Raw genomic sequence first — 210,820 nt, 5'->3', positions numbered from 1 at the left:
CTCCATCCTGGCAAGGGCCAGAATTTCCCAGACCCATTCTGCGTACACACAGAGGGAACCAGGAACAACCTACCTACCACTTTTCCCACCAGTGCCTTTTATATCAAGCCCAGAGAGGCTTCTTGGAGCTAACTTAGTCTCAAAATGAGGTATGTTTAAAAGGTACAATGTTTTGGTAGAAATCACTAGCTCTTCAGGTATTGTTTACTTTGGAATTAAGCTGTATCTCTTTCGAGGTCTTAAATATATTGCCTCCATTGTTCAAGCTCAAGTCCACCCAAGGTGAGACCCAAGAGTTGAGGGATCAGTCTTGGCAACCTAGGTTCCAGGAGTTTTCAGTATTTCTCCAACAGGATTTTGGAAAAACTGAAGGTCATCCTGAACTTACACAAACTGTTAAATACTAAAAAACATCTTCCTCAAGTCAAACTTAAGGGCCAGTTAGAATCAACTGTTCCCTTATTTCTAAGTTTATGTTCGGAATTCCTCTGGCATAATAGGCTCATAAGAATCTGAAAGAGCTTAGGAAGTAAAATGAAGAAAAGTTAAACATCTAAACATCTAGAATGGAACTCATGAAAATGGTCAAATCTTAGCCTTGTACTCCTGCATTTAGTTGAAACGCTTCATTTAAAAAACCAGAATGACAGCAGCACTGATCTGAATTCTAGGTGGGATATAAAAGAAGATATATACAGAAGAGATCTAAAAACAAGCTGAGTAAAGAATCCTTGAAGTGAGGTGTAATGCAACTTCATCACTTTATTCAAATCTTCAAAATAGTCTTTATTCTACATTTTTAGTATAAAAAATCCACAAGTTAAGTGCACCACAGTGTAGAGAGAGACATACAACGCTGAACTTCCATAACAGTCAATGGTACAGTCAAACATCACATGTATAGAACACAAAATTTAGATGAACTGAAATTATAAGATAAAATAAAATAAAATCCAATTTTAGAGAACAAAAATCAAAATATTAAGGATCCCTGAAATATTCTTAACCCTAATGAGATTTCACTGGACTCAAGTCATTTAGTAGTGAGGCATTCACGATATGACCCCATTAACCCAGCTCAGGAATTCTTGGGAGCCATGAGTGGCTGCATCAGACACTTGACGAGAAATGGTAACCAATTTTTGATCTGAAAACTCCCCTTAATTTGGCTGTAGAGTCATCAGGCTTTTAAATGCATCCTCCTCCTTGCCCCTCAAATTATAAACAAACTGCTGTTTACAAAACAGTTTGCATCCTTTGTTAAAAGAAAGCTCAGTTTTTCTGGCACCAAAGCAAATTTGGGTTTGCAAATTTGGTTCATGTATGAAGAGACAACCTACGAGGAGGGTCCAAAAGGCACCCTCCACTTTTGCTTGAGGAGACGCAAAAGCAGAAGTAATGGGGTCTGTGCTTGGGGCACAGGGGGTTTCAGAGGATCCTTTGTGAAAGACTAGTTAAAAGATGACAGGTGGGGAGAAGTGCAAGGAGAGAAGGAAATTAGTCTGACTGGCTTTCTGTCCTGCACCATTGATTCAATGGAGATCGGTGGGAAGGAATGGAAGACGAGGGTTGAGGGTAGGACGTGGAGCAAAGGACGGAAAGGAAAAGGCAGATAACTAATGCAGTTCATTTATAACAAGTAATATAAATCAAAGACTTAAAGGAGATTAAAGACCAATCAGAATAATTTGGCAACTTTAATTCTTAGGAAGATCAAAGTTCCCTCCAAACCTAATTTGATGTTTTATTACTAAAAGCAAAGACCAGTATGGTACAGTATTACTCCAGAGGAATTAAAGGAAGATCCTTAGGGCTGCTTTACCCACATTCATTTTATGAATGGATACCTCCCCTACCTCAAAATGCTTTAGGGCGGTACTGCTACCATTACGTGGTTCCTTATTACGTTTGAAAAGTGCCTGAAAGTTTGGGCACCAGAAAGACACCCCAACAACATGTGTCTAAACTGCAACTTCAGGTTAATATGACTAAAGCAGTTACATTGTGAGAAGTGCTGAAGGTATGTGATGTCTTTCCCGGCACAGAGGTGGCCTTGGTTCTTCACCAGATGGTGTAGCCACCATCTGAGCCACCCATGAAGAAGTTTCCCTTCCGCTGAGTTACAAGGACATTGGCTCCCTGCATGACTGCAAGCTGAGCAGCATTGGGAGGGCATCCAGGGGGAGGAGGCTGAAAGGAAAAGACAAAGTTGATTAGACACAGGGCAGCTGTGGAAGGGAAGTGGACAAAGGTGAAAGAGGACCAGTCAGGAAGACGGCAGTGTGCTAACCCATGGCATCTCAAAGAGCTAGCTATGCCACCAATTCAGGTACAGCAGGTCTCTAGTCTCTGTGAGCCCAAAGATATAAACAGGAAACCCACTCACTTAAAGGGTTTCAGGTCTAAGATGAAGCCTATGGATACCTTCTGAGTGTGGGTAGTCCAGACCTATAGGCATTTTCAGGGCAAAAAATCACTCCTACTCACATTCTAAAATACAGGGAGCGGGTACTAGGTCCAGGGCCTTATGTCACAGGGTCCAACAGTTTTCAAATGGCCCTGGATAATCTGAAAGCTCTACCTGATGACAGCATTCTCACCTCATCCCTAGCCTGTGGTTATTGAGTAGATGGTCCTAGCAAGGACCATTTGGGCTCTAATTCCCATACATAAGAGAACTAAGCAGGAGACATAACTAAAAGCCCTAGTATCTTTCTAAATGTAATCTAATGGGGATTGTGCATTCTACTTCTTTAATCATCATGGTTCCTAATACAATGCCATACAGATGGCAAATATTAAGTAAATGCTTATGGAATGAATGAGCAGTTGTTACTAGACCAGTACCAAAAGTGAACTGGAAAAGCAGCAGGCAGGACTCCTAGGACAGGAAAACAAAGGAATCTGATTAACTCAGACACCAGTGAATGTGCCAGATGCTACTGACTTGCCACAGTTCTGCCCCCTCCAGTGCTTTCTGCCTGACTACTGGACGTCAGTGCTTGCACCAATACCAGCAACTATTACCCAGGGATGATGAAAGGATAACTATGTAGTCATTTCAGAAAGTTAAAATACGCAAGGGTTGAGGGTTTTTTTTGTTTGTTTTTTTGTGGTACGCGGACCTCTCACTGCTGTGGCCTCTCCCATTGCGGAGCACAGGCTCCGGACATGCAGGCTCAGCGGTCATGGCTCACGGGCCCAGCCGCTCCGCAGCATGTGGGATCTTCCCGGACCAGGGCACGAACCCGCGTCCCCTGCATCAGCAGGCGGACCCTCAACCACTGTGCCACCAGGGAAGCCCAAGGGTTGAGTTTTTTGTGACAAAGTCATACTCACAGGAATGTTTCCAGCAGTAGCACCAGCTCCAAATCTGGCACCTGCATCATACCCTCCTTCCACCAGCACTGCTGAACCAGGTGGATAGATGGGACCAACTGGATAATAAGCCATGGGGATTGTGGAACCTAAAGGTCCAACAGCCACAGACTGGGCCATGGGAAGATACAGTGAGGCGCCAGGAAATGCAGCTGACATGGTGGGGACTGTGGCAGCCCCCGGGTGCACAAAGCTCGGACGATAGAGCTAAAAGAGGCAGAAGAGAAGGCAACTAGTTACTTTATGACATTTGTATTTCAGATCTCTTTAATGAGTCAATTCTTAATTCTCCTTGTGCAGATTACACTCTGAGTTACACAAGTTGCCTTTCCACTGCCACTAAATATTCTCCTGGATCACTTCCTGCTATAGCTAATGTTAGGCTCAAGGAACGCAAACTCATCTTAACCTCAGCCTGTGCCAAACAACATAAAATAATCAGATAATGCATTCTCAACCCCAACAGAAATTGCTGAACTATACAATGTTTTAGATTATTCATGTGAGCATTCTTTCCTGTTTGTGGAGAGTAAATAAATGTGTGGAGTCAGACTTAGCTAAAGACTGAAAACGTGATCCAAGAGTATTCCATTAATAAAGTCTAATAAACTGGAAGCACCTCTGAGTAGGCAGGTGGAGCATCAGTATAGGGTGGAGCCTGAGGAAGATGCAAGGTCTGAGGGTACACAGGATTCCCAGGAGGCTGCACCGGGTAGGTTGGCTGCGTTGGATATTGACCTGGAAGACAAGAAAACAATGCATGTTGCCTACAATACAGAGTCACCAAAATACGGCAGGGCATGCTGGGTAGCCTAGCCGGAACGAGCAGAAAGAGATTTGCAAACAGACCGACTGCCCTGAAGGGCCTGATCCCTGGAACCAAGAAAATAAGCATCCTCTTTGCACCCTTATAACTGAAGATGCTGGATTCTAACTGGACAGGAAAAGCTCTTTCCAGGAGAAGACTGGTGTCAGGGGAAAGTCTAGCTGGGCCCAAGATCCTTCCAGAATGCAGGGCAGCTCTGGGAACCCCTTCTTGCTGATGTTTCAAGAGTGTGTCCTGTCTCTCTACTCTGGGTGGTCTCCAAAGGTCTGGCTGTAACTGACCAAGACCTCATGAGTAACAGTGGTTGTGCCCATCGACCTCACAGGTTCCTACTCAAGGTCGACTTCCAAATAAAGTGAGTGGTGGAAGTGAACCTTGAGATCGGAGAGGGGGTTGAGGGGAATGTCCTGACACAGGAACCAGGAGACGTTCTGGCCGCCAGCGAGGGTAAGGGGAAAGAGACCCGTCGGGCCCGCCTGGCCCGCTCACCAGCGCCGGCACTTCACTAGTTAAGCCCGGGGGCCTGCCTGTGGTTCCGGAGCGCGGCGCCCCGCCTCTGCCAGCTCTCCATTGGCCCACCCAAATCTCACCTCTAGCTCCCCATTTGCTCCTGCAGATGCCCATCTCGACAAGCCTTCTCCCCCCCCCACTGCCCCCCCAACCCGAGCCCGCGGCTCCAAACTGCGCCACAGAGTTTAAGGGGGAACGGGCCAGGAGGGAGCGAACAACCGTAGTTCGAGAATGACAAAGACGTCCGGCGCAGCCCCGGGCACTGAAGCTGGCCCAGGAGCACGGAGCAGCTCTCCCCAGGCCTGGCGTCCAGTGACCCTGGGCTCCGGGCCCGCTCGCTCCGGGCCAGCATTACTTCCCCCGGCGGCCTCAGCCGCCCCCGGTCCTTGCCTTTGCTGTTCATGGTGGCTGCGGGTCCGGTTCGGCTCGGCGTCGCGGACGGTTATTTTTTTCGTCCTCTTCCTGTTCGTAGTCACTTCCGTGTCACGTGACGATTTGTCCGCCTAGCGTCACCCGACGCCCGAATGCCGCTGCCACCGGAAACCCCGCCCCTTCGCCCGGCTTCCAATAGCTGGAGGGAGGGCCCACGTGATCCCGCCCGCTCGTGTTGGCCCCGCCCACTGGGTCTTGTCCTCCAACCCCTACCCTTGTCTCTCGACTGGAAGAAAACCAAATAACAGGTATTGTCTCGAAACAGGAACTTCTCTCTCTTGGGCGCTCGGAGGCAGTACCATTAAACTGTTCTCCGGAACCTTTTCCCACCTACGCACAGCACCTCAAGGTCATCTCACCTTGACAGTCTTTCCACGAAGGGGCATAGATTTCTACAAACGTCTCTAACTGCCTGAGATACGCTCCCCTCCCCAACCCTTGATTTATCGATCACGCGTTCCCCTCAGTCGAATCTTCGCTGCCTGTCCTGCGGACAGTCGGTATTTATTTCTGTGTCGCTTTCTCACCATAAAGAAGGGTATGCTGTGTTGTGTCCCTCCCGCAGCAGCTAGCATTTAAACTGGCATACTCGTGGTAGCCAAGCAGTGCCTGTGGCCCGGCCCTTCCTTTGGTACCTGTTACAGGCACCAGTACGGCATCTTACGTGTATTTTCTCCGTGTTATCACTTCTCTTCTAACTTAATTGTTCTTAAGGGCAAAGGTGCCATCCTTTAAGGCAGCAATTAAGTTTTTCCTTCTGTTCTCCATTTTAAGATATCTGCTGAGTGCTTGCTATGTGCAAGTGCAGAGATGGAGCTGAACAAGACAGCCCAACACTATTTCCTCATGGAGTTTACATTCTGTACTGTAGGAAGAATATTAGAAAAGCATCTGAAAAGGGAAAGCTTTGGAAAGAAAAGTCCTCAGTAAACATTAGAAGCCTGATAAATACTTGCTGATGAATGACTTAAACCACTGAAAAGAGCTGTACTCACTTCAATTCAGCAATCCCTTGTTTTTCTCTCCAGTATCCTATTACAGTTTGCAGAGCACCCTTAAAATGCACGATTTTATGGGGTCATCACAGGTCTTCACAGCAGCCCTGTGTGTCAGACGGGGCTTGTTTGATCATTCCTGTTTTTCAAATGAGAGAATTGATTAAAGAGATTTGCCCTAAGTCACACAGTGAGCAGGTTACAAAGTCAGGTCTTGTATCCTGGTTCCCAGGTGCCCAAGTCAGTTTTGTTTTGTTCTTATCACTTCACTCTGACTATCATGGCTAAAATACTCTAAAAGCCCAATTTCCAAGACTATTTGTATTTGGAGTTCTTTTAGGTTCCTTCCCTTTCAGTAGATTCATATTGTTTATTTAGTTCAGATTAATATTAGTATGTTAAAGCCTATGATATTTACCTTTTCCTGTATTTCTGACTCTAATCTTGAAGGCAGGCACAGTGTTGGATATTCACTCATTCAACAGTTCTTCAGAGAACACTTACAAATGCCAGGCACTGTTCTAAAACAAAACAAAGCTCTTGCTCTCCTGAATCTCACCTTCTGGTAAAGGGGCTTGCAAACTTTTGGGACCCAAATTGACAGTAATACACTTTAAATCATGACCCAGTACACACGCATTTATAAATATACGTAACTGAAAATTTTATGATCTGATACCTCCTTCTGTGTACAATGCACTGTCATATTTTCTATTTTCTCGTATTTCCTTTTTTCAATTCTGGTTGTGGTTTCACATCCTAGTAACAAGTCAGGACTCACAGTTTGAAAAACATTGGGTTTTTTTTTTAGTGGACTTTTACCCTCAGGGCCTTGCATTTTTCTTAGCGTGAAATTTGCAAGCAGTAGTTGGTTAATTTGAATGAACATCCTTGGAGGTCAGACCAGTCAAATCTTCTTCCTTGTAACCTAACTTTTACAAGTCAGATCCTAAACTGATTCTACCCTAAAGCCTAAAACTGGAGAGGTCATTAACCTATACCCATCCTAACCTGTGCTCTGGGCCTCAGAAAATAAAGGAGTGAACCTGAGAAAGGAAACTTACCTTTTTTCTCTTACTGGGCCCTCAGTTAGGGACCCTGAAATTGTGATGACTATAGCAGCCCACATCAGTGAGAGTGTAGGAGAGGGATGCGAGTTCCAGACCTCACTGTGTCACCAACTAACTTACTTTGGTCCTCGTCTCCTCAGCTCCCACTTATTCCTTGTCATGTAGAAATCAGATACTGCACCACTATCCTTGCAGATATTATCCACCTCGTGTCCATAGCAGACCAAGGAAAAGTGCAGGCAAGCGGACTGTATTTCAGAGAGGTTAAGTAGCTGAACTAAGTTATACAGCTGCAGAGCCAGGTGTTCAAACACAGCTTTGCTTGATTTTACAAGCCTTGTTTCTAATGTTTACATTGTTTAATCTATTTACATTGTTTTTAATCTGCTGCCTCCCAAAGGTCTCAGTTTCATCATCTGCCAGAAAATTCACATGACCCTCCTTTCACCTCAGGCTCTAAATCTAGACTCTGTTTTAGGGAAGGAAAAAAGCAAAGAGGAGCCTGAGAAGGCAGACGGGAAGTAGGCCAAGCTGATTATCAGGTTGTAAATTCTGATCAGGCCCTAGATAAAAGTACAAATACTTCTACTGGATGGTAAACAGCCATTGGCCCAAGCCCTCTCCCCAAATACCCTCCTCTGCTCCAGCCCTCCACTGAAACCCCTCCTCCCCAGACCTTTCCATGGTCCAGTAATTAAAGGGTTAACTCTTTTTTTTAATTGTTTTTTAATTAGTTAATTTAGCTGTGTCGGGATCTTCGTTGCAGCATACGGGATCTTTTGTTGCTGCACCTAGGCTTCTCTCTAGTTGTGGCACGAGGGCTCAAGAGTGCACGGGCTCAGTAGCTGCAGCGCGCAGGCTCTCTAGTTGTGGCACGAGGGCTCTAGAGTGCACGGGCTTAGTTGCCCCACGGCATGTGGAATCTTAGTTCCCCAACAAGAGATCGAACGCGCGTCCCCTGCATTGGAAGGCGGATTCTTAACCACTGGGCCACCAGGGAAGTCCCTAAAGGGTTAACTCTTGACACCCAGGAAGCCTGCAGGACCTAGCTCCAGCTAAGACAAGCTGCCCTCAGATTGGTCAGTGCCTCCTCTACAGGATGTTAGGTATTTTGCTTAACACGCTGGGACCAGGGTCTCCTGAAAGCCAGGGTGGAGCCAAATGAGATTAACAACAGAAAAGAAGGGGCTACAAGCCACTGTTTTCTCTGGCAGGTGGGATTAAGGGGCATCTGGCTACTTTCTTGAACAGGCGTCAAAAGCCTTTCTGTTTTCTTCATTCTCCTTGGTCCCCCAATGAGATGAAGATGTCATTAAGTCATCAAACATCCTTTCTTGAGTTAATTTAACAACTGTTTATCAAGCACCTGTTATGTGCCAGACCCTGTAATAGACACTAGGGAAACAATAGTGAAGAAGCACACTTAGTCCCTATCCTCATGGAACTTAGTCTACCTAATGGATGAGACAGAAAAGTAAACAGATAATCAAAATATAGCGTGATTAATGCTGCCATAAGGACAGTATGGGGTGTTATGAGAACACCTGGGTGAGGTATCTAATCTAAAGGTGTCATGCTGGCAGTGATGTCTGAGATGAAATCTGAAGGGTGGGTGGAATTTAAGCAAGTGAAGAGGGGTCCCCAAATAGGGAACACTGTATGCAAAGGCCTACAAGTGGGAGGGCTTATGGAGAGGGAGGATGTGACAACAGTTCAGTATGGCCGGTACATGGAATGGGAGGTGAGGACTGGTCAGAGACGAAGCTGAAGAGGTAAACAGGTGCCTTTCCATGCAGGGGGCCTTGGCGCCCATGGAGGATTCTATCTTAAGATAATGGAGTCTGTCCTACAGGCACCAGTTAGCCACCAGGAGTTTTCAGCAGAAAAGTGACATGATTATGGGTTTTTTTTATGATTATGTTTTTACTTTAGAAATATCTTTCTGGCTACCAAATGTAAAATAGATTAGAAAGGGGAAGAGTTGAGGTGTGCCTGGGAGACACAGTTAGGATACAATGCAGTAATTTAGGCAACTGATGATGGCAGACTGGCCTAGGAAAGTGGCATTTGGGTAGAAAGAAGTGGGGGGATTCCAGAAATATTTAGGAGGCAAAACCAGCTGGACTAATATTGGGATTAATGTCCAGGGTTAATTAACAGGATTAATGTCAGGGATGAAAACTCCATAAAGTCAAAAGAAAAATGACAAATTGGAAAAAAATTTTGCAGTTTACATCACAAAGGGCTAAGTCCCCAAAATATTAATAGCTCCTAGAGATCAATAAGTATATGGCCAACCATTAGAAAAAGTAGCTGGGAGGAGGGGGAGTTAGATGAAGGTAGTCAAAAGGTACAGACTTCCAGTTATAAATAAGTACTAGGGGGCTTCCCTGGTGGCGCAGTGGCTGAGAGTCCGCCTGCCGATGCAGGGGACACGGGTTCGTGCCCCGGTCCGGGGAGATCCCACATGCTGCGGAGCAGCTGGGCCCGTGAGCCATGGCCGCTAGGCCTGCGCGTCCGGAGTCTGTGCTCCACAACAGGAGAGACCATAGCAGTGAGAGGCCCACGTACCGCAAAAAAATAAATAAATAAATAAATAAGTACTAGGGAATGTAACATGATACAGAGCATTAACACTGCTGTACATTATAAATGAAAGTTCTTAAGACAGTAAATCCTGAGTTCTCATCACAAGGAAAAACATGTTTTCTATTTTTTAAAATTTTGTTTCAGCATGAGATGACGGATATCCGCTAACTAAACCTACTGTGGTCATCATTTCATGATGTACGTAAGTCAAATCATTTTGCTGTACACTTAAACTTATATAGTGATATATGTCAATTATATCTCCATAAAACTGGGGAAAAAATTTAACCAAATTTATAAAAAAAAAAATTAGCAAATGACATTTACAGACAGTTCACAGAAAAGGAAATGCAAATGGCTTCTAAACATATGAAAAGATGTTCAGCCTCACTCTTAATAAGAAGGCAAATTAAACCCACACAGATACCATTATCAGATTGGCAAAAATCCAAACATTTACTAACCTCAATTGTGAGGCTGTGGATAAGCAGATGCTCTAATTTATTGATGGTGGGAGTACAACTCCTATAGGGCCGATTTGGCAAATGTCTATCAAAATTACAAATTACCATCCCCACTTCTAAGAATGATTCCTACAGTTATATTTGCATTCATGAGAAATACTGTGTATATAAGGCTGTTTACTGCAGCATTGTTTGTAATAGCAAAAGATTAGAAATAACCTATATATCCATCAATAGGGAACTGGTAAAATAAATCTTAGTATCCATATAATTAAACACTGCATGGCTGTAACAAAGAACGAGGAAGCGCTCCAAAATATTTCATAAATGAAAACAAGGCAAGGTTCAGAACCATGTGCTTAGCATGATGCCGTTTGTGTAAAAGAGCAGGAAAACTATATTCATTAGTATTTGAGTAAAGAAATTCTGGAAGATTACACAAGATAGCTACAAAAGTGGTTACTGGGTAGGGTGGGGAGACAGAGGTGGGAGTGACTTTTCACTATACACCTTAAAATTTTTTTTTTAATTTTTGAACCATGTGAATGCTTACCAATTCAAAACATTAAAACAATGTGGGCACACCTATTAAAATGGTTAGCATTAAAAAGACTGACTGCTTCAAGTGTTGGAGACTATGTGGAGCTACTAGAATTCTCAGGCACTGCTGATAAGAATGTAAAATGGTACAACCACTTTGTAAACAGTATGACAGGACTTTAAAAGTTATATATACCGGGCTTCCCTGGTGGCGCAGTGGTTGGGAGTCCGCCTGCCGATGCAGGGGACATGGGTTCGTGCCCCGGTCCGGGAAGATCCCACATGCCGCGGAGCGGCTGGGGCCGTGAGCCATGGCCGCTGAGCCTGCGCGTCCGGAGCCTGTGCTCCGCAACGGGAGAGGCCACGACAGTGAGAGGCCCGCGTACTGCAAAAAAAAAAAAAAAAAAAAAGATATATACCATGTGATCTAGTCCTTCCACTCCTATTAACCCAAGAGAAATGAAAGAATATGGGCATACAAAGGCTTACCCATGGATATTTATTACAGCTTTATTTGTAACAGCCAAAAACTGGAAACAACACAAATGTCCATCCACAGGTCAATGGATAAACACATTGTGGTGTTGCTATACAATAAAAAGCAATGAACTGCGGGTCCACACAACAACATGGATAATCTCAGTTATGCTGAGGGAAAGAAACCAGACAAAAGAAGAGTGCACACTAAGGGATTCCATTTATATAAAATTTTGGAAAATACAAACCATAGTGATAAAAAGCAGAGCCGTGGTTGCCTGTGTAAAGAGATGGGGAGGAACAGGAGGGAAGAGATGGACTTTGGGAAGCTTTTGGGGGTCATGGATGTGTTCACTATCTTGACTGTGGTTATGGTTTTACGGGTGTGTACAAGTGTCAACATTTATCAAATAGTACACTTTAAACATGTAGTTTATTGTATGTCAGTTATGCCTTAATACAGGTGTTTTTTAAAATAATGTTGGGATGAAGGAGAGAGAATAGCCAAGGATGATGGCTAATGAACTCTTTTAGTGAGTTTGGGCAAGAGGGATGCTGAAAAGAAAATTACAGCAGAACTCGGTAAGTGCTACAGTAGAGATGGATAAACTGTCCTCTGAGGACTCAGAGAATGACACGCCTCCTCCTGCAGGGTCTCCTAGTCCCAGTTAATTAGGCTGATTAGAACTTTTTAATGTACCTTTATTGAACACCTACTATGTATTGGGCTCTTCAATTGTGTAACTAGAGAACAAAACGACCTCCTATTCCCCAGCCCAAAGAGAGAGTGTGGAGGTTTGTGGAAGAATCCAGTCAGGCTCTGAAGCAGCCTTTTCAAAACTTTGGCTGGTCTTTATGTAACTAAGGGAACAAGGATTACAAGATATATGACTCAGAAATGGATCCTTCTTTCTTTTCTTTTCTTTTTTTTTTTTTTCCGTGATACGCGGGCCTCTCACTGTTGTGGCCTCTCCCGTTGCGGAGCACAGGCTCCGGACGCGCAGGCTCAGTGGCCGTGGCTCACAGGCCCAGCCGCTCTGCGGCATGTGGGATCCTCCCGGACCAGGGCACGAGCCCGTGTCCCCTGCATCGGCCAGTGGACTCTCAACCACTGCGCCACCAGGGAAGCCCGGATCCTCCTTTCTTATTGCTGGAGAGCCTTTGTAGGAGAGGCACTAACACTGCTCTGCCTGATAATGTAAAGGCCTCACTCCACTGTGGCTACAGCAGCCTAGTAAATCCTGGGGCAGCGTCTCTTCTTTTCGGGTTTTGAGCAATTTTTCTCCATGTGAAATCCCAAACCACCTGCATCAGAATCATTTAATGCTTCTGCACCAGGGAAGTTGGGACTTCCCTGGTGGTGCAGTGGTTAAGACTCCATGCTCCTTGGGCTTCCCTGGTGGCGCAGTGGTTAAGAATCCGCCTGCCAATGTAGTGGACACAGGTTCTAGCCCTGGTCCGGGAAGATCCTACGTGCCACGGAGCAACTAAGCCCATGTGCCACAACTACTGAGCCTGCACTCTAGAGCCCGTGAGCCACAACTACTGAGCCTGCATGCCACAACTAATGAAGCTGAACTTCTCAGCTGGTTTTCACTTGGGTTATAGGGAAAGTTAAAATAAAAAATGTAATGCTCTCCTCTATTCTTTGGAATTCTCTTTAGTTTTTCCCTAACTCTTCAGTAAAGAACCACCTTGTGTAGTCATGTTGGGGAGAATTCACAGCTGTGCCCCACTGTGACTACAGCTGCATTTCATGCAGAGGGACCATACCAGGTGACTGGCAGCCAAATGAGTGGCCGAAAACAGAATGAAACAGAGGGTGAAGCGAAAGACTTGGGGGACAGGCATGCGGCAAGCCTTACCTTCCATTCCACTTCCCCAAACGTACAGTCTTTCTTCCATGTCCACGGGGGATTGGTTCCAGGACCCCCTCCCCTTCACAGATACAAAAATCCGAGGATGCTCAGGTCCCTTACATAAGATGGTATTTACATAAATGGTAAAATAGTATTTGCCTAAAACCTATGCACTTTCTCATGTGTAACTTGAAATGATCTCTAGATTACTTATAACACCTAACACAATGTAAATGCTATGTAAATTGTTGTAAATACAATGTAAATACTATGCAGATAGTTGCTGGTTTGAGGCAAATTCAACTTTTGCTTTTGGGGACTTTCTGGAATTTAGTTTCCAAATATTTTCAATCCTTGATTGGATGAATCCTCTGATGCAGAACCCATGGATACTGGAGGGCCAACTGTGCTAGAAGGAGGGGACCTTTAAAATGGAGGAAAATGCTGACACTTGGGTTTCATATACATTATCTCATTTAAAACAAAAAACTCTAGAAGTAAGCATTATCCCCATTTTACAAATGAGAAACTACAACCTAAAGAGGCTATCTTGCCGCAAATTACACAGCTAGTCAGTGACCATGATCAAATCTGAACCCAGATCTGTGGATTTGACTGAATTATAATATCTCCTCCTGGCTCCTGTGGCGAAGGAGGTTGGCAATCGTGGCAAACTGTCCATTTGTTATTCTCTATTCTATAGAACTTTGTTTTATTTGATGCCTTCAAGCCTATATTGCTTCTGTAGTTCACAGAAATAATAAAGGTATTAAAAAGAGAAAACAGGGGCTTCCCTGGGGGTGCAGTGCAAGAGAAGCCACCTGCCAATGCAAGGGATATGGGTTCAAGCCCTGGTCCAGGAAGATCCCACATGCTGCCGAGCAACTAAGCCCATGTGCCACAACTACTGAGCCCACATGCCGCAGCTACTGAAGCCTGTGCGCCTAGAGCCTGTGCTTCGCAACAAGAGAAGCCACCACAGTAAGAAGCCGCACACTGCAATGAAGAGTAGCCCAGGCTCGCCGCAACTAGAGAAAGCCCACGTGCAGCAATAAAAACCCAACACAGCCAAAATAAATAAATATTTTAAAATAAATAAATAAATAATAAAAAGAGAAAACAATAAAATTAATGGTTCTTGGAAAACAATGTGAAATGCCTCTATCTTGGGAGTGGTGAGTTTTATCATCCAGAGGATTTAGGAAGACAGAGTATAAGGAACATGGAATATGGAAGAAAATGTAGGTTCCAGTCCTGGTCTGCTCACCAGCTGTTTGGCTTTAGATACGTCACTCAACCTCTCTGAGCCTCAGTTTTCTCATCTTGAAAATTATTCCTATCTCACAGACTTGGTGTGAAGGTCAAATAAGAAGATAAATGATAATACTTCTTGGGCTGTAGAAGGCAACCTGGATCTTAATATAAGTATTAAGTCTATCAGATTTGATGAAGCTACTCTTTTGCTGCAAGAAAGGGGACCCCCTTTGGCCACTTCCTGGACACAGTTTCTGTGGAAGCAGGAGTCAGAGGCCTTTAGCCAAGTTAAATGAATGATGGTTGATCCTGCCAATTTATTTCCTACTCCAAGTTTTATTTCCTCTTATCTACACATCTACATGTCAGGAATAAATTTTTTTCCCTACAATATCATTTTTTGATGGAAACTTCCAGACTTACTCAGATGGGAAAAAGGAGGGGGGAGAATAAAAGCCCACATTTCTTCAGGATTTCAATCAACAACCTCATTTTCTTCTAACAGTTGAAGTGAACTTCTTATGAATAATGGATGATAACCTGATGAATATGCACACAGCCTATTATGCCTGTGAGGTTTGGTGAATAATTTATGAGCTAAAATGTTCCTCACCTTGTTACTGTACAAAAATTACGGAAAAAAAAAACCTTATTTACCCTTTGAGCTGGTAGGGTGATCTGTCAGAGTGACAGCAGCCCAGCAATAATTTTACATCATTGCTAAAATTAAAGTAAATAGAATATATGCATTTCAGGGTGGGAAGTCTATAAAAAATGGAGCATGCCCAGCCACGCTCCTTGCCACATGCAAATTTTTCAGAACTCTGGCTTCTCACCTTAAATAGCCCTGTATTGTTAACAGCACCTTTTCTTTGATGGCCCATTCTTCTCATAAGGACTTCAATATAACCAGTCAAGGTGGACAATAGCTTCCTTGTTTTAGGAAAGCTGGCTAACCACAAACTATTGACATTGTAAAATTAAAGACATTAGAGATTTTTAAAAAAGAAAGTCCTAAAAGCTTTCAGAGAACAAGCAGATAAACACATGGCGGGCGGGGGCGGGGGTGGGGGTGGGGGGGCGGGTGGAGGCTGGGCGGGACCCGGCCCAGAAGCACTTGAAAATGCATTTGCATTGCTGTCTTTCCTCACAGCTGAGAGGTTTTTTTCCCTGCTGACCAACCTGACTCCCTGCTGTATCATCCTTCAACTCACTCCCACCACCTGCCCAAGCCTCCTTCCCTTAGCAACAGCAGAGATGCCTTTAATCTGGTGATTGGAGGGGGGAGGGGCAAGATTAACTACGCAGTTAAGGAAGGTGTTTGGAAAAATATGCCTGGATCCTGGAGAAATGTGGTTGCTCCAGGGCAAGTTTTGAAGATTTGAAATTGGGTCAGTTCTCAAACCAGGTAAAACAGGATCCTGAGGATTATCTACTTAGATTCCAAGAGCTTTCTAGGAATACAGTACGGGGCCAAGGGAGATTCTTACTGTCAACAGAGCATCCGTGATATGCTAGGTGCTTGGAGGAGACTGGGTAAAAGAGGAAACATAAGGCCCTGTCCTATATCTGTTGGGTAAACCAATATAGTCTCAGGAAACAGAATGAAAGGCCTATTAACTACAAATTATATAATGAAGTTATTGGAGCAATGATGTAATTAAAATAATAATATTAATTAGAACAATTCAGTATTATTCAAGAAGACCTCTTGAATAGAGTTTGCAAAGAAAGAAAGAAAGAAAGAAAGGACCCAGGGCTTCCCTGGTGGCGCAGTGGTTGAGAGTACGCCTGCCGATGACTCAGGGGACACGGGTTCGTGCCCCGGTCCAGGAAGATCCCACATGCCGCGGAGCGGCTGGGCCCGTGAGCCATGGCCGCTGAGCCTGCGCGTCCGGAGCCTGTGCTCCACAACGGGAGAGGCCACAGCAGTGAGAGACCCGCGTACCGCGAAGAAAAAAAAAAAAAAAAAAAAAAGGACCCAACTGAATGGAAAGATTGGAGGTGTACATGGCCAGGCTTTCCTGATCTGGGCCCTGCCTATCTTTCCAACTGCATTTTGTGCAATTCTCCCCTGTCACTTGCTGTGTTCCAGCCACATTGATCCTCTTTCAGTTTCTTGAACAGCAAATTTATTCCTGCCTCATTGCCTCTGCTGTTCCTTCGGTCTCCTGCTTATTACATCTTTTAAACTTTGCCTTATATATGACTTCCTCAGGGAGGCCTTCCCTGCCCCCAGTGTTATTCTCTCTCATGTCACCTTCTGGTTTTCTTAATCATCACGTGTAATGATATATTTCTGTGTTTATTTTTTGTTTAACATCTATTTCCCCGGAAGACCATAAATTCCAAGAAAGCTGTCTGTTTTGTTTACCACTGGACACTTAGCATCCAGCCCAGTGTTTGGCACATAGTAGACAATAAATATTTGTTGAATAACTGTAGGCTCAGAGGCATGGGAAGTGGAGTGAAGGAGAAAAAAAGAAAATGTGCTGGGCTGAGGATACTGTTCATGAGTTTTCTTTGGCATGGCATATCACTAGTGACATCTTCTCCCAACTCAGCCATGGAAATATCTGTACTGTTGACATTTTTTTCTGATTATAAAATATATACTTATTCTAAAAATCTTATATTTCAATATTGCAAAAAACAGAGACTGTATTGCAAGTATTGGTGAGGGTGTGGAACAACTAGAATTCTCATACATTACTAGTAAGGATATAAATTGGTTCAAACATTTTGGAAAAGTATTTAGCAGTATCTACAAAAGTTAAACATATACCACAAACCTAGCAATCCTACTCCTCAGTATCTACCCAGGAGAAATATGTGCGTACATTCACTAAAAGACTTATGCAAGAATGTTCACAGCAGCTTTATTCATAAAAGACAAAAAGAAACAACCCGAATGTCCATCAGTAGTAGAATAGATAAACTGTGGTATAATTATACAATGGAATATATGCAGCGATAAAAAAGAACAAATAATACTGTTAGACACAACAACATGGGTGAATCTCAAAAACATATGCTGAGTAACAGAAGCCAGACACAAAAGAGTACACATGCTGTCTGATTCCATTTATATGAAGTTCAAGAACGAGCAAAATTAAGCTATGGTGATAACTGGAAGTTTACTTAACAAGGAACACAGGGGAGTCTTCTCAGCTGTTGGAAATGCTCTACATCATGTCGTGGGTGGTGATTTTGTATATATATATATTTTTTTTTGTATATATATATATATATATATATATATATATAGTGTGTGTGGTGGGGGGTACGTGGGCCTCTCACCGCTGCGGCCTCTCCTGTTGCGGGGCACAGGCTCCGGACGCGCAGGCTCAGCGGCCATGGCTCACGGGCCCAGTCGCTCTGCGGCATGTGGGATCTTCGCGGACCGGGGCACGAACCCGTGTCCCCTGCATCGGCAGGCGGACTCTCAACCACTGCGCCACCTGGGAAGCCCGATTTTGTATATATTTATAAAATATATATATGTGTGTGATATAATAAAATATAATGATTATAATAAATATATAAATATGTAATCTATTATATATGTAGATGTATGCAAGTAATATATGTAGATAATATTTTATATATATATAAATAATTCATCAAGATGTACATTTAAGATTTGTGTACTTTGCTGTGTGCATGTTATACCCCAATAAAAAATTTCAACAAAAACGTAGTATATGTTCAGCATCAAAAATTTAAGCAGAAGTGTATACAATATAAAATTAAGGCTTCCTTTTCCCAAAGAAAACCACAATTAACATTTAAAAAAATAATCAATTTATTTACTTTTGGCTGTGTTGGGTCTCCGTTGCTATGCGTGGGCTTCTTAGTTGTGGCGAGCGAGCGGGGGCTACTGTTTGTTGCGGCGCGTGGGCTTCTCTTTGCGGTCTTGTTGCGGAGCGTGGGCTCTAGGTGCGTGGGCTTCAGTAGTTGTGGCTCACCAGCTCTAGAGCGCAGCCTCAACAGATGTGGCGCATGGGCTTAGTTGATCCACGGCATGTGGGATCTTCCCGGACCAGGGCTCGAACCTGTGTCTGCTGCATTGGCAGGAGGATTCTTAACCACTGCGCCACCAGGGAAGCCCCACAATTAACATTTTGATGTATGTGTCCATGAACCCCTTTGATCACATCCATTTCTTCCTTCATACTATCCCTGATGTTCGTGTCATCCAAAGCATTTGATTTATCTGTGTGTAGCACCAAACCAAGTCACATAGACTAAGAGTTTTTGTCTTCGTGTGACAACATTCAATAACAATACTGAGCCTCTTCTTCACATTAAAGAGCAGTAGGAAATCCGAAAATTAGTAAGTCACAATCTGTGCTCTTGAGGAATTTACAGTCTGAGAGGAAGGACCATAGGGACTACAGACCAAACAAAAACGCCCAAGAGCTATACCACCGTGTCATGTATTAGTTTCACAAGGCCAGTTATAACAGGTTAAAACTGAGGCTTCCCTGGTGGTGCAGTGGTTGAGAGTCTGCCTGCTGATGCAGGGGACATAGGTTCGTGCCCCGGTCCGGGAAGATCCCACATGCTGCGGAGCGGCTGGACCCGTGAGCCATGGCCACTGAGCCTGCGCGTCTAGAGCCTAAAAAACAGATTAAAACTATCGTACAGATATTTCCAAAGTTTTTTCACATACAGGCTCACAATTAAACTTCTTAACTTTGTGAAGTAATGATTATAGGTATCACCCTCTTTATTTTAAAAGTAATGAAGAAGTTAAACTACCTGCCTGAACTTCTAGTGGAAGAGCTCTCTTCTCCTCTCCCCTCCCAGTGCCCTTCCATGGGAGGAGGCGTTAAGCAGCAATGGGCTGAGGGCTCCACCTCTATTCCCACACTACCTCTAACTCATCTATGCTTAGCTCATCACAAGGGGGGAGGGGTGGCAGTGGATGAAGGGGCAAAGGGGAAGCAGCCCAGGCTGATGGCAGGCTGCCTCAACGTTGGGATCCACAGCTTACTGGATTTACAGTGCTCCCTCCTCCCCAACTCGCCTCCCCTCATTCTTTCTCTTCCCCTTTGTTCTTCCAACTCCTTCTTCTTCTTCTTTTTTTTTTTTATTTTTTTTGCGGTACGCGGGCCTCTCACTGTTGTAGCCTCTCCCGTGGCGGAGCACAGGCTTCTTTGTCAACTACTTCTCCGTCCATTTGCCCTCAGCCCCAAACGGTGCCTCGTCTTATTCCTTCCCCTTTCCATACCTTCAAGAGCCTCTATTAAATAAACCAAACCCTCCTTGCCATCACCACCACCAAAGCAGAAACTTGTTTTTTCTCCGTGCCACAGAACTTTGTCTATATTTTACATTTCCTAGTCTACTTGGTCAAGAAAGCAGGAAAGCTGTCTTTAGTCAAGACAGCCCACAACTGCTCTTGAGGTGGGGGTTTGGGAGCTTTCAGGCCCAGGGTCCCCTCCGTGAGATGGAGCTGGGGCACAGCTGCTCAAAAGGTTGGTTAGGCCCTGGCTGAGCGATGTCTGCGTTCCCTCCCTTTTCTCGCAGTGAGGTTCCGGCCTGGGGCTTGGGAATGGACATGGACTTGACTTTCAACGTTGAGGAGGGCAACTGACTAACCCAGAGAGGAAAGGCGGCCGCTGGGAGTCACGGCCCCAATCCTAGGCTGACGGGAATGTGGCACAGGGTCCCCACTCCGGACTCCTGTGCTCCCGCGCCCACTCCCGCACCTTCCCAAATGGAACGACCTGAAGCGGCACCTCGGAGGGGGCTGCGTGACCCGCCCCACCGGCCTTCCACTCCTGTCCGGGGAGGGCGCCTCTGGGGCCTCCGGGGTGGCAAGGGTCTGAGCCCCCCGGCTCCCCGCCCCAATCGCTCGTTCTCGCCTCCCCAGATCCCCTCCCTTCTTCGCCGGCCCGCCCAGCCCGCCGCCCCCGGCGGCTGGCGCGCGCGGTGCAGCATGCGGCAAAGCTCTTTGCATAAATTATGCTCATGACGCAGCAGCTAAAAAAATCCAAGTAGCAGAAGGAGGGAAAAAAGGGGGGGGGGAGAAAAAGGAGGGGGGGCCGTGGAAGGGGGGAGAGGAGAAAAATATATATATACCTGACCGCCCCCCACACTGCTCCCCCGTCTCGCTTCCCGCCCGTCCCCTCTCCGCCCAGCGCAGCCCGCGGGGTCCCCTTCGGCTCTGCCCAGCCCGGGCTGGGGGCCCGGGGGCGGCGGCGGGTCCAGACCGGCTCCCGGGCCGAGCCGAGCCCAGCCAAGCCGCACTGGCTTCTTTGTCTGAGGGCGGCGGCTGCCCCGGCCCCGGCCCCCGGCCCCCTGGCTCGAGCTGTGAGATGAATCTCTAATCGGTTGACGCCGGGCACCCGGGGCGAAGGCGGCTCGGGCTCCGGTAAGTAGCGGGGTCCGGGGCGGGGAGGGGTTTGCACGGAGGGGGAGGGGGCCGGGCAGGGGAGGTTTCGGGTTTGGTTAATATGCAATGCCCGTAATTAGCATAATTTATATATTTATGATAAAGAGAAAAAATGCCGCGGGGCCGCGGCTCCTGGATGCTGGGCCGGAGCGGCGGGGAGCTCTGGGAGTGGGATGGCTAGCGGCCGCCTGCTGTGGACCGGAGACCCCGGGGGTCGCGCCCTCGCCTGCCTGCCTGGGCTGGTCTGGACTGAGGAGAGGAGGGGGCAGCCGCCAGGTGGACCCCGTGGGGAGCTTGGACCTGGCCCCTCCCCATTTCTGCTCCTGGAGCCCAGGTGGGGTACGGACCAAGGGGACGTTTTTACAAGACCCCGTGGCGACCGCGAATGGATTCTCGCGCCACTGGAGGACCTGGACGCCTGGGTTCCCAGCAGTTAAGGTCAACTGAGGCGGCCAGAGCTACCTGTCACAATTCTCTCCAACCACAGTGCACCGGGAGGACTGTGGGTCTCGGGGTTAGGGAGCTGGGTGCTGCAGGAAGGGTGGCGGAGTGGTGGGAGTGTCACCGTATAGCTGAGCATGAGCACTTCATAAATATTTAGTGACAATATTATTATTAACAAATAGTCATCATAATGGACCTGATATGTGCTTCCCTGGGCATTCTCACCTGGCAAGGCCGGGGGAGCCCCAGGGTGCCTTGTAACCTCCACTTTAGCGTTGGGATCCCCTACTTATTTGTCATTGGAAGCCCCAAATCTTCACAGAACAGCCTCATGTGCGGGCGCGTGGGAGGGAAATAAAACGCGGTCGGGCAGCCTTCGTGGGCAAATGAAAAGAAGCTCTTTGCAGAGAGCTAGAATTTGCTCTTCCATATTCCTTGTTCCAAAAGTAGAAGGCTGGTCTTCAATTGTTCATAGGCAATATCCCACCTCCCTTTTCTTGATAATCTAAGGCAGCCACCATTGACCAGCAGGGCCTTCTGAGGAATAATTTTGTATATTCCTTTTTTTTTTTTTTTTTTTTTGCGGTACGCGGGCCTCTCACTGTTGTGGCCTCTCCCGTTGCGGAGCACAGGCTCCGGACGCGCAGGCTCAGCGGCCATGGCTCACGGGCCCAGCCGCTCCGCGGCACGTGGGATCTTCCCGGACCAGGGGACGAACCCGTATCCCCTGCATTGGCAGGCGGACTCTCAACCACTGCGCCACCAGGGAAGCCCTGTATATTCCTTTTTTTTTTTTTTTTTTTTGTATATTCCATTTTGATTGAAGTCCGGGTTGGTTCTCAGCGTGGTATTTCTGTGACCTGGTACTTCTTTGCATATCTGCGGTATACCTTCATCCATTTGTTCATTAGTGCAACAAAAATATCCACTCTGTGCCAGTTCTGAACAATACAGACAGAACTTCCCCTGTCTTGGGGTTTTAATTCCGGTTTGAGAGTGGAGGTGGGGACAGGCAGATCATAAATGTGAAAACAAACAAGATAATATAGAGTGATACTGTGTGTGTGTGTGTGTGTGTGTGTGTGTGTGTGTGTGTGTGTGTGTGAGAGAGAGAGAGAGAGAGAGTGAGAGAGAATGAGAGTGAGAGAGAGAGAGAGAGAGAGAGAGAGAGAGAGATGGGCTATTCTCTTCTTGGAGTTACTACCTAGCAATTAAGAAATGAGTCAGGGCTTCCCTGGTGGCTCAGTAGTTGAGAGTCTGCCTGCCGATGCAGGGGACACGTGTTCGTGCCCCGGTCCGGGAAGATCCCACATGCCGCGGAGCGGCTGGGCCCGTGAGCCATGGCCGCTGAACCTGCGCGTCTGGAGCCTGTGCTCCGCAGCGGGAGAGGCCACAGCAGTGAGAGGCCCGCGTACCGCAAAAAAAAAAAAAAGAAATAGAAGAAATTTTCTTCTCTAAGGTTTCTCTGCATTGTGAAGGAACTTGGGACAAGATCATATCCCCCCCTCCCAAAGATTTACTCACTATAAAGTCATAGTAGTAATCTTACACATTTTTTATAACACTTTACAATTAAAAACATTTTATATGCATGCTTTACTTCAATTTAAAGCAATTACATAGTGTTTGCTGTGTGCCAGGCCCTGTTCTAAGAGCCTTCCATAAATGTTATCGATTTAACAATAGCCAATGGGGTAGGTACTATAATTTAGCCCCATTTCATAGATAACGAAACTGCGGCTTTGAGGGGTTACCTGAAACAGAAGCAGTACTCAATGTGGGTCTTCTGCCTTTAAACCCCAAGCTCCTTCTGTGTCAAAATGAGGGTCAGTCAGGCCACAGATGGAGTGGGACTCGGGAGAAACTGGACAAATGACGGAAGGCTTGGGAATGAGGAGCTGGACCGGCACGTTAGGAAGGGGCGAGTGTGACTGGGGTTCTCCAGAACTTAATACTACTTTGAAATCGTTTTTAAGCAGCCCTAGCATTGGGAACGAGGGCACAAAATTTGAAATAGGCTGTGTGTTTTGAGGAGGAGGTAGGAAATATGAGCAGGCTAAATGATATGATCCGACATCATAATTTATGTTTTCCTCTCATATTCATTAACCTCTGTTGTGTACCAGGAATTATACTAGACTCTGGGATATGATGATAAGTGGATATGCCTTCTTGGTCCTTACAGTCTAGTGGGGGAACATACCTACTTGTTATTGTTCACGTTTCATTTGCCCCCTCCCTTCCCCCTGCCTGGGTGAATCAAGTTTGGGCACAAGGGGATGGGGGCAGAAACTAAATCTATCCTATTAAACTAGACTTTACTGTTTGACTATATATGTGTAAGATTACAAATGGTAGGTTGGGAAAGGAGAATTAAGGTTGTTCACGACTTTCCTATCTTTTGCCCTTTCCTTCCCTTCTGGCCCATGTGTGTGCCTAGCCGGTCTACCAATAGCTTGGCAAGTCATTTATCTCTGTCCATGAATCGGGGTGTGGGGAGGGAAGTTAATAAATTAAGCCTGGAGCAGAACTGAGAGCTTCCATTTTCCAGTGTGTCCTGATCCTTGGGGGTCAGAGCAGCCCCCGTCAGCCTTCCTCCCATTTCCTGAATGGAGGCTTAGTGTGGTGTCAGGAGGACAGGAATCTGGAGCAGGTGGATGTGGCCTTGAAGTTTGAATCTGCCACAGACTCTCTGTGCCCTTGGGCAAGTCACCTGACCTCTCTCAACCTCCATCTTCCTGTAGATAAAAATGAGAGTCATAGTAAGAATACCATGTTAAGCATTTTACTTACAGATCTCATATCATCATCATAACAACCCCACAAGTCTTGCCCATTTAATCAGCATTTTAAAGATAAGGAAATTAAACTTCAAAGAGATTAAATCATTTGCCCAGGATGGCACAGCTATTTCATGACCAAGCTGGGATTTGTTTTAGGTTTTTATCCTAAGCCTATGCCCTTACCTCTCTTTGATCATCAGCTTTCTCATCAATAAAAATGGGGATCGTAATAGCTAATTTTTATTTGTGCTTTGTACGATATAATTCCAAGATAAGCTCTCTTATTATTTATCCCTGAAAAAACAGAGAGTAATCCGCCCACCTGCAGACAGTGACACAATTGGTCAAGCTTCACTATGTGTTTGCTCTGTGGTCTCATGGGGCTGGTGTCAAAACTGAATGACAATAGTTAACATTTATTGAACCCTTATACAATTTACTACAACGCTAGCTATCCCCGTTTCAAATATGGTAACTGAGGCATGGAGAGGCTAGGTCCTTGTCCAAGGCCTCACAGCTAAGAAATGGTGAAACTGAGAGGTGAACCTAGGTTCCTAACTGCTATACTAAATTTAAATGAGATAATGTATGTAAATTTTTATAATACCTACCATCTTCTGAGCACTTACTGTGTGCCAGGGATGGATCTAAACTTTTTACATGCATTAATTTATTCAGTCCTCATAATAGCCCTATGAAGTAGGTGTTATTACTCTCATTTTTACAGATGAGGAAACTGAGGCAGAGAGGTTAAATCATCTGACCCGAGTCCCACAGCTAGTGAATATCAAAGCTGAGATGGTGAACCCAGAAGTCTGTCTCCAAAGAGTGCTCACTGTCATACTATGTGTAAAGGGACTGGGTTCCAATAAACTATTTTTTAAATTTATTTTTTAATTGAAGTATAGTTGATTTACAATGTTGTGTTAATTTCTGTTGTACGGCAAAGTGACTCAGTTACACACACATATACATTCTGTTTTATATTCTTTCCATTATGGTTTATCCCAAGACCAATAAACTATTGATGATGATTATTTTTCAGCAAGTGGGAAGGGAAATCTATGTCCTGGGGCCAGAAATGGAGAAGGGCGGGAGGATAGGCAGAAAATCCATCAGACAATGAAAACCTGAAAGAGGTAGCAACCTGCCTGGAGACTCACGACTTAAGAACAAGGCAGACGATGCTTGCCAAGCAGGAGGGGAGGCCGTCTCGTGTTTCTTTACACCAGCTACTACATCCGCATGAACCATGGTGGTAGTGATAAGAAGTGGGGGGATTCTGGGCGCACTGGAAGAGACAGCCAACACGATTTGAAGGAGTTACTATTAGATGTATAGGTAGATGTAAGAGAGAAGGCAAGGATGATGGCAAGGCTTGGGGCCTGAGCGTCTGTGGAAGGATGAAGCTGCCGTTTGCTGAGATGGGGAAGGGTACAGGCAGATGGAGCAGGTCTGGGGTAGAAATCAGGAGTTTGGTTTTGAACATGTTGAGTAGGAGATGATGTGAGCAGTCAGTAGGTAGTTGGATATATGAGTCTGAAGTTCCCAGGTGAGGTCTAAGCTGGAGAGTTAGACTTGGTGGTTGTCAGACTGGGTGAGACCGTCTTGGGAGCCCAGCTACCAATCTATACTAATCTCCTGCTTCCTGTCCTTGTGGCCTTTTTAGATGGCAGCTCTGCAGGAGGTAAGTAGGTGCACAATTTAAATATAAATGTGGTGTAGAGCTGGAGATGCTGATGTCAACAAACAACCTTGCTGGAGAGGATTATGTCAAAAATTTGAAAGGTAATTTCCCATAACAAATGTGGCTTTCTTTCCCGTGAATACCAGTAAAACTCATTCCAGCTTAACCAACCATTCTTTCAATACAAGCAGAGTGCTCTCCACCCCCAAAAATGATTATAATGAGAAGGTACTTTACACCTTGAAAACCTCAGACACATTAAGTGTAAAGTGATTAAAAGCACAGAAATGAGTCTGAGTTAAAAGTCTGAATCCCGGGACCGCCTTGGTGGCACAGTGGTTAAGAATCCGCCTGCCAATGCAGGGGACACGGGTTCAAGCCCTGATCCGGGAAGATCCCACATGCCGCGGAGCAACTAGGCCCGTGCCACAACTACTGAGCCTGCGCTTTAGAGCTCACGAGCCACAACTACTGAAGCTCACACGCCTGGAGCCCGTGCTCCACAACAAGAGAAGCCACCGCAATGAGAAGCCTGCGCACCACAAGGAAGAGTATCCCCCGCTCGCCGCAACTAGAGAAAGCCCACGCGCAGCAACGAAGACCCAATGCAGCCAAAAATAAATTAAAAATTAAAAAAAAAAAAAAAAGAAGGCAAAGGAGGAGGCTCTGTCTGGGCACTGCTTCCTGTCCTAGCTTTAACCATGATCTATGTGTGTACTGGAGTTCTACTGCTGGGGTGATCATAAGAGCCCCTTCTCTTAAAACAGACAGTCGATCATCTCTCTTCACTGCTGTCAGGCTGTGGGCACTGCATGGCATCATGAGCTCAAAGGAGGCCATCCAGATGTACTATTTACCACAGTCATTGGGGTGGAAACCCTAAAAAGAGCCAGCAATTGCACTCCTAGGTATATACCCCAAAATTGAAAACAGGTGTTGCAACAAACACTTGTACACAAAGTTTCATAGATGCCCTATTCACAGTAGCCAAAAGGTAGAAGCAACCCAAACGTCCATCAGCAGATGAATGGATAAACAAAATAGGGCATATCTATACGCTGGAATTTTTTTTTGACATATGAGTTTATCTACTAGACCAGCCAGATGGAAATATGTGATAAATGGATGGAAACAAGGGTCATAAAATGAGAGAGGCAGGCATTTTTAGACCCATTTTGGTTTAGACATTCACCTGGTTGGACTGTTTTTTAACATTTACAATAAAACTTTTTTTTTTTTACCACAATAAACAATGTATTAAAACTACTTCCAGGATTGTCCAAATTATTTTTTAATCATTATTAACATTTTTCATATTTATTTAAATGTTGTTTCCTTTAGCAAATTTATCCAAAATACTGAATTTTCATTTTAGAACTTGGTTTATATTTAGATAATAACAGAGTTCCCAAATTGGCTTTCATCAGGATACCTTTCTCTAAGCTCTAGTGGTTGATACCTTCTCTTTAAAATATATAAGCATCTTTTTTATTATGTTGTCATTCTCAAAGATACTCTGGAGAAAAAAATATGAACGAAACTCGTAGGAATTCTTCTTCATTTCTGTTAGAGTGTAGCAATTTATCATCTTACACACAGTGATCTATCAAATGGGTGAGGCAAAAAAAAAAAAAAAAAAAAAAATGGGTGAGGCTCAGTTTCTTGTTCTTTTCAGACATAGTTGATTGCAGCTCACAGAGGAACACCTGCCTACAACTTCTTCACTTCCTTATTAACAGCTGTAACTGGGACAGGTCATTCTTTGAGTGATACATTTTGACTAGTTTTAGCCTGTGAAGAAGGTCTTCTTTCTCCCGAATCTCCATCTATTTTGCTTTTTCTTCATTTAATCCTTGTTTGGGAAGAATTCTCATTCACAAAATCATTTTGGAGACCTCTGCGTGACCCAGTATCCAGTGATTTAGATTCACTTGCATCGATATTCTTAAAAGTATTTTTCAAATGTGTATTTTCTTCTACCTCACTATGTGTTTAAAATTTTCTTGAAATTCCAGTTTTCTTCTGCTAAAGATGCTGGCTTCTCTGAAAAGATCTGATTTTTAAAAATTTTTATTTATTTATTTATTTATTTTTATATAGCAGGTTCTTATTAGTTATCCATTTTATACATATTAATGTATACATGTCAATCCCAATCTCCCAGTTCATCGCACCACCACCACCCCCCCACACTTCCCCCCCTTGGTGTCCATACATTTGTTCTCTACATCTGTGTCTCTATTTCTGCCCCGCAAACCAGTTCATCTGTACCATTTTTCTAGGTTCCACATATATGCGTTAATATACGACATTGTTTTTCTCTTTCTGACTTACTTCACTCTGTATGACAGTCTCTAAGTTCATCCACATCTCTACAAATGACGCGATTTCGTTCCTTTTTATGGCTGAGTAATATTCCATTGTATATATGTACCACATCTTCTATATCCATTCATCAGTCGATGGGCATTTACGTTGCTTCCATGACCTGGCTATTGTAAATAGTGCTGCAATGAACATTGGGGTGTATGTGTCTTTTTGAATTATGGTTTTCTCTGGGTATATGCCCAGTAGTGGGATTGCTGGGTCATATGGTAATTGTATTTTTAGTTGTTTTTTTTTTTATAGTGGAACTCTTTTTTAAATTTATTTTATTTTTGGCTGCGTTGGGTCTTTGTTGCTGCGCACAGGCTTTCTCTAGTTGTGGCGAGCAGGGGCTACTCTTCTTTGCGGTGCGTGGGCTTCTCATAGCGGTGACTTCTCTTGTTGCGGAGCACAGGCTCTGGGCACGCGGGCTTCGGTAGTTGTGGCGCACGGGCTTAGTTGCTCCAAGGCATGTGAGATCTTCCCGGACCAGGGCTCGAACCTGTGTCCCCTGCATTGGCAGGCAGGTTCTTAACCACTGTGCCACAAGGGAAGCCCTATTTTTAGTTTTTTAAGGAACCTCCATACTGTTCTCCATAGTGGCTGTGTAAATTTACATTCCCACCAACAGTGCAAGAGGGTTCCCTTTTCTTCATACCCTCTCTAGCATTTGTTGTTTGTAGATTTTCTGGTGATGCCCATTCTAACCAGTGTGAGGTGATACCTCATTGTAGTTTTGATTTGCGTTTCTCTAATAATTAGTGATGTTGAGCAGCTTTTCATGTGCCTCTTGGCCATCTGTATGTCTTCTTTGGAGAAATGTCTATTTAGGTCTTCTGCCCATTTTTTGATTGGGTTGTTTGTTTTTTTAATATTGAGCTGCATGGGCTGTTTATATATTTTGGAGATTAATCCTTTGTCCCTTGATTCATTTGCAAATATTTTCTCCCATTCTGAGGGTTGTCTTTTCGTCTTGTTTATAGTTTCCTTTGCTGTGCAAAAGCTTTTAAGTTTCATTAGGTCCCATTTGTTTATTTTTGGTTTTATTTCCATTACTCTAGGATGTGGGTCAAAATGATTGTTTTTTTCATTCTTGACTTTAAGACACTTTACCACGCCATTTAATTATGGGAATTAAATGAAGACCTTGTTTTCCTTAATCGTTCTCTAAGTGTTGCACTCACAGATTGTTTTCTTGAACTATTCGTGTGGGGGAGGTGTTGGATTGGCACAGACCTGTGGAGCGCTGGGTAAAGTCACAGCTGAGTCTGATGGACTTTCCATCTTGGAAATGAAATCTTGGTTTACCTGTGCTTCCGCCTTCCCCAGAGAGTGCGAGAGCCCATACAATGGAATTTTTTCACAGTTATTTTCTGTGAAAAGAAATGAAGCACTGATACATGCTGCATCACAGATGAACCTTGAAAACCTTCTGCAAAGTAAAAGAAGCCAGACACAAAACGGCCCCATATTGTATGATTCCGTTTATATGAAATATTGGGAATAGGCAAATCCACAGAGACAAAGCAGATTCGTGGTTGCCAGGGGCTGGGGGTTGGCAGGGGAAGCACTGCTCATGGGTATGGGATTTCCTTTTGGATGATGAAAATGTTCTGGAACTAAATAGTGGTGATCGTTGCACAACATTGTAAATGTACTGAATTCCATTGAGTCATACACTTTAAAATGGTAAATTTGATGTTATGTGAATTTTACCTCAATTAATAAGATAACAAAAAAAAAAAAAAGGAAAAGAAACGAAGCAGACCCAGGGATAGAAGAGGAAGAGGAAGAGAAAGGTGAGGAATCCGGAACACTTCTCCGAGCTTCGTGTCCTCATCCATAACATGGCGATACTAATGCTCCCATCCCCCAGCTGGCACGAGTAATGATGTGAATTAGTGTTCCGTAAAATGCTTAGCACAGTGGGCACCCAGAATAGAGGTTAACTTACTCTTTTCTATATAAGTGCCTAAAGCTAGTTGTCCCCTTGATTACCTCTGTTTCTTGTGACTGTGGTTTGTGGCTCCAGCACGACCGCCTGTTTCTCGCAAGGGCTTGTTTCACTCTGTCTCACTGCGTGTGGCAGCTGCTGCACCATCTGGGATGTTGTCCTGCCTCCCATGTCAAAGACCAGTATGGTTCTCGGACCACTGCCACAGAATCCCCTGAGTGCTGATTTTGGGGCACCCACCTACTAAATCAGACTCTGGGGATGTTTGGTCTGGGGAAATCGGGGTGGGGGGGTCCTGCATTTTTGATGTGTTCCAGGTGATAATCAGACACATTCGTCTGAGACAACTGTTGTAATTTATTCCTATCTTTACCATCTCTTCCAGGAAGTCCACTCAGACCCCTCCCCTGAGACATGCCCTGATACCCAGTGTGCTCCTTACTTGTGTCTGGTTCTGAGAGTCTGGGTCAAAGTCACCTTGGGCTCTACTGGGTCTGCTCTTTCCCACTGGACTGGGGAACTCCCAGGGAAAGATGCCTGGCCCCCTCTTTCCTCTTGTCACACTCGCTCCTCTTGAGTGTAGGTTCTCCTAGGATGCTGTAGGAAGTGAGACACTTTAGTTTTAAAGTCCTTAGAATCCTATTTCCTTTACTTCTACACATACCTGGGAGACCTTAGCTCCTCTCTCTTCCTTCCATTCTACTTCTGACTTTCTGAGATGGCATGGAACTTTTATTACTATGTCGCATCAGCCTTTGCTTTTCCCATCCCATCTCACCCTGCAGGATGTGTAGGTGTGGGCCAGCCCCACCCCACCCTGACAAGTGACCATGGATCCTGGAGCCGGGCCAGACTCATCTCTGACTGTCAATGAGCAGGTATCTTCTGGGGCAGGAAGAGGTGGGGGAGTGAGGGTAATGGACCAAGGAGGAAAACTCCATAGAGCCCCTCGTCTGTTTCTTACCAGAAACACCCGTCCAGATCGTCACTTTACCTATCCAGATGTAGTTGCCAGCTAGGATTTCTCAGGGGCTGGGTTTGGGGACTTAAGCTGTGACTTTAAAAAGTGAAGTTAAAATGTGAAAATATGTATACGTTAACATGGGGAAAGATTTGGATATCAGGGAATTAATTTTTTTTCTTGCTTATATATCGTTTTCTAATTTTTCTTGCAATGACCTTTTATTACTTATGTAATTTTTTTTTTCTTTGGAGAGCGTGGTTTATGGAATCTTAGTTCCCTAACCAGGGATCGAACCCAGGCCCCTGGCAGTGAGATGCCAGGGAATTTCCGACTTATGTAATTTTTCAAAGGAGAAAAAAGATTAACTAACATGTCTTAAAATGTGATGGGAGTAAAGTCCTTCACAGGCCAAGTTTGAGTCAGAAAGGGAACTGCTGGGGGGGGGGCGGTTATTGCACTCTTACTCCCCTGATGGGTCACAGTGTTGCTTTTTTCCAGCAGTCTCTGGCTGGATCCAGTTTTCAGGCCTAAGGAGCGTGTTGTGGGAGTGTCTTCAGGCCTAGGCGGAGCAAGGCCTGACACAGAGCTTTTTAATGTACCGGGTGTCCCTGACTCTTGAATGGCCCAGTTGGAAGCATGTCAGTGCTGGAGGTAAAGCACTGAGTGCTGGCTCTTTCAGCAGGAAAGGGGACCCAGTGTTCCGAGGAGGCCCAGGGGCTGCCTGCATTGCTGGGCGTGGGGGCTCTGCTCCAGGTCGGAGCACGCCCACAGCAGAAGGCACACTGGAGCTGCAGGCCCACAGGGTACAAAGCTCTAGTCCAGGAGGGCCAGCGAGAGGCCACGTCTTCAGGATTCCTGACCCTCGCTTCAGGAAGTTGGCTTGGAGGGAAATCTTGGCCTGCACCCCAGAGTTTTGGAAATAAAGGAACCATGAGCTTAAAAAGTTACTCAGTATCGTGGAGCACTCATTTTCCACTCCTATAATAACTCAAGGGACGTGAAGAGGGATTTGCTTCTTGTCCCAGCGTAAGCTGTGGATATGGTGTTAGGGGCCATCGTAATCACACTCCAATATCCTAGCAGCCAAGAAGACAACCTTGCAAGGCTGTGGGAGAGGACTTTACCACTCCCTGAACTGAACCCAAGAGAGGAAACAAACAGAAATGTCCCCAAGTGGTCTGACTCTGTGGGACTTTTCCTAGCTTGTGTCAGGCCCTTCTCCCTGTCACCAGGGCCTACTTTCTCCTAGTACCTCCTTCCCTGGAATCAGGGAGCTGCAGTCTGCTCCAGGCTCTGGAATTCTCACAGGGCACACAGTCCTTGAGCCAGGAGGTCTGCATCCTGACATGCTCTCTCCTCTCTCCCTCAGCCATACCCAGAGCTCCGGTTCCCCAGGGCTGATCCGTCCCTCCCCCCAGCAGTGTCCCCGTCCTCTGTTTGCAGGTCATCGTGATGTCAGGCCATGAGACCATCCGAGTTCTGGAGGTTGGAGTGGATGCCCAGATCCCTGCTGAGGAGGAGGGCAAAGCACTGGAAGGTGTGGCCGCCGAGGGCTCCCAGAGCGGAGGCCCCACCAAAGCCGGTGAAGCTGCTGGTGAAGCTGGGCCAGACAACCCAGACTCCTCCGCAGAGGCAACTGGTACGAGGCTACCTGCTCCCATGTGGCATTGCTCCGCCTGAGTCCCATCCTGTGTTCCCCCCTGGAGAGCCAGCACGAAGCCGGAGGGGGCTAGGTGGCTTTAGGGTCTCACTGTCATCCTGTCCACTGGACAGCCCCTGGTCACAATCTGTACTGTTGGTCAGCTCCTAGGCCACTCCTTGTCCCTGGAACTTTAGCTCTGGTTTCAGTCACTTACAGACCTAAACTGGGATGGGTCAGGGTGAGGGGATTGAATTAACCTCAGAGAGGGCTGCCGGGTCTAAACCAGACCCTCAAGCTCAAGGCGGAGAGGACTAAGCCTTCAGGATCCTGACGGCCCTTCCAAATCAGTACCTTTTGTGGTAGAGCTGGGCGGTGCCAGGAGTTGGGGATGGGAGGCCATCACACCCACCTTGGACTAAGGATGTGTGTGTTAGGGAGGGCCTTGTAGAATCCCAGCCCCTCACTCCCAGCTGGGCTGGCATGAGTCTAGCCTGGTGGGCTTATTTGTGCTCTTATTCTCCAAAGATGACTTCAGGGCATGAGTTTGATTCTCCTGCATGTGGAATGTATATGGCTGATTGACTCACGCTGTCTCCCCTGATGACCCTGCAGTACAGCTGTGAGACCGCCTGGGCTGTTCTAGAAGCTGGGGCTGGTCCTAGGCACTGCTCTCTGGGCACAGGGCACCCTTTCATTGACTTTCCTCATTAACACCTTATTAACACCTTTTGCAGGAAGCCTGGGGCCTCTCTTGCCAATTCCCCCAGAAAGCCATGATTCATCTCCCCTTGCTTTCTGCTGAACTTCGCCCCTTCCCTAGATTGGAGATGTGGTTGGGGGAGAGGGTGTGGGCCAAGAGGGGGAGACAAGACGAGAGCAAAGAGAACAGGCAACTCTTTAACAAAACCCCTGCCAGATCTCACCTCCCTCGTTCTACTCGCAAATCAGTGTGCAGATCCATTTGGGACGCTGGTAACCCGGGTTATCTTTTCTCCTTTTGAGTAAAGGAATGACAAGAGAGGTGACCATTTTCCCCTAGCCTGGAAATGTTCTGCTTCCTTGTTGAGGCCAGGATGAGCCACCACCTGCTCCCATGGGCCAGTGCCCTGGTGAGCAGACAGGAAAGACAAGGATTCTCCGTCTCGGCCACCCTTTCCATTTCTTTCCGGGTTTATCCACAGTGCCTTAACTTCCTTTTTTACCCTTTCATCCATCTTCCGTATCTCTGGCGCCTTAATTCTGCTCCTTATCCAAAACCTGCTCTCAGGAATTGATCAGAGATCAATTATTTACAACTTAGCATGAGCGTTCATGGTAGTGTGCATCTTCTTCCAGAGGTTTGTATACTTAAGCTTTTCACCAAAGTCTTCTTTATAAAGGAATTTCAGCCATTGTCAAGCAGGGAAGGGTGGTATGTTGATGGTACCTCCTAAGGAGCTGCCAGCTTAAACTGTGGCTTTGATGGGACGTTTCTGTGTATGTAATATTGAGAAGTGTTTCCTCTTAAAACAAAATAAAACTAAGTAATAGGAAACTTTCAGGATGAAAAAAGAATCTAGTGATTTGTGTCACTCTAAATTATTACCCAAACCTTGTCACACATACACATTTTTATAGGTGTGGCCCCTGAGGGCAGGCTAAGTAGCATGACACTTACCACCATATTATTTCATATTCCATGTCCTTTATTGACAGATTCACTCATCTGATTCTGGTTTTGGCTATTATCAAACTGTCTGATTTTTCATTGTCATAAACAGTGCTGCTTTGAGTGGCCCTTTAATTTTATTTTTGTTTGAGGTGTAGTCCACCCAAATTCCTTTTGAAGAGAAGCCAATTGTTTACACAGGAGGAAGTCATCACACGGAAAAATACAAAATCTTGCCGTCAATGAGGGAAAAAGTAATTGGCTATGAGGTACCACCTATGCCTATTAAGCCAGAAAAATAAATAAACAGTGATAAAACCTAAATTGGGTGGTGCTGTGAGAAACAGGTACATTGTTGATGGTGCTATAAACTGGTTCAGTCTTCCTGAAAAGCAGTCTAGCAGGAAGCTACAAAAACCCTAAATGTAGGCAGACCCTAGGGCCCATGGTCCTACTCTGGAAATACAGCATATCCTAACGAAATGACTGTACACATGGTAAGCTTTCATCACTCGTGTCTATCACATTCCCATTTCCTCACTTTCCTTTTTAGGTTTCATTATACTTTGTCAAGCAAAATATTTTTTAAATTTCCAGAGGTTCAGATTATCCTTCTCTGATTTTTTTTTTTTCAATAGTTAGAAATGTATCTCCCCTTCACAGTGGAGATAAATCTGCCATTTTGTTTTCTTTAGTATTTTATAAGGCTTTTGTGGTTGTTGCTTGTCTCTTTCATTCTTTAAGCAATCTGGATTTTTAAATTATATACTGTAAACAGTCTAGTCCTTAGTTAGGTTGGTGCCTTTCCAGATTAAAACACAGGCTGGGAATGCAGCCTTGGAAGGTTATCTAGTTCAGTGGTTCCCACTTTGTCTGTGTGCTGTATCACAAGGGAGCTTAAAAGAAAAAGAGAGAGATGAAAGGTTCCTGGCCTCCACTCCTGGACATTCTGACTCAGTAGGCCTAGACTAGGGCCTGGAAACCTATACCCAGTCAGTATTTAGAAGCCACTGGTGTGATGAATTGGGAGATCGGGATTGACATATATACACTAATATGTATAAAATGGATAACTAATGAGAACCTGCTGTATAAAAAAAAAAATTAAAAAAGAAACCGCTGATCTGGTCGAACACACAACACCTAGATTCTCTTTAATGTCTCACCATATATTAAATAATAACCCCTCTCCGCATTGTTGTGTGGCTTTAAAGAGGTTTCCTGGTACGGGTCCCAGTACCTAACTAAATCCAGGTGGCAAGAGGAAGCTCTCACCTGGGTGAAAAGTTCCAATGCATAGGAAGTTCCTTTAGAACTTCCTAGAAGCTCTCACCCAGACTTCAGACCTCAGGGAATGGCAAGAAGAAAAGCTGCCTGGCCCAGAGAGCCCCGTTAATCCTGAGTGTATCCAAGACATGTCACTTCCAAGACTTCACCCTACAGGAGTCCTGCCCCTTCCCCAAGCCAGCACCTGCGTCCAAAAAGTAGCCTGAAGGTTGAACAATGATCCAGTTGCTGGATGAGCCAGTCGATCCCATTGATTCTAGCTCCTTCTCTCCCTGACACGTGTTCCTTTCTACTACTGATTATGTGATAGGTCCTAGCATCCTACAGAGCCAGGAGATGAGAGACTGATACCCAGCTGTGCCTGGGTCTGCATTTTCTTCATCCACCTGTGAGAAGAGGGTGGCCTACCTTCCAGGTCTGGCACCGGGCTCTCCAGCCTCCTATTCTCACTACCCATAGCTTTTGGGAAGCTGCCTCTGTGGGCCAGGGAAGGCCAGTGATTGGCCTCGGGTTATGCAGAAATACAAGGTAGGGCTGAGGGTCCTCACGCTCACCCAGGCTCACTCCTTGTCCCTCTTTGTCCCAATGCCACGTGAAGTGAAGTCACTCCCGGGGATGCCTCCGAGCCCTGCCCCTGCCGTTGCCACCTTCAGCCAAGCCCCATGCCAGCCTCAGGCATCGCAGACCCTGACGCCACTGGCTGTACAAGCTGCCCCCCAGGTAAGGGCCACCCCAGGGAGCTGGACAGAGGGCAGTGGGCAGGAGCAAGGCATGGGATAGCCAACATGGGCTGGCCGTGGGATCTGGGAACTTCATGAGGCAGGACGGGGAAGGGGCTGTGGCTCAAGGGAGGGAGTCTCCTACTAGGTACCCCTGGCCTCTCCCCTGCCCCAGGTCAGGCCCCCTGGGAAAAGTAGATCTGCATTTGCCAGGTAATCTCCTTGGGTTCAGGAAGGATTATAGAGATTACATTAACTCCTTCAAGTCATCTAATGACTAAGTGAGTGAATACCCTTGTCAGCCCCTCTAGGGGATGCCTAGAAGAGTTCATGGCTTTTTGGTCCTCATTTAGAGCCAGGGGCAGCCCCAGCTCAGTGAGAAGCTGTCTCCAGGGGCCTCCAGGCATGCTGAGCTCCCTGTGACCTTTCACTGCAAGCACAGTTCTCCAAGGCATCCGTCAGGATTGTCCTCCATCAGAACCTCCCGGAGGCCCCTGTGGGTCTTGACCACTTGGTTCCACCAGCCCCTGCCCCCTGCTTCCTGGCCACAAAGCATTGGTCCTGTGGGCAAGGGCCTGGGGAAGGCTTGGGAGGCACCAGACCGTGGTGGGAGAGGCCTGTGACCCTTCCTGGCCCTTGAGCAGGGCTAGGCCCTGTCCCTGATATGAGCTGCTTCTCTGAAGGCGGTATAGTCCAGTCCAGGTGCCCCCTTGGGCGGGGTTGGGCCTCCCGCTAGGGCTTGTCTCTTCCCCGCCCTCATGCGGCCTTTTCCCACTGCCCTCAGAATGCTTTGTGTGTGCTCAGCTGGGTCTGAGAGACCCAGTGTTTGCGCTGTCGATGTTGATTTTGTATTTTTTCTTTTCTTTCTGAAATCTCGTTTGCTTTTGCAGGTCTTGACTCAGGAAAACTTAGCCACAGTTCTGACAGGAGTTATGGTTCCAGCAGGGGCAGTTACTCAACCTCTTCTTATCCCCATCAGTATTGCAGGTCAAGTGGCTGGTCAGCAGGGGCTGGCCGTGTGGACAATTCCTACAGCAACCGTGGCTGCCCTCCCAGGACTGACCGCTGCTTCTCCCACGGGGGGAATTTTCAAGCCACCTTTAGCCGGTCTCCAAGGTAACGGCAACTCTCCCCAGGACTGCACCAGGCTCCCCACCACCTTACACTACCATCCCTGCACGTGTGCTTGCCATGTTGGACTCCAAACCCGCGGCCCTCCCAGGGCGACAGCCCTGGAGTCTGGATCTGGTGTCCCAGGCACCCAGCCACAGAGCTGCTGCACCACCTTGGGACTCTAGGCCATGGTACCCTGCTGGCCCAGCAGGCCTCTCTTCCTTCAGCCAACTGTCTGAGACTACCCCTCCCCCCTACGCCAGAACTCACCCCGTGACCAGCCTCCTGAGAAGGACTGCAAGAAGATTCAACTTCTGGTTTTCAATCTACACCTCTCCAGGCCCAAGGGAGGGGGGATGAGAGAAGTTGGCGTGTGCCGCCCCCGCCAAGATCAAGTGAATCACAGCTGCCTGTCCCCCCTGCCCCAACCCCCCCTCGTTCTCGTGCCAGATCCCTTGGGATTGGAGCCTCCCTGGGCTACGGCTAGGCGTTTGAGCACCTCTGTCTCTGCCTTGCTCCGTAGCAGCTGCCGTGCTGAACGCCGCTCTCCCAGCACCTGTACAAGCTGCCCCACCGGCCCAGGCCTCCTCGCCCACCCGGCCCCGACCGCCAGCCCAGCCCCAGACGCTGATCCAGACCCAGCCGCTGCTGCAGACCACACCTGCCATTCTGCCGCAGCCCACTGCTGCCACCGCGACTGCCCCCACCCCCAAGCCAGTGGACAGCCCCCCACAGATCACCGTTCAGCCTGCAGGCTTCGCGTTTAGCCCAGGAATCGTAAGCTGCTGCCCCCACCAGGGGCTAAACGGGGATGGACCGAATCTCTGGCCAAGGGTGAACCTGACCCTTCCCTCGGGGGAGGAAGGAGGTAGAGGACCAGCCCCCTGAACACGGCTCTCTTGCAACACTTCGGCACAGATGGGCTCCTTCTGAGGCCTTCCCCTGCAGCTGCCAGCCCATCCGTCCCAGACAAGAGCAGACAACCTCTGCCAAGAGGGCTGGGCAAATCCTCCAGAACCTGAACCACTGGACCAGCCTTGGAGGGTGGGATGATGTCTGGGGATTGCAAACTTGTGAGCTGTCGCTAAGGTGGAGTTAGAGGCTGTTAGATGTGACTAGAGTCACATCAGCCCCTCCAGTCTGGCCTTTCTACTCTCCCAGGGCTAGCCCAAAAGATCAGCCAGAGTTACTCCTCCATGACTGCGACCCCGCCCTTCCCTGCTCACCCCCTGCAGCCCCTGGCCCTGGACACTGTTCAGCTGGTGGACTTGGGCCTGCAGCCCACATTTACCTCTGCCCAGCATCCATCCCCCCTGCCCCAGTACCCTCGGCCCTCTTCCCTCTGCCTTGGGCTCTTTCTCGCCCCATCGCCTCTGAGCAAGGCTCTTCCTCCACCCACAGATCAGTGCTGCTTCCCTCGGGGGACAGACCCAGATCCTGGGCTCCCTCACTGCAACTCCGGTCATTGCCAACGCCGTTCCCAGCATGCCGGGGATCAGCAGTCAGATCCTCACCAACGCTCAGGGACAGGCAAGTGGTCAAAGCCACGCCGAGGGGTGGGGACTGGTGGAGATGCTGGCTGTGGACGAGGGGCAGGACGTGGGCTGAGGGTCATGGGAGCTCAACTAGGGTGACGAGCTGCTGTTCATACCTCTTGTGTGACAGCTCTCTGCTGATGCTGAGGCCAGGCAGGGGCGTAGCCCCCATCCAGCCCTGGTGGTACTCACTCTAGCTGGGGGTTTTCGTTTACGGAACACTCACTTTGTGACCAGCCTCTGTGCTAGGTGCTTTCTCGTACATTATCCCACTTCTTGTTGAGTACACACCTACTGGGTGGAGATTTTTATTCCCGTTTTACAGGGGAGAAGGCTGAGGTTCAGAGAAATTAAGCCGCACCGTTAAAATGTGGCAGAGCAGGGATTCACATCCAGATCTGTCTGAATGCACATGCAAACCTACTCCTGCCCCACCACGGCTCTGGAGAGAGAATAAAGGAAGCGGCCCCTAGAGTGGGAATCCTTCACTTTCTGTGAGGACACAGGCCCAGAGGGGTTAAGTGATTTGTCTCAGTCCCTTCCTGCCAATGTGGGGATTTGGGTTGGGGGTGGACCTGGACGCTGCCCTCACACTTGGGGTCCCTATGTTTCCCCCCAGGTTATTGGAACACTTCCGTGGGTAGTGAACTCGGCCAGCATGGCGGCCCCAGCACCAGCCCAAAGCCTGCAGGTCCAGGCTGTGACCCCCCAGCTGTTGTTGAACGCCCAGGGCCAGGTGATCGCAGCCCTGGCCAGCAGCCCCCTGCCTTCTCCCGTGGCTGTCCGGAAGCCAAGCACTCCTGAGTCCCCCGCTAAGAGCGAGGTACAAGGGCTGGGTTGGGGGATGGGGGCAGGCAGTGCCGTCTGGCATGGGTGGCCTCCCTCCAGGCTGTGAGCGGGACGACACTATTTCCTGAAGCCCCTGGGAAAGCAGGGCACCTCCCCAAAGCGGGGGGAGATTCCAGGGTAGAAGGTTCACACGAGTCCACGCATTCTCTGCCTGGGAAAACAGCACCACCGTCCCCTGACCCCTTACCTACACACACCCAGCATGTGTATATGTGCCCTCAGAGGTCAATAGCACTCTGAGAAAGCCAGGCAGGGGTGGTCAAAGTAAACTGGGCCTCGGCCAGCTCCAGGGTGAACAAATCGCTCGAAAGGCCCTGGGAGGTTCGTTCTGTACCCTCTCTCCCTTCACCCCTTCATCCCTCCACCCCTCCGCCCTGCACTGTGGCATTGATTATTCATTTATGTGTTCATTCTAGGAGCAGTTTTTGAGTGCCTACTATATTCCAGGTGCCGAAGATGTAGAGCTGAATAAGATGCCCTTCCTAACCTTAGGTAGCCCAGCATCAGAGACAGTTATAAGTCAGCGTGGCAAAGGCTGTGATAGGGTCAGGAGAAGGTGCTTTGGGAACCCAGAGAAGGGAGCTCTCAGCAGACTGGGGAGTTTGACAAGGCTTCGTAGAGTAGGACACTGAACGAATCTAAAGGGATGAGTTGGATGAGAGAGTGTTCTACCTCCACAGAATTGCAGGAAGTACAGTGTGCCAGAGCAGAGGTTCTCAAACGGGAGTGTGCGGCAGAACCAACTGGAGGGCTTGCTGGGATGCAGATTCCCGGGCCCGACCCCAGAGCCTCTGAGTTAGTAGGTCTGGAGTGGCGTCCAAGAATTCACATCCCTAACGAGTTAGTGGTATGTAGCTTCCCAGCTTCATTGCATAACCTCTTAGCCTCATCTATAAAATGGAGGTGATAAGAGTACCAACTTCAGAAGGTTATGAATGTTAAAGGATAGATTACACATAAGGCAGTTTATACTCTGGTACACAGAGAGCACTTGAAAAATGGTGCTTTTATTGTCATCACTCATATTAGGTAGTGGGGAGTCGCGGGAGGGTTTTTAGCAGGGAAGCGGCTGATTAGATTTGCATTTAAAAAATTCCCTCCGTTATCCAGGTGGAGTCAAGAATTGGACTGTGGTGAGACTTGAATCATCGTCCCTGTTAGGAGACAGCTTAAACAATTCTAGCCAGAGACAAGGAGCTCTGAACAAGGCCCTGGGGATTACGAGGGAATGACTTGAAGCTACCAGGAGGTAGAATTCAGGGAACAGGACCCATCCTAAAGGAATCTGCACTTTCAGGAAGCTTTAAAAAAAAATCATACTAGGGCTTCCCTGGTGGCGCAGAGGTTGAGAGTCCGCCTGCCGATGACTCAGGGGACACGGGTTCGTGCCCCAGTCCGGGAAGATCCCACATGCCGCGGAGCGGCTGGGCCCGTGAGCCATGGCCGCTGAGCCTGCGCGTCCGGAGCCTGTGCTCCATAGTGGGAGAGGCCACAACAGTGAAAGGCCCGCATACCGCAAAAACAAAACAAAACAAAAAAGAATCATACTAAAAATACTAATTTCATATATTTATAGTTTCTCCTGATTATAAATTCAATACATGTTATTTATAAAAATTCTAACATTATGTGTGATGTCAAAAGGTAAAAATCCCTTCTAACTCTACTTCCAGAGATGACTTCTGTTGACAGTTTGCTTTATATGCCTCAAGATTTTTTTTTTTTCCGGGTAATTCATATGTCTTTTTAAAGGAATTATTCCATAAAAACTGTTTTTCATCTTACTTTTTTTTCTTTCACTTAGCACTGTGACTCGGAGCTCTTTCCATGGCAGCAGTTAAGAGAGAAACCTTATTCTTTGTCATGGCTGCACAGTATCTTAATGTAGAGAGGTCTCAGAAGTCATTTGCCAGTTCCCTATTAATGGATATTTGGGGCCTGGAGGCTCTAGAATCAGGTTTAGGTTTCTCCTTTTTTTTTTTTTTTGCAGTACGCGGGCCTCTCACTGTTGTGGCCTCTCCCGCTGCGGAGCACAGGCTCCGGACGCGCAGGCTCAGCGGCCATGGCTCACGGGCCCAGCCACTCTGCGGCAGGTGGGATCCTCCCGGACCGGGGCACACCCTGCATCGGCAGGCGGACTCTCAACCACTGCGCCACCAGGGAAGCCCCGAGGTTTCTCCTTTGAGGGCAGAGATTTGAGAGCAGTTATCTCAAGGGCGGACACTTGTTGGGGCTTTGACCAGGTGTGCTGAACCTTTCTGAGCCTCTGACCTGCCCGGGTCATAGGCAGCAACAAGGCCCCGGCTTGGTGGGGCACGTTCTGTGCTTATTTTGGAGGTCATTATCATTGGGTGGGTGCTAGTGCGTAGCTTCTAGTCTTGCTTTTTGGTGGGGCACAGGTAGGAGTGTGCTGGGTGAGTGAGGATTCCATGCCCACTTTTTTAAAAAAATTAATTAATCAATTAATTTATTTTTGGCTGTGTTGGGTCTTCGTTGCTGCATGTGGGCTTTCTCTAGTTGCGGCGAGCGGGGGCTACTCTTCGTTGCGGTGCTCAGGCTTCTCATTGTGGTGACTTCTCTTGTTGCGGAGCACAGGCTCTAGGTGCGCGGCTTCAGTAGTTGTGGCACCCGGGTTCAGTAGTTGTGTGGCTCGCAGGCTTAGTTGCTCCACGGCATGTGGGATCTTCCCGGACCAGGGCTCGAACCCGTGTCCCCTGCATTGGCAGTCGGGTTCTTAACCACTGCTCCACCAGGGAAGTCCCTCCATGCCCACTTTTGCCCTGCCTCTGGCCCCACCAGAGACTCCACCCCCCCTGAAACAGGCAGGCGGGCAGTGGGGTTTGTTGGCGCTTCTCCTTGCAGGTGCAGCCCATCCAGCCCCCGGCGGCCATGCCCCAGCCAGCTGTGGTTATCGCCAGCCCAGCCCCAGCGGCCAAGCCAGCTGCCTCTGCTCCTATCCCGATCACCTGCTCAGAGACCCCTACTGTCAGCCAGCTGGTGTCCAGTAAGTGGCTTCTAGAGAGGCTGTGGAGAAGGGGAGAGGCATTTATTTGACCTCATTAGATGACCTCATCAGATGACGCTCCCCTTAATAAACTTCCTTGAGTCCACAGGGGAAGGGCACAGGCCCATTGCCAGGAACTGGCTTTCTTATTCTCATTCTGTGGAGCTGCATTCTATGCATGATGATGGTGGAGGCTGCTTAGCCAGCTGTCTGGCTGCTTCTCTGAGAAGCCAAGCCATTGGCTGTCTCCCCTATGGTCTCTCACCCAGCATTTGAGGAATGTGGGTGGCCAACAGGTGTGCTTGGGGCCAGGCTGGGGAGAATGGGGGAGGGTCAACAGTTAGAGCTGGAAGAACTTGAAAATAGGCCTCTACCTCTATGCACATTGGTCCTGGCCCCTTACCCCCAAGTTTTATATGTCTTGGGGACAGGGGTGATGAGGGTCTTAAGGGTACATAGGTCTTTTGTCAAATGTCCTTATCCCTCACTACAGCACCAGGCTAGGCCAATGGGCAAGATAAGCAGTGAAGGTTGTCTGTCTTACACACACCCCTGCCCCCTTCCTCTGGCCTAGAGCCACATACCCCGAGTCTGGATGAGGACGGGATCAACTTAGAAGAGATCCGGGAGTTTGCCAAGAACTTTAAGATCCGGCGGCTATCCCTGGGCCTCACGCAGACCCAGGTGGGTCAGGCTCTGACCGCGACGGAAGGCCCAGCCTACAGCCAGTCAGCCATCTGCCGGTGAGTAAGGCTGCCTTGGACAAGGTCAGGGCACTCACAGGGGCCCAGGTGATCCGGCCCTTTTCCATATTCTCCCTGGCTTCCACCCTCTTCCGGACAAGGAAAGCTGTTCTAAGGGTAGACATGAACACCTCGAGTAGCCAAAGTTTTTCTGGGGGCCCTCTGAAGTTTAGCCCCAAATCCTGAGCATTTCTAGTGTCCTTTATGGGAAAGCCAGGATCATGATCCACTTAGGAATCCTAGAGGGACAAGAGAACAACTTACGAAATTAGTCACAGAAGTGGGAACTTCAATTCTGGCTTGGTTCTCAACTCTAGCCCACTCTCACCCCATCATGCTCCCATCTCCCCCTCTTTTGAGGCATGACTATAAAGTGATGTAGCTGATTTTTCTGTGTGCAGCGTACAGACCAGTTCTGGTGCCGGTATTAAAGGAGGGGTAGGGAATTCCCTGCCGGTCTAGTGGTTAGGACACTGCTAGGGTCCCAGGTTCAATCCCTGTTCGGGGAACTAAGATCCCGCAAGCCACGTTACGTGGCCCAAACCAAACAAACAAACAAAGAAAAGAAATGAAGGATAGCCGAGGGTTTCAAACACGAAAAAACACACGGTTCAGGGATGGCCAAGAGGTTTCATCTGCCCGCCAATTATATAGATTAGACTAGAGTGACTATTAGACTACCGTGGCATGTTGGGAATTCTGTAGTCGCATCGGGGCTCAGCCAGAAAGAGTATTCTGTCTTAGAGATGCTGCAGTTGGAGGAGGACAGTACTTGCGACATCCGTTTGGCATCTCTGGAGGCCTCTCGAGATGACTCCTTAGAGGACCTCACCAATTTGGATACGAAAGTTCTGGAATGGTGCTCACTAAAGCAGTTGCGCTGTTATCATCGCACTACTGAACCGAGGCCATGGGAATGGTCTCCCTGTTATGACCTGGGATACAGGACAGTCCGAGGAGTCTGGGCTTGGCCGAGCCAGGGCGTTTTAGTGGGGGTGGTGAGGGGAACACTGAGCACAGCCCCACCAGCCCCAAGAGGAGCAGTCCCTTTTGGACAGCGCTCACGCCCGGTGTGGGAAGTAAGACACTCTCACTGTTCCTTCCTGGGCTTGGGTCACCTACAGGTTTGAGAAGCTGGACATCACGCCCAAGAGCGCGCAGAAGCTGAAGCCAGTGCTGGAGAAGTGGCTGAATGAAGCCGAACTCCGGAACCAGGAAGGCCAGCAGAACCTGATGGAATTTGTGGGAGGCGAGCCCTCCAAGAAACGCAAGCGCCGCACCTCCTTTACCCCCCAGGCCATAGAGGCTCTTAACGCCTACTTCGAGAAGAACCCGCTGCCCACAGGCCAGGAGATCACCGAGATTGCTAAGGAGCTCAACTATGACCGGGAGGTCGTGCGGGTCTGGTTCTGCAACCGGCGTCAGACGCTCAAGAACACCAGCAAGCTGAATGTCTTTCAGATCCCTTAGGGCTGAGCCCCCAGCCCTGTGTTCCAGCACTTTGTACCTTCCCTTGGCACCCGGCTGCAGCCACCGCCCTGCGGCATCTGTCATTCTGCCACACGTGGCTGTGTTTGCCCTGGGTCGTGAGACTACACTGTGCGCCTGTGTTTCAGCCCCCTCCCCCTCCCCCCATATCGTCCACATCCTGGGGAGGGCAGTGAGGCCCGTCTGAGACCTCCAGGCTTGGGCATGGTCACGCCAAGGGAGGGGATTTGTGGTGTCACTTGAAGAAGCACTTTGCTAATGTGGTTTTTGAAGGGTGAATTCTGGTTGGGAACCGGAAACTCCCCTCTCTGGGGCAGGGCTGCTGCAGCCTCTGAGGACGACTGGCCATTAGCTCTTGTTTCCGACAGCATTCTCTTTCCACTCTCCCTCCTCCTTTGCTCCTCTGGCAGGTACGGTGGCTAGTCCAGCAGAAACACAGCCTCACCCCCCCCCCCCGTCCCCCACCCTCTGCCTGCAGGTACACTGTCCCCTGAAAGAACCCAACACATACAATTCTGAAAAGGGTGATGCGCTGCTCAGAAGGTCAGATGCCATGTCTGCCTCGACCTCAAGGTCAGAAGGTTTCCACAGCCCTGGGGCCAGAACATGTGATCTCCTCTCCCCATCTCTCCCTGGTTCCTTTGGGAGGGTGGAAAATTGCCCTAAAACAGAATCTTTTCTTTTGTAAATCATGTTGGAAGGAAGCAACAGTGAACTCTAGCTGTCCTGGAGTTGACCTGGGTCTATAGCAGGTTGGGAACTTAGTAAATAAGGCCATCTGCCCAGATTTTAATCTGATCTCTGTCCCTGGCCATCTCCACATCAGAATGGTGTGGTTAAGAGAGCTTGCAGCCTGGAAAATCCTCCGGCCCAGCTAAGCAGGCACTGGGTTGGGGGGTGGGGGGGTGGAAATGAGGAAAGGAATGCTGACTCTCTCTTGTCCTCACACTCACCGCCCCCCCCAGTCCTGGGCCCTTCTCAGAAGCAGCAAATTAAACAAGAAGCCAGACAGCAAGGCCCTGGGGAAAAAAAGCCAAGATCCAGAAAGAGCTGATGGCAGCCCTGGAAGGTCTCTTTGTGGAAAGTGACTTAACTCTAATTTTCTTTGGAACTTGAAGTCTTGGATACTGGAGGAGAAATCTAACTTTGTCCAGAGTCTTAGACCACGTGTTTGTGTAAGCAGTCCCCACAGTGCGCTTCTAAGCTAAGAATACCCCTGGAGCAGGCTGGGGTTTGCCTTCAGAGAGGGTAGCTATGGTACATTGGGGGTTGGCATCTCATCCGAGCTGTTAAGTGAGTTTCCCAGCCTCGCTGTGGCTGGGCCTCCCCTGGAATTCAGTAGGGGATCAGGAGAGCACTGCAAGGTTTGCTGAGATGAGCCCAGACTTGCTGTGTAGACTAGACTTAAAGGGTCACACACAAGTCACAGGGGTGAGCCGCCCCCTCCTTTCACAACTCCTGTCCTTACAGAGCCAGGTCTCTAGGTCTCTACAATAAACCCTGAAGAGGTGACTGCCAGGCGAGGGCACATCACCACCTCTGTCAGACACTGGTGCAGAGCCTAGCCTCGCTTCCTCTGGCATGCTGTATTTCCTTTCCTGCCTGCAGCTGCCCCCTCCCAGGCCCTACAAAGCCAGTGTGGCCGCCCTCTTGGTAGCTCTGCCAGTGAGAAGGCAGTTGTGTGTCCAATGGCCCGCTCCCGCCTACCCCACGCCACTGCATCCTGACCAGCGAAACGTGCTCGAGTGTGGTGGAGGATGAGGAAGCAGGTGGGCACCTTGTCTGCCCCAGCCTCCCGGGAGAGACTACGTCTCCAAGGGTAAGGTTCCGCACTCAAGTTCAGGGTTATCAACCTGTCTCAATGAGATGACGAGCTCACTTGAGAGGGGTGTTGTAAACAAGGTTTCAGTAAGAATAAAGTAGCGCCAGAGTTTGTAAAGAATTCGATCACTTATAGTTCAATAAATTAGACAGATATGGGTCTTTACCCTCAAGCCCTTGTGTTCAGATATGCTTTCTTTTTTGGGAGAGACAGGTGGGTCGTGGCTGGTGCCCTGGGAGTAGCATATAGCCCAGGGCGTGTCCGTGGCAGTGGATATGCGGGAGGACACCATCTGTCCTGTGACACGGCAGGAAAAAGCGGATGCACTGCTGCTCTAAATTAGGCCTGGCCATGCTTTCTGAGCTCCTTCCGCATCTAAATGTGTCTTCCCAAGGCTGGGCTAGAACTAAAGCTTTTTTCCTCTGCTGGAATGACGAGTCGGTCTTTCAGAGGAACAAGTCCAGGGGCAGAATGTTTGCAGGCTGAATTCCCCAGGCAGGGGGGTACAGGATGCCCCTGAAGTGTGCCCAAACCAGAGCTCACCGGCCTGATCTCTGCTCTTGTTTCCCCTACCACAGGGCCCCCAGAGAGCAGCAATGGCCCTGAGGTGGGTTTTTTGTTTTGTTTATATTTTTGTTTTGAGTAGCATCAGGTTCTGAAGGGAGTTGCTATCAATTTTGTTTTGAAAGCACCTTTCTGGTTATCAGCCAGATCTCAGTGGCTCCTTTACCATGGAAAGGCAGGAGAAAGGGCAGAAATGGCTTAACTGTTTGCATGTGTTTTGTTTGTTATTGTTTCAAAGGCCAAAACTTTCTATGGCTTAATGAATTGGCTGGGGCCTTTGACCCTGCACTAATCAAGGCATTTTATCCAGGTGGGGTCCAGGGAAAGAATTCAGTCCAATGGGTTAAGGAACCCATTTGACTTTGGAATGAGAGACCCTGACATTTTTGTGTCCTTGGAAATCCAATCACCTTCCGATGCCTAGATTCCCTTCCTGTCTCCTAGGCCAGGCTCTGACGCTGAGGTTCTGACTGATCCCGGACGTGGGACAAAGTCTGCTGAGAGCTGGAGTGAGGGGTCAGGAGGGGAGAATGGGGGAGAAGCACTTGATGTAGTTGTGTGGAATAAACGGTATTTTTTCTTTTGTACTGGTCTGCTTGTTTCTCTTCTACCTCTCAGGGTGATGTGAGGGAATCAGTGTCAGAGACCAGGGGAGGAGCTGGCTTTGCTGTCAGAGTCTGTGGCCGGGAAAATCCCATTGCAAGAGGATCAGTGCCCTGAACTCCTACTTCCCCGCCCAGGCCCTCCAGCCGGGACTCTCCTCATTGGGTGCAGGGTCAAGGGGATATGCCCTTTTTTTTTTTTTTTTTTTTTTTTGCGGTATGTGGTCCTCTCACTGTTGTGGCCTCTCCCGTTGCGGAGCACAGGCTCCGGACGCGCAGGCTCAGCAGCCATGGCTCACGGGCCCAGCCGCTCCGCGGCACGTGGGATCTTCCCGGACCGGGGCACGAACCCGTGTCCCCTGCATTGGCAGGCGGACTCTCAACCACTGCGCCACCAGGGAAGGCTGGGGATGTGCCCTTTTTCCTTCTAGATCACCCCCTGATACCTAGGACCCCACAATTCCCTGCCAAGCCCACTTTCTAGCCCCTCTTCCCTGGGTAATGGTAATAGATAATAGATTGTGCTGTTGGTGTATACACTCCTGGCCCAAGATGTGACCGAGAGGCAGCTGTTTGTCAGAAAGCTGGGTGGATGGAGCTTGGCTGTGCAGACTGAATGCTGATACGTATACACAAAGCCCTTTTAAATGTGAGGGGGTGCTGCGAGGGGGAAGAGAAGGCAGGCCGCAGGCTGGGGGCCAGGACTGGGTCACATTCTAGCACAGAACATCAAGGAGTCTTAGAAGTCCAAATTCAAACCTGGCCTTCCCGGTCATTATGAAGGTATGCTTATCATGATAGGAGGCGAGAACAGTCACAATTAGGTTGATTATGCTTTATAAAAATTTAGATATATGGTAAGTGGGTCTTCCTTTGTGCTTTTCCCCAGGCCTGCAAATGTTATGGGCAGGCCTGCCACCTGAGCTCAGGGCTGGGAGAGCATGGCTGTAAAAAGGGTCTCTCCCTCCTAGGAGTAGGGTTCATGCCATGCTCCCCTGCAACCCTCCCTCCTCCCCCCTCCACCTCCTTGGTACTGATGAGGTCTGGGCTACATAATCTAAACTGGTGACGACAAGGCATCACCTTTGATTCCACCCAACCGGCATTCCTGGGCCAGGCACTGTGCTGGGCTCTAGATCATGCTCCGCCCCCCTCCCCAACCCAAGGGACAAGAGATGCCTAAGACGCTGACATCAGGCTTGGGGATCAGAGGGGCTTTACAGCACTCGACATAATGAGGCCCAAAATGACACAGAAGCCAGCACTCACCTCTGCATAGATCTCACAACCCTAATATTGGCTGTCCACACTAGACTGCAACCCCTCAGGACAGAGGCCAAGGGCACAGAGCAGGTGCTTGATAAATATCAGATAGATGACTGAATGCATTTGTACCCTCCCTTTCAAGGAAACAACAGGAGCTGAGTCCCTGACTTCAAGCTACTGGGAGAAAGCAGGTACAGAGGCTTCAGCATCAGCGCTGCAAGGTTTGGACTGTGATGTGTGGGAGTGAATGGAAACTGGGCCGCAACTGGCCCTGAATGGAGAGAGGCATCTCCCAACAGCTCCCAGCAGAAGAGTCAGTGGAAGCTGTTACCACTGGCTCAGACCAGTTTGAGTGTGGTTCTTGGCAAACTGGCCCAGGAAATCTTTAAAGGAAGAGGGGTGGGTTTGTGGAGGGACTGCAGTTTCTATTCCCAAGTCTGGGATGTTCCTCTGGGCTCCTGAACCCAACTCCGATGGGTGTGTGTGCAGGCTTCCCCACACCAAAAAGCATTTCTCAGGCACTAGCAGTGTGTCTGAGAGCTCAGTTCAATTCTGACATTACCTACCCAGAGATGGCATCAGATTCCACAGGTAAAGGGCTCAGTCCCAAAAGACTGCCTTATACTTCAGATACCTTTTCTCTTAACTGCAGGGTCCATCAAAAAAGCCAGACTGGGCCTCAAAGGCTTGCTGTCTGGAGTGTAGGAAGATGTGAAGAGTTAAAACTAGATAGTCACACATGAAAAGATGCTTAACATCACTAATTATTAGAGAAATGCACATTAAAACTACAGTAAGGTATCACCTGACACCGGTCACAATGGCCATCACCAAAAAACCTACAAACAATAAATACTGGAGAGGGTGTGGAGAAAAGGAAACCCTCCTACACTGTTGGTGGGAATGTAAATTGGTACAACCATTATGGAGAACAGTATGGAGTTTCCTTAAAAAACTAAAAATGGAACTACCATATGATCCAGCAATCCCACTCCTGGGCATATACCTGGAGAAAACCGTAATTTGAAAAGATACATCCACCCCAATGTTCATTGCAGCACTATTTACAATAGCCAGGACATGGAAGCAACCTAAATGTCCATCAACAGAGGAATGGATAAATAAGATGTGATACAGGGATTCCCTGGTGGCACAGCGGTTGAGAGACCGCCTGCCGGTGCAGGGGACACGGATTCGTGCCCCGGTCCGGGAGTCTCCCACATGCCGCGGAGCGGCTGGGCCCGTGAGCCATGGCCGCTGAGCCTGCGCGTCCGGAGCCCGTGCTCCGCAACGGGAGAGGCCACAACAGTGAGACGCCCGCGTACCGCAAAAAAAAAAAAAAAGAAAGACTATCCAGGGAAGTGGGACTGAAGCAGTCTTGACCCCGTTAAGAGGTGAGTTTTATGAGACAGTATTCCACGAGCAAACAAACGCTTGTTAGGAGCGTTTAGGTAAGTCAGCCAGGGTGTGGGTGTGGGTTCAATAAGACTAGAGCCAAAGCTCCACCCACGCCGTAGGGTGCTGACTCTCTTACTTAGCGGACGCCAGAACTCAGGTAGCCCCAAGGCGGGACGTTTGAACGCACGCCGTTTCCTCTGCCAGATCCCCCCGCCCATCTCCCGCGGGCTGAGAGCCGTGGCGTAGCTAGCCTATCATCACTGCCGAGGCCGGCGAAGTCGCTTCTTCATTGGCTAGCGTCAGGGTGATACACGTTCTTCGGACCCGAGAAGGAAGAGGGCGCCATGATTGGCTGGCGCTGGGGCGGTGGGCGGTGGAGGAACCTGGCGAGTCTGGGATTCAAGCCGGTGCTGAGCTTTCTCCACCCATGCTTTGAGGCCGTGGGGGGCTGCAGAGGGCTGGGAGTCGACTCAGCGGAAACCTGGATTTGGTTCTAAGAGCCGTGGGATTGAGAAGGGGTGACCGGAAGTGATTTTGGGACTGACCGGAAGCGAGGCCTGGAGGGGAAAGGGAGACTGGTTCCCGGGAGGGAGGGGGGGTTTCCCGCAGAAAGGGGCGGGGGGAAAAGGTGGGAAAGCGGCGTGGGCGCGCAGGGTAGGTAGCGGGTCGCTGCTGCTGGTCTGTTTAGAAAGCAGCGAGTGACCACCACGAGTTCAAGGAGAGAGCCCAAAGAGTGGGAGTGCGAGGAGTCCAGGGTTGCCTTTGGGCAGTCGGGAAGAGTGAAGCCAAAGGACCCTCGCGCGGCTCCGGAGAGCTGGGCGGGGGTGGAGGTGAGGGTGGGGGTGGGGGTAGGGATTTTTGGAAGTCAGGGCAGCCAAGAGCGAGGAGACAAGGGTGCGGGAGATTAGTTGTGTGGGCAGTGCGGGTGGGGCTTGGGGGCGGCTGGTGAGTACTGCGGGGGAGATCTTGGTTTGGAGTTTTCTACAGTCTTGCAGTCTTGCCCCCGTTGGGTAGAATCACACTGCTCGCCTTTGTACGAGAAACGGTGTCTCCTGAGGCAAGGAAGGAGCCAGGATGGCCTGGGCTCTGAAGCTGCCTCTGGCCGATGAGGTGATTGAATCCGGGCTGGTGCAGGACTTTGATGCTAGTCTTTCCGGGATCGGCCAGGAACTGGGTGCTGGTGCCTATAGCATGAGGTGAGTGAGATTTTCCCAGACCCTGCACCTTCTGAATAACAAAGGCAGGATAGAGAATAAGGGGGGAAAAGAGAGAGAGGTGTATAGAGTTAGAGAAGCTCTCAGTGGTTAGAGAAAACGAACTTGTTTCTTTTGTTGTTTTGAGTAGTGAGTATTGCGGTAGAAAGGGAAAAAGAGATAACAGGCAGTGTCAAGAATAGCCCTTGATTAGCAACCAGATGAATGTTGAGAGGCTTTTGTGCCAGTGTGGGTGACTTGGAGACTGTTGGTGTGTGTGCGCGTGTGGATAGGTTGCACTGGACTTGTGTGAAGAAGAGGCCACGTTGAACATGTGAGAGGTGTTTAGGGAGTTGGGGCTTAATGATGAATGTTGGTTGACTGCTTATTGGGAGGAAATGTGAAACCTTTAATGAAGAAGTCCACACATCTGTATCTTAACCTGCTTTGAGGCTTTACTCAATTCTAGGGTTTCTGACTTTTGAAACATAAGCTGTGAAATGAAAAAGTGTCAAAAAGAGCTCTTAGATGCTTCTAGACCTTCATGTATCAAGCCAAATGTTGATAAGAAATAAAAATCTCCTTTGAAAGCAACATAACCTCCCATGTAATATATTTTCATGTGTTACCTACTTCATTCCCCCAGTATAGTTTGTTTCATTTACAAGATGTGTAAGAGCCATGTCTGGAAATGTTGAAACATCTGCTTCTTAATATTTGATGGAATATAATTGGGTTTCCAGATACATTGTAAGGCTTAATCTAAATGAGTCAAAGAGACTTTAGAATTTAGCACTTTAATTAGGTTTATGAGTTTATAGTGGGAGGATGCCTTTTATGGGGAAAATGGACAAATTTTGCATTCTGTTAGTGAGCTCCTTTGAGTTATAAAAGTGAACTTCCTTTCTTTAACTCTGCTAAGCCAAAGTGGAATTTCCTCACTGAAGTAAAATTATGAATTAGAACTTAATACTTCATCTTCAGGAATCTTTGCTTACAGTTAAAATAATAAAGGCTATCCTTGAATGCATATTTTAGTGATTTTCAGGGAAATTTGAGTTCTATCATGCAGTGCTCTTAGCCTTGAGAAGTTTAACTCTAATTTTGTCTGTCCTTGTTTACATACGTCTTACCATAAAAACAGAGATTAACTTGGTCTGAAAGTAAATGTCTTGACCCTGAACTTGCACGTCAGTATGTGACATAATAGTTGACAATTTATGCTGTTGTTCGTGTAAAGATTACTGCTGCAAAAAGTTTAGTTTTGTCTAGGTTATCAGAGTTAAGAATGGAGATAATTAAATGTAACAGTACTTGCTATAAAAATAGTCTGACATCAACAAACATTTGGGTATCAACTATGTGCGCTCTCTGCCGTGCAACTTTACATTTATGAGTGCCTTCCTATTCATATCCTGAGTGGTCCTCACAAGTATTAGTAGAATGGCTTGCATATTTACACATTTGGAATTTTTTTCCAAGATCAAATCAACAAGAGTTTTCAAGCATCACTTTACGTTTTCTCAACAGCGCAATGTGCAAACATTTTTTTTCTTTGCTCTCTTTCACCTTGCTCTTTTTCATGCACTTTACTGCTGTCATGATTCTCTTGTCTCTTACACACATTTAATTATTTGCATTAATTTGTGTTAATTAGATATTAAGTTCTCAAACTTTAGTGTTTATGAGAGTCATCTGGAAACTTATAAAAAATAGTTTACAGCGTCCCATCTTTGGTGATTGTCTGGGGCACAGACCAGAAATATAATTTCTTTTTAAAATAAATTATTTTATTTTTGGCTGCATTGGCTCTTCGTTGCTGCACGTGGGCTTTTCTCTAGTTGTGGCGAGCGGGGGCTACTCTTCGCTGCGGTGTGCAGGCTTCTCATTGAGGTGGCTTCTCTTGTTGTGGAGCGTGGGCTGTAGGTGCACGGACTTCAGGAGTTGTGGTTCGCGGGCTCAGTAGTTGTGGCTTGAGGGCTCTAGAATGCAGGCTCAGTAGTTGTGGTGCACGGGTTTAGTTGCGCGGCAAGTAGGATCTTCCCGGACCAGGGCTCAAACCCACGTCCCTTGCATTGGCAGGCGGATTCCCAGCCACTGCGCCACAAGGGAACCCCTGATATTTTAAAAACAAGTTCTTAGATGATTTTGATGCACATAGTCCAGGGACCACATTTTGAGAAACACTGATTGGAGGAGTTTTTATACTCAAAGACAATGATTCTTTGCTCTCCCTGTTTCTTTTTTTAACTAAACCTGTGATTACTTTTCCTAAACCTTTTTTAGGGAAAATTTTCTCTTTTGGACAGCAATTTGTTTTGTAAAATATTTTCCCTAACGTATTTGTTTTACCTTGATTTGCTTCTACTGCATCTTATAATGGTTTTGCTTCACATCTATTGGTTTATATTTTATAAAAATTCATCTTAGCTGGATTCCTGTTTTTGATTCTTGATCTGCCATTGCATTCAGTGATCGTATTCTTTTCATAAGTGGTCCTTTAATAGTCTCCTTACTTTTATCCTTACGTTTTAATACATGGCACAAACTTTATATTTAAAATAAAGCAAATTCCATGAAAATATGCTGAGTGAAAGAAGCCAGTCACGAAAGACTACATATGATTCTGTTTCTTAGAAGTGTACAAAACAGGCAAATCTATAGAGACAGAAAGTAGATTAGTGGTTGACTGTAGGAGAGGAGGGAATGGGGAGTGACTGCTAATAGGTACCGGGGTTTTTTTTGTGGGGGGGGGGGCTGATAAAAATTTTTTAAATTTAAACTCTGACTACAGTAAAGACAATTAAATTGTACACTATAAATGGGTGAATTGTATGGTATATGAATTGTATCTCAATAAAGCTATTATTAAAAGAGTAAACATTAAAATTTTCTTAAAACTTTTTTCTTTCATTTTTTTAAGGTTGAGGCGGAATTCATATTACAAAAAGTTAACCATTTTAAAGCGAACAATTCAGTGGCATTTAGTATGTTCACAGTGTTGCACAACCACCACCTCTGTCTAGTTCCAAAACATTTTCATCACCCCAGAAGAAAGCCGTATACCTGTTAAACAATTGCTCCCCATTTCTCCCTCCCTCCTCTCCTTGGTGCCCAGTAACATGCGTTCTGTCTCTATGCGTTTACCTATTCTGGATTTCACATAAATGGAATCATATAATGTGTGACTTTTTGTGTCTGGCTTCTTTCACTGAGCCTAATGTTTCCAGGGTTCATCCGTGTTGTAGCATGTATCAATACTTCAGTAATTTGTTCCTTTTTGTGGCTGAATAATATGCCATCGTATGTATATATCACAATTTGTTTAAACCATTCATCCACTGATGGACGACTATTACAAATAATGCTAACATAGCACTATGTTTATAAAGAAAATGTTTATAAACATTTGTGTTCAAGTTTCTGTGTAGACATTTTTTAATCTAAGTATAATTGACGCATAGCATTGTATTAGTTTCAGGTGTGCAACATAATGATTCCACGTTTGTGTATGTTGCGAAATGATCACCACAATAAGTCTAGTTAACATTCATTACCATATATAGTTATAAAATTTTTTTTTCTTACGATGTGAACTTTTAAGGTTTAGTCTCTTAGCAGCTTTAAAATATGCAATACAATATTGTTTTTGTTTGTTTGTTTGTTTTGTTTGTTTGTTTGTTTTTGCGATATGCGGGCCTCTCACTGCTGTGGCCTCTCCCGCTGTGGAGCACAGGCTCCGGATGCGCAGGCTCAGTGGCCATGGCTCACGGGCCCAGCCGCTCCGTGGCATGTGGGATCCTCCCGGACTGGGGCACGAACCCGTGTCCCCTGCATCGGCAGGCGGACTCTCAACCACTGTGCCACCAGGGAAGCCCAATATTGTTAACTATATTCACCATGCTGTACTAGACGTATGTTTTCATTTCTTTTGGGTATATACCTAGGATTGGAATTTTTGAGCCATATGATAATGCTACACTTAACTTTTTAAATTTTATGTAACTTAAAGAGGTTTTTTTTGTTTGTTTGTTTGTTTTTAAAGAACAGTTTTCGGATCATAGCAATATTGAAAGGAAGGTATAGAAATTTCCTATATACCCCCAGCCTCTACACATGCATAGCCTCCCCTATTATCAACATCTTCCACCAGAGTGGTACACACTCTGTACCTACACTGGCACAGCATAATCACCCAAAATCCGTAGTTTAACTTAGGGTTCACTCTTGGTATTGAATGTTCTGTAGGTTTGGACAAATATATGATGACATGTATCCATCAATGCAGTATCATCCAAAGTATTTTCACTGCCCTAAGAATCCTCTGTGCTCTGCTGATTCATTCACCCACCACTACCCCAACCCCTTGCTACCATTGATCTTTTTATTGTCTCCATAGTTTTGCCTGTCTGGAATGTCATATAACTGAAATCATACAGTATGTAGCCCTTTTCATATCTGCTTCTTTCACTTAGTAATATGCATTTGACGTTCCTTCATGTCTTTTTCATGGCTTGATAGCTCATTTCTTCTTCTTTTTTTTTTAGCACTGAATAATATATCATTGTCTGTATGTATCAGTTTATTTATCCATTCACCACTGAAGGACATCTTTTTTTCTTTTAATAAATTTCTTTCTTTATTTTTGGCTGCATCAGGTCTTTGTTGCTGTGTGTGGGATTCCTCTAGTTGCGGCGAGTGGGGGCTACTCTTCGTTGCAGTGTGCGGGCTTCTCATTGCAGTGGCTTCTCTTGTTGCGGAGCATGGGCTCTAGGAGCATGGGCTTCAGTAGTTGTGGCGCACGGGCTTAGTTGCTCCGTGGCATGTGGCATCTTCCCGGACCAGGGCTTGAAGCCATGTCCCCTGCATTGGCAGGTGGATTCTTAACCACTGTACCACCAGGGAAACCCTGAAGGACATCTTGGTTGCTTCCAAGTTTTGGCATTATAAATAAAGCTGTTACAAACATCTCTGTGCAGATTTTTGTGTGCAGATACTTTTCATCTTCTTTGGGTAAATACCAAGAAATGGCATTGCTGGATCATATGGTATGAGTATGTTTAGTTTTGTAGAAAACTGCCAAACTGTCCTCCAAAGTGGCTGTACCATTTTGCATTCCTACGAGCAATGAGTGAGAGTTCCTGTGTTACTCCACATCTTCTCAGGATGTGGTGGTGTCACTGTTCTGGATTTTGGCCATTGTAAAAGGTGTGTAGCGTATGCTTAACTTTTTCAAGAACTGCCAAGCAGTTTTGCACAGCAGCTGAGCCATGTTACATTCTCACCAGCAATGTACACGGGTTCATACTTCTCTACATCCTTACCAACATTTGTTGTTTTCTGTTTTTTATTAAAGTCATCCTAGTGAGTGTGAAGTAGTATCTGTTATTATTTGTTCTACATTTCCTTGATGACCATGATGTTGACATCTTTTCATCTGCTTGTTGGCCATTTGTATATCTTCTTTGGAGAAGTGTCTCTTCAAGTCCTTTGCCCGGTTTTAAGTTGGGTTGTTGTCCTTTTGTTGTTGAGCTGTAAGGGTTTTTTATATATTCTGGTTACTAGATCATTATCAGATATATGGTTTGTAGATACTTTCTCCCATTCTGCAGGTTGTCTTTTCACATTCTTGATAATGTCCTTTGTTTGATTCACAAAAGTTTAATTTTGATGAAGTCCAATTTATCTATTCTTTTTGTTGCTTGTGCTTTTGATGTCAAATTCAAGAATCTGTTGCCAAATTCAAGTCATGGTGATTGACCCTGTGGTTTCTTCTAAGAGTTTATAGTGTAAGCTCTTATGTTTAGGTCATTGATCCATTTTGAGTTAATTTTTGTATCTAAAATGAGGTAGGGTTCCAACATCATTTGTATGTGGATATCCAGTTGTCCCAGCCGTGTGTTCGTTTCTCATTGAATGTTCTTTGTAGCCTCATTGAAAATCAATTGGCCATACATGTAAAGATTTATTTGTGGACTCTGTTCTGTTCCATTGGTTGATATGTCTATTTTGCCAGTACCACACTGTTTTGATTACCATAGCTTTGTAATAAGCTCTGAAATTGGGAAATGTGATTCCTCTTATTTTGCTTTTCTTTTCCAATATTGTTTTTTGCTATTTAGGGCCTCTTGTAGTTCCATACAAATTTGAGGGTAAGCTTTTCTGTTTCTGCAAAACATATCATTGGAATTTTGATAGGGATTTCATTGAATCTGTAAATAGCTTTGGGAGTATTGCCATCTTAACAATATCGAGTTTATCAATCCATGAACGTGGGATGTCCTTCCATTTATTTAGGTCATCTTTAATTTCTTTAAGCAGTGTTTTGTAGTTTTTAATGTACAAGTCTTTCACATCCTTGGTTAAATTTATTCCTACATATTTTATTCTTTTGGATGTTACTGGGACTGCTTTTTTCACTTAGCATAGTGTCTTCAAGGTTTTGCTCAGTGTTTGTTTCATAAAATGGTGTTAAATTTTGTCCAGTGCCTTTTCTATTGAGATGATTGTGTGGGGTATTGCATTGAGTGATTTCCTTATCTGAACTACCCTTACATTCCTGGGATAAATCCCACTTGGTCATAGTTTAGAATCATTTTAATGTGCTGTTGGATTCAGTTTGCCAGTATTTTGTTGAGGATTTTGTTTCTTTATTCATAAGGGATATTGGTCTGTAGTGTTCTTTTCTTGTATCTTTTTCTGGCTTTGGTATTAGGATAATGTGGCTTCATAGAATCTTAGGAAGTGTTCCTCCTCTTACCTCTTTCTCTTTTTTTGGAAGAGCTTGAGTAAGAATGGTGTTAAGCCTTTATTTACTTATTATTTTTTTTTAAAGTTTATTTATTTGGCTGTGTTGGGTGTTTTGTTGCTGTGTGTGGGCTTTCTGTAGTTGTGGCGAGCGGGGGCTACTCTTTGTTGTGCGCAGCCTTCTCATTGCGGTGGCTTCTCTTGTTGTGGAGCACGGGCTCTAGGCACGCAGGCCTCAGTAGTTGTGGCATGCAGGCTCACTAGTTGTGGCTCGCAGGGTCTAGAGTGCAGGCTCAGTAGTTGTGGTGCATGAGCTTCATTGCTCTGTAGCATGTGGGATCTTCCTGGACCAGGGCTTGAACCTGTGTCCCTTGCAATGACAGACAGATTCTTAACTACTGTGCCACCAGGGAAGTCCGTTGTTAATTCTTTAAATGTTTGGTAGAATTTACCAATGAAGTCATCTGGTCCTAGACTTTTCTTTGTTGAGAGGTTTTTTATTATTGATTCCATTGCTTGTTAACAGGTCTATTGAGATTTTTAAATTTCTTCTTGAGTCAGTTTTGGTACTTTGTGTGTTTCTAGAAATCTGTTTTATCTAGATTATCTAATTTGTGTGTATATAATTATTGTGTTTTCTTATAATCCTTTAATCTCTACAAGGTTGGTAGTAATATCCCACTTTCATTTCTGATTTTATTTATGTGTGTCTTCTCTCTTTTTTTCATTGGACAGTGTAGCTAAAAGTTTTTCAATTTTGTTTATCTTTTTAAGGAACTGACTTTTGGTTTTGATCCTCTGCTATTTAAAAAACAATATTTATTTACTTATTTGGCTGTGTTAGGTCTTAGTTGTGGCACATGGGATCCTCATTGAGGCATGTGGCATCTTTTGTTGTGGTGTGTGGGTTCCAGAGCACACAGGCTCAGTAGTTGCAGCGCGTGGGCTCTCTGGTTGTGGTGTGCAGGCTCTAGAGTGTGCAGGCTCAGTAGTTGTGACACATGGGCTTAGTTGCCCTGCAGCATGTGGGATTTTAGTGCCCCAACCAGGGATCAAACCCGTGTTCCCTGCATTGGAAGGTGGATTCTCAACCACTGGACCACCAGGGAAGTCCCCTCTACTATCTTTTAAATTCTCTATTTTTTCCTGCTTATCTTTGTTATTTCCTTCTTTCTGCTAGTTTTGGATTTAGTTTGCTCTTTTTCTAGTCCCTTAAGATGTAAAGTTAGTTTATTTGATTTGAGGTCTTTCTTCCTCTTTTATGTGGGCATTTACAGCTATAAAATTCCCCTTAAGTACTGCTTTCACTGTGTCCCATAAGTTTTAGTATGTTGTGATTTCATTTTCATTTGTCTCAAAGTATTTTTAAATTTCCCTAGTGATTTCTTCTTTCATCCATTAGTTGTTTAAGAGTGATCTTAAAAAAAAAAAAAAACTGAGCTAATTTCCATGTATTTGCAAAATTTCCAGCTTTCCTTATTTTACTGATTTCTAGCTTTCTTCCATTATGTTCAGAGAAGATAGTTTGTATGATTTTGATCTTTTTAAACTTACTGAAAAGTGGTTTATGGCCTAACGTGGTCTCTCCTGGAGAATGTTTTATGTGTCCTTGAGAAGATAATATATTCTGCTATTGTTGGGTGGAGTGTTCTGTATATGTCTGTTAGGCCTGATTGGTTTATAGTGTTGTTCAAATCTTTTGTTACCTTATTGATATTCTGTCCAGATGTCCCACTCATTATTTAAAGTAGGGTATTGAAGTCCTCAATGATAGAAATGTCTATTTATCTCTTCAATTCTATCAGTGTTTTAGATTCTTATTTTGGGGGGCTGTGTTGTTTGGGTGTGTACATGTTTATAGTTATTCTGTCTTCTTGATAAATTGGCCTTTTAAATCAATATAAAATGTCTTTTGTGTGTGTCTCTCTTTTTTTTTCCTTGTGTGTCTTGTAACAATTTATGACTTAAGTTCTATTTTGTCTGATACTTGTATAGTCACTCCAGCTCTCTTTTGTTTACTATTTGCATGGAATATTTTCATTTTTTTTTCATTTTCACCCTATTGTGTGTTGTATCTAAAGTGAGTCTTTGTAAGCAGCATGTGGTTGGCCTTTTTTTCTTACATCTTTTCTGCCAATCTGTGTCTTTAATTGGTCAGTTAATCCATTTGTACTTAAAGTGATTAGTGATAATGAAGGACTTATTTCTGCCATTGATAGTTTTCTATATGTCATATCTTTTTTTGTTTCTCAATTCCTCCAATATGGCCTTCTTTTGTGTTCGATTTTTTTCTATTGTACCATTTTGTTTCCCTCTTCATTTTCTTTTTTGTATATTTTTAAAGTTACTCTCTTAGTGATTACTCTGGGAATTACAGTTAATATCTTGAGTTTATAGCAATCTAATTTGAAATGATGTCAACTTAGCTTCATGAGCATACATTAAACTACATTTATTGTGGTGATCATTTTGCAGTATATATGAATATCAAATCATTATGTTGTATACCTGAAACTAATATAATGTTGTATATCAGTTATATCTCAATTAATAAAAAAGAGCATACATTAATTCCATTTCCCCTCTTTATGTTGTTATTGTCACAAATTACATCTTTATGCATCATGTACCTGTTACTGTAGATTTATAATTATTATTTTATGCACTTGTCTTTTAAATCATATAAGAAACAAATAGAGGAGTTACATACCGAAAATACGGTATACTATCTTGTGTATTTATCTATATAAACTTTGTAATGATCTTTTTAAAAATATGAAATCATTAAATTTAATTTTATTTTATATTGGGGTACGGTTGACTTACAGTGTTGTGTTTCAGGTGTACAGCAAAGTAGTTCAGTTATACATATACATATATCCATTCTTTTTCAGATTCTTTTCCCATATAAGTTATTACAGAATATCGAATAGAGTTCTCTGTGCTATACAGTAGGTCCTTGCTGATTATCTGTTTTATATATAGTAGTATATATATGTTAATCTGAAACTCCTAATTTATCCCTCCCCCCACCTTTCCCCTTTGGTCACCATAAGTTTGTTTTTGAAGTCTGGGAGTCTGTTTCTGTTTTGTAAATAAGTTCATTTGTGTCATCTTTCTAGATATCATATGATATTTGTCTTTCTCTGTCTGACTTACTTTGCTTAGTATGGTAATCTCTAGGTCCATTCATGTTGCTGCAGATGGCATTATTTCATTCTTTATTATGGCTGAGTAATATTCCATTGTGTATACGTACCACATCTTCTTTAACTATTCCTCTGTTGCTTCCATGTTCTGGCTATTGTAAATAGTGCTGCAGTGAACATTAGGGTGCATGTGTCTTTTTTTTTTTTTTTTTTTTTTTTTCATGTGTCTTTTTGAATTATGGTTTCCTCTGGATATATGCCCAGGAGTGGGATTGCTGGATCACATGATAGTTCTATTTTTAGTTTGTTCAGGAACCTCCATAGTATTCTCCATAGTGATTGTACCAATTTACATTCCCACCAACAGTGTAGGAGGGTTCCCTTTTCTCCACACCCTCTCTAGCATTTATTGTTTGTATACTTTTGATGATATAATGATCTTTATTTTTTTGTATGACTTTGAGTTACCACTTAGTATTCTTTCATTTTAGCCTTTCCCTTTCGTTTCCCTTTAGTATTTCTTATAGGGCAGGTGAACTGGTGATGAATTCCCTTAGCTTTTGTTGAGGAATGTCTTGATTTCTCTTTTATTTTAGAATTCTTTTTTTTTTTAAACATTTCCCACATATGGCTATTTATTTATTGGGTCTTTATTGCTGCATTGGGTCTTTGTTGCTGTGTGCGGGCTTTCTCTAGTTGCAGCGAGCGGGGGCTACTCTTCTTTGTAGTGCACGGGCTTCTCATTGTGGGCTGGCTTCTCTTGTTGCGGAGCACGGGCTCTAGATGCACGGGCTTTAGGCACATGGGCTTCAGGTGCATGGGCTTCAGGCACACGGGCTTCAGTAGTTGTGGCATGTGGGCTCAGTAGTTGTGGCTCGCAGTTTGTAGAGTGCAGGCTCAGCAGCTGTGGTGCATAGGCTTAGTTGGTCTGCAGCATGTGGGATCTTCCCAGACCAGGGCTCAAACCTGTGTCCCCTGCACAGGTGGATTGGCAAGTGGATTCTTAACCACTGCACCACCAGGTAAGTCCTATTTTAGAATTTTCGGTTGATAGTTTTTACCTTCAGCACTTTAAATGTATCATCCCTGGCCTTCTGGCCTCTATGGTTTCTGATGAGATATTGGCTGTTAATCTCATTGAGGGTCCCTCATATATGATGAGTTACTTCCTTTCTGTTGCTTTGAATATTCTCTTTGTTTTTCACCAGTTTGAATATAATGCACTCGGTGTGGAATTCTTTAGATTTATCCTGTTGAAGTTTGTTGAGCTTCTTGGATGTGTAGATTCATGTCTTTCATCTATTTGGACTGTTTTTGATGATTTTTTTCTTTAAATTTTTTTTTTCCTCTTTTCTTCCTGGGACTCCCAGAATATGTGTGTTCATACATACGATGGTGTACCATAGGCCCTTTACACTCTGTTCATTTTTCTTTTTCTTTGTTTCTTTTTTGGTCATGCCACATGGCATACAAGATCCTAGTTCCCCAACCAGGGATTGAACCTGCACCCGCTGCCTTGGGAGCATGGAGTCTTAACCACTGGACTGCCAGGGAAGGCCCTCTTCATTCTTTTTTTAAAAATTTATTTAATTTTATTTAATTTTAATTATTTAAAAAATATTTATATATTTATTTATTTTGGCTGCACTGGGTCTTAGTTGTGGCATGTGGGATCTTTTAGTTGCAACATGCAGACTTCTTAGCTGCAGCATGCAGACTCTTAGTTGCTGCGCGTGGGCTTCTTAGTTGCAGCATGCGGACTTCTTAGTTGTGGCATGCGAACTCTTAGTTGCAGCATGCATGCGGGATCTAGTTCCCCAACCAGGGATCAAACCTGGGTCCCCTGCATTGGGAGCGTGGAGTCTTACCCGCTGGGCCACCAGGGAAGTCCCTTCATTTTTCTTTGTGCTCCTCAGCCTGAGTAATTTCTTTCTTTCTTTTTTTTTTTTAAAACAGAGTCTCAAAGAGATATTTATACACCCATGTTCATGACAGCACTATTCGCAATAGCCAAATATCAGAAGTTACCCAAGGCTCCATGGACAGATGAATGGATAAACAAAATGTGATATATACACACTACTATATATAAAATAGATAACTAATAAGGACCTATGGTATAGCACAGGGAACTCTGCTCAATACTCTATAATTCAGTCTGAGTAATTTCAATTTTCCTGTCTTCAAGTTCACTAACTCTTTCTTTTGCCTGGTTGAATCTGATATTGAACCCCTCTAATGAATTTTTAATTCCAGCTATTGTACTTTTTTGTACAGAATTTCTGTTTGGTTCCTTTTTATACTTCCTGTCTTTCTGTTGCTATTTTGTACTTATTCATACATTGTTCTCCTGGTTTCCTTTAGTTATTTGTCCATGGTTTCCTTCAGCTCTTTGAACATATTAAAGACAGTTAACTTAAATCTTTGTCTAGTAAGTCTAGTATCTGGGCTTGCTAGAGGATGGTTTCAGTCAATTTCTTTTTACCTGTGAATAGGCTGTATTTTCCTTTGTCTTTGTATGCTTCGTAATTTTTCTTAATTGAAGTATAGTTAAGTCCCTGTGTTACGCAGTAAATCCTTGTTGCTTATCTATTTTATTTATAGTAGTTTGTATCTGTTAATTGCATACTCCTAATTTATCCCTCCTTACTCCCTTTACCTTTTGCAAACTGTGAGTTTGTTTTCTATGTCTGAGTCTGTTTCTGTTTTGCCTATAGATTCATTTGTATTATTTTTTTAGATTCCACGTATAAGTGATATCATATAATATTTGTCTTTCTCTGTCTGATTTACTTCACTTAGTATAATTTTCTCCAGGTCCATTCATGTAGCTGCAAATGGCAATATTTAATTCTTTTTTATGACTGAGTAGTATTCCATTGTGTGTGTGTGTGTGTGTGTGTGTGTGTGTGTGTGTGTGTATCTACATATATCACATCTTCTTAAACCAATCATTTGTTGATGAGTACTTGGGTCGTTTCCATGTCTTGACTATTGTAAATAGTGCTGCATGTATCTTTTCGAATAATAGTTTTTGTCTTTTCTGGATATATGCCCAGGAGCAGGATTGCTGGATCTTATGGTAGCTCTATTTTTAGTTTTTTGAGGAAGCTCCATAATTTTTTCCACAGTGGCTGCACCATTTACATTCCCACCAACAGTGTAGGAGGGTTCCTTTTTCTCCATACCCTCTCCAGCATTTATTGTTTGTAGACTTTTTGATGATAGCCATTTTTACTGGTATGAGGTGATACCTCATTGTGGTTTTGATTTTCATATTTCTAATAATTGGCAACATTGAGTATTTTTTCATGTGCTTGTATGCTTTGTAATTTTTTGTTGAGAACTGGACATTTTGAGTATTGTAATGTGGTAACTCTGGAAATCAGATTCTACTCCCTTCTTAGAGATTACTGTCATTACTGGATGAAAGCTGCAGTTGTCTCTAAGTTTAGTGACTCTTCCAAACTAGTTTTGCAAAGACTATATTCCTTGCTGTATATGGTCACTAAAGTCGCTTCTGTTATCTCCACCCCATCAGTGACTTGAAAGAGATTTCCTTAAATGCCTGGATCCAATAAGAAAAGACAAGGAAAAAAGAGAGTGTTCTCTTTTTTTGAATCTCTTCATCTCACTTTGTTAGGGAAGCCACTTCAGCCATGGGGGTTGAAACAATGGTGAGCCTCTTTGCCAGCTCCTCAGCAGTCAAAAGCAGTGATCAAGACGCATAACCTTGGGAGTTCCCTGGTGGCCTAGTGGTTAGGGTTCTGGGCTTTCACTGCTGTAGCCTGGGTTCAGTTCCTGGTTGGGGAACTGAGATCCTTCAAGCTGTGTAGTGTGGCCAAAAAAAAAAAAGAAGGAAAGAAAGAAAGACACATAACCTTTATTTTTGGAGGACAAGATCCCTATTGCCCACCCTAGCACCAGCAAGCTGCAACAGGATCTTGGGCTGTTGTTCCCACTGCTGCCTCCCATGGGACTGGGAGCTGGAGGATGATAGGTGCTATGCCAAATGCTGAAATTAAATAAAATTTACCAGCCTCTTTCTTCATCAGGCACTCCCTTGGATGCTGAAAGTGTTGGACTGGATTCCAGAGTTTCAAAGTAATTAAGCATTTCTTGCCAGCTCAATAGTTCTTTTGGTGAAAGGACCAATTCCTAGAGCTTCCTACTCTGCTATCTTCCATGACCTCTGTCCTTAATCTACAATAGCCTTTTAAATGGTCCAACCCTGCTTTTAACTCTGCACGCACCACCCCCCACCCAGTCTATTGTCTACACTGAAACCTTTGTGTGTGGATATTTTGTTCATTTAAATAAAAAATAATTTCAGACTTGTGGAAGATTTGCAAAAATAATCTGAAGAATTTCTGCATACCCTTCATCCGGATTCCTTAAATGTTAACTTTTACTAAGTTTGCTTTAGCTTTCTGCCTATCTCTTTTCAGACACCTAGAATTATTCTTTTTCTGAACTATTAAAGAGTAAGTTGCAGATATGATGCCCCTTAACACCTAAATACTTCAATGTGCCTTTTTCTGAAACAAGAAATTCTCTTAATGCAACCACAGTATGATGATCAAAATCAGGAACTCGACACTGACACAATACCATTATCGAGCTATGGAACTTATCCACATTTCGCTAGTCATCTCGTGTCAGTCATCTGACATGTCTTTCTTGTCCTTTAATCTAGAATAGTTCCTGAGTCTTTCTTTGTATTTTCATGGCATTGACAGTTCGATGAATACAGGGCAGTTATTTTGTAGAATATCCCTCACTTTGGGTTTGTTGTTTTCTCATGATTAAATTCAGTTAATGCACTTTGGGTAGTAATACCTAAGAAGTGATGCTGAATTCTTCTCTGTGTATCATATTAGGATGCACATGCTGTTGATTGGTTCCATTACTGGCAATGTTAACTTTGGCCATTTAGTGCAAGTGGCATATGCCAGTTTTCTCCCTTGTAAGTTTGTCTTTTGTAATTGATAAGTATCTTGTGGGGAGATACTTCGAGACTATGTAAATATCATATTACTTTTCAAACTTTTACCTATCAGTTTTAGTGTTTATTGATGATTCTTGCCCTAATCAGTTATCATTATGATGGTTGCTAATAGATGATTTTCTAATTATATCCTTCCTTCTAAATTGGTTCGTTGGCTTTCTACTATATGAAAGAGCTTTTCCAAATACGTGCATCCCTATCTTCATAGCAGCACTATTTACAATAGCCAAGACTTGGAAACAACCTAAATGTCCATCAACAAAGGAATGGATAAAGAAGATGTCGTATATATATATATACAATGGAATATTACTCAGCAATAAAAAAAAGAATGAAATAATGCCATTTGCAGCAACATGGATGGACCTAGAGATTATCATACTGAGCAAAGTAAGTCAGAAAGAGAAAGACAAATATCACAAATAAGTGATATCACTTATATGTAGAATCTAAAATACAACATAAATGAACATATCTACAAAACCAAAATAGACTCACAGACATAGAGAACAGACTTGTGGTTGCCAAGGGGGAGAGGGAGGTGGGGGAGGGAAGTATTGGGAGTTTGGGGTTAGCAGATGCAAACTATTATATATAGGATGGGGGAACTGTATTCAATATCCTATGATAAACCATAATGGAAGAGAATATGAAAAAAATATATATGTGTGTGTGTGTGTATATATATATATATATATAACTGAATCACTTTTTTAAAAAAAGAGCTTTTCTTTCTTATTTATTTTTATCAGTGTAGCCTCATAGATTCTTACTTTATTCAATAGATTGCAGTCTTTTACTATCACTGTATATTTTGATCAATTGTTCCAGATTTGGCCAGAGGAACCCCTTCAGGCTGGCTCCACACAGCAGCCTGTAAAAATTAAAGTCTTCTTAATGCCTTTTGTCCTAACATAACTATCAATAGCACCCTCCTTCGCTCACCAGTGTCTCTGTTTGAGTGATAAATTATATGATTATCTTACTTAAAATGTAAACCAGATCATGTTACTTTTCTCTTGGAAACGCTCCAGTGATTTTGCATCTCACTTTGAATAAAAGCTTCAGTTCTGGCATTGCTCCACATGTGGTGCCTCTGTGACCATCTTGTCCATGTCTACCCTTCTCCTTGCTGCTGACCCCAGCCACATCTAGCCTTCTTTCGGTTCCTCAAATGCTATGCACACTCCCACCTCAGGGCCTTTGTATTTGCTGTAACTCTTCCTGAGATAGTCTTCTACATTCCTTACTTCCTTTAGGTTTCTGCCTAAATGTCACTTTATCAGAGAGGCCTTCTCTAACTACCTTCACATAAAATAGCAAGCATGTCCTTCCGCTCACACCAGCACTCTGCCTTCTCTGTTCTTTTATCTTTTCTGCAATATTTGATGTGTTATTCATTTGTTTGCCTCTTTCCCCAACTAGAATAAATGTTCCTTGAAGGCAGAGACTTTGTTCTGTTCTCTGCTATATCCCTAGTACCTGAGAAGAGTGTCTAGTAAATAGTTCGTGCTGATTTGTTGAGTGAATGAACTGAACTCACTCTCACTCTGTTTTGTTTCAAAGGCAAGTACAATAGTATAGCATTTTCTGAGGCAGCTGTTTCTCTCCATTCACACTGATTTTTGTTCTTTTTTGGTGTTTCTTTTTTGCTGTGCTACTTTTTCAGTACTGTTTACTTTCCTTTTTTTCCCCTTCAGCTGTCACCTATCCATCTTCCAAAGCTTCATCTTTTCGTCCTGAGTTAATCAGTTGTTACTAACTGTTCCTTTTCTTTCCCTTTCATTCACAGTCCCTTATGATGGACAGATGAAATTCCTCCCTTTGTCACAAAATTTATCCACTACTTTTAAAAAAAATGGCACTGCTGTAAAAATATAAAGACGTGAGTAAGAATGTTTAACTCCAAATTCAGGATACTGTTGCCTCTGAGAGTTGAAGGGGGCTATAACTGAGGAAGTATACAGAGGGCTTTAACTGTTAATGCTCTGTTTCTGAAGCTGAGTGGAGTATACACAGGTATTTGTTATACTTTTTTTTTTAAACCTTTTTATATGTCTGAAATACTGCATAATAAATTTAAGGAAAAAAGTCTCTACTGCATGATCTATTGCTGGCTAGCTTTCCTCATCTTTAAAATCGTCCTATCCCATTTGTTGTTTTGTTACTAAAGGTCTATAGATGTTTCTTTTTTTATATATATAAATTTATTTTATTTATTTATTTATTTTTGGCCGTGTTGGGTCTTCGTTGCTGCGCATGGGCTTTCTCTAGTTGCGGGAGTGGGAGCTACTCTTCGTTGCAGTGTGCGGGTTTCTCATTGCGGTGGCTTCTCTTGTTGTGGAGCAGAGGCTCTAGGAGTGAGGGCTTCAGTAGTTGTGGCACACAGGCTCAGTAGTTGTGGCTCACGGGCTCTAGAGCGCAGGCTCAGTAGTTGTGGTGCACGGGCTTAGTTGGTCCGCGGCATGTGGGATCTTCCCGGACCAGGGCTTGAACCCGTATCCCCTGCACTGGCAGGCGGATTCTCAACCACTGCGCCGCCAGGGAAGCCCCTATAAATATTTCTTTGCTTTCTTAGTTTTCTTGCCCTCTTATAATTCTTATGGAAGATGACCTACAATCCAATAATGTTGCCATTCCTTACTTATTCTACTTTATTACCTTCTTTTTCTTTTTTCCACCTCCTCCTATCCTGCCCTCATTCTTTATCTGCCTTGTTGGCAGTAGTTTCCAGTTGTAGCTGGTAGTTGACTCTCACTATGCATCATCAGGCTAGAATCTGGGAGAAAAATTCATTTGGGACTTTGGGTACACGAATCAGCGTTCTCATTTTTATTTCACCACTAGTTCATGTTTGGTATGCACAGCAATTCCTGGTTGATTCAGTTAGTCACTAAGCAAATTTTTATTCACCCATTTAACAAATATTTGAGTGCCTTCTATGTGCTAGATTTTGTACAGCTTGATTCTGTAGCTTTGAGTCTTTATCATATGCTCCCTTATGCAGGTGCTGTGTCTAGTGCTATGGTGATTAAAAGACAAATCAAGCAGGTTCTTGTTCTCTATTTGCTTACAATTTGGTAGAGAAGATAAGACTTGAATATAAATATGTATGATGCAGGCTAGAAATTGGTATGCCAGAAACACTTATAAAATGCTATAGGAGTTCAGAACATAGAAATACTACTTCTACCTTCTGAAGGTGGTATCTCAAGAGTAAGATTTGGTCATGCAAAGTTAGAGAATCTATTCCAGGCAGAGGGATTGTAGGAATAATGGAATTGCTGGATTATGAAGTTTGTGCCTCTTCATAAAAAATAGTACTAAATTGTTTTTCCTGGTATACTTTAAGTGTTTTGGTTGTTCCGTATCCTAGCCAATACTTTATTTAGTCAGAATTTTAATTTTTGTCAATCTAGTGGGTGTGGATTTTATTGTGGTTTTAATTTCTATTCTCCTGATTTCCTGTGAGTCTGAGCACCTTTTCATATGTTACGTTATTTATGTTGTCTCCTGAGAAGTAAATATTCAAGTTTTTATTTGTGGGGAGCAGAGGGGTTGGTCTTTTGTATATTAATTTATAGGAATTTAAAATATATTTTGGATCCTCATCTTTTATCATTTATGTGTATAGCTGGTATCTTCTGGTTTATGGCTTATCATTTCATTTTATGTGTCACTGGTTCCAAAGTTATTAATTTAGTGTATTATAATTTATCGGTCTTCTCTTTTATGGTATATGACATTAATGTCTAAGAAATTCTTGCCTACTCTAAGGCCATAGAAGTATTCCTTTTTTTTTTTTTTTTTTTTTTTTTTTTGTGGTACGCGGGCCTCTCACTGTTGTGGCCTGTCCCGTTGTGGAGCACAAGCTCCGGACGCACAGGCTCAGCGGCCATGGCTCATGGGCCCAGCCGCTCCGCGGCATGTGGGATCTTCCCGGACCGGGGCACGAACCTGCGTCCCCTGCATCGGCAGGCGGACTCTCAACCGCTGCGCCACCAGGGAAGCCCCCAGAATTATTCTTTTATATTGTCTTCTAAAAGTTTTACAGTTTTGCTTTTCACACTTAAATCTTTAATCCACTTAGTTTTTTTGTTTTTGTTTTTGTTTTGAGTGCACCATGCAGCTTGTGGGATCTTATTTCCCCAACCAGGGATTGAGTCCGGGTCATGGCAGTGAAAGAGCCAAGTCCTAACCACTGGACCTCTAGGGAACTCCCAGAATTGTTTTTTTTTTTTGGCTGTGTTGGGACTTTGTTGCTGCGCGGGGGCTTTTCTCTAGTTGCGGAAAGCGGTGACTACTCTTCATTGCGGTGCGTGGGCCTCTCATTGAGTGGCTTCTCTTGTTGCAGAGCACGGGCTCTAGGTGCAGGCTTCAGTAGCTGTGGCTTGTGGGCTCTAGAGCCCGGGCTCAGTAGTTGTGGCGCACGGGCTTAGTTGCTCCGTGGCATGTGGAATCTTCCCGGACCAGGGCTCAAACCCGTGTCCCCTGCATTGGCAGGCGGACTCTTAACCACTGCACCACCAGGGAAGCCCCCAGAATTGTTTTTTTTACTTGAATTTTGTATTGGGTATTGTTAAGGATCCAGTTTCATGTTTCCCCATATAGATATCCAGTTTTTCCAACATTGTTAATTAAAAAGTCAGTCCTTTTTTCACTGACCAGTGATAATCAGCTCTGTCATAAATCAAATTTTTGTATATGTGGGGTCAGTTTATGGGTTCTGTATTCGTGAAATAGTTTAATTTGTCTATCTGAGTCAATACCATTCTGTCTTAATTACTAAAAACTTCGAAATAATATTTGATATCTGACAGGGTAAATTTCTTACGTTTTTTCTTCTTAAGGAGTATCTTGGCTATTCTTGGTTTTGTTAATTGATAAAATTTTAGAATCAACTTGTCAAGTTGAATCTGTTGGGATATTGAGTGGGATAGAATCTGCAGATCAGTTTGGGAAAAATTGACACCTTTATAATATTCAGTCTTTCAGTCCTTGAACATGATATAACTCTCTATTTAAGACTTACCTGAATATTTCATAAATTTGTCCCTACTTTCATTACTCATTCAGATTCTCATTATTTCTTACCCAGACTGTTGCCTTAGCTTTAAACTGATCTCCCCCTATCTTTTGTCTCGTTTTTCCAAGAGGCAACCTAGCATAGTGAGATCTGGAGCTAGATTTAGGAGTATGAATTCTGGTTCTATCGGGTTTAGACAAGTTCCTTAACCTCTGCTGCTTTAATTTAAAATAGAAATAATAATAATAGTACCCACCTCATGAGGTTCTTATGAAAATTAAATGAGTTAATATACGTATTATAAAACAATTAGGACAGTGTTAGGCAAAGAGTAAATGCTCAGTAAATGCTAGCTGTTATTATTGCTGTGATTTAAATTCTAGTAGTCTAACTCCAGTGCCTACACTCTTAATTCCTATACTTTACTGAAAGGAAGATGAGTTCAAGATACATTTTTCAGATAAAAATTCATAGGACTTGTTAATGGGCATGAGATAAGGGAAAAGTATCAATCTAGGATTCCTTCAAGGGTTCTAGTTTGAGCATTCTGATTTGCCATCCAGTACAAGGGTGGGAGGACTAGGGGGAGGGGAGGTAGGCTGAGCAGGTTTGGAGGAAGATTGAGAGTTCTCTTTTGGACCTGGCCCATTTGATATCCTTGAGAGACATCAAAGAGGCAATGTTAGATAGGTATTTAAATATGGAATTTAGAGTTCAAAATAGAAGTCTGGACCTAGTAGATATGTTTGGGAGTCATCAGAATAAGGTATTATTTAGGTGTATGGGAATTAATGAGATCATCTGGGAGTGTAGAAAGAGAAGAGCCAAAATCAAGTCCTGAGGTTTTATGGAGGAAGAGGGGTTGTCACAAGGGAGTTGAGGAGGCATTGCTGGTGAGGTAGGAAGAAAATTAGGAGAGGATATTCAGGAGGCCAGAGAGGAGAATAGCCAGTGTAGGAGTTACAGCTATGGCTTTTGTTTTTGTTTTTTAATATTTATTTAGGCTGCACCGGGTCTTAGTTGGGCACGCGGGATCTTCGTCGTGGCATGCAGGATCTTTAGTTGTGGCATGCGGACTTCTTAGTTGCGGCATGCGACCAGGGATCGAATCTGGGCCCCCTGCTTTGGGAGCTCGGAATCTTACCCACTGGACCACCGGGGAAGTCCCAGTTATAGCTATGTTGAATGCTGCTGAGAGTCAAAGTAAGATGAGCCCAGAGAAGTGACTTTTAGTTTGGCTACATGGAAGTCATTGGTGACCAAGACAAGCACTTTCCATGGGGAGTGAAAGCCTGTCATGGTTTGAGGAATGAATCAGAGATGAGGAAATGGACACTCAATACATATAGATAATTTTAGTTATGAAAGATACAAAGTGTAGTAGTAGTTGAAGGGAGATGTGAGAAGATTTTTTTTTGTTAAAGATGGGAGATACTCAAACGTGAATATATGCTAATGGGTATAATCCAATAAAGGGAGATTGATGGTACATGCATGGGGACAAACAAGGGAATAAAGTTCTTGGGAATTGAGAATGCATGGATTGTAAGTCTGTGGGTAAGGATTAGCCTTTCCTAGGAGGTGGAATTTTGCGTTCATTGTATCAGGAGCAAAAGAAAAGATGCTTTCAAGGCTTGTAGGTTTGGTAGTGAAAGATGCTTAGAAATATCGTATGAAAGATTTAATTAGTAAAATTGTATGTGGGGAGGCAGTTGTAAGTAACATGCAAATACTCAGAAGCTCTTCACGGGGGTGGTAGACAGCCAAGTGCTCACTAGAGATTTGATAATAAATGATAGCAGCATTTTCTGGACTGTTCATCCACAAGTATAACCCAGTCATTGCTGAGTAACCTAATTATGACGACCTGGATTTTCTAATGGGATTATTACTATTCCTATTATTACTGTTGTTGTAATCATTTAAACAGTATTTATTGAGTACCTACTACGGCCAGGCTTTGTTAATACTAGGAGGACAAGACAGATGAGGTCCTTGCACTCTTTGGAGTTTGCATTCTTATGGAGGGAGGAGTAGTAAATAGATAGGTAGGTAGATAGATAGATAGACGGATATATAGACAAGGAAATTTCAGAAAAAAGTGCCCTGATGAAAATGCGTACAATCTGCTTTAGGTAGAGTGACCAGGAATGTCTCTGTGTAGACCTGACAGTATAGCAGAGACCTGAAGGATGAAAACGAACCAGGCAGGCAGAATTCTGGAAGTTCAGCTTCTGGACAGAGGAATCAACCATTGCAAAAGCTTTGAGCCCTTTTTGTGAAATCAGTTAATTGACACTATCGTTCTGTTAGTGTGAATTGCACAGATAGCCATGTGCGGAGTATTAGCGTGCCTCACCTTTAGAAGTATCTTCGGAGCGTTGCACAGGAGCTCTTGATCACATTTTTTCCTCAGGAATGTTTTGAACAGGTGCTGCTTTATGCCAGGCATTGAGTGATAATAAAGAAGGATAAAACTTGGATAAAATTTGTTTACTGTTTCCTCTCTGCCTAAAACAGTGCCAGGCCCATAAGTGCACACAAAATATTGAGTGAATGGATAAATAAACTTGGATTTATATTTGCTATTTACTAGCCGTTTAACCATGGGCAAATTATTTAACATCTCAAATTACTAGATCCTCAGTTTCTTCAACTGGCAAATAAGGAGGGGAGACAGTTGCTCCTACCCCACAGTGTTATTGTGTGGATTAAGTGCTAGTTTACATGTAAAAAATCAATGGTAGTAGTTGAGTGGGAGTGGAGGGGAGCAAGGGAAGAGAGCTACAGTTTGTCAGCTGAAACTTTTAAAGAGGGAAAAGAGAGGTGGGGAGTATAATGAGAGATGAGACTGAACAAGTAACCTGGGTCGTTTGGAAGGGCCTTGAGTGCTGTGTTGAGGAGCTAGTGCTTTATCACGATTTCATTGGGAAGCCACTGAAGCATTGTAAACAGAGTAGGGACATTTTAGATTTACATTTTTAAAGGTTACTCTGGCTGTAGATTGGAGGATAATGATAAAAAGCTAGTTATCATTCCTGAGAAGGGTTGAAGCTTAGTGAACTGGGTGTCTTTTGCTCTGCATATCCTTAGAAATGCAAATTAATTCTCTATCATCTGTTTATTCATCTATCTACCTACCTACCTATCTGCCTTCTGTCTACAAGAGGAGGGGAGCAAATAACAGATCTGCTTTGACTGCATCATCTCCAGGGAATATGTTGGCCATTTTAGAAGAAAGGACCTTCCTCAAAGATGTGGTCTGAAGGAGGAGAAATTTTCATAAGCCCTGCCACTGTGAGCATAAAGGGGAGAGGGATAGCTAAAGTCTTTTTACCATTTCATGGGACTGGTATTCTGATACTTCTAGGATTTCCCCAAAAGTCATTAGTGGTTAAAGCGTTAACAAACAGAAAAATGTCTGTGTTTGTCTTTCACTGCAGGGAGGAATGGGGGACTAGGGAGATTGTCCAGCTTTGAAGCTAGCTAGCTGGGCTTGGTAGCGGGGATGGAATGAGCGAGGCAGAAGAACCTCAAAGGTGGTGAGTGATTCTTGCTAGTGAAGAGGGAGGGAAGCTTAACTGCAAAACAAAGACAAAAACACAAACAAAAACAAAAGAACTGGTAGACATTTTGGACCTGAAAAGAAGCTTTGAGGTTCGGCAATATAGGGGCTAAGCGTGGTTTCCCTTAGTCACAGGAAAACAAGAACAAAAAACTATTGTTGTTTTCCCAGATAGGTCATAATATGATGCTGGATATCAGATCTTTGAATACTGAAATGGGAGCTCTATTTTTTTTATCTCAAAACTGCCAGATTCCCTGGAATATAGAACCCATGGTTGTCATCCATCACCTAAATGGGAAGAGTCGGTGATTTCAGAAATTTAATGAAAGAGCCTGGTACTAATGATGCCACAGGTGATGTTTTCAATTAGCAGTGTTTTAATGAGATTTGTAGGCTGTAGGAGCTAATCCTGTAATGTTGGAAAAAAACAGAAAGCAGGCCTATATCTGGCAAATCTCCTGAGGTCGGGCTTTGCTGATTCAGGTTGCTTTGACTAAACTTTTAATATCTCACAAGCTCTCTGGAAGTGAATTTGTATCTGATATTGGTCAGATACTTTTCAGCTTCCAAAGTAAGTAAGGCTTCTACACAGATTTGAAATGAGAAGTTTTTAGTGACTTTCTAAGTTAAAGGAAAATAAAAAACATTGCTTATAGAAGGAAATAAGTGGTAATTGGCAAATAATTCAGCATGGTAGAAATGAGGGAGATTCAAGAACTTGGAGGGGGACTTCCCTGGTGGTCCAGTTGCTAAGACTCCACACTCCCAATGCAGGGGGCCCGGGTTCGATCCCTGGTCAGGGAACTAGATCCCACATTCTGCAACTAAAAAGATCCCGTGTGCCGCAACCAAGACCCAGTGCAGCCAAATAAATAAATATTTAAAACGACAACAACAACAACAAAGACTTGGAGGGAAAAAAGAAATTAGCTTCATTTTTGGGTAAACTTTGAGATGTACATAATAAATGACAACAATTCAAATTTCTGGTCTCCTAACTGCTGAAGAATGGTTTATACCTAGAAGCATTTCTTAAAGTGTTTAAAGAACATTAAGCCCAGTATTGAGATCTGGGAAAAAGTTCCAGAAACAGTATTCATAAAGAAAGACTGTCAGATGACCAATATCTCTTTCAAGGACATCATCAGCATAAAATCCAGATGTGTTGTTTTATCTACTGCTTCCTTGTGTTTGGAGGTCATACCGAACAGTCCCTTTTCCAGGTTTGAAGTTGAAGTTTGAAGTTCCAGGGGAGTAGAGTTAAGCTACTCAGGGTAGAGTTGTATAAAGCACCTACCATAAACGTAGTAGGCCCTGTTGAGTTACGTAATCTTTACTATTTTTAAATAATTCATTTATGCTTCCTCACGTATGAGTAATACTGTAAGGACAATGAACTGGAATGTAGGAAAACACTAGGTGTTTGTAGAATGATTTAGTAAGATTTGTTGCTGTGCAGAGATAGAAATTTAGATGACAGTGATGCTCTGTGCTCTGTAAGGGGATCTTATTTATAACTTTTTTTTTTTGCGGTACGCGGACCTCTCACTGTTGTGGCCTCTCTCGTTGCGGAGCACAGGCTCCGGACGCGCAGGCTCAGCGGCCATGGCTCACAGGCCTAGCTGCTCCGCGGCATGTGGGATCTTCCCGGACTTGGGCACGAATCCATGTCCCCTGCATCGGCAGGCGGACTCTCAACCACTGCGCCACCAGGGAAACCCTATAACTTTTTTATTTAAATTAATTAATTAATTTATGTTTGGCTACATTGGGCTTTGTTGCTGTGCATGGGCTTCTCTCTAGTTGTGGTGAGTGGGGGCTACTCTTCGTTGCGGTGCGTGGGCTTTTCATTGCGGTGGCTTCTCTTGTGGAGCACGGGCTCTAGATGCATGGGCTTCAGTAGTTGTGTCATGCAGGTTCAGTAATTGTGGCTCACGGGCTCTAGAACGCAGACTCATAGTCGTGGTGCACGGGCTTAGTTGCTCCGCGGCATGTGGCATCTTCCCGGAGCAGGGCTCGAACCTCTGTCCCCTGCATTGGCAGGCGGATTCTTAACCACTGCGCCACCAGGAAAGCCCCTCAGACTTCACTTTTGATGAAACCTGGTATCAGCATTTTTGGCAGCCATGTTACATTGCTTGTCTCACAAATAATTTTTTTTTTTTAAGTCCTGGTCTTTCTCACATATATTGGGCCATTTTGTTGTTGCTGTTGTTAGTACTAAGTGCATGACTTTATATTTATCCTTATTACATTTTATCCTGTTAGATTTAGCCTCCTATTCCAGCCAATTAGAATTACTTTAAAAGTTGATCCTATCATATATGAAATTGCTTTCCCGTCCCAGATTCCTGTCATTTGCATATTTGATCATCGTCCTCTTTAGTGTCCTCATCGAAGTCATTTATTTCTAAAACATGTTGCAGGGGACAGGTTTCTCTGGGGTCCTGTGGCGTATCACTAAACCTTCTTCTAGACTTACCTGCACTCTAGGTGCAGTTGTGTAGTTATCTTAAAGCCACTTAACTTATAGAATTCATATTTTTCACCTTCAACAAGGATATCAAGAGAGACTGGTTTATGCATTGCTGAAATCCAGATATATTTATGCTTATAGCATTCCCTGGTCAAACCATATTCAAAAAGGAAAATGAGATAGTTTGGTTATGGCTTCCAGTGATTCTTGGTGCCCTGCCTAAATAACTCATAAACTATTCTTTGAATAACCTTTTCTGCAGTCTTGCCTTGGACTTCATATCAGATCGCTCTGGTATAAGGTAGGAAGAATATACTCTTTTTTCATTTTGAAAATTGCTACTACAGACATAAAAAGCTAATATGATATTTGGCATTATCAGAATCATGAGATTTGTCTGAGTTTACCCACAGAGTGTCACCAATGGATCTCATCTGCACATTCTTTGATTCTCCTGGTATATAATTTCATCCAGGTATATAATTTCATTCCAGGTACTTTTTGATAGTCTTATGTATCATGATCTATTAATCCCATATTTGGTGTTCTTTTTCTATTCTCAAGATGGTTTTTCTTTACAGAAAAGATAGAAGAAAAAACAGGAATTGAGATGTTCTTCTGTCTCTGCTTTATATTAATTAGTAATATGCCATTTACATCAAAGACTGTACCTGTGCCTTCTCTGTTTTGCAAGCCTCAGCACATTCTGGGCTTCAGCTCAAGCTTGCTTCTTATATATATTGTTGCCATTTTCTAAAAAATGGTTTCTTTCCTTTTATATATTTAGTTTTCTTGTGCATGTCCTTCTAAGTCTGAGTTGATTGGTGACCTTTCCATCCAGTCTCTTTAGATACCTCCCTTCTTTTCTCCCTCTATCTCAGATAATGTGGGATTGGCAGATTTCATTTTTGAGAACTTTTTCCCATCTCAGACCTTGAGCTTGAGTCCTGTCTTCTTCACTGTTTGAAGCCTGCTCCCACTGTGTTCCTTCTTCTTCCAGCCTGCCTGGTTTGGTTGCTTTCTTTTGAGGCTCTCACCACTTCCTCTTTTCTGATCAGTTTTTCTTTCTGAACCTAAGTTGATTGGTCAAACTTAGGTTCAGAATTATAATTCTACTTATTCTGCCATCTGGGTGATAGAACAATTAGCAAGGCAAATTTTTTACTATATATGCTGCTTTCTAGTTGAATGAGATTTTTCACCAGATGTTCAGGTAGCAAAAATCTTTTACCACTTTGTGACAGAGGGCTCCTACCAAGAAAGTCAGTTTAATTTCACCATTACTCGGTAGTTAGGGCATCTCACTGGCTTCATGTTAAAACTTGCAGGGCTATCTTTCCTGGCCAGGTGTCCTCCCTGATCTGCCCTTCCATCCTTCCCACAAATCCAAGGAAATCAGTCTGCTGTCCTCTCCTCTTTAAAAGTGTTATTACCAATTATTTACTGGATGTTTTTTTCTTTTGAAGCTGACCCCAGTGTAGGGTGTAGTCTTTTCAGTTCTTGCCTTTTCATTCTGTAACTAACATAGGGATATTGACATGTTTTATTTCATGTTTTATTTTCATAGTGATGGAGTCTAAATAAGTGTTATAAATAGGGAAGTTAGAAGTTCATGGCATTTTTTTAAAAAATAAATTTATTTATTTATTTTTGGCTGAATTGGGTCTTTGTTGCTGCGCGTGGGCTTTCTCTAGTTGCAGTGAGCAGGGGCTACTCTTCATTGTGGGGCTACTTCTCATTGCTGTGGCTTTGCTGTAGAGCACGGGCTCTAGGTGTGCAGGCTTCAGTAGCTGTGGCTTGCAGGCTCTAGAGCACAGGCTCATGGCACACGGGTTTAGTTACTCTGCGGCACGTGGGATCTTCCCAGACCAGGTCTCGAACCCGTGTCCCCGGCATTGGCAGACGGATTCTTAACCGCTGCGCCATCAGGGAAGCCCAGAAGTTCATGGCATCTTATTGTCCCAAGTTAGTTTCTAATTTCCTTAGGTGCTGTGGACATCTGTCTGTTTGCCTCTTACTCAAGGTAAAGTTCATCAAACCTCACCCTCTCTTTACTCCAGGCTCTCTAGAAGAGGGTTTCAAGAAATGGTAAGCCTGGGGGAGAAGGTTAAACCATAGCTGTGCATTAGTAGAGACCATTAAGAGGCTGTCTTATGTCACAGGGTAACTTATACCTCAGAGGACCCTGAAGCAGCTCTTCATGGAATCCCAGTTACATACAGGAAAGATCATACCTGATACTGTTTCTGTTCCTCAGTTACTTCCACTCAAATGCTTTCTGCTAGGCCTCTACTCTCAGGTGTGGATTTCTGCTTAGCAGTGCACATTTTTAACATATACTTATCTTTAACAGGTAAGATTTCTATATCCTTATATTTGATCAGAGATACTGTGAGATGTTGAAAATTCGAAAATGATCAAAATGTATTAGGCCTGGACTTCCCTGGTGGTGCAGTGGTTGGGAATCCGCCTGCCAATGCAGGGGGCACGGTTTTGAGCCCTGGTCCGGGAAGATCCCACATGCCGTGGAGCAGCTAAGCCCGTGCGCCACAACTACTGAACCTGTGCTCTAGAGCCTGCGAGCCACAACTACTGAGCCCGTGTGCCTAGAGCCCATGCTCCGCAACGAGAAGCCACTGCAATGAGAAGTCCACGCATGCAACAAAGAGCAGCCCCCGCTCACTGCAACTAGAGAAAGCCTGTGTGCAGCAATGAAGACCCAATGCAGCCAAAAATAAATAAATAAAGTTATTTTTAAAAAATGTATTAGGGCTGAATATTCTGGAGAAAAAAATAAAAATATAAATCATGTCAACACGTGTTTACTAAACACACAAAAGAGAAGTTACTCCCTTTAAATAGCTCATGTTTCATTGGAATGAATAAGTATATGAGGCAATCAAAGAATATAATAAAATGCTGAATTATACATGGGTAGCAACTACTTAGAGTCCACTAGAGTTGGTTTTCCAAATCTGTACTCAATTTATGTCTGAGAAGGAGCAGGCTTCTGTATTTCTAAAATTGTTTCTCGCTGAATTTTTTGTTATAGTTTTGGTGTAAACAGGGGCCTAGAGCTGGGTTTGCCAGTGACCTTTAGCCCCCACCTCTGGGAATGTGGAACTGAGTGGTATTCTTGCTCCTGCAGCAGAGTGAAAGCAACACAGTGTGGTGGGAACATGAGTAATTCAAATATATTTGAGCATTTTAGATTTTAAAATCTCTCATGAGATAACACAGTTTTGTGTATTTCGGTTGGCTGTGCTGTTTTGAGGTAATTTTAGGGGTAGCTTTTAGAATCAATTTTAGAATTCCAGCCTCAAGTGACAGTCCTTTGCTTAGTCGTGAGGGGTTAGGTGTAATGCCATATTATATTGAGAAGACTAGGAACTGTTGTTATATATTAACCTTACTAGGCACTGATACTTGAGAAGAAAAAAACCCCCTACATTCATAATGTTTCAGCTGTTGCTATGTTGCAAAATCCAGTTTGCCTTGATTCCTGGTAATAGCCACTAATCTTTCAAGGAATTATCAGCTATGATGCATTTGAGGATGATAAGGCAACAAAGTCTCCTAAAGACTAATCTCATGTTTCTTAATTTTGTAGTGTTTTGCTTTATTTTCTATACTGTTTGCTGTGGGAACAGTGGTAGCTTCCTGATTTTGAGAAGAGGAAGAACTGGGACAGTACTTTTTTAGAAACCCCAGTGCTTCTGCAGTTTTGTATAATCTCAAGGGAACAATAGTATGTTTTGCCTGACAAATTAATATGGACAGAAAGGATTCCCCACCTTCTCCACTCTTAACCCCACCCCTGTAAGCAAAACACACACACCTTCAGGCCTAAGGAAGAGGAAAAGCACCCTTTGTTTTTCTTGCCTTTGAAATACTTTTTAGCAACAAGAAACCTGTGTTTCATAAACACTGGTTTATATCTCTGCTGACTGGATTCAACTCATAACATGTCTTTGCTATTTAGACATCAGCAGAAAGAGAAATTTCTTTTTTTCTAGCCCTCCCTTTTTTTTTTTTTTTAACATTCATGCCATTAAATTTTTATTGTACCTATGTGTATTCTTAGGTCAATAATGAGAACATTTGCTGCTTGTTTTATATTCCAGTAAGAATTTATAATCTTATATATATGATTCATATGATTGCAGTCACTTTTCTATTAATTGTTGTTTTTGCCTGAATGTAATAACCTTATAATCTAATGTTTGGGGATAATGTAGACTGCTGAGGGATATAGGTGCATATAAGGAATGCCTTTCCATCTCTAGATAGTAAAATTGATTTTGATCTCTTTGTTTTACAGTATAAGCATAATATTTAAATTACAGGTAAAGGTTTGAGTGTATTTCATTTTGAATGTGGGGAATGTTGACAGGAATCACTGGATCCCTGACCTCTAACCCTTTAGAATCTCAATTGGTTTTTTATGTTATGTATCTGTTGCCTTTCTTTTATACCTGGAAGTACTCTGTGGCCTATACATATTTTTTCTATTTAAAAAAAAAACTTCATTGTAGAAAATTTCAAACATATATAAACAAAACAGTGTAATGAACCCTCTTGTACCTATCCCCCAGCTTTAAAAATTACAACGTTACTACTCTTTTATCATTTATACCATTTCCCATCCTCCAGTCAATAATTTATTTTTTTCTTTTAGGTAAAATTTATATGGATTGAAATGCACAAATTTCAGCTGTACAGTTACGACCGTGTAACCCACACACATCTAAACATAATATAGAACACTTTTCTCTCCCCAGGAAGTTCCCTGTATACCTTCCAAGTCAGTCCCTGCCCTGCTAGCAAGCCACTGTTCTCTTTAATTTTGCCTGTTTTAGAACATCACATAAATGGGATCATGCATGATATATTCTTTTTTTCTGGCTTCTTTTGTTCAGTATCATGTCTGTGAGCTTCATCCATTTTGTTGCATTCCTTGTTTTGCTGAGTAGTATTCCATTGTATGAGTATACCATAGTTTGTAATCCATTTTCTTAATTATGAACATTTGGATTCTTTCCAGTTTTTGCTTTTATGCTATGGACATTCATGTATAAGTCTGTGGTTGGTCTTATATTTTCATTTCTCTTGGATAAATACATATGAGTAGAATTGCTGGATCAACGGGCAGATGCGTGTTTACTCTTGTAAGAGACTGCCTAACCTTTTTCTAAAGTGGTTGTATCATTTTACATTCCTACTGGCAAAGTATGAGAGTCCTAGTTAGTCTACAGCCTTGCCAATATTTGGGTTGTCATTCTTTTTCATTTTAACTGTTCTAGTGAGTATATGTACATATTTTTTAAATTAAAATACATTTTATTTTGAGAATTTCATGGCATGTCTTGAGATAATTTGAAATACTCTTTAATTTGGTACAGCTCTTAAGATCCTTTTAAAGTTTGATCTGGACTGAATGCTGATCACAACAGTTGGTCTCCAAGGCCCAGAATATTCTTTCTCACTAACCATGGCTTGGACTTCTGAGGGGAAAAAAAAATTTTTTTTTAACATCTTTATTGCAGTATAATTGCTTTACAATGGTGTGTTAGTTTCTGCTGTATAACAAAGTGAATCAGTTATACATATACATATATCCCCATATCTCCTCCCTCTTGCGTCTCCCTCCCACCCTCCCTATCCCACCCCTCTAGGGGGTCACAAAGCACCGAGCTGATCTCCCTGTGCTATGCAGCTGCTTCCCACTAGCTATCTATTTTACATTTGGTAGTATATATAAGTCCATGCCACTCTCTCACTTCGTTCCAGCTTACCCTTCCTCCTCCCCGTGTCCTCAAGTCCATTCTCTACATCTGCATCTTTATTCCTGTCCTGCCCCTAGGTTCTTCATAACCTTTTTTTTTTTTAGATTCCATATATATGTGTTAGCATACGGTATTTGTTTTTCTCTTTCTGAATTACCTAACTCTGTATGATAGACTCTAGGTCCATCCACCTCACTACAAATCTCAATTTTGTTTCTTTTTATGGCTGAGTAATATTCCATTGTATATATATGCCACATCTTATTTATCCATTCATCTGTCGATGGACACTTAGGTTGCTTCCATGTCCTGGCCACTGTAAATAGAGCTGCAGTGAACATTGTGGTACATGACTCTTTTTGAATTATGGTTTTCTCAGGGTATATGCCCAGCAGTGGGACTGCTGGGTCATATGGTAGTTCTATTTTTAGTTTTTAAAGGAACCTCCATACTGTTCTCCATAGTGGCTGTATCAGTTTACCTTCCCACCAACAGTGCAAGAGGGTTCCCTTTTCTTCACACCCTCTCCAGCATTTACTGTTTGTAGATTTTTTGATGATGGCCATTCTGACTGGTGTGAGGTGATACCTTATTGTAGTTTTGATTTGCATTTCTCTAATGATTAGTGATGTTGAGCATTCTTTCATGTGTTTAGTGGCTATCTGTATATCTTCTTTGGAGAAATGTCTGTTCAGGTCTTCTGCTCATTTTTGGATTGGGTTGTTTGGTTTTTTGATATTGAGCTGCATGAGCTGCTTGTAAATTTGGGAGATTAATCCTTTGTCAGTTGCTTCATTTGCAAATATCTTCTCCCTTTCTGAGGGTTGTCTTTTCGTCTTGTTTATGGTTTCCTTTGCTGTGCAAAAGCTTTTAAGTTTCATTAGGTCCCATTTGTTGTTTTTGTTTTTATTTCCATTTCTCTAGAAGGTGGGTCAAAAAGGATCTTGCTGTGATTTCTGTCATAGAGTGTTCTGCCTATGTTTTCCTCTAAGAGTTTGATAGTGTCTGGCCTTACGTTTAGGCCTTTAATCCATTTTGAGTTTATTTTTGTGTATGGTGTTAGGGAGTGTTCTAATTTCATTCTTTTACATGTAGGTGTCCAGTTTTCCCAGCACCACTTATTGAAGAGGCTGTTTTTTCTCCATTGTATATTCTTGCCTCCTTTATCAAAAATAAGGTGACCAGGGCTTCTCTGGTGGCGCAGTGGTTGATAGTCCGTCTGCCGATGCAGGTGACACGGGTTCGTGCCCCAGTCCGGGAAGATCCCACATGCTGTGGAGCGGCTGGGTCCGTGAGCCATGGCCGCTGAGCCTGCGCATCCAGAGCCTGTGCTCCACAACGGGAGAGGCCACAGCAGTGAGAGGCCCACGTACTGCAAAAAAAAAAAATAATAATAAGGTGACCATATGTGTGTGGGTTTATCTCTGGGCTTTCTATCCTGTTCCATTGATCTATATTTCTGTTTTTGTGCCAGTACCATACTGTCTTGATTACTGTAGCTTTGTAGTATAGTCTGAAGTCAGGGAGCCTGATTTCTCCAGCTCCATTTTTCTTTCGCAAGATTGCTTTGGCTATTCGGGGTCTTTTGTGTTTCCGTACAAATTGTGAAATTTTTTGTTCTAGTTCTGTGAAAAATGCCATTGGTAGTTTGATAGGGATTGTATTGAATCTGTAGATTGCTTTGGGTAGTATAGTCATTTTCACAATGTTGATTCTTCCAGTCCAAGAACATGGTATATCTCTCCCTGAGGGGAAATTATTTCTAATCTTTTCCATCCATTTTAGCCCCTTATTGTTTCTGAAATATTTTCTCATATATTTACTCTTTGCAGCAAATGTGGTTCCCATTTTATAGATGAAGGAATGAAGACTCAAGAGAGCTTGCCCAAGATTTGCCCAAAGGTTCTAGAGACTGAAAGCTAGGATTTCAAACTTGGTCCAGTACTCTTTAGCACATAAAAATGAGCAACATATTAGAATTCATTGGATGTGTCTCTTTGGTTTGCAAGTTTAGATAAACTGAGAAGTATAAGAAGCTTTTTCTTGGAGGAGATAGCTGGTAGGGATATATCAATATTAGTTGTATTCCACAGAATGTAAACTGACCTTGAAATATATACTGGTCATTGATTTGTGCTTTTCATGTGGTTTCTTGGAATTTTGGTTATTGTTTTAATCCTTAGAGTAGATGAGCTGATGTGGTTATAAAGATTCTGCAGTTGGTACCTTTCTGGGAACAAATACATTACTGAGTGTCCTAAATTGACATTTGGGAACTCTGCATACAATTTTCAGAGCCCTTTTAGGAGTCCCTGTCTATGATTCCTAGAAACACTCTCTTTGGACACTTAAGTGGTTTTAATAGTGAATGTCTGTCATTGCCCACATTGTTGTGGTCAGAGGGATATTACAGCAGGTAATCTGAACTGAATGGTTAGGAAGAAACTTCTCCAAGGTGTGTCATGTTTATGGTTTTCCAAAGCGAATTGCAGTTAAATGGTTTCATTAATAAATCGGCTCTTACACCATTGTCAGATGTTAAAGTAAGTCATTTGTTTGTTTTATTTCAGTGATGTCCTAGCATTGCCCATTTTTAAGCAAGAAGAGTCAAGTTTGCCTCCAGATAATGAGAATAAAATCCTCCCTTTTCAATACGTGCTTTGTGCTGCCACCTCTCCAGCAGTGAAACTCCATGATGAAACCCTGACATATCTCAATCAAGGTTAGATATGGTGTTATTCATTAGTATTATTGCAGACCTGCTGGATTCATGATATTTAATTAGGTACACTTATATGTAAAAAGTACATCTTTCTAGTGTGACCTGTTAAAGTCAAAGCCTCAGTGTCGTATTTGATATATATTACTGGTTTCTTTTGTCTACCTGTCCATTTTTAGTTCCAGTCTCTCTCTTTCTAATCCATGTTCCCTGGACATCCCCAGTGGTCACTGTCTGAGAAGTATTACTGTATCCAGCTCTATTATTTACCAGTTGTGTGGCCTTGGACAAGTTGATTAAATTCTGTGTTTCAATTTCCTCATGTGTGAAACTGGAATTGATAATACCTTAGAGAATTGTATCAATTAAATGACATAATTTATGAAAACACTTAGCACTGTGCCTAGCATACAGTAAAGGATTATGGTTGTTACTAATACTAATAATGTTATATACTCTTGTATATTCAACCAACTGAATTTCATTCTTTCTGAATCTTGGGAAGTTAATTTATGATGAATATAATATGTAGTTACTTTTTGTTCTAGGCCAGTCTTATGAAATCCGAATGCTAGACAATAGGAAACTTGGAGAACTTCCAGAAATTAATGGCAAGTTGGTGAAGGTAAAAGAAAACAAGTAAATCATTCCTCTCCATAATATCCTTTTACTGACCCTTTTTGGATTAATATTTTTTCTTTCATAAAGGGCTTGGTGGTATCTCTTACCTGCTACAGTTTGCTAGCAGAGTGGTAAACTGTTGTGTTACTTCTTTGGGGTCAGAGTGAGCCCACCTATTCACGTGGATTTTTCAGAGCTGCAGAAACGAAAGCTTAGCACTCCATGTCAGGAGAGTCTCATGGCTCATTGAAGTTCTTTTTGGGTGGAATAAAGTAACCTCTTCGAGATCTTTAGAGAAGTGCCAGTGTCTCTTTGGATACGTGGTCTAGTAGCAAAGAAACCAGAAGCTACTGTTGATGAATAGCAGTTTTCTTAATCTGGACTGACAGTAATGAATTCACAGTATAATTGAGACAGAGGAGTTTGGTCAGCTGCTGTAGAAGATGATGAGAGGGATATTAATAGGCACTTCCACAAAAGGAAGGTTGATGGAAACAGCCCCTACCTACCCTCAGTGTTTACAGGTTGTATGGTGGGTTAGCAAGCAGGGGACTTGGTGAGATTTTCACATGTATCTGAAGAGCTGAGCCAGATGTCACACGGTAACAGTAGAGGCGTGTAGAAATGCTTCCAGTGGAGTCCTTTATGCCTAGTTACCAATCAGGGCTGATGTTTAAGCCAAGTTTTAAATATGGTACTAGTTAACTATAATATAGATTATATTTGAGCAATTATAAAGTTTGCCTTGAAATACAGTATGGTATGGGTTTTAGAGTAAAACAGGTCTCAAGAAAAATAATTTTAAGTTGTGTCTGGAAACCAACTGGGGGTGACTCCTGCTAGTTTTCCTTTGTCAGCACTGATTTTTAAGGGATTCTGTTAACATTTGATTTTGTTGCTTCCTTTTAGAGTATATTCCGTGTCGTGTTCCATGACAGACGGCTACAATACACTGAACATCAGCAGCTGGAGGGCTGGAGGTGGAACCGACCTGGAGATAGAATTCTTGACATAGGTAAGTTAAGAGAATCTGTTGCCCAGGAAATGCCTATAACTATGGTCTGAGAATTGGTTTTCTTTCCTTGATGTTTACTTTGATTCAAAATGCTTCAGGGGCTCAATTAACGTGAACCTAGAAGTGGTTATTGATTAAGCATAAGAAATTACTGATATAATGATTCCAAAACTGAAGTTGAAAGTGTAGACACTTCAGTTCTGTAACAGTTGCATCCATAACTTGAGGGTGAGTTTTTGTTTTTTAAATTTAGTTGTGGTAAAATATACATAACATAAAATTTACCATTTTAACCATTTTTTTTTTTTTTTTTTTTGCGGTACGCGGGCCTCTCACTGTTGCGGCCTCTCCCGCTGCGGAGCACAGGCTCTGGACGCGCAGGCTCAGCGGCCATGGCTCACGGGCCCAGCCGCTCCGCGGCATGTGGGATCTTCCTGGACCGGGGCACGAACCCGTGTCCCCTGCATCGGCAGGCGGACTCCCAACCACTGCGCCACCAGGGAAGCCCCCTTAACCATTTTTAAGTGTACATTTCAGTTGCATTAAGTACATTCACATTGTTGTGCAACCGTCACTACCATCCATCTCTAGAACTTTTTTCATCTTGCAAAACTGAAACTCTGTACCCATGAAACAATAACTTCCCATTCCCTCCGCTCCCCAGTCCCTGGTAACCACCATTCTACTTTTTGTCTGTATCAATGTGACTACTGTAGGTGCCTCAGATAAGTGAAATCATTCAGTGTTTGTCTTTTTTGTGATTGGGTTATTTCAGTTACCATAATCCTCAAGATTCATACATATAGTAGCATGTGCCACAACTTCCTTCTTTTTGGGAACCCTTGTGCACTGTTGTGGGAATGTAAGTTGGTACGGCCACTATGGAAAACAGTATGGAGGTTTCTCAAAAAACTAAAAATAGAACTACCATATGACCCAGCAATTCCACTTCTGGGTATATATCCAAAAGAAACAAAAACAATTCAAAAAGATACATGCAGGGGCTTCCCTGGTGGCGCAGTGGTTGAAAGTCCGCCTGCTAATGCAGGGGATACGGGTTCGTGCCCCAGTCCAGGAAGATCCCACATGCCGCGGAGTGGCTGGGCCTGTGAGCCATGGCCGCTGAGCCTGCGCGTCCGGAGCCTGTGCTCCGCAATGGAAGAGGCCACAATAGTGAGAGGCCCGCGTACCGCAACAAAAAAGATCCATGCACCCCAGTGTTCATAGCAGCATTATTTACAGTTGCCAAGATATGGAAGCAACCTAAGTGTCCATCAACAGATAAATGTATAAAAAAGATGTGAGATATATATATACACATACACACACACTTACATACATATATATATTTATACACACATATACACACAATGGAATATTAGCCATAAAAAAAACGAAATTTTACCATTTGCAGCGACATGGATGTCATTATGCTAAGTGAAATAAGTCAGATAGGGAAAGACAAATGCTGTATGATATCACTTATATGTGGAATCTAAAAAATACAACAAACTAGTGAATGAAACAAAAAAGAGTTTTTTTTCCTTAAATCCTAAAGGGAAGGATCTTTACAAACACACATGCAGCCTCTCTTCGTGAATGTACTTTTAATTCTGGCATCTGTGTCTTTGATCTCTTATTGGTTGTCATCTCCTATTGGTAAGCATAGTTGTTAAACAAATCTAAGTACTACTATTTTTATCTGAGAAAACACTGGTTCTCCTACAGATATCTTGATATATATTTGATAAACTGGCTTTAGGATAAATCCAACGTAGCTAATGCTGTGGAGTGGAACCCACTTAATGCTTTCGTGTTTGAATCATTGATACTAAAACAGTAGAAAACTTATAGCATAGTTATGATAATAAATATCAGCCTGGCCTTATCCCCCAGTTTGAATATTAATAGAAGTCAGGGAATGATATTTAAATATATGCCATATGGACTGGAAAGCAAAGTTCTAAAGCCCATTCATTTTTCTTCCCTCCTGAGAATAAGATGTCTCACTCTGTTATAGGATTCTTTGATGACTTCATAAGTCAGCATCAATTGTTACGTTAAATTTTCCCCACTTAATATTTGTGATAACAACACTTTCTGCCTTTATTCAGACACTCTGCTTTATCCTTCTATGACAATCCTCTTAGTTTACTTCTAGCAGTAATACTAACCTTAAAACTGTAAGTGAAGCAGATTGTAAATTAAATTTTTCATGACACTAGAGCCAGTGTGTAGACTAAATCTATCTTTAAATAGAATTTTGGCACATTAAAAGGAAACTACTTTTAAATTGTCTTATTGTAAAAACTTTTTTAAATGGAAAAAAGATACTCAAAAGGAAAGTATTTAGGTCAATTTTAGGTCAAGTCAAACTCTTTTTATTGGCAAAAAAAAGGTTTAAGGTATGATACACAAAAATCTTGGTAATTAGGGACCAATAATATAAGAATCGGTGCTTTCTTATTTAAACCCAGTAGCACTCAGAATTGTTCAATGATAACCATTTGTTTCTCAGATATCCCAATGTCTGTGGGTATAATCGATCCTAGGGCTAATCCAAACCAACTAAATACAGTGGAGTTCCTGTGGGACCCTGCAAAGAGGACATCTGTGTTCATTCAGGTAAGACACTGCAGATAGGGCTCCAGTTTTGAAGAGGATCTCTTACTACCAGTTTGGTTCTTAAAGGATAAAACATGTTGAATTTGAAATCTTTACAGGGTTGAATCTCTCAACAAGTGCAGACTTACTCAACATGTGCCTGAAAGCAATGAGGAGTTTCTGAATTGCTCTTCTAATTTCCCCAATTTATTTATTTGTTTCTCTCAAAAATACTTGCTAGTGGTTGCATAATATTTTATTCTTTGGCTGTACTTACCTAACAATTATTTAGCTTTGAGAATGTTCTAATTTTTCACTATTATCCAAGAAGTTATTTTGAACATCTTTATACTTAGAATTTGATTTGCATATCTGATTATGTCCTTTGGGTAGATTGCTTGAAAAGTCTTATTTGTTAGAGTTTATTTGTATGATAACCAATAGTTTGAGCACTTCTCATCAGGTAGTCACTGTGTTAAGTAAATACTTTTTATACATGATTTTACTTAAGACTTTCAAAAATAATCCTGTGTTGTAAGAATAGTCCTTGAGGCTTAGAGAAAATAACTTACCCAAGCTAGTATTTGGTCAACCAAGATTCCACTATTAAGATTACCAAGATCTTGGACTTTATGCAGTAGCCTAGCAAACCTTTTTCTTCCTGTTGCTTGTGAGCTTTCATATTTACTGTGTTCCCAGCATGGATGGTGCCTGTGCTTTCTAAAATCTACCTTAAAGTTCAGGAAAGTTTTAGTAACAGAAACCATTTCTCTTTTATGTTAGCTCTGTCTTTTCTGAAACGATTAATGAATGCCTCACAGTAGCTTTTTGTTAACATTAGATCTGTACATTTACTTTGTTTGCATTTGTAAATCGTTTAAGTTTTCCTCATTTCCTCATGAGAGTGTGAATTCTTCATGATCAAAAAGAGAGGAAAAGTTTCTTTGTAGGTGTTTAAAGGTTTTGCTGTTAGTAGTTGCCCCAAAAATGTTGCTGACTGGTTTGGCTAGCTAACAGTACTGAAACCTGGCTGGATGTTGCATTCTTTTCAGGTGCATTGTATTAGCACAGAGTTCACCATGAGGAAACATGGTGGAGAGAAGGGAGTGCCATTTCGAGTACAAATCGATACCTTCAAGGAGAATGAGAACGGGGAATATACTGAGCACTTACACTCAGCCAGCTGCCAGATCAAAGTCTTCAAGGTACTCCTGGGCGCTGTGCTGGCCCTTGGAACTTTCCCTCTCGTCCTTCATTTGCAACATTAGTCACCAAGTGAGAACGTCAGCTTGTCCCATCTTCAAAAACTATGAAAGCTCAGCCTAAATTAGAGTTACTGAAATAATTACTGATATGCCCGGTAAAGAAATTTAAATAGGGATGGTCATGGGAGAAGGGGAACTTGGAAAAGGGATCATATGGATATCATATGGATAGATACCTTCTCATTGCGAAAGATTCATTAATACAGCAGTATTCAGAGCACGACACTGAAGTCCCCCTTTACCACTCTTACCCTGACTCCCCAACCTCTCCCCAGAGGTGACCACTGTCAATAATTTCATATGTATCTTTCTAGTTCCCTTCTGTGCTCTTATATACACAGGTACCTAGATATACACATATTTTCTTTTCTTTGAAACATAAATGGGATTTTATGAATTGTTTGGAAGCTTGTTTTTTTCAGTTAACTATGTGCTTTAGAGATGTTTCCACGTCTGTAGCTATAGATCTCTCATTCTTTTTCAACTCCATCACACATTTAAATATCCTATTTTCAGACTTAGATGTAATGATGGATCTTGTCTTTACCTCATTGTACATACCTTTTTGTTTCACATGTGACTATTTTAAGTTCGTAGAAGTAATATTGTTGAGTCGAAGGGTGAGTATGTGAGTTTGAAACAAAATATTTCTCATTTTAGCCCAAAGGTGCAGACAGAAAACAAAAAACAGATAGGGAGAAAATGGAGAAACGAACGCCTCATGAGAAGGAGAAATATCAACCTTCCTATGAGACAACTATACTCACAGAGGTAAAAGGATTTCTTTTGGTGACAATTTCAATCAGTACTTTTTACTCTTAAAAGAAAAATACAATTATTTTGCGATACACAGTTGACCCTTGAACAACACAGGTTTGAACTGCATGGGTTCATTTATACATAGATTTTTTTTCCCACTAAATATGTACTACCGTACTACATGGTTTGCAGTTCATTGAATCCAAGGATGCAGATACAAAGGGCTGACTGTCAAGTTATACCCGGATTTTTGACTGTGGAGGGGGAGACGGTGCTCCTAATACCTGCGTTGTTCAAGGGTCAACTGTATACATATATCATTATGTTGTATACCTAAAACTAATATAATGTTCATGTCAATTATATTTCAATTTAAAAAAAAAGAAACATCACTTCCAGTCTGGTCAAAACTTACTTGTCCTCTTAGTTGTGAGGGCCTCTGAGGAATTAAGATTTACTAATCAAGATGTGCTATTCGACAAATGAACTTATCTACACAACAGAAATAGAGTTACAAATGTAGAAAACAAACTTACGGTTACCAGGGGGTAAGCTGGGGGAAGGATAAATTGGGAGACTGGGATTGACATATACACACTACTGTGTAAAAAACAGATAACTAATAAGGACATACTGTATAGCACAGGGAACTCTACTCAGTATTCTGTAATGGCCTATATGGGAAAAGAATCTTAAAAAGAGTGGATATATGTATATGTATAACTGATTCACTTTGCTGTATACCTGAAACTAATACAACATTGTAAATCAACTATACTCCAATAAAATTAAAAAAAAAAAAAGATGTGCCATTTGAGTAACAGTAGTACATCTTTGTGGAATTTTGACACAGAAAGAGTCAAATGTACTTTCTGTGTCTAAGTTGTCCTTTGTTTTTAGTGTTCTCCATGGCCCGAGATCACATATGTCAATAATTCCCCATCACCTGGCTTCAACAGTTCCCATAACAGTTTTTCTCTTGGGGAAGGGTAAGTCTGGGAAATCGGCTTGTGTTTGTCCTAAATATGTATTCTTTCGTTATGTCTCCATAAACAAAATCTTTCCAAATCAATAAGACCTTCTATTTGGTCAGTCTTTGATGGACTTATATATTAACTGAGGTTTGGGTTATCTTCAAAAGAGACTGAAAGAGTTTTTATGTAGCCTTTTTCCCCCTCTATTATTTATTTATTTTATTTTATTTCATTTGTTTTGGCCACGCCACAAGGCTTATGGGATTTAGTTTTTCATTGCCCTTACGGCCCTCGGCAGTGAGAGCACAGAGTCCTAACCTCTGGACCTGCAGGGAATTCCCTTTTCCCCACTATTAGGAAACAGCATTTATGGTCAGTTTTTAGTGATTCAGGGAATGAATTTTCTGTGTTTTTCCCTTCTCCCTCTTACTGCTTCTCTTAAAGTTATTTCACTTCCTGATCAGAGTGGTCGTTGGGAATTGAAACACAGTTGTGCAAACAGTAAAATCTGTTTGGTTACTTATTAAGAATGATCCCAACACCTAATTATTATGAATCTTTGATAATTGGGGGAAGAAGGTGAAGATGAGCTAAAATAATAGATAATAGAAGTATTGGATCCAAGAGTAGGAATGTTTTATGAGATAGCACAGATTCCCTTAAATCTCTAGCTTAAGACTTACGATGATGAAGAATGAGGCGATGAACCCTAGTGTGTGTCATGAACTCATCCTTTCATTTTAAATGTTTCTTTAGAAATGGTTCACCAAACCACCAGCCAGAGCCACCCCCTCCAGTCACAGATGTAAGTCTAAAGTTATATAAATGTCAGTTATTATAGTCTAATAGTCTGATGTCTAATAATACTTTGGTGACTGTGTAATTCAGTAGAAATGCCCAACTTTTAGGGAGTATTATTCATTCACTAAGCAAACATTTATTGAATTTTGGCCTGAACCAGATACTGTGCTGTATTTAAGGAACTTTCAGTCTAGTGGGGAAGATAAGGATGGAATTCCATGGATATCTTGCATGGTTAGAGAAAGAAGACTGATGTATAAACAACTTCCAAGCAAACTCAGCCTGTCTGAATGTGGGTGTATTTGGCTGTTGTTACCTAATGATGTAACATTTACCTTTTTAAAGTTGAGTCTATTTAGTTACCAAAAAAAATGCTTTCCCTCTTTCAGAACCTCTTGCCAACAACCACACCTCAGGAGGCTCAGCAGTGGTTGCATCGAAACCGTTTTTCCACATTCACAAGGCTTTTTACAAACTTCTCAGGTTAAATTTGCTTGTCCTTTTGTTTTCCCCAGCATGGGATTTCCTTTACATTCCAGGGCCTCCTGGTATCCCTGTGTTGTTTTGTGTGTAGAGGGGGGAGATCTTAATGCATTTTTCTGATTAAATGAATTTCATTGAACGCTTCAGACTTTCTCACCAGCTGCAGCTGTGCTGTGAAATGCTCAAAAAAGAAAGACCTCTTAGTTTAAACTCATTTTAATTTTAAAATATTTATTCTATATAATACTTTAAAATATATTATCCATAAAATATTTTATCAAGGAGCATTGCAGGTAGTCGGAAATTTTCCCCTTGCTATCACTATATTATGTTTTCTTTGCACATTCCACTCTTATTTAGCACCTTCTGTGTACCAGGTATGGTAGGAATACACAAATGGATAAGGCATATTTCCTGATCAGTCACCATCTAGTATCAAAGAAAACCCAAATCAAAATAAAACCCTGAAAAAGGTAAACAAATAGTTGTAATGCAATAGATAAGTGTAAGTCTCTGGAGTTTGGGAACATGTGTGATGTGTGATGCGTGAGGTAAATCTTGAGGGCTGAGGAAGAGTCTGGTGGTCAGACAGTGGAAGGAACATGTGTGATGTGTGATGTGTGAGGTAAATCTTGAGGGCTGAGGAAGAGTCTGGTGGTCAGACAGTGGAAGGATATTTCAGGCAGGAGGAACAACTTGCTCATTAGGCGTGATCAGCATGATGAAAGCATAGGGTTAAATGAATAAGTTAATTGGGTGGGAATTGAGGTGAGAGAGGATGCAGGGGCCAGGTCATGGAGGGCCTTATATGCCATGCAAGAGATTATGACTGTAGCATACTAGTAATGAGGTGTCGTTGTAACACAGTCCATTTTAAGTCATTAACAAGGAGAATCTTTGCCGTTATCACCCATTTTCTTATATTTATTCCAGGGGCAGATTTATTGAAGCTAACTAGAGATGATGTGATTCAAATCTGTGGCCCTGCAGATGGAATCAGACTTTTTAATGCATTGAAAGGCCGGTATGTAATTAGTGGTAAAATATCAGTGGGGCTGGATTTCAAATGGATTTGGATTCAGGGACTCTTCGCAATACTTTTTGTACAGCTAAATACATCTTGTCGAAACATTCTTTTTGAATGCCAGCTATGTGCCAAATAAAGATGAAAAATATCTTTTCCTGTACTTGATCCAAGGAGGTCCTCATGATATTCCATTTTTCATTCAGTTAAATATCCGTTGTCCCTGTTATGAGCCATTAGGCTTTGGTGATACATTGATGAGCTTTCTGATGGGGAGAGAGAGAAAGATTATAAACTATAAGTATTTTGAATAGTGATAAGTATTTTGAAGGAAAACAAAACAAACAAACAAAAATAAGGTGGTTTCCTACAGAGTACAGAATATAGTCAGGAAAGACCTCTCTGAGGAGGGGGCATTTAAACTGAGTTATGAGAAGGATGGAAGCTTTGGAGTCATGAGGGAAGAACATTCTATGCAGAAGAAACGGTGGGTGCAAAGGTCCTGAACTCAGTTTTACTAAAGAAGAGATTATTCTTAAGTTTGGGTAGGAATTGCTTAAGTGTCTGCTTACAAATATTACATGTAATACAGAGGAACTTCTAGTCTCTGTTTGGGATTTACAGTTTACAATAGGAAGTAGTAATATTGATGGAAAAAACATACAGGTCAGTGCCATGGAACCAAATCAGTGACTAAATAATGAAACAGATTGTGAAGTATTTGTGTTTGTGTATATTACAAGAGATAATTGAATCAAGTTGGAAACTTTTTTTAAAAAATAAATTTATTTATTAATTTTGGCTGTGTTGGGTCTTCGTTTCTGTGCGAGGGCTTTCTCTAGTTGCGGCGAGCAGGGGCCACTCTTCATCGCGGTGCGCGGGCCTCTCACTGTCACGGCCTTCTCTTGTTGTGGAGCACAGGCTCCAGACGCGCAGGCTCAGCAGTTGTGGCTCACGGGCCTAGTTGCTCCGTGGCATGTGGGATCTTCCCAGACCAGGGCTCGAACCCGTGTTCCCTGCATTGGCAGGCAGATTCTCAACCACTGCGCCACGGAAAGAGGTGAAATTCAAAGGGTTGATGACTGGGAGGAAAAGAATGGATCTTTCATTTTTAAAAGTATTACCTACAGAGGAGCTTCCCTGGTGGTGCAGTGGTTGAGAATCAGCCTGCCAATGCAGGGGACACGGGTTTGAGCCCTGGTCTGGGAAGATCCCACATGCTGCGGAGCAGCTAAGCTCGTGTGCCACAATTACTGAGCCTGTGCTCTAGAGCCCGTGAGCCACAACTACTGAGCCCGCGTGCCGCAACTACTGAAGCCCGTGTGCCTAGAGCCCATGCTCCGCAATGAGAAGCCACCACAATGAGAAACCCGCACACTGCAACGAAGAGTAGCCCGTGCTCACCACAACTGGAGAAAGCCCGCGCGCAGCAGTGAAAACCCAACACAGCCAAAAATAAATAAATTTATTTAAAAAAAAAAGTATTACCTACAGAGCATTTAGAAATAGGAAAGAATAAGATGCTCAGAGCAAGAGGTAATTCAATATTGTTGTCTAAGAAGAAAGAACAGAAAGAAGGCTAAAGACGCTTAGGAGAAGATAATGAGGGAAATAAGATTTTCTAGTTTATCCTGTTGGTACTTTTAAGTATCAATAGAAGGTATGTCTTGAACTGACCCACAAAACAGTGGCTCACACATTTTGAATCTTTCTAACCTTTACATCAAAGGTTACAAACTCAAATGACTACAGAGACCACATGTAAATGAGTGACAGTCAAGTGTGGGGGGTACTGAAGAATGCATGCACCACGCAAGTAGAACAGCTGATTGGGTGTTTTGTAAGAATGGGGGCCTTGGATCACCAGATCTGATTTTTCAAGGAAAACCAGAGGTTTATATGAGGGCTTCTGTTGGAATGAATTCAGTTAAAACGCGCGCGCACACACACACACACACACACATACACACACACACACATACGCCAGTGGGGAGCTAAAATGTAGACACACAAGTTCTTCCTTAAAATGTGCTCACCATGAAAGAGTAACAGCTTTCTTTTTTCCTCCTTAGGATGGTGCGCCCAAGGCTAACCATTTACGTTTGTCAGGAATCCTTGCAGCTGAGGGAGCAGCAGCAACAGCAGCAGCAACAGCAGCAGAAGCATGAGGATGGAGACTCAAATGGTACTTTCTTCGGTAGGTCGTTCTGCACAGGCCAGGACAGATATGAAGAAAAATGAAGAGATGACTTATGAGCATGTGTGATGGGAATTTATCAAACAGCAGATTCAGCATTTGCTAGAAGGAATGGTAATTGCTAATGTTTATTGAGTTCCTAATATATTATGCCAGGCACTATTCTCAGCACGTTTACATGTTTTAATTTTTACAACCGGTGTTTCCTCTTTGCAATAGATTTTATTGTTCTTGCCAACATTTCGATGAGGAAGATGAGGCTTAGGGATGTTAAGTAACTTGCCCCAGGTCACACACAGCTAGCGAGTGGTTGAGCTGGCATTTCAATTCAGGCAGTCTGCCTCTGAGTCCTTCAGGAAAGTGGGCATTCCTAGTGATCAGATTACATTTAAGACCAGAGACACTCTGTACTGACTGCCTTTGCTTTCTCCTTTTTGCAGTTTACCATGCCATCTACCTAGAAGAACTGACAGCTGTTGAACTGACAGAAAAAATCGCTCAGCTTTTCAGCATTTCCCCTTGCCAGATCAGCCAGATCTACAAGCAGGGGCCCACAGGAATCCATGTGCTCATTAGTGACGAGGTAGATTTTCAGCACAGCTGAATCACCAGACGACAGTGATTTGTCTGGGCAGATGACAGGAGCAGGAACCGTTCTACTGGGGCAGAGTGCTCTGTTTTCTAAGACGAGGTTTTCAAATGTTTTTGTTTGCTTACCTCCTACAATGATGTTTTAAAACTGTGTATCCCCTTGCACGTTTTTAGGTTGACTTAAAATTTTTTGTTTTAAGTTTAAATAGTTGCAAAAGATGTCATTTCTGGGCATATTATATGACATTTAAAAATGAAGTGATTACTTCACTACTCTAGCTATATTCCGTGTAACCTAAATACAAGAGTAATTTAATACTGTCCTCTGTTTAAAAAAATACATGAATATACTTTTTTAACAGAATTTTTATATCATTTCTCTGCTTCGTTAAACTCATATTTTCATTCACTTCCCCCACAGAATTTCATCTTACCATAACCTACCTTTATGCTTGAATATCTTTTATTAATTATCCTACCATATTTCTTTAAAACAAAAATTTGCTTCAATAAAAGTAAAAAAATCTCTTCTGAATAGAATTATCACCATAATTATACAATGGATTAAAATAACATAAATGTATTATATGTTTTGATAAGTAATTATTAAACATTAAGAAAAAATTTATTAATGCATTAGTGCATCTAGGGAGTTCCCTGGTAGCCTAGTGGTTAGGATTCTCAGCTTTCAGTGCCAGGGCCTGGGGGTTCAATCCCCGGTCAGGGAACTGAGATCCTGCAAGCCGTACGGTGTGGCCAAAAATAAATAAATAAAATAAAATACAATAAAAGTGCGTCTATTAATGAGATGGATGAGATTACTCGATTCCTTACCCTCCCTCCCACAGACAATTAATTCATCGATAGATACATACTGCCTATTGATTGCTAGAATGAAATAGAGTTCAGCATCAATTCCATCCGTTTTTTTTCCCCTAGATATAAGTGCTGTGGAATCTGTTCCATATAAATTGATAGACAGGAATGGATGGAGTTTGCTGTAACAGCATTGCTGGATTTTTTTTTTTTTAACTTCTGAGTTATGTGCCAAAAATTGCATAGTGATATTATCAAAAATTATTTTGAATCATCTGTCATTTGACAATTTGTGATTAGATCACTTCAATTCTGGTGAAAGGAAAGAATTGAAAATAAGACTTTATTACCCAGTCATTTGAGTTTCCGTTTGCAATTACACTTCTGCATCCTGGGGGCTTTTATACTGCAGGGCAGTGCATCTTCATAGGATTTCAGGAAGGTGAAACTCTTGCCTTTATTTTATAAAATGGGAAAAGGTAGTTTGAGAAGGGAAGTGGGAAAGGAAAACTGAAGAGGTTCTCAGATGGTTTTAGGAAAGAACAGATATGGAAGTTTAATTCCTCCCATATGGGCCTATCTGTATCTGTGTGCCCCTTGGAAAGTCTTGGGGTTAGCCCAAGAAAATGCACACTCGAATTTTAAGAAAGCAGTTTTAGAATGCTTAGCTTTGAAAGCTTTTGAAAACTAAATAGGAGAGAAAACAAAACAAAGGATTATTCTTCACTTATATCTAGTATAATAAACACACAGGCAAAATAAATATAGCAGGGCTTCCCTGGTGGCGCGGTGGTTGGGAGTCCGCCTGCCGATGCAGGGGACGCGGGTTCGTGCCCCGGTCCGGGAGGGTCCCACATGCCGCGAAGCGGCTGGGCCCGTGAGCCATGGCCGCTGGGCCTGCGCGTCTGGAGCCTGTGCTCCGCAACCGGAGAGGCCACAGCAGTGAGAGGCCCGCATACCGCAAAAAATAAAAATAAATAAAAAATAAATATAGCAAACCAAGGTTTTAATAATCAGCAAAACTTCTTGCTTTTTTCAGATGATACAGAACTTTCAGGAAGAAGCCTGTTTTATTCTGGACACAATGAAAGGTAATGAAGTAGTAAGGCAAATGCCTTTCTCGAAGGAGTTTGAGGGTTTTTTTAATAGTACTTTGAGGAGAGAGGGAAAGTATTAACTGCCGTATTTGAGGTAAAGAAAGTGACATTATTAGAGATTGTTCCTTTTTATGAATTGGCTTCTTGCCATTATTAGACAGTGTAACTGATGACTTCCTGCCATCTTCTTCCACCTTCCATGGACAAAGGATGAAACGGAGGCATGCTGTTCTTATAATGCATGTTTATTACAAGTATTCTGTGATAATTAAGTATACTGCCCTCTGTCCTTCTGTTTTTTCTTTCTCTAAAGAACCTTACCACATATATTTTTCTCCTGCTGTGTTTTAGAGGTAACTAAAGATTATTCTTTTTTCTTTTTTCTTTTTTTTTTTTTACAGCAGAAACCAATGATAGCTATCATATCATACTGAAGTAGGTGTGGGGCATTCCGTCCTCAGTGGCTGCTGCTGCTTTCGCCTATGGGAACTCCCCTCTCGAAGGGGGTCTTGCAAATGGAGCTCTGAAGGGCTGCAAGAACCTGACCCATCTGACTGTGTCCAGGCCTTGGAGGCAGAATCCCAGGCATCTGTTGGCCCAGGCTCTTAGGGCACCCACAGATTACTGCCCAACATGCATTTCTGCAACGATTTCTTATTTAAAATTTCTGGACCCTATTGTTGTTGAATATCAATAGAAAACTCCACATCATTTAGGGTGTGTGTAGGGCATAATGATGATGAGAATTGTGTGATGTTTAATGGAAAGATGTTAAATTTTGTGATATGGAGCCATGTAATTTTTTTTTCTAACATAAAAGCAAACATCTATATTCATAAGACTAGATCCTCAACCTTTTTTGCCCCTGAAAAACCTCATTAAAGAGAAATATGGAGAAAGAAGAAAATTCTTCTTTTGATTCCCCTGTAATTCTATGACTAATAGTAATTTTAGGTAACATTTATTGCACATTTAGTTGTGTGAGGCAGTGTGATAAATTCTTTAAATAGATTACCTTGTTTAAATCCTCTTAATAGCCCTATATGAAGTAGGTAATAATGATCCCTAATTGAAGATGAGGAAATGGAGACAGAGTGGCCGAGGAGCTTGCTGAGTAACAGGCAGCTAGCAGCTAGTGACACTGAAATGCAAACCCAGGCCGTCTGGCTCTTATTAACAGCCATCCGTGACTGCCACCCTTGCAGTCCTCTGTGCTTGCCACCGTTTCCTACTGTGGCTCTTCTGGTGAATTGGATCTAACACTGAGCGAGAACTGAGGAATTAACACCAAAAGGGACAAACCACACCTAAATAATGATGAACAAATCAAGACCTACAAAAAAATGAAAACATAGACACTTTCAAAGCATCATCAGTTACCAGATTCACAGAATTTGAGGTGGTGAAAACTAGGGATTATCTGTAACTCCCCAAATTCACTGTTCTTGAATGACCTTCTCAAACTATTAATGAGTTAGACTAACCTCTGCTTTCTCTTTCCCCTCTCTGCATCTTCTCTTGGTATAGAAAGTTCTTTTACTCATGTAGCGTTCTTTTATATAAGCTTTACAAGAAATTCATTCCCATCCTGTTTGCATTCTTACCATATACTTTAGTTCTTCCTGATTGTGATTGTGTGCTCTTGTGTGTGTGCATGTGTAAGACTATGGGTCTTTTTTCACATGTAAAGTTTTATCCAGAAATCCCTCTACATGTTATGCTGAGGTGAAAAATGATAATGTTCAAAAGATTCTGTATTGGATTCGAATCTGTGTGTGTGTGTATTTTTAAAGCATTTGATAAAGTTTAAATGTTTTTATACAGAGATTTTCGTTCATTAAAATCCACCTTCAACATGGTCTGTTTTCTTTTGGTTTGAAAGAAATTGAAAATTTTGAAACCAGAAAATTAAGTCAAATGACTTGTTTAAAATCGACCTGGACAACTTGACATATTAGGCCAAAATACTTTTTTAGTGACTGATTACCAGATGTCCCCATTCTGGGGGGACATTTCTAATTGTATTATGTTCATAGGACTGGTTCTCAGCTCGGGGAAGTCAGCTCTCTCCCCAGCAGGCTGCTGGTTTTTTTTTTTTTTTTTTTTTTGACTTTTTTTTTTTTTTTTTTTTTTTTTTTTTTGCTGTACACGGGCCTCTCACTATTGTAGCCTCCCCCGTTGCGGAGCACAGGCTCCGGACGCGCAGGCAAAGCGGCCATGGCTCACGGGCCCAGCCGCTCCGCGGCATGTGGGATCTTTCCGGACCGGGGCACGAACCCGCGTCCCCTGCATCGGCAGGCGGACTCTCAACCACTGCGCCACCAGGGAAGCCCAGGCTGCTGTTTTTTATTTTTATTTATTTATTTATTCCAGTTCTTTCTGAATGTTAGGCTGGGAGGGTTGGACTTTTACGGTCCCTTCTAAATCTGCATCTGTGACTCTTGTTTACTGTAAATGATACACAGAATTCTATTAATATATTTACTATAAATTTACACTTACTAATTTTTACTTGGAGATAGAGGGTTTTTTAAGAGTAGTTTTCAAATTTATATAGAAATGAATTTATGGAAGTTTGTAATCATAGATCCTCAGATTAACTAGAAAATCTCTTGGGCTTTCTTTAGCTTCAAACAAATATTTATAGTGCTAATGCCATATAATTGGTAAGAATTGGTGTAGTGATAGAACACTGTAATTACTCAACTTGCTTTAAAAAATTGCATTTGTTCACTATTGATCCTTGCAGTTAAATGAAAATTTTAAACTAGCTTTTTCATGATGAAAGTAATACACAAAGTGATAAATTCAAATAAAGAAAGGTATAACTTATCTCCTTGTCCCACTCTATAGAGGTAGCCATTGCAAAAAAGTTTCTCTCTTACACACACACACACACACACACCCACCCACCCACCCACCCACCCACCCACCCAGATGGGCTCATGTACTAATGATCTGCAGTTTTCTTTTTATGTTTAATATATCCTGAACATCTTTCTATGTTAGGATTTATAGTTTGACATCATTCTTTTGGGGAAAAAAATGGCGATTCCTTACGGATGCCATTTAGGTTAAGCCCATTTAAACATGTATTCTCCTAAGTTTTTTTTTTTGTTTTTTTTTTTTTTTGTGGTACGCGGGCCTCTCACTGTTGTGGCCTCTCCCGTTGCGGAGCACAGGCTCCGGACGCGCGGGCTCAGCAGCCATGGCTCACGGGCCCAGCCGCTCCGCGGTATGTGGGATCTTCCCGGACCGGGGCACGAACCCGTGTCTCCTGCATCGGCAGGCGGACTCTCAACCACTGCGCCACCAGGGAAGCCCTCTCCTATGTTTTTTGCGTGTGTCTCTAAGATATATTCCTAAAAGTAAAATTTGCTGGATTTTACCTCTTTAACCATGTGATGGTTGATACTTAAAATAAAGGAGATGGTTTAATGTTTCCATTAGGGTGAGGGTATATGAGAAGGAGAATGGTTAGATTTTAGGCCCTCCTGAGAAGTGGAGTAGCATCCTGTTTAACTTAGTATTGTCTGTACTGTTTCCTTGAAGTATAATAGGTTCCATCTAGAAGAATCTATTGTGTAAAGACTTGATAGTTAAAAGGGAGTCATTGGGAAGTAAAAGGGTCACTGCAGAACTCTTAAGGACTGAATACCAGTCACTACGTAAAATGTGGCTATTAAGTAATAAGATTGTCCAATATTATGCCCCAATAATAAGAATGTTTGCCCAAATATATGATTTATTTAAGACGCCACTTAAAGGGAGGGGAAATGGGGGTGGTCATCTTGTCTGGAAAGAGATTACAGTACGACAGATATAAGACAAGTAAGTAGAGTCTGAAAGACCTGAGGTGGTGAGGTTCTCTTGAGGGGACAGACGTGATTCCTGGAAGTCAGGCACTGTCAGGCACTGGGTACGCTGTGAGGGGCAGGGCATGATCTCACCACTGTGAGTTGGAGGAGCATGGCAAGTGAAGAAGGCTTGACATAATGAGCCTCGCCATTTCTCATTTAGGCCTAATGAAAGAGTGTTCTGAAAACCCTTTGTATCTCCAAGTCTCCTGAGAATGTCTTTCATATAGGGTTGCTGCAGACATTTGGGCTATCTTCAAACTACCGTGAAGGATTGACTGAAGCTTCAGCATTCAGTTTTGAAAGTAACACAAATTTCAGGTGCAAATATTTGAAAACAAGACCGAGTTTCTCCTCCTTCGCTGAAGCTTTTTTCTCTGGCCAATACCTAACAATTCCAGATAACTTGGAACCAGAGAGCTGCAGTTGAGCCTTTTTATCATTTTTCTGAATCTTTAGTTGTCTTACTTGGCCATGGATGGTTCCCCTATGGGAATTTGATCTGTTATGGCCTCTGCTGCTCTGTTATGAGAACTCCCAAGTCTCAGCAGGAATGGCACAAATGCCCCACCTAGCTGCATCTTTTTATATACTAGTTCGTATAAAGTAATCCTGCTTCATTCTTCTGCTTCTCCTAAAAATGCTCTGTTTTCTTAGTCATGAGCTAAGGCTTTTCCTGCTAGAATATTTATTTTTAGTTTGTGATTAAATTATTGTTTCATTATACAAACTCCAAGACTTAAATAAGGAAGAAAGATGCCCTATGTGATGTGAGGTTAATGCCATCAGCACTTGTTTTCTGTTTTGTTAATACTTTATTTCTCCTCTATGCTTCTTTAATGACTTTGTATTTTGCCTTTGACCTTGAACTTCCATCTATTTCTACTTCCTTCTTTTTTCCGCATCTTTCCTCTTCACTTCCAGATCTCCTCTGTATTGTTCCTTATGAATTCTGGCCTGTTCAACAAATTAATTTGGAAATTGCAACGAAGTCTAGCATTTGCATTCTCAAATTCAGAGATTTAAAAGTTGTATATGAATTAAATTTTTCAGTTGGATTAAAGTCAATTTTATAAAGGAACTTGCTATTTAAAAAACACTATTGTATTATTGTATTGTACTATTTTGTATTATATGGGATCTTTTGGGACATGAGTAATAACCAGTTTATCTTGTAAATCTGTGTTTTCATATATTTGCATAAGATGAGATACACATTCCTCATTTTAATCACTACAGATTCCTGTTTTCTTCCTTTGTTTTTGGCTGTGCTGTGTGGCTTGTGGGATCTTAGTTCCCCGACCAGGAATTGAACCCAGCCCCTTGGCAGTGAGAGCACGGAGTCCTAACCACTGGACCGCCAGGGAATCCCCTCTTTCTGAGTTCTAATGTCTAATTTTTCATTTAAGGGTTTAGTTAATATCTTTCCCTAGACATCTTTATAACTTTACTTCAGACTTTCATTCACCTTTTTTAAGCTTATTAAGCTTGACCTCTCTAAACTCACCCTTGCACTCTACCCCCTCAAACCTGTTTGTTATTTTGCTTTTTTAATAGGGTTTTTGTGTGTGTTATGCACATATATAGATAAATTTGTGTGTCTTTTTTTGAAACCTTCCTTGATAAAACACACAGCTTCTTCGATTTTTTGTGCTCTTAAATTGCTGTGGCCCCGTCTTTTTCCCAGATTTGCTCTATTGATCTCTTTCGGTTAGTGTGGAATTAGTCACAAAGAGGTGCCTGTCTCTCTAGATCTGGATTCTAATTAAATGTAAATTAGTAAAGTAACATACAACTTCAGGGCTAAATCTACGAATTCCCTATCAGAAAAACAAATACAATGGCTTAGATTTTAAAAAAAATTTTTTTAAATATTTATTTATTTTTTGGCTGCATCGGGTCTTAGTTGTGGCAGGTGGGATCTTTCATTGCGGCGTGTGGGCTCTTCCTTGCAGTGCACAGGCTTCTCTCTAGTTGTGGCATGCAGGCTCATTAGTTGTGGCATGCAGGTTTAGCTGCCCCACGGCACGAGGGATCTTAGTTCCCTGACCAGGGATCGAACCCATGTCCCCTGCATTGGCAGGGGGATTCTTAACCACTGGACCACCAGGGAAGTACATGCAATGGCTTAGATTTTACTTAACTCTTTTTCTCTAAGAAGCTCAGCACATAGTATCCTCTGATCTATTCATTTTCAACCTCCCTGGAGAGTGTACTCTTTATCTTTTGTTTGGTAAAGAGTAGTTGATGCAGTACATACTTTGGTGTCAGATAAGCCACTGTTCAAATCCCAGATCTTGCTCTTCCTGGATGTGACCTTGGACAATATAATCTCTTAAACCTTAACCTTCTCATCTTAAAAAGGAGATAATGCTTAATTCATAGGGTTGTTAGGGAGATTACAAAGGATAATGAGTATAAAGCAGTTTTATTTTGTACGTAATATACTTATTCAGTTGCTTAATAAGTTTAGGATACTATTGACTACAAGATCACCTTTACATGTAGACAAGACTGCAAGACAGACGTATAAACACTGCCCAGGACATAAAATCTGACCTTTGGTTTTCATCTTCATCTGTTCTTGATCATCTGTCTTTTCTTCCTACTTGACTTTTTTGTCCCTAAAACACACCCATGCATGAATTATGCATGGTCTGGAACAAAGCAGTCACATTTAGAATTAGATGTCCATTGTTATAATTTACATATTAATAATATTAGCATTTCTTTTCACTTTTCCTTGTATCTTCTGTTCTACTGCACTTAAGCTTAACTTACCTAGTGATTCTATCAAGACAATGAAATATGGTGAATAAGTGACTCTGTGATAAGTAGTTGGGATGTTTGTAAGTCCAGATGATCTTTTTGACTGATCTAGAGATTACTGCCAAATTGGATTCTGCTGTCTCCTCAAAGGATGTGCCTAACTTTGCTTTGGCTGTCTTCTAGTTTGGTGTCATTAACCAACAAAGCTTGGACATTGAGGCTGATGGTACTCTGACAGATTTCTATGACTGCTCAAATTCTAGATGTGTAGGCATATGAAACACTTTTATTAGCCTACCCAGCATGGCCTTTAGGCTGCTTTTTTTGTTACTCAGCCCACTGATTCTACAGAGTCTGGGGTCTTCTCTTCCTTTTTGATTTCTGTGTGGCCAGGAAAAACACATTGCACTGTGTTGCGAACATTTTATACTACTAACTATTTAATCTCCACAAAACCCTATGAGATACATACTTTTATCCCCATTTTGCAGATGAGGAAGCCAAGGCACGGGGAAGTAAGGGGCGAACTGGCACCATTGTAATAACTTACCTAGTGATGCTATCAAGACAATGAAATATGGTGAATAAGAGACTCTAGACGTAACAACTTCTGATTTCTGAGTCTTTTTCCCGTTTTGAAAATGGATTGCACAGTTGTGAAGATAAGAAGTCATGTAAGAAATTTCTGGAAGGAAAACAATCCATCAATACATACTGAGATTACTCTGCATTGCTTGTATTTTCTTTATACCTTGGGCAGGCTGCAGCACGTCATGCTGCTTAAGACTTAGATCCCCTGAGCAAGGATAAGGGGGATTAAGTTCCTTAGGCATGGGAGTGTGGGCCTGGCGAAAGGAAAAGGGGAGTTATAGAAGACAATTTGTTTAGTCACCGAAGATCTGTAGCTGAGGGTCTCCGCTTTTCCTCTTCAAAAGGCCGCTGTGGCGTCAACTCGCTTGCTTTCCCAGGGTCCGCTGCTGCGGACTCACAGCCTCCTGAGCCTGTTTGCGGGCGAGTTTCGGCTTTGCGCTGGTAGCCGCCTCCAACTCCCGGCATGCCGCTGGGCGTGGGGCCGGCACGTAGACTCCATTTCCCAGCCTGCCCCGGGGCTCGGTCCGGACGTGCCGGCGCCTATAAGACCCTGAGCGCTGCGGCCAAAGCCTATTGTTAGCCGGAGCCGGGGCGGTTCTGGGCGGCTGCTGCCGGGGGCGCCCGAGTTGCCGGCGCCGCCCGTCCTCCGCCGCCTGCCGGCCGACCTGCCCACCCACCGTCTCTCCCCGCCCTGCCGCCTTGGGAACTCCCAGACCGTCTCCGCGGCCCCGGGACTCGCTCTCTCCTCCCTCCTTCCCACTCGGGCTAGGGCGGCGACGGCGGCGGCAGCGGGGGCGGCAGAGACTATCACAGGAGGAGGCAGCTGCGGCGGAGCCGGTAATGGGCCTGGGGGTGCGGGGCGGAGGGTGCCGCCTTGTCCTTTCTCGGGATCGGCCTCCCGGCAGCTGTGGAGGAGTGGTCAACCCAGAGCCGCGGGGATGGAGGGGTCAGAAATGAGGGAGCCACGAACGGGAGCGGTCGGCGGGGGGGGCGGGGAGCTAGGGCGCCGCTGGGAAGGGAAGGAGTCGGGAGAGGCGTGGGAGCGAGGGGCACGGAGGACGCGGGCCCGGACTGCGGGGGCAGCTTGAGTGAGACCGACGGGCGGGCTTAGAAGCCGGCAGGAATTCGGATGCGGGTTGAGTTCGGAATGGAGTGGAGATGATGTACGATGGAGGGAAGTGAAGGAAGGGGAGGGGGGAAATAGAGGAAAATGTGGGAGGAGTGGTTGGGAATTTGTGAGTAGCAGGCAGGAAGGGATGGGAAACCGGGTAGGGGCTGCAGACGATTGGAATGAGCGGGAAGGTTAGCAGGAATCAGGAAAGGTGCCCCGGAGCTGAAGGGTTCAGCGGGGGTGTCCGTTAAGGGGAACTGGTGACTTGACATGTCCTTTCAACCCAGGTTCCTGATGTCTCCCATTTTTTCTGGCGTTGTGTGGGAAAACGAAAGCATCACTTTCCCTGGTTGCTAGCTTGATCTTTTTTCACAGGCCCAAACACGCAGCTGACTGCCATCCATTCCTTTTAGTGCCATGGTCTTGATTCATCCTTTTAAAGGGGTTTAGAGTGGCAGTGTGACACACAAACCGTTCTTCAGTATGAAACGTTAGAAGTTATCCCTAAGAGACACAGTGTCCCCTTGTCCTGCAGTTTTCAGTTCAAGGTAAATCCATAGTTGATTCAGATTTTCCTTTTCTTTACTGACTTTCCATTTTGCAAATGTCCAAAGCCAGGAGGATGTTGGTGTGTGCCAGATTTATAAATGACTGGATATCCTTGAGAGTTAATGGCTCCTGCAGCATCATGTTCCATTTCTACCACAAAGATCTCATGTCCTTCATACGATGGGAGGTTAAACATGGAAAGCCAAATTCTAACCTTGTGTCAGTGAAGGGATAAAAACCAGGGAGTGACGGATGGAGGGGGGCTTCCCTGAAATACCTAGTTTAAACAAGATGTTTTCACTTGAGCACTTTGTAAGTTCACGATCCTGGTAATCACACGGACACATGGATCCACGAAATTTATAGTATTTGAGAAGCAACTCACAGTGTTTTGTAAAAGGAGAAACAGGACCTGTCATCTTATTTAGGTTGATCCTGACACTTAGCAGCAAGCCTGCCTTCCTCTAACCCTACAGCTGGTAGCACTGACGATCTTACTAGAGAGTTTTGGCCCTTGACCTTTAGCAGGTTGGGTTTCACTTGAGTAGAGAGGCCTTCCCCTGTGAGATGTACCTTGTCTTATTTTGGACTCATTTATGAGAGAGGCTTTCATTACCTAAACTTTGTCAATACATTCTGCATCCACAAAATTGGGGGGAGGGGCAGTTCCTTTTCTGCTAGTCTCACGTATTTGGGCTTTTGTTTTTGGGGGTGGTTATAGGAATCCACATAGGCCTGAAAAGGCTTAAGTCTAATACTAAAGTACAGATATGATATAGATCTATTTTATTTGGTGCTAGCCTAAAAACTTCTATATACTATGGATCTAAATTATTTCATGTACCTTTGGGAAATGTTCAACTAGTAGAAACACTTGAGAAAAGACAGAAAGACATGTAGCTAGAAAGGGTCAGTTGACCTTTCATTTTACTGGCATAAAAGCTTTTATAGAGGTTTGCATTATTTTCTCCAAAAGCATTTGTTGTTTGAGTTCGTCATTTTGACAGTTAACTGTCAGTTATGACCTGCATTTCCAGTCTCATCGTGTTTATTTCTGTATGGGTTTAAGTGCTTGGAGTATAACTTAGAAGTGTTTTTCTCGAACATAAGCACTGATCCTCTGCCAATGAATAAATAGTTGAGAGAAGTGGGAATGACTGACTTCTAATTGTGGTTTGAAAGGAAGTTGAATTGATGAACTGGAAAGTGGAACCCATTCTTGTTGTTGCTATTTCAGAGAAAGATTTCTTCAGGCGACAGTGGAAGTGGATGGGAGGTTTCTTGGTGCCCAGTGGACATCTTTATCTAACAAGTCAAGTTCACACCAGAGAGTTGGATGAGGAGAGCTGGGTTGAAATTTAAACTTATATTGGTTGTCAGGACAGAATCGTTGGATTTTTTTTTTTTTTTTTTTTAAGAATGGGTTAATGGCAGAAAAAATGATGCTAACATCCTGGATAGGGTAAAGAGAGCTCAGTCAATATGGACATTATTTACATATATAGCCGTTCAGACATTTTAAGGAAAATACTTTTTTTCTAGGTTTCACATCTTTTTTCTACTTTCTTACCTGCCTCTTGTCATTGCCCAGAAACCTTTACTCCAGAAGTGGAAGTGAGGAAGACGTAGAAAAAAGAGAGAAAGAGAATAGAACAAGCAGCCTGCAATCCTGGCTGCAAGAGAGTGCACAAAAAGTGACCTGAAGAGAAGGGATACCCTGAGGGTACCTGGGTTAAGACAGTGGAGAATCCTCATAGTAAAAGATGATCTTGGACCAGACCCAGCCTCCCGCAGGAAATATTCAAAGGCAACCACACTACCAGAAGCAAAGGGACACCTGAACAAAGGACAGGGTGCACATTTGCTTCCAGTTGTCAATCCCCGAGTGCTTCCAGGCTGAGGAAAAAGGCACTTCCTAGTAGCAACACTAACTGGATCTTAGTTAAAACTGAAGCCAGACTTACGTCCTTTCTGAGAAGGATTTTGAGCTCAGTCTGCTTTTTCATGTGGTCGATAAGATTTTTAAGTGGGGAGGAAATATTAAATTCAGTGGTCAACATTCTTTTATTTTTTTTTATTCCACCCACATATGTACTCAATAGCAAAGGTCTCCCCTCCCCCAGTAATAGAATGGAATGAGAAATTTGTTAGTTAATAGGTATCTTTAAGCCCAGCTGAAATCTTAACCCATAAAAGTCCTTGGCTGTCTCCATTCTTACCCATGTCCTAGGAATGTGACCTCTGATGGTAAGATCAGTAACCTGAAGAACAAAATTGATACTTTGGTTTCATTTTTAAATTTAATTACAATTCTTATCTAGTGCTTGATTATTTTCTTTCTGGCCAGTTTATTTCAGGAATGTGCTTTTCTGAGACCTATGATGACAGGTTTCTTAGGTGCATCTTGTGACTTGAATGCAGAATTTTGATGAGATTTGGCTAGATAAATTAGGAAGTTCCTAAAGTACTTATTAGGTCTGGTTGACTGTGTAGAGCTGACCCAAGAGCAGGCAAATCGCTTCCAAGAGACAGTCCAGAAAAACAGCTCTGTAGCAGGCATCTCTTGACACCACAGTATATTCTGGGTAGCTGCTCTGCAGTAATGCAGCCCTGGCTTTCTGGGCAGTGTTGTTATTCCTGCTGCATAATTAGCAACTAGTGAGATCATAGTCTGGGGAGATTCTGGCATTACTGAGGCAAAAGCAGGGAGGTTTCAGATCATCACTTGTGGCTCCAGCTTTGACAGCGTTTTTGCTGAGCAGATTCATATCCTTGGGAATTTAAGTCCAAAGATGGAGGAGAAAGATTTGTACCTGGGAAATGGAATATCCCAGATTCCTTGGTTGAGTGGCAGCATGTTGAAAACACTGCCTGCCATGTCAATGTAACCAGAATAAATTGTCACTCCTTCTGCTGTTTGTTGTGCCCTTGCTGGTTTCTTTATTAGAGGGCAAAGATTGTAAAGCTACGTCTTCCTTGCACAGAGGATGATGGTAGGTCAGCTGAGCCCTATTTTATGGAGCAGTAGGCGATTGGGAAAGAGTCTGGGTTTTGAAGCCAGTGCAGATTCTAATCTTCAGTCCATTCTTTAGAACCCAATTTGACCTTTTTAGGAGACTGGTGAGACACTTTACATTTGTGAAGATCTGGGTAAAGCATTTCCCTGACTGCCAATGTACTTTGAAATTGAAAGCCTAGAGCAGTATTTCCCGAAGTGTGTTCCCAGGATCATTTGCCCCCCACCAAGATGCTCTAGAAACAAAGGGTTCCTTAATCATGGGTGCAAAACGCTGCATTCTATTTCCTCCCACCCTTCACCAGGTTCATTAGCATATTAAAAGCCTCTAAAAGGTCTTCCATAAGCAGTTTTCTAAAGTATTTTGACACAGCGGTTCCATTTCCATGTAAAAGCTATTAATATCTATGGAACTAGTTTATTTAATGGATACGCTTTAGGAAATGCCAGGCTATATTTCCACTAGGAATAATAATTGGATCTAGTCTAGGTTTAGGCACAGCCTAATTCTGCCTTTGATCCCCAGTCCCTCCTGCTGACCCCGTGGAGAGCTCTCCTGGGTGAGCAGAAGAGCAGCAACTGTTACCCCAGGGCTAATGAAGCCTAGAGGCCAGCCGGCTTGGAAGCAAAGGCCTTCACTCCACTGGGAAGGTGCTGCCGCTAGTCATCTCATTATCCTAAGAGTGACTGAGACTGGAGGGCTGGGGAGAGACAGAAGTAGGAGAGTGCTGGCTGGAGAGAGATGACGTTGTTTCTAGAGAGCAGACATCAGTGCTAGCTCGGGTGCTTTCTTCAGTTGGAGAGCCGTGTGTATAGACTTGGGAGGGGTCTGTCTTAGGACAGGAGTGCTGATTCCTCTTTTCCCCTGGGCAGAATCCTAATGCACCTGGCTGACTGGTGGTGAGCAGGGGCTTTGGGGCCAACGTGGTGGGTTCCCCAAGGAAACCCCTTTGAAACCAATGGATGCATTCACGGGCTCGGGTCTCAAGAGGAAGTTTGATGATGTGGATGTGGGTTCATCAGTTTCCAACTCCGATGATGAGATCTCCAGCAGTGACAGCGCTGACAGCTGCGACAGCCTCAATCCTCCCACAACTGCCAGCTTCACACGTGAGTGAGCTGCTCCCTCCCTGCCTACCTCCATGTACCCCAAGCACTGGAGCCCATTGCAGCTCTTTGAGACACCCTTTGTCCAGCTTGGGGATTTGCCCTTATTCGTAATCTCTCCCACACGTAGCTCAGCCTTGCTCTTTGGAGGACCTCATTGCTCTAATATCATAGAATTATATTAAATGTGAATTATTCTAGCTGATTTTACTTGTGCTGTGCTTTGTGAGTCCGCAGAATGGGTTGGATTAAACTGAAGAAGGAGTTGTCTAGGAGTCTACGCTTCCCCACTAGAGTCCTATAGAGTTCCACAAAATTGTAGCTCTAGCAGGACATAAATGCTTACTGCCTGGACAACTGGGGCATCTCCACACTTCTTAATTCTTATGGTTCAATTAGTTTCTTGGAAAGAACTTCGGATTCTGTAGATCGGGGGTTGTCTGTGGGCTAAATCTGGCTCACTGCCTGTTTTTGTAAATAAAGTTTTATTGGAACACAGCCACACCCAGTGTCTACGATGGCTTTTTATGCTACAGTGGCAGAATTGAGTGGTAGTTGGCAACAGAGACCTCATGGCTTGCAAAGCCTAAAATATTTACTACCTGGACCTTTACAGAAGAAGTTTGCCATCTCCTGCTATAGAGCAACACTATCCAGGGAGTGTTGCCTGGTCGTCTAGTGGTTAGGATTCGGCATTTTCACTGCTGTGGCCCGGGTTCAGTCCCTGGTCAGGGAACTGAGATCCCGCAAGCCATGTGGTGCGGCCAAAACAACAACAAAACACCATCCAAAAGAATGTTCTGTTATAGAAATGTTCTATATCTGCACTGTCCAGTATGACAGCCATTAGCCACATGTGGCCATTGAGCACTTGAGTTGTGATTAGTGTAACAGAGGAGCTAAATTTTAAGGTTTATTTCACTTTAATTAATTTAAATTGCCCACATGTGGCTAGTAGCTGCTGTATTGGACAGTGAAGCTATGTATATGTAGATTGTTACATCCTGAAAAGATTACCTAGAGATTCTCTTCCCAGCTGATGTCTAAAAATAGATTTTGTGATCATCTGTTTGGGTGAAGTCAGTCTGGAGGCAGTGGTATGGACCAGCAGATGGTCAAGGTCCCTTCCCACTGTGCTTTTAAGATTTGAAAATTAGGAAGGTCTCTAGACCTTCTAAAAGTGCTCCTACAGGGAGCACTTTTGGAGAAGAGTTGAGAGCCTAGATGAATGAGAAAGAATGAGGTCCCCAAACAGGCCATCTCTGGGTTAAAAGTTTTCTTTCTGTGCTCCCTTCTCAGCCACATCCATCCTGAAGCGGCAGAAGCAGCTGCGGAGGAAGAATGTGCGCTTTGACCAGGTGACTGTGTACTACTTTGCCCGGCGCCAGGGTTTCACCAGCGTGCCCAGCCAGGGCGGCAGCTCTCTGGGCATGGCCCAGCGCCATAACTCTGTACGCAGCTACACGCTCTGTGAGTTTGCTCAGGAGCAGGAGGTGAACCATCGGGAGATTCTCCGTGAACACCTGAAGGAGGAGAAGCTCCACGCCAAGAAGATGAAGGTGCCTAAGGGGTCTAGGGTCTGGTACTTCCCATGTGCCAAGATAAAGCAGGAAACCGTCTAGGTCTATCATGTGGTATTTTTGTTTTGTTTCGGTTTTGGACTGTTGCCTTTGGTACATAGAGATTCCGTATCTTTCTAGTGAGAAATCTCAGATTTGGATTCAAATCTCAGTCTGAGATGCCATTCTTTTTGTCTCTGGTAGGGAGTCTAGCAGAGATAGCAAAATGGCTTCCCTAGAATTCTCTATTCTCACCCGCTCTGCAAGTGTTTTTAAAGTTTAAGGTGTGAATACCTGAAGGTATTCAAGTCTGCCACCCCTGGACCCTGAGGAAGCAGTGTTTCAGTTTCTCGTCAGATGATTGTCCATTGGCCTGATGCACAGAACAGGTTTGGGGTCTTTTACATCCTCTGAAAGGATCCTGCTGATTCTGTAACTCCCATTGCTAGATGATAGTTTTTCGGGTATAAACAATAGCATTACCAAATAGTTATTTCGATCTGTTTAGTACTGGGCCTGCAGTCTGATGCCACACCAGCTCTTCAAGTTTAGGAGGAGAACAGGGCTGGAAGACCCATCTCAGATGGCTCTTTATAGCTACACGTTTGCTCTCGGCACTGCTTGGCACTCCACAGCCATAGTTGCCACCAGTCTGCAAAAATTGCCCCCAGAGTTCCTAGTTCCAAATTTGGAGAACACTGCTTCAGGCCTGGCCAAGTTCTTCTGGGCTCAAAGTATGCGGACCCACATTAAAACAGGTGGCTGCATTATTTCCAGGGTTGTGGGTGAAATCCTAATGAGACACACCAGAATGTGGTAGGGTTGGAGAACTGGTGGCAGAGGATGTATGTGAACCAGATCTCGCTGCTCTCTCCCTTTGAGAGCTCTATGTCTGCTGCCCGAAGTCTACGCCTAAAGACTTAACACCTGTTTTTCTAACTAGAAGGACATTCAGGCTTCCCTTTCTTCTGTCTGAGGAATTCCGTCACTGACCCTATCACCTTCCTGCTGCTATAGCAACAGGTGGGCAGATAAACACTCTTGTTATCATTTGTAATGAAGGTTTTCTTCCTATTCCCTAAGAAGAAACATCTCCCCTAAATCTGGTAGAGGGATGACATGTCAAAGCAGACACCCTGTTCTGTGTCCTCCCTTGTAGGAGGTCTAGGGACAAAGCCAGGCAAACTTGAGACTGAGAAACAGGACTGCTACTTACTAAGCAGATTTAGTGAGCAGCACAATGGTGGCATCTAATACATCTTCTGTGTCGAGAGAACACCCGTACTTTGCTCCACTTTACTCTTTTCTTAGAAATTTTTCCTTCCTTAGCACTCTATAGGGGAGGCAGTTGGTCTCAAAAAATATACATTTTGCCTCTCCCATATGCCATCTAATATTTGTTTTCCCTTTGGACTTCCACCCCCTCCAAAAAAAAGCTGCTGCTGCTTTGCATCAGTATTAGTACCTATCATTTTTCTAATATTTTATTACTTTTTTTGGCCTTTTATCCATATGGAATTCATTATTATGAATAGTATGAATTGGGAATCTAACTTACTTTTTTTTCAAAAGAATATACAGTTGTCCCAATACCGTTTAATGACTAGAAGAGTCTTTTCCTTACTGATTTGAAATGCCACCTCTGTTAGAATATATTAAATTCTCATATCTACATGGGTTTCTTTCTATTGCATGTCTCATCTCTTTCCTTTGAGAGGATAGCAAGGAGGGAGGGTGCTTCGGAGGAGGCCAACCCTGGTGAAACAGGCAGGAGCAATGCTAAAGTCTGTGGAAAGGCCCCTCGTAGTTGGCCTGCCTGGGACAGAAATAATAGTCTAGGGGATCCCCAGAAGCACCACTTCATTTCTCTCATTTCTCTTATCATCTCACCCCAAACAAACAAACAAACAAAACAGGTGTATGCCTTACTAGCCAGGTCTCTTGCATCACGTCTCTCCCAGGAGTTGTTCCTTTACCAGCACTTTTTTGGCTGGCTGATGAAAAAGCCAAACCTGCCAAAAGCTTGGCTTTTATCCTGCTAGTACCTTCCAGAGCCCTGGGGATTGTGAGGCCTCGTTTTCTTTACCTGAATTCTCTAGTGAGTTTTCAAAACTCATTCAGCCACAGATTGTCTTCAGCCTGTCCTTCCACTAAGATCCCCTTTCCTGGCTCTCTGTCCTTCTTATCCAGAGAACCCAGATTTCTGCCTGCAGAGAGTACACTCAGTATCATGTATGCCACCCTGCCTCACACACAGACTTTTTTTGAAACCAAATAAAAAAGGATTAGGAAGGAGAAAGAGGGAATTCCCTGGTGGTTAGGACTTGGTGCTTTGACTGCCGAGGGCCCAGGTTCAGTCCCTGGTTGGGGAACTAAGATCCCACAAGCCACGCGGCACGGCCAAAAAAAAAGAAAGGAGAAAGAATATATTTCTTCTAGGCGTGGCTTGGAAGTGAGGGCTTTCTTGACAGCCATTAATAACTTCCTCATTTTTTTTCTCCTCCACATAAAATGAAGCTCTTCTGTGTATGCACAGATAATTATTCACACTGTGGGGATTCAGGTTCATTGACAAAGACTGGTAGGTAGTCTTGTGCTATACTTTAATGTACTCTTCTTCCCACAGTGTGGTTTGGGGTCCTTTAGGGTGCAAACTGAAGGGTGTTTTGCAAGGTTGTTTACATCCAAGGAACATACAGCCATTGAAATACCTTCTCTTCTTCCGTGTATGAGAAGGCAGGTTAGCCGAAGCTAAGGGACACAAGCCTGGGAATGGAGGGTATATTTGTGGGAAAAGATCATCTTCTGGGAGGGAAGGCGAGACAGAGGTTTTACGAAGCGTTGATCCAGAAAGGTGATGTCCCTTGTGTTGACGGGCTGGTGTTAGAGCTGCACAGGCTTCCTGTCTTCCTGCTCTAGAACTGTTCTCTTCACCGACTCTATCCTGTACGGTAGCCACCAACCATACTAGTGGCTGTTTATACGTAATTAAAATTAAATAAAGGTAAAAGTTCAGTTTCTCAGTTGCACTAGCCCCATTTATAGTGCTCGGTAGCCACACGTGCGTCGGGATGGGCGGCACGGATATCTCCGTCACGGCAGAAAGTTCCCTTGGCCCAAGCTGCTCTAGGTGCACCCGGTGGGAAGGCTCCTGCTGATAGTGCTCTGTCTCTTGGCAGCTGACCAAGAACGGGACAGTGGAGTCGGTGGAGGCCGACTGCCTGACATTGGATGATGTTTCAGATGAAGATATTGACGTGGAAAACGTGGAGGTGGATGATTACTTCTTCCTGCAGCCTCTGCCCACCAAACGGCGACGGGCCCTGCTGAGGGCTTCTGGGGTCCACCGCATCGATGCTGAAGAGAAGCAAGAACTTCGAGCCATCCGACTGTCACGGGAAGAGTGTGGTTGTGACTGTCGACTGTATTGTGACCCGGAAGCGTGTGCCTGTAGCCAGGCTGGGATTAAATGCCAGGTCGGTCCACATTTTGCTGTGATAGTATATCCACCCTAGAGTCAGGGGTGTCTAGTGTGGGTGCCAGTGAATGTGGGAGATGCCCATGCACAGGTGAACACTTCAGTTCTACAGCCCTCCTCCACCAACAAAGAAAACAAGTATGACGGGATTCTTAGGCTGTGGAGATAGCAATGATCTTTTTTTTTCTGTGTATCTCACTTCAGAGGTGATAAGCAGCAGTTGCTGGCACATGGAGGAACGGGGGTTAGTGAGTTTAATATTTAATAGCTGTCCTTGAATGTGGACTGATTCCTTGAGGTAAGTGGAAGCAGAGAACTGAGGTAGGCCTTTAGATTTTATCCTACAAACACTTATTCACAGTACCTCTACTCCAATTTTGTAAAAATCAGAATAGTCCTCAGAATCTAATTCAGGATCAGATTTGGGCTTAAATCCATAGTGTCCTAAGAGATAGAAAGCATCATCCCCCAGAGGGCCTTCTGACAAGGGACAGTTTGGAAGACACATCTCAACTGAAAATGGCAGTACCATCCCAAAGAATGACATTTATCTGGAACCTGTATACTGAGGCTGTGGTGCTGAGTCCTTGTGGTTGGAGTTATCTTAACCTTTTCTTTCTTATTTTCAGGTTGGTATCAGATAGCTATAGCAGGTCCGACCAGATAATGCTTTTCAGACTGAGTCCTGTAATGAATCACTCTGTTACACACAGACCTGAGGACAGTCCTAAGAAATGGATTGTTCCTAAGAACTGGAAGGGAGAGTTCTAGAAGCTGATTTCATAGGAAGACACTGTATTTGTACAGAAGACTTATTTGTCTTCTCACATTTTTAATTTTATTTTTGATATGTATGGGGTGTTTTCATTTGGGGGATTCAAAAGGGAGATAAGGAGGTAGAAAGCATCTCCTTTCCAGATATCCCTGGTGTAGAAGTTAATTATCTTGATAACTACTTCCAAACCAAGCTGGCCAACCATCAAGGGAAAATGAAGCAGGTAGTGAAAAGCTGGTCATTATTTTGTTCAAACCTTCAGTATAGCACCTTGGCAAAGGCACCTTTGCCTAGTTTCCCCATTATGTATTGCTTTGGACTAGCGAGATCTTCTACCTCCTTTCCCATCCCTGTCATCAAAGAACACAGTAGGCTTGGGCCCTGGCCTTTTGTTTTCTTAATAAAGTAGGTAGGTTCTGGAAAAGTCTCTGAGGCATACACATTTCTTTTCTCTGTGAACTGTCAGCTTTCAGAGAGGTATCCCTGGTCTTTTGACTGGAAGGGCCCTTTCACGTCTTTGTCTTCTTTTTATTTAGAAGAGGAAACAAAGCCCTAGAGAGAGAAATGACTTTCTTGAGGTCACACTACTAATTAGTGGCTGTGCTAGAATGGAAAGGCAGGTGGTCTGATAACTCCCATCTAGTGCTCTGGTGGCTCACGCTGCAGCTTGTGTTTTGAATTGGTTGTTTCTCTTGTAAGAGGACCTCAAACCCTGACTCCCTGTGTTCGCCAGCTAACGTCTCGTATCTCATCTGGCCTCAACCTCCTTGTCCCCTCCTCAGGTGGATCGCATGTCCTTTCCATGTGGCTGCTCCCGGGACGGCTGTGGGAACATGGCTGGGCGCATTGAATTCAACCCAATCCGGGTCCGGACTCATTACCTCCACACCATCATGAAGCTGGAGCTGGAGAGCAAGCGGCAGGTGAGCCGCCTGCCAGCCCCAGACGAGGAGCCCTCCCCCGCTGCCAGCTGCAGCCTGGCGGCAGCACAGGGCTCAGAGACACAGGACTTCCAGGAGTTCATCGCTGAGAATGAGACGGCGGTGCTGCACTTGCAGAGTGCGGAGGAGCTGGAGCGGCTCCAGGCGGAGGAGGACCCGAGCGGCTCCAGTGCCAGCCTGGACTCCAGCATGGAGAGCCTGGGCGTGTGCATCCTGGAGGAGCCCCTGGCTGTTCCCGAAGAGCTGTGCCCGGGCCTGACAGCCCCCATCCTCATCCAGGCTCAGCTGCCCCCAGGCTCCTCCGTGCTGTGTTTTGCCGAGAACTCAGACCAGCCAACTGCCTCAGCCGTGAACAACCCATCCTACTTGAACAGTGGGCCCCTGGTCTACTACCAGGTGGAGCAGAGGCCAGTCCTGGGGGTGAAAGGAGAGCCTGGTACGGAAGAAGTCCCGCCCTCGTTCCCCAAGGAGAAGGATCTGAGTGTCTTCTCTCTCCCGGTTACCTCACTGGTGGCTTGTGGCCCCACAGACCCGGCTGCCCTCTGTAAGTTAGAGGTGGGGAAAACATCCACTCTAGAAGCTCTAGTGCCCGAAGATCGTAACCCCGAGGAGCCTGAGGATGAAGACTTCCGCCCCTCTTGGTGCCCCTCAAACCTCCCCTTGCGCACGGACAACGAAGAGGGCTGTGTGGTGGAGACCGCACGGCAGAACGAGGACCGGCCCCCTGAAGAGCCTTCCCTGGAGCTCCCTCTGGCAGTGTGACACAGGGATGGAGATTATGCCTCTTACCCATTCTCTATTTATTCCCTTATTTTATCTAACACCATTTCAAAAACAAAACTGTAGAAGCAGCTGCTGCTCCCATGTTATTTTATTGGGGTCTTTGGGGAACGGGTAGGAAAGGATTGTCTGTACAAGTATTTTTTACAGGGCCAACAGAACCAAGGAGACCAGCCTCAGCTCGATCTGGGGATAGAGTCTTGGGGCAGAGGAGGCTGCATACTGAGCTTTCTGGGCCGTTGGAACCGCACTACGATCTCACAGGAGAAGCTGGGTAATTCAAACAGCTGTTCACGTAGGGACCAGAACACAACAATTGGAACAGCATGACAGAGCCCCTTCCCTCTCCTGAGCTCCAGGCGGGGAACAAGCTCATTTTCCTCAGTGGTTACTCTGATATCCCACTTTGGTGTATCATAATAATACAGTTGGAATCAGCTGGTTGAGTCTAGAGAGGAGGGGGTGAAAGGGTCTCTGCTTCTGTACAAAACATCCAGGATCTATATAAATTTAACCTGCGTTCCCTGGGCCCCTATTTGGTAAATAAGTTAATATTTGACATGTTTGTTGTTCTCTGACCTGTTCCCCACACTGGGGATTCCTGGTCTTAACTTGAATTGTTTCTTTCACATGTTCTTAGGTACTAGAGTTAAACTGGTCTTGTTTTTTTTACCCCTCTGTCCTTTTTCCTTTGCAGGGAAAGAGCTAGGTTGGCTGGGGATGTGGCATCGAGAGCCTGAGTCCTCTGTGTACGTCTAACCCCAGCTCCGTCGGGCAGCTTTAGTCTGGGGCTCACACGTCCCACGGGAGGCCTATGTAGAGCATTAACCTGTGCCCAAAGGAGGCAGCAGGAACAGGCTGCTGTCTAGAAAGATGACTTTTTGCCATGCTTGCTTTTTCACCCAGGTTGTCCCCCCTACCCCAATTTGAGCTTTAAAGGAATGTAGAATGTGGCAAGTTCACCAACTAGTTTTTGTTTCCTTTTTGTATCTGCCCTCATGGTCCCTCTTGGATATACAGGGTTAGAGTTCTTATACTGTATTCTTATACTGTTCACCCCCAATAACTGCAAATGCTTATTGGATCCCTCCCATCTCGATATATAAAGATTGGAGGCCAAACCAGTTCTTAAATGCTACATACAACTTCCAGGTTCTGAAGAAGTCAGGTTCTGACTGTAACCTTTGAGGTCTAGAGTGGGACTCACATTCAGTTTGTACCTGAATTAGGGAGGATACGGTTCCTGTTCTCTTGTGTCCTGCTTACGTTCCTGGATGTCCTCCATTGACCACCACTGAATTCTTCTTACTAGCAAAGTTACCTTTGCCTGTTTTATTTCATTCTCTTTTTTATGGCCTCTGTTTGAAGAGGGAGGCAGTAGGGAGCAAAACACTCTTTAGCATCCTTTACACCATGCTTCATTACTGCTATGGTTTATTAACCAGAAAAAAAAAAAGTAAAAAACTTTTTTTTTTTTTGCTGGAGGAGCTAACTGTTCCTACTTCTCTTGCTCATAAAGCCTTTTCTTGTGGGATCTTAAGGCCCTGGTGTCTGAAAGCAACCTTCACATACATCGCAGCAGCATTTCACCTATCAAACCTAAACTGAGCCTGAAAGACCTCGTATTTAACACAGTTACATCTTTTAACGCATTCTGCCTCTCCTGTTCATTCCTGTTTTTGTTGGGTTTTACATTTGCAGGGGAGTTAATAAGTCATAGGCCCTTATCTCTCCCCATTCTCTAGTCTCGAAATGGAGTTGAGAGTCTGAAGTACCTGAGATCTAGGTGCTATCCCGAACTGAGCTACACTCTGCCACCTTAGACTGGTCCCCTCAGATATAAGACTGAAGTTTAATTGGGAATTTGGAGAAAAATCTTTCTAGAAGTTTGTGTTGGAAGGTGAAGGTGAGCGTTGTACATTCCCTCCTTAGGAAGGCTCCAGCCTAAGCTAGGGAGTGGATTTCACCTGTTCAGTAAGACACACATTTGGGTTCAAACCAAGAATTTGCATCTAACTAGACTCATTGCCAACCTCCAAGATAATTTGATTTTTCTGAAAAACTAGTTTAATATAAGTCCATCCCTTCATTAACTCTGCAATTCTGACTCACCTATCCCAAGCTTTTAAATGCTAAATATTAACGTTTAGCATTAACTGTCTTGTCAAGCAAAGGGCCTCTTCTACAAACCTGATCCATCTCATTTCTGGTGCTACCTGAGTTGGACAGAATTATAGTTCATGGTTGCTAGAAAGGCTAGGCCTCTGATCACAGAGGCAGAGAGCTTCAGTCCTGCTTAGTCTAGGCCTAGATAAAAAAAATGATTATTACAACGCTTAATTATTTTCCAATTTCCTTTCTCACATACTGTACGCAGGTAGTATTTCAATGTGAATCCAAAGCTTGTCTGGTTCTCTGAAAAAAAAATTTTTTTTTTTTTTTTTTTGCCTTTTAGGTCCTTTACATTGTGATAATGCTGTATTTAAAGAGAATATTTAAATGTAATATTAAAGAAATATCCAAAAGAATGGTGTGTTATTCTTTATCTTGGCAGACCACAAGTCAGTTACTTGTTAGAGAAAAGATGCTTCTCTAGCATTGTATATAAAACCAATTAGGTCAGTTAAGGATTAATGTTAACAATAGGAATGTTTTATGGTGGAAAAATAGAACATTCTTTGGAGCATCAAGAGCTTGACTTGCATCATATGCCCTAACATACCTTTTCAGCTGAAGCAGGCCTTGATCTGCCCTGCTGGAGCTTTTCCCTCCTCAGTCCCTACTCTTGGGGCCCACTTTGTAATTCCATTACTTTACACACACACACACACACACACATATATATATATGAAATTCTCTATTCCTGGTTACCATCTTAAAATCCAGCAAGAGGATCAACTTCAAATTAGCTCCTTTGTCATTTCCATCCCATCAGAAGGTTCTATTCCAACCAGTTATCTTGCCATTAGTTAGCTTATGTCAGTCAGTCTTGTAAAAGGAGCCTTAGTAAAATGATTAGGGTATGCATAAGTAATTTCCAGCAACTGGTTGCAGGCAGTCTTTACTTGAGCTTAAAAACAGTGCTTCATGCGTTTACAATAAGTTACTACAGGTCACTGATGCACACAGACAAAAGCTGAACCCAACTTACTATCTCAAAGTAGACCTCTCCTGGTCTCTGGGGCTGGGCAGTAATTAGTACCTTACAGGATTGATCCACGGCCCAAAGGCGGCCCCTGTCAGCTACAGTTGGATCGCTGCAACACAGTGGAAGTAGCAAAGCGTTTAAGATCCACAGGGGCTGTAGCCCAGTCCAGAAGTTAAGAGAGGGAGGGGAAGGCTGTAAACACTTGATTCAAGAAGAGCTTGTATTTTCTTTTATCTTTCCATTAGAATGTTCCCATAAGTTATTTACTTAAAAAAAAAAAAAAAGTTAAGGTGCTCAAAGGATTTGAAAAAAAGGGAAGTGGTTAGCCCTGTGAGGGAAACAAAAAATAAAAATCCCTATTTTTGGTCATATCAAAGTGCTGACGGAGGCATCAAAGTACATGCATGGATATAAAGGCTCCAGTTTAAGTAGTGCTGTTCCCCTCATCAGCCAGAAACTGTCTTGAACAAAAACAGCTGTAACGGGGCTTCCCTGGTGGCGCAGTGGTTGAGAGTCCACCTGCTGACGCAGGGGACACAGGTTCGTGCCCCGGTCCGGGAAGATCCCACATGCCGCGGAGCAGCTGGGCCCGTGAGCCATGGCCGCTGAGCCTGCGCGTCCGGAGCCTGTGCTCCGCAACGGGAGAGGCCACAGCAGTGAGAGTACGGCAAAAACAAAAAAAAAGCTGTAACGAATGTGGCAGTGGGTAAGTCCTAAGCCAAATGAGGATTCCCACCTGGGGCAAAAGCTCACTTCCTGGGACCCGAACTTAAAACACCATAGTAAAAGCCCAGTACAAAGCCTGCAGCCAGCTCCAGCAAATTCTGAGGAAGTTGGGATGACACCTCTCGTGGGCCGCCCCAGCAGGAGGGTTTCTTTCAGTTCCAGCTGCCACACGGGCACCTGCTCCTCTGCCTTGCACACGCCTAACAGGGCACACACTCTTTGCTGACAAGTGCTGTTTGGTCCCACGCTGCTGGACTATGTGACTGCATGCAGGACAATGCCACCCGCTCCTTGTCGGCTCAGCGCCTTGTCCCAATGTAGTTGATGGAAAGCAGGACCACATTGTGTAGCAAGAGGGACAGCTCAGCTTCTGAAAACAACATCAACGTTAATGGTTTGGCCAGGGAAGAGCCTGCCTTCCAGCTACCTTGTTATGTGGGGCTTGACACCAGAGGCAGAAAGCCAAGTACAGGGAGGTGTGACATTAAGAGGCCACTGTTCTCAAAGTTGCCCTGCTTCATTCCAGTCCCTGCATGCACACTTTCTTTCCTTCCACCGAATATCTGTATCTACTTGATTCTCATGTGATGGCAGTAGAAAATTCAGAGATGGTAATGGTACTAAACCCCACTGTCACCCTTTGGAATTTTCCGGTAGAAGCTGGTCCTCCAGGGACATTTCTCAGCCCCAAGGAGATTAGTAGGCCTACCCTGATGTTCAGAGGCTTAGAAGATATCGAGGCCTAGCCAAAGGTTCCAAACAGGAGACCCATAGGTCTAATACCCACCCGCAGATACTTTCTGTTTAGGCAACTGAGTGTTTTCATTCTGAATTTGAACGCCTTGGGGCTGTTGCTTCTCCCAGAGTTACATGGCGAGGTCTGGAGACATTGCTGGTTGTCAGAACTGGGTGAGGGGGTGCTACTGTCATCTAGTGGATAGAGGCCAGGGATGCCTGCTGTATCGTCTTATAATGCACATGACAGCCTCCACAGCAAAGCATCAGTAGTGCCAAGGTTGGGCAACCCTGCTTCACACTCGGGTTCCCATAATCCATAGTCCTCCCTCTTGTCTTGCACAGTCTACTTCATTACCTGCCTAGCCCCTGTAGGCAAGTGAGTCTGCGCCCTTTCAATTAGACATATATATTAGATAAGGGTCTCACACTACTTAATAATTAACTCCCAAATAAAACCTCAGAATAAAATACAAAAATGACTTGGATCTTAGTGGCATAACCACAGGCATTTGTCTCACCTTTCAGGCTGCAGGAAAGCTGCAGCCATTCTCCCAGCCAAGTTCGACACCTCTCTTCAGCAATATGGGTGGAATTCAGGCCACGAAGATAACAAGCCTAGATCGCTCAGAAGAGAAACAATCCTTAATGATCACAGAGCAAGTATGCCAAGGAAGTATAAACCCACAGAGAATCCCAAATCCCCTTTAAATAAGTTAAAACCTCATCCCCACAAGAAACCTTTCACCATGGCAATATGAACTCTGATGGACAGGATGAGAAGCAAAAAGCCCTATACAATCTAAAACAATAGATGTAAAGTGTAGTGTCCTTGCTTTTTGAAGGGCCAGAAGAAAACATACATAAACCAAAATTATTGTGGGCAACTCCTTCCCACTAGTTAAGTTCACTCAGAAAAAAAGACATAGCAATGAGGTGAGAGAATAAAGAGCCTGGGCTCTGCTGTAACAAGCAAGACAAGGAGCTCCCTGGAAGCTCCCAGCCCCGTGAGCTCAAAAGCCCACCAAGGACTGCAGGTTGATATTGCAATCAAGCACTTACCGACTTCACCTCCTGCGCAGTCAGCTGACCAATCCCCAGCTTTGCCAAAGCCTTGTCCAGTTGGTGAATCACAGTGGTATGAGTCTTTAAACGGTATCTCAACAAGACAGGAGGCAGATAAGGTGTGAGAAGCATTGCTCGACTCAAGGCTTTCTGTGACACAATATAGGGGGAGAAAGTCAACTCGGTGTTACTGCAAGTAAGACCTGAAGCGAGGTGACGCCATGGAATAGAGAAAGCCTGAGTGCTCACCATCTGCAAAGCATGGAGCTGGTTCATGCCCAGAGGACGGTTAGAGAAACACTCTCTCAGAGCCAGGATATCATGTATTGCTGGGTGGGTACCACGTTGCATCTTGGGAGAGGTAAGAGATGGGCAGATGTTAGGAAGGTCCAGACTAGCCTTCTTACCCAGTTTTAGTGCACGCTGGATCTAACAAGATTCCTGGTTTGCAGGAAGGGTTAATTGGAGGAATACCTTGGTGCACAATTCTGTCATATGCCACCGGAGTCCTGAATCAGAAATGAGAGGGATAACCTTTTCTAAATAACAAAGAATTTCTGGGTGGGACTGCTTCCGGAGAGCATGATAGATATCTAAGAAATCAATTTGTTGCTTTGGGGTCCAGAAATGTTGGATCAGCAGTTGCCTAGGAAACAGGTACCTGAAAAGAAAAGGAATCACAAAGTCACTTGCTGAAACGGGCATCTTTCAAAGTGAGCTAAGAAAGCATTTAGCAGACATGAATGCTTGGAGGAAGAGATGGAAACACTATTTCCCTACCTTACTGTTCTTTCCTGTAAATGAGTGTCAGACCAAGGTTTAAAGATACACTGAAGCCCAATTTCAAGCAACGTTAGTGAGGTTATGTAAAAGGAAGCAGTAAGGGAACAGCCTTGTATGCAGCAATCAGATAAATGACTCCTTTTGAATCAAAGCATGTGATGAACATATTTTGGACAAAGCTGCAGACAGAGCTGGACTTTGTATGTGATGTTGACAACCTCAAACTGTTCACAGTCCCTATGTGTATACAAAATGGAATTCCTCTAATTCATTTCTCTATACGGGTGGTGGTTTTAAAACATGGTTACAAATTCCCTGGCACTCCTCTTATTGAGAAGTGAGGTCTGTGCCTCTGGTTTTTAAAATCTGGGTGAGTGCATCAACCAACAGAATAGAGCAGAAGTCTTTGTGACTTCCAAGGCTAGGTTATAAAAGGCCATGCAGGGCTTCCCTGGTGGCGCCAGGGAAGCCCCATGCAGATTCTTATTTGCTGGAACACTCATTCTTGGAGCCCTAAGCTGCCATGTAAGGAGTTCCGCTGCCCTGAAGCCACCACATTACAGAGGCCATATGCAGGCACCCTAGTTGACAGTTCCAGTCTTCCAAAGCCATCCTGGCTAAGGCACCAGACCTAAGAGTGACCTTAGACTGTCCAGACTAGTCCATTCACCAGTTTTAACTATCACTGAGAGACACGGGAGAAAAATCTTTCTGCCACCTGAGTCCTGCCCAAATTCCTGCCCCATAAAATCATGAAAATGGTGGTTGTTTTAAGCTATTAAGCTTTGAGGTTGTTTGTTATACAATAGATAACTAGAAAAACATGCAAGGTCATAGTTTAAAACTGTCATCTTCAGATATAAGGTAAAGTAATAAAGATTGGTATTATCAGAATATGAAATGCATTTTTCTCCTGAAGAAAAAAATTTGTCCCAAGTTGCTATGCCTCTAAGAGAGTGGGTTGCTGCCTCTAGGGATGATGGAAAAGATCATTATCTTATTTCACATCACACAGGAGCAGCTAAGAGACAGGGAGAAGCCAGGCCACCTACTCCTACAGCCGTCGCAGTAACCCAGGTGGCTTTTATGAACCTTGGGCTAATGAGAAAATTGGAGCAGAAGTTTGATAACCTCTGCCTAACTTCTGAAATGGAAAGTTCTTAATTTGTAATTTTAAAAAAATCTACATATCTTCAGTATGCCGGAGAGACAGAACTCTGTACTCACATTAGCAAGAAGACCAGGTAGTTGGCAAAGGGTGGAATGGAAAGAATACCTAGGAAAAGACACTTGGCGACGTCTCGACGGAACTAAGCAGAAATAAACACAGATGCAGTTTTAACCCAAGTAAGTTTTTAGGACAATGGACAATCCCTCCACCCCACTGTGCAGTAAACTTCTATTAGAGCCCAGGTAAGGATCAAGGTTATTTCTATCTACCTCTAGTTGGTAAGTTCCTTAAGGACAGGAGCCCTGATCTGTTTACTTTTGTATCCCAAACAATGTCTAGTACAGGGCCTGACAGTATACCAAATCCCTAAGTAAATTCTTCCTGATCTGCAGAATGGTCCTAGACTCTTACTCTCAGCTTCAAAACTACCATCAAGTTATCACCAAATACTACTTTCCTGCTGCCTTTGGATCCTTCCTTGCAGATTTTTATATGTTCAGAAATGAACTGGACTTTACTGTTCACTTTTATTCAGAAAGTGTTCCAGAAACTCTACGGAGCTCTGCTATGGAGGCTCACAACTCTGAATGAACTGATTCTGACAAATGATCTGATCTCATGGCAAGGGGCAACAGCTTAGTCAGTGGTGAAGAAAATAGGAACGAAAAGACTTGAGCTCTGGGTTAACTTTAATTATATCACCGTGAACTTCTGGACATCTGCCCTTGGCGCATACCTGTCTCAAATGCTCCATCTCCCGGTATGAAAGTTGATGAAACTTTATATTGTGCTTCCACATATTTGTCTTTATTCTTCTAGCCTTTTTGGCATCAGCCCATAACATCTGCAATCCTACCTCATTAAAGTAGAGGACAGAGTGTGATGTTATCCCAATCTGATTACCACAGCCTTTTGTTCCATGTTCACCCACAACACACACTTGTCCCTCCCTCCCCAATGCTACTCTAAATCAAAGCTTTAAACTAGGTCACTTGAAACTCTTGTGAAGCTGACCTATATTTCGTTTCTTATCCTTCTCCCCTCTGCCCCCTTCCACCCCCCTGCCCCCTTCCACCCCCCTGCCCCCAGCATATCACCTCTCTTCCTGCCAAGCTGGCGTTCTGTGATCTACCAGGGAATGGTCTCCCTCTTCTGGTTCATTACTCACTCCCTTTTTAAAATAAAAATTCAAAGCTCTTTAACCTCAGGAAGTCTTGCTCAATTAACCCTTTGTATATCTCAACCAGATATTAACTTTTCTCCTTTCTAGAACACTTTTATAATTACTGGAATTCAACATATTTCTAAGATTGCATTTTCACTTCATTCCAAGATAATCCTTACACTGACCTAGAACTTTAGTTCATAAAAATGTTTTCCTATTTATGAATGAAATGGTATAATGTCTAGGTTGGCTTCAAAATAATACAGGAGAAAGCCAATGTATAATTGATATAAGACTGGTGGCCGTGAGTCAATAATTGTTGAAGTGAGGTTGAGAATATGGAAGTTCATTGTATTACTCTACTTCTGTGTTATGTTTGAAGTTTTCTGTAATAAAAGGCTTAAACACAAACAACCAAAATGCTTTCAGACTCTTTTTTTCATTTGATTTTAGTTATAAATTGGGGAGCAGACAAAGCAGTCATTCTTATCTCCACTTTACAGCTTTTGCAAGTACATGAAGCTAGTAATAATTATAATATTCAGAGCTGACAATGTGGGAGTTTACTATAATTGGTGTTATGATAAAAAAAGTAGAGTGGGCTTCCCTGGTGGCGCAGTGGTTGAGAGTCCGCCTGCCGATGCAGGGGACACGGGTTCGTGCCCCAGTCCAGGAAGATCCCACATGCCGCGGAGCGGCTGGACCCGTGAGCCACGGCCGCTGAGCCTGCGCGTCCGGAGCCTGTGCTCCGCAACGGGAGGGGCCACATCAGTGAGAGGCCCGCGTACCGCAAAAAAAAAAAAAAAAAAAATTAGAGTATAATAGTTATAGCTAGCTACACTTACTGAGCAGTCACTATGAATCTGGTCCTAAGGACTTTACATGTATGGATTTATTTCATCTTCATAGCCATGCAGACAATAGGCAGGTTCTATTACTACCCTCATTTTACAGATGAGAAAACCAAAGAACAGAGAGGTTAAGTAACAAGTCCAATCACACAGCTAGTGACTAGTTGGGATTTGAACCCAGGCAGTCTGGCTCCAGAGTGGACACGTGACACTCTACCATCTCCTAGTAACTAGCAGAGCTCTGATCTGAACCGAAACATTCACAAACCAAGTACGTGTAGTGCTAATTCCACAACGTGCTACCCAGGAGAGATCTGTGACAAACATTAGACTACATTTTCTTACAAGCCAAGTCAACTGGTAAATCACAGGGCAGGTCTGTGCAGCTATAGATCTCTGCCCTTGTGCACGACAAATAATTTCTACTATAGTCAGATGTGTGGTTAGGAAAAGTGCAAAAATACCTATAATCCTCCTGGGTGTTGTCAGAAGTTGTTTCTCAACATACCTTTCTAGAAACATCAAGAAGGGCTAACTTACAAGAAATAGTTTAATGCTCAAGCATTTATGAAACAGAAGACATACCAGCTTACACCCCCATCGCAGAGCCTGCAAGCGATCTTACTTATTCTAACTCTCTGACACTGCCCAAGAGCTGATTCAATGGATTTTTATTTTAGTTTTGTCTTTACCTTTCATGAAGATTGTATACAGGACATAGAAGCGGGGGAAATGACGACCCAAGAAACGATGGTATTTCCCATTAATCACTTTTGTCTTGGTCACCACATAAGAGATCAAGCTCTTCACATCTGCCTTTGGAGAAAGGTGAAGCTTTGAAGACCTACAAGGAAGATGAAAGAGACTATCTGGGAACCAGCCTGGAAGCCCCTTCACGCCTGGGGTCCATAATGTAAAACATCTGCTTCAGAGAATGTATGCTAAGACCTGAAACTTCTGAAATCCAAAGATCTTGAGATCATGGAGAGATAAGCAGTCAGACTGAGAAAAACAGATAAGGCAGACGAGAGGCCAGGCAAGAATGGATGTCGGGGAAGTGGTGAGTCTGGAGAGAGCGGAAGGCCTGAGGGGCAATCTGAGCAGCAGGCTAAAGCCAGAGAGGTGAGATCCGGATAAGCAGTAGTAAAATCTGAGCCGAAAAAGGGAGGCTCAGGACACGTGGGGAATTCAGACAACATGGGGCACTGAGAATTGAGAGGGTCACGAAGCCAGCTCTCTAGCAGGGATCCCGGTGCGAATTCTGCGCGGCACAATAAAAATCCAGGGGCCGGGGCGTGGAGCCCTGAGAATTAAGACACAGCATGCAAACAAAACTGAGACACTGGAAGAGCCTGAACGTCAAAAATGCTTTTCTCTCTCCAAATCCCTCACCGAGGGGCCCCCCAGGCCATGCCAGAGCGAACAAACTGCAGCCTCCGGGCGACATAAGGTCCAGGGGGCCCCGCCGAACCCCACAAAGCAGCCCGCGCCCAGCACATTCTGGAGACCGCCATCTTCGCAGTGAGGGAGGGGCAGACGAGAGTAAGTCGTCTTCAGGTCAAAGTTCCCGTACGTTGCGTTCTTTTGACGACGCATGCGCCTTTCCTGAGAGCTGATTGGTAACCATAGACCGTTCGCCTCGCGCTGCCCGGGCGAGGAGCGTACGCTAAGGCTAAGTTCGGAAGGAGGGCCAGGATTGGACGCCGCCGGCACTTCCTGGTTTAGAGGCGCCGGAAACCGGCTGTCCTGGAGGAAGCGAGAGAGTGTCTGCTCTTGGTTGGGTTGTGATCCTGAGAATGTCCTCTCTTTGAGGGCCTCATGACCCCTCGCGATGCTCTAGGGCCTTCGGGCTTCCTAGCGCCGCCGCCCTTGCTCGCTGTCCGTTTGCGGACTTCGGGGCCTTGGCGCGGCAGCTGCCAGAGGTCAGTTAGGCAGGGCCTGTGTCTACGGTGCCTCCTGGGGGTTGGGAGGACCCGCGGCGCCCTCTAGTGCCGGTCAAAGTTTTCAGCTAAGGTTGGATGCCTGGAAGCCGCCCCTCTGTGGACCAAGTCCGCTCTTTCCTTTTGTAGGCGTTTTTCAAAGTAGGTCTGTGGGATTAATGTCTTAAGGTAAGTGCCTCCTGAAGACCAAGTTCGGGTCTCAACCTTAATGCCACTTTTCTGAGAGGTTCTCTCCGACCAGAGGGACATATATTTTCTCCCATCACCCTGTGTATTTTTTTTTTATAGCACTTACCGCATCATTTATACATTTGTTTCCTTTGACCGGCTCCCTGAATCACACTGAGGGCAAGCACCTTCTTGCCTTGTTCACTGCTGTACCTTATCCCCACCGCTAGGTGTCATGCCTGGCACCTAATAGTTGCTCAATAAGCTTTTTTTTTTTTTTTTTTTTTTTTTTTTTGCTTGCGGTATGCGGGCCTCTCACTGTTGTGGCCTCTCCCGTTGCGGAGCACAGGCTCCAGATGCGCAGGCTCAGCGGCCATGGCTCACGGGCCCAGCCGCTCCGCGGCATGTGGGATCTTCCCAGACCGGGGCACGAACCCGTGTCCCCTGCATCGGCAGGCGGAGTCTCAACCACTGCGTCACCAGGGAAGCCCAATAAATATGTTTGACTACATTAATTAATACCTGAAACTGGGAAGGTGTCCCAGAAGTGGTATTGCAGGAAGGGGGAGAGTGGGCTCTTGTCTAACACTCGGAAATTAATTGTCCAAGGAGACACACCGTGCTGACAAAGCAAGAGACTTTATTGGGAAGGAGCACCCCGGTGGAGGGCAGCAGGGTCAGGGAACTCAAGAGAACTGCTCTGCCACGTGGTGGCTCACAGCCTCAGGTTTTATGGTGATGGGGTTAGTTTCCGGGTTGTCTCTGGCCAATTGCTCTGACTCAGGGTCCTTCCCGGTGGTGCAGGCATTTCTCATCCAGCGAGATTCTAGCGAGAAGGATTCTGGGGGGTTGGTAAGACATATGGACTGGCGTCTCCTCTCTTCTTTTGATCTTTCCTGAATTCTAGCTCATTAGTTCCACGTTCGTTACCAGGACCTCCTGTTGTAAGATAACTCATGCACGTGGTTACTATCTTGCCCAGCCAGGGAGGGTGGTTTCAGTCAGTGGTTCCGCTAACAACTCCCCCCTGAGAGACTTCATAGTCAAGATACTGCTTGGGAATTGGGGCGGAGGTCTCTTTCTTCTGTAACTACTTTCTGCGGAGGGTGGGCGTAGTCCTGCCTAGTAGAGTAGAAGTGTCTCGCCACCTGATCTAAATTGATCTAAATTCTGTGCCCGAAATTAGCGTTTACCCTCATAGTAACAAATTTAGCTTGACACTGTTGGACCCTGTTGGAGATGAACCTTGTAAACAGTTGAAACACATGGGCCAAACAGGAGGCCTAACAGGATGGTCATCGCTGGGCCCAGAAAAGGAAGGCAAAATTTGGGGTGAGGGCTACAGGGTTCTTCTCATTGGTTGGAGGTGAGGTAACAGGATGGTGCTCTAGGAATCTTGCACTCAGCCTGAAGTTACCATCCTCCACCTGGGTGGGGTCCCGGTTCTGCAGAAGAACTCAAAGATACAGTTATGCACACTCCTTGAGGAGGAACCAGGTGCCTGCCCAAGGCTGAACCACCATTTGACTGTTTCTCCCCTGTTTTTGCATCCCCTCCCTTTCCTGATTAGCAACTGTTTGAATCTGCGCTTTGGAATTCCAGGAAGGTCAAGGAGGTTGAATGAAGTCTGTATCCTATAAACAAGAAACAGGGGACACAGAAAGGATTTGTATTCTTGAGCCCCTCAAAGTCCTGTTCAGTTTTAATTCAGGAAACTGGGCGATGATGGCTCTTGCCACTTCCTGCTAAAATGGGACATAGTCCTGTCTCAATTTGGAGAATAGACACTGAATTGGAAATATTTCTGAGTTCTGAGCCACTCTCTCACTTAGTCCCAGCTTACTCTTCTGCCTCCCTGTGTCCTCAAGTCCATTCTCTATGTCTGTGTCTTTATTCCTGTCCTTGGCAGGCGGATTTTAAACTACTGCACCACCAGGGAAGCCCTGGACATGTCGCTTTAGTTATGAGCTTATTTCCCCTATAGTAGTACCTATTTTATAAGAGTTCTGTGAAGACCCGAGAAGAAAATGGTTGTGAAAGCTCCCACATCTGTATAATGCTTTATGGGTCACAGAGCTTTATGTTAGCATAGGCTGTTTATGCTTGAACCACTCATGTATTCAGAGGAAAAGTTCTATAAATGGGTGGATTTCTATAAGTATTAGGTATATGGGAGTGGGTGGGATAGAAAGTTGACTAAAACATCATCTCCATCTTCAGACAATTTCTAAGTTCTCTCAACAGCCCTCAATGTATTTCTCAAGAATGTTCAGTTCTAAGACTTCCCTGGTGGTCCAGTGGCTAAGACTCCGCACTTCCAATGCAGGGGGCACGGGTTCAATCCCTCCTCATGGAAGTTCCACATGCCGCTTCTTAAGGCCAAAAAGAAGTTCAGTTCCAAAATTCTAGAACACTCCCAGAAAGAAGGGGCTAAGATCATTCAGACAGTTTTGTGGAGGAAACGAGAAGGAATTTTGCCTGGAAGGATGGAGTAGAAGGAAGACGTTTCATGTGGTAAAACAATATGGCAGGAACACAGAAATTCATTCATTTCTTCCTCAAATATTTATATACTGTTCAGGGCCTCTCCCTCCATGCCCTCTCACCCTACCATACATACACTAAGCCTTGTTGGTTCTGTCTTCTGTTTCTTCAATCATCCAGCTTCCTTCTCTCTTCTGTGCCACTTCCCTAGTCTAAGCGACAAGCCTCTAATCTAGATTACCAGAGTAGGCTCCTTACTGGTTTTCCTTTCATCTATTTTGGCCTCCCTCCAACCAGTTCTCTATGCTGTAGCCAGAGACCGCCTTTGAAGTTGCAAATCTAAGCTTGTTACTCCCTTTTGTAAAACCTTTCAACTTTCCTCTGACTTGGAGGATAAAGTTCAGACTCCTTATCCTGGCCTACAAGGCCTTGCATAATTGATCTCAGCCTACCTTCCCAGCCTCGCCTCACATCTCATGGTATCTCTTTCCCCTTAGCTTTCTTTTTTTTTTTTATTTAATATATTTATTGGAGTGTAATTGCTTTACAATGGTGTGTTAGTTTCTGCTTTATAACAAAGTGAATCCCCCTTAGCTTCCTATGCTAAGAAACATTGGCCTTTCAGTTCTAGAATAGGCCAGGCAACCTTATGCCTCTGGACTTTTGCACATGTCGCTCTGCTTAGAGTTTCTTCCTTCTTCCCTTCGTCTTGGCTTGTCTTTCAGGTTTCAGCTGAAATGGCAACAATAGCTAACATTTATTGAGCAGGTACGAGTGCCATCATTGTTAAAAGTATTAACTCATTTAATCATCACTATAACTTCATAAGGTAGATACTGTTGTTAGTTCCACTTTATAAATGAGGAAAATGAGGTTAAATAACCTACTTAAGGTTTGAGTCAAGATTTAAACCCAGACTGACTGGGCACGTGAATTACTGCTGCACTGTACATAAACAGCATGGTATAGGAGACTTTTAACCCCACAGACCTAGGTTCCCCAGTTACTCATCTTGTAGCTATCTAAACTTATCCCTTATAGTACTTAAATGATCATAATTAATTAACTGTGGCATTATACATTTAATGACTGTCTTCCCTGTGAGATTCTAAGCTCACTGTATTTCCAGTTCCTAGCACAGTGCCTAGCACACAAGCAGTGCTCATTAAATATTTATTAAATTAATAAATACCTTATATACCTGAATATAAGGTACTGTTTTTCCTCTCAAAATAATTCCTCAGAAAGGAAGTTGCCTTATATTTTGTGTTCTTATAAAGACTCCTATTACAGTCCACAATGTCTGATTTTTTTTATATATGATATTTTGTTTTGAATCAAGGTATTGCTTGGGAGGATGCAGCCTGAGATAACTTCAGTCAATGCTAGTTCTGCAAGCGTATAGAGGTCACTGGATGGAATCACTTAAAAAAACAAAAGAGGGAATTTCCTAGTGGTCCATTGGTTAGGACTTGGCACTTTCACTGCTGTGGTCTGGGTTAAATCCCTGGTCAGGTAACTAAGATCTCTGCACGCTACAAGCCGAGCCGTGTGGCAAAAAGAAAAAAAGAAAAGGAAGAAAATTTAACACAGATTTAATTAATTATTCTGGGGTTAGGACCTCACAGTTTTGTTTTTTTTTTTAATTTTATTTTATTTATTTATTTTTTTAGGACCTCACAGTTTTGAGTGTTAGATATTGTTACTAATAAGCGTTTTAAAAGCAACAGAGGGACTTCCCTGGTGGCGGAGTGGATAAGACTCCGTGCTCCCAATGCAGGGGGCCGGGGTTCAACCGCTGGTCAGGGAGCTAGATCCCACATGCATGCCACAACTAAGAGTGAGCATGCCACAACTAAGGAGCCCGCCTGCCGCAACTAAGGAGCCATGGAGCCGCGACTAAGACCCGGTGCAACCAAATAAATAAATAAATATTAAAAGCAACAGAAAAAAAGCAACAGAAAGAGGTTATATTTTGGATATCAGGAATATGCAAGCATAGCATGAATTAAAAAGGAAAAAACAACTGTCCTCAAACAATTCAGATATACGTAGGATGACATGATCTGCAAATTGAGCAAGTTGACAATAAAAGTGACTTGAATGATGAAGGCACTGATAATTTGAATTAAATTGTTATGAAATTTGAGTGAAAAAGCATTATATCTAAATATTTTATAAATGATTTAAAATATATGTTGCTAAATAGTATTAGACTTAAATTTTCACTAAATTAGTAACTATTTAAAGTAGACATATGACTATTTCATGTATATCAGGTTGACCAAAAACTATTTTTTTAGTTCTTCTCTTTGGGGAAACAAGGATTGCCTTATATTTGGGCACATATATTAAAATGTGCAGTACATTTTATTAGGTGTTGTTTATTATGTATTAGCAGACACAAAGATGGGCTGATAGGAGCTTGCAGAGAACAAAAAGAAAACTAGCTTGGCTGAAACAAATGGTTATATTTTAGAAATAGTCTGTTTATTCATTAATTCCACAATTATTGAGCATCTCCCCCAGGCCAGGCATTGTTCTTATTGATTGGAATAAATCAGAGGTCAGACAGATAGATTCCAGCCCCAGTATATTTCACACTATAAAATGATTGGGAGAGGGGGTGGGAGGGAGGCTCGAGAGGGAGGGGATATATATATATACATATATGTATACACACAGCTCTTTCACGTTGTTCTACAGCAAAAACTAACACAACATTGTAAAGCAATTATACTCCAATTAAAAAAAGATACAGTATCAATTGATAAGGAACATATTAAAATAAAATGATTGGGAGATACGTTTGGAATACTAGAGCAAGGGAGGATGCTTGGGCAGACTTATGTGTGAAGATTAGGGATTTGGATTTGATTTGAAAGGTATTAGGGAATCATAATGCATTTTGCCCAAGGGAGTGACAAGATGAAAGGGATGTTTTGTAAAAACTAGCCTGGAGAAGTGTCCTCCAGGTTGTATAAGAGTGGGAAAAGATGGGAGGTTAAGGATACCAGTAAGGTTATTACAAGGGTCTGGAGAAGAGATAGTGAGAAACCATCAGACTGCCCCCAAATGATGACCATCTTTAAGTGGTTCCAGTTTTGTGGTACAATAAGTGGGAACCAATTTGAGCTCCCCAAACCTGTGCGTCATTTAGCTTGTCATCAGCATTTGCTATTAATTCAGCAAACACTGAGGGCCTGCTCTGCAGCCATTCTACTAGGTTCCAGGAAAATAAAGGCAAATACGAGGCAGGCCTTTCCTTCAAAAAACTCAGAGGATTAGTAGAGATGATCGACATTCAAAAATAATTGAGCTCTAATGTGATAGATGCTATAACAGAGAAATGTCAAGGTACAGTGAAAGTTAAAGGAAGGAGTAGTAAATTGCTAAATTCTGGTGGTGGTGGGGTCATCCATGAAGACTTTCTTTTTTGAGGAAGAGGAGGAGAAGCTCATCCCCAGGAGTTGATGAAGGGAAGGGAGAGAAAAGAAGGTCATCTACTTAATTTTGTCTGCATGTATATTTATAGAGCTCATATGTTGAAAACCATATGCAGTGAATAGGGTTAGCCTCTGGCCCATCCCTTTCATTTTAGATGTTAATCTCCATGTCCCAAACTGCTTAACCCCTGCTGCGCAAGGATATCCAATTCAGTGTCGACCTCAGACTTTCCTGTGGGGGGAGGGAAACTGCGAGAGTATCTGGGAGAGGCCTGGGGAGGTGTGTGGCCTTGTACCCACAGCCAGATAGGTCTCAGCCTCTGGCTTCACCATGAAAAGTCAGGTCTGAACTAGATGATGGAGGAGATGACTGGCAGATTGGGAGATTGACTGGCAGACAATAGAGGAAGGGCTTTCTGAGAAGAGGGAACAGCATGTGTGAAGAGCAAAGACTGAAGCTTCAGGGAAAGATAAATCTCTTTTGCTAGTACAGATAATAAACATAGTGATTTGCCACCTCTAGATACTAATTTATTGAGTTTTTGACAGGCTGATGTGGGGCAGATTATTCTTCTTAAGGCACTGAAAAAAAATCGCGGGATGAAAGAGTTCTTTGTTTGTTTTGTTTGTTTTGGCCACACCTCGCGGCATGCAGGCTCTTAGTTCCCAGACCCAGGGATCTAACGCATGCCCCCTGCAGTGGAAGCACAGAGTCCTAACCACTGGACCACCAGGGAATTCCCCAAAGGGTTTTAATAACCAATGGTTAATGCAATTTTTATTTTATTGCATCTCAGAGCAAGATTAAAAACTTTATAATTCCATTTATTTTTTATGTGTTAAAAATTTTTTTTAAAGGAAAAGAACAAAGAATATTATTACATTCATCTATGTGTCCACCACCCAAAATGAATAAATAACATCATACCTATTTTCTCCTCCCAAGTTCCATTTCCCTTCCTTCCTTTAGGCATCCCTTTTATACCAGTCCACTTTTAATACTTTAAAAAAATATGTGTACCATATACTACTTGTGGTATATATATATATATAGGATATAGTATTTTTATATGTTTTAAAAATTCATATAATTGGTTTAGTGTGACATTTTTCTGTTTTGTTTCCCCTCAAACTTCTTTTCAGAATTCATCCATATAGAACAAGTTCATTAATTGTAGCTTCTGTGTGGTGTTCCATCACATGAATACACTCCAATTTGTTTATCTATTTGCTGCTAATAGACATGTACTTTGTTTTCAGTGTTTCATTATTACAAACTCTACATCACAGGGAACATCCTCAAACATGCCTTCTTGTCCTTATTAATGAGAGTTTCTCTTAGACAGTGTTTTTATTTCTTTTTAAGTGTCACTCACAATAAGAAATGCATTTTATATCAAGACCCAGTTCATTTATGAAATAAAAGTTTAACAAAATAATACCTATTTTTGCTAAATGCACTCTATTTCCTATTCTATTTCATTTTTGTAAAATGATGGATGTGACCCAATAAATTTATTTCATGACCTACTAATGGATTGAAAAACACTGCTGTAAGGCAGTAGAGTTTCTGGGTCAAAAGATATGTGCATTTTCAACCTCAGTAAATATGTATTGTCAAGTTGCTCTCCAAAGTGATTGTGTCAGTTACAGGTTATGAGAGTCCTAGTTTCTCCACATCCTCACCAATGCTTAAAATGGTCAGACTTTCAGGTTATTACTAATCCAGTAGATGTGAAGTGAATCTCATTGTCAGTTTATTTTGCATTTCCCTGATTACTAGAGAGGTAGAGTAGGTTTTTCTATGTATTATCGGTTATTTGGATTTCTTCTTCTGGAAATTGACTATTCCTGCCTTTTGTCCATTTTTTTATAGAGTTGCTTCTCTTCTTCTTCTTCTTTATTATTATTATTGTTGTTGGTTTGTAGGAGTCCTTTACAGATACCCATCTTTTTCTGATATACATGTATGTTGCAGATACCTTCTCCCCATCTCCCTGTCTGTCACTTGTATTTTAACCTTGTTTGAGATGTCTTTTATGTAGGAGATTTTAATATTTGTTATAGTAAATTTTATCAAAATTGTCCATTTTTCATACTTCTGCTTTTTCTTAATTTAAGAAATTAGATCATGAGGATATTCTATTTTTTTTTCAGATAATTTTGAAGGTTTTGTTTTGTTTTGTTTTACAACTTCAGGTCTTTCATTCACCTGGAGTTTATTTTTGCCTGTTCCTTTTCTGTCTTCTGAAACTTCTGGGACTCACCATTTGATTCTTCATCACATTTCTCTCTAGTGAGAAATCTTAGGCACTCTAGGCATCTTACCTCCTCCTTCTGAGTTTTTCTCCTAGAAATAACAGAATGGGAATATAAATGAAGCTCCAGGCTTAGAAAACTAGCTCTTTGAAGGCCTGTAAAGAAGCAGCAAGTGGCAGAGATGCGGTAAAAGGAGTCATTGGGAGGAATCTCTGCAAAAGATGACACACAAGCGGTTCTTCCTACTTTACACAAAGAACCTAAGGCTCCTGAAGAAGAATTATGCCTGTGGGGAGAAAGAAGAGTTTCTGAGAGGGCTGGCCCTGAAAGAAAGGAGGTGTGGACTTGAGGCAGGATCCTTATGTCCTACTTTTTTTTTAAAAATATTTTTATTTATTTATTTGCTTGCGCTGGGTCTTAGTTGCGGCACACAGGATCTTCATTGCGGCATGCGGGATCTTTTAAGTTGCGGCATGTGGGCTCTTAGTTGTAGCATGTGGGATCCAGCTCCCCAACCAGGGATCGAACCCAGGTGCCCCACGTTGGGAGCACAGAGTCTCAACCACTGGACCACCAGGGAAGTCCCCTTATGTCCTACTTTTAAAGTCCTTCCACATCTACTTTCTTATTTTACCTCTCTCCCCTACCTTCAAGCCCTGTGAGCCTTTTTTTTTTGTCTTGCACTAGCAGATTGTGAAACGGAGGCACATAGAGTCACATAGAATTTGTTGGTGAATTTAATGCAGAACCCAGGTCTCCTGATCATCACACTGGAAGGTTTCAGGCAAGCGCAGCTTGAAACCAATTTATGAGAGAAGATTTGTAAGAGAGGAGGCTAGCATTTCCAGAGGAGCAGAATCCCCAAGTACGAGAAGTAGTCTTTGATTTCTAGTGTAATCATTGCAGTCTTATTCATCATCAAAAAGCCTTTATCAGTGCCAGCTTGCAATGAGCAATTAAGGTAGACACTGAACTAAATTTAGAATGTATTGCTCATGAACATGGTCTAAGAATTCATACTCTGAGATTAATATAAGCAGATAACAAAGGACATATCTTTATGACAATAAAGAAGAGGTAGACCAATCTAGCTACTGTGGACAGTAAAGAATTAACGTCAAACATGTCAGAAGGCACTGCAATTCAAGGAAAAGAGCATCGCTGGGTGAAGAGCAGTGCCTAGTAGGGATAGGTTATAGGGGTTCCAAGTTCAGGGAAACTGTTACCAACCAGTTAGGGAGGGCAGGTCTCTTGCCTTCTGACTTCTTCCACTCCCTTCCACCTGCCACACACATGCCCCACCCCAAGCTTTTCCTCTTCTAGGCAACATAACCCTTGCTGAGGCTGAAGATCAGAGGAATTTTTACTTCGTGTTAGTCTTTGAATGAGGGGACCTTTACCCAGCATCAGTAGGAACCACCCTCAGGAGCCACTTTGCACTGCCGGGCACGTCCACAGCACTTAGACCAAAAGGACAGAGGTGAGGACACTCCTGGAGAGAGGGTCTCCCCACCCAGCTTTGGCAGGGTCACCCACGATCTCTGCCATCAGCCTTGATGTTTCTTGTGGCACATGGCTCGTTATTCCACCTGCACCATTCACTAAGCTTCTCCTGGGTTCAGATTCTCTGGGAAAAAGGAAGCCCCTGCTTCAAGGTACTCTCAGTCCAGGCACATCTGCATATTCAGCAAGATTCCTAAATGTCTTACCTAGCTGAGTCAATATTAGAAAGACTCCATGGATTTTGCAGTTTAATATCACTCTCATAATATCACTATGAAATGTTCTAATGTAGGAAAATAAAGGATTAATATGTTCACACACACATGCAAATGTGTATGTTGCTAAATGCACACGTATTGCTCAGGGGGAACTCATTGGCCCTGTCTCAGGGTCTTTATACTTGCTTTACCCTCTGCCTGGAAGTTCTCCTCCAGGTAGCTATTCATGTGACTTGCTCTCTCACTTCGGTCAGATTTATCCTTCAAGGTGAGGTCTCCCCTAACCAGCCCCTCTGAAATAGTCCTTACCTCCCACGGCTGGCTCTTGCTGCTCCTTACCTTGCTCTTTAAATTTATTTTTTAAATAGAATTTATCACTGCCTGACATATGCTTACTGACTTGTTCATTATTTGCCCCCCTGTCCCCAGAAAGTAAGTTCCTTGAGCAGGAACTTTGTATGTCTTGATCACTGCTATTTTCCCATGTCCAAACAGTACCTGGCACATAGTAGATCCTCAACGCTGTATGAAATGAATGCAATCAAATGAAATGGAACAAACATATGTGTTTGTGTGTCCTTTTTCTAATGTTGTATGGTGACATTAAATAGAAGAGACCGAGATGTCTTCCTAAGCTAACCCTATTCAGCTTTGGAAACTTGGTCATTCTGAATCTCTGACCCCACCTCTTGAGAAGACTCCTCACCAATCTCTTTTTCAGTCCAGGTGACTCACCCTCTAACTCCAAGGGTCAGCTCGTGTCCCAGGCACCCCTGGCCACTATTTTTGGTTTGAGACTCGGCTCGTAACCCAAACTAGGTGTCAGACAGAGCCCTGAGATTTTTGCTGCAACAATAGGGGAAAAGATACTCTTCCTGCTGGTGGGGAGGATTCCATCAAGCCCAGAGCAGATGGTGGCCATCATCCCACCATGCAGGCGGAACCTGTCTGAGAATAAAACAGCCCTGGAACTGAAGTAGAGCCCAGAGTGAGAGGGAGGTAGAAAGAGACAAGTGGACAGCAGCTTGGTTGATATTATCTGAGTCCCCAGATGAAGCCCTGCCCAAAGCTAGCTATACCATTGGGTTACGTGAGTGATTCAGTTTGCTTTGAACACAATCATTCTGAATTGGGTTTCTATCACTAGTAATCAAAAAACGAAACAAAGGAATTCCCTGCGATCCAGTGGTTAGGACTCGGCACTCTCACTACCAGGCCCGGGTTTGATCCCTAGTCAGGGAACTAATATCCCGCAAGCTGTGAGGAGTGGCCAAAAAAAAAAAAATTATGGGACTTACCTGGTGGCGCAGTGGTTAAGAATCGTCCTGCCAATGCAGGGGACACGGGTTCGATCCCTGGTCTGGGAAGATCCCACATGCTGTGGAGCAATTAAGCTCGAGTGTCACAACTACTGAGCCTGCGCTCTAGAGCCCACGAGCCACAACTACTGAAGCCCGCATGCCTAGAGCCCGTGCTCCACAACAAGAGAAGCTACCACAATGAGAAGCCCGCACACCACACCAAAGAGTAGCCCCCACTTGCTGCAACTAGAGAAGGCCCGTGCGCAGCAATGAAGACCCAATGCAGCCAAAAAAAAAAAGGAAAGAAAATCATGTCTAATGCACATTTAGCTGTACTACATCAATTTTCACTTGTTTACTAAATGACACATGCAGGTTTTTACTTAAAACTTTTGAACATTTATATAGCTTACAAAATAATCTTGTATATATGTATCACATATATTTTAAAATTTTTATTTATTTATTTTAACATGTTTATTGGAGTATAATTGCTTTACAATGGTGTGTTAGTTTCTGCCGTATAACAAAGTGAGTCAGCTATACGTATACATATAGCCCCATATCTCCTCCCTCTTGCGTCTCCCTCCCACCCTCCCTATCCCACCCCTCTAGGTGGTTGTATCACTTAATTTTAATATGAGTATGTGAGGTACGGTATATTCTTTTAGTAGGCTAAACTGAAGCTCAGAGAAATCAAGCAATTTATCCAACAACACACAGCTAATAAATAGCAGAGCAAGAACTCTAAGTAGTTATTTGGCTCTAAGTTCAAAGCCTAGTCTGTGGCTCTTCAGCTGCTTTCTTAAGTATCTGTGGAGTTTCTTCCTGATTTTTTTTTCTTTCTCTTAATAGACGAGAAACTCTCTTAAAGACAGGACATTGCTCCTTGCCTTGAGTCTTAATCCCTAGGGCAGCTCCCTGGAATGAGCGGGGTTCAGTGTGGAGGGTTGGCTCTCACAGATTGCAAGGGTAGAGTTTGCCAGGTCTGTTCTCTCATCAAGGAGCTTGTAATCAGCTGGCTGAAATAATGCATATGTATTACAGTGGTGTTTCTCCACCTTTTTTAGACTACTACAGTAAGAAATTTTACATCAACCCAGTATACACACACACACATTATTAAAATAAAGTTTCACAAAATAATACCTACCTTAGTACTTGTGACAGTCTCTGATACTTCCTATTCCATTTTTTAAAAATTCTGATTGTGATGCACTAAATTGATTTCATAATCCAATCATGTATTGAGACCCAGTTTGAAAAGCACTGTTATAGATCACATATATATATAAAGTCAAATCCAAGCCAAAGTTCAATATTTCAAATGCTTGTTAAGTACTAATGATGTGATAGGTGCAGTAAATGATATAAAATTAATGTACAACTGTCTTTATGAGGCTCACAACTTAGTGGCAGAAATTAGAGAATAAACAAATAATTAGTAAAAGAAAAAATATGAGCCAAAAAAAGCACAAAGATTCAGGAGCAGAAGAGGTCACATCCCATGAGAATCAGGAAAGGCTTTAAGGGGTGGGTCGCATTTGAGTTAGGTCTTGAAAAATGGACAGGATTTCAATACTCGAAGTGTGGGTGGAGGTAACAGTAGGAGCCAAGGCACAGGGTCAGGCAAGCCCAGGTTGTGTTCAGGATGGAGAGAATATGAAATTCAACTGTAATGAAGGGTTTACATGGTGGAGAGATGGTGAGGTGGAAAGAAGGCTGGAACCATGGTGTGGGGAACCTTGAATGTCAGACGAAAAATCTATTCTGTATTTAAATTTGATAATGTGGGCATTAACACTCAGTTAATGTGCGCTCTCTTCCCCTTCCTTCTCCTCTTCTCTGTAGGCAATAGGGAGCCTTTGGAAGTTTCTAAGTGGGGAAGAGAAAAGATCAGATTGATCAGGAGGACCTTGAGGTTGTTGAGGTCAGAGGAGTGGAAGCCTAAGCAGGAAGGTGACAGCTGAAATAGAAAGACAGGGACAACTGACCTTGTGCAGATACGCTATAGTCATGGCATCGTTTGATGAGAGGGAGGATGAGGAATCCATGAGAACTTTCCATTTTCAAGCCCCAGAAACTGCAAATATAGGCAGATTGTAAGAACAAGATGGTCTGAGTAGAGAGGAGGATAGTTTGGGATACAGCAATGTTGACTTTCCAGCTGGATATCCGGGAAGAGAGACAAAGTGGCAGCTGTAGCTCGGGGAAAGAGGCTACAGAGAGTAGCCCTCAAGACTCATCCTCAGGAAGGTGAAATGGTGCTGGGGCTGTGAAGGGATGCTGCCAGCCTTGGAGTCCTCCCTGAGGATACAGGAGTGAACAGGACAAAGTCCTGGCCCTCAAAGAGGATTAGAGACAAACAGGCAAAGCAATTCCATGGGATAGTGCTACGGGAAAGGGAAGAATACACTATAGGGTGTCACAGAAGACATACCTCACTCAGATATTGGGATCACAGAGGCCTTTCTGGAGGAAGGAACATCTAAAGTGAGACATCAATGGTGAGTAGGAGTTAGCTAGATGAAGGATGGACAGAGCAAGAATGTTGCAGCATAGGCACAATATGTGAAAAGACAGGAAGGGAAAAGAGAACATTGGTGCATTTGGGGAATAAAAAATATGGCGAGCATCCTTATGAGGCTGGTATTGTACGCAGTTCAGATAAAGAAATGGAACACAAAGATTTAATAATTTACCCATGGTTTCTCAGTTGGCTTGACCTGGAATCCAGGTCTATTTTACCCTTAAGAGGCTGTTCTTTTTACTCTAACCTGTCCCATGAATGTCTCTAATGCTGAGTGGGTCCCCAGTATTATTACGTTGAAACTGCAGACAGATTGTTTCGAATTAGAAGACGACAAAGGAGTGAACCTAAGGAATGCCTACATGTAAGGAGTAGGAGGAAGAAAAGTCCCAGTTGAAGGTAGTAGGGAAAGAGCAATTCAAACGACCCAAAGAGCAGAGTGTGATGGAAGCCGAAGAAAGAGTTGTAAGTGGAATGGTAGCACCTTTCAAATATGGAGAAAGTTGAAGAGTTCGTGGGTTCTGACTCTACTTGGCAATGATGATCTCAATTAGCTAACGAGAAAGTAATTTCTAGGGTGGATCACAAAATGGTGGAAAAATGAGTGTTAAGGAAGTAGAGGAGTGCAGATCACTTTTTCAGACACATTAATTTCCGGATACAGAAAGTAGTAGGATGGGAAGCCAACTCCAAGATGGAGGCAGTATGTTTATTAGGAAGTGATCTTGGGATAGACACTAAGGGAGGGGAAGGAAGCAGTCTGCACAGGAGAAGTTGAGCTGTGATACAGGATAAAGGCTTAGCCAACCTTCAGAGCTGTCCCGGTTGGGATGAGAGGGATGAATCTTTACATTCCCACATAGATCAGTCATTTGATGTGGGCTGCCTGAGAAAGGGGCCTGACGTGAGGCCTGAGGCCAGCAGCATCCCCACTCCAAACAGGGGTAATAAGTCCTTCTTTCTCAAAGGGGATCCTTCCTGTGCATTCCAGCATTATCACAGGGAAGAATATTTTCAGGATAGAGGAAGACTCAATTTTGGAAATAGAAACATAAATATAAACAGATATAGCCTAGTTATTTGTCTTCATTGCCTGACAGCCATAACATATTAAAAAATGGGATAATATATTTATGGAACACCTCCTATGTATCTGGCCTTTGTTAGCACCTGGTGTACAAAGATAAGATAATCGCCCCTATTGAGAAGTTCACATTTTAGTGGGAGAAGAAAGCACACAAATATTAACCCACTAAGGGGCTGTGCTTATCTTATTTGTGTTGTATGTGTACCACCCATCCTCTGCCTGGTATGTAGTTATTTTCAATAAATATATTCAGAATGAGTTGGGGCTAGAGTAGAGTAAGGAGTGTTTGGGTAGCAGACAGAATGTAGAGCTAATGCTGCCTGGAGGAGTCAGGGAATGCTCCAACACGGGGATATTTTAGTGGAAGCTATAACAATAGCAGTAACTACAACAATAATGAGTTTTCCAGGTAAGGAAGGTATATGGCTGTTAACGTAACTGACGCCATCTTGACCCTTACAGTTCCTCTTGTCCTTCCCCTGACCCAACCCAGGACTGTACTGTGCCGTGAATCACTTCCCTGTTACCAAGTGGTTTGTAGTTAATAGATATTTTTTTATAATCATTAGGACCAGGTGGCCCCGATGCTCTGTTGGTCCCCAAACAATGACGACAACCTTCGCTGATGTATTCCCTCGAGACTTGTTACCCATTCATAAATCTTGGCTTAGGAATGCACATCCTGTTTCGAGCACCTACCCCCACACCCTAGGTTAACTGTAAAATTGTCCCAATGGCCCTTTGGTGGTGTGGAGCGCAGTTGCGAATACCTCTGGATCGTTATTTGCCCAATCCCACCCTGTGAGTAAGTTACCATATAATAAACTGATCCATTGATTATATGGAGCTGCCTGCCTTGCTTTTCTGTCTCGAGGTGCTTTCTCAGTTTGATGGGCACTTTTTGTTGCCTGCGTCCTCCGACAGAAAGGGAGGGTTGGAAGGAGTGAATTTCAGACAGTTGTTTCAGGGAAAACAAAAGCATGAAAAAGAATACTTGGAGAATGGATGGGAGGTGACTATGGGAGGAAAAGTCTCCTATTTAAATAAAGAGCACACATGATGCAGATACATATTCACATCTATTTAGAAATCAGTTGGCTATCGTGGTAATGTGGAATGCTCAGTGAATTTACATTAATAGGATTTTATAAAAGAGATCATTTCCGAGCTAGAGATTTGAATGGAAGGGAATTGTTTTAGGTGTGTAAGATGGAGGCATTATGGTATGGTAGTTGGAGTGCTGGCTCTTGCATCTAACCAATTTGTGTTCAAAGCCTGGCTCTGTCACTAACTTGCTGTGTGTCTTTAGGCAAGTTACTTAACCTCCCTTAGACTCAGGTTCCTAATATGCAAAATAAAGATTACAGTTCTTGCCTCACAAATTTATTGCAAGGATTAATTCCTGTTTATAACGTGTTAAATATGGGGTTTGATACATAATAAGAATTCCATTAATGTTGTCAGTTACTATAAGTGAACAGTGGGGATCTAGCAGGAAAGAGTGGAGTGTGTACGTTGGGAGCAATTCCTGAGGCAATAGAGGGGGCTATGGTAGAGTCTCATTGTAAAATGCATTCCTATTTTGGAAGTCCTAAACCAAAATAGGGCCTTTTCCTGCAACAGGTTAGTTCATGGGTGATTTCATATTTCTTCTTTTTTTCTTCTACTTTCCCATGAAGGGGAACAAATTGAGCCCCAATCTAAGGCGGTTTTTTTTGTTTTTATTTTTTGCGATACGTGGGCCTCTTGTGGCCTCTCCCGTTGCGGAGCACAGGCTCCGGACGCGCAGGCTCAGTGGCCATGGCTCATGGGCCCCGCCGCTCCGCGGCATGTGGGATCCTCCCGGACCAGGGCACGAACCCGTGTCCCCTGCATCGGCAGGCGGACACTCAACCACTGAGCCACCAGGGAAGCCCTCTAAGGCAGTTTTGCCTTAGGGAACTTGTCTGCTGTAGAACAAGGACAAAGAGATAGGTCAAGTTGTAATGAGATGACTTTTAGTACTTGAATGAAGAGATCTTCATCTTGGGTCGAGGACAGAAGATCCATAGTTCCTTCTACTGACTCTATGGCTGTTCTGTGTAGGCACTAGAGCCTCTTGCTAGAAGATGGATATGAATTGATTGCTGCTTTTCTTTCTTTTCCATTCTAACGTAATTTTTTCTATCACATTTATTGCATATGTTTTTTAAGCAGATTTTCCTTAAAACTACCAGAAAACTTCCTGAAGCCAGCAAGGTCCTCCTTCCAGTATCCTACCCATTCTCCTCACCCCACTCCAATGCCTCTCCTTTGCAGCTTTGCCTCCAGCTGGCGTACTAAACTATATTTGTCTGAGGCAAATTCCACGCCCCCCCCCCTTTTTTTTTCCAGCTCCTCTCTTCCTGGATTGAGAAATCCTGGCTTGCTCTGGATTTTTTTTTTTTTTTTTGTCAGTCTCAGGTGTTTTTTCTTTTTCCCTTTGACATCAGGAACAGAGTCCTGTGTTTGTGTGGCTTTGTTGTCCACCTGTGGATCACTGATTGACCAGGCTGATGCCAGCGGGTCCTTCCGATCCCAAGGGATGGACTGGTTGGCATTTTCACCCATACTCTGAGACTGCCTATAATTGCATTGGTGCTGCACATACCTATGTGGAAAATATCTGGACTGTCAGGCTTGGGGTTAATTGGTTTCAGCTTACGTCTCAGGGGAGCAGAGTCCTAATGCACATGCAGCCCTGGTTCAAGTGCCCAAACCAGCTTCCCTCCAAGGGGAGTGGCGTCCTGAAGGAAAGCAATTCCTTTTTCTCCACCCCTTTCAACCACTGGCACACACAGGCCTGCCTCTAGCTCCTGTGAAATGAGACAGAGATGAAATCTTAGAATTAAAGTTTTCAAATGCAATTCATTGTTCATCAATACCCAGGAGTGGCAGGTATATATGCTTCCCTTTTCATGAGAGGTCAAAGATGAAATTTATGCTTTGAAGGGTGTGGTTTGCTTCTTGAAATTCCATGCGGTGTCTTTAACAATGTGCTGCCCAGAGCAGCCTAAAGTGCCCTTATCTAACCAAGGGAGGCACATTTGTCTGCATATATAGAGGCAGGAGACAGGAGCCGGCACTGGGAAAAGTTAAACCCAGCCTGCACAATGAAGAAACAGCTTAAGAAGGAGGCAGCTCCACACATAGAGCTAAGTAAGTAGCCAGCAAGTAAGTATGCAACAGCCCAGGGAAGTTGCCCACCTGAGCAGACCTGGAACGAGAGAAGGATGGCTCCAGCCATGTTATTTTCTAGTTGCAGTAGAAGTTCCCAAAGGAAAGGTTCTGGTCTGGAGGGACTTCATCAAGCCTTTCTGAAACTCCCCATATGTGCTGTAGCGAGATTCTCAGAACTAATTTGTGCATTTTCTTTTCTCTCTAGGAGAAATTCTGTATGGAAACTAGCCTGTACCAGATAACTGATGAAGCTCAGCCCAGTTTTTTTGGGTCCTTGAATTTGTTTTTACTTTGTACTTTATTTGGATTTTCCTTTTTGCAGTTTACTCTCCTTTCCTCTTCTCTTGGACTCTTTTACCAACTAATAAAAATTTCTCCTAGCAGTTTTTACAGGAAGAAAGATGTTGGAGGGGTTTATGCTTTTCCTCTCTAGGCCTATGACTTGGTTAGATAAGCTTGGTTACCTTTAATGAAAGCAGTTATGGGGGCGATGGGGGGCGCGGGGAGAGGGGTGTCTAAGAATGTTTCTGTTAGCTCTAAACGACATTGTAGAAAATTAGGGTGGTTAGACTATTTTCTCCACTCTAAAGCACCACAAGTCTGGTCATCATCTTCAGAGAAAGACTCTGGTATGTGAGATTGAAACTGCGGATGGAGTGGGACTACTTTTGGGTAGATGGAGAATAAAGTTTGGGGGAAGAAGTGAGGCAGCTGCGTAGGAGAGCGGAAAACAATTCATTACCGAAGCTTGGGAATAGGGCAACTGATGCAGCCGAAATGGCTGCACTAGCTGATGTTTCGCGGTTCCTCCCAGGTGTGGGGTGCTGTTGGTGGGGCAGCAGATACTATGATGTGGCTCTGGGGCCGAGAGGAAATGGTCCTGCCAGGTGGCTATACTTTGTAGGATGGAGCTGTATCTCTCACAGAGCCGCGTCTCAGAAGAAATGATCTTGATTTCCAGGACCTAACGTGAGGCCACGGCGAATTACAGCAGGAAACTTACGTGTCTGCAGGTTGACAGCGGGGTGGAAGACTCCAACCCACACTGTGGGTTGGACCAGCGCGAGCACTAGCTCTGCAGGAGACAGCTCCCGCCCGGGCCGCCGTGGCCCCGCCTCCAGCCTGACCTGGGGAGGGCGGAGCCCCGGAATTTGCCGTCGGCCCGCCTTGCTTGCCGGCAGCCGAGGGGAATACGGAGAATCCAGCCAATAGGAAGGTGCAGCTGCGGTCCTGTCGGCCAATCGCGGGGCGTGTAGGGGGTAGGCTGGCGTGGCACTGGTTCCAGGGGTATGGAGCCTCTGGCGCGGGGACAGACTGTCAGGTGGTTGCTGAGCCGGTAAGGTGGGGTGCAGGGCAGGTCAGAGGTCACGCGGACGCCCGGCTTTCCCCGGGTTCCCCGGATGGAGGGCTGCCCTGGGAGCTGGCGCCGGGGCCAGAATGGGGCGTGCGGGGCGCCGAGCGGGGCTGCGAGGGGCGGCACGGGCTTTGAGGGCCTGGGCGCGGGGTCCAGATGGAGCCGCATTATTCGAAGGAAGACCGAGAGGAGGGAGCGGGGGGGCGGGAAGAAAACGCCAGAGGTTGCAGCGGCCTCACCCCTTTCCCTTCGCGGCCTAAGAGAAATGGCCGAACCCCCGGCCGGACCAGCCGCGGGGCCGGGACCCGTGATCGACGGTGCGCTGACCCCGTTTCACGCCGCGGAAGAGGCCGACGGCCACGGGGCAAGGTCCCCGCGGCCGCCTTCTTATCTGCGGAGACCTGGCGCCCGTCTGCTCCCTGGGCTTCCCTTCGCCCCACTTCAACAAAAGAATTCATTTTACTTCAGCCGACATCCAGGGAGCGCCTTCGTGTGAGGGGCCTGGGCAGGCCGCTGAGTACTTGTGTGTAGATTGGTTTTAGGGCTGTTTGTGCAGCCTCCAGGCTCCAGGCACCTTTGTAGGGGGCATTATTGTGCACAGTATGTGAGTGGGGTGGCAGCTCTCCATTTGTTTGGTTTCATATGTCCCTGCTTTTAAAGCTATGCTAATTTTTTTGATGTTACGCCTTTGGGTTCATTTTCACTTGGTTTCCCCAAATTCCCTTCATATATCAGATTATTTCAAAGAGCATCATTGGGGGAGAAGTTGGGGAACCTGGGCTTGGAATTTCCTGTGTGTCAAGTGAAGATACTCTTATCGTGCACTGCTTTCAAAGGAGCGTGTCAAGTGAAGATACTCATATCGTGCACTGCTTTCAAAGGAGCGTTATGAAGTTAAGGGAATGTGACATCTCTTTAAAGTGAAAAGCAAAAGCAAAAATTATATGGAAGGGGAGGCAAGAGGAGACGGGTTTCCAGAGGTCATAATTCTAGTGAATATTGGTGAAACCAGGGGACACTGTGTTTCTACCTTGACTCCAGTGGAATCTGAACCCCGACTAGTTTGCAGCACTTCTTGGCTCTGTAAACCTTTGAGCAAGGTGCTTCTTTGTTCTTTTGTTTCCACGTACTTAAAATGGGGGTTGATAATATCAATCTTAAAGAGTTGGTGGTGAGTATTAAATGTGTTAATATTCTTAAAGTGCTTAGAACAATTCCTGGCATTTAAGAGTTTTATTATTACCTACAAGTACCTTCTTCCCCCTAAAAGATTCCACACTAAAAGAATTCTGACCTTATTACTTATCCTTCTTCAAAATCCTGTGAGCCTATTGCCAATGAACCCTTAGGGCTGTTTTCCATCCACGTCATTCATGATCTGAGGCTATAGTATAGTTAACGTGTGACTAGAGGTTTTCTGCTGGGTGTTTATCATTAAATAAGGTTGGAGACTTCCTCTATACAGTACTGGGTCTGTCCATGATAGCTGTGTTGGGTAAATGAAAACTTCTTTGACTGTTTAGTTTTTCATTGGATGATATTTCATTTACAGTCTTGGCCTAGACACAGTTTTTTTTGGACCCAATACCAAAAAGGCCATGATTACAGCATTCTTGGTTTCTCATGTTTCCGGGGTGGCTGGGACTTGGGCGGGGAATTTCTGGGCAGCCTGGCAGCACTTCTGGTAGTGAATGGGGAAGCTTCTAATCTTCCCCATTCTAATTCTAATTCTAATCTAATCTTCCTCTACTGTTAGGAAATCAGCGGTGATCCCTTGGAATACTCCACAGAGCTCCTAAGCAGCTTTGGTTCAGTTTTGACTCAGTGAAGTGAAGGTTAGAGGTTAGAGAGTCGTATCTATTGATACAAAGCAGCATCTTTTCTACTTGACCTATAGTGCTAAGAGCTTGGGTGGGTGCTGTGGAATCAAAGACATCTTTATTCCCTGTTTCCTTACTGTGTATGTCTGCTGCCATACTTATGCCCTTTCTGTGAGCTTAAAAGTCCCTCTCAGATTCTCTTGGTACTGTCCGGAAGGTTCTAATGGAAGACTTTTTTGTCTTCCAGTTCTTCCCTTCCAAGAAAGCTGCTGTTTATATAGGTAGCATTACTGGGAACTAATCACAAAATGAGAAACTTTGAGTTTACTGAAAAGAACATCGCTTACTGCACAGTCTTGCTGGCCTAGTTTGACTGAAGTACACATAGTGTGAGTTTAGTTATTTAGCTTTGGAGTAAGATAGTTTAGTACTTGTATAAGGTTGAAAGTTGGATGTTGGCTTGGTGAGAGTGGAGGACAGTGTCTTTGTGAAACCTCTGTGCTTTAATAAGGACAGGGAGTGACACCTTTAAAGAGTTGAGTGTTTGAGGCAGAAAGGGAAGACCTTTTGCCTTAATATTGTTGTCATCTTTATCATGTGAGTCCCTCTGGTTTTAATAAAATATTTTGGAAAAGAAGAGGCAGGGAGTATTTGACTGTACCAAATGTAAGGAGTTAGAAGTCCTAGATCCTTGTTGTCTCACCCATCCGATGCCATTTATTCTTTTGATAATTTAACAGACATGTATTGAACAATTAACATTTATTGGCCCCTGGAGACACAAAGACAAGGCCTCCGGGTATCATCAGGAATATCATGGATATAATAAAACAACAATGTATTATGAACTATAATAACATCAGAATGGAATATAAAACAGTTGGCCAGGGATGATAAAAATATATTTATTGTCTAATTCCTCATCCACTTTTTTAAAAATTAATTTATTTATGGCTGCGTTGGGTCTTTGTTGCTATGCGCAGGCTTTCTCTAGTTGTGGTGAGCGGGGGCTAGGCTTCGTGTGGTGCGCAGGCTTGTCATTGCGGTGGCTTCTCGTTGTGGAGCATGGGCTCTAGGTGCGCGGGCTTCAGTAGTAGTGGCACGTGGGCTCAGTAGTTGTGTCTTGCGGGCTCTAGAGCTCAGGCTCAGTAGTGGTGGCGCATGGGCTTAGGTGCTCCGAGGCATGTGGGATCTTCCCAGACCATGGCTTGAACCTGGGTCTCCTGCATTGGCAGGCAGATTTTTTAACCACTGCGCCACCAGGGAAGTCTTCCACTTTTAATTTAAGGTCAGAGTAACTTACATTTTTTAGTGTAAGGACCAGTTCCCAGTAAAGACTTAAATTAGGAAATTAGGGTTCTCAGGCTTGTCTTTGTGCTTATTGCTAGTAGGTCATCTTGTGTGGGTTATTTTTGTTTGTTTTGGTCCCATTTATCACTAACAGTCAAGCGTCTATTAAAATTCCTAGGTAATGAAAGGAGGCTACACGTTAACTATTGAACTTGTAGCAGGTTCCAAAGAGCAGAAGGAGGCATGTATGAGGCTGGAGAATCTTATATGTATTGTCTGTCTTTACAGACAGTTTTTCTTTGCTTTAAGCAAAGAAACATTGAGGAAGATATGTACTTAAAATTGTTAGGGTCAGTCTGCATTGGGGGGCCAGTATCTGTCATTGGAATAAATAAGTTGAATGTAATCTAATAATAATCTTTCTTCACATTTGCCAGAGAACAGCTACTTAAGCAAGTATAAGGGCAAAGCACTTTTTTTCTGAGGCAAGAAGTGTGTATAGACTGATTTAATAGACTTTCTTACTTCATTGTAAAGAGGTCTTTGAAATTTTCACAGAGCTCGGAGTTGTGTTCCGGGGTAGATGTGTCACGCCAGGAGGCCAGGTTGGGCCGCGAAAGGGAAATGCAGTGCTGTAAACTTCAGGTTGGGAGGAAATCGGGGGAAGCCTCACACTGTGAGAGTCGGGAGGAACAAAGACCAAGTTATAGTTTCTGGAAGTAAGATATTAGTGACCCTGGTGTGTGAGCAGTCAAGGAGATTTGAAGCTGGCTAAGCCTCAGAGCTCTGAGCAGAGAAAGTGAAGAGCTCTATTTAACGGGTATTAATTGGGCCCTTGTAATTCTGAAGTCTCTGGTTGATGGGTGATATTTTTGTCTAAAAGTTCAGTACTTCTTGACAGCCTGGCCACGTTTCTCCCCACTGTTATCGTCTTTGACACCCAGGCAGCCGGTTTTATTATCAACTGTACTCTTCCTCCCCTTATCTTACCCCCTCTCTCCTCTTCTTGCTGCTTAAGATTTTCTCTTTCTCTTCTTTCTTTATCATTAGATGTTCTCCATGTCAGGTTTTCCTTTCAACCGTCAAACAGATTTTCAAAAGTCTAACTCAGGTGGAAGTAGCAAACTTGATGCTGAGCTGAAAATTGTAGTTCTCTGGTAGACTAAGGGAGGTGTCTCCAATTTTGAGATTATTACTATGGAATACAAAGTCAGTAACATGAACAGTCTGTCTCAGTGGCCATTGTGCCAGAGAGAGAGAGAGAGAGAGAGGATCTGAGGTGTGTTAAGCACATTGTACAATAGCAACACTGTTTGTACTTTATGAACTGGGTGTGCTTGTGTGACTTTCAGCTTACCGAAATATTACTCACTTAGGTAGAGGGGATTAGAGTTTCCAGGCCTTTTTCTTAAACTAAAGGGTATTAGAGTTTCCAGGCCTTTTTCTTATACTAACACCAGAGGGGCTTTTCGCTTTGTTCTTGTCAGGAAGTAGATGTAATCTGTCTCCAACCTTTTTTTCATTTTGTCATTTTATATCAAATTCATTTTAATGAGAGAAAAATAGGATTATTTTTTATTCAAATTGAAAAAATAATTCCAAACTTCACATCCTCAATTATAATTTAGAAATTCACATGGCTTTTCTAAGCTGTTTCTCTCCCATCATCCCCAGTGGGGGCAAATTGAGTTTTGGAATTAATTAGATGTATATCCTGATGGAAAGACTCGGAAATTGGTGCTTCTTTATTGACCTGGAATGGAAAAACAGAGGAAGTAATAATTTCTCATTTTAAAAAATGGCTAGTAATATTCCTTATTAAAATACGTAGAGTTCAGACCGCAGTTAGATCTGTTTGAACCACTGAATATTTCAGTTTTGTTGACTCCCAGTCATCAGGGGCAGGAGCTCACCTTCATGAAGAACATCTTGCACAGCATAGATGTTAGATGAACAGTCATGATTTAGTAGGAATATCAAGTGCTTTAGCCTTAAAAGTAGACCTTTAGAGAAAAGGGAATTTTAGAAGGATCTGGAAATCTTTACATTTTCTTCAAAACAAATGGAATTGTTTTTTTATCACAGCTCCTTTTTATTCTCTAATAAACAACTTGGGGATCACTTTTTAAAGCCTGTACATCTGGCAGTTTCCACTTTGTCACCAGCATGGCACTGAACGTTGGCTGAGGAAACATCAACAGGGAGAAGAGATGGCTTTGGCAGCAACTTTAAACATTCCTGTTCACATTTTTTTTTTTTTTTTTTGCGGTACACGGGCCTCTCACTGTTGCGGCCTCTCCCGTTGCGGAGCACAGGCTCCGGACGCGCAGGCTCAGCGGCCGTGGCTCACGGGCCCAGCCGCTCCGTGGCATGTGGGATCTTCCCGGACCAGGGCACGAACCCGTGTCCCCTGCATCGGCAGGCGGACTCTCAACCACTGCGCCACCAGGGAAGCCCTTCCTGTTCACATTAATCAATTGATTCCATGCACACTTCTCTAGTTGCCTCTATGAAACTTCTTTTCCTACTTAATGTTGTCTCTGATTTTATTTATACAAGGTGGGGGGAGGAAAAAAGGGGAGAGGAATTAGAGGACTGTTCAAAGACATTCCTCTCCGAAACTTAAAATTAATTTTAGGGAGACCTTTGCAACAATGAACGCAGTTCTAAAATCAGTGAAATGGTTTGTGGTGCCTTTGCTCTCTGTAGAAGAATTTTATAAGAAAAAAATTAATTTAAATTCAAACTTCTTTTTAACCATAGGGGGAAAACGTTTAAGTTGAAGTTATATATGTGCTTTAATACTCAGTATTTCATACTTTCTTGGTGGCAATTTTTTTTTTTTTTTTTTTTTTGCCGGCACGCGGGCCTCTCACTGCTGTGGCCTCTCCCGTTGCGGAGCACAGGCTCCGGACGCGCAGGCTCAGTGGCCATGGCTCACGGGCCCAGGCGCTCCGCGGCATGTGGGATCTTCCCGGACCGGGGCACGAACCCGTGTCCCCTGCATCGGTAGGCGGACTCTTAACCACTGCGCCACCGGGGAAGTCCTCTTGGTGGCAATTTTAAAAACTGATTTGGGCTATCCAAATTGTTCTTCTAGAGTTCTTGTAAATGATAAGAGAACACATGGAATTATTATTAATTAAATGTTCGGCATTTATTATAGCTAGTATGTGTTTGGGGCGGTATAATTGTTTATTCTGATATAATTTCAGACTTACAGACGAGTTGCAAGAATAGTATTAGGGAATAAATGCTTTCAGGATAGGGTGATATGATAGTAGTAAGCAGCAGGTGCTTTGGGGGAACATGAAAGAGGGCCGTTTAACCCAAATTAGGGAGTCAGGAAACACTTTCCTGAGGAGAATTTTTCTAATTCTTTGCATTCAGGTGAAACTTCCAAATCACAGTTTCAGAGCTTGGTTGTTTGCACACTGAGTCAAAGTAGTAGTAAGTTAAGCTTGAGGCCATATATGCCTGCTAACCAGACGGCTTCAGATCTCTGATTGTGCATTGTGAAGCTTTATCAGAGAGAACTGGTAAGTCCCTGAAGTGTTCATTGAGAAACTGAACGTCCCTGAGGTGTTCGTTGAGAAACTGAGTAAACCTATGTGACCTTTATGTTTTAAAAAAATAAACAATACAGGTACATGGTAAAAAAAATTTGTTTAAGTGCAAAACCGTATACAGTGTATATTCAGTGAGAGGTCTTCCTTTTCTCCTGACCTCTTTTGTGCTCCCCCACTGCTTCCTCTTAGGGACGGCAGTACCAGTTTTTGGCATGTCCTTTGGATATCGTCTGTACATGTATGTGTGTATTCTCTCTCTCTCTCTCTCTTTCTCTCTTTTTTGCTACATAAATGATAGCATGCTGTTCTATAAACTGGGTTTTTAACTTCACAGTCTATCTTGGAGATTGTTTCCTATTAATCCATATAGATCTGCCTTATTTATGGCATTCCATCCTATAAATGTACTAGGTTGTTTCAGTCTTTTTACACTACAAACAGTGCTGTGGGAAATATTCTTGCACATACTTCCTGTGGGACTGTTTCTTTAGTATGCATTCTTAGAAATGGAATTGCTGCGTCAAAGGATATGTAGGCTTTTGACATTTAGACAGAAAATGTAATTAGCATTCTTATCTTTTAAATAGTCTTACAACTTTTGAGAAGGAATCAGATAAAACAGTTATTACATTGAACCATGAGTGCCATTTTTTTCCTGCTGTCGATTGCTGTTCGAGAGGAGGAAACTTACTGGCTTTAAGAAAAGGTGACACTTAGTGATTGGGGGTGAGCTAGAATATCAAAGCAGTGTTAATCATAGTTATCAGAGTACTGCTGGATTGATTCTTGTTGCTTGTATCTCCACTTGATCTTTTTCTTTTTTTTAAATTTTCTTTTTATTTATTTATTTTTGGCTGATTTATTGGGTCTTTGTTGCTGCGTGCGGGCTTTCTCTAGTTGCGGCAAGCAGGGGCTACTCTTCGTTGCTGTGTGCGGGCTTCTCATTGTGGTGGCTTCTGTTGCGGAGCATGGGCTCTAGGCGCGCGGGCTTCAGTAGTTGTGGCACTCAAGCTCAGTAGCTGTGGCTTGAGGGCTCAAGAGCGCAGGCTCAGTAGTTGTGGCGCACGGGCTTAGCTGCTCCGTAGCATGTGGGATCTTCCCGGACCAGGGCTCGAACCCGTGTCCCCTGCACTGGCAGGTGGATTCTTAACCACTGCTCCACCGGGTCAGCCCGATCTTTTTCTTAGCGTAATTAAATGACTGAAATGACCTGGTGGTATGGTCCTAGAGAGCAAAACTGTCTTACTCTTAACTTACTGCTTCCTTATGGGTGTTAAATTTTCATGGAGACTTAAATACTGTGCAGCACACCAAGCATACTGACCCTCTATTCCCTGCCCTAGTTATATTCTCTAGACACTATAAACAGTGGAGTTTATAGTTTGTTGACTCAATGTTTTGATGAGAAAGTTGGAATCTAGGGAATTCCCTGGCGGCCTAGTGGTTAGGACTCGGTGCTTTCAGTGCCGGGGCCCTGGTTTGATCACTGGTCAGGGAACTAAGATCCCGCAAACCGAGAGGTGCTGCCAAAAAAAAAAAAAAAATGTTGGAATCTAGAATCATTTCCTCTCTTGGAATAATATATTTCTGAGACTTCACAGAGAAAACCAGACTTCTTGTATTTTATCGGCTCTATAAGTAATTATGGGAGTAATCACTTAAAATACTAATAGTAATTATTAAAAATCTTATCTTGAGATATTTCTGTTTAAAATTATTTAACACCTTTTCACATTTCAGACTTGGGGAAAAACACACTACTATCTCAATTTGTTTTTTTAAAAAAAAGAAATTATTTATTTATTTATTTATGGCTGCGTTGGGTCTTCATTGCTGCACGCGGGCGTTCTCCAGTTGTGGCGAGCGGCGGCTACACTTTGTTGCAGCGCGCAGGCTTCTCATTGCGGTGGCATCTCTTGTTGTGGAGCACGGGCTCTAGGCACGTGGGCTTCAGTAGTTGTGGCATGCGGGCTCAGTAGCTGTGGCTCGCGGGCTCTAGAGTGTGGGCTCATTAGTTGTGGCACATGGGCTTAGTTGCTCTGCGGCACGTGGGATCTTCCCGGACCGGGGCACGAACCGTGTCCCCTGCATTGGCAGGCGGACTCTCAACCACTGTGCCACCAGGGAAGCCCCTTGCTTTTTAAATATAAGTTTTAAAGGCCTGTTTTGGATAGGAATCTTACTCACATGTGTTAAACACTTCTGTGCCTTCTGAAACAGGATATCAGTCATCAGTACAAAAGTAATCTAATTGAATCGGTTCTTCGTGAGTAGGGCTGCAATTAGAAACTTGAGTTATTCTTAATAATAATATAATGTTAGTATTCTTTTAAAAAATAACCACTGTTAATGCTTTTTTGCACTTCTTCCTATTTTAATTAATTAATTTATTTATTGGCTGCAATGTGCAGCTTACAGGATCTCAGTTCCCCAACCAGGGGTTGAACCCGGGCCACAGCAGTGAAAGCCTAGAATCCTAACCACTAGGCCACCAGAGAACTCCCAATAATAATATTCTTTTTTTTGGCGGGGACCGGGGGAGGATGGTGCTCTGTGTGGCTTGTGGGATCTTAGTTCCCTGACCAGGGATCGAACTTGCACCCTTGGCAGTGAAAGCACGGAGTCCTAACCATTGGACCACCAGGGAATTCCCAATAATATATATATATTTTAAAATATTTATTTGGCTATGCCGGGTCTTAGTTGCAGCACGCGGGATCTTCATTGCAGCATGTGGGATCTTTTAGTTGCGGCATGCGAGATCTAGTTCCCTGACCAGGGATCGAACACAGGCCCGCTGCGTTGGGAGCGTGTAGTCTTAACCATTGGACCACCAGGGAAGTCCTCCCAGTAATATTCTTCATAATAATGTTCTCAGAGCTGATTGAAGTATAAGGAAGTTGCCTCATATCAAATAGCCCAAGACTTTCCCTGTAAGAGCCATAGTCCCAGATCTGATTTGTGGTTTCCAGTTTATTGTGTGTTATCCTGGCTTCTTAGAATGATATGTAAAATAAAAGTAAAAAGGCTCTGAGTGGGGCCTAGGAGCTGTGCTGTGATTGGAATCCAAGTGGCACCGCTACTGAGTGGTCGGATGTGTAAATCCCATTTAGGTGAGGTGCTATTGTAACTGGCTGAAAGAGGGGTTGGATTTAGTCAGTAGTTTTGGGATCTGTTGGCGAAACCATCTGGTGGCTCAAACTCTGATAGGAAGGACGTTACTATTGTTCATTATAACAAGATACTTGATATTGGTGACTATAGACATGAAAGATTATGTTTTCCAAATTAGCAAGTGGTGATATGTTTTACATTCCAGAAGATAGATGAAACCTAAAACCCCCTTCAGGTCTTAATTCTGTAATTTTGCAAAATATGTATAGAATATGTCGATAGACTATCAAAGAAAGTAGAGCACTGTTCAAATAGGGGCAATAAAGGTACAATAGTGGGAAAAGATTATTTAATTAGTAAAAGTTAGCTAAGGGGAGGCTTCATCACTTTTTCAGTAGGATAGTTGTTATTGGAATCTAAGGGGGGGCAGTTAACAATTAATACTGCTTACCTTTCCCTTTCTAAATTTGGAATCAACTGAGAAATAGATTCCTTAATCAGTAGATCAAAATTTTACAAAATCAGCCTTATTGGTGGGGTTGACTGGAGAATATGCCATAGATCTGTGGCCCAATGGGCTTACTAATATCCCCCTGCCCCCCAGTTAAACTTAACCCAATAGGATGCTGGACATCTGGGATACCCCCTTACGCCAGCCCCGCCTCAGGCTGCTTATTGCTGAGGGAGAGAAGTGCAGGCATGCTGCCTTGTCCTCCTGGTGCCTCAGCTCTCATTAGTTTCTTCTCCCAGTTGTTGAAGTGTTGGGGAATGAGACCTGAAACCTTACAGCTGAAGTCTCTCTTCAGGGAAATGTGAGGCTGGGAAATAGTGACCCTCTACTTGTACTACCAGTGTGCTGGTGAGGTGCTTCCCCTTCCCCTGTTCCAGAAAATTGAAACATGAGCTTAAATTGTTAGTTAGATCAAAGAGAGTTATAGATCTCTGTCCTTAAAAACTCATCAAAATGCGGGGGGGGGGTCAGTCTTTTAAATATTTGGGTTAATCTGGAGGCAGAGACTGGGTAATTGCCTAGCAGCCTCTCTGTAGATGCTTATTAAAAACTATTTGCCCACTTCCCTGAAATACCTTTTGCTTCAGTTTGGTTTTGAAGTCTTGCCAGCAAAAACATGATTAAGACTTTTACATTTTTTATTAAATATCTCTTAATCATATTCTGAAAACTGTAATTATTTTCAAGGTTATCTAATTCAATAGAACAATTATTCTTTTAACATTGTAAGGGTTCAGTCATACAGAGTAACAGAATGCTGGTTCTGAACTTGTTGGTTTTAGTTTGTTCTTGCTAATTCCTCTCCCTCTCTTTTCTCCTTTCCAGAATCTTATTCTAAGAACTCAGACACTCAGGTATCCACCATGGTGTTGGGTCCTGAGCAGAAGACGCCAGATGGTAATTTACAGCTTTGTGTTATTGTCTAATTTTTATTTGGAATTAGGCTTAAGCCAGTAACAGAAATTTACCATATTGTCCTTCTTGTCTTCCGTTCCAACAAAAATTGTCCCCACCTCCTCTCCCCCAGCCAACAATATCATCATGGAGACCTGCTCCATTCAGAGGTCACCACCTGGTAACTTAGGCTGTAAATGAAAATGGATTTATAACCACAGAGGCTTGCCTCATATCTTACTTCCAGTTTTGAGATGAGCCAAGATTAGCTACAAGTTTGGTTTCTATAGCAGTAATGCTTGTAAAGGCAGTATTATTTGCAGACCTGGCATAAAACCTCTAGAGTGCTTTGTCTGCTCATGGCGCTTCAGATATGCATGGAACAGTAAAATACTGAGCCAGCACCTAATAGTGTATTTAATGAGACTTCTTACGTGCTTTGACTAATTCTTCCTGATTCTAAATTTCTCCTTTAGAATTTCCATTCCTTTTCTGTACATTTCCTCCTCAGATCAGGGCCACTTAAGGTGAAGTGGATCAGTTCCCTATAGAAAGAAAGCTTTTGTTTTTCTGATTGGATGTTGCAAAGGTTTCTTGGAAACCTTGAGATTAGAGCTTTGTGGTTAAAAATAGCCATTTGAAGGCTACAGCAAACTGGGCTTTGTATTAGCCCTTTTCTCCCAGACCCTCCCCCTCCCTGCTTTTAAAATTAACTGCAAAGTGTAGGATTTAAGGAAACACTGACGATTAATCTGAGATGAGCCCTCCTATCAGGAGGGTGATACCTCCCTCCCAAGCTCTTCGCTGCAGGCCTTAGTCAGGAGGGTTCCTGTTTGGTGGTTTCCCTGCAGCTTCAGATTTTAGCCTGAAATGTGGCAGGAGTTTGCAATTTACACATTTTTGGAGAAGCCTGATGGAGGTATAATGGCCAAGGATGATTCTTTGAGTAAGTCCTAACCAAATAATGGGGGGCAGGGAGGAGGAGAGAGGGGAGGGTCCCACTAGACTGACCTATTTCCTTCTAAAAGTTAGGATTTTAGGTTACCAGTGGGACTAGTCTGGGGATGTTATTCAATACATTGAGCCCTAGACATCACTGTTTTTAGAAGAAAATGAAATGGTTCTAAAAATTGGCAAATGGGGATAGAAGTGTGAAAGTAGGGGGAAACCATTGTGGGATTCATGCTGAAAACTGATGTAGAGCTGAGTGACGGGCACAGGGGTGAGAGGGAGCTTTTTTATCATAAGCGTTTTTGTACTTCTCAAATTTTCAGCCATGTGAACATATTGCCTATTCAAAAATTAATTTATTAAAAATATAAATAAAAATAAAGTACTAGAAATTGAGAGAGTCAGGTTCATCTTGTGCATTTAGGTATTAAAAAGATTTAATATCAGCATTTCTAAGGATGAGCTGTTAGTGTATTTTGTTCACTTTAATTCATTTCTTCTCAAACCTGTTAATTCAGAAGATGCTTCTGGAGACCACGGGGATTCTGCCAGTCTTGGGGCCATCAACCCTGCCTACAGTAACTCCTCTCTTCCACAGTCCCCCGGGGGGCACTCAGAGGACGCTTTCACCACGTACTTTGATGAGAAGATCGCCATTCCTCAGGAGGAGGTTAGTGACAGGTCCTTGGAGGAAAACATTATTATCTAGGGACAACCTATGAGTGGCAAGTCTGCTGGACAACTCCAGACCAACAGCTTCAGGTCTAATTCTGGCACGCAGTCTCTGAAGACTGAATTTTTGTAATCAGGGTAAACAGAAACTGGTAAGGAAACTGAGGGCCTTGAAAAACCCGTTGCCAAGTTGGACTAGTGAGCATTTTTTCACCAAGAAAGTATGAATTCCATGTTCCCTTTTTTACAGTGCCTTTTGTCCTATTTGGGTAGTGGTTGTGCACAGAGGTACTGATATTATTGCTTGGGTTTTAGAATGAAAGGCTGTTGGAAAGAGCAGGTAAGAGAAGGCCTCTTACTTGGACAGAGAGGTGGCCAGCTTATTGATGAGAAGTGGATAAGATGGACGTGAAACTTGGGCACACCCAGTATCCAACTTCCTAAATGTTCTTACGAAGCTAATATTGCTGCTTTATATGTGACAAAATAATAGATAAAATAGATCAGCAGTTTGGAGGTGATAATCATTTTGACCTGTTTTCCTCTGTTGTACAGTACTCTTGTTTTAGCTTTCGTAAACTCTGGGCTTTCACGGGACCGGGATTTCTTATGAGCATTGCCTACCTGGATCCAGGAAACATTGAATCTGATTTGCAGTCTGGAGCAGTGGCTGGATTTAAGGTGAACATCGAGTCCTACCCCTTTCCCGTTTAAACACACATAGCACACCACATCCTTTTCCTCTACTCTTTCTGTTGGATATGAACCTCAGCGGCTACATGCTGATACTTGATTGGCTGTGACACTTCAGCGAAAAGTACTTTTCCATCTGTTTTTAAATTTTATTTTATCCACATAGATGGTTTTTTATTTTATTTTACCCACATAGTTTCCTTGAACACAGGAGAAACTGCAGATGGGAGAAACTAAGGCTCAGAAAGGTGCAAGGTGACCTAGCAGGTTCTGTGCAGAACATGATGCAGAACTCAGGTCATTTGATTCCTGACCGGGGCTCTTTCCTGAACGTAGTGTTTCCCATTCACATTGCCAAACAACCAAACAAAAAAATCCCAGTTATCTAATGAGTGTAATGGTGGGATTTTGTTCTTCTCTAGTTGCTCTGGGTTCTTCTGATGGCCACCATCGTGGGGCTGCTGCTCCAGCGCCTTGCAGCTAGACTGGGAGTGGTCACTGGGCTGCATCTTGCTGAAATGTGTCACCGTCAGTATCCCAGGGTGAGCAGTGTTTGTCTGTTACTCATATCATAGGTGACTCTGTGTCTGGCAACCTGTGCTGGCCCCCTTGTATACTGAAATAGTGGAGGATGTAGGGATCCGTGGCCCTGAGGACTGGGAATCCCAAGGGAAATTCTACAGCCCCTCTCGCGGCTGACCCATGTTTCTGTGCTCCTTCAAAATCTAACATGAGATTCACATTTCCCAGAAAGTTTCCTTAGAAAAATTCTGTTTGAGTAAACATTTACCTTGCACTCTGCCTTTTGGTACCTAGCAGTGCCCAGTTCACAAAGGGGCAGGGGTATTCTGTCTAAGCACTTTCATTCATACATCCATAGTACTCCATCGCTTTGCATTATGCATATTTTCTTTTTTGTTTGTCTTTGCCATAAATTTGAAGAAAGTGAGTTTTTTCCTTTTGCTGCAAATTATATTACGCAGGATCTTTGGATTTGTTAATAATGATTTTTCAGTTACCTTGACCCTGGAGTTTACACTGTCCTCTGTAGTTTCCTTCTGGATATTTTGAACCTTTCTTGCTGCTACCTAAGGCAGGAATGGATGGACCCAATGTCTGGAAGACAGCTTTAAACTGGCCTGATCTTTAGATAAGTACTCATCTACCTGTTTGTCCTAAATGTTTAATCTCCTTTCCTGGCTGTGAGAAAGTATCCTTACCTGGTTTTTTTTTTTTTCTTTCTTTTTCTTTTTCTTATATGCTTCTCAAAAAAACAAAACAAAACAAAAAAACCCCTTGATAATTTATAATTTCTTTTAGCTTCTCTTTCTTCATGTATCTTAGCAGTTGTTTTTTGTGAGATATTTTTTGGGTAGTAGGTACCTGGAGGTGTTTTTTTTTTTTTTCCCTGGCCTCAGTGAGCCAGCACTACTTAATTGCTTTCTGCTGGATTATTTGACCAGATTAATTCCCAGATTTTGTTATAGGACACCCAATTCCAACCGCTTTGCCCCGAGTCCCTTTGCATATTTGTCTTTTTTACTTGCTTGTGCATTACTACCTTAAGGATGACTCTAACCTTTTCATGCTTGTTTTGTCTCTTCAGCTATGGTCAGGATAGATATTTTCTTCTGCAGCATTTCTGTTCTCTCCTGAACAATATTTTGACCATCTTAGCATCCTCATTTTCCCCTAAGACTTTTAGGATTGTTTTCAGGCAAAAAATTAAGTGGAAATAATGGATGGAAATTCCATTCTTCTGTCAAGTGGAAAGGAACGAGAAAAAAATTGGAGTCAGCCGCTGCCCTGACCTTGACTCACAGGCTCTGCCACATAGAAGCAGTCTGGTCTTCTCCAGCAAGGGGCCAAGTGGAGCTGAGTTCTGGTACTTTATCTCTAGACCGAAAGCTTTTAAAGGACTCTTTATGGATCAGTGCCAAAATGTGAATTCCAAACTATGGGGGAAAGTTCTTAGAAATGATTAATTAGAACCATATCTTTCTGCTGTTTGGTGTTTAGGTTCCACGAATTATCCTGTGGCTGATGGTGGAGTTGGCTATCGTTGGCTCAGATATGCAAGAAGTTATTGGCTCCGCCATTGCCATCAATCTCCTCTCTGCAGGAAGGTGAGGGGGTTTTTCTCTAGAAAGTAATCAATGTTTTGCTAGACTTCCAAGCAAGTGTAAAAACAAAAACCCAACTCATTTTCAATTTTCAAGATTCAACTCAAGTATCAATACTTTTTCTGTGGAACCTTTCTGGAACCACCTTCTTCTCTCTTGGCAAATGTAGGTTCTGTATCTTCCATGTTCTTATGTTGGGTCATGAGACCCAACACACCCTTTATTATCCAGGGTGTGGCAGTGGGTATTACAATTAATTTGTATCTCAGTTTATCCCACTAGACAAGTGAGCTTGAGAGATAAGACCCATACTTTTCAGCTTTGTATCCTGGTTGTCTGAAATAGTAGACAAAGTTGAATGAATGAGTTACTTTACTTGGTGCTGTGCCTGGCCTCCTGCCACTGTTCCCTTTTCCCTAAGTCCTTGCTCCTCCAAGTGTTGTAGAGCTGGAGAGCTGTTGGGAAGAGAGTGTTTCTCAATGTTTCTTTTCTTTCCTTTAATCTCCATTTCTTATCTCTGACCTAGGGTCCCGCTATGGGGTGGAGTTCTTATCACCATTGCAGATACCTTTGTATTTCTCTTTTTGGACAAATATGGTAAGCAGAGTGGGAAGGGAGGGGTCAGTCAAAGGAGCTGCTTTCCATCACATGGCTGATGGGGGAGTCTGCCTTCTGTGAGCTCACTGCTGCATTTTCTCCCTTAGGCTTACGGAAGCTAGAAGCATTTTTTGGTTTTCTCATCACTATTATGGCCCTCACATTTGGATACGAGGCAAGTGTTACAGGCTGTTCATTAGCTTTTTAAAACAATTTTTTTTCCTTTTATTATAAAAGACAGTATTTGTTAACAAAAAGCCAAATTCAGTCCTGAGCAAATTTGGAAGGAATAAGAGGTAGCAAAGACTAGTGTCCAGGAAGGCCTGCAGGGACTCCTAGGTCAAAAATGATTAGAATTTCCAGGACTTTCCAGACTAGACTCCCTGGTTCCAAGTTGGCCATCCCAACAACAGAACAGCCTTGGAGAGGGTTAAGGAAGGGATTGCAGGGTTATTCTTGGCTGTTACCTTAGAGGGATTCTGTTTTTGTTCATCCTGGTTGATAATAACTGCAGCTTGGACTTTCTCTGTAATGCAGCAGTTAATGAACTATGGGGGATACAGTGCATGTTTCCCGGTTTGTCCCCCAACCCAGATACTCCATTGGGTTAACCCTAACCCTACTGTTATATGCACCTACAGTAATAGCACCTTTCTATATCCAATTGTTATAAACTGATTTCTGCTTATTGACCTAGCTAAACTTTTTTTTTTTAAATTAATTTATTTATGGCTGCGTTGGATCTTCATTGCTGCACATGGGCTTTCTCTAGTTGCGGCGAGCAGGGGCTACTCTTCATTGCGGTGCGCGGGCTTCTTACTGTGGTGGCTTCTCTTGTTGCAGAGCTCTAGGCACGTGGGCTTCAGTAGTCGTGGCATGCGGGCTCAGTAGTTGTGGCGCATAGGCTTAGTTGCTCCACGGCAGGTAGGATCTTCCTGGACCAGTGCTCGAACCCGTGTCCCCTGCATTGGCAGGCGGATTCTTAACCACTGTGCCACCAGGGAAGTTCCTGGCTTAGCAAACTTTTAAAAATGCATCTACTCTGAGTAGATGATACAGCTTGGTCTAAGGCTTCCAAGAGAAATGCCAAACCAGGAAAAAGTGTGTATGAGAAGTGTCTCTGAATGAGTCTCCGCAGACGCTAGTGGCAAACATAAGTGATTTTTACATACATAGGTGAACACAGGAGCATGATTAGCGTGGGTAATCAAGAATTGACTCTCTATTCTTGGGTGTGTCTCACAGGAGTTACTGTGAAGCTAATATCAATAAGGCCCTTAGTAGCCATTTTATTTCTTTAGAGTATTAATTACATTCTCTACACATCTATTTTGTTTATCTAAAATATGATGGGAAATATCTGTATACCCCAGTCCTAAATTCTCTGACCTTGTACTGCTTGGTTTTTTTGGATGGTTCTGTATTCCTCATTTCCTATGTAGCTGTTGATGAAGGGGTTTAAGGAGTAAAGGTTGCAGAGTGTTCCCTAGCACTGTGTTACTGCCCTGGTCTCATATTCCAGTAAAGGCTAATAGCTGTTCGGTTGGTATGTAGTATGTTACAGTGAAACCCAGCCAGATCCAGGTCCTCAAAGGCATGTTCCTGCCATCCTGTTCAGGCTGTCGTACCCCACAGATCGAGCAGGCTGTGGGCATCGTGGGTGCTGTTATCATGCCACACAACATGTACCTGCATTCTGCTTTAGTCAAGGTAAGCAAAACCCGTATCTCAGTGGCCTGTGTAGTTCATGGGATCTTTTCCTTTGGTTGCAAGGGACACACACTTAGTTTACAACTGTTAGAGCCCCGAAGGAGCAAGATGTTTTTCCACAGTTGGACTCCACACACTTGGACTCTGTTTTAATCACCAAGGTGACCAGAGATAACTGACCCCATAAAGAAGGGACTAAAGTCCTTCTTAAAAGGTCTGAAGGTGCACCGTGTCTCTTGTGTTTAAATCTCAAAAGCCTGAGTGGCCTCGTGGAGGTCAGGAGGAAAGAGCCCAACCTGGCTTTTACCAGTCAGTCCAACACAATAGTTTGCTGGGCGATTTCAGAGACCTTTGTAATTAAGGTTATCTGCCCCTTAGGTCTGAAATCAGGTTGTTTTTGTAGGTCAGTGTTTTTTTGTTTTTTTTTTGCGGTACGCGGGCCTCTCACTGTTGTGGCCTCTCCCATTGCGGAGCGCAGGCTCAGCGGCCATGGCTCACGGGCCCAGCCGCTCCGCGGCATGTGGGATCTTCCCGGACTGGGGCACGAACCTGTGTCCCCTGCATTGGCAGGCAGACTCTCAACCACTGTGCCACCAGGGAAGCCCAGGTCAGTGGCTCTTGCAGCCACAGTAACTGAGAGCTCAGCAGTCACTCGGTCACTTTTCCGTTTGGGGATGTGTGGTATCATCAAAGGGTCATGGAGTTCTTACTCAGTGAACCAGGATGTAGGCGGAGTCTCACATTTCATGTGGTTAGTTGTTTGCCCTCTAGGTCTTTCAGCTGACTCCAAACTCATGAAATATTACAAGGAAACTTGTTCCAACTAGTCAAAAAAATGACCGTTGCTGTTATCTCTCTAGTCCAGACAGGTAGACCGAGCCAATAAGGAGGAAGTTCGGGAAGCCAATAAGTACTTTTTCATTGAATCCTGCATTGCACTTTTTGTTTCCTTTATCATCAACGTCTTTGTCGTCTCAGTCTTTGCTGAAGCATTTTTTGAGAAAACCAACGAGCAGGTGGTGAGTAAGCCAGGGTCCTGGGTGGTAGTGAATGTGAGGGTAAAGAGGAGGCTGGATTGGGGTAGGAAAAGGTGACAGTGACTTAGAGCTCAGGGGAAATAGATCTCAAGCCTGAATGCTGCTCCCTAAACCACTGCACTAGTCGTGGGTTACAGTCTGGGGGCTGTGACCAAGCCTAGACCCATCTTCCCAAGCTTTTGACAGGGAAGGGAGCTTGCCTCAGACAAAGATTGCCTCATGCTATTATTAGTGGCTTCACGCCTGTTTGACTCTTTGTCATCCCCTTTTGTTTCCTGCTACCCAACTACTAGCCACTTGCCAGTTCTGCCATTTGGTGGTGACAGGTTGGGCGGAGCCAACAAACAGAAAACAGAAACTGTGGCTACATAGACTGTCTTGTCCTTTCGAATTCTCTGTCATCTTGATTCCTGATTGCCTATCTAGTTTTGATCACTACTTTCTTATCTATAGGACCTCTGACTCCTGGCTCTGCTTTGACTAAGGACTCCCTATTCTGGGTGTCCTATCATATCTGAAGCCCCCTTAAGGGCCCTCGCCTCCTGTCATCATTTAAAATGACCCCGCATTCGTGTATTACCATGCACACTCTAACTCAGTAAATGTTTTTGAAGGCATGGGGGTGTAAAAAGATTACGGAGGAAGACCTCAAGTGACACTGCAGCCCGTCTCTGCCCTTATCACAACCTGTGTCCAGTGTCTTGCCTCCAGCATCCATCTCTTGGGTGACCTGTGTATAATCTGTAGGAGAGGGCTTCTTGTCTGGGTGCTGGCCTCAGAAGTAAAAGTTGTTCCTCAACTGCTTTGGTTCCAGGTTGAAGCCTGTAGAAGTATCAGCAGCCCCCATACTCACCTTTTTCCTGACGATAACTCAACACTGGCTGTGGACATCTACAAAGGGGTAAACCTATTCAGATTTCTGATCTTCGCTCCTGAATCAATATTCTTAGCATAGTATCTGGTCTTTTCTGTGGGTTCACTTCAGAGCTCAGCATATCTTCTCCGGAGTGTGTTTTTTTCAGAGGTCCAGATGCTGGACAAGCCTTTTGGGTTACGTGGAAGGGAATAGAAGATCAGCTGAAAAGATGAATTGTATCAGCAATTCCCAAACTTGTGTTCATAGTATATTGTTCTATAGGACGTTAATTGGGGTGACTAAAGAAAGTGTTCCTGGGAATTCCCTGGTGGTCCTGGTGGTCCAGTGGTCAGGACTCCGTGCTCTCACTGCCGAGGGCCTGGCTTCAATCCCTGTTCAGGGAACTAAGATCCCGTAAGCCGCATGGGGCAGCCAAAAGAAGAAAAGAAAGTGTTCCAAGTAAAGTGGTGGTCTTTACTGGGGCCTCTCTGTCCCTTTTATGCTGGTTACATTGTGAACCTCCACAAGTAGAATATATAGTATGTAGCATTTGCAAAATTTATTTGAGCTCTCTCTTCATTCCTGTTACCATCTTGCAGAATAGGGTGTTAAGGAATTTAATTTGGGAAGTGTTGTGGACTTTTTTTTTTTTTTAATAGTTAAGATATAGGTTGAGGATAAAGGCTTTAGGAGCCTAGAGAAGAGAAGGGACTAGGCTGAGGAGAAATAAAGGTCCCTCCAGCAGAATTTAGGTTGAAAGCCTCTAGAATGAGGTCAGGACCTAAGTCTAGCTTCTGTTACAGTGCCCAGCACAGCACTTGGTATAGGTAGGTGCGTAGCCAGGAAGAGGGAGAAATGTCGCAGAGGAGTGCTGTTTGGAGTGTTGTCTCAGGTGGTCTTTGACACAAACATATCTTTCTCCCTTGCCTCCCCCAGGGTGTTGTGCTGGGGTGTTACTTCGGGCCTGCTGCACTCTACATCTGGGCAGTGGGGATCCTGGCTGCAGGACAGAGCTCCACCATGACAGGAACCTACTCTGGCCAGTTTGTCATGGAGGTACCTGCTGTTTGGACTGGGATAGACTAGAGGAAGAGGACATTGCCCTTTTGTTACTTCTTAATCCCATGTATCTAAGGTCTTCCTGAACCTCCCCAGACCTTTTCCTGTGTCCTATTCCAGACATTCATCCTGCTTCTGTGTTTCCTTCTAGGGATTCCTGAACCTAAAGTGGTCACGCTTTGCCCGAGTGATTCTGACCCGCTCCATTGCCATCATCCCCACTCTGCTTGTTGCCGTCTTCCAAGATGTAGAGCATCTGACAGGGATGAATGACTTCCTGAATGTTCTTCAGAGCTTACAAGTGAGGAGGGAGCTGGGGAAACTCACATCCCATTGAGTCAGGCAGCATTTTGTATTGCCCTTAGTTACCAAGCCTAGTGCTGCGTGCTGGGGAAAATTCAGAGGAAGAAAGAGGCACAGTCTTGGTCTATAGCAAATGCATATGAAATCCCTGGCATCTAAAAGGCTTTTAGAAAGGGCTGGGTTTTTAAGCTTGGTGTTTTTTTTGAATGGGAATTATAAGCTATAATCACACATAGAACACAAAACTATTGTTCGTTAATCCAAGCAAACATTAAATAACGTATAGGACACTGCTAGATTTTGTGGAGATTAAGAAGACAAGGCAGATACAAATTTTGTATCTGACACTGTGTACAAGACACTATGATCATAATTGATGCTAGGTTAATGACACCTCTACAGATTTCCACATAATGCTCCAGCATGTTGGAATGATAGGAATAATTTCTCATGGAGTAGATGAGACAGGGTCTGTGTTTCCCTTTTGCTAACAGTGCTACTCTCTGGGGTGATACAAGGACCCCCAGTGGCCCTATCTGATCTTAGTTTTTTCTTTTCCAGCTTCCCTTTGCGCTCATACCCATCCTCACGTTTACGAGCTTGCGGCCGGTAATGAGTGAATTTGCCAATGGACTGTGAGTGTACTTCTTTTAGTTCCCCAAATATATATGGGGGAAGGGTATCTTCATCAAACAGGCCAGTCAGAAAATAAGTCATAGGGGAACTATATGCTTTGAGAGGTGATTGCTAAAGCTGCCCCCTCGGTCTTTGACTTAGAAAATGGAGACTGTGAATGTAACGAAGGAGGGCAAGCACAGTTTTCATTTCTGGGGGAAATTTTTCGGCTTTTAGGACTTTAACTCTTTAGCTTCAGCCACTTAAGTTTAAAGCCCCTTAATTCCGTGTTAAATGATCTTGATGCGAAGGGCATAAGCTAATACCTTTTATATACATCTTTAAAGGACATGGTTTATTTGAAATGACTTGTTACATCTCTAGGGACTCATGACTTTTTGCATTTTCAGGGACTTTAATAATAGGGATTATTTGATAGTGTTTTTTTTTTTTTGGTACGCGGGCCTCTCACTGTTGTGGCCTCTCCCGTTGCGGAGCACAGGCTCCGGATGCGCAGGCTCAGTGGCCATGGCTCACGGGCCCAGCCGCTCCGCGGCACGTGGGATCCTCCTGGACCGGGGCACGAACCCGTGTCTCCTGCATCGGCAGGTGGACTCTCAACCACTGCACCACCAGGGAAGCCCTGATAGTGTTTTTTTCCCCTCTTTCTCCCTATCATTATGTAACTATCATTATGTAACAGATTAGGCTCATTTAACCTAAGAACCACTTTTCAGTTCATTTTGAAATGCCTCTTAACTCCTGTCCTGTGTACCCCAAAAGACACACTGTCTTTTTATGTTTGTGGACAGGTTGGGCTATTCCACCAATAATTGTGCTGTTTCTTTTTACAGAGGCTGGAGGATTGCAGGCGGTATCTTGGTCCTTATCGTCTGTTCCATCAACATGTACTTTGTCGTGGTTTATGTCCAGGACCTAGGGCATGTGACATTGTATGTGGTGGCTGCTGTGGTCAGCATAGCTTATCTGAGCTTTGTGTTTTACTTGGTAAGTCCATTTGGGAGGGGGCAGGGGCATATAGGTATCAGGGTGGTCGAGGTGTGGCTAGCACTCAGAAATGAAAGGACCTGAAAGAGTCGTTAAACCAGCTGTGATTAAACAATATTTTTAACCATAAAATCTACCTTGGTTCCTAAGAGCTATCATTTTTCTATTTCTGTCACTTCTGTCTGGTTTCCATTCTTAATAATTCCTAACAAGAGAGTGTAGTATGTTTGAAGAACTAAAAGAAGATCAGCAGTGTAGAAAGTAGAGAGTGGTACGAGATGGGATTGGAGAAGGGAGCTGTGGAGTGTGATTTCAAATCTTTGGAGAGCAGCACATGTGGGTTCACAGCCCTGCCCAGCTCTACTACTTAATAGCTATCCAATAAGGACATAATTAAATAGTGATATTCTCTCATTGAGTTATTCTAGAGTTATTTTAAAGTGATGGTTATAAAATATAGCTACATAGAAAAGGAATGCAAAATTGTATATACCTAGGTAATCAAAAAAATTTTCAAAAGTCCAGAGTAAATTATGTAAAAATCGTAATAGTTGTTGTCTTAGGCTGGTGGGATTATGGATATATTCTTTTCTCTATTTTCCACATCTTCTGTAACATTACTTATGTTAATGAAAAGCAGCTATAGCGACAACAAATCCACCTCCCTATTCTACACAGGTTTCTCTGAAAAACACAGGAGTTGAGGATTAGGGACAGCAGACTTCATACCATGTCTGCTACAGAGAATAGCAGGGATGGAGGGTGGAAACCCACTGCTCATCTTTATAACACTTACCTAGTCCCCATGCCAATGTCTGCTACAGGTTATGTACTTGATTGAGAAAATCATTTTAGTGAATATTGAAAAATTATGCCCTGGATGGATATATCCCTTCTTTTTTCCTCCCCAGTAAACCATGGGCACTCTAAGATTATGCTGACCATAATATAGGGACTTATTCCAAGGAAACCCAAGTAACTGAGTATGTCCTTGACAGAAACTGTTTTAAAAATTTGCTATAGAACTTAAGGGAATCCTTCCTTCGTGCAAATTGGTTATGAAGGTGCCGAGTTCTCAGTCAGCCTGATACTATTGAGATTGTTGAAGACCCATTTTTAAAAATAAATTTATTTATTTGTTTGTTTGTATATGGCTGCATTGGGTCTTCGTTGCTATGCGCGGGCTGTCTCTAGTTGTGGCGAGCGGTGGCTACTCTCCGTCGTGGTGCGCAGGCTTCTCATTGTGGTGGCTTCTCTTGTTGTGGAGCACGGGCTCTAGGTGTGCAGGCTTCAGTAGCTGTGGTATGAGGGCTCAGTAGTTGTGGCTCCTGGGCTCTAGAGCGCAGACTCAGTAGTTGTGGTGCACGGGCTTAGTTGCTCCACGACATGTGGGATCTTCCCGGACCAGGGATCGAACCCGTGTCCCCTGCATTTGCAGGCGGATTCTCAACCACTGTACCACCAGGGAAGTCCCTGAAGACCCATTTTTAAGGCTTAGGGCTGATTCTAGAGTGAATTATTACTGTTTAGCTCAAAAACGTATACTTATAGAGCAGCTCAGGAGACTATAGCAGTTGTATTAGCCAATCAGTCATTCCCCCTATCGTGAGGAATGGGGTAGGACTGAAGAAAAGTGGTCTTCAGGGAACTCTCCCAGTCAGCTAAAAGAAACAAACCAAACACAAAGCAGTAGGAACAGAGGAAACTCAGTATTGAAAATAGTATGGCAAAAGAGGTTTGTATCTGAGCAGTGCAATGTGGGCAGTCATGGGTAAGAGGCTCTTCAGAGAGGTCGGTGAATGATGACTGTATTTTCTCTTTCAGGGTTGGCAATGTTTGATTGCACTGGGCATGTCCTTCCTGGACTGTGGGCACACGGTAAGCACCTCTAAAGTCCTGCTGACCGAAGGAGCCACCAGTGGCTGTACTAAGTAAACACTGGGTCAGTCTGTCTGTCTTCCGCAGGTAGCCATCAGAGCCAGTGTGTTGCTATGGTTTACTGTGTGAACATAGCCAAAAGTATGTGCTGTTGCACAGACTGCATTTCGGACTCAACTGTTTGTTGGGAAAGGCTTTTGCATATGTGTTTGAAAGAAGCCATTATTTTTCTTCCTGACCTCCTAACCTGGGAACTGGATTAGGTAGGGTCCTTGAAAAGCTGACATCTGCTGCTCTCAAACAACACTAAACTCTTTAACTGCCCAAGGGCCAGCTTGTTTTATCGTTTTGAGAGATTATCATCTATGCATGATTCTTTTTTTTTTTTTTTTTGCGGTATGCGGGCCTATCACTATTGTAGCCTCTCCCATTGCGGAGCACAGGCTCCGGACGCGCAGGCTCAGCAGCCGTGGCTCACGGGCCTAGCCGCTCCGCGGCATGTGGTATCTTCCCGGACCGGGGCATGAACCCGTGTCCCCTGCATCGGCAGGCGGACTCTCAACCTCTGCGCCGCCAGGGAAGCCCTATGCATGATTCTTAACAAGACTGACTATATGTTAAAAAAACATATTTGGAAAATGCAGTAAATTTTTCATGATACAAATTACAGAATGGGTATGCAAGTTTTGTTTATCAAAAGATAATGGATTTTAAAAGGCTGAGAAATACTTTCCTTACGCATACCCTTTGAATTGTTTTAATTATAAAAAAATAAAATCTCAACTAGAGTGGTTTGATCCATTTGAAATATAAAATTACGAGATATCTACCTCTATCAGGTTCAGGATTCTCTTAACTTATTTTCACTTTAAATTTCTCTGGATGTTAAGAGGGGTGAGAAAGCATAAAGAAGATGGTAAATGGACAGATAGCAAAACTCACCTGTAGGTGGTGGTTACTCATCTCATTTGAAAATCACTTCGATGATTTTCCTCAGAGACTGAAAGCTTATCGAAATTTTCTTGGGAGTCCTAATTTTAATAACTTTCATGTTAGTACCAAGCTTTCCTGACGGTATTTCTTCTTGAGCACTTAGAGTCATGAAACCTTCACCTTCCTCCTTCAGGAGGGTAGTGATAGAAAGAGATGGTAGCGCTTATGCACTGATGTTCTCATGAGACTTTGGGGTGAGGAGAAAAACTTGAAAGAAGAAGAGCCATCTGTTTTATTCCTAAAAGCCACCTTCTACCAGAATCGTCACCTTTTTCTGAAGCATGCCCAAGACGACTTGCAAGGCAATCTCGGGAGCTCTGGATCTAACGGTTGCAAAGCTCGCTTGCTCTCAGCAAGTCCTTAGGTATCACTATGGTTACAAAGTTCTCTCAGCAGGGTTGTGCTGGGCTACCTCTCTTCAGCCATTCCCTCAGAGGGAAAAACTTTGAGACCAGATGGTGGAGCTCTGGAATCAGAGGAGATGGGTCCCTTCAGCATGCAGCTGCTGCTCTTCAGCCACTTCTGACATTTTTACATGTGGAGCCTGAGACTATGTGATTATCTCAAACAAAATCACATTTGTCTGATGGAGATAAATAATCAAGTCTTTTATAGCCACTGACTTGGAGAGAACAGTAATGGGAATGGCATTGAAGGACTTTTCATTTTTGGTGTTTTTCTTCTGGAGTCCTTGTTGATTGATGTTCTCTGTTCACCTGAGCCCCTAAAGGCATTATTGCCGATACTTTGTACACAGTTAAAAGCATAGACTGAATGAACTGTCTTTTATATGGCATTAAGGGTAAACTACTATGTTTCACTGATCTTACCTTTATCTCAGCCCCTCCAGTGATAGAGCACAGGATCATGAGAGACAAATTTCCCTAACTGTCCTTCCTCATATCCCTCCCTCTCCCCTACCATCATTCCCCAAACTGACATAAGACCATACTGAAGATATCGGGGACTGACATCTTAAGCTCTCGTCTGGCAGCTGTAGGTGAGGGCCACATTGACAGAATTCTTCGTAAAGACACTACAGTAACATTTACCTTTGACCCCAGTCTGGGTGAGTCCAGTCAGTCTCAGATTCACAAATATTTAGAAGCCCAGGTAAAAGCTGCTAGTTTTCTTTGAAAAGTTATATATATGACTTGCAATGATGGAAAATTTCTTCCCAGTTAAATGGCATTTTATATCTGTGTGTGTGTAGTAGTATTCAGTGTTAAAAACACTCCCATACTGTATTCCATTTGATCCTTTCAGATAGAAAGTGTACTTTCTAGTCAGCCAGTACTTTGGGTACAATAAACAATGTTTAGGACTGAAGTCTTCCAGTGCCAGCATGTGCAGTACGTTTGTGTGGAATGTTTAAGGATATACAATTGTATTTTATGTAAACTGGTCCTTGTTCTCCATAAATGTGGCATGAAATAATTGTGCTGCTACAGCATACTGGGAATTAACAGGGATGGGAAAGAGCTGCAGTTTGGCTCCTGTGAGGTCCTGCTAGTGGTTTTAGGAGTGATTGCAGCAAGTTTTTAGTGATCATTCAACAATATGTAAACTTGGTTTGTAATTAAAAAGTTTCTTTTCCTTTTTCCAATTTGGTTTCCTGGGTATTTTTTTAACTTTGAAAATACTTTATTAATGGGGCGTCAACCACTTTGAAATACTGAAACATCAACTACCACCTGGAATGACATACTAAACTCACACTGTTAGTGATTTTTCTCTTTAGAAGAGAGAGAGAAATACAGTTGATCTCTGGACAACCCGGGGTTGGGGCACTGACCCTCCATGGAATAAAAAATCTGTGTAAAATTTATAGTTGGGCTTTCATGTTTATAGTCGGCCCTTCATGTCCAGTGTTCCTCCGAATCTGCGGTTCCGCGTTCTCAGATTCAACCTGCCTGGGGTCATGTAGTACTGTAGTATTTACCACTGGGGAAAAAATCCATGTATGAGTGGACTCACGCAGTTCAAATTTATGTCGTTCAAGGCTCAACATAGGTTTAGTTCCCAGAAGACTTGATGAATTGCAGACACCAAACACTAATTTCTATTACCCATTTAGTCAGATAGTTTTGCCATTGCTAAAGGTTACATCATTACCATATTTAAAGTTGAAAAAACATTGTCATCTGGCCTTTTTCTGCTCTAAGCTGAACATTTTTCTATCTGGAGTCTTGTTTCACCATTGAGGTCTTTTATATTCTGTATATGCTACCAAAAAAAAAGTATGAGTATTTGAAAAGTATGAGTATTTGAAAAGAGAAACCAAAATTGTTTAGGTTAAAAATGAAAGCATTTTGGCAGACCTGATATAAATGGAAATATTGGCACCGTTTAATAGAAACAAAGACAGAGCCCAGACACAGTAAACTACTAGCCTTGTCACCAAACACATGGCAGGAAAATCTAAGTCAGCACTTAATTTGTTGCAAGGGTGTCACTAGAACTTCATTTTCCCTTTCTCTGTTGCAAGCTTCCCCTGTCTGTCTTACAGGAGCTGAATACTGTAAGTAACACCATAGAAGTTATCTGGCAATTTTGTTCTCCATGTTGTCCTTCCTCATTTAGCTCTCCCTTCTAACTTTGTTTCTGTTTAAATCTTATTTTTTTTTTTTTTGCCTTGCTGCGTGGCTTACGGGGTCTCACTGCGTGGCTCCACTCGGGCCCATGGCAGTGAAAGCCCTGAATCCTAACCACTAGGCCACCAGGGAACTCTTTACTTTGGATTTAATTTCAGAACTAAAATCGGATGCATAACAATTTGAAGATCCTGATCTGAGCTATTTCCTTTAGCTCTGCCCTCTGGAGTGCTTTCTGTTCCTTCCTTGGATAGGACCAGTGCATCCAAATGTGTCACCTTCTCTTGGCACCTTGGCTTTTGAATGTTAAAAATGACTAACACACTGCTATGTGCTAGCCGGGGTCTTTGCACTCATACGATCTCATGTAGTTCTTATAACAAGAGGATCAGCCTCTATATAGATAAGGCAACTGAAAGACCAAAAAGTAAAATAATACATCACTAAAAAGTGGGCAATTGGCATTTGAACTTGAGTAGCTTAATTCCAGAGCCCACATCATCATTACCAGTCATGCTATATAATATATAGTATACACTTCATGCGCAGTTAAGACCCCAAGCTTTGGTGTTCAGCAGCTCCAAGAACAGCAACATATCAAAGATACTTTGCTTGATACTCTAATGAGTGCTAGAATATGGTTTAGATCAAAAGCTGCCAGCTGGTAGGCTAATTTTGTTTGGCCTGTGCTAAATTTTAAAAAGTACCTGAATGCTTTTTCAGGTAGGTGTGGAAAATGGGCAGGGCCCTCTATGATCCTACCCCAGCCATAACTAAGGACTAATAGTTTATTCATTTGCATACCTCTCTGCCCTTGAAAGGTTTAGCCAATTCCTGTGCAATTTACCCCATTTCTTAGTGCCTCCAAGCAATATGACAAACTTCTCCAATGAAGGAGTGCTCTCTGCTAAGTCATCTAAGTGATACAACCTGGAGGTCATGGGACTAAAAATGCAACCCTTGCTTTCTACATAATGAAGAAGCCCACCACCTTAGCTCACTTGAGAAAAGACTGCAGTGAATTGTCAGTGTTATCTGACAATCGCTCTTGGTTACTAAAGCTTGAGTCATAAGACCTTAAAGTGAGTAAGCAAGCTGAAGTCTGAAGTCCCGTTGTTCTGCCCTAAGGCCAGTGTGACTCAGTAATTTCCTAGCCCACTAGTTGAGAATAGTTTTATCTTGGACTCCATTTGGTTTCATCTTCACACAGTCATCACAAGCTTGTGAGGTATACAGGGCAATTTGTAATGTGTTAAAAAATTATTGAAGACTGGAACTTCCCTGGTGGTCCAGTGGTTAAGACTCCGCACTTCCATTGCAGGGGGCGCAGGTTCTATCCCTGGTTGGGGAACTAAGATCCCGCATGCTGTGTGGCACAGCAATTACTGAAGACTAACATGAGATAGCTTATTAACGTACTTGACATTTTCAAATGTAGCGTTTATTCCCATTTTACAAATAAGTAGGATAAGGCTCCAGAAAGATACATGACTTGCTCAAGGTCATAGGAAGGGGCAGAGTTGGAGCTTGACCCCAACTCCAGTTCCTTTTCCACTATATAATAGAAACATTTTCTTTCTATGAATTTATAGTGTGCATTCGGCATCCTGAGCACTCATGATTTCATTTAATTCTTATAACAAAAGGATCAGCCTCTATGCAGGTGAGGCAACTGATAGCCCAAAAAGAGTTTGTTGTTGACAAGGGGCAACAACATTCCTAACACCCCAAGTAATAACAGTAGCGCTAAAAGGAGACTCAGTGATTGTCCCATGGTGAATTCGGAGGAGAGAAAAAGTAAGATACAACTTCACAGATGCCAACACAAACCATCTGGATTCAGGTCTCCAGGGGTGGGTCTGACAATGTGTTTTAAAAGCAGCTGAAGTGATTCTAATTCAGCCTGATAAACGTTTGGGACCCGTAGCTCATCTCTTCTCTTAGTACATGCCATTTTGTTTTTTTTAATGAAAGGCTTTGCTTTGCTCATGTGCCAAAGGATAATAGGGCCCAGATAATAGGGTCAGGATTTAGATTATTTGCAATTTTATTTCTTTTTTTTTTGGCCGTGCTGGGCAGCTTGTGGGATCTTAGTTCCCCGACCAGGGGTTGAACCTGCGCTCTCAGCAGTAAAAGCCTGGAGTCCTAACCATTGGGCAGCCAGAAAATTCCCTGAATTTTATTTCTAACACACTTGGTATTAAAGTACAAAAGCTCGCAGTGCGTTTGCTCTTAATATCCTGATCAGAAACAATCATCCTGAGGCAGAGTGTGTCGCAAGGATAGTCAAAGTGCAAATTTTCCTGAGGGCATTCGGTACCATCTCAATCTTTAACTATTTCGGCTCCTAGCAATTATTTTATACACAATAAACCATTCATGTATCTGTAAGCCATTTCTTTTCTGAAATGAAAGTCTATATAGAACTGAAAAAAGACCTACATTGACATGCTGATTATAGGTACTTAAATGCCAAATTCAATATTTAAATACTTGCAAATCAGTCTAACCCTTTTCCATCTTTTTGTCCTCAGTACCTACGTCTGGGATTGACAGTTCAGCCTGAACTCTACCTTCTGAACACCGTGGATGCTGACTCACTTGTGTCTAGATGACTGACAGCCTGAGAGACTCTATAAGACCCAATTTCTCTTAGTCCTTTTGTGCCAAGCGTCCTGTTAACGTATCTCTGTTAGTTCAGTGGTGAGTTTTGGTCAACCATTTTGAGCAGAAGGCAAAGATTTCCTCATGGGACGGGTGTTAAAAGCTGACAGCTTTAAGTGTAGGTCAGAGACCCGGAGAGTCCTGCAACTGCCAGAGTTAAATTTTTAGCCCGTGATGGTCACACACCCCTATGGGCTTGTGTCTCGACTTCTGGAATTTAAAATATATATCTGTGTGTACGTTTAGGTAAACCTGAACATATCAGTTTGGGTAGAGTTTTAAGGTTATATAAAAATGATAGATCTTTTGTATTTTTTTAACAAATGTTGCTCAGATAAATCAGGTATTTATTTTGTCTGGATCGCAAGTGACAAAGGAAAAGGAGCATTGTTCTTTTTCAGAGTGAACTGGTCAAGCTGACTTACTTTTAAAGTGATACTTGACTATAGCCAGTTAAATTTCACTTTGATTTTTATTGACCGAACCTTGGTGACTACTGATTCTAGCACATCATTTCCAAAGAAAACACTTCTTCTATTTGGCATGTTTAATCCTGGTTGTCGGTGTGCTTTGTGATTGTTATTTTCTTTGTTGCTTTTCTTGAGTTTTTTTCAGAGATATGATGGTATTTTCCAAAGAGCTTAATGCCTACGAACAGGATCCAGAAATCACACTGAAACCAATGATCAGTTTTCCCTGCTGCATTGTAACTCAGCCCATTCTAGCATTTAAGTTGTAGGTATAAAAAGAATTCTAACATTTAACTTTGTAAGTCCCAACAGAAGATAATGGAGGTATTAGTTTTCTTTCTGATGTGTGTATAGTCCCACCATGTCTTTTCTTCCCACTTTTCCCATTAACACTCCAAACACCATTTCTAGGTCCAAAGTCTATTTCCCGGAGTGGCTAATATTTCTAACGCTGACTCTCCTAGGGAATGCTAAGCGTTTTAAGTTATATATACCAAGTATAATAGTATGAGATGAGAACTAGACTGGGACTTGGAAGATTTGTCCACATGTCACAAGCTGCCTGCCTACATGTGGCTTATAGATATTTTTTGATCCCCTTGTTCCTAACCAGGATTTTTTTTTCCCATAAAATTTTTATAATAAAACATTTAGTATTTAAAACTTGAAAGTTTCTACATAACGATCTGATTGAAAAGTCAGAAGATTTTCAACATTGGGCCCACGTTCCTTCATGGAAGTGCAGTTGGCTTAAACTGAGTGGCAGCTATCCATTTTTTTTACATCTTTATTGGAGTATAATTGCTTTACAATGGTGTGTTAGTTTCTACTGTATAACAAAGTGAATCAGCTATACATATACATATATCCCCATATCTCCTCCCTCTTGCGTCTCCCTCCCACCCTCCCTATCCCACCCCTCTAGGTGGTCACAAAGCACCAAGCTGATCTCCCTGTGCTATGCAGTTGCTTCACACTAGCTATCTATTTTACACTCGGTAGTATATATAAGTTCATGCCCAGCTATCCATTTTTAATGGAATATACTCCAGGGTGGCATCCATGCCTTCTTTCATTTCCTTCCAGCCCCAAAGGCATTGAGTTTGCAAACCCTGCAGCCTTTGTGTGTTTGAGCATCACTTTTCTCTTTCAGCGTAAAAATTGAATATCCAACCCCTCTGCCTTATTTTATTTTATTTTTTTCTGCCTTATTTTAAAACTTAGCACCTTTCAATAAGACTTAAAAACATTCAGACATTGCCTATGTTCATTTATAATGATTTGATCCTCTAAGTGGCAGGGATTTTTTTCCAAGATGATACTTTCAAATTCCCTCATTTCTACTTCATGGCCCTTGAAACTTCTGATAAGAGAGGCATCCTTGCAACCTAGGTTAGAGACCTTCTGATCTCAAAAATGAAACTGAGTTAACGTCACTTATCAGCTTTTACTTGAAAAAGCGACTTAAATAATGAGTTTCAGCGTTTTGGTTTCTTTATACAGCAATCTAGAGATGAATCTAGAGACAGCAATCAGTTTGTTGGATTTTCCTCCCTCCATGGGCAATTTCATTTCTCAGTAGTTTCACTACCAGAGACTATTTGGGGAAAGAAAAAAAAAAGCAAAAAAAAAAATCCTGTTTTGCAACTCATAAAAAGATAAGGTGGTTGGTTAAACACAGATTAAGTACTTGAGGAATTTCTGTAGCTTTTCTCCATTCTTTAACTGTATGTTACTAGGAACAGACTAGAGTTTACAAAAATTTATAAGTACACCCCTCAGGTCATATAGCTCCTGTAATCAGAAAATTTGATAATAAAGCAAACTGAATCATGCTAAAACCAGTAGAGAAGATTGATGTCTAAAGAGTGAGTCTTGGGTAAAGTTTTATGCTAAGTTAAGAATATTTAATTATTCTTTAATTTATGATTTACACATCTGGATTTCTATGTTATGTGCTTATATAGATATTAATATATTCAATCTTGTTTTTTTTGGCCGTGCTGTGCAGCATGTGGGATCTTAGCTCCCCAACCAGGGATTGAACCCTCGCCCCCTGCAGTGGAAGTGTGGAGTCTTAACCTCTGGATCGCCAGGGAAATCCCAATATATTCAATTTTAAGATTAACCTAGATGCATATACTCACTCAGTTCCTGGGGTTTAACACTGTGGAGTCAATTTTTTAAAAGGATGCTCTGACAGTGTATACCCAGAACGTTAGAAAAATGCAATTAAATAATTGTTACTGAGCAGCTGCTGCTACCTACCTGTGTGTTGGCTTAATATAAAAGGCAGTCAGAGCATATCCAGGCACATGCAATAGTTTAATTAGTCAGTGAGGCAGAGGTTACAGCAGATGATGAAAATAGCCTTCTCAGTTTTAAACATTATGATGTTAAGCCACCAAACCTTTGCCCCAGAAGTATTGTGCAAATTCAGGTACTGTATTTTATCTATTTATAAGGTCCTCCTGCAACGGCATCCCCTCTTTACCCAGGCTAATGTGGGTAAATGGGCATCCTGCATACTTAACTTTTCTCCATACAAGATTTTACATTTTAATTTAAACATAATTTGTGAGCTCTCATGCATAATACTTTTGTTTTTTCTTTTTTTTTTTTTTTTTGCGGTACATGGGCCTCTCACTGTTGTGGCCTCTCCCGTTGTGGAGCACAGGCTCTGGACGCGCAGGCTCAGTGGCCATGGCTCATGGGCCCAGCCGCTCCACGGCATGTGGGATCTTCCTGGACTGGGGCACGAACCTATGTCCCATGCATCGGCAGGCGGACTCTCAACTACTGCGCCACCAGGGAAGTCCCATAATACTCTTAATAAATATTTTTCATTGCTTTTTTCAAGCAATAAATATATTACTTTAGTACTTTCAGAGTAAGATTATGACAAAATTCTGGAATCTCTTGGGTTTTGTGAGAAAAGCCCATTTCTGATTAAACACTTCAGTTAATCTATTTTTACTGCTGAGCATATATTGAGAGAGTGGGATCTTTCTGGTAGCCTGATTAGAAGTATCTTTTCATTGTGTAATCAACATGAAGGATGACATTTCTATTCCAGCCATCTTAAATTTTTCTGACTTTCATGGAACATATTAGAGCCAACTGCTGGAATATTTACCCTAGTAGAATAAAGTAGTTGGATTCTTTCCTTGCCTATTTTTTTTAATTAATTAATTTATTTTTGGCTGCACTGGGTCTTCGTTGCTACACGCGGGCTTTCTCTAGCTGCAGCGAGCGGGGGCTACTCTTCGTTGCAGTGTGCGGGCTTCACATTGTGGTGTTTTCTCTTGTTGCAGAGCACCGGCTCTAGGCGCGTGGGCTTCAGTAGTTGTGGCTCACAGGCTCAGTAGTTGTGGCTTGCGGGCTCTAGAGCAGAGGTTCAGTAGCTGTGGCACACGGGCTTAGTTGCTCCACAGCATGTGGGATCTTCCCGGACTAGGGCTCGAACCCATGTTCCCTGCAATGGCAGGCGGATTCTTAACCACTGCACCACCAGGGAAGTCCCTCCTTGCCTATTTTCTATGGAGGACAGTGTTGACTGAAACGTGTACTTGTTGGTGGCACTAGAAGAGCCTCATGATAGGTACAGATGGCAACTTTTAAAATAATTACCCTGTGCCAGTAGAGAAAAGTGCATATAATACACAGAACAGTGGGGAATGTCTAGAATGCGGATGTATTTTCAGATCTTCCTGTGTCTTTCTCTTCCCAAACACTAGACTTCACCTTCCTGTCAGAGTATTCCTCCACTACAGGCATCAAGGAAGGGGAAATCAGCACCACAGATAATATTACAGTGTATTCTTGATTTTATCTTAGTGGGTATTTTTTTGTTTTGTTTTGTTTTCTTTCCCAGGCCTGGAGTCCGGGAATAAATCTGAGCGATGGCAGTTATGACTTCCACAAGGTCTAGCTTAGTTTTTAGAACCCTAGGGCAATTGCAGAGGAGTTTGATGCCACAGGTATACTTAACATTTAATATCTTCCTTGTTTCTTGTGTTTTCTACAGTGTCATACCAGATTAGCAGTAGCACTTCTGGACTAAATCCTTTTTTCCCTCAATACTGCCATCTGAGGGAAAAGGGATTTTTTTTAGCAATTTACCTTTGTACTCCTAGAAATACTTTCAGCAAGTATAAAACTGAATACACAAATATTTAAATGTTAAGACCTTTACGTTTGTGGTAAAATAGTCGTTTTTATGTAAGAGTGAGGTGCACAGTGGTGAACCAGATTTAAATAACAACATGGCCATTCTCCTCTGATGTAATTTTTGCCCATTCTAGAAAGGAGTTTATGAAAGCCTTAATTACCTTGCCCTGTTTGTGGAGAATTAAGCTGTGAATAGAGCATCACATTTAATAGGGATAGAGAAAATTTTTCTGTAGCCACTATATAACTCCTAATTTTCAGATTGATTTGGCGTAATATAGATTATTTTCTGCCACTAACTAGAAAATAAAAATTTTAAAAGTCAGAAAATCATGGCCTAGCCTTTGAAAGACATCAAGAAGGATATTTTTGAGCTGACTCTGATTGTTGATTTGGAAATCAACTTCTTAAACAGCTGAAGTCTATGAGAATTCCGGCTGAAACTTCTGCAGTATAATTTGCTACATATTAAAAATTCTTCATAATAAATAGGTTTCAGAAGGCTTCTTGTTTTTCTTGTCTGAAGCTTCATTTTTTGGACACATTGAAGGATCGAGGTCTAATATAATCCTTATACATAGAATAGAGAACACCTAGAAACCAAAAGATGTGTATCAATAGAGTATCCATGGGAAACAAACACTGAATTTCTTCACTTGTATTTTTTCTAAAACCAACCTACAATTAAAAAACAAACAAACGCCCTCTATCTTATTAATTTTTGGCTTGGATCATATGAGTGACTCCAGGAAAAAAAAAAAAAACAAACAAATCTAAGAGCCCTTTGGGATCAGTATAAATCTGAATTTATGACATTACAATGACACACTAAAGTTTGAATTTTAAAATATTGGTGAGAAAGGAAAGTGGGAAGGTTTGGCTAGATCTTGAGATAAAAACAATAGGCACTTCAACTTAGAAAACATCTATTCAGTGTCTGCTAGTACTCAGTATTCTGAAGAAAAGCAAGGTGAATGGATCGAATCCCTGCTTCTAGGGATTCACAGTCCAGTGGATGAATTAGCTATGTTTAGGCAGATGAGGTAAATGTACATCTTCCCCAAGGATGAGGTCCTAGGGCCATGCAGAAAGGGGGAGGTGGCCAGGGAAAATATCCTGAGGAAGAGAGGAGCTGCTTCAGTGAATTCCAGGGATATCAGCAAATGTTCATATCCAAAGCAAGTTAGGGGGCTTCCCTGGTGGCACAGTGGTCAAGAATCCGCCTGCCAATGCAGGGGACACGGGTTCGAGCCCTGGTCTGGGAAGATCCCACATCACGGAGCAACTAAGCCCATGCGCCACAACTACTGAGCCTGTGCTTTAGAGCCTGTGTGACACAACTACTGAAACCCGCGTGCCACAACTACTGAAGCCCGCGCACCTAGATCCCGTGCTTCGCAATGAGAAGCCACTGCAATGAGAAGCCCATGTGCCACAACAAAGAGCAGCCCCCACTCGCCGCAACTAGAGAAAGCCTGCACGCAACAACGAAGACCCAAGGCAGCCAAAAATAAATAAATAAATTTATAAAAACCAAACAAACAAATAAAGCAAGTTAGGGAGTCACAGATTTAAACTACAAGTCACCACTCTCCCCATCCATATCAATTGTCATGGCATCAGCCGTCTAGTAGATTGTCTGAACTAAACCTTTACTTCATTTTCCTTCAGCTTTATTTCTGACACCGCCTGTTAATACCTACAAAAAGCACACAGAGCCTAAAGGGTAAGTTAGTTCTCATCTCAGTTAGATAGCAAATTAGATATCTGCACAAATAATTATTAACCTCTTGCCTACCTCTTAAATTTTGGTGTTCCCTGGAGTTCTGATCCCAACCCTTTTCTCACCTCATTCACACCTGTTGCTTCACTGGTAAGCAAGTTAGATCTCTCTTCTGAATGTGAGACCCATGTATAGATTATATTATATGTGACATTTCCATATCCCATAGTTATGGCCTCCAAAACTTTAAAATTGTATATAAGTAAATATGTTGAGCATGTTCTTCAAAATGCACATTTATTTATAAACCATATAAATGTACTACGATCAGTCTGTATACTGGTAAAGCTTTTTTTGTTTCTGGGTTTTTTAGGCTACGCAGTGCAGCATGCATGCGGGATCTTAGTTCCTCGACCAGGGATTGAACCCGTGCCCCCTGCATTGGGAGTATGGAGTCTTAACCACTGGACTGCCAGGGAAGTCCCGCTTTTTTGTTTTTAAGATAAAAATATTTTCTTCCCATGTCCCCATGGACCTCCTTATACATCAACTAGGGTATGAGTACTGTAATTTAGAGACATCTTCCATAGGCATCTTAGTCAGTATAATATAAAATTAAGAGTTCAGGCTCTGGAATAGATTGCCCATGTTACTGTGAACAGGTAACCTTTCCTCTCTAAGCCTAAGTTTCCTTATCTGTAAAACAGATTATGACAGTACCTACCTCATTGAGTATTGTCCTTTAATAAAGACTTTGTCTGGTCATGAGCCCCTTGAGTCATACCTGAATTTATGCCAATTAGGTGACTCATGGTGGACTCCTAGGTAGCTTCAGGATGTGGCTAGTCATGCCAGAAGACCAGCCATGTGATTAGACTTTCAGGGAGGGGAGTAGGACTGGAGATTGAGTTCAGTCATGTGGCCAGTGATTCAGTCAATCATGCCTACATAATGAAGCCCCAGTAAAAACTCTGGACACTGAAGCTCAGTGGAGTTTCTTGGTTGGTAAACACACGGATGTGCTGGGAGGGTGACATGCACCAATTCCACAAGGCGATATATATATATATTTTTTCACAGGGCGAGATTTTGAGTTTGGGACCCTCCCAGACCTTACCCTATGTGTCTATTTGGTCCTGATTTGTATACTTTATAATGAAACTGTAATTGTGAGTATGGTGCTTCCCTAAGTTCTTCTAGTGAAATATCAAACCTGAGGAAGTCTTGGGAAACCTTGAATTTGTAGCCAGTTGGTCAGAAGTGCAGGTGGTCTGGGAAACCCCAATGGCAGTGTCTGAAAGAAGGGCGGTGCTTTCGGGAACCATGTCCTTAAACCTGGGGCATCTGATGTGAGCTCCACGTGGTTGACATCAGTATTGAGTTGTCCTGCAATACACCAGGTGGTGTCCAAGTAGGTATTAAGATTAAATGAGATAATGATATATAAAGCAGAGCGACTTATACATCATAAGCACTCATTGTATGTTGTTATTGTTTTATCCAATATGTACTCATCCTCTCACCAAACCTGTTCTTTCTTCTTCATTCTTTTTTTTTTTTTTGTGGTATGTGGGCCTCTCACTGTTGCGGCCTCTCCCGTTGTGGAGCACAGGCTCCGGATGCGCAGGCTCAGCGGCCATGGCTCACGGGCCCAGCTGCTCCGCGGCATGTGAGATCCTCCCGGACCGGGGCACGAGCCCATGTCCCCTGCATTGGCAGGCGGACTCTCAGCCACTGCGCCACCAGGGAAGCCCCTTCTTCATTCTTTTTATGTGTGAAAGGCAAACCTTTCATCTGGTTGCCCAGACCAGAAACCTAGGAGTCATCCTTGATTCTTCCTTCCTTACTTTTCCCAATCACTTAGTTGCTGAGTCCTCAGTATTTCTAGAATCCATCTCCTCTCTGTTGCCATTGCCACTGCCTTAATTCATATCCAATTCATCATCTAATTGGCTTCTGCCTTTTTTCTCCCCTCCTTTGCAAATCATCTCTAATCATTTTCCTTTTCCTCTTAACACTTTCTTCATGGTGATATAAATATGCATGGAAAATAGTTCATAAAACTTAAATGACCAGATTAACAGATAGTTGTAGAATGAACACCTGTAATTATGGGTCAAGAAGTAGAATATTACAGGCATCCTGGAAGCCTCCAGGTTTCCCTTTCTGATCATATTCCCCTCCCTTTTTCATAGGTAACCACTGTTCTGAATTTTATGATAAGAGGTTTCCTTGCCTTTATAGTGTGACAGTCTGTTTAGTATCCCTAAAACAAACAGTTTCATATTGCCTGTTTCTGATCTTTCTGTACAGCAGGCATCTTTTTTTTTTTTGGCCGAGTGGCATGTGGGACCTTAGTTCCCCAACCAGGGATCGAACCCACACCCCCTGGATTGGAGGCGTGGAGTCTTAACCACTGGACCGTCAGGGAAGTCTCCCAGCAGGCATCTTTTAGATGCTGTTCTGACTGTTACTCCCCTGTTTAAACCCTTCACTGGCTCACTTCATCTTTTTACTCCTCAACTAGCAACCATATAAATCTATTGGGGGATTTGTTTTATATCTGTTTAACTAAGCTGTTACTGTGTTTTCCAGAATTCCCTTCCCTGCATAGTTCCAGGTTAGCTTGGCCATGAGAGACATTTTACTTGTGATTTGAAGGTGAAAGTTGAAGCAGGAGCTGCCAAATTCTTTTTGCACTTGGAAGGCTTGGTGCAGAGCACCAGGTGCTGTTACAGCTTGCGTATGTTGTTGTTTATCTGCTGGCTCACCTCGCTGTTGATGGGCAGCAGTCAGGCCCACAAATCCTTCAGCTCCTTCTGGATCTCCTCCATTAGCTTTTCTGGCTCCTGGGCCAGGTGTGGATTAGCTCCATGATAGAGCGTGCCAGCTTTTCCTAAAGGTCATGCCATGATCAAGGTTGGAGTCAGCAAGACTCGGACTCAAGTTTCCATTTGTCTTTGTGGGTTCCAGCTCACCCTTGCAGATTCTAGTTTAGTTTTCTTTCCCAATTGCTGCCTTGTTACCTTCAGGTGCCAGCATTAGAAATATAACCAACAACCTAACATGGACTGTTTAGCCAGCTCCCCAAATTGCTTAAGGTCATATCTCTATAATAAATCCCTTTTTATATATCACTACTAGTAGTTTTCCTTCTCTGATTGAACCTGACGGATCCAGAATTTGGTATTGGAAGCTTCCAGAGGAACATAACTCTGAGCATTGGTTCTCTGAATTGGTTCTGGGTTATCTGGAGTTGGTTCTCTGATCTGATTATATTTAAAGGTATTAATGGGCTTTTTTTTTTTTTCCCCTCCAGTGGCAAAGAGTATGCTAGCAGTCCATGGCATGTGGTAGCAAAACATTAAAAAAATTATCACCTTGCAGATACCCTTAATCAGGTGCCTATAGAAAGCAAGGCTTTGGGGGATCAAGTATTTATTGTCATAGAACATTTAGTGGAAATAAGGAGTATAATAAGGTTAGTAACTTTTAAGTGTGCTGGAGAACTTGGGAAAACTATATGATGGGCTCATGGCTTTAAATTCCTAGCTCAAGGTCTTGTGAGGGACCTGAAAGCTTTATGACTTTCTAAAAAGAAACTCTTAACTCCTGTAGCCTTGAGACTGGTATTTTCGAAAAATGTACACAGGGGCTAATCCTGTGAGTGACTAATCACAACACGAATTAAATTCCCAAACTCATAACACCTCTTAAGTTAAAGTTTAGGGCATTGGGGACTTCCCTGGTGGTCCAGTGGTTAAGACTCCACACTCCTAAGGCAGGGGGCAGGGGTTCAATCCCTTGTCAGGGAACTAGAGCCTGCATGCCACAACTAAAAAAGACCCTGTATGTCGCAACGAAGATCCCTCGTGCTACAACTAAGACCTGGCGCAGCCAAATATATAAATACATAAATATTAAAAAAGAAAAAAAGTTTAGAGCACTGCTTTGGAAGGCGTGGGACTCTGAAAATTGGAATGGGGACATATAAGCAGATTTCAGTGAAACTGGGTCCTTGAGCCCCTATATCTTACTGAGACTCTTTTGCCACTAGAAATAGTCCTTCCCTCTGTCTGAGAATGACTGAAACTTGGACCAAAAAGTAGTCTCCACTAAATGAAGTTGAAATACCAGAACTTCCTTAGTATACTTCCATGGTACAGCAGTGATTCTTCTTTACTGGGGCAGTTTTGTTCCCCAGGGAAATCTGGCAATGTCTGGAGACATGTTTGGCTTTCACAGCGCGGGTGGGTACCATTGGCACCTAGTGGGTAGAAGCCAGGGCTGCTGCTGAACATTCTGTAAGGCACAGGACAGTCCTCCGCAACAAAGAATAATCCAGTCCAAAATGTCAGTAGTGCTGAGATTGAGAAACTTTGCCATAAAGGAAGGTATCCAAAGGCTTAGGGAGATTGGAATGTTAGACTGGATTTATCCTGCTCACTCACCCCCTAAATATATCTCCTTCCTTCTGCAGAGCTGTGAGAAGTACATTTGTGAAGGCAGCCCTGCCCTCCTTGAAGAGGTCTATAGTAATGATTTCCTGTAAGCCAGAAATGACAGTAGGAATTTCTGGGCTCCCTGACTTCAGTAGGGATGATGGGATTGTGGGGTGGCAGGGGTCAAGCGGCAGCTTTTAATTGACAAAGACAAGGAAAGCATGATTACTGTAATGGGCAGCAAAGCCTAAGCAGTAATCAATATAGTCTAAGCCACAAAGATCTTTGGTATTTTGGCTAATTGATCATGTTGTACCTAGAGTTGAAAGCGGTGAGCAGCATGTGAGCAGAAAAGCTCTAGGTCTGGCGAACAGAAATTTGACTTGAATAGACAATAGAGAGCCATGGCCCCTCAACCAATTCCCAAATTTGTGTCAATTCATAGACCCAAAGTCCCTGGAATAAACGAGAGGTCAGATCTCCTTAAGGAAAGACCCTGTTTCACAGCCAAAAATGCAAATACTATAAATCCTCCTTCTAGTCTTCCCCAAAGGCACCTATGACTATTCAGCAAGAGGAAGGGGAAATAATCACATTTGTGGGACATTGTTAAATATTGATTTTGAATTGATACTAATGCCTGGAGAATTAGTGTGTTCTACCAGTCGAACTAGGAGTTTATGGTCAGGTCAGTGGAGTTTTGCTGTGGATCTATTTTACAGTTGGTCTGGTGGGTCCCTGAACCTACCTTATGTTATTTCCCCAGTTATGGAATGTGTAATCGGAGTAGACATACTCAGCAGCTATCAGAATCCTCACATTGGTTCCCTGACCTGGGGAGTAAGGGCTATTATGGTAGGGAAAGCCAAGCGTAAGCCATTGTTGGTTTTTTAAAAAATTAATTAATTAACTTATTTTTGGCTGCATTGGGTTTTCATTGCTGTGTGCAGGCTTTTCTCTAGTTGCAGTGAGTGGGCTTCTCATTGTGGTGGCTTCTCTTGTTGCTGAGCACAGGCTCTAGGCACGTGGGCTTCAGTAGTTGTGGCACGTGGGCTCAGTAGTTGTGGTATGTGGGCTCAGTAGGTACGGCACACGGGCTCAGTAGTTGTGGCACATGGGCTCAGTTGCTCTGCAGCATGTGAGATCTTCCCGGACCAGGGCTCAAACCCGTGTCCCCTGCATTGGCAGGCGATTCTTAACACTGTGCCATCAGGGAAGTGCAGTGTGAGCCATTCTAAATGATTCTATTACCAAAGCAATACTGCATTCCCAGAGGGACTGTAGAGACTAGTGTCATCATCAAGGACGTTAAAGATGCCAAGGTGGTGATTCCTACCATATCTCCATTCATTTTGCCTCTTTGGCCAAAAGACAGATGGATCTTGGAGAATGATAATGGATTTCTATAAAGTTTGCTATAGCAAATCAACACAATTTTTGCTATTTGTTTTGCAGCTATTAATCTGATTGATTGCTTTTTTCTGTATACCTTTTAGTAAAGACCATCAGAAGCAGATTGCTTTCATCTGGCAGGGCCAGCAGTATACTTTCAGTGTTCAGTCTCATGGCTCTGTGAACTCTCCAGCCCTATGCCACAATCTAGTCTGCAGGACCTTGATCATCTCTCTATTCCACAAGACATCACATTAGTCCATTACATTGATTTGATCTATCAAGGGTAAATTGTTACTATACTGGTAGGGTAAGGAGGAGTGTGTCTGGAATGTATACCTTCTGGGGCCTTTCTTAGTAGTCCCATGTCATGTGATTAAAGAAGGTGGAAAATTATACCCAGTACAGGAAGGATCATTAAGGACCCAGATCATTTCAGAATGTTTGGGTCAACAACCCAGTCAAATAACCATGAATAGCCAAGGTGCTTTCGGAAGGCAAAGGGTGGATGAAATGGCCAGTGGAAAAACATAGTTATAATATGAGCCATGATCATCCGACCAGTTGCAGAAACAAAGACTGTGATAGTTATGAATATTTCTTCCTTTTTTTTTTTTTTTTTTTTTTTTTTTTTGCGGTATGCGGGCCTCTCACTGTTGTGGCCTCTCCCGTTGCGGAGCAACAGGCTCCGGACGTGCAGGCTCAGTGGCCATGGCTCACGGGCTTAGCCGCTCCGCGGCATGTGGGATCTTCCCGGACCAGGGCACGAACCCGTGTCCCCTGCATCGGCAGGCGGACTCTCAACCACTGCGCCACCAGGGAAGCCCCCTTATTTTGATATGAATACACGTGTATACAGTCACCAATTTCTTTTTCTATTTGCCATTTCCATTTACCTACCATCTAATATAAGAAGTGTTAATAGTAGTTAACTTTATATCTCAGGATTTAAGTCACAGGATATCAAAAGGGAATATGACTCAGCTCAAAGATGAATCAACATCACCCAAAGATGGACAAAGGGATTTTGTATCCTCTTTTAGGAGAATTAGCATGTTTTTGGTTATACAAGGGATGGTTGATTTTACCATTGTCTTTATTTGAAGGTAAGTGTATTAAAAGAGGTGTATATGGATGCCAGGTTGACAAGGGATAGACAGTGACGGATTTGTAATGTATCAACTTAGCTAAACTATAACTAGATTTTCCAGAATTCCTTTCCTTTCATTCCCTGAAAAATTGCACGAGAGACATTTTGCGTGAGATTTAGAAGGTAGAAGTAAAGCAGCCAGCAAATTCTTTTGACCTGGGAAGGCACTGTTGCAGCATAGTTTTGCTTATCTGCTGGCCCACCTGGTTGGCATGGGGCAGCAATCAGGAGTGCAGCTCCTGCTGAATTTCCATGGCTCCTGCTGAATTTCCTCTTTCACCTTCTCTGACTCCTTGGCCAGGTCCATGTTTAGCTCCAGGATGAGGGGCATCGGCTTTTTCTATGTCACTCCATCATCAAATTTGGAGGTTTAGAGATGGTGAGAAATCCATAAGGATTCCAGACCATCCTGTGTGTTTCAGCTCATCCTTGCAGGTTCCAGATTTTTCTTGCTTCTCTCACTTTTCATCTACCTTTTCTAACTGCTTGCTCTGCCCACTTCAGGTCCCAGATCCTGATACATAAGAAAGAGCCTCACAGTTACATAAGTCCAAATACCTAAAATAAATCTCTTACTATATGTTACTACTCCTAGTTCTGCAGTCTCATCAAACACTGATTGATTCACCTACCATACCAAACTGTGTCGAGTTCCACTAACATGCCATGCTTCTGTGCCTTTGTTTTTTCCCCTCTGCCTAGAATCCTGACCTCCTTCTCTGCTTAGTTAATTCCTCTACATTCTTGGCTCATCACATGGTTTGCATCCTTAGAGAAGCCTCCCTGGACTCTCAGCCCTAGTTAAACGCCTCTCCTTTGTGCTTGTGCTTCCATAGCAACCTGTGTTAATCTTATTGTAGTACCTCTGACTTTATATTGTCTTCTCCTGCTCTTGATCTCTCTCCCTAAGGAGATTAAACTAGTTGAGGGTAGAGAGTTAGTTTCACTGCTGTATCTCTAGACCAGCACAGTGCCTTGCACATAGCTCATGCTCATAAGTGTTTTCTGAATGATGAAAATGAGGCCTGTTACTTCATAGTAGAGTTTCTTGTTGTATCTTGTTCAAGACTCATATCACAGTTCATAGTAAAAAGATAATTACCATATAACTCCCTATAGGCAAGCCCCACACCCATCATCCCATAATCGTAGACCTACTCAGGCTGATTCTACTTTGCACAGCATGAAGGGGAGCTAAGAACATTGTGACTTGTTCTCATTAATGTAGACAAAAATTTTAGGTAATTTAGGTCCCAAAGTAGACTCCTTGTTAGAACTAAATGATTTAGCTGTTGATATAACCTGAATCAACCAGATAATTTTATACCCACTCTTTGGATTTGACTGTGTAAATACTGCTTAATTTATAGACTAATAAAAAATTACCTATTGCTCAGGCTTGGAATAGCTGAGTTATACAGGGTATAAACTATTCACTGCTCCTTTCACTATAGAGGATAACAGAAACTATAACCTAGTTCTCCACTGGGTTTTTCTTTTTTTAGACTGAAGTATAATTCACATACAATTTGAATTTATGTTGTACAACATAATGATTCTATATTTGTATATATTGTGAAATGATCACAGTAAGCCTAGTTAACATCTATTACCATATATACAGAATTTTTTTCTTGGGATGAGAACTTTTAAGATCTACCCTCGTAGCAACTTTCAAATATGCAATACAGTATTATTGACTATAGTCACCATGCTGTACATTACATCCCCATGACTCGTTTATTTTATAACTAGAAGTCTGTACCTTTTGCCTACTGAGTTTTTTTTTTTCAGTACTTAAAATACCAAGAGATTAAGCCTATAACTGGGCAGCAACCTCAACCAAGTGAAGATCACTGTCTTTCTTATCCTTCCTCCTCCATTACATCATCTTGACCCAATATTCATGAATGAATATGAATGAATAAATAAAAATACTAATATGAATGGATGAATAAATCAAAATACTCTCAAAGACAGCTGAACACAACATACAAATTAAGCAGGTTACCTAGAGTCACAGCTCTTACAACAAATCCTTGGGCAGCAACTCTCATGTGAATAAGATGATGGACATTTTCTGATCTCTTCTGTATTTTAACTTGTAAAGACCATAGGACCCCACAGTCATAAAGCCTGCTATCCCTGTGAATTAAAAAAGTAGGGATTATATAAATAGCAGGCTAAAATTCCCAAGAGCTTAGAGAATTGAATAAGAGACTGTGCAAGGGATCAGTACCTGGAAGATAAGCAGGCAAGATACCAAAGGATACTTCACTCATGGATTCAATATTTGCAGTTTTGACTCTTCCCGGAAAAACCTGAATTGTATACTATAGTAACTTGTCTAGTAATTTCTAATTTTCCTGAGGCATGGCATAGGCTGCAAGCCTTTTATTTGGGGCAAGTCACTTAACCAGTGAGTGAACCAACCAAAGTCTCAGCATTCATAGCTTTTGGGTGTTTGGCTTTATTCCTCTCTACTTGTTATTAAATAAGGAGTAAATCTAGTAAAGTGGAAGAAACTTTACTCTTCTGTGAAAATGAGATATTAAATTTTAATGAGAGGTAAAAAGGTCTGAATAGTTGCATGAGAAGTATGTGACTCTGGGAAGAACTGTGATTCTAGAAAATTCCAGAAGCCCATACAAATATTTCTGTATTCACTACATATGTCAAGGGGTGAATATACTGCTGGGACAACCAAGATTCTGTGTAATTCACTCTAAAACAGAAAACTGAATAGGAATCAACTGAATAGGAAAAATTCTAGAAAGCGATTTGAAACACTGTGAGAACTTAACCCATGACAAATCAAGATAACCAAATAACAGATAAGGGAAAAACTATTTGAACTAACTTGGATTTGTATCTTACACCAGACCCTACAAAAAAAGTCTGGATGGGTTAGCATTAAATATGAAAATAAAAATATCAACAAAATCTAGAAGAAAATAGAACAGCATATTTATAACATCTAAAAGGGGGTAAGGTAGATTTAAAAAAACTGACAAGGACAAAAATGCTATATTTTGACATAAGAGTAAAGGAAACTTTTGCATAATAAAAGTGTGGCTCTATTCTGGGGAATCTCTCTTCTCTCCTATTGATTTATGCATCTATCCCTTCATCAATACCACACTGTTGATTACTCTATATATTAAGCCTTAGTATCTGGTAGGAGTGATTCCTTCCACTTAATACTTTTTTTAAAAATTACTATTAAAGGTATCCATCCTTGAGATCAACTGCCTTTTTTTAAAAAAAATTTATTAAATTTGTTTATTTTTGGCTGCATTGGGTCTCCGTTGCTGTGTGTGGACTTTCTCTAGTTGTGGTGAGTGGGGACTACTCTTCGTTGTGGTGTGCAGGCTTCTCATTGCAGTGGCTTCTCTTGTTGTGGAGCATGGGCTCTAGGCGCCTGGGCTTCAGTAGTCGTAGCACGCCATCTCAGTAGTTGTGGCTCGCGGGCTCCAGAGCACAGTCTCAGTAGTTGTGGTGCACGGACTTAGTTGCTCCACGGCATGTGGGATCTTCCCGGACCAGGGCTCGAACCTGTGTCCCCTGCATCGGCAGGCGGATTCTTAACCACTGCACCACCAGGGAAGCCCTACTTGATACTTTTTCTTAAAAGAGGTAGTCTTAGCCATTCTAGAACTTTTGCCTTTATATAAATTTTAGAATAAGCTTGTTTCTGTCTACAAAAAAACATTGCTGGGATTTTGATAGGAATTACAGTAAACCGATAGATGAGTTTGGGGAGAACTGACATCTTTATTGAGTCTTACAATCCACGAACACAATAGTCTCTACATTTATTTAGTTCTTCTTTGATTTCTTTCATTAGCATTTTGTATTTTTTCAGCGTACACATTCTGTACATGTTTTGTTAAGCTTATACCTAATCATTTCATTTCTTCAGAGCGATTGTAAATGGTCTTATGTCTTTAATTTCAGTTTCCATATGTTTGTTGTTAGTATATAGAAATGCAGTTGATGTTTATGGACGATAGCAAGTTTTGATTAACTATTGGCACATGTCTGTCTCTGTGGGTGGGTGAGGATATATTTATTCTCTCAGAGTATACTTAATAAGTGGAAATAAGAATCAGAGTAAATAATCACATTTATATGTATATTTTGTAGGCTGATTAGTAATAAGTGAAATTGAAATAAAAATGACAAACATAAAAACAGCAAAAAACAAATAACAGTTAAAACAACAATGGCAGGTACATTGAGAAACAGGTACAATGCTGAAAGCTCTGTAAGTTTAGCCAAATCTTTCTGGAAAGAACTCTGGAGACATATAATAAGTGACATTAAACTGAACATGCTTCCTGCCCTGGAAATTCTACTTTGGGGACATACTCCAAGGAAGTAAGCAAAAGAAAAGTCAAGAAGTTGACACAAAGATGTTTGTGGCTACATTATGTATGAGGAAAAACTAAACCCAAATGGCCCAAACAGAGGGAAAACTACCATAGCTATAAAAAAATTACAAGTATAGGAAGTACTAATATACAGAAATGTACTATGAAATGTTACGTGAAAGAAGCAAAAACAAATAATCTATCAACACAGAGTTTAAATACATATAATGTACACACAGACCTTAGCAGTATTCATAATTTATTTTAAATAATATGAATAAATTATAATGACAGAAGTTAAGACAACAAATTAAAATGTTCTGTAAATTATTGACAGGATACTGTGTCCTGCAGCAGAAAATACTTAGGAGATATTCTTAATAAAACAATAGCTAACAAACTATTCAATAATATATATACAAATTTGATCAGATATTTTTCTAGCAAAAACTTGGCTCTCTTCCCTTATCAAATCAATACTCTGTTCTAACTGAAATTTGTTTTGTTTCTTTTAGAGATTAAAGTCAGCACCTTTACTGTTTTCCATACGATGTCTCTGTAGTTTGAATATAACTGAATTTAGCTGGAAACACTTTTCTCTTTCTACTTTAATCACGCTAAATGTCTCTGGAAAAACAATTTAATTTCCAACAGGCACAGTGATTAATCTCTGTTCATTACAGTGATCTGCTCAAGTGGCACTGAGTCCTTGAATTGTTTTGTTAGTTAAAAATGCTAAAGAAGAGGAATAAATCACTACAAAATTATTTGCCTCCATTTCTTGTGCCATTACAAGCCTTAATCAAATTAAGTGGAACTTTCAAACACAGAATATTACTATAAAGTAAAATTTTGATTCTTTTTGATATGTGAATAATGACACATAAAGTTGCTAGGTTTGTAGTGGTATTTAATGGAAACATATGACTTACACCTCTTTAGAGGCTTTTGTGGAATTAATCACAAAGTTATGTACGTCTGATTTGTATATATATTTTTAAAACAATTTTATTGAAGTATATTTGTTTTACAATGTTGTGTTAATTTCTGCTGTACAGCAAAGTGATTCAGTTATAATATATATATATTCTTTTTCATACTGTTTTCCATGATGGTTTACAACAGGATATTGAGTATAGTTCCCTGTATGTACATCTGATTTAAATAAGTTATTTTAATAGTTTCCAGACAAAGAAAGCACAAGGAAAGAGGCATGGCTGAAGTATTAAATAATAATGCCTAGGGCAGCTAAAGCATCCGAAAGAGAAAGAAGAGAAAGCTTAGATTTTAAAACATAATATTGGTGCTTAGATTTTGTGGTTTTTTTAAGTCCACATACATATAGTATTTGTTTAAAATGTAAACATATCAAATATATGTTGGGAAAGGATAAAGAGGCTAAGACTCCAGGTATAATTAGAATAATACTTCTTTAACCTGGAGTTTACTTAACCATCAACCTCAGCATCTGGAACACATCAGGAAGCCAGCAACAAGCCACAGAGCATGAACACCACAAAGTTCATGCTCTCAAGTGTACAGGTAGGCCCAGGCTTTCATTCGGAGCTTCTTTACTCTGAATTGGCTCATGGTTCTTTTAAGCGTGGGTATCTAGCTTCTGACACCACAGAACATTAGAAGCAGAAGTTTCTGATGGTACCCAACAGTAATGGAAGAAACAGAAAAGTCTATAAGCATCGACACAAGAACTTAAAGTTTGGAGTTGAGGGCTTCCCTGGTGGCGCAGTGGTTGAGAGTCCGCCTGCCGATGCAGGGGACACGGGTTCGTGCCCCGGTCCGGGAAGATCCCACATGCCGCGGAGCAGCTGAGCCCGTGAGCCGTGGCCGCTGAGCCTGCGCGTCCGGAGCCTGTGCTCCGCAACGGGAGAGGCCACAACAGTGAGAGGCCTGCGTACCATACACACACACACAAAAAGTAAAGTTTGGAGTTGATTAGAGAACAAAGAGACATGTAAATCTTCCTCAACTCATGACAGGGTTACACCTTGAAAAACCCATCATAAGTTGAAAATACTGTAAGTCAAAAATTCATTTAATACACCTCACCTATTGAACATTATAGCTTAGCCTAGCCTACTTTCAATGTGCTTGGAATACTTACATTAGCCTGTAGTTAGGCAAAATCATCTAACACAAAGCCTATTTTATAATACAGTGTTGAATATCTCATGTAATTTATTGAATATTGTACTGAAAGTGAAAAACAGGATGGTTGGGTACAGAGTGGTTGTTAAGTGTATTAGTTGTTTACCTTCATGATGGCGAGGCTGACTGAGAGCTGCCACTGCCCAGCGTCATAAGAGAGTATCATACTATGTATTGCTAGGCCAGGAAAAGATCAAAGTTCAAAGTATGGTTTCTATTGAATGCGAATTGCTTTGTCATCATCTTAAAGTCAAAAAGTCGTAAGTTGAGGACCGTCTATATACATCTCAATAGTCTCTAATAGGCTCTGTATAATAATAAACTGATACTGCAGCTGCTGATTCTGAGTCATTACAGAAAAGTTACAGTCCATTCAATCAATCCTATTTAGATTGGCTGGGAACTAGTAATTTTCGATAGACTGCTAATGAAAATGGATTAAACAGAATAAAAAATTGATGCTTCATAATAATAAGAGTTAATATTTACTGAGGATTTGCCATACACTAGAAACTGTGTTGAAAGTGTAACTCATTCATGCATAGAAAGGGTTAGCTCCAAATATCTGAAAACATTTAATTATATAAACTATTTCAATACTCAAAGATACTGGGTAAGGCATTATTGTTTTATTAGAAACAGCTTCACAGTATCCAGTCAAGGCTTGTACTTACCTACAGGGACAAAGGGGGAATCTCTATAGATTTCCTGATCAGTCGGGATAACAGGCCTTCGTCCTCATCTGCTGACCGCTGGTTATCTGAAGACATTTTTCTCTCTAGTAACAGTAGGGGATAATCAAAAAGAATCTGTTTCCGTCTCCCAATATACTCTTATGTGTTCTTCTGTCTTCATTTGCTTGACATGCTTGTCTGCTCAACTGAAATAAACAGTTATCTTTCCTTCACCCTTTGCATTGTGGAGTCCTTTCATTTTGTTTAGGGGTGGAGGAAAGAAAAATATACAAAGAGGTAAATGATGATCAGATTCCATGAATACAGAGTAAAAACACAGATCATAAGTGTGTTATTCAGTTCCCTTTCACTGCTTGGCGTTTGAAATCATTGGGAACCTCAGAACTTCCGCAAACAGTAAGAACACAGAGTTTCTTTCACAAAATATAGTTTTAAAGAATGATGGCAGTGCCAACATAGGCAAAAATACCTCCAGATTTACAGGTGATGGGAGAATGATCACTCCAGTGCTGCAGAATGTGTAGGGCATTATAAAGCACCTACCAGGTACCAGATGCTATGCTAGACAATGGAAATAATCTTCCTTGTCTGCACAGGATGAATGAGGAAACTAGCAAGAGCAACTATAATCACAATCAACATGGTCTGGCAGTACCTCAGTTTGTTATCCGTGCAACCCTCTATTTTCAACCCTCAAAATTCAAATATGGAGGCTTCATTCTACAAATCAGCTTTCATCAGAAAATGTAAGCCGGTAAGTGGAAGAAGCACAATACCGTTGGCGTACTCCACCACCTGCAGCCTGTTTCCTGGTGTTCGTTCAGCTGGAAGCCATAGATCAGAACAGGCTTTATTAGGCCAGGACACGTTTACGTGCAATTTCCAGCTAATTGATAATGGAAAAGCCCAGAACCCTCCCCTCACCAAGGGGGCGTGGCCGGCTGGTATTGGCCATAGCCCAGGCTGGAAACTCACTGGTAGCGGCACCTGGACCACAAACAAGAGGCTTTCCAAGATAATATTCAAGGAAACATTAGGCTTTTGAAGAAGATGCCTTTCCTTCTCCCTTCACAAGGACGCTCCCAACATCCCTCTGTGGCTTTGAATCCCGCTACCCAACTCCTGGGCCCGAAATTGAAGGGAAAGTTGGTGCAGGGTTACAACACTGGGTTTGTAGGTGGGAGTGGGGGTTAGCCTTATGAGGCCAAGATTCTTGTGGTTTTTTAGTGCGCTTGCCAGAGGGGCGCCCACTGTGGCCGGGATCCGGGACTGAGACGCCGCGAGCCTGCACCAGCTCGCCCGATGGCCAGACCGTCGCACCTGGCGGCTCCACGGGTGCCTAGAGCTGCACGCGCGCCCTGCCGGGAAGGACGTGACGTCACTGCGTCCCCGGCCAATCCAAGGGCAGGGCGGGCCGGCACGGGAAGACGCCGAGCGAGCTGCTGCCCTGCGCCTGCGCGCGGAGATTGAGGCTAATCTGGCTTTCCCGGCGGGTGGTGGTGGACGACCTCTTCGCTGCTGTTGTGAAGGTGCACCCTTGAGCCCCTTGAGGCCTCGAAGAAGTTCGGACTCACCGCCTCCGTCTGACTGCAGCCACAGAGACCTCAGGATGAGGGCAGAGGACCAGGTAGCGTTCACGCTTTTTCCTTGTAACTTTTAATTATTAAATAATTTTAGATTTACAGAAAAGTTCCCAGAATAGTAGCCCAAAAATGTGTATCTGACACTTAGATACCCCTTTGTTAACATTGCGCCACATTTGCTTTATCATTTCTCTCTAGATGCGATTTCTTCCTTCCTTTATATGAACCACCTGAGAGAAAGCTGCACCTATAGGCCTATACCCCTATCTACGTTGTGTGCATTTGGGGAATTCTCTTACATAACCATAGTACAATGAGCAAAATCAGGAAATTAACATTGCTATAATACTATAAGGTAAAGATTTTATTCATAGTTCACCAGTGGTCTCAATAATCCTTAATAGCAAAAAAGAATTTTTTTTCTGGTCTAGGATCCAATCAAGATTACATATTGCATTTGGTTGTCAAGTCTCTTTACTGTCCTTTAATCTGGAACATTTCCTTAGTCGGTGTATTACTCAAGGTTCTCCAGAGAAACAGAATTGATAGGAGATATATATATATATATATATATATACACACATACATATATGTATATATGTATACCTGATCGAAGATATGCATGTATACATATGTATGAGGAGATTTATTGCAGGAATTGGTTCACGTGGTAATGGGGACAGAGAAGTCCCAGGATCTGCCACCTGCAAGCTGGCAATGGTCTAAGTCCCTGTCCAAGTCCAAAGGCCCGAGAAGTAGGAGCACTAATGTCTGAGGGCTGGAAAAGGTAAATGTCCCAGCAGCTCAGGCAGAGAGCAAATTCACCCTTATTCTGCCTTTTTGTTTTACTCAGGCCCTCCATGGGTTGGATGGTGCTAACCCGCATCAGTGAGGGTGATCTTTATTAAGCCTATCAATTCAAATGCTAATCATCTGAAAATACCCTCACAAACCCATCCAGAAAAAATGTTTTACCAGCTTTTTCGGCATCCCTTAGCCCAGCTAAGTTGTCGCACAAAATTAACCATCACAGTTGTCTTTTGTCTTTCATGACCTGATACGTTGCCAATGCAGGCCAGTTATTTTGTAGAATGTCTCTAACTTTAAGTTTTATCTGATGCTTTCTCATCATTAGATTGAGGCTATGCATTTTTGGCAGAATATCACAGAAGTGATGTTGTGTCTTCTTGGCTTGTAATAGCAGGAGGCACATAAAGTCAGCTTGTGTGGTGGTAGTAACTTTTATTCGATATTCTGCTGATAGATGTCTAACAACTGGATCTGCAGGGAAAAAAACCCCTTGTTGGTAATATTTGCCGATTTCCATGGTATAAATACTCCCACCCTGGTCGATTTCAAGCTACTGTCGTATAGTCACTGCACGCAAAATTGGGAAGAGATGTGACTCTTCTGAGTTGGTGTGAAGTTGGCTCTAGCATACCACTGCTTTGATCAGTTGGTTTAAGGTGGTGTCTGCCTGTTTCCCCACTGTAACGTTACTATTTTTTCCCTTTATAATTAATAAGTATTTTGTGAGGAGATACTTTTTTTTTTTTTTTTTTTTGTGATACGCGGGCCTCTCACTGCTGTGGCCTCTCCCGCCGCGGAGCACAGGCTCCGGACGCACAGGCCCAGCGGCCATGGCTCACGGGCCCAGCCGCTCCGCGGCATGTGGGATCCTCCCGGACCGGGGCACGAACCCACATCCCCTGCATCGGCAGGCGGACTCCCAACCACTGCGCCACCAGGGAAGCCCGAGATACTTTAATATTATATAAATATGCTGTTATTTATCAGATTTTTACCCATTAATTTCAGCACACAGTGATGATCCTTGCCTGGATCAATTAATATTATGTTTGCCAAATGGTAATTTCCGAAATCCATCATTCCTTTTATATTTTTCAATTGGTATTCTACTATAAGAAATCGCTTTCCCTCCTTCCGTGTTTAATTATTCATTTATTTATATCAGTTTGGACTCATGAATTTCCATTTTATTCAGTAGCTTATAATTCATACCATAATTAATTTATTTTGATGGCCAAATTGTCCTAGATTTGGCTAGTGGGAGCCCCTTCAAGCTGGCTCTCCTATGTCCTATTGACATGACACTGTCATTCTTCAAACACTTCTTTAAATCCTGGTGTAGCAAGTTGTTCCAGGCTGAACGTGTAATTTTTCTCCCCTAGCCCTGAAATCAGCCATTTCTTCAAGGAGTCCTGATTCATTTTAGTGGAGAATGATACTTAGAAACCAAGTTTTGGGAACTAGAGGTTCTCTTTGTTACTGGAGTGTCATTACTTCTAGGTCCTCTTAGCAGAGTTAGGATTTATATCTCTCTATGTTTTTATTCCTATAAAGCTTTGTCAAAACCATGAATTCATAGTAATATCTTCAGTTTCAGTCCAGTTCCACAGTGTTGATTCCAGTCTTCCCCTTTTCATATTTGTGATTTCTTTTTCTGACTGTGAGAGACCTGACTCCCACTATCCTCAGTATATTCATCTGCTTTATTCTAGACAAAAAAAGTAGTTTCAGAATTCCTAACCCATACTTCTGTGAAAAACAAGCCTATGAAATATTTTTTATAGTTCTTTTTGTCAAAGGAATACAGTCAAAATACTGTCTTCAAAAATCACTTGGATTGAAAACATATGTCTACACAAAAACTTGTTCACAAATGTTCATAGCATCTTTATTCACAATAGCCAACAAGTGGAAACAACCCAAACATCCATCATTTGATGAATGGAGAAATAAAATGTGATATATGCATCAATGGAATATTATTTGGCCATAAAAAGAAATGAAGTACTGATACATGCTACATCATAGATAAACCTCAAAAACATGCTAAATGAAATAAGCCTGTCACAAAAGACCACATATTGTGTGATTCCATTTATGTGAAATGTCCAGAATAGGCAAATCTTTAGAGACAGAAGGTGGTTGCCTAGAGCTGCGAGACAGTGGGGGCGGGGAAATAGGGAGTGACTATTAATGGGTACAAAGTCTTTTTAGGGGGTGATGAAAAGTGCTTTAAAAATAGATTGTGGTCACACAACTCCGAATATACTGAAAACCACTGAATTGTATACTGTAGGTAAATGTTATGATATATGAACTATATCTCAAAACTGTTGTTAAAAAAATAAGTTACTTGGATTAATTTTTTCTTCCTCCATCAATGTGGTTAGCACTCATTTGAAATACATTTCGGCGTTTTTTTATTTTTCCATTTTAGAGGTCCCTCCAGTTTTCATTTTATTTTATGTAAGACATTCTTTTACCTATTTTATATAAAACATAAACATGATTCCAAAAATCAAAACTATACAAAGGGTGGGCTTCCCTGGTGGCGCAGTGGTTGAGAGTCCGCCTGCCTATGCAGGGGACACGGGTTCGTGCCCTGGTGCGGGAAGATCCCACATGCCACGGAGCGGCTGGGCCCGTGGGCCATGGCCGCTGAGCCTGTGCGTCCGGAGCCTGTGCTCCGCAACGGGAGAGGCCACAACAGTGAGAGGCCCGCGTACCGCAAAAAAAAAAAAATAAATAAAATAAATATTAAAAAAATTGTGTAAAAAAAGAGAGTAAATCCTGAGAGTTCTCATCATAGGAAAAAGATGTTTTCTATTTCTTTAATTTTGTATCTATGAGATATTGGATGTTCACTAAACTTATTGTGGTAGTCATTTCATGATATATGTAAGTCAAATTATTATGCTGTACCCCTTAAATTTATACATTGCTGTATGTCAGTTATATCTCAATAAAACTGGAAGGGAAAAAAAAAAGAGCCCAGGGCTAGCCTTGCAGAGCCTGGGAGGAGACCTCATCCTCACGTCAGTAGAGGGGATCTGTGAGGTTCTTAAATTTCTGATCCCACTCAGTGAGTTTTTTTTCCTTTCCTTTTGAGAAATGAGTTGTGAAGTTGTCTGGTGAGAGGAGCAGTATGGAAATGAGCGTGGTGAAGGTTTGTCCTTTGTGTCAGCTGAGGGTAAACTACAGCATTCCTGAGCAGCACTGAAAGTCTAACTCAGATTTTGTAGTTTCTCCTGAGAGCAGCAACAGAGGAAGCAAATGGCTGGGATCAATTGTTCATTTAACAAAGATTAATTGAGTGCTGCAGATAGAAAGATGAGTGAAGACAAGTGCCCTGTCCTCAAGAAGCTTAGAGTCAAGTTGGGGAGATGGATGAGTAAAGCAGCCTCGCATGAGAACACACTGAGATGGTGGGAGGAAAAGGCATGGGACCCAAAATCAAACTGGAGAGTTAAGAAAGTTCTCTTTGGAGAAAGTGACTTATGGGATGTTTTAGAGAACTGGTAAATTTTCGATGAAGGTAAAATTCATCTAAATTCATGAGGTAGGGGTGTTCTGGGCAGAGGGGACAGCTTGTAGAAAGGCACAGAGGCAAACAGCCAGGCGGCTCAATGTGTAGAATCGGGTGGGAGTGGCTTGTAGAGGATGGAGCTATAGGGCTAGTGGGGCCAGATCATGAGAGCCTTGACTTTCATTTATTTATTTAAATTTTTTTTTATTGGAGTATAGTTGATTTACAATGTTGTGTTAGTTTCAGTTGTACAGCAAAGTGAATCAGGTATACATACATACATATATATAATATATACATCCATTCTTTTTCAGATTCTTTTCTCATACAGGTTATTACGGAATATTGAGTAGAGTTACCTGTGATATACAGTAGGTCCTTGTTAGTTATTTTTTTTAAAGATTTATTTTTAAAAATTTATTTATTTATTTTGGCTGTGCCGGGTCTTAGTTGTGGCACGTGGGATCTTCGTTGCAACATGCGGGACCTTATAGTTGTGGCATGCAAACTCTTAGTTGCAGCATGCATGTGGGATCTAGTTCCCTGACCAGGGATCGAACCTGGGCCCCCTGCATTGGGAGCCCAGAGTCTTACCCACTGGACCACCAGGAAAGTCCCAGTTATCTATTTTATATATCGTAGTGTGTATATGTTAATCCCACTCTCCTAATTTATCACTTCCTCCCACATTTCCCCTTTGGTAACCATATGTTTGATTTTGAGATCTGTGAGTCTGTTTCTGTTTTGTAAATAAGTTCATTTGTATCATTTTCTTAAGATTCCACATATAAGTGGTATCAAATGTCGTCTTTCTGTATCTGACTTACTTCACTCAGGATGATAATCTCTGTGTCCATCCATGTTGCTGCAAATAGCATTATTTCATTCTTTTTCATGGCTGGCTAATATTCCATTACATATATGTACCACATCTTCTTTATACATTCATCTGTCGATGGACATTTAGGTTGCTTCCATGTCTTGGCTATTGTAAATAGTGCTGCAGTGAGCATTGGGGTGTATGTGTCTTTTCGAATTATGGTTTTCTCTGGATATATGCCCAGGAGTGGGATTGCTGGATCATATGGTAGCTCTATATTTAGTTTTTTAAG

The 210,820-nt window shown here is 43.0% G+C and overlaps 7 protein-coding genes, 1 long non-coding RNA gene and 1 pseudogene across 16 annotated transcripts; 4 read left to right on the top strand and 5 right to left on the bottom strand.

Moving 5' to 3' along the window:
- Window positions 1-742: 742 nt before the first annotated feature.
- Window positions 743-5,214, bottom strand: DAZAP2 (DAZ associated protein 2). Of its 2 annotated transcripts, none has more exons than XM_060024782.2 (4): window positions 5,105-5,214; window positions 3,998-4,116; window positions 3,417-3,585; window positions 743-2,190 (listed from the first exon to the last, which is right to left on the bottom strand). In XM_060024782.2, exons 1-4 carry the CDS (start codon window positions 5,115-5,117, stop codon window positions 1,868-1,870), a joined length of 624 nt encoding a protein of 207 aa, XP_059880765.1. In that variant the 5' UTR covers window positions 5,118-5,214; the 3' UTR covers window positions 743-1,867. The 2 variants fall into 2 exon arrangements, with proteins under 2 accessions (XP_059880765.1, XP_059880764.1); XM_060024781.1 differs by having other exon boundaries at window positions 1,914-2,190; window positions 3,340-3,585.
- Window positions 5,215-20,505: 15,291 nt separating this feature from the next.
- POU6F1 (POU class 6 homeobox 1) lies at window positions 20,506-47,994 on the top strand. 2 transcript variants are annotated; one of them, XM_060026219.1, is made up of 11 exons: window positions 20,506-20,776; window positions 30,815-30,907; window positions 32,437-32,632; window positions 36,169-36,290; window positions 37,180-37,405; window positions 37,929-38,179; window positions 38,804-38,932; window positions 39,557-39,760; window positions 42,649-42,790; window positions 43,365-43,533; window positions 44,658-47,994. In XM_060026219.1, exons 2-11 carry the CDS (start codon window positions 30,860-30,862, stop codon window positions 45,001-45,003), a joined length of 1,833 nt encoding a protein of 610 aa, XP_059882202.1. In that variant the 5' UTR covers window positions 20,506-20,776; window positions 30,815-30,859; the 3' UTR covers window positions 45,004-47,994. The 2 variants fall into 2 exon arrangements, with proteins under 2 accessions (XP_059882202.1, XP_059882201.1); XM_060026218.1 differs by lacking the exons at window positions 20,506-20,776; window positions 36,169-36,290; window positions 37,180-37,405; ... (4 more) ...; window positions 43,365-43,533; window positions 44,658-47,994 and adding an exon at window positions 25,693-25,711 and having other exon boundaries at window positions 32,437-32,763.
- Window positions 27,157-29,389, bottom strand: LOC132434535 (swi5-dependent recombination DNA repair protein 1 homolog; annotated as a pseudogene).
- A 3,603-nt stretch (window positions 47,995-51,597) lies between the features above and the next one.
- Window positions 51,598-102,446, top strand: TFCP2 (transcription factor CP2). 3 transcript variants are annotated; one of them, XM_060024780.1, is made up of 15 exons: window positions 51,598-51,869; window positions 86,197-86,348; window positions 86,894-86,970; window positions 87,876-87,981; window positions 90,500-90,606; window positions 91,638-91,790; window positions 92,511-92,621; window positions 93,510-93,598; window positions 94,340-94,388; window positions 94,774-94,867; window positions 95,801-95,891; window positions 97,964-98,076; window positions 98,529-98,671; window positions 100,535-100,586; window positions 100,994-102,446. In XM_060024780.1, the coding sequence occupies exons 1-15, from the start codon at window positions 51,748-51,750 to the stop codon at window positions 101,029-101,031; spliced, it is 1,497 nt and encodes a 498-aa protein (XP_059880763.1). In that variant the 5' UTR covers window positions 51,598-51,747; the 3' UTR covers window positions 101,032-102,446. The 3 variants fall into 3 exon arrangements, with proteins under 3 accessions (XP_059880763.1, XP_059880762.1, XP_059880761.1); XM_060024779.1 differs by having other exon boundaries at window positions 97,964-98,088; window positions 100,997-102,446; XM_060024778.1 differs by having other exon boundaries at window positions 51,599-51,869; window positions 97,964-98,088.
- A 4,339-nt stretch (window positions 102,447-106,785) lies between these two features.
- LOC132434534 (uncharacterized) lies at window positions 106,786-108,241 on the bottom strand. Its single transcript, XR_009521316.1, has 3 exons — window positions 108,111-108,241; window positions 107,769-107,903; window positions 106,786-107,106 (listed from the first exon to the last, which is right to left on the bottom strand). It is a non-coding gene; the product is annotated as an uncharacterized lncRNA (long non-coding RNA).
- A 176-nt stretch (window positions 108,242-108,417) lies between these two features.
- Window positions 108,418-121,357, top strand: CSRNP2 (cysteine and serine rich nuclear protein 2). The gene is made up of 5 exons (XM_060024774.1): window positions 108,418-108,646; window positions 113,359-113,595; window positions 114,892-115,151; window positions 118,331-118,627; window positions 120,187-121,357. Exons 2-5 carry the CDS (start codon window positions 113,445-113,447, stop codon window positions 121,105-121,107), a joined length of 1,629 nt encoding a protein of 542 aa, XP_059880757.1. The 5' UTR covers window positions 108,418-108,646; window positions 113,359-113,444; the 3' UTR covers window positions 121,108-121,357.
- A 3,811-nt stretch (window positions 121,358-125,168) lies between these two features.
- On the bottom strand, window positions 125,169-132,288 carry LETMD1 (LETM1 domain containing 1). 4 transcript variants are annotated; one of them, XM_060024775.1, is made up of 9 exons: window positions 132,162-132,288; window positions 131,462-131,613; window positions 129,490-129,605; window positions 128,810-128,892; window positions 127,274-127,460; window positions 127,049-127,150; window positions 126,797-126,949; window positions 126,256-126,352; window positions 125,169-125,369 (listed from the first exon to the last, which is right to left on the bottom strand). In XM_060024775.1, the coding sequence occupies exons 1-9, from the start codon at window positions 132,281-132,283 to the stop codon at window positions 125,299-125,301; spliced, it is 1,083 nt and encodes a 360-aa protein (XP_059880758.1). In that variant the 5' UTR covers window positions 132,284-132,288; the 3' UTR covers window positions 125,169-125,298. The 4 variants fall into 4 exon arrangements, 3 of the variants coding, with proteins under 3 accessions (XP_059880758.1, XP_059880759.1, XP_059880760.1); XR_009521195.1 differs by having other exon boundaries at window positions 125,233-125,369; window positions 126,797-126,893; XM_060024776.1 differs by lacking the exons at window positions 131,462-131,613; window positions 132,162-132,288 and adding an exon at window positions 129,851-130,461.
- Window positions 132,289-132,534: 246 nt separating this feature from the next.
- On the top strand, window positions 132,535-186,397 carry SLC11A2 (solute carrier family 11 member 2). 2 transcript variants are annotated; one of them, XM_060024772.1, is made up of 18 exons: window positions 132,535-132,877; window positions 163,387-163,458; window positions 164,925-165,076; window positions 165,634-165,759; window positions 166,194-166,313; window positions 167,791-167,897; window positions 168,421-168,491; window positions 168,599-168,666; window positions 170,046-170,201; window positions 171,062-171,220; window positions 172,053-172,139; window positions 173,031-173,150; window positions 173,305-173,454; window positions 174,018-174,091; window positions 174,926-175,079; window positions 176,904-176,957; window positions 180,439-180,471; window positions 183,079-186,397. In XM_060024772.1, the coding sequence occupies exons 2-18, from the start codon at window positions 163,425-163,427 to the stop codon at window positions 183,157-183,159; spliced, it is 1,746 nt and encodes a 581-aa protein (XP_059880755.1). In that variant the 5' UTR covers window positions 132,535-132,877; window positions 163,387-163,424; the 3' UTR covers window positions 183,160-186,397. The 2 variants fall into 2 exon arrangements, with proteins under 2 accessions (XP_059880755.1, XP_059880756.1); XM_060024773.1 differs by lacking the exons at window positions 132,535-132,877; window positions 180,439-180,471 and adding an exon at window positions 152,139-152,239.
- Window positions 186,398-187,704: 1,307 nt separating this feature from the next.
- Window positions 187,705-203,991, bottom strand: HIGD1C (HIG1 hypoxia inducible domain family member 1C). The gene is given in 5 exon segments (XM_060026217.1): window positions 187,705-188,441; window positions 198,567-198,626; window positions 198,629-198,700; window positions 203,769-203,793; window positions 203,796-203,991. Coding segments are annotated over 5 exon segments (291 nt in total). The 5' UTR covers window positions 203,865-203,991; the 3' UTR covers window positions 187,705-188,376.
- Window positions 203,992-210,820: the final 6,829 nt, after the last annotated feature.

Source organism: Delphinus delphis, chromosome 11 (genome assembly GCF_949987515.2).
Source record: "Delphinus delphis chromosome 11, mDelDel1.2, whole genome shotgun sequence".
Lineage (NCBI taxonomy): Eukaryota > Metazoa > Chordata > Mammalia > Artiodactyla > Delphinidae > Delphinus > Delphinus delphis.
This window is presented reverse-complemented; position numbering and strand designations above follow the sequence as displayed.

Bases quoted from the DNA above. Each gene is read 5' to 3' on its own strand.
- DAZAP2 (XM_060024782.2), bottom strand. The intron at 3,586-3,997 runs GTGCTTCCAGTT...TGCCTCTTTTAG, and splicing joins CTCCACCTGCCTACTCAGAG to CTCTATCGTCCGAGCTTTGT. The intron at 2,191-3,416 runs GTTCAGCAGTGC...TTTTCCTTTCAG, and splicing joins TGGTCCCATCTATCCACCTG to CCTCCTCCCCCTGGATGCCC.
- POU6F1 (XM_060026219.1), top strand. From the start codon at position 30,860: ATGGATCCTGGAGCCGGGCCAGACTCATCTCTGACTGTCAATGAGCAG. The intron at 32,633-36,168 runs GTACGAGGCTAC...TGCCACGTGAAG, and splicing joins CTCCTCCGCAGAGGCAACTG to TGAAGTCACTCCCGGGGATG. The intron at 42,791-43,364 runs GTAAGTGGCTTC...CCTCTGGCCTAG, and splicing joins TGTCAGCCAGCTGGTGTCCA to AGCCACATACCCCGAGTCTG.
- TFCP2 (XM_060024778.1), top strand. From the start codon at position 51,748: ATGGCCTGGGCTCTGAAGCTGCCTCTGGCCGATGAGGTGATTGAATCC. The intron at 90,607-91,637 runs GTAAGACACTGC...CATTCTTTTCAG, and splicing joins GGACATCTGTGTTCATTCAG to GTGCATTGTATTAGCACAGA. The intron at 94,868-95,800 runs GTTAAATTTGCT...TATTTATTCCAG, and splicing joins GCTTTTTACAAACTTCTCAG to GGGCAGATTTATTGAAGCTA.
- CSRNP2 (XM_060024774.1), top strand. From the start codon at position 113,445: ATGGATGCATTCACGGGCTCGGGTCTCAAGAGGAAGTTTGATGATGTG. The intron at 115,152-118,330 runs GTGCCTAAGGGG...GTCTCTTGGCAG, and splicing joins TCCACGCCAAGAAGATGAAG to CTGACCAAGAACGGGACAGT. The intron at 118,628-120,186 runs GTCGGTCCACAT...TCCCCTCCTCAG, and splicing joins AGGCTGGGATTAAATGCCAG to GTGGATCGCATGTCCTTTCC.
- LETMD1 (XM_060024775.1), bottom strand. From the start codon at position 132,283: ATGGCGGTCTCCAGAATGTGCTGGGCGCGGGCTGCTTTGTGGGGTTCG. The intron at 129,606-131,461 runs GTAAAGACAAAA...TTAATGAGGTAG, and splicing joins GTATACAATCTTCATGAAAG to GATTGCAGATGTTATGGGCT. The intron at 126,950-127,048 runs GTGAGCACTCAG...ATTGTGTCACAG, and splicing joins AGCTCCATGCTTTGCAGATG to AAAGCCTTGAGTCGAGCAAT.
- SLC11A2 (XM_060024772.1), top strand. From the start codon at position 163,425: ATGGTGTTGGGTCCTGAGCAGAAGACGCCAGATG. The intron at 167,898-168,420 runs GTGAGGGGGTTT...TCTCTGACCTAG, and splicing joins AATCTCCTCTCTGCAGGAAG to GGTCCCGCTATGGGGTGGAG. The intron at 173,455-174,017 runs GTGAGGAGGGAG...TTTCTTTTCCAG, and splicing joins ATGTTCTTCAGAGCTTACAA to CTTCCCTTTGCGCTCATACC.